Genomic DNA, 239,030 nt, shown 5'->3' with positions numbered 1-239,030 from the left:
AGTGTAAAAGGCAAATGGTTGGTATTTTCCAGGCTCCAACAGCCCCCTGCACACACACATTCCCACCTAACCGTTTCCAACTTCTCAGAACCTGGGCTCTGCCTTTAACAAGACCCTGAGTCCCCATTCTCTCATCCATTCTCCCAGCCCAATCTGGGCTCTCTCTGGATACCCTCTTGTTGGTGCTCTAGAGCCCCTGACCTTCCTGCTGCAGAATGTCAGTGAACACATGGTGTGAGTCCAGTTGACACTGAGCTACATGTTTTCAACAGTAAATATCATCTCTAGGAAAAAGGTTCCTATTAAGTAGCCCCCCAAATTCCAATTACCTAAGAGGGTTAAATGCTACCTAAAAGCTTTCTTGGTGAACAGGAATATTAACCTGATTAGAGAATAAAAATGCAATTCTCCAGCCTTCTCTTACATTTTCACTCCTCTGTGCCTTTATGTAGCATTCTAGCTGCATGGATGCCATTCCCTTTTCCCTGCTCCATGAACTGCTCCTCAAGCGTCAAAGCCTTTCTGACCTCCCTCTCCCTCTTGCTCTCACATTACCTTGTGTGTACTGTTCCACCAAAACTTTTCAGACTGCTAAATTTGACAGCTGTACACATGCCTCTCACCCACAGCTAAGTGTGAGCCTCCTGAGGGCAGGAATTATTTTTATTTACCCTTCAATTCAAATTCAGTATAGTGCCTGGTACAGAGAACATGCGACAAAATGCTTAATTTAAATGGAATTTTAATTTATAAAATTTTAAACTCTCCACAAGTACTGGCCGTGGGCAAATACAGAAAATCAGATTAAGAAAATAAATGGATAAGGGAAAATTAAAATTGCATGACTGTCTTTTAGTCTAAGAGGGATCTTATGAGGATGCTCAACAGTTAACAGTACATGTTTAGAGAGAATCAAACAAAAGGCTGCGTCTTAAAGCAGAAGAGACTGTGGTTGGGCATAAGGAGACTATTGATTGCTTGAAGACACAGACAGCTCAAGGAAAACTGGACACAGAGCTGAAAAGTGATGTTTTTGACAAAGAATTGTTCCGCACATCCAGCTGTGGAGGAATCCTTAAGGCTCACAGAGGAACAAACAAGAAGCAGTCTTCAGAGATCAGGGGCAGAATCCCCAATGCCAGGAGCAAGGTTGCTGTGGGGAAATTCTACTCTTCCTATCTTTCCTGAACTGGAATTTAAAAGCACCTAAATCCAGAAGGTAAAGGATGAGACAGCAAGAGAGGGGGAAGAATTCTGGAGTTTTATTAAAGTAGGAAGGAACTTCTCATCCATTTGGAAATGATTCTCTGAGGTCTCGCTGGAAAGTTTTTTAAAAAATTTACTCTGGCCAAAATGCCTTCCTTGCTGTCAAATCAGCACAAAGTTAAGGTTAAACATAGCTTAAGACCTGTTTTCTTTAGTTTTCTCACAACCACTTAAAACTTTCACAACGTACCACCAGTTTATATACAATCATATTTACAAAAAAACACACAACGTATTAATCCAAAATAGTTTTTTTTTAATCCTTTGAAGTTATACCATCAAACTTGATGGGAGTTATTTTAATAGGTATTCTTGTGCATACTTCTTAAGTGTACTTTTATCTTCAATGCATAACTTTTGAAATTAAGAGGAAAAACAGCAAGCAGGAAGGATACAATGCAATAAGTATTTGATTTTGTTCTAAATGAGCAGCTTAAAAAAAAAAGGTAAAATACATTAAACAAAGTGCATCAGTTCCAACAAGTTAGTGTTAAAAAGAGGCCTAAGGACAGTGCTGGAACCAGCCGAGTCCCTCCCTGGCAGGCCTCTGATTGTCTTCAGAGAATATTCAATGAAAAAAAAAAAAAAAAAAAGGAAGAAGAAAGGGAGGGGAAAACAAATGAGCACTTAAAATCTCAAGAGAAACATTCAAACTACCTTCTCCAGAGATTCTTGCAAAAGGAGCTAACGGACTGCCCAACTTTAACTTTGCCTAAGCTTTGTAACCTCCCTCAATCATCTGCTTTGTGACTTGATTTGCCCCAAAAGCCTACCCTCATCCTTCCAGCACTTTTGTCCACCTCCATTCTGCCAAGCTAGGTATGCAGTTAGATTGAATAAACCATGTAGAAACCCTCAGGCCTGAGTTTCCACACATCCTGAGAACAGGCACCCCCATCAGCAAATGGTGGCACCATTTCACTAGAAGGCACCATTTGCCTCCAGAAATAATGGGAGACCCTTGCCTCCCACAGATCAGGGTCCGTGCTTTTCTGCTGGTGTTGGAGACTTATCTGGCAAGGCTGTGGCTTGCTTCTCTCTTAAAACAGTCCTTTGTGATAGGCCATAGCACCAGGACAGACCCAATGGTGTATTAAGTCAAAAAAGACACAAGAAGAGGGAGTTTTAGGCCTACATCTCTATCTCCCCAACTCTCCACTCCTGGTTTTGCTGGTTCTTGTGAAAATCTCAGGCTTCTTAAACACCATACCCAAGAAAATGACTCTGCAGTGCATTTGCTGCCCACCACCTTTTACACCTCCCCATAAAGCTGCCCTCAGAAACAAGGCTACCTGTGTGGTCTGGGACAAGTACTGAAAAAACACCCCTGGAACCACCCTTGGAGTGGGCCTGGAACCAGATCCATTTGGACTGAGCATTGAATTTAAAACTTATGCCCAAATGCTAAGTCATAGGTAGCTTGTTTGAATAAATTCAAGTTTCCAAAGTATGCACATTCTCACATAAGGGGTGAGAGTCATCAAAACTCACTAGTAAAACATCTAAAGTGAACAAAGTCAAGGAAGAATTATAATCGCAGGAAAGTAACATTTCTTTTTGGTTTTGCAGGAGGCTCTCTGTCCCACGATTTCTGAGTCAGCACCATGACAAACATATGGTTGCTTACAGTGGACCCAGGAGCAAGGAAATCCAAGCTTGAAAAAGGGGCATCTGGTCCCCACCAAGATTTATACTTCATTTTTTGTAGTGATGCCTTCTTCTCATTTAGCTTCATAAGGCCAACAGATTTCCTACTGATAACACAGAACACTTTTGAACTGGTGTGTGCACACAGGGCACATCCTCAATACACAGGATCAGAGTTCAAATCCTGGGTGTGTTCCACTGTTGATCAATTAAGCCAGTAAATGGTGTCTCAAATAGAACAATCTTTGGTGATATAGGTGCCAAGTAAATATAATTGCCTGTGATAGTTTTCCCGAATGTTCCCATCTAGATCGATTGATGTTCTATGTGTCCCTCAGAAACACTTTTTGGCTTGAGAGAGGGAAATGATTCTGAGTCCCACCCTACCTAAGGCCTCCTAAAGCTTTTAAATTGTATTCAGGTACCACATTAGTGACTGAATTGGTACTAGAGAGCGAGTAAAATGTATCCAGGTCCTCTGGAAGCTAAGGTCCAATGTCTTCTCTCTCACAGTGAGAATATTTTACTTCCAGGAGAAAAGGCATATTAAGGCTAAGTTCTGAATTAGTTTTCTATGTTTGCTTCTACCATAAGTCAATAAATATTTACCAAGAAGCTCATCTTTTCCAGAGGTTAGTAAGTACCCTTCCCTGACCTCACATATCTATAACATAGATAAATGCTAGGAGCCACCTGCATTGCTGAACAAAGGCAGATAGGGTGCAAGCTTCCATAAATGCATTTCCTGCGTTAGCCACTTCAACTCTGCTTCAAATGAGAAGGATGAAGATGATTTACAAAGGAAAACAGCGTAGTCCCCAGAAGCCCTCAAAATCTAGTCAAAATGTCACAGAAAAATCTGCATGTGCAGCAAAAAGGTTTCCCTAGCACACTAATGTAGCAGTAATAGTCTAATATTGGTCAGCCAGCTTTTCAAGGTCCAAGAGAATGAAATAGTCCATTAACCTGTTTTCTAAACTTGTCAATTCAGGGTAAAAAATGGGTCATGAAAAATCTTCTGACCTCAGGCAGGCTGTGGGCCCAGCTGCAGGTGAAATCCAGACAAATGCAGTCCCTTCACAATGTAACTGTTACACATTTAAGAAGTTAGTCTCTCTAAAAAACAAAGTTCTTGCACCTGCATGCAACATACCAACATTTTACCCCAACATGGTAAGGCTTGAAATCTGTTTCAGCATCACAGTAACCAGAACATCATTGTTATCCAGCCCAGTCCCAGTAGCTTTGTGAGGTAAATTAAGTCCAAATTTTAAGTTAAAAAAGTGCCCTGTGCTAAATTCCCAATTATCCTCGCTTACATAATATACGGGAGTCGGGGCTGGTGATATAATTCTTTATGCAATTACCTAATAAACTATGCCTTAATAGGAGAATGCAAGAAATATTAAGGGAAACTCAACTTACTTGACCATTTAGAGTCAGCCTTTCTCTAGGAGAAGGCTGAGCCTGAATAATCATGATATAAACGAGCCTGTTGGGCTCTGACTCTACCCAGATCAGAGACTACTTAGGGCTGTATGTTTCGCCCTTTGGGGCCTTCATCGACCCTCACCTGTGAAGGGAGATGATTCTTAATTCTGTGGTTTCTGGAGAAGTCAAAAGAGAGACAAAATAAAGCATTCATTGTTCTTGTGTTTGGTAAATTCCCTCTTATAGGAAATATATTTCATTTTCCTAAATAAGATAATAACACAAGGCCCTAAACATTAATTCCAGAAATTCTGTCCCATTGTTCTTCCTCAAGGGGCCCTCTTTTCCTTAGTGTCTTGACTGAACTCTCAGGAAATTTCATTAAGCAAGATTACCATCGCTACCCACCAAAAGCTTGATGTTTAATGCTAATTATTCCCTAGCATTCCCTATATATCCTTCTCTTCCAGACACAGAATTAAATCTTTAAAAACTGGATCTCCTAAGTTTCAAACATATTAATTTTTACTTAAATGAAGCTTCTACCCAGATAGATCTGGTAGGAACCTAAGTGAAGAGTTAATGATTTAATGTATGATTTAGTTGCAGGGCTTGAGTTAAGTTGGTTTATGAATTACCCAATGAAGAGAGGCTCCAGATTATTTGCCAATGTCCACAAAAATAGGTTGGGCTGGTGGGGAATAGGAAAAAAAAATCACAATCAGTTAAAATTTGCTGTAATATTTCCTTATATTTATAGAGCTGTTTAGAATTCACCCAGTTTGCAGGAGTAAAACATTTTCAAATCTTGAGGAAGAATGATTGGGTTATAAATTTGCAGGTGATTAGGATAAAAAACCATTCAGCAGAGCAAACCATTTAAGGGAGACAACCTATGTATGTTTTTTCTCACTCCTCATGACTAGAATAGTGCAGCAAACGCTATTATTCTATAATAGCTAGCAATGGAATCATAAGTGAAAATTCACCTGGAGTTTCATGTTAACTTGAGCTGGGCTAAAAGACACACTTAAAAGAATACTGAGTTGTTTAAATGGGAATCCTCGGACTAAAGATTATATTCAATTTAAAGGGTTAGCTGAAAAAAGTCTAAGTGTGGCTAGGCAAAGAGGTTTCCAGAATCCTTAACCACGTCTCAGTATTTATCCTGCCACTGAGGACGCTGCTACAGAAACTCCATGCTCTGCGTTACCCTCCAAAACATGTTTTCTGTGCTGTGCTTCTACAGTGGAGACACCTGGAAAGTAGGACAAATGGGCTTCGCTGTGGGTCCACGGAACACCTACTGATTTTCACCCAAAGTAAAGACCATAGAAATGAAACAGAGGTAGACAAACAACTGTAGAGAAAGGTAAACACAAAATAAAAGTCACCGAAGTCCCTCTGAGAATGAATAGGAAGAGGGCAATTAAACAGAAATACTAACAGTCTTGGTGATGTTACTTAACACAGGCAGCCCAGGCTGGGTCAAGATGGAGAACAGTAACAGCAGAGTTCTCAGATCAGGTCAGTTAAGGAACTGGTGTAAGTGCCTCATATAATGTTTTTAAGAAAGCAAACAGTTTCCCCCCCCTCCAAATTCTGTCATAATTTTAGTGTTCACGTAGCTTAAAAATGGCATCATACAAAAAACCTCATACATGGCTGTAAGCTCAATTATCAACAGAGGTAGTAAACAAAGGAACTCCTAAGAATCGATTTTAAAATGATCAAAGTGTGACTATACATTCAAAACCCTAGAGCCACATAATCATCCCCAAAATGAACTGTTTTAATTTTAAAAAGCTTAAAAACACAATGACAATGAAGCACTGATATGCCTTAGGAACAGTCCCAAATCAGTGCTGACTTAAAGCTAGGTCCTCTCTTTCCAAGAAAAAGAAAGCAGAGAACAAAGTTCAATCTACAATGGGAGGGAACAGAATGAAAACAACCAAAAGGGTGCTTTCCAGCAGCCTAGGTTATTCTTTGTTTTCAGGCCACACCACTGGAAATGCTTTTCTTCTTATATAAGTCTTTTCCTCACAACCTTTATTTTTTTAAAACTGCCATCTGCTGAATAAGAGATGTCCACATTTCCACCAGCAGGTGATCCGCTTCTGTGCACAGTTTTTGCTTCCTCACTGTGAGTCCTCCATCCCCGAAAGTGCAAAGAGAGCAAGCTGATACCTGCAGGCCCCAGAGCCCCAGGACTATTCCAGCTCCACTTATAAAGCAGGGTGAAGGATTTGCTGCATTTGTGCTTCAAAGATCCAGCTCACTTTGGTTGTCCTTCTCAGTTGGCAAACTGCTCATAAAAAGCAAACTTGATCCTCTCTATGTGATGGCAAAGTTTGATGGCAGGGCCCAATTTTAAGTCCATGCATTCTTGAACAGTGGGAAGGGTAAGGAGCAACAGGGCCTGCCCATCAATTTCCTGTTAAAGCATAAAAGACAAATTATCTGTGATGTGCACATGAAAGGCAGCTTGATCATGACAGCCTCTCCTCACATTAGCTTTGTCAAAACTGGAATCCCTATGCTTTCCTTTCCTTACTTTTTCATCTTAGGTATCACATACTTCCTTTTAAGTGACTCCACAGTCTTCCATACTAATGAAGCTTCAGAATTAATAAAGTTTTACTGAGGACAATAAAGTTTTACCAAGGATAAGAATCCATTCCACAGAGTCTCTGCCCCATAGAAATTTAGTAAACTGACTAGCCCTGTAACTGGCAACTAATTGTGCCATCTTTTTAGAGGGTTCCTTCTAAATCTGAAACAAAGGATTAACTATCAACTTCAATGTTTTCCTACTCTGTAACATTCATAAAAACCCGATAAGCTCTTGAACCTCCCTAATTTTCTAAACAAAACTTATTTCAATGTTTAAGGCCACTGACTGTGTTTCAGCAAGCTTGCCTTAAAACTTATCGCCACTCTAGAGCCTAATGTGACAGATGCTATTTTTTTTAAACAAGCAAATCATTATTGTTGAAAAGATGTGGACAATTAAGCATGGTATGCTTGATATTGGAGGGATGGAATCAAATTCTTAGGAAAAATTGGAATGCAATGATAATCTCCTTCTACTATGAAGCAAGTCTGTTAAGTAACTTTTTATCATCTTTGATTCCTAAAAATGGAATTAAGACAATTCTTTTCTTTTGGATTAAAACATTTTTCCTAAAACTTGTAAATAAATTGTTGACTATTACATCCATAATTTATTACTAAAGAGACATTACTAAAAATTATAGGTATCTGTGATTACCTGGTCTAGGAATATTCTTGCTAATGGAGCACAGTCAGTGGATCTGATGAACCGCACAACGTCTGCCACACTCCACTTCAAGGGGTTACTGTCCAGGTGAAGCCTTTCAGCAACTTCGATCCTTATTTCCTTCATTCCCCACAACACAATCAAACCAGTGTTAAGCCTATTTTATTCTAAAAAAGTCTCTCTACCTAAAATCATAATCTTTCAAGACATGATTTAAAGTGGTCTTAGGACATGATTTCTCTCAGCAAAGATGGCAAAGACCCATGTGCATCAGGTACTCAGAAAATGTCTGTCTTTTATAATACGAAGTATCAATGGGAAAGAATTTATCTCAAAGTTTCAGCACAGATAATTTAGACAATTTAACTAAGAAAAATAGGGTGCTGAAGAGAAGGGGATGATAATTCCATTGAGAGAAGGCTTAACTAAATAAACTACCAGGAGGAATCTTTACTGCTTCTGTTCATGGAATGTTCTTAAAAAGCAATCTAGTTTTTGAACACTAAATTGTTCTTTAGTGTTATATATATGTTATAAAATGTTCATACGTATACAGTAAATATACTAAACCAAATGGCTTAACCAGAATCAAAAGGATAACTTTTTTCTACAAAACCATATATATTATGAAACATATTAAAAAGGCAGTTTTCCCAAAAATAAATGACAAGCTACAAATAAGCTAGCAATGGAGCTTTTTTTTTTTTTTTGTTAAAACAAGCAGCTACTCTGAGAGAGACTTTCCCCCTATAAGTAGATGATCTCAACTAATCCTTGAAACACATGTAAATCACTGCATTTGGGGTCACTTTACAAGAGACCCTGGAAATTCTACATAAGTCTGTATTGAAAGAAGTAGAATGCCAATATCACTAATAATCATATTCCAGACGGAAATTTTAGAAAGAAATAAAAAAGAAACTATTTTTTAAATGGTACCTTTGGTGAAGGAGGTTTATTTTCATCGTCAGAAAATGAAAAGGTGCGAAGCTCCCTTTTTCTCCTTTGTCTATCTGGAGGCAGCGATGTGGATATCTCACTTTGGGTGGGAGAAGAGGAGCATGACTTTTTTTCTGACATTTCTGATTCTTCCTGTAGCTCATCCTGCTGCTCGGATGTACTGCCTTCACTTAGGGAATCATCATCCCCTTCATCTGGGTCATCCTCATCTTCACCCCCACTTCCCTGAGGAAAAGGAGAGAAGTCTCATTGACATTCAGGACATCAATCCCAGGTTTCATATGATTTTAAAAAAATTAATAAAGAAAGAAAAGAAATTCAGGACAAACCAGTTCTTGGGCCACAAAACCATCTTCTATTGGCCAGAGATCTGAGTTAGAAAGACCTGCAGGTATTCTGTGTCCATACTATAAAGCAGTGGTCACTTGGCTTCAAGACATTACAGGCACATCACAGATCTCCTACCTGGGGAGAGCCCGCTGGGGTATTATCAACAGATGCAGAAGAGCGTTTCTTCTTATGAACAAAAACATTTTTCCGCCTCTTTCTCCTCTTACTGGCTTTTTTCAGGGCACAAGCTAAGTTACTATGCCCACCAGGTGGCCTCCCAATTCTTTTATTTTTCTTCTTTCCGTAATAGTGTGCTAAATGCGGATGACAAAGAAAAATGAAGTAGCTTCATTATTTTTGTGTACCTCAAAACCACAAGAGATTTTATTAGCATAGCAAAAAACAGGTACATTGTATTTGATTGGGGTTTAGATTCCATAGAGTGGAATAAACAGATCTGAAGTGCACGGTTTGACTAGTACTGAATGATCCCTCCATATCAAAGTATATAGAACATCTTCAACCCAGAAAGCTCCCATGGTCCCTTCCCAGTCAGTACCCCTTACTAGAAGCAGCCACTATTCTAAACACTATCACTATAGATTAGCTTTGCCTCTATGGAACCACACAGTAAGCACTTTTTTGTGTGTGACTTTTTTTTTTTTTTTTTTGAGATGGAGTCTTGCTCTGTCGCCAGGCTGGAGTGGAGTGGCACAATCTCGGCTCACTGCAACCTCTGCCTCCCAGGTTCAAGCAATTCATCTGCCTCAGCCTCCTGAGTAGCTGGGATTACAGGCACAGACCACCATGCCTGGCTAATTTTTGTACTTTTAGTAGAGACGGGGTTTCACCATGTTAGTCAGGATGGTTTCAATCTCTTGACCTCATGATCTGCCTGCCTCAGCCTCCCAAAGTGCTGGGATTATAGGCATGAGCCACCATGCCCAGCCATGTGTGACTTCTTTTACTAGGCATAATGTTTTTGAGTCATGTGTTTTATTATATGTTTCTTTTCTATTTGGATATCTGGTTGTACCAGTGCTATTTGTTAAAAAGAATTTTCTTTCTCCCTTAAATTTCTTCATCTCTCTTGTTGAAAATCATTTAACCATGTTAAGTTTGGCTCTATTTCTGGACCCTGTGGTCTGTCCCATTGTTCTATTTGACTATTCTTTTTTTTTTGAGACAGAGTCTGTCACCCAGGCTGGAGTGCAGTGGCGCAATCTTGGCTCACTGTAACCTCCACCACCTGGGTTCATGTGATTCTCCTGCCTCAGCCTCTTGAGTAGCTGGGACTACAGGCGTCCGCCACCACACGCCCAGCTAATTTTTGTATTTTCACTAGAGACAGGGTTTCACCATGTTGGTCAGGCTGGTCTTGAACTCCTGACCTCAGGTCATCTCCCCGCCTCGGCCTCCCAAAGTGCTGGGACTACAGGTGTGAGCCATCGCACCTGGCTTGACTATTCTTTAACGCCACACTCTTTTGATTATTGTAACTTTATGGTTAAAAAAAGAGAGAGAGTAAGTCTTCCAACTTTATTCTTTTTTCCAAATTGTTTCAGCTATTCTAGATCCTCTGCATTTTCATATAAATTTTAGAATATACATTCCAGAAATGAAACATACATATTCTAGCTGAGTTATGTATTAAAGTAATATCAAAATATAATAAAATTTTATGAAAAAAATTGAAATTTTCTAAAGGATATGAATCCATTTGACATCATTCAAATTACTAACTGGGAAAAATTATAACTGTCCTTCTAAATTCTAGGCTAATTTCAACTATATTATTATGAAAGATAAATTCAGACAAAAGGCACAATAAAATCCACATATCTTCCCCTCACATATCTTCCTTCAGAGTAGTGTACTTATATGAATAGTATTTTTCACTCAGCTCCTAATCATTGCAGTTTCCTAAACTAAGTGCTGAGTCTGATACAAGAGGCTAAGATAATTCCTACTCTTAAGGAGTTTACAATCCAATAAATATAAATAGAAACTAGAAGGTTAGACTTACAAGATTTTATAATTTAAATACTGATTAGAAAGCTCGTCATACTAAGTATGGACCTTGGATCAACAGCATCAGTGGCATCTGGGAACTTGTTGGAAATGCAGATAGATACTCAGGACCTAGATACCCACAGACCTGATACATCAGAAGCTCCATTTTAACAAGATCCTTCAGTGATCTGTATGCACTATAGTTTAAGAGGCACAGATCCCTAAAAGAAATCTTTCCATTTTAACAAGGTAAAAATCCTCCTCTGTATTGATTCTCCCAAGTGACATAGGGCTTGTAGGATTTAAGGAAAGGCAGGATCAGAATTTTGTCGTTGGGTGGCAATGCCTTGACAAGGCTCCAAATTGTAAATTTCATCCTATGTGACCCCTGCCCCAGTTTCTCAAAGGAGAAGATAAGCAAGGACAGCGAATAGGTGCTATGACAGTTCAAGGTGAGGTTGCAACTACCTCCTCTCCTATTTCCACCTCCCCAACTATTGTAGCTTCATTGCTTCTCTTCAGAGACACTAAGCAAGCTTCTGCCTCAAGCCTGTGCCCTTGATGCCCCCTCCCCAGAACACTCCCACCCAGCTCTCTGCAAAGCTGGCTCCCGTTTCCTTCGAGGTGTCACCTGTCAGAAAGACTTCCCTGACCCCTTGCATAAACAGCACCCCACCTCCCAGCCTTCCTCACTGTCCTATTTTGCTTGCCCACTTTGCTTCACTGTTCCCCACAGTATTTCTCTAAATACTGACCTCTCTCTAAATTTCTTCCCTTGTTCGTTATCTGTCTCCCACATTAAAAGTAAACTCACTGAGGATAGGAATTTGTTTTCTTTATTGTTGTATCCCAGTGCTAGAACAGCATAAGCACACAATGAGCACAAAATATATACTTGCAGATTGTATGAATGAATTACATATCCTATTAGATACAATAACTAATTTATATACATGCTATATATAAAAGTTGGCACACTAAAGCCCATGGGTCAAGTCTGGCCCATGACCTGTTTTGGTATAGCTCCCAAGCCAAAAATTACCCTTACATTTTTTAAAGGGTTCTTTTTTTTTTTCTGGAGACAGAGTCTCATTTTGTCACCCAGGCTGGAGTGCAGTGGCGCAATCTCAGCTCACTGCAACCTTCATCTCCCGCTTTCAAGTGATTCTCCTGCCTCAGCCTCCCAAGTAGCTGGGATTACAGGCATGTGCCACCACACCCAGCTAGTTTTTCTATTTTTAGTAGAGACGGGGTTTCACCATGTTGGCCAGACTGGTCTCGAAACTCCTGACCTCAAGTGATCCGCCTGCCTCGGCCTCCCAAAGTGCTAGGATTACAGGCATGAGCCACCACGCCCGGCCGAAAGAGTTCTTAAAAAATGAAAACACAACACATAGAAAAAGAATATGTGACAGAAAGCATATGACCCACAGCATGAAATATTTATCATCTGGCCCTTTACAGAAGAAGTTCGTGTGCCTCTGCTATATATGAATGTCTGTAAAGTAAAAAACTTTCCAAGATGTAAGGTATGGTCAGCTGCTATGGTTAACACATTGGAAAAACATGACTCACTGTATTTGGTCTTTGTAAGTACAGAACAGTTCTCAGAACACTTATCCAGAACCATCCGTGGACCGAAGAGGTTAGGACAGCATTCCAGTTTGATACAGGTTTGCCGGCAGAATTCAGTCACCCGATCTGCTGTTTTCACTATCTCAACAGTAGCCCGATAACTCTTTCCTTTATATCTGCCATTGGAAGACATCAGATGCCAAATATATTGGGCTAATGATTACCCAGAGAAAAATCAAACATATTAATACATCTAAAAACTATTTTTGCTTCTTGGAATATTCTATGTCCTTTATAGTTCAAGGGCCCTGAAAACAACAAGGAAGTTCTGCATATTGAACTTAAATCAAATTAAATCTGGTAAGCTATGACAACTAAAAGCTGAGTTATTTAAATTAGCAAAATTAAGCTCCTGCTTTCTGTTCCTAAGTTAAGGTTTTCAAATAGTAATTTCACTAACTGCTCTAAAAAGAAAAGTGACTTTTCACTAAGTCTTTCTTTACCCTTGGCAGTGATCCTCAGACTGTTATCCAAGGACCAGTATGACCTGCCAATTGCCATCCATCCATGACAAGATCAGAAAGCAAGAGTACATGTTTATAACCTTTCACAGTAATTTGAAAAAGTAATTTTATGTCTCTTACATCTAATAACAAAAACTGTTCTTGCATTTTTATGTCTTAAATTTCTTATTCCCTTTTTGTTTTTGAGACAGTCTCGCTCTGTCACCCAGACTGGATGAAGTGCAGTGGCATGATCTCGGCTCACTGCAACCTCCGCCTCCCAGGTCAAGAGATTCTCCTGCCTCAGCCTCCCAAGTAGCTGGGATTACAGGCGCACACCACCACACCTGGCTAATTTTTGTATTTTGAGTAGAGACGGGGTTTCACTATGTTGGCCAGGCTGGTCTTGAACTCCTGACCTCGGGTGATCCGCCCACCTCAGCCTCCCAGAGTGCTAGGATTACAGGCGTGAGCCACAGTGCCCGGTCTTAAATTTCATATTTCTTATAATTCATTCTATCATATTTTATAAATGTACTGATCCATGAAAGAACAAAAATCTAAAAAAGAAAAACAAGCCTGGTCCTTCACCACAAATAGCTGAAAAAGCCCTGCCTAAGGAAACATAAGGCTTCTGATATTATCCACAGAACTGATTCTGTGAATTTTTGTTTGTTTGTTTGAGACAGAATCTCCCTCTGTCACTCAGGCTAGAGTGTAGTGGCACGATCTCAGCTCACCGCAACCTCCACCTCCTGGGTTCAAGCAATCCTCCTGCCTCAGCCTCCCAAGTAGCTGGGATTACAGGTGTGTGCACCGTGCCTGGCTAATTTTTGTATTTTTAGTAGAGATGGGGTTTCATCATGTTGACCAGGTTGGTCTTGAACTCCTGACCTTGTGATCCGCTCACCTCGGCCTCCCAAAGTGATGGGATTACAGGCGTGAGCCACTGTGCCCTGCCGATTCTGTGACTTTTAAAAGACAAGTAAAAGTAAAGAGTAAAAACAAGTAGTCTACTCACTTGGCTTTTAGGACTTCCCCACATCCGTGCCACACAGAGTCTTTGTCCAGCTGGAGCTCCCGAAGGACACGGCTGGGTTTGTAGGCTGCATTGATAAGTAAAGTGAGGACCTGAGCTCGGTTTTAAAACAGAAACACAGATTGGGAAGGAGAAAAGCAGACCATTAGAATCTTGTCATTTCTTCCTTAAAATGTTAAGGTTATTTAGGAGGTCAATTCTAGTCATATGAATTAACAAATGTTAACAAAATAATAGTATCGGAGATATTACAGCCACCCGAAGATGCAAATAAGAGGGAAACCAGATCCTCTTCAACATTTTTTAAATGTTATGGTCAGGGAAAAAACAGGTACCATGATTTTCAAATTGCTCCAGAAAATGCTTCCAAATGCTTTCCCAGCCACGGTACACACAGAAAATTATATTTGTTTGGACCACTGTGTAGACAGCTGAGCCGCCTTGTGGCTGGAGGAGTCTGGTCCAGATGCTCTGGCTTCCCCAGATCTTGACTTGCCACCCTGAGGGCTGAAAGGTCTCTTATCTGTTGCTTGCAGCATTTCACACGGGCTGGGAAGAACAGAAAGCCCAGCAGATGTGTAGCTTTATCATGGCCGCTAGGTTAATGCCACATAGCCACTTCCTTTCAGTCACAGAGTAACCTCACAGTTCCCTTTTGTATAGTTCTCTTCTGGTCTCTGACAGAAGACTTTTCTACCCTGACAGAGGTGAACCTGCTGTGTGAAGAGTTGTTTACGTGAATGTTTCCTAGGGAGGAGAAATAATTACATACCCTCTTCACTGTTCAAAACAGGAGAAAAGTTAGTAACTTTTGATAAAACCTAGAACTGTCACATCTATGGCATGTGGCTCCCTGTAGAAATGACTATAGGAGAATGCTGTGAAATTTCCAAGTTATTTTGCTCTAGGCCAGAACCTTACCTCTCTAAGGACCAGAACACAGTTCCCAGGTCCCACACATTGAGGCAGCTCAGCAATTCTTCCTTTGTTAAGATATGGCCCTGAGAAGCAACGGTGGTTGAAGTATATCTTTGGACAGCAATATTTTCCATTAATCATAACTGGGAAATGAAGAAAAACAAATATTCAAAACAGTCATTCTCTACCCCATGTTTCCAAAGCTGAACTGCCAGGAAAGAAAAACCAAGCACATGTACCATTATATTAATATAAAGTTTAGGATTACTTATTTTGAAGCTTAACATGTTGTCTGAGAATGCTCTTAAGTAACTTACAGAGCTTATCACTCTGCTGAAATCAAAGAGTCCTGAATTAACATGCTAATTAGTTCCTAGGTTACTGCAAAATTGATAGAAGAACCTTATCTTCTATTAATAAAGAAAGTAGAGGGTGTATTTCAAGAACACATGAGGATTCTGGACGATCAATGATTTCTTTTCCAGGTCTTCAAAAACCAACTTTCAATAATCTATTCTGGAATATTTATAGAAACTGTTGAATATTATTTAGAATTACAGTTTGCCTCCTAAAAACCACCAAACTAATATGTTGGCAGCCTTTGATGTTGTGAGAGCTCTCCCATCTCTGAGATTTCTCAGAGGGCTAAAAGTATGCTGTGACCACATCTCTACGTTTTTTTTGTACTGTGGGGTATAACTGGGTCTAGAGACCCTTTTCTTCAACTATTTGTCTGTATCAATACTGTCCTTCAATTTAATGTTTTAAAAAAATCCCCTCATAGTGGTAGGCATGTCAGCTGTTGAATGTAAAAAATTCAAAGACACTAAAATACTGCTATAAAGCACAGAGAAGCTCTTCTAATAGATATGCCTGTTAATCCAATGTTAAGGAAAGATATGAGCACACTGCCCATTGTTGATAGGATCCTGCAGTTCATAATGTTTTCTCTTTAATTAAGAATAGTCATGGCCAGGTGTGGTGGCTCATGCCCGTAATCCCAGCAATTTGGGAGGCCAAAGGGGGAGCACGTCGCTTGAGTCCAGATCGAGACCAGCCTGGGTAACACAGTGAAGCCCCATCTCTACAAAAAACAAAAACAAAAACAAAAACAAAAAAATCAGCCACATGCGGTGGCATACGCCTGTAGTCCCAGCTACTCGGGAGGCTGATGTAGGAGGACAGCTTGAGCTCAGGAGGCGGAGGTTGCAGTGAGCTGATATCACTCCATTGCACTCCAACCTGGATGACACAGCGAGACTCTGTCTCAAAACAAAACAAAACAAAAAAAGATGGTCTATCATAGTGGCCAGTATGCTGGTGCTCACATTTCCAGTTGAACCCTGCAACCCAAATGCCTCTCTTCAGAATTAAGGCACTCATATCCCTGCTGCTGGGTATGTTGGCAGCTTACAGCTCCCAGTTTTAAGTCTATTCTGGAATCACCCTGAATTGGGTACTGCTCTCAGCAGGAGAGGGCCACCTTGCCCCTTGTGAGGTGGGGAGGGAGCAGTGGCTTACTTCCAATAACTGGTCAGTAAAGTGTGGCCACCACACCTGAATTAGGATCAACTCTGAGTGGTTAGATCAGCTTCAGGGCTCCCAGTGGAACTAGAAGAAACTTCTGCTGCAACTGCATCATGGTTCAACTTATCTCTTTGCCCAATCCTACTTTCTTTACTCCTTCTAAGGAGCTGTTCCCAAAAATATTCCTCAATGAAACTCCTGAATGCATATGTCAGAGTCTCAGACTCTGTTTCCCAGGGAACCTGACCTATGACAAAATCCAAACCAAAAGGCCTTGGCTGAGGTTGTACAGAAGATATTAATGTCTTAAATTCTGTGGTTTCAGTAGGCACTCGAATGGCCAGGAATGCATCAAAAGCAAGGAGTTACACAGTCCTAACCCTCTATGTACAAATGATGTAATGAAAAGGCAGGAGGTAGAAGAGATGGAAGTACGGGTTTCTAATTTGTGAAAGACTTCAGTTTCATTTCTGGTCTTTCTACTCATAAGCTGTGTGATTTCTCTGAGCTTCGATTTCTCTTCTAGACATTTACTAAATATCAACCGAATGCGCAATCTGTGCTAGAATACACACAGCCAGCATCCTAAACATTATACAACAAGCACGTGGAAGTTAAGAATAGTTCAAGACAGAACCCTGGACAAAAGGCTTGAACCTCCAGCAAGGATTTTTCTCTCATTTATCAGGCATTGCCTCTGGGACAATTTCTTTTTCCATTGCTTTATTTTTTTCACATAAATTGTGAAATTTATATACAAAGTATGCATATCATAAAAAAGGGTTTTAAAAAGAATAAACTTCTAACTCTGAACCATCTAGCTTAAGAAAGAACACTGCCTGGAAAACTTCAGGTTCTTTAGCTATAAAGTCAAGGATGGTAACATCGGCCTTCTGAACCCTTGGCACACAACCGGTGTGTAAAGAATAGCTACAATTATTAGAAGTGGATGGAACTATCAGCCTAGAGATGATTATTAAACTAAACACATCTTAGACAGTTATAACTCTAAAGTCACAAGAGACTCCTCTATGAAGTCACATACTATACATCAAATGTACTGTTTTAAGTTATTTTCAGATATAGTCCATTAAAAGAAACTAAGTCTTCTTTTCTGCAAGATGACATGTGCTTATACCTGACTCTGTGCAGTTCAGCTCCTGATTCCTCAGGCCCTCGTGGACAGTCCTCGAGGATGGTACTCTGGGTCAAGAAAACACAGTAAAATAGTGAGATAATTCTTAAGATCAGTAAAGTGTGAGGCTTAGTTTCCTTCAAATCTAAGAAGAAAGCAAATGTGGCATGTTGCAAAATCTGTAACAGAAGGTACTCCCTTGACGATACTTTTTTTTTTTTTTAAAGAACAAGGCTGGATGCGGTGGCTCACGCGTAATCTCAGCACTTTGGGAGGCCAAGGTGGGTGGGTCACGAGGTCAGGAGATTGAGACCATCCTGGCTAACACAGTGAAACCCCATCTCTACTAAAAATACAAAAAATTAGCCGGGCATGGTGGCGGGCACCTGTAGTCCCAGCTACTAAGGAGGCTGAGGCAGGAGAGTGGTGTGAACCCGGGAGGCGGAGCTTGCAGTAAGCCGAGATCCCAAGATCGTGCCACTGCACTCCAGCCTGGGTGACAGAGCAGGACTCCGTGTCAAAAAAACCAAAACAAAAAAAACAAAAAAACTACAACAATAAAAAAGAACAATTGTTTTTAAAACTATATATAGGGCATAATGAGCCAATGGACAGTCTGTATACAGCACTATGATACCACATGTTCAAACTTTCTCTTCATTCATTGGGCAAAAAAATTACAAAATTTCTTGTGAGATGCTTAAACCACAAATAAACTACTCATTTTTTAACAAAGAACAGAAACTTTATATAGGGTGTGTTTTCTTCGTCTATCAGTTTTCAAATTAAAGACAAATCATGTTATTTAAAAAAAACAGAGGCTTATTCTGAAAAAAAGCCTAATTTATCTTTTAGAATGCAACCTGACTAAACCTTTGGATCAGTTTTGGCAACTTAGTCAAGGAAAAATCCAAGGCCAGTCTTTTTTTCATTGTTACCTCACTTCTCTACTTGGGATAAATGTCTATGGCCTTTCTCTCCACTTCTGTTGTTAGTTTTATTACCCACATGGTTACAAAGGTTTAGGTAATTATAGAATTCGCTATATACAGAATTGTTTCCTCCTACTCAAATTCATATGTTGAAGCCCTAGTGCTTCAAATCTTACTGTATTTGAAGATGGGGCCTTGGGGAGGTAATTAAGATTAAATGAGGTCATAAGGGTAGGCTGTAATCCAATAGCATTGATAGCCTTATAAGAAGAGAGGGGTTGGGAGGTGCCGGGGAGAGAAAGATTTTTCCACCAAGCATGGACACAGCCAGAAGACAGCCATCTGCTAGCCAGGGAGAATGTCCTCACTAGGAACCAAATCCACCAGCACTTTGATCTTGGATTTCCCAGCCTCCAGAATGTAAGAAAATAAATTTCTGTGGTTTAAAGCAGGGATCCCCAACCCCAGGGCCACAGACCAGTACCCGTCTATGGCCTGTTAGGAATGGGGCTGCACAGCAGGCGAGGGAGCATTACGGCCTGAACTCGGCCTCCTGTCACATTGGCAGCAGCATTAGATTCTCACAGGAGTGTGAACCCCATTGTGAACTGTGCATTTGAGGAATCTAGGTTGCATGCCCCTTAGGATAATCTAATGCCTGATGATCTGAGGTGGAACAGTTTCATCCCAAAACCATTCCCCACCCCAGTCTGTAGAAAAACTGTCTTCCACGAAACCTTGGTCCCTGGTGCCAAAAGCGTTGGGGACTGCTGGTTTAAAGCAACCGAGCCTGTGGTATTTTGTATGGCAGCCCCAGCAGATTAATAGAGAATTCAACACCCAATGTTTTAAAACACACATATACACACAGAAACATTTGTACTTTTAAGGTTTGAAGGCACTACTAATTAACTGTTTCTCAAAAGCTGTGCGTGCAGGTATGTTACAAACGAAGAATTTCTTTTTTTTTTTTTTTTTTTTTTTTTTTTTTTTTTTTTTTTTTTTGAGATGGAGTCTTGTTCTGTCGCCCAGGCTGGAGTGCAGTGGCACGATCTCGGCTCACTGCAAGCTCCGCCTCCCGGGTTCACGCCATTCTCCTGCCTCAGCCTCTCCGAGTAGCTGGGACTACAGGCGCCCGCCACCACACCCGGCTAATTTTTTTTGTATTTTTAGTAGAGACGGGGTTTCACTGTGGTCTCGATCTCCTGACCTCGTGATCCGCCCGCCTCGGCCTCCCAAAGTGCTGGGATTACAAGCGTGAGCCACCATGCCCGGCCAAACGAAGAATTTCTTGATGGGCACAAAGCCACTCCTTTGAATGTGTCTTTTCTTTTAGAGTTGTCTTCTACCCCAAGCTTTATTTTTTTCCACTGTGACAAATCATATCCTAATTTACAATTTTTGCTCTTCCTTAATGAATACCCGCATGGGTACTCTTATTTTCTTTCTTTTATTCAACTACCTTAAGGCTCTAAAAGCCAAAGAAAACTCAATTTAGACACCATCTTGAGAATGCATTTTACCCTTTTGTATATAATGCCATTTTAGAAAATGCATATACTGCAAAGAGAAGTATACAAATGATCAAATGTTGAATTAAAAAATTATGCTTCCATCTGAGAAAATGAGGAAATATACCCTCTGAAATAGTTATTTTTCTAGATATTCTAAGTTGTAAACCGTTCATATTATTACATTACTTACTGTTTTTCTGGCTGAACCACTGCAATTTTCCTCTGTTTATGTACTGTAGGAAGAAAAAAATATATAAATGCCAAGAAAAATAAAAAGACAATGGAAAATTTATATGTGTATTAAGGTTACATTAGCATATTTAAAACCTGGTTCTGTGTGAGTGTGTGTGTATATATGTGTGTGTGTATATATATATATACACACACACACATATATAGTACTATAAATTAATACTTATGTCTGAATATCTAGACTGAGGCACATTTTCTTGGTAGGGGTCTTTATACAAAGAGCAAAAATAATATTTTCAAGGCTCCCTGGGTCAGTAAGTGTTGGGAAAGCTCAATGAATAACGTTGGACCCTTACATTAGATCAGTGGTCCCCAACCTTTTTGGCACCAGGGACTGGCTTCATGGAAGACAATTTTTCCATGGACCAGGGGGTGGGGGGTCATTTCAGGATGAAACTGTTCTACCTCAGATCGTCAGGCATTAGATCATGCAACCTAGATCCCTCACAAGACAGTTCACAATAAGATTCGCACTCCTATGAGAATCTAATGCCGCCCCAATCTGACAGGAGGTGGAGCTCAGGCACTAATACTCACTCACCCGCCACTCACCTCCTGCTGTGTGGCCCGATTCCTAACAGGCCATGGACCACTACTGGTCCATGGCCCAGGGGTTGGGGACCCCTGCCTCATATCATATATAAAACGTAACCCAAAGGGGATCAAAGATCTAAACATAAATGTAAGGGTTAAAACTATAAAACTCTTAGAGAAAAGCACAGGAGAAAACTATAAAACTTATTCTTAATAGTCAAAAAATGGAAACAATTCAAATGTCCATCAACTGTTAAACAGATAAACAAAATGTGTTAGATTTATAGCATGGAATATTATTCAGTTATATAAAGGAATAAAGAACGGACACACACTACAACATGGATGAACTCTGAGAGCAGTACACGAAGTGAAAGAAGCCAGTCACACAAGACCATGATCCCATTTATGTGAAATGTCTAGAATAGGCAAACCTATGGAGACAGAAAGTAGATTCGTGGATGCTGGGGTGGGGGTTGATTGCTAATTAGTATAGGGTTTCTTTCTGAAATGATGAAAATGTTCTCAGTCTGACTATGGTGATAGTTGGTATGTCAATTGTAACACCATAAAGCTGTTTAAAAAGGGGGAAAGTGGGTAGCCACTTTCGAGGTTAGGTTGCAGAAAGACTCTGGCTTCCATCTTCCTCAACCTCTCTTGCTCTCTTGCTTCCTCACTCTGATAGAAGCCAGTTGTCATGTTGTGAGCTGCCTTACGGAGAGGCCCACATGGCAACGAACTAAAGGACGGCTCCAGCCAACACCCAGCAAGGAGCTCAGGCCCTCAGTCCAACAGCCCACAAGAAGATGCATTCTTGCTGCTATGGTCTGAATGTTCGTACTCTCCAAAATTCCCATTGAAACTTATCCACCAATGTGCTGGTATGAGAAGATGGGGCCTTTAGAAGGTGATTAGGTCACAAGGGCAGAACCTTCATGATGCAGATTAGTACTCTTAAAAAAGAGACCCACAGAGCTAGTAGTCCCTTCTACCATGTGAGGACACAACGAGAAGGTGCCAACTATGGACCAGGAAATGCGCCCTCACCAGACACTGAATCTGCCAATGCCTAGATCTTGGGCTTCCCAGTCTCCAGAACTGTGAGAAATAAATTTCTGTTATTTATAAACTTCCCAGTGTATGGTATTTGGTTACGGCAGCTAGAATGCACTAAGACACTTGCCAATAATCATCTGCGTAAAGCTGGGAGCAGATCCTCCCCACGTTGAGCCTTGAGATGACTGGAGCCCTGGCTGACACTTTGAGCGCAGCCTGTGAGAGACTCAGATCCAGACGACCCACCTAAGTTGCACCCAAATTCCTGACCCACAGAAACTGTAAGATATTAAATATTTGCTACAATAAATAATTTCCTATGCAGGAACAGATAACCAGAATGTCATTTTTTTTTTCTCTGAAATGTCCAGATTAGTTTTAATTGGCAGCAGCCACACAGAAGATTATTTAGCAATCAATCCTCTAACCCAGAAATAGATACCTCGTGCTCGGCGAGGAGTGCTGAGGGGGTGGCCGTTGGTTTCACACCAGCCCAAAGGAAATATATCCATGGATTCCACACTTACAATACATTCAGGTATAGGCTTCTTAGAACCTGTTTAGATTAAAAACAAACAAACAAACAAACTTTTTTTAGACCATTAAATAACCTTCTTCATAAACTATTTTCCAGATAACGTTCTACTCTTATGATAATGCAGACACAAGTCTCTTGACACAGAAGTCATACATTTTCATGTATGATAAACATTATGAAAAAAAACTGTCCTCCATGTAAAACTGTATCAGGACCAAAATGGGTAGAGAATATACAGGGTGACACTTAAGCTAGGGAACAGCAAATAAGAAACTGGAACTACCACTGGTATCATTCAGATGGTTAATAAATATCAGTCATTTCAGACAAATGGAAACCAAATGGCAAAGGTGACAATTCTACTCAATGAGAACATCAGTTCTGATACTTCAGGAATAAGCCAGAAAAGAAGAACAGTGAATTCAAATCAAGAAGTGATTTGGCAAGCTGCTGAACAAGGATTGCATAAAAGTCTACATTCGATATTATCCTTGACATCCACATTAAATGCCAATTCTACAAATCAGAAACAGTAGGTACCTTCTCAAAGTCTGACTATTTGGCAGCAGGATAAAAAAGCAGCTCAGGGCATATATGGTAACCGTAGCACTGAATACTCACGCAGTGCCTTGCATCCACAAACCTGTCCAATTATTGAATATTACTTTTAGCACAGTTTACCATTTCTACTCTATATACTTTTTGGTTCTATTGGGCTGCAGCAACCAAAATATTATCTCTTCAATAAGCTAGGTGTTAATGTCCATGCTCATATAACTTGGTCACATCAAAATATATGCTATTTGACTTATGTTCTCCCCTTCCAGAAAATAGGGGACTCTGTAGTAATGAATTTTTATTCATATTCATTTCCTAAAATTTGGAATTTGAAAGCCAAGGACAGGAAAATAAATATTTCGCTTAGAGTCTTGCATTACAAAAGTCTCTGAACAAGATCCCTATTTAACTAATCCATTAAGTTTAACAGGCAACATTACAGGAGTAAACAGGAAGCTCAAAGGAGAGTGGCCACAGGAAGGCTTCTGGAGTGCTGGCACTCACCCTCCAGCTGGAGCCACAGGTAGGAGCCTCTCACTGCAGTGATGGTAGCAACACACACTTCTTCAGGGAGAATGGGGTTCACCGCCTCGAGCTTCATGTTCTCCTTAAATTCATGTTCAGAAATTAACTAGAAAATGAATCAATCAAATCCATTTACTGGATTAACACAGTATTAACTCGTGCTCAGCCAGAAAACCTTTTTCAAGTAGTACTTAATCCCTAGGTTTAAAGATAACATTTATTTTGCATTGTTTTGCTTTTTAATGAAGCAAAAGGAAAATGTCTGCCTTTCCTGGTGTTATAGGAAGTATACAGGAAGTACACTCTTTGATGTCACATATTCCTGCATTATTGCTACCTGTATGACCTTGCTCAAGCTGTATAACCTCTTTTTGCCTCAGTTTCTTCACCTGTCAGATGAGGTTAAGAACTCTCATCTGGCTGTGCTATTACAAGGTATCAATGAAATAAAGTCTCTAAGGTTCTGTGTCCCGAACCAAGTGACTATCAACACTGTTGACTCACTTCCCCTCACATAAAGCACCCTATCATACCACAAACTGCCTGGTTCATACTTGTATGTGTATCATAAGAGGCAGTCAGGATAAAGAATGTTTATCAACAGTGGGAAAGGGTCATTTAAAACAGAAAAATATCCAGCATCTGTGTCAAAATGGACAACTGAACATCTGCATTTGAGTGTTCTCTCTTCTGACATCTAACTTAAAAACTAAAGTTGTTTTTGGTTTGCTTCTCTTTTGAAGACAAAAACTTAACATCTATCTTAAGATGGATATAACAGGAAAGGAAACAACATTTTATAAGCTAAAATTTAGAACAGGGTCTAGAAACTAAGTTAAAGGCGACTCTAAGCTGGCAGTAAAGAAAGCTACGAACTGGAAGAACTGCCAGGTACTAGGCAACTGGAGGTAGAGGAGACATAGTTAAAACAAGGAGGATTTGTTGAAAACATTTAAGAAACATTTAGGTTATGCCATTGGCTCCTCGACTCTATGCATTAGGGAAACCATTCCTTCCTCTCCCCTGCAGAAGGTGAGATTTATCCTCTGGACAGGGTAAAAGAGAAGATGCCTAGGCAAGAGGACACAAGGAACTGCTGAGGCATGTATGCCGTGACCAAAACAGCGGTTAGCCTATGGACTGCTGAGAGGCCCAGCCCTCCGCCTCTACCCACCAGGCAGGGGACTAGAAGACACTTCTTATGGTGATATAATAAGCCCAGGAAGAAACACATAATGATATGGATTCAGGTTTCCCCAACAAATGACCAATCAGATTCTATCCTATAGGAAAGTTCAAGGTTGACAAGCTCCATCTACCTGCTCAGAGCTTTCAATCAGCTCTTCCTTTTAGTCACCCATTCTTAAATATAGCAACAACCAAGAATTACCAGACAGCTAAGAAGATGAAAGTTAGAGACCAAAACAGACAAGCAACTTGGAAAAAGCAGTGATTATGCAAGAAGAAAACTTCCCAAAAGGTGTGTGTGGGGGGTGGTGGATTAATTAACAGCCTCTGAGAGATAAGAAAAACTATTGCATCCTTAGAGCAAGAATAGTATGATATTAAAAATAAAGAAGTACCTGTAATCCCAGCACTTTGGGAGGCTGAGGCGGATGGATCGCCTGAGGTCAGGAATTCGACAGAAGCCTGGCCAACATAGCGAAACCCCGTCCCTACTAAAAATACAAAAAATTAGCTGGGTGTGGTGGCGGGCGCCTATAATCCCAGCTACTAGGGAGGCCGAGGCAGGAGAATCTCTCGAACCCAGGAGGTGGAGGTTGCAGTGAGCCGGGATCGTGCCATTGCACTCCAGCCTGAGCAACAAGAGCAAAGCTCCATCAAAAAAAAAAAAAAAAAAAAAAAAGAAAGAAAGAACTACTCAGAGTTCCAGAAAATAGAAAACATGATGTCAAAAATTAAAAACTCAAAAGGAAGGCTGAAAGACAAAGTTTAGGAAATCTTCCAGAAAACAAAGCAAAACAACTAAGAAACATAAAACAGGATAAAAAGATTAAAAAAGCAGAGGTTTGATCCAGAGGGCCACAACCAAATAAAAGAACTTCCAGAAAGAGAAAAGAGACAAAATGGAAGGAAGGAAATCAAAGAAGTGATTTAAAAAAAATTTCCCAACACAGAAAGGAATGAAGGTCCAGAGAGAAAGTGCCCACTGAGAACCCAGCACAGCGGATGAAAACAGGCTCGCATCAAGGTTCATCACTGTGAAAAGGGGTTCTCTACCTTCCAGAAACGGTCGGGGAAAAAGCGGGTCATCTACAAAAGAACAAAAATAAAAATAGCTTTATAGCTTTTAACTTCTTGACAGTAACACTAGAAGTTAGAAAACAACTGAGCAATGTTTTCTGAATTCTCAAGTAAAATAACTTCCACATTGAGCCAAACTATGAAGCAAGTCAGTAGAGTGAAGACATTTTCAAATATACAGTGTCAACAAAAATTTACTTCCCTTGCACCCTGTTACAGGAAGCTACTGAGAGATGGGGATCCATCAAAACAAGGAAGCAAACCAAGAAAGAGGAGGCCATGAAATCTCTACAAAACAAGGGACCCCAAATCATACAAAAGGGGAGTGGGCAATTCCCTGGGTGACAAGGGCATTTCCATAATTAAAACTACACGGCAAGGCTGGCACAGTGGCTCACACTTGTAATCCCAGCACTACGGGAGGCCGAGGCGGGTGGATCACCTGAGGTCAGGAGTTCGAGACCAGCCTGGCCAACGTGGTGAAACCCAGTCTCTACTAAAAATACAAAAATTAGCCAGGCATGGTGGCAGGCACCTATAATCCCAGCTACTCAGGAGGGCGAGGCAGGAGAATCGATTGAACCCAGGAGGCGGAGGTTGCAGTGAGCTGAGATCGCACCACTACACTCCAGCCTGGGTGACAAGAGCAAGATCCTGTCAAAACAAACAAACAAACAAACAACAACAACAACAAAAACCCACAAAAACTACATGGCAAACCTAAAGAGCAACCCATCCAGACAGAGAGTGGAGGTTGCTAAGAGGGATGTCTCTTTAACAAAAGTGTTAGGAATGACAGATTTCTTGATGTGACTGCTTTTGGTAATGAGAGACTACTGGGAGGTGTGGAAAGCAGCAGCAATAGATAAAATTAAGTAAATTAAAAACAAGGCAATTATTACTGAGGATAAAAATTCTTAAAAAGAAACAATCATAAAATACTGCAGTGCCAGGTGCAGTGGCTCATACCTGTAATCCCAGCACTTTGGAAGGCTGAGGTGGGCAGATCACTTGAGGTCAGGAGTTCGAGACCAGCCTGGCCAACATGGTGAAACCTCGTCTCTACTATAAAAATGAAAATTAAGCGGGTGTGCTGGTGGGCGCCTGTAATCCCAGCTACTTGGGAGGATGAGGCAGGAGAATCTCTTGAACCTGGGAGGCAGAGGCTATAGTGAGCTGAGATCATGCCACTGCACTCCAGCCTGGGTGACAGAGCAAGATTCTGTCTCAAAACAAAACAAAACAAAACAAAACTGCAGTGCTCAGCTGTAATATCTGAATGCATATCATAATGTAAAAACTCATTTTGTATTTAACCAAAAATTGTAATATAACTCTACAGGAAGAAGAACATGGTAAGACAGAGAGGAAAGGTAATAAAAAATAATTAAATGCTCATTTATCATAATTTAGAACCAAGAGACTCAGCACCATAAGACAGGATGAATTTAATTTGTTTTAATAAAGTCAAAGTTTTTAAATTAGAACCAAGTGACATGTCTAAAATAAATGACTCAAAAGATAAAAGCTTTTTATTTTGAAAAGGAAGAAATACAAATACTAGGATTACAGTGAGAAGAACAGGAAGTAGTTATTTCTGGGAAGGGAGACTGTGAAAAGGGGTAGGGCAGGGACTGCTATTTTACCTTCTAAGCCTTTTACTGCTACATGGCTCTTTAAACCACACGCATGTATTATTTGGATAGAAGAATTTAAATAAGCTTAACAATTTTTCTCCACTTAATATTTCAACAGTTTTTCCTATTATTGAATCATGAAAAAGAATCATAAAATTTCAAATTCACATGATTTCAGCTAAGAAAAAATAAAACCAATAAACTTATAAAACTAACTTAATTAGCAAACTAACTGATTCACTTCTGCAGTAAATATATTTTCCTTTAGATCATGTGATTACAATCACCACTGTGCTCATCTGGATTGAGTGAGATGACTATCTTCAGAGTAATAACAAGGAAAGCAAGGGAAGCACAGCAGTCCCCACAGCCCTGCATAGTGGCCATGAGGCCATGGGGGGTCCTCACCGGAGGGAAGCACCTCTGGGGAGCAGCTTCAGCACCACACTGTTTGAGGTAGTCAGCCCAGTCAAAGTCCTGGCTTGGGTAGCCTAGGTGGGGACAAATGAACAGTGAGTCACACTACCAAACTGCACATGCTTGCCTGGCTTCACCAGTCACCAAGGGTCCACTCACAACTTCCAGTGCTGCTAGTCTGACAACTTTGATCATTTTAGAGGGGCGAAAAGCATTCTATAAATCTAGAGCACTGTTAATTTTATAAAATAGAGCAACTGTGGTCAAACTGTAATAAGACAATGAGACTCTTTGGATAAATTTGTAAACTTTCAAATTTCAAACTAGGCATTTATTTTGAGCACTATTTTATATGATTAGTTGCTGGCAATTTACCAAAAGAATTTAAGACAGTTATGACTGAATTTGATTTGTATATATAAATCCATTCTTATTGTCAATTCTAAAGGGACTCAGGCTCTTAAGGAAAAGAGACAGCAAATAGTATTAGTTAATCTGCAAAGATGAAGACTTTTTTTCTTTGTTAAAGCTATCTCCTGAAATGTGTCTCAGATATCACTGATACAAATCCTCTTGTCATTTTCAGATTCATATATTACAGAATATCAATGCTTTTATAATCTAAATCATGTATTTATTTCAGAAAAAACAAGCTTAGCACCCCATTTAAGTCTACTAAGGTTCTTGATGGAAGCATGTCCAAACTGCTGCTGACTCAGCACCATCTACATGCAAAGAGCTGAGCGAGGCCCAACTGCCTATTGTGTCTGAGTTGCTCTCAGCCTCCAGAGAGCTTAATGTCTCACAGGCAAAAAAAATAGGCTACTCAAGTCTATGCCCTCTGACAGCCCAACAGTCCCTGCCTACCTAAGACCGGCACCATGTTCTTCCTTTGCCTCCACCTCAATGCCTGACAGTACATTTTCTGCCATTTTCAGTTATGTAATCTACTACCTTCCCTCTATTTACAAAGACACAGTTGATTTGTCTATAACAACACTGAAAGCTTCAGTATTTTTAACAATTGTTTCTTCCTTTTCACATAGAGGTGGCAAGCAGAATAAAGAACTTGGGATGTCTAGAGCGTGCCTGCAAAGCAAGAACTTCCTTCTATGGCTGTTCCACACCACACCCTCCAACCAGGCATTCATCTGCTGTGTTCACTGATGGAGGAGAAACTAGGAAGTTCTGTTAATATTTCCCCCTATTTGCCCCTTGAAGGGACTGGGTTGTACTCATTGAGCTTGTCACTCTCCCCAGGGATAAGCTCAATGCCTGGCTTATAGCAAACATTACACAAATGTTTGTTGAATGAATAAAAGCTGAATGGAAGACAAAGGTTCTGAGTTTATGATCCTTGTTAACAAGAAAGAGTACTTCCAGCCCAGTGTTCCAGCAGTCACCATTTAGAGAAGTGATGCTATGCTTTACTGAAAACCTACTGATAACATATACAGACTGCCAATCAAATAATCTGATTTGCTAATATTAAAAATTCAGATAAACATCTGACATGTTCTAGATTCTCTAAGTTCAAAAATATTAAAAATTTCAGTCAAGCTCAGCTAACCCATTAATTAAGGGCCTTGATTAAAGGATCAAAGGCTATATTTGGCAAAGTTGCAAATATCAGGAAAATGAGCTTTTATTTTCCTACCTGCTGCCTGAGTTCTACTCTTCACCATAAACTTCTCTCTAGAAAGTCCCCTCCATGACAAGGCTCAGACACCTAAAGATAATCAGTAATCTACCTTCTAACTCTGGCTCTATGGCCTCTTCTCACAAGTCAGCCCCCAATGCTCACTGTGCATCCAAGCCCACCCCTCTGCCACCCCTAACAGACATAAAAGGGACTAAGGAGCCAGCACAGAATCTAGGTTGGAACCTGGCTTTCCAGGGGGTTATGAGGGCATAGATATCAGAGGATAGAACACACTCTCTTTAACAGTTTTTTAGCTCAATTTATAACTTTCAAATATGTAAATATATGGAATCTAGACCTTTCCTTATACTTTTCTCAGACCCCAAAAAATGTTAGGAACAGGCTAGGGCAAGAGGAGAGGGACAAAAGATTTAAGCAATGCCATCTGATATGTTTCATTTCAAGGAGAAGCTCTCAAGTGACAACTCAGAAGACAGCGAATGTGCACCTGGAGGGGGGCTGATGTGTAGGCCATTCTTCAGACTCCACTGCACAGGGAAGATGCCAGGACTGTCTGCGTGGCACACAAAGGATCGCCGTGCGTGGTTCTCAGGACGCAAGTCATCCATTTCCACCAGAAAGTACTTCTCATCAAAAACCTATACATGCAATTAATAGATGAAATAGACAAATGCACACATATATATGTGCTTTTTCCTTGACACAGCCAAACATATTACAAAAGTTCATAGTCATGTGGGTATTAATAATACTAAACACTAAATGTTAGCTCTGTGTTATATAATACATATAATTACTGTTTTAATTAAATGCTTTTCATGTATCAATTCAGTTTTAATCTTCTTAACAATTGAATGAGGTAAGTACCATTATATATATATACGTATATGTGTATATACGTATATATGTGTGTGTGTGTGTGTGTGTGTGTGTGTGTGTGTGTGTGTGTGTATATAGAGAGAGAGAGAGAGAGAGAGAGTTTGTTTTTTGTTTTTTTTTGGAGACAGGGTCTTGCTCTGTTACCCAGGCTGGAGTGCAGTTGCATGAACGTGGCTCACCGAAGCACTGCAGTCTTGACTTCCTGGGCTCAGTTGATCCTCCCACTTCAGTCCCTTGAATAGCTGGGACAACAGGCATGCACCACCATGCCCAGCTAATTTTTTTAATTTTTGTAGAGACGTGGTCTTGCTATATTGACCAGGCTTGTCCCAAACTCCTGGGCTCAAGCGATCCTCCTGCCTCAGCCTCCCAAAGTGCTGGGATTACATGCATGAGCCACCACACCCAGCCCAAGTACCATTATCAACTCCATTTCGCAGATAAGGAGAATGAGTTCAAACAGAGGTTAAATAACTTGCCCTAGGTTACAAAACGAAGAAGAAGCAAAACCTGGATCCAAAGCCATGTAGTTTGGCTCCAAACAAAATTTAGTCTAAGTTTAGTGAGAAACTTAGTTTAAGCTTATGCTACTATGAATTAGTTTTTCAAATCTTAGCCCAGTTTCAAATGCCAAAGAACGAACTTTATTTATTTATTTATTTAGAGACGGAGTTTTGCTTTTGTTATCCAGGCTGGAGTGCAATGGCACAATCTTGGCTCACCGCAACCTCCGCCTCCCGGGTTCAAGCAATTCTCCCGCCTCAGCCTCCCGAGCAGCTGAGATTACAGGCATGTGCCACCACGTCCGGCTAATTTTGTATTTTTAGTAGAGACGGGGTTTCTCCATGTTGGTCAGGCTGGTCTTGAACTCCTGACCTCAGATGATCTGCCTGCCCTGGCGTCCCAAAGTGCTGGGATGACAGGCGTAAGCCACCGTGCCCGGCCAAAGAGATAACTTTATGAACCTCCTCTGGCTTCCCACTAGCCCTCCCTTCAGACTCTAGGTAGGGCGTTCTGGCCCCACTTGCAGGCTCAGAATCCCTCTTTGCTTTGAGAATAATCTTCTTCCAAGACAGAGAAAACTTAAATCTCAATAGGTTAGATGATTTAGCACCCAAGCAACTATTCCTCTAGTCACATTCAACTTTGGCTTCTATTTTCAGTAAATGTGCTTCTGCTCTAGTTGGAAACTGAAATTCTCTCACCAATGCCTCAGTTGTAGTGACTGAGCAGGGCCTTGATAACCTTACTTCTTAGTTTTGTCAGTATTCCAAAAGATTAAATCTGAATCTGGAATACACAGCTGGAGCCAGTCCACTGCCAGAACTTTTAACACTAACTGCCTGATCCCCATTCATCTCCTCATTCCAACGAGCTCTGCATCTGGTTAGACGGTGATGAGACTGCCTGCCTCCAACTTTACAGATACCCTGGCCTCCTAAAGGAATTAAATCTCCTTTACTTATATACAGCTAGGCCTACCCCAAAGAATGCATCCCCTACTAGTCTAGTGCCCAGGCCCAAGACTGCTTTGGCTAGGGCTACCAAGCTCTGAAGGAGGAATGGGCCGCAGCAAACTGGACAAATACAAAACGTGCACAGAAGTAATTCTAGCTGCATGGTTTAGAAGGAAAAATGGGTTGGATCAATAGAGCTTAAAGATCAAAACATTACCCATTTCCTAAACCCGTCACCTTGACAGGGATTCTTACCAAGAGAGTTATCCCCATTTTACCTTAACAACTGTAGCAGGAGAGATCCCAAAAGGAGACCAGGGGTCTACAGCTTCCAATTTCATGTTTACAGAGAATGTATGAACGCCAATAACTTGTTTGTCCTGAAATGCAGACACCAAAAGGGGATGAAAACATAGTATCTGTATCAATTTTACACTCACATGTAGCTGAATCCTACTGTGATTAATAGAAATGTCCAGCTCTGGTAAATCCTATAGTTTTCTTCTTTTTTTTTAAATGTGCAAAACTAGCCAATATAATTTTCTACTCTGGAAAAAACTATCCAGGAAAAAACAAAAACACAGAAAGTGCTTCTACTCTCTACATTCAAAGACAAGGAATATCTGGAGGAAAAAACAAATTTATTTTATCAGTTAGGGCTGTGTAGTTAAGGGTAGAAAAGAAAAGGTTCAAACTACTTTAGGAGAACTTGGGGAGAAAATCTAGACAACTGTTAGAAGAAAACAAGGATAATCATCAGTCCAGTCTTAACATACCCTCCTCCTTCAGAGACCACGGCATTCTTACCGACTGCAGGGGCTACTTTACACTTTCACCTCCCGCATTTCTTTACTCTACTGTAAGGGAAGCAATATCGATCTATCACGTTTTGTTTTTACCTTAAATAAGTAAGATGGTAATGGCTCTTCCTCTTCCTCTTTCACTTTGGCCAAAATCTCTTGCCACTCAGCTTCATTTTTTAGATGTCTGATGGCTTTAATAAAACATGACAACATGCTTTAGATGATGAGAAACTTATACTTTTTACTGTCCTGAAAGCATTCACATAAACAAAAACAAGTCACTTTCCACTGGAACTAGAAAAGGGTTCAAGCCCACTTATATCCCTCTACACTCAAAGAACTTGCACCTTAACTTCAGTACTTTGCTCTATGCAGAGCCTGGACAGCTTGGCTTTATGAAAATACCTACAGTAAGATCATAAGGATTGTTGTAATCCATAAAATTGTAATACGACATCCAAATTGGGGCACATAATAATAAATGCAAATTGATTTAAACAGTAACTCTAAAAATACCAATATTATTGGTATTTCTTTTAATCAACAATTTGCTGTGACCCAATTTTCTATATACCTAGCTAAATGCTCCCTAGATAACTTTTTCTTTATTTTATCTTGGTCAAGGGTCAGTATGGGTTGGCACAGTAATCTATGAGGTATATTAATATGTGTGGAAAATTATAAAAGCAATAAAAAGAAAAGAAAAATAGGCACTTGGCCAGGTACGGTGTCTCACACCTGTAATCCCAGCATTACGGGAGGCTGAGGTGGGCGGATCACTTGAGGTCAAGAGTTCCAGACCAGACTGGCCAACATGGTGAAACCCCATCTCTACTAAAACTACAAAAATTAGCCGGGTGTGGTGGCGTGTGCCTGTAATCCTAGCTACTGGGGAGGCTGAGGCACAAGAATCGCTTGAACCCGGGAGGCGGAGGTTGCAGTGCGCCGAGATCATGACACTGCACTTCAGCCTGGGTAACAGAGCAAGACTCTGTCTCAAAAAACAAAACAAAACAAAACAAAAACCAAAAGCAGAACAACAACAACAAAAAAGAAAAATAGGCACTTAATTTAACAACTCCATATAAACTGTTTTGTAATAGCTCTATTATGAGAACAAAGGTTTTCATAATATGCAGAATATATTTTTTTCAGCCTCATAGATATTAATAACATAGCATGTTAATGTCACAGAAGAAAAATATCCTATTACTCTTCACCTGAAGGGGGCTGAAGCTCATATCCCTGTTGAGCAGCCCAACCAACGTGATGAAGAAATGGATCCAAGTAATACAACCAATGTTCATAATTGTCAGAACTTTCAAGTCCTTCATAACGTAGCTTCAGCCTTCCTCCAATGTTTTCTACTACGGTAACAATCCAAGTGCTTAAAGAGTCCTGGAAAGCTTGACATTCTAGTCTGGATCCTGGAGCAATGAGATCTAAGGGATTCCTCCCATTACGGAGCTGTAGGATTAAAAAGTAAAACAATCCAGTACGAGAAATTAATATAATATTTTTGAAAAGTCAACTTCTAAATGATCTCAAACCAGCCTTCGTATTTTTTACCCATTCAAAAGCCACTGACACTAAATTGTCTATCATCATACAAGCCTCTTACAGTATTATTTCTAGGAGATATGAAAATGTTTATCTTAAAGAAAATCTATCTATAATGCAGTAAAATTACTCTAACACATCTCTATCTCTAGGACTATGTTATGTAGTTTCATTTAGTAAGAATTTTTAAAATATCATCATTCCTTATCTATTATAAAACAAATATGGGCCAGGCATGGTGGGTCACACCTGTAATCCTAGCACTTTGGGAAGCTGAGGTGGGCAGATCACTTGAGGTCAGGAGTTCGAGACCAGCCTGGCCAACATGGTGAAACCCCGTCTCTACTAAAAATACAAAAATTAGCCGGGCATGGTGGCAGGCACCTGTAGTCCCAGCTACTTGGGAGGATGAGGCAGGAGAATCACTTGAACCCAGGAGGTGGAGGTTATGATGAGCCAAGATCAATGCCACTGCACTCTAGCCTAGGCAACAGAGCAAGATTCTGCCTTTATAAAAAGTTAAAAAATTAAAAAAAGCAAATATCAAAATACCATCATCATCATTAAAGAAAAAAAATAAAAGTCAAAGTCACCTATAATCCCACCTCAAAGAAAGAACCACATGAAACACTTTGGCATACACTCTTTTTCTCCATACAAGTCAGTATCCACCTCTGCCAGTCTGTCTGTTCCTATTTTTTGAAAAATGGAAACACTGTATACTGTTTCTTAATTTGTTCTTCACTTAGTACATCATAGGTATCTTTCTACGATAGCACATATAACTCTTCCTCACGTTTTATAGTATTTTATGATATTTTACATTGTAAATGGGCAATAATTTATCCAGTTACCTACAGATAGTATTTCAGTTGTTTCTGATTTTTTATTGATGTCACAACAATGTTCAAATGAACAGAGTAAAAGCTTTTGATCACAGTGATGGAAAGGAAAAGTTTAACTCTCACTATCTAGAAGTATATTAAAAACTACAATAAAGAAAAGAAATTCATTATCAAGTTATCACTTAACCATTTCTAATACACAACTTACATTTTTTTCCTACTAAAAACTACTCTGTGACACTTACATATCCAGATATGCAAAGGGACATATGAACAAGTGGAGGAAAAGATTCAGAGCTAAAAGTCAGCATGGCAGAGTCATGGTCAATAAAGAGTGGAATCGTTTATCAATTCATCCATTCATTAAAATGTTACTGAGTTTTTAGTACGTATAAGGCCCTGGCTAAGCATAAATAAATGAGTCAGAGTATAAAAAATAAAAACCAGTTTAAAATAGAGTATTCACCAATCAAAATTTAAAAGGGAATGTGAATGGATCATAGAAGTAAATGTAACCATAAAACTCTTAGAAAATACAGGAGTAAATCTTCTTGACCTTGGGTTAAGCAAAACCTTCTTAGATATGATACCAAAAGCACAAGCAACAAAAGAAAAAAAGATAATCTGGATTACATCAAAATAAAAAATGTTTATGCTGCAAACAATAAAAAGACAAACCACAGAATGGGAAAAATATTTTCAATATTTTGAAATGTATGTATATTTTGAATGTATAATAATACATTCAACTCAATAATAAAAAGACAACCCAATTTAAAAATGGGCAAAGAAATGTCTCCAAAAAGGATACAGAAATGGCCCATAAGAACAAAAAAAATACTCAACATCAACAGCCATTACAGAAATGTAAATCAAAATGAGATGCCACTTCATACCTACTTAGTCAGCTATAATAAAAAAGATAACAAGTGTTGGCAAGGATGTAGAGGGATGGGAACCTTCATACACTGCATTTCACATATGCCACAAAGAATTTTACCAGTATGACAGAAAGTGACAAGATATAACTTAGAAATGTAATAACCAATAAATCTATTTCACAAAATCAAGAGATCTATATTACTAACAAGCTTAAAGGCCACACTAATTTAAAAGGACTGCTGAAAAGCAGGTGGAAGGCAGAAGTACAATAGGTCCAATATCTTCTGAGCAAAAAAAAAAAAAGGGTGGGTCGGGGGTCTCCAAGTCACCTGGTGTGGGAGTTACAAATGTCCACCCTGAAGCAGAATTGACCCCTGCTCAGTTTCAGAGTGAAAGCCCTCAGAAGGTCCTATTTTCCAACTGTATAAAAGAATCTGGGAAATTAGATTTTTTTATGTGTTAGCAACTAATTCAGAAAATATTTAGGCACTAAGCAAGCCACCAGTTTGCAACCTCTGAGGGTAAGTTTAAACTTCCCAATACCTATGCCTATGTCTCTAATAATAACGTTTATTTGCTTCAGAGTGGTAAATAAGCAACCGATTTTAAGATTCTTTGAAAGATCAGATGGGTTTTCCACGCTGATGTGGCATGTAGTAATACTCACGCCCTCTAGCAGCGGAACAGGAGGACTACATGCTCCTAGCAGGGTCTGCCGCAGAAACTCATCCCAGTCAGATACTTTATCTCTGATGCCTAGATGAGGGAATAAATGACTGATTACTCAAAATGCCAGCCAACAGAATGCAGACAAACCAAACCAGTGGAGATGGTTGAGAGGTATTTCTCATTTTAAGATCTAAGAGTCCAACATACTGCTTCTTTGAGAGCCTGAAAAGATAAAACAAAATAAAACCAAAAATGCTTCTCTAGATGGAGCTACTTTCTGGTTAGTTTATTAAGAGTTGCATACAAAACAAAGAGAATATAGTCCCAACTACCTGTTCCTATAATATCCAGAAGGTACCTTACTTTATTTGTTATGATGGAAACTTTCAAACATACAAAAAGAAAAATGATCTAACGAATCCTAAGTGCCCTGGCGTCAACAACTGTCACCTCATGGCCAATCTGTTTCATCTAAACCAGGATTTACAAGCTACAACTCGAGGGCTTAATCCAGCCTGCTGTCTGTTTTTGTTAATAAAGTTTTACTGGAACATGGCCATACCCATTTGTTTACATATTGTCTGTGGCTGCTTTCACACTACAAAGGTAGGGTTTAAGCAGCTTTGACAGAGATTGTATGACTAGTAAAGCCTAAAATATTTACTATCTTGCCCTTTACAGATAATTTGCCAATGCCTGGCTTATACCCTCACACTCCACCCATGCCCAACCAAGGATCAGTTAGAAGACAATTCCAGATAGCATATAATTTCAACCATATATATATTTTAGTACATATTTCTAAAAGAAAATATTTTCTTACAAAACCACAATAACATCATCACACCTTTAAAAAATTAACAATAATTCCTTAATATCAAACATCCAGTCTATGTTCAAACTTCCCCAATTGTCTCATAAACAGTTTTATCAATTTGTTTGATTACATCAGGACCCAAGTGAGATGCATGCACTGCAAATGTCTCCTTGATTTCTTTTCATCAGTAGGCTTCTACTCCTTCCTCCCCTCCCTTGCCCCTATACTCTCTCTTTTTTTACTCTACATTTGTTGAGACCTGGCCTTTGTCCTCTATGGAGTTTTTTAGAGTCTGATTTCATTGGTTGCGTCCCTGTGGTGACCAGTTGTTCTACTGTTCCCTGTATTTGCCATAAATCAGTATTTAGAGCTAGAAGCTTGATCAAATTCAGGTTAGACTTTGGGGGGTTGAGGGTGAAAGAATACCTCACAAGTGGAATAAGTTATACCCTTCCATCAAGAGCATGAAGAGGCACATATGGTCTGGCTGTCTCTCCTTTTGTGACATTAGCAGCTTTTAACGGTTACTACATAGATGCACTGATTCATTAGGGGCTCAATGGTGATATTCTAATTCTATTATTCCTTCTTCATTTACTAACCAAAGAACTTCTATAAAGAAAATTTCTCTTCATCGGCTATTTGATTACGCTGAGGTAGAGTTCACAGAAAGAAGGCTTTCTTTGAACATATACTTGATTGTCTTTACTCTTTCTCTACATTTACCACCCTTTAAAATAAACAGTTGATTGGCAGGCATCTTCCAAGAGCGGCTAATGAGGATTTTGTTTCAAAACTTCACGATGAACTCATACATTAAAACAAATACATTTCAAGCCATTACAGCTGTTGTGCTTACTGACACTCTATCTTCAACCAGAGGCAGTCTCTTCAGGTTGGCTCCTGAGACCTTTTGGCATGACACTAGTAAAGAGCCAGTGATAACTTTTTTGCTTTTTGGTATGACAAGATGTTCCAGGATCATCTAGGAAATTGCCTGACCTAGTGCGGGACTCAGCTACTTCTGCAAGAAGCCCCAGTTTATTTCCGTGGAAATGGTATTTAGAGACCTGGGCGTGCTCATTGCCACTGGGTTAGTGTTTCTCGGCCTTTTCAGTGTCTAGAGTTAATGCATTTCTTCTTCTCAGGATAAATTACATCACAATACTTCCAATACAAATTCAGAAAGATAGTGCTTTCGTTTAACTCACCCATCTAAGCTCTATTTCCTTTCTATCATGCTGAAAATCCTAGTTCTCAATTACACATTTCATTCTTTTTTTTTTTTTTTTTTTGAGACAGAGTCTCGCTCTGTCCCAGGTTCACGCCATTCTCCTGCCTCAGCCTCCCGAGTAGCTGGGACTACAGGCGCCTGCCACCATGCTCGGCTAATTGTTTGTATTTTTAGCAGAGAGGGGGTTTCACCATGTTAGCCAGGATGGTCTTGATCTGACCTTGTGATCTGCCTGCCTCATCCTCCCAAAGTGCTGGGATTACAGGTGTGAGCCACCACGCCCGGCCACACATTTCATTCTTTATTTGCTTTTGCCTACCATATACAAACAACTATTTCAAAGTAACAACATCAAGTCTACCACCAACAATAGGATTACTAAAAATAGGTTAAGATTTTTTCTTTGCATTTTTTTTTTTGTTATTGTTGTCCTTAGAGTATATATCCCTAACTGGGGACGTACTTTCATATTTTATTGTGTTTTTAAGTCACTGAAATAGTTCCTCTTTGTGTGGTTATCCCACAAGCTCCATATACAGTTAGGTTTCCTTGATTTTGCTTTTGATTTTTAGTAATTGCTTTCTAAACATTTAATTTTGCTTTCTAGTTGCATAAAATATTTACAAGGTTCAAAAGTCAAATCTACAAAATAAAATAAGGTACACTCATAAGATTTAGCTTCTATTGCTATCTCCTTCATTCTATTCCCTTCTTTCCCCACAGGTAACTTTTTTCTAAATGATTTATTCTTTTTTTTTCTTTTGAGACGGAGTCTTGCTCTGTCGCCCAGGCTGGAGTGCAGTGGCACAATCTTGGCTCACTGCAACCTCCGCCTCCCGGGTCCAAGTGGTTCTTCTACCTCAGCCTCCCAAGTAGCTGGGATTACAGGCTCACACCACCATGGTCGGCTAATTTTTGTATTTTTAGTAGAGATGGGGTTTCACCATGTTGGCCAGGATGGTCTTGATCTCCTAACCTCGTGATCCACCCGCCTCAGCCTTCCAAAGTGTTGGGATTATACGAGTGAGCCACCGTGCCTGGCCAGTGATTTATTTTTTTATTTTGAAAAAAATAAGTTCACATACACACATTCGTATCATCATATCCTTGAGCTCTCCTCCTCCTCAAGTCTGTACGCATTTTTCTTTTTTTCATACAATAACATATCCTGAGCCCACTCCTTGGTTGTATGTAGACCCTCCTCCTTTTTATTGCTGTCTATAGCTGCTTTTCTTACAAAGTATCCTTTGTCAGCTATCAAGACTGACAGCTGGTTTCTTTTCTACTGGCAGTTGTCTGTACATCTTTGTCCTTTTATTTTTACTCTTTTGTAGTCTCTCTGCTTAGGTATGTCTCCTATACAGAGGACAAGAGTGGATTTTGCTTTATGAGGCAATCTGAATTTATTTGTTTACTTCTAATAAAAGAGTACGTCCAGTAACACTTATTGATATTATTAATATGCATGGCCTAAATTTCATACTGTTAAATGTTATATACTTTGTGTGTATGTGGTTTTTTTTTTACTATGTGATCTATCCTGTTTACACACAGTTTCTCTTTCTAAGTCTCTTTCGGCATGTAGAAAGGTTCTTATTTTTGTTCTACTGATCACCTTTACATAACACTTTCAGTCCTCTCTATTTTTGGACTACTTTCTATTTTGTTGTTGTTGTTGTTGTTTCTATAAACAATACTGAAGTTAGCTATAAGCCCTTTGTTTTCTCTCCTTCAGCATCTCATTTCAGGTAATATCCTTTTACTCCCAGTTAACACTTAAATAGTTAAATTACATGGCAATAAAGCTGGTTTTTTTTTTAAGACAATGAGTGGGCTTATACAACTATTCACGTTTTCCCTATTCTTGTCCCATACTTTTTATAGTAATAATGTAACTACATTTTCAGAGCATACAGCTATTACATACCACAGTGTCTCCCTTACAACCATCATTTAGTTTAAGTTCTATAGCTATACATATATTTAATGTTTCACTACCATTTCTCATGCTAACGTTAACTCATTAATTTGCTCAGCTGAAGCTCATTCCCTAGTGGACTCCTTAGGAAGGGCTCATGGGAACAGTATTACTTAGTTCTTACCTGTTCATAACAGTTTGCATATAGCCTTTAGATCTGAAGTTCAGTTTGGCTAGATATAAAATCCCTGTCTCATATTTTCTCTTTCATTAAATTTCTTAAATATGTTACATTCCATTGTCTTTTGGCATAAACCATTGCTAATAACTCTTGACAAAAATCTTGTTTTGTTTCCTTTATAAGAAACTTGGTCTTTTTCCTAAATAGCCGTGATATTATTTTTTGCTTTCAAGTTCAATATTTTCATTAGAACAATGTTGATGTAGCTGCCCTCATTTGATTTTCCTACATACTTAGTAATCCCTTTCAGTATGTATTACAAGGCCTCTTTTATTTCTGTAACGTTTACCTGAATTATGGTCCAGCATGGTAGCCGGATTACACCTGTAATCCCAGCACTTTGGGAAGCTCAGGTGGGCAGATCACTTGAGGTCAGGAGTTTGAGACCAGCCTGGCCAACATGGTGAAACCCCCTCTCAACTAAAAATATAAAAATTAGCTGGGCATGGTGGCATGTACCTGTAGTCCCAGCTACTCGGGAGGCTGAGGCAGGAGAACTGCTTGAACCTGGGAGGCAGAGGTTGTAGTGGGCCGAGATCATGCCACTGTACTCCAGCCTGGGTGACAAAGAGTGACACTCTGTCTCAAAAAATAAATAAATAAATGTTTACCTAAATCATAGTTTATAGTATTTTGTTGTTTCGTTGCTTCAGTTTTCTTCTTCAAGGACTTCTACTGCAGGTATGTTAAATCATTTTTACCTAGCTGTATAAGGTGTTTCTCAAGTCCTTTTTATTTCTTTGTTTGGTTTTTATTTTAAAATTTCTTTCCTTTTTTTCATCTGTTTTTCTTCAGATAGTATCCATGGTGCTGACTCATTCCTGTGCTCATTTTAACTAAGTCTTCATTTCCAATATTCTTTTATTTCCAGTTCTTGCCTAAGTTTTACTTTTTCTCTTTTCAAATCTTCCCTTTTTTAATCCCTTCATTTCTGAATGTTTATAAATTTTATTTATAATTTTTTTCACTGTTTCTATTATTGTTACTACTTTTTTGTTAGCTTATTTTGAAATGTTTTTATCTGACACAATGTTCACTTCTTCTGTGGTTGTTTCTACTCTTTTTTCACTGTAATAATCTTGTATGAGATTCAACTGAAATCCTTTTCTGTTGTTCACATTTAAATGAGATGCATTTTCCTACATACTTTAGGATGAGACAGGAGGCCAGGCGGCTTCATGTCTCTAGAGCTCCCTCTTCTATTGTTCCTCACAAGGTAAAAAACCTTCACAAAGGAGAAGCCCACAAACATCCCAGGACCCGAATACTCAGATCTTCGTTTCCAAATACCATTCTTCACTAAAAGAAAAGACTTCTTGGGGAAATGGCTGATTTCAGGGCTGAAACAGGAAAATGCTTCTTGAGTCAAAAAATAAGAAACTGCTTAAAGAATAATAAGGACATATTTAAAGGATACAGTAGCCCGCTTGAAGGGGTAACCACTCACCAAATCTAGGACAGTTTCAGGATCAAAAGAAATAGTAAAGGATTATAACCCATTAAATAAAATCAGAATCATGAGTCTACACTGATAAACATACCTACATATACACATACATACATAAATAGAGGAAAGGGGGAAGCTCTTTCTATAGTATAGTAGAAAGCCAACTAAGAAATGTAGAAAAAAATTTTTAAAACACCATTTGGTAATTATTGAAAAAATAATTGTTTCAGATAAAATTTATAAATGGATACTAAGAATAGTGGGTTAAAGTGTGAAGAGTAATAGGATACTTTCATATTCTCCAAGTATCTTCCAACAAGACACTAACTAAAAAGCAAAAAATAATACCTTTACAATGAAAAAACTTGGCATATAGGAACCTAATCAAGTGATGGAAGTTAATTTTACCTATAATAAGACAAATCAATAGCATGTATCTTCTGATATCATGCACTGGAAGGGCACAGCTTTTGCATTTTTCCTACCAAAAGTGAACAACCTGAACGAAAGGAAGCATCAGATAAACCCAAATTGTGGGAAATCTGACAGAATGACTGGCCTGTTCTTCAAAAATGTCAAGTTCAAAAAAGAAAAAGAATGGTTAAGAAAACTAGAGAGACATGACAACTAAATGCAATGTGATTCTAGACAGGAATCTTGGACCAGGAAAGGAAATACAGTATAATGAACATTACTGGGACCAGGATAGAATGAACATTGGGAAAACTGGCCTGTAACTTTCAAAATATCAAAGTCATGAAAGACGAAGCCCTGAAGAACTGTTCCAGATTACAGGAAACTTATGAGACATGACAACTGAATGTAACACATGATCTGGGATTTTTCTTTAATTAAAAAAAGTTATTGGCCAGGCGCGGTGGCTCATGCCTGTAATCCCAGCACTTTGGGAGGCCGAAGCGGGCAGATCACCTGAGGTCAGGGGTTCAAGACCAGCCTGGCCAACACGGCAAAACCCCATCTCTACTAAAATGCAAAAAATTAGCTGGGTGTGGTGGCGGGTGCCTGTAATCTTAGCTACTTGGGAGGCTGAGGGAGGAGAATTGCTTGAACCCAGGAGGCGGAGGCTGCAGTGAGCTGAGATTGCGCCATTGCACTCCAGCCTGGGCAACAGAGTGAGACTCTGTTTCAAAAAAAAAAAAAAAAAAAGTTATTCGGCCAGGCGAGGTGGTTCATGCCTGTAATCCCAACACTTTGTAAGGAGAAACACTTAAGGCCAGGAGTTTGAGACTGGCCTGGGCAACACAGCAAAACTCTGTCTCTACAAAAAAAGTTTAAAAATTAGTTGGGTATGGTGACACACACCTGTAGACCCAGCTACTTGGCAGGGGTGAGGTGGGAGAATCACTTGAGCCCGGGAGTTCAAGGACACAGTGAGCTAGGATCACGCCACTGCACTCCAGCCTGGCTGACAGAGCAAGACTCTGTCTCAAAAAAATAAAATAGAACGAAATTATTTTAAATGTTATTGGAATAGCTGGTAAAAACTGAATAAGGCCCAGGCATGATGCATGATGGCTCATGCCTGTGGTACTAGCTATTAGGGAGGCTGAGGCAGGATAATCACTTGAACCCAGGAGTTGGAGACCAGCCTGCGTGATATAGCAAGACCCTGCCTCAAGAAAATAGAAATGAAAATAAAAACAAAAATACTAGAAAGTGATATAAATATAAAAATAAGACCATGTTTATTAAACAATGTTCCTTTTAAAAACCTGAGTACTATCTGTAAATAGTATTGTATCAAAGTTAATTTCCTCATTTTCATATTTTACTGTAACATGAATACCTTGTTTTTAGAAATACATACAGTATTTTTGAATAAAAGGGCATCATATCTAAAACCAACTCTCATGTGGTTCATTAAAAGAACATACGTAAAGCAGTGGAGACAAGATTAACATCATATATGTCAACATTAACAACATTTGGAGAAACTTGGCAAAAAGTCTCCAATAATTTTCCATATGATTCTCATAACTTTTTGGTAAATCTGAAATTACATCAAAGTAAGAAGTTAAAAGAAAAATACCAAAAGTCAGGTATTTTCTTTCTTTTGAGACAGAATCTCACTCTGTCACCCAGGCTGCAGTGCAGTGGCGCAATCTCGGCTCAATACAACCTCCGCCTCCTGGTTTCAAGTGATTCTCCTGCCTCAGCCTCCTGAGTAGCTGGAATTATAGTTGTGAACCACCACACTCAGCTAATTGTTTTGTATTTTTAGTAGAGACGGGGTTTCGCCACGTTGGCCAGGCTGGTCTCGAACTCCTGACCTCAGGTGATCCACCCGCCTCAGCCTCCCAAAGTGCTGCCATTACAGGCATGAGCCATCCCGCCCAGACAACTCAGGTATTTTCTTAAATCCGGAGTCCTCTTATCTTTCCCCACCTTTATCTCACCCTTCTCTTTTCTTTTGCCTTTATTGTCTCTCTTCTGCTTAATTTGGTTTTTACTCCTTCTGGAATGGTGCTTGATTTGGTTCATTTAAGAGTTCCTAGTTACCAGATTGCTTGAGGGTATGAGGAGAGAGGACAATAAAAACAAAAGAAAATCAACAAAACATCAGTCTGGCCCAACGGGCTTAAAAACAACCAGATCTACAAATCTAGAACTCAGAGAACCTCACAGTCTGAAAGGATGATAAGCAGCTAGTGTTCCCTATGAGCATCATAAAAACCTGAGGCTTTACGTAGCAAAGAAAATAATTTTAAAGGACAGGAAAATGTGTATTATTCCTTATAAATATTTTTACTCAAAATGCTAACCTAGAAAAGCTGGGTAAACCTACATGCTCGAGAGACTGAAAACCTCAAGACTGTGGACAATCCAAATTTTCTTATAGCAAAATCACGTCACGTCTTGATAGGAAGTATTTCATTACCTTCTGGGGCTTCAAGGGTCTTCTTATTCTGCTCACACCACCCAATGGGGTAGAGATCAGCCTTCCTGATGTCACACCAGAAATCTGCTCTCCGATCCTCCCCATAGCCATCATAACGGAGAAGGAGCAACTGCTCACAGGTGGTGATGATGGTGGCAACCCAGTAGGTTTCAGGATCTGTTCTCACAGCCACCTCCAGCTTCATCCCAGGAGCAAATCCATTTTGCAAACGTGTGTCCACCTTAACAGGGAAATGTTATTAAGCACCAGACAAGTATCTTAAATGAGTATTTCTTTGACCAATGTTCTTTTTTACGACTTACAATTCTGAAGCACTAAATACAGTAACATCTCAAGGAAAGCCTGAGAAATTCCAATTCTAACTTACAGAAGTAATCCAGATAAAACAAATGAATAGCAATGCTGCTCTGTTCCATCTGACAATGAAGGAACTCAATATTTTCACCAAAGCAGTCTATTATGATTACAGGAAATGCTTCCTATTAAGTATATAAATTACTAGTCACCATTTTAATAGCTTTCAACACATTGTTTACAAGAATGATTTCTGCATCAATCAACAGGAAATGTATGACGCTAGAAAAGTGAAAAGACAAAAATAAACCGTAATGATAATAAATTAGTACAATATGTACCATATACAGGGAGCCATACTTCCCAGTTTCCCTAAAAGTCTATGTTTCCACCAATTACTCGTAAATAATAATTAATAACATCCCCCCTTTCCCTCTCAAAAGTGTTCTAATTTAGATGAAACATTATATGGTCACAAAGGTCTGGGTTAGCAAATCTGGAACTATTAATACTTTATATGTATACTAACATTAAATAAATATACTATGAATAATAAGAGCCAGGTTTCTCACCATGGGAAAAAAGTGACGAATAAGCAAAGGGAAGCCTGTGGTGTTGGACTGGAATCAGATGTATCTGAACAGGGACATGATGATTGATTGGTAGGCACATAGAGACAGACAGACAGGCAGACAGACAGATGGATGGATGGATAAAGAAATGAACGAATAATAGAGATGGAGACAACCACACACGTATTTCCCAACTCTGTGAATTGAGAGAGACTACAAATAATGACATGTAGTCACAATAAGCAAATATAGTGTACAAATTTTGATTTCTTTCTTTTCTATTTTTTTGAGACAAAGTTTCGCTCTGTTCACCCAGGCTGGAGTGCAATGGCGCGATCTCGGCTCACTGCAACCTCTGCCTCCTGGGTACAAGCGATTTTCCTGCCTCAGCCTCCTGAGTAGCTAGGGTTACAGGCGCCCGCCACCACACCCAGCTAATTTTTTGTATTTTTAGTAGAGATGGGGTTTCACCATGTTGTCCAGGCTGGTCTTGAACTACTGACCTCAGGTGATCCACCCACCTCAGCCTCCCAAAGTGCTGGGATTACAGGCGTGAGCCACCACGCCCGGCCTCTTTTTTATTTTTTTAGACAGGGACTGGCTCTGCCACCCACGCTGAAGTGCAGTGGTGCAATCTCGGCTCATGCAACCTGAAGTCCTCTCACATCAGCCTCCTGAGTAGCTGAGACCACAGATGTGCGCCACCATGCCTGGCTAATTTTTGTATTTTCTGTAGAGACGGGGTTTTGCCATGTTGCCCAGGCTGGTCTCAAACTCCTGACCTCAAGCAATCTGCCCATCTTGGCCTCTTAAAGTGCTGAGATTACAGTCATGAACCACCGTGCCTGGCCCAAATTTTGATTTCTAAATACCACCTTCCAATAAAAAAAAAAAAAAAGGACTTTGGGGAAAAAAACTTATTCCAATTCTGGGATAGGAAAAATACAATTAGAGCCTGGAATATCTTGTGATGCCAGAAAGTAAGGAAATGATCAAAAAATTATGGGAGTATGTTGAAGGAACATACAAGACAACTAGAAGGATCTCACTGGCTACATCTGGGACAATTTGAGCAATAAAATAAATAGTGAGAGTAATGCATTATAACTAATAGATTTAAATAAGTATCTATGAGTCCACACTGATACAAATAAATAGGGGAGAGGGGACAGATCTTCGTTAGAGTAGAAAACCAGTTAATAAATATTGAAAAAAAAAGGTGGAAATAGAAAATCACTAGTAGACAAATACCAAAGAAATAAACATTGCAAGAGCCGGATGCAGTGGCTCACACCTGTAATCCCAGCACTTTGGGAGGCCGAGGCAGGCAGATCACGAGGTCAGGAGATCAAAACCATCCTGGCTAACATGGTGAAACCGTCTCTATTAAAAATACAAAAAAAAATTAGCCAAGCGTGGTGGTGGGCGCCTGTAGTCCCAGCTACTCAGAAGGCAGAGGCAGGAGAATGGCATGAACACAGGAGGCGGAGCTTGCAGTGAGCCGAGATCGCGCCATGGCAGGCAATCCAGCCTGGGCAACAGAGCGAGACTCCGTCTCAAAAAAAAAGAAAAACAAAAAAAGATAAACATTGCAGGCAAGAATTATTGATGGACTCTAAAATACTGTGATAAGAAACAGGATATCTGCAAAATCTCAAAGGTTCTCCCAGTAACATTCCTTTTAACTTCAAAGGGGAAAACAGCAACATTACAGTGAAAAAATCTGGCAGATGCCACGTAACTAACCAATCAAAGTTTGCTCAATATCATGTAGCCTTGATTTCATAGAAGATAACTACAATACCATTCCTACAACATTATTACCAAATCTGCACAAATTCAATCCAATCATGAGAAAAAAACAAATCCAAATTGAGGAATATTCCACAAATAATTGACATGCAATATAGGCTCATCAAAAGTGTCAAGTCCATAAAAGACAAAGAAAGAATGAGGAACTGTCATATACCAGAGGAGACTATGAAGACATGACAAATAAATGCAATATGGCAACCACAGACACTGGAAAATGGAAGTGGAATCCTGGAGACAGCCAGATAGGGAAAGTCCCACATTCTGTGTAAAAAGTCTTCCCCTGCTAGTCACTACCTGTTCTATCACTATCCTAAACACTATGGTTATATTGACTATGTTTCCACACTATGTTAATGAAATTATGCAATATGAATATTTTTTGAGTGGAGCTTCTCTCATCGAACATTACCTATGAGATTTACTCATGCTCTTGCATGTAACGGTAGTTTACTTCTTTTCACTACTGTGTAGTATTCCACTAAATGAATATGTCACAATTTATTCATTCCATTTCTACTAGTTACTAGGTATTTGGGCAGTTCACAGTTTTGGGAAGCTACGAATAATGATACCATAAACATTTTTGCTTGTCTCTTGGTACATACATACATGAATTTCTAAAATAGGTAACAACCAAACTGTTTTCCAAAGAAGTTGTAGCAATTTAGCTTCCCAATAGCATATGAGAAATCCTTTTGCTCTATTCCTTTTTTTTTTTTTTTTTTTTTTTTTTTTGAGACAGAGTCTTGCCCTGTCACCCAGGCTGGACTACAGTGGAGTGATCTTGGCTCACTGCAAACTCCACCTTTCAGGTTCAAGTGATTCTCATGTCTCAGCCTCCCAAGTAGCTGGGACCACAGGCACGTGCCACCACACCTGGTTGATTTTTGTATTTTTTGTAGCAACAAGGTTTCACCATATTGGCCAGGCTGGCTCAAACTCCTGGCCTCAAGTGATCCACCTGCCTTAGCCTCCTAGAGTGCTGGGATTACAGGCGTGAGTCACCATGCCTGGCTCCTTTTGCTCCCCATTCTGACCAACATTTTTCTATTTTCAGTCTTTTTCACTTTTTTTTGAGACGAAGTCTTACTCTGTCGCCCAGGCTGGAGTGCAGTGGCGCCATCTCTGCTCACTGCAAGCTCTGCCTCCTGGGTTCACACCATTCTCCTGCCTCAGCCTCTTGAGTAGCTGGGACTACAGGCACCCGCCACCAAGCCCGGCTAATTTTTTTGTATTTTTAGTAGAGACCGGGTTTCACCATGTTGGCCAGGATGGTCTCGATCTCCTGACCTCATGATCCACCAGCCTCGGCCTCCCAAAGTGCTGGGATTACAGGCATGAGCCACTGCGCCCAGCCCCCTTTTTCACTTTTAACCATTTTGGAAGGTGTGTCACGTATCTTATTGTAATTTTAATTTGTATGATCTGATTATTAATCAAGTTGACAACCTTTATATTTATTAGTCATTTAGATTTCTTCTTTTGGGAAATGCTTAAGTTCTTTACCTATTTTTAAATTCAGTCTGTATTGTGGACATCAGTTCTCTGACAGTTGTGTTGCAAATATTTTTCTCATTTCACTATGATGTCTTTTGATAAACAGAAGTTCTTAAATTTATTGTAGTCTAATTTATCAACATTTTTCCTTAAAAAAGGTAGTGCTTTTTCTATATATATCTTTTTTTGTTTGTTTGTTTTTTTCTCGAGACAGTGTCTCCTTCTGTCGCCCAGGCTGGAGTGCAGTGGTGCAGCTCACTACAACCTCTGCCTCCCGGACTCAAGTGATTCTCCTGCCTCAGTCTCCCGAGCAGCTGGGACTACAGGCATGCACCACCATGCCCGGCTAAGTTTTGTATTTTTAGTAGAGATGGGGTTTCACCATGTTGTCTAGGCTGGTCTCGAACTCCTGACCTCAAGCAATCCGCCTGCCTCGGCTTCCCAAAGTGCTGGGATTACAGGCGTGAGACACCGCACCCAGCTGCTTTTTCTGTATTTTTAAACAAATCTTTTCCTATCTTTAAAGGTCATAAGGATCATAAACTACATTATTATCTAGGAGCTATCATATTTAGAACATACACCTGGAATTAATGAAGTTAATATGAAGTTAAATATGGGTAAGGGTTTGTTTCAACATGTGTATACAATTAAACCAGCACTTTTCCCGACCACTATAAGTCATCACCTTTGTAATAAATCAAGTGTCCCTACAAAAGTGGATCTGTTTCTGATTTACTTTTCCTTAGAGTAGCACTATACTATCTTAATTAAACTTGATATCTAGTACAGCAAGTCTTCTCATTTTGTCTTATTCTTTAGGTGTGTCTAGCTATCCTTGATCCATGATATATCCATATAAAAATCAGAATCAGCTTGTCAATTTCGATCTAAAATTTTATATATATGTATTTTTTGGAATTTAATTTGTTTGCAGTAAATCTACAGACCTAGTTAGGGAAAACTGGTATCTTTACAATAGTGACTCTCTCATTACATGAACAAGGTGTATCCCTTCATGTATAAAGGTCTTTATTTTACATCAATAATGAATTGGAGTTGCCTTACAATTATTATTATTATTATTATTATTATTATTTTTGGAGACAGGGTCTCTCATTTTGCCGCCCAGGCTGAAGTACAGCGCCACAATCTTGGGTCACTGTAACCTCTGTCTCCTGGGCTCAAAGGATCCCCCCACCCCAGCCTCTGATGTAGCTAGGATTACAGGTGTGCTCCACCATGCCTGGCTAATTTTTAATTTTTTTTTTTTCTTTTTTTGTAGAAAAGGTCTCACTATATTGCCCAGGCTGGTCTCGCATTCCTTGGCTCAAGCAATTCTCCCACCTTGGCCTCCCAAAGTGCTGGGATTACAGGTGTGAGCCACTGCACCCAGCCTCCTTGCAATTTTTTTTACATTTAATCCTAGACATTTTATGTTTCTGATGTTACTGTATTTTCATTTAGTTCCAAATATTTCAAAGTTTCCCCTGAGGTTGCTTCCTTTATCCATGTGTTATTTACAAGTGTGTTGTTTAATCTCTAAGTAACTAGGGACTTTGCAGCTATCTTTCTGTTATTGATTTCTAGTTTAATTTCACTGTGGTCTGAGAGCACACTGTATGATTTATATTATTTTTAATTTGTTAAGGTGTGCTTTATGGGCCTGCTGTGGTCTATTTTTGTGAATGTTCCATGTGAGCTTGAGAAGAATGTGTCTTCTGCTGTTGTTGAAGTAGTCTATAGATGTCCATTATATCCAGTTGATTTATGCTACTGCAGAGCTCAACAATGTCCTTACTAATCTTCTGCCTGCTGGATCTGTCCATTTTCGATAGGAGGGTGTTGAATTTTCTGACTAATAATATTGAATCCATTTGTTTCTCCATGCAGTTCTACCAGGTTTTGACTCGCGTATTTTTACATTCTGTTGTTAGATGCATACATTTTAAGGACTGTTACGTCTTCTTGAAGAACTGACCCCTTTATTATTATGTAATGTCCTTCTTTTTTTTTTTTGATACCGAGTTTCGCTCTTGTTGCCCAAGCTGGAGTGCAGTGGCATGATCTCGGCTCACCGCAACCTCCGCCTCCTGGATTCAAGCGATTCTTCTGCCTGAGCCTTCCTGAGTAGCTGGGATTACAGGCATGCGCCACCACGCCTGGCCAATTTTGTATTTTTAGTAGAGACAGGGTTTCTCCATGTTGGTCAGGCTGGTCTCGAACTCCCGACCTCAAATGATCCACTCGGCCTCCCAAAGTGCTGGGATTACAGGCATAATGTCCTTCTTTATCCCTAATAACATTCCTTGCTTTGAAGTCAGCTCTGTCTGACATTAATATAGCTAGCTACTCTTTTTTTTTGTTAGTGTTAGCGTGGTATATCTTTCTCCATCCATTTACTTTTAACCTATATGTCTCTTTATATTTAAAGTGCTTTTATTATAGACAACATATAGTTGGGTCATATTTTTTGATCCACTCTGATAATCTCCATCTTTTTAACAGTGCATTTAGACCACTGACATTCAAAGTGATTACTGATATAGTTGGATTAATATCTACCATACATGTTAGTGTTTTCTATTTGTTGCCTTGTTCTTTGTTTCTATTTTGTCTTCCACTCTTTATCTGCCTTCTGTGGTTTTAAACAGGCATTTTATATTATTCCACTTTGCCTTCTTAGCATATCATATTTCTTTTAACTGTTTTTAGTAGTTGCCCTAGAGTTCACAATATACATTTAAACTAATCCAAATCCACTTTGTGATTTAAAAAAAACCCTTATAATAACAATTCTAATTCCGCTATTTCTTCCCCTGTATCATTGCTACCATTTATATACGTAAGCATGCCTTAGCATATATTTATACATAAGCATACATAATCAAATAAATTGTTGCTGTCATTACTTTTTTTGTTTTTTGAGATGGAGTCTCGCTCTGTCACCCAGGCTGGAATGCAATGGCACAGTCTCAGCTCACTACAACCTCTGCCTCCCAGGTTCAAGCAATTCTGTCTCAGACTCCCAAGCAGCTGCAATTACAGGCACCCACCATCATGCCTGTCTAATTTTTGTATTTTTGTAGAGACAAGGTTTCACCATGTCGGCCAGGCTGGTCTTGAACTCCTGACCTCAGGTGATCCGCCCGCCATGGCCTCCCAAAGTGCTGAGATTACAGGCATGAGCCACCGCACCTGACTGCTGTCATTATTTTGAATAAACTGTTATATGTTCCCTCAACAAAGAATAAGAAATATTAGGCCAGGCATGGTGGCTCACGGCATAATCCCAGCATTTTGGGAGGCCAAGGCAGGAGGTTCCCTTGAGGCAAGGAGTTTGAGACCAGCCTGGGCAACATAGCAAGACCCATCTCTACCAAAATATATATATATATTTTAAGTTAGTCAAGCATGGTAGTGGGTGTCTGTAGTCTCAGCTACTCTGGAGGCTGAGGCAGGAGGACTGCTTGAGCCTGAAGCTGCAGTGAGCTAGGATCACACCACTGCACTCCAGTCTGGGCAACAGAGCAAGACTCTTATCTAAAAAAAAAAAAAAAAAGAAGAAGAAGGAAGAAGAAGAAGAAAGAAGAAAGAAGAAGAAGGAAGAAGAAGGAAGAAGAAGGAAGAAGAAGGAAGAAGAAGGAAGAAGAAGGAAGAAGAAGAAGAAGAAGAAGAGGAGGAGGAGGAGGAGGAGGAGGAGGAGGAGGAGGAGGAGGAGGAGGAGGAAGAGAAGAGAAGAAAAGAAAAATCAAAGGTTTTCTTTTACATTTTAAAATTCCTTCTCCAAAAAAAAAAAGAAACACATTCCTTCTCTAACAGTCTTTTTTTTTTCCTTCCTCAGAAACCATGCAAGCAAGGATAGAGAGAACTGAAATAGTTAAGGCATTCAAAGCAAAAAGCCACTAATTTAGAGCTGTGTATCAAGCAAAATTATCCTTAAAAAGTACTAAAAGATTTTCTCAGGCAAACAAAAATTAAGGGATTCTGTCACCAGTAGACCTGCCTTGCAAGAAATATTAAAAGAAATTATTATTATTTTTTTGAGACGGCATTTCACTCTTGTTGCCCAGGCTGGAGTGCAGTGGCACGATCTTGGCTCACTGCAACCTCCGCCTCTCAGGTTCAAGTGATTCTCCTGCCTCAGCCTCCCAAGTAGCTGGGATTACAGGTGCTTGCCACCACGACTGGCTAATTTTTGTATTTTTAGTAGAGAAGGGGTTTCATCATGTTGGCCAGGCTGGTCTCGAACTTCTGACCTCAGGTGATCTACCCACCGTAGCTTCCTAAAGTGCTGGGATTACAGGTGTGAGCCACCATGCTCGGCCCAATTCTTTACAAAGAAGGAAAATTATATCAGTCAGAAACTCAGATCTACATAAAGAAAAGAAGCACATTAGAAAAGAAATAAAAGAAGGTAAAATAGAATCTTTTTCTTTTTTTTTTTTTTTTTTGAGACAGAATCTACTGTCACCCAGGATGGAGTGCAGTGGCACAATCATAGCTCACTGCAACCTCAGCCTCCAGAAGTCAAGCGATCCTCCCACTTGAGCCTCTCTAGTAGCTGTGACTACAAGTACATGCCACCATGCCCAGCTAATTTTTAAATTTTTTGTAGAGACAGGGTCTCACTACATTGATCGGCCTGGTCTCAAACTCCTGGACTCAAGCAACCTTCCCACCGTGGCCTCCCAAAGTGCTGGGATTACAGGCATGAGCCACTGTGCCCAGTCTAATTTTTCTTATTCTGAATTGAACTATCAGATAATGGCTTGTTCAAAATAATAATAGCGACAAAGTATTTGGTGATCATAGCTTATGAATATTACAGCTTGTAAATTAATGAATGACAGCAATGTTATAAGGGACATGAGGGAGGAATTGCTAATACTTTGGTATAAGCTACTTGCACTACCTGTGAAGTCGTATAGTGTTATTTGAAAGAGGACTTGGATTAGTTGTAAATGTATATTGCAAACTCAAGGGCAACCACTAAAAAGAAAATTGAAAACATGTTAAGAGCACTGTGTTAAGTTAAATAAGACAGACAAAAAAGGACAAATATTACACAACTCTTACGTGAGGTACACAGAAAGAAGAATAGAGGTTACCGGGGTGTCAGGGAAGGACAGAATAGAAAGTCAGTATTTAGTGTACACAGTTTCTATTTGAGATGATAAAAAAGAAGTTCTGCTGATGGATGTACAACATTGTAAATGTACTTAATGCCACTGAACTATGCACTTAAAAATTATTAAAATGAGGCCAGGTATGGTGGCTCACACTTGTAATCTCAGCACTTTGGGAGGTCAATGCAGGAGGACTGCTTGAGCCCCAAGGGTTTGAGACCAGCCTGGGCAGCACAGTGAGACCCTGTCTCTATAAAAAATACAAAAATTAGCCAGGCATGGTGGTGCATGCCTGTAGTCCTATCTGCTCAGGATGCTGGGGTGGGAGGATTGCTTGAGCCTAGGAGTTCAAGGTTACAGTAAGCTATGATTGCACCACTACATTCCAGCCTGGGCAGGGTCTTAGTTTTATAAGACCCTGTCTATGAAAATAAATAATTAATTTTTAAAAATTATTAAAATGGCAAATTTTACGTATATTTTACCACAATAATTTTTTTAATTTAGTGGTTGCCGAAAGGTTTTCAATATGCATCTTTAATTGCAGTCTACTTACAAATGATATTTTACCACTTCACATGTTATGTAAAGATCTTAGAATGGTATACTACTCCCAATCTTCTGTCCCATCATTTGTGTTATTATAGTTACATATGCTATAAACACACGGTATATTTCTACTAGTTTTGCTTCAAAGTTATCTTTTAGAGATATTGAAATTCAGAAAAAATGAACTTTTTATCTATCTACATTTATACCACTCCCATAATTCTTTGTGTAGATTCAAGTTTCTGTCTTATAGCAAATTCCTCTGTCTAAAGAAGTTTCCTTACTGTTTTTTGTAGTGCAGGTCTCCTGGTGATGAATTCCCTTACTTTGTTTTCCTTTAAAAAGTCTTTATTTCTCCTTCACTTTTGGATGAAATTTTTGCTAGATATAGAATTCCGGGTTAAGTTTTTTTCTTTCAACATCTTAAAAATCTTACCCAACTATCTTGGTTGCACAGTGTCTCTAAAGAATTTTCCTCTTTCTCCTTGGTTCTCAGTAGTCTGAATATGATGTGTCTGGGTGGGTTTTATTTGTTTAGTAATTATTCTGTTTGCATTACCTGAGCTTCTTGGATCTGTGGTATAGTATCTTTCTTTTCTTTGGAAAATTGTCCATCTCATCAAATATCTTTTCCTCGCTCTTCTTTTTCCTTCTGAGATTCCAATTATAAATATATTACACTTTTTGATATTATCTCACACTGTTGGTTGCTCTGGTCTCTTTTAAATTCCCACTCTTTTTTCTCTTTGTATTTCAATCTGGGCTATTTCTATTGATCTGTCTTCAAATTCATGGATCCTTTCCTCAGCTGTGTCAAATCTACTGCCAAAGGTATTCAACTTTGTTATCACATTTTTCATTTCTATTATTTCTATTTCATTTTTTCTAACAGTTTCCATCTCTGCTGCAATTCCTTTTCTGTTCATGCATGTTCTCCACCTATTCTGCTAGAGCTTTTAACATATTAGTCACAGTTATTTAAAATTCCAACATCTGGGTCATATGAGTCTGGTTCTGTTGATTGCTTTGTCTTTTGACAGTTTGCTATTTGTCTCTGGCTTCTTTACGTGCCCCATAATATTCGGTTGGAAGCCAGACATTATGTATAGAATAGTCAAGAATGAGGCAAATAGTATTTATGCCTGGAAATGGGCATGCTTCTTCTTTTCTTAGGCCTTTAGTTTCAGAGAGAAAGTTAAGTCAATCTAGTCAGAAGTGAAGCTGGATTTGTGTTTTATTGTTGCTATGGTGCATTCACAAGTACACCACAGGCTTCAAAGTCCTCTAGTAATATCTATGATTTAGGGTATAGGCTCATTTGCCAGAGGGTTTTTCTTTTTATCTCAATGTCTCCTGTTCCACCCTCAGATTTAGGTCTTCTGTTGGTGACTACACCTCAGAGACCATCTCTCTCCATGCTCTTGCCTCTCCCATACAACAGACCACCATTTTTCAACACTCACTTGGTGGTGGGGGACAGGTATGAGAGAGTACTCTGTGAGACTCAGCCACAGTCTTGGAGGCTCTGTGTCTCTGGGTCTAGGGGGTAGGAACTTCTCAGTGATCCTACCTGTCCCTCAACTGTAGGGAATCCATAATGCTCCAGTATGTATTCCTATCCCTCTCCCAAGGTACAGAGGGCTTATTTTCCCTTCTATTCTACTTCCCAGGGTATAATGGGTCTGTACCTTTGTCGCAGGATTAATAAGAGTTTGTAATCCTTCCCTAACAGTTTAAAGCTTTTGTCCTAGAGCATGTAGGTAACACTTAGTGCCTTTCCCACAACGCGTGCCTTTCCTTCCACCAGAATGCACACAAGCAAGGCTTTTTCACTCTTTGAGACCCTTTCTCCCTGCAAATTTGATTGACCTCTAATTCCTCCTTCCTGTGTTCCAAATTGGATCCTGTAAAACTCTTGCTATAGGCCTGCACATCTATCTCCTTTGATTTGGAGATCTGAGTTCTACCAGCTTTGCCTATGATCTACTAGCCACAAGCATCCCATCTCAGAATCTTCCCACACTTATGCTAGATTTTCACTGTATTTGGCAGCCCTTCACCACACATTATGATTCAGATTTACAAATATTTCCTACATTTGACAATAAAGAAGTTTTGCATTTGTTTTCTACTCTCCTGGTTGCTTTGTCATTCAAAGAGGAGGAGGTGAAATCTGTTTCTTTAACATGACATTTTTAGAACCAGAATCTTCGTAAGAAAACTTGTTCTCCATTTGAATATTAGTACAAATAAATAAGCTTGGGTAAATACTATCAGAATAAGAACAACACCAAAAACAAGAATTCAAAGGTATTACATAACCACTAAATAGGCTTTTCATGTTAAAAAAGAATATTGAAAACAATTACAAAAGATTAATGCTGCCGAGACCAGCTCGGTCGGGGAGAACCTAACCCAGCGGTGCTAGAGGAATTAAAGACATACACACAGAAATACAGAGGTGTGAAATGGGAAATCAGGGGTCTCACAGCCTTCAGAGCTGAGAGCCCCGAACAGAGATTTACCCACATATTTATTAACAGCAAACCAGTCATTAGCATTGTTTCTATAGATATTAAATTAACTAAAAGTATCCCTTAAGGGAAACGAAGGGATGGGCCGAATTAAATGAATACGTTGGGCTATTTAACTGCAGCAGGAGCATGCCCTTAAAGACACAGATTGTTCATGCTTTTGTTTGTGTCTAAAGAATGCCTTTAAGCGGTTTTCTGCCCTGGGTGGGCCAGGTGTTCCTTGTCCTCATTCCCGTAAACCCACAACCTTCCAGCTTGGGCCATTATAGACATGTTACAGTCCTGCAGAGATTTTATTTGGGGCCAGTTTATGGCCAGACTTTGGGGGGCTTGCTCCCAACAATGCAATATGAAATAAAATCCTTATCTGAAATATGTAATTCTCACCACTTTAAGAGAGATATAAATGAACAAAGAATAATCAAAAAGGGCAGCTAACATGACTGAGTTTTTACACATGGAAAACCAAAAATAGTGGGACTCGCTGTGCACGGTGGTTCACGCCTGTAATCCCAGCACTTTGGGAGGCCGAGGCGGGCGGATCACGAGGTCAGGAGATCGAGACCATCCTGGCTAACACGGTGAAACCCCATCTCTACTAAAAGTACAAAAAATTGGCAGGGCATGATGGCAGGTGCCTGTAGTCCCAGCTACTCGGGAGGCTGAGGCAGGAGAATGGCGGGACTCTTAAGCATATAAAGACAAAGCAGCTAAAATAATATGGTTTATATTCACAGACAACACTGACTGTGCATCAGAGTCTTCACAAATCCTAGAACAAAAGAAGTATGCCCTATTGAACATTGCTATGGGCTAAACTGTTCACCCCAAAATTTGTATGTTCGAACCCTAAGCTCCAGTATGACTGGATATAGGCCCTTTATGAAGGTTGTCTTAGTCCATCTGGGGTGCTACACCAAAATATCTTAGACTGGAAAATGTATAAACAACAGAAATTTACTGCTCACAATTCTGGAGGCTGGAAAGTCCAAGATCAAGGCCCCAGCGGATTCAGGATCTGGTGAGGGTTCACCTTCTGCTTCAAAGATGGTGCCTTCTTGCTGTCTTCACATGGTGGAAGTTGAGCAAACAAGCTCTCTCAAGCCTCCTTTATAATGACGGCGCTAATCCCATTCATGAGAAAAAATCTTTATGGCCTAATCACCTCCCCAAGGCCCCACCTCTTCATACCACCACAATGGGGATTAGGTTTCAACATATAAATTTTGGGAGGGTGCAAACATTTAGAGGTCATAAGGATGGAGCCCTGATCCAACAGAATTGGTTCTTCTTCCTTTAAGAAGAGACACCACAGAGCTCTTGCTGTTTCTACCATGTAAGGACACAGCAAGGTGGCAACTATCTGCAAGCCAGAAAGAGGGCCCTCACCAGAAAGCAGCTACACACCTAGGCTTTCAGTCTCCACAACTGTGAGAAGATAAATGTCAGTTGTTTAAGCCACCTAGTCTATGATATTTTGTTATGGCAGCCCACGCAGACTATGACAAATATGAAATAAGTAGTTTTAGAATTAATTATTCTGTGTGTTTTAAGAGGGAGTTAGAGTAAACAGGTTAAAAACTAGGTCTAGGATGGGCACAGTAGCTCACGCCTGTAATCCCAGCACTTTGGGAGGCCAACGCAGGAAGATTGCTTGAGCCCAGGAGTTTGAGACTGGCCAACATGGTGAAACACCATCTCAACTAAAAATTAGCTGGGTGTGGTGGTGTACACCTGTAATCCCAGTTACTTAAGAGGCTGAGGTGGGAGGGTCACCTGAGCCCAGGGGGTTGAGGCTGCAGTGAGCTGTGATGGGCGATGAAGTGAGACACTGACCCCTCACCCCCCTCACCAAAAAAAAATCTACGTCTAGATATAAATTACGAACAAAATTTGGGGTACTTTCTTACATTCTAAAGTCATTACACAGGGCAAATATGTTGTCATTGACAAGGCATTAAACTGGGTTGTTACGGCATAAAACTGGGTTGCGCAGGCCACTAATATGACATGTAATTATGTATGTCATACTTATGTTCTGCTCAATAAGAGTGACAGCAAATAATGCTATTGAAATTACTTTCAATGAATGCAACAAAGTAAATGCAACAAAGTACAATAATTTTTTTCAATTTATGACAAGGTTTTTTGACAAAAGTAAAGGAATATTCATAAATGGTCAAAAAGACAAGTCATGCATTGAGTGGCAGAAAATATACAAAACCAAAAAGGATTTTAGAATATGGCAAGTGTGACCAGGCACGGTGGCTCACGCCTGTAATCCCAGCACTTTGGGAGGCTGAGGCAGGAGGATCACACAGTCAGGAGATCGAGACCATCCTGGCAATGGTGAAACCCCATCTCTACTAAAAATACAAAAAATTAGCTGGGCGTGGTGGCGGGCACCTGTACTCCCAGCTACTCGGGAGGCTGAGGCAGGAGAATGGTATGAACCCGGGAGGCAGAGCTTGCAGTGAGCCAAGATCGTGCCACTGGACTCCAGTCTGGGTGACAAAGCGAGACTCCGTCTCAAAAAAAAAAAAAAAAAAAAAAAAAGGGAATATGGCAAGTGTTCCTACTAAGGGTGGCAGGAGGAAAGAAAAAGCTCTTAAATTCTTTCAAGTACCACAAATTAAAATAACTTTAAATTCTCTAATGATAATACAGAGATTCGAAATAAAGGGATATAACACCAGTAAGGCAAATATAGTTATTGCTTACATGTTTAAAAGACCCATAGGGAACTGCTGTGGACCCTGTTTCTTCTAGATAATCTTCCCAGCTTAATTCTACCTCTTCCATACCAGAGCCGGCATCTAGAATTAAAAATAAAACAAAAACAGGTGAATTCCAATTAAAGAAAACTCAAGGTATAAAAACATAAACCTAATAAACCTAACTTTACAGAATTTACTTCACAACTGATTTTGCACAAAAGAATTAAGTGGGATTTTGTTTTGTTTTGTTTTTGTTTTTTAAATGATAGGTGCCCTTAGTGCACTGATTGTCAACGAATCTTCACAGAACAGCAGTTTGACATGCTATCTCTTGCTGAAGAGGCACCCAAATCTAGAGTTCACCCAAACGGATCATATAAAACTGGTAGGAGTATAAACCATTACTATCACTTTGGACTGAAATTTAGTATTCTCATGTCAAACACTGAAGATACTTAATAAGCATTTCAAACTTAAATTTTCAACTTGATCCTTTCTTAGTACTCTCTGAGTGAAAGATACTCCTAGTAAATATTTTACCTTAATCAAAAAAAAGTGTCATTATCCTTGCCTCCCTCCCTTTTTCTCCATACCTTATATCCAATCCATAGAAGAATTCCGTAGGTACTATCTTTAAAATATATCCAAAAGCTAGAAAGATCTCCTAACGACACAACTAAATCCTACAGAACCAAGAGCAAACAAACCCCAAAGCTAGCAGGAGACAAGAAATAACCAAGATCAGAATGGAACTGAAGGAGATAGAGACACGAAAAACTCTTCAAAAAAATAAACAAATACAGGCACTGGTTTTTTGAAAAAATTAATAAAATACCCGTAATCCCAGCACTTTGGGAGGCTGAGGTGGGCAGATCACTTGAGGTCAAGAGTTCAAGACCAGCCTGGCCAACATGGTGAAACCCCGTCTCTACTGAAAATGCAAAAATTAGCCAGGCATGGTGGCACATGCCTGTAATCCCAGCTACTCAGAAGACTGAGTCAGGAGAACTGCTTGAACCCAGGAGGCAGAGGCTGCAGTGAGCCAAGATCGTGCCACTGCACTCCTGCCTGGGTGATGGAGCGAGACTCTATCTCAAAACTAAATAAATAAATAAATAATAAAATAGAACACTAACTAGACTAATAAAGAAGAAAAAAGAGAAAAATCACATGGACACATTAAAAAATGATAAAGGAGATATCACCACTGATCCCATAGAAATACAAACAACCATCAGAGAACACTACAAATAATTCTATGCAAATAAATTAGAAAATTTAAAAGAAATGGATAAATTCCTGGACACATACACCCTCCCAAGACTGAACCAGGAAGAAGCTGAATCCCTGAATAGACCAATAATGAGTTCTGAAATTGAGGCAGTAACGAACAGCCTACCAACCAAAAAAGGCTCAGGACAGATGGATTCACAGCAGATTTCTACCAGAGGTACAAAGAAGAGTTGGTATCATTTCTTCTAAAACTATTCCAAAAAACTGAAAATGAGGCACTCCTCCCTAACTCAGTTTATGAGGCCAGCATCATCCTGATACCAAAACCTGTCAGAGAAACAACAAAAAAAATAAAACTTCAGGCCAGTATTCCTGATGAACATCAATGCAAAAATCCTCAATAAAATACTGGCAAACAGAATGCAGAAGCACATCAGAAAGCTTATCTACCACAATTACGTAGGCTTCATCCCTGAAATGCAAAGCTGGTTCAACAGATGCAAATCAATAAACGTAGTTCATCACATAAACAGAACTAAAGATAAAAACCACATGATTATCTCAAAAGACACAGAAAAGCCTTTGAAAAAATTCAACATCCCTTCATGTTAAAAACTCTCAATAGGCTGGGCGTGGTAGCTCACGCCTATAATCCCAGCACTGTGGGAGGCCACGGCGGGCAGACCACGAGGTCAAGAGATGGAGACCATCCTGGACAACGTGGTGACACCCCGTCTCTACTAAAAATACAAAAATTAGCTGGGTGTGGCCGCACGCACCTGTAGTCCCAGCTACTCCAGAGGCTGAGGCAGGAGGATTGCTTGAACCCGGGAAGCAGAGGTGGCAGTGAGCTGAGATCGCGCCACTGCACTCCAGCCTGGTGATGGAGCGAGGCACTGTCTCAAAAATAAATAAATAAATAAAATAGGCTGGGTGCAGTGGCTCACGCCTGTAATCCCAGCACTTTGGAAGGCCGAGGCAGGTGGATGACAGGGTCAGGAGTTCGAGACCAGCCCGGTCAACATGGTTAAATCCCATCTCTACCAAAAATACAAAAAAATTAGCCAGGCGTGGTGGCGTGCGCTTATAGTCCCAGCTACTCAGGAGGCTGAGGGAGAAGAATCACTTGAACCGGGGAGGTGGAGGTTGCAGTGAGCTGAGGTTGCACCACTGCACTCCAGCCTGGGCGACAGAGCGAGATTCCATCTCAAAAAATAAATAAATAAAATAAAATAAAAACTCTCAATAAACTAGGTATTGATGGAACATATCTCAAAATAATAAGAGCCATTTATGACAAACCCACAGCCAATATCATACTGAATGGGCAAAAGCTGGAGGCATTCCCCTTGAAAACTGGCACAAGACAAGGATGCCCTCTCTCACCACTCCTATTAAACATAGTATTGGAAGTTCTGGCTGCGGCAATCAGGCAAGAGAGAGTGTATTCAAACAGGAAGAGAGGAAGTCAAACTGTCTCTGTTTGCAGGTGACATGATCCTATCTCTAGAAAACCCCATCGCTTCAGCCCAAAAGCTTCTTAAGCTGAGAAGCAACTTCCGCAAAATCTCACGATACAAAATCAACGTGCAAAACTCACAAGCATTCCTATACACCAACAACAGACAAGCAGAAAGCCAAATCATGAATGAACTTCCATTCACAATTGCTGCAGAGAATAAAATACCTAAGAATACAGTTAACAATGGAAGTGAAGGACCCCTTCAAGGAGAACTACAAACCACTGCTCAAGGAAATCAGAGAGGACACAAACAAATGGAAAAACAGTCCATGCTCATAGACAGGAAGAATCAAAATATCATGAAAATGGTCATACTACCCAAAGTAATCTATAGATTCAATACTATTCCCATTAAACTACCACTGACATTCTTCACAGAAATAGAAACAAACTTTTAAATTTCACAGGAAACCAAAAAAGAGCCTGTATAGCCAAGACAATCCTAAGCAAGAAGAACAAAGGTAGAGGCATAACCCTACCTAACTTCAAACTATACAAGTCTACACTAATCAAAACCGCATGATACTTGTACAAAAACAGACATCTAGACCAATGGAACAGAATAGAGAACTCAGAAATAAGACCGCACATCTACAACCATCTGATTTTCAACAAACCTGACAAAAACAAGCACTAAGGATTCCCTATTTAATAAATGGTGCTGGGAGAACTGACTAAGCCATAAGCAGAAAATTGAAACTGGATTCCTTCCTTACGCCTTATACAAAAATTAACTCAAGATGCATTAAAGACTTAAATGTAAAACCCAAAACTATACAAACCCTAGAAGAAAATCTAGGCACTAACATTCAGGGCATAGGCATGGGCGAAGATTTCATGACAAAAACGTCAAAAGCAATTGCAACAAAAGCAAAAATTGACAAACGGGATCTAATTAAACTAAAGAGCTTCTGCATAGCAAAAGAAACGATCATCAGAGCGAACAGACAACCTAAAGAATGGGAGAATATTTTTGTAATCTCTGCATCTGACAAAGGTCTAATATCCAGAATCTACAAGGAACTTAAACAAATTTAGAAGAAAAAACCCAATAACCCCACTAAAAAGCGGACAAAGGACATGAACAGACATCTTACAAAAGAAGACATTTATGCGGGCAACAAACATACAAAAAAAAGCTCAACATCACTGATGATTAGAGAAATGCAAATCAAAACCACAATGAGATACCATCTTACACCAGTCAGAATGATGATTATTAAAAAGCCAAGAAACAGGCTGGGCAGCGTGGCTCATGCCTGTAATCCCGGCACTTTGGGAGGCCACGGCAGGTGGATCACTTGAGGTCAGGAACTCAACACCAGCCTGGCTAACATGGTGAAACCCCATCTCTACTAAAAATACAAAAATTAGCCAGGCGTGGTGGCGTGTGCCTGTAATCCCATCTACTCAGAAGGCTGAGGCAGGAGAATCACTCGAACCTGGGAGGCAGAGGTGGCAGTGAGCAGAGATCACACCACTGCACTCCAGCCTGGGTGACAGAGTGAGACTCTGTCTCAAAAAAATTAAATTAAATTAAAAAGTCAAGAAACGACAGATGCTGTTGAGGCTGCAGAGAAATAAGAACACTTTTACACTGTTGGTGGGAATGTAAATTAGTTCAATCATTAGTGGAAGACAGTGTGCCAATTCCTCAAAGACCTGGAACCAGAAATACCATTTGACCCAGCAATCCCATTACTGGGTACCTACCCAAAGGAATATAAATCATTCTATTATAAAGATACATGTACATGTATGTTCATGGCAGTACTATTCTCAATAGCAAAGACAGGGAATCAACCCAAATGCCCATCAACAATAGACTGGATAAAGAAAACCTGGTACATATACACCATAGAATACTATGCAGCCATAAAAAGGAACGAGATCATGTCCTTTGCAGGAACATGGATGGAGCTGGAACCCATTATCTTCAGCAAACTAACGCAGCAACAGAAAAGCAAACCCCACATGTTCTCACTTATAAGTGGGAGCTGAACAATGTGAAAACATGGACACATCGGGGGGAAAAGCATACACTGGGGTCTGTCAAGGGGGACAAGGGGAGGAGAGCATCAGGAAAAATAGTTAATGTATATTGGGCTTAATACCTAGGTGATGAGTTGATAAGTGCAGCAAATCACCATGGCACATGTTTACCCATGTAACAAACCTGCACATCCTGCATATGTATCCTGGAAATAAAAACAAACAAAAAACATATCTCAAATCAAATCACTTCCCACCATATCTACTGGCTATCTCTAGTTCAAGGCCTAACCACAATATCTTCCACCTTTCAATCCACCTTTCAATTACACTTAAAATCTAAAATCTGTGGGACACTACAAAGGCCGTACATGACCTGATCCCTGGCTGCCTACCCTACCACTTTATCCTCAGCCAAACTCTCCATGCTCACCACACTCGGGTGACAATGAGGTTCTTGCCATTCTTTAATCATACTCTTTCTACAAACCCTCTACATTTGCTATCCCTCAACTCAAAGAATCATCTCCCAGTTTCCTTCATGCTCCATTTCATTCAAGTCTCTACTCAAATGTTCGTCTTCAGAAAGGCAACAGTATCCATCTTTAGGCTCTGCTTCCCTTTTCTTCATGGCATTCATTCCTATTGACAATATACCTGTTAGATCATAAACTCCATAAAGTCAGGAATTTGCCACCTAGATTCTTAAAATACTCTTGTTAAGTGAGCCAAGACTCAAGTACTCTATAATCCAATAATCTCACTTCACATAAACTCCCTAAGAGCAGGGATGGTTGTTTTGTTGTTGTTGTTGTTGTTGTTGTTGTTGTTCATTGATGTATTCCTCTGCCCAGAACAATGCTTGTTATACAGAAGACTCTCAATAAACTGCTGAATGAGTACACCCTAGGGGAAACCATACTCCACATGACCACAAGGAGGTAAATATAAGGATGTTCATCACAGCAGCATTTGTAATATCAACAAACTGGAAGCAGTAAGTAGAATAGGTAAGTTATGGCAATTCTTCAATGGAATACTACTATACGGCAGTTGAAATGAATGCTAGTGTTGACATAGATAAGTCTCAAAAACACACATGAAGCAGAAAAGGCAAGTGCAGAATGAAAAGCGCAGCTAGGTTTCAAAACAAAACTTTGCAGTGCAATGTTTATGAATATATGCATATTAATATAAGAGTGTAAAGAAAAGGATGAAAAGAATACGTATCAACTTCAACAAAGTTACCTTTGGGGATAAACAGGAGGAAACAGATTAGAAGGGAAGCACAAAAGAGGCTTAAACTGTATTATGTTTCACTTCTTTTAAAAAATGAAAATGCATGAAAAGATGTTCAACATTACTAATCATTAGGGAAATGCAAATCAAAACTACAATGAAATGCCATTTCACACATATTAGAATAACTATAAACAAAAAGGCAAAAAATAATAAGTGTTGGTGAGGATGTGGAGAATTAAGAATGGTTGTATATTTCTGGTGGGAATGTAAAATGGTACAGCCACTATAGAAAACTGTACAGTACTTCCTCAAAATATTTTTTAAATATCATATTATCTATCTATCTATCTATCTATCTATCTATCTATCTATCTATCTATCTATGCATGTCTGTGTATATATCCAAAAAGAATTAAAAAGAGGGACTCAAACATGTATTTGTACATAAACATTTATAGCAGCAATATTCACAATAACCAAAAGGTAGAAGCAACCCAAGTGTCCATCAACAGATGAATGGATAACAAAAAGAATGTAGTATATACATACAATGGAATATTATTTAGCCTTTTAAAAAAAGGAAATTCTGGCCGGGTGCGGTGGCTCATGCCTGTAATCCCAACACTTTGGGAAGCCAAGGCAGAGGATAGCTTAAGCCCAGGAGTTTGATACCAGCCTGAGCAACAGAGGGAAATCTCGTGTCTACAAAAATATTTTTAGAAGTAAGCTGAGCATGGTGGTGAGTGGCTGTAGTCCCAGCTACTTGAGAGGCTGAGGTGGGAGGATCACTTGTGAGGTTGGGGCTACAGTGAGCAGTGATCACATCACTGAACTCCAGCCTGGGCTGTTAGAGACCCCATCCTCCCAAAAATAAAGTTCTGACACATCCTACAACATTGATAAACACTGAAGACATTATGCTAAGAGAAATAAGCCCGTCACAAAAGACAAATGGATACCTATAGTAGTCAAATTCATAGAAACGGAAAATTAAATGGTGGGTGCTAGGGCCTAGGGAAACTGGGGAATGGGGAGTTACTGTTGAACAGGTATACCTTTCCATTTGGAAAGATAAGGAGATGGCTGGCAGTGATTATTGCCCAACAATGTGAATGTACTTAATGCCAATAAACTATACACTTAAAAATTGTTAAAACGGCCTGTAATCCCAGCTACTCAGGAGGCTGAAGCAAGAGAACTGCTTGATCCCAGGAGTTCAAGACTGTAGTGCCTGTGAACTACAAGACATGATTGTGCCTGTGAATAGCCACTGCACTCCAGCCTGGGCAATGTTGCAAGATCCCATCTCTTTAAAAAAGGTGAAAATGGTAAATTTTACATGATGGACATTCTACCACAATAAAAAATTAAAAACAAATATTGAACATTAACATTTATTAAATATTTATGCTAGGCACATGGCTGTTTGTTATAGTCTCTTCCATAGTTTTAATGTATTTGAAATGTTTTCATTAGAAATACAAGCCAATAATAAAGACGGCTTTGAGGGCATCTTGAAAGTACAGGCCAGCAGAAAGTCAATTTACATTACTAAAACATAACAAGGCTGGGCATTCGTGGCCCTTAGCAAGGACTCTAAGCCCTTAAATTGCATGTTAATTTAAAAATAAAAAATAAATAACAATTAAAATGATGAATCACTCAACTAAAATCTCTCACACAATGCTGAGAAGAAACAAGACTAATGCTGTGATGAGATGATGAGCAAGATATGAGAATTTACTAAAGAAAGAAATGCATAATCCTTAAATATATGAAAATGTGCAAATTTTAAGAGAAATGCAAATTAAAACAACAGAGATATCAGATTGAAAAGAATTCCAAAGTGTGACAAGCCTCTATGGTGAGGCTGTAGTTACACAGGTAAAGCATAATGACACAACCTCTGTGGAAGAAAACTTGGCAATATCCAACAAAATTACATAGGTATTTACCTTTTGATCCAGCAATACCACTTCTAGGAATCTATCCCAAAGATATGTTGGCAAAAATACAAAAAGACATATGTACAAAGCCATTCATTGCAGCACTATTTGTAATACCAAGACTGGAAATAACCCTGACGTCCATCAATAAGGAAATGGTTGAATAAATATGGTATATGTATTCAGTACAGGTTGCTGTAAAAAGCAATGAGAACAATTTCTATATACTGATGTGGAATAATCTCCAAAATATACTGTTAAGAGTAACCACACTACCAAACAGTATTTTTTTTTGTATCCCTACTTTTTGTATAAGATGGGAGAGAGGGCGGGGCGCGGTGGCTCACGCTTGTAATCCCAGCACTTTGGGAGGCCGAGGCGGGCGGATCACAAGGTCAGGAGATCGAGACTACTAAAAATACAAAAAAAAATAAGCCGGGCGTGGTGGCGGGCGCCTGTAGTCCCAGCTACTCGGAGGCTGAGGCAGGAGAATGGCGTGAACCCGGGAGGCGGAGCTTGCAGTGAGCCGAGATTGCGCCACTGCACTCCAGCCTGGGCGAGAGAGCGAGACTCCGTCTCAAAAAAAAAAAAAAAAGATGGGAGAGAGGCCAGGCACAGTGGCTCATGCCTATAATCCTAGCACTTTGGGAGGCCGAGGCGGGTGGATCACATGAGGCCAGGAGTTCGAGAGGAGACTGGCCAACATGGTGAAACCCCATCTCTACTAAAAATACAAAAATTAGCCGGGTGCATGGTGGCACGTGCCTGTAATTCCAGCTACTCAGGAGGCTAAGGCATGAGAATTGTTTGAACCCGGAGGCAGGGGTTGCAGTGAGCCGAGGTTGTGCCACTGCACTCCAGCCTGGGTGACACAGCAAGGCTCCCTGTCTCAAAAAAAAAAAATAAAATAAATAAATAAATAAATAAATAAAAGGAGAGAGAGATGTGAGTATGAGGATATATGTATATACACTCACATATATTAGTTTATATTTTTAAAAATGAACAACAGGAGAATAAATTAAAAAGTAATAAAACTGGCTATATATATGGAAAAAGAGAAAGAATTAGTGATATCAGGTTGAAGTTATTTTATTTTATTTTATTTTTTTGAGATGGAGTTTCACTCTGTCACCCAGGCTGGAATGCAGTGGTGCGATCTCAGCTCACTGCAACCTCCACCTCCTGGGTACAAGTGGTTCTCTTGCCTTAGCCTTCCTAGTAGCTGGGATTACAGGCGCATACCACCACGTCCGGCTAATTTTTTGTATTTTTAGTAGAGATGGGGTTTTACCATGTTGGCCAGGCTAGTCTCAAATCCCTAACCTCAGGTGGTCCAACCGCCTCGCCCTCCCAAAGTGCTGGGATTACAGGCATGACCCACCGCCCGGCCAATTTTCACTTTAGAAGTATGCAGACTCCTTATACAATTTAGAAACAATTAAATTGAAATAAAAAAAGTCTATAAATTTCAAATGAACTGAAACACATGAGCTAACTGTTGGTGGGAAAAACACAAGAAAACAGGATTCCTTTAAGTAACGTTATTTATTTTTATTTGTTTTTGAGACAGGGTCTTGCTATGTCACCCAGGCTGGAGTGCTGTGGTACAATAAAAGCTCTCTGAAGCCTCAGCCACCCTGGCTCAAGCAATCTTCCCACCTCAGACTCCCAAGTCGCTGGGACTACAGGTACATGCCACTGCACCTGGCTAATTTTTTTTTTCTTTTTGGTAGAAACAGAGTTTCCCTATGTTGCCCAGACTGGTCTTGAACCCCTGGGCTCAAGCAATCCTCCTGCCTTTGCCTCCCAAAGTGCTGGATTACAGGCGTGAGCCACCGGGTCTGGCCTACACCATATTAAAATACAATACTCTGACTATAAACACCAGTGGAATATATTTAAAAGCAAAAACTATAAAGAAATCTTAAACTGCACACTGTGGTTGATATCTGAAATGTTGGTATTATTATTTTAAAATAATTAGAGGACTTTTATAGGATAAAAACAAAGAAGTAATAATATTACCATCATTAGCAAACAAGACACTTCTAAAAGGGAAGAGATAAAAGCATAAAATCAAAGAAGAAAAATCCTTGTAACCCTGTTTTATTTTTTGTTTGTTTTGTTTTTTTGAAATGGAGTTTCCCTATATTGCCCCAGCTGGCCTTGAATTCCCAGGCTCAAGCCACCTCAGCCTCCCAAGTAGCAGGACTACAGGTGCATGCCACTGTGCCCAGCTAAAACCCTGTAATTTTAAATTTAAATTGTAAGTATCCATGTAAAACCATTATTTTCTTTACTTTTCAAAAGATGTGTATTTTCATGGCTGAGCATGGTGGCTCACACCTGTAAATCCCAGCAATTTGGGAGGCTGAGGCAGGAAGATCACTTGAAGCCAGGAGTTTGAAACCAGCCTGGGTAACATAGCAAGACCCCATCTCTACAAAAATTAAAAAAATTGCTGGGGATGATGGCACATGCCTGTGTTCCCAGCTACTTGGGAGGCTGAGGTGGGAAGATCACTTGAACAGAGGAGTTTGAGGCTGCAGTGAGCCATGATCATGCCACTGTACTCCATCCTGAGTGACAAAGCAAGATTTTGTCTCTAAAAAATAGAAAATAATTTTAAATGTGTATTTTCTAGCTATGTCTGTAAGTAAGGCCCAGAATAAATTACAACCTAGTATCAAATTAGCACTCCAGCACCCAGATTGTGGTCTCTAAATATCATACCTACTTTAAAGAAAAAAAAAGCTCCTCAGAGAAACAGCAGATTGCAAGTTTGGGGCAGAATATGTTCAGGAGGTACTTGGGAATCTTACTGGTCCAGAAGGTAAGGACTAACTGTATCAAAGATACATGACATCACATCAGAAGAACACAGGAACCAGTCTGAAAGAACTCTTGCTGCTCTAGAATCTGATCATCAAATGAATGATGACAGCAATGAATTCAAACTCATCAAATGTACACATATACATATATGTACTTAAATACATGAGTTAATAATATTCAAAACAAAGGAAAAATCAGCTTCTGAAATGGCAAAATGATTATCGCAGTGAACCCACTCTCCCATAAAAGAACCAAAAGACTGGCTAAACAATGAAAATCATCATTTCAAAGTCCTAAAATTAACCAAAGGCACAGAACAAGCTAAAAAGCATCAATTCAAGATAAGCCACTAAACCTCAGTTAGAAGAGCGAAATGTGACATTTTAAGTTGGGACTATTCCCTTCCCTCTTCCTTCTCCAGCTCAAAAAGAGAATTTTAGAACTGAAAATAACCCAATTAATAAAAAACAAACCCTCTATGGATAAGTTCAACAGCAGAATGAAGCAGACAAGAAAGAATGAGTAAAATTGAAGACAAAACAACAGAAAAAACCCAATCTAAACAACAGAGAGAAAACATTAAAAAAAAAATGAAGAGAGTCTGAGGGACCTGTGGGACAGTAAGAGAAGCTCTAATATTAGTTTTATCAAAGTTTCAGAAGAAGAAAAAATGAAGACTGAAAAAGTATTTGAAGAAATAATGGCTAAAAATTTTCTAAACCTGGCAAAAGATAAAACGTCTATAAACTCAAGAAGTTAAGTAAACCCCAAACAAGATAAACCCCAAAAAAAACATACACCAGACTCAAACTTCCAAAAATTAAAGGCAAAAAAAAAAAAAAATCTTTAACAACAGAGAAACCTCTCTTTTAAAGCAAAGCGTTGGAGGTGGGAGGTGGGAGAGTGTCCAATGACAGTAGATTTCTCATCAGAAACCATGGAGGCCAGAAAGAATTAGTACAATTATTTTCTGAGAGCTGAAAGAAATGAGCTTTCAACCCAGGATTCCATATCCAGCAAAAATATCCCTCAATAATGAATGGGGAAATCAACACATTCTCAAATGAAAGGAAATGAAGACAATCTGTCACTAGTAGACCTCCTTTAAAAAAAAGACTAAGGGCCGGGTGCGGTGGCTCACGCCTGTAATCCCAGCACTTTGGGAGGCTGAGGCGCACAGATCAGGAGGTCAGGAGATCAAGACCACCCTGGCTAACACGGTGAAACCCCGTCTCTACTAAAAACACAAAAAATTAGCCGGGCGTGGTAGCAGGTGCCTGTAGTCCCAGCTACTCGGGAGGCTGAGGCAGGAGAATGGCGTGAACTCGGGAGATGGAGCTTGCAGTGAGCTGAGCCGAGATCGCACCACTGCACTCCAGTCTGGGTGACAGAGCAAGACTCTGTCTCAAAAAAAAAAAAAAAAAAGGACTAAAGCCGGCGCGGTGGCTCACGCCTGTAATCCCAGCACTTTGGGAGGCCGAGACAGGTGGATCACGAGGTCAGGAGATCGAGACCATCCTGGCTAACACAGTGAAACCCCGTCTCTACTAAAAATACAAAAAATTAGCCGGGCGTGGTGGCGGGCGCCTGTAGTCCCAGATACTCGGAAGGCTGAGGCAGGAGAATGGTGTGAACCCACGAGGCGGAGCCTGCAGTGAGCCGAGATCATGCTACTGCACTCCAGCCTGGGTGACAGAGCGAGACTCCGTCTCAAAAAAAAAAAAAAAAGACTAAAGAAAATTCTCTCAATATAAATGAAGTGACAAAAGAAAGAATCTTGCAAAATCAGGAAAAGAATAAATGACAACAGAAAGAGTAAAAATATTGAAAAATATAATAAATTTTCCTTCACTCAAGTGTTCTAAATTATGTTTGACAGTTTAAACAAAAATGTTAACCATGTCTGATGTGGTTCTCAACATATGTAGAGAAAATATTTAAGGCAATTATAAATAAAAGAGGGTAAAGAGAAGTAAAAGTAGGTAAGGTTTCTATACTTCACTTAAAGTAATAAAATGAAGATTGTGATAAGTTATATACATATGTAATAGAATACCTAAGTGCTACAAGAGGACATACTCAAAAACACTACAAATCAAAATGGAATTCTAAAAAAAAGTTCAAGTAACCCACAGGAAAGCAGAGGGAAAAAAAGAACACAGAAGCCAGTCTGAAAGAAATCTCACTGCTCTAGAGAAACAAACAAACAAAAACAGAAAAAAATAAATAAGCAAAAAAGGCAGACTTGAATCCAAACATATCAATAATTACATTAAGTATAAATGGTATACATACATCCTGTAAGGCCAAAATTTTTAAAAATTAGTGTATGCTGTGTCAAGAACCTTATTTCAAATATAATGATACAGGCATGTTGAAAAGAAACGGATGAAAAAGATATACCATGCAAACGTTAATAAAAGAAAGCAGGAATAGGTAAATCCTAGAGACAGAAAGTAGATTATGGATGCCAGAGTCTGGGTGGAAAAGGAAACGATGGCTAATGGTTTGTTGTGATGGAATGTTCTGGAATTAGGTAGCAGTGATGGTTGGAAAACTTTGTGAATAGACTAAAAACCTCTGAATTATGTACTCTAAAAGGGTTGATTTTATGGTATGTGTATTGCATCTCAAAAAAAACATATTTCAATAAAGTTTTTTGAAAAACAAACCTCAACAAAAAAAAACAATCTTTATTAAGTAAAAATAAACCAATTAATAATGAGCCAAAGACATGAAAAGATATTTCACTGAAGAGGATACACAGATGCCAAGTAGGAACACGTAAAGATGTTCAATATCACTGGCGGCCATTAGGGAGGTACAAATTAACACCATGATGAGCTGTCACTACTCACCTATCAGAATGGCTTAAACAAAAGTAATGACAACACTAGATAATAGTGAGGATGTAGAGAAACTAGATCTCTCATATACTGCTGGTGAGAATGAAAAATGGCACAGTCACTCTGGAGCATAATTTTGCAGTTTTCTTTACTAAATATGATCCAGTGATTGTGCTGCTGGGTATGTACCCCAGAAAAACAAATAAAGTATTATATACATAATTGTTAATAGCAACTTACGTGTTTGTAACAGCCAAAAACTGGAAACAACCAAAATGTACTACAATAGATGAATGGTTAACCAAACTGTAGTACATTCATGACTACTCCTCCACAATAAAAAGGAACAAACTGTCAATATACGCAAAAGCTTGGATGGATCTCAAGGGCATTATTAAAGCCCATTTCAAAAAGCCATGTACCGTGTTATTCTATTTATGTAACATTCTTTAAATGACAAAATTATAGAGATGGAGAACACATTAACAGTTGCCTGGGATTAGGGAAAGTGGGGGGAAGGAGGATAGGTGTGGGAGCTCTTTGTGGTGATGGAATAGTTGTGTATTTTGACTGAGGGGATGGTTCCAGGAATCTACACATGTGATAAAATGACATAGAATTACACATTCTTTATACTAATCTCAATTTCCTCAGTTTTATATCATATTATAGTAACTAATGAGAGAAACTGGGTGAAAGGAACATGAAATCTGTCAGTAAGTACTATCTTTGCAAACTCCTGTGAATGCATAATTACTTCAAAATAACTAGAAAGTAATCATCAAAATTTTAATGCTATTTTAAAAAAGAAGTCTACTCAAAACAGTTCCTTTTTTTTTTTGAGAAGGAGTCTCGCTCTATTGCCCAGGCTGGAGTGCAGTGGTGCGATCTCGGCTCACTGCAAGCTCTGCCTCCCGGGTTCACACCATTCTCCTGCCTCAGCCTCCTGAGTAGCTGGGACTACAGGCGCCCGCCACCATGCCCAGCTAATTTTTTGTATTTTGTTTAGTAGAGACGGGGTTTCACCGTGTTAGCCAAGATGGTCTCAATCTCCTGACCTCATGATCTGCCCACCTCGGCCTCCCAAAGTGTTATGATTACAGGCGTGAACCACCATGCCCGGCCTTGTTCATAACAGTTTCTTTTCAGCAAACATTATTAGTAGCCCCTAGTGCCAGGTTCTCTGAGAGGTACAGAAGATGGCAATGAAAAACAACTTAAGACTTCAAAGAGCTTCCAGTTCAGTGGTAGAGAAACAGACAATATAACAAATGCAAGTAATATAATTGTGCATCCTAGAGAATAAATTCTGAGAATAAAACCAATACCTGCATCAAGCTGCTGCTCCCCGTTCATTTCCACAGCATATAGGCTATATCCTCCTGACACAAAGGAAAGGCCTATGGTTCTGCTAGGATCTGAAGATTACTTGCAGGTTCCAAGCATCTGTTCAATGGGTATCCAAGGGTCCAAATGAAAGTGCTGAAAAATGAAAAAGAACACATGAACAGCCTGAAGCCCAAGTGTGCTCACTCACTCACCAAACAGGGCACTCGACTGGTTGAGAGATGAGATAAGACAAAAACATACTGGCAGAACAGATAGGACTGGAGGAAAAATTGACATCTTTTCTAATTTTGAAGAGTCTGTATGTGTATGTGTGCGCTCATGTGCGTCTGTATGTGTAGAGAACGCACACTATCGACATCTTGATAATAAATCTAAAACTCACAACAAAGTAAGACGTATATGAATCATTACCCTTTAAATTTACATTACCATATTTAGCACCATGATTCCTATCCACAAAACTCCAGTTCCTAATGGTCTCCTAGGGAGACGGGGGAGTTAGCTTTCAATGCTGTCTTACACAACAAATATGATTCAGGATACAGTATTACTTTATCTAATTTTCCATTTCATCTATCTAGAATATTATGCAGAACCATAAATATCAACTGTATTAGCCTACAATTATAAAGAGAATTCCTCCAAAAGAAGCTTTGAACCTGCTTATTCTTTTTTCAAAAAACAGCTTTAGGGCTGGAAGCGGTGGCTCATGCCTGTAATCCCAACACTCTGGGAGGCTGAGGTGAGAGGATTGCTTTGAGCCCAGGAGTTTGGGACCAGCCTGGGCAACATGGCAAAACCTCATCGGTACTAAAAATACAAAAACTAGCTGGGTATGGTGGCGCATGCCTGTAGTTTCAGCTACTCGGGAGGCTGAAGTGGGAGGATGGCTTGAGTCTGGGGGACAGAGGTTGCAGTGAGCCAAGATCGCACCACTGCACTCCAGCCTGGGTGACAGAGCCAGAGACTGTATCACAAAAAAAAAAAAAAAAAAAACCTTTATTGAGATATAAATCACATACCAAAATTTCCCATTTTAAGTGTACAAATTAATAATTTTTAGTAAATGTACAAAGTGTAACCATCATAATTGAATTTGAGAATACTTCTATTATCCTGAAAAGAAGCCAAATGCTCACTTGCAGCTCCTTCCCATTCCATCCCTAAGCTCAAGCAACCACTCATCTGCTTTGTCTCTACAGATTTTGCCTTTCCCAAACATTTCACATAAATGGAACCATATGAAATGTGGTCTTTCATATTTGGTTGTCTTTCACTTATCATGTTTTTGAGGTTCATCCACGTTGCAGTATGGATGAATCTATTTATTCTTGCTTTATATACATGTAAAATAATCTAAGCTATTATCTTAATATGTGCCTAATAGATTAGAAAGAGAAAATGAAAGGGAGAAAAGAGCTGCTACAGGAAGGCACGGCATGAACTAACTGCAAAAGCGACAATACAGAAAACTATAGCATTGGGATGGGTACTTAACAGCACAGCTTATATTTGTAGGATCAAGCAATTCTATACCTCTCAAAAGTTTTGAGTGTGTATTAGAGCTCCCAGTAAATAATTCTCATAAGCAACTTTAATCATGAAGAAAAAGCTTAGCTTTTAATACATCCTTATATCACTTTGAAAAGGTACCAGCTACCTAAAGGACAATAGCTTAAAATGGGTAGGGATGGCCGGGTGTGTGGCTCATGCCTCTAATCCTAGCACTTTGGGAGGCCAAGGCGGGCAGATCACTTGAGCCTAGGAGTGAAAGACCAGCCTGGGCAACACAGCAAAACTCTGTCTCAAAAAATATATATGAAAATTAGCTGGGTGTGGTAGTGCATGCCTGTAGTCCCGGCTACTTGGGTGGCTGAGGCAGGAGAATCACTTGAGCCCAGGAGGCTGAGGGTGAGGCTGCAATGAGCCAAGATCACGCCACTGCACTCTAGCCTGGGCAATGGGAGTGAAATCCTGTCTCAAAAAAAGGTGGGGAGGTAAGGAAACCTAGGTTCTAGTGCCAGCTCTACTGATAACTAGCTATGCAATCTGATACACTACCATATTATGTCCATTTTTTATCTATAAAACAAATAAAGATCTTTTTCAGATTTTAAATTTTCATTTCATAATGAGCGTAGAAAAAGTTTTGATAACTATTAAAATTGTGAACATCCCACTTGAGATAAATGCCAGTTATCCCAGATCGTATCACAGAATATAAGCACCGAAACCCACACTTTCAAAGATGGGAACAATTGAATAGAAACTTGAGAGTGATGTTTACGGCTTCTAAATGTGCTCTCTTCCCTCAATTTACTTTTCTACACCAATCCCAAAACATCCAAACTGTATCACTCCACCTACTAATTTATTCTTTCCCTATATACTTATCAAACACCAGCTCCTTACCAACCACTACTGTAGGGGATGGGGTAAAGTAATCAAGAGAGATATGGTTCCTGCTTTCATGGAGCTTATTTTCAACTGGAGGGAGACAAATTAAGCCAACAATAAAAAAATTATTTAAATTGCTATGAAGTAAAAGTACTAGGCGATAAGAAAGAATATAAAGGCAGGTCTAACCTAAGGTCACTGACAGTGTCCCTGAGAAAATGATACAGCGGCTAGGCAAAAGGGGGAGAAAAGGAGGACTATTCCAGGCACCAAGAACAGCATAAACCAAGGCTCTACAGTGGGAAGGACCTGAAGGCTGCTGTGGCTAGAGCATGCAAACCAATAGAGTAAGTGGCAAATAAAAGATTGAACAGGAAGAGACGGGATAACAGCAATTAATATTTACTGAGGACTGCCTACGTGCTGGGGCACTGTTTTAAGCAGGCTGTTGACAGGTTCAAATTCCTATGGCTCTAATTTAGTGGATAATCTCCACATATAAAGTCTTGACGCTTCAGCATGGTTTTGACAGAACGAAGTCAGTGCTAAATAAATATCTGTTGGGTCACTAGGCTTTGAAGATGTCATCTACTGTTTATGTTCATGAACTCTTGGAACATGCTAGAGTATTTTGTGCAGAGAGCCACAAAGTACAAAAATAATAACGAAGCTTCAAAGCCACAAGGCATGAAGTGGAGGGATACAAGTCTTATGTAGCAGAAAGCTAAGGCTGTGACATTTTTTCAACCTTACATCAATCATTTAGATTTCAGCCAATAAGCAATCAGTTCATCATCTTAATAGGATCACAAGAAATAGACTGATGAAGTCTTCTGCTGTGGAACATCTGTTCATGCTCTCTCTTTATTGTTAGCCTGCTGTCTTTTCATGCAGTAAAGAAAAAACGGGGGCGCGGTGGCTCACGCTTGTAATCCCAGCACTTTGGGAGGCCGAGGCGGGCGGATCACGAGGTCAGGAGATCGAGACCACGGTGAAACCCCGTCTCTACTAAAAATACAAAAAATTAGCCGGGCGTGGTGGCGGGCGCCTGTAGTCCCAGCTACTCGAAGAGGCTGAGGCAGGAGAATGGCGTGAACCCGGGAGGCGGAGCTTGCAGTGAGCCGAGATTGCGCCACTGCACTCCAGCCTGGGAGACAGAGCGAGACTCCATCTCAAAAAAAAAACAAAAAACAAAACAAACAAAAAAAAACGGTAAAATATCCAGGAGCTTAGTATATGAAAATTTAATTCACTTTTCCTTTATTTCCTGTTCATATTAAATTGTTTTACTGTCATCATTTATTTTATCATTTATTTTGGTATTATCACCCTCTTGTAGTGAACAGAACACACTAAGAGTTACTCATTTAAGGCCTGGTGAGGTAGCTCACGCCTGTAATCCTAGCACTTTGAGAGGCCCAGGCAGGTGGATTGCTTGAGGTCAGGAGTTTGAGGCCAGCCTCGCCAACTTGGTAAAACCCCATCTCTACTAAAATAACACACACACACACGCACACACACACACACACACACACTAGCTGAGTGTGGTGGCGGGCCAACGTGGTAAAACCCCATCTCTACTAAACACACACACACACACACACACACACACACACAAGCTGAGTGTGGTGGCGGGCACCTGTAATCCCAGCTATTTGGGAGGCTGAGAAGAGAATCGCTTGAGTCCAGGAGGGTGAGGCTTCAGAGAGCCAAGATCGCACCACTGCAATCCAACATGGGCGAAAGAGCGAGACTCCGTCTCAGAAAAGGAAAAAAAGAAAGAGTTATTCATTTAAATAAGTGCTTATAAGGCTGGGACCAATGGCTCACCCCTGTAGTCCCAGTGCTTTGGAAGTCTGAGGCGGAAGGATCTCTTGAGCCCAGGAGTCTGAGGTTACTGTGAGCAATGATCACACCACTGCATTCTAGCCTGGGCAACAGAGAGAGACCCTGTCTCAAAAATAAATCAGTAAAAATAAATAAATAAATAAAAGTAAAAATAAATAATTCTCATATGAATTAACTGATCTGGATCTTACTCATCTTATTTAATACTTTAGTGAACTAAATAGGTACCTAGATATTTGGAGGGGGTTCTAAGAAAATATACTGAAGCTTGGAGAAATTTTAAATACTTCTAAGAAATATAAACAAAAATTGAAAAGGCAAAGCTAATTGGATAAAATAAGCTTTCAAGACAAATACTAAAAAAGAACAACAACTAAACCCAGGCAGTAAAATCAAACTGAATAGCTATTTCATTTTTAAGTGGTACATCAATATAAAATAAAACTACCATGGAATTTTAACAGATTTTTTTAAGACCTAAAAGTCATCTGAACAACAAATATGTTAGACAAAATTTTCCCCTCCCATCTTGGTGGGGTTTTTTTAGACACAGTCTCGCTCTGTTGCCCAGGCTGGAGTGCAGCGGCACAATCTCGGCTCACTGCAACCTCTGCCTCCCGGGTTGAAGTGATTTTCCTGCCTTAGCCTCCCAAGTAGCTGGGATTACAGATATGAGCTACCACGCCTGGCTAATTTTGTATTTTTTGTATTTTGGTAGAGACCATGTTGGCCAGGCTGTTCTCGAACCCCTGACCTCAAGTGATCCGCCTGCCTCAGCCCTCCCATCTTGTTTTAGATTACACATACAGTCCACACTCTTAAGCCTAGTAGTAGTAACCTGGCTTCATGTTAATGCCCTTTGTTTTCAAGGCCAAGATAAACATTGAGTAAGATGAGTGATGACATGGGGAAGTTGCAATAATGCAAGAAAAATTTCTGTGGGAAGTATCCTCAGCCAAATGATTTAACATGTCTGATATAAGTAACTTTTAAAGGGCTTAGAAAGGACAGGACCTCAGTGTGGTTCTAAAGATCACTGATAACGTTCGGTGGTTGGAAAAAAAAACACTTTAATTCAATAAATACCAGGCAGTTAGCAAGAAAATTCCTACTGAAATGTTTGAATTTGTACACTTATCCCTCAACAGATACAAGTCCAACAATAATTTCAAGTATGTTGTTAAATATACTAATTGCAACAATTCAGCAAATCAGATGCTCCATTTTCAGCAGATCTGCAAAGTTAACTCTGACCTTGACAGTGCAGTCAGCGGTAGAGTCACCTTATATTTTCTGTTCCCATTCCCCAACAGGTGTAGCTTTCTGTCGACCTTTCACTCTTACTATAGTCAACCGTCACTACATGTTTTATTTGACTATCTAAATTAAACGTTGTCTTTCCATTTGTCAAATGCCAACGTAACTCAGGGGCAGAAACCTTCTATTGTTTCATTAAGTTGTTTGTTGTGTCATTTTTATTCTTTTAACCCACTGCTACATGTCTGACTAGAGAGATTAAAAAATAAAGTCTGATAAAGTCAAGGTTTTAGTTCAATTTTGAGAGAAAAATCTTAGCCACTCATATCATCTAAATTAAATCTAAGGCCAGGCACGCTGGCTCACGCCTGTAATTCCAGCACTTTGAGGGGCCGAGGTGGCGAATCACTTGAGCTCAGGAGCTCGAGATAAGCCTGAGCAATATGGCAAGACGCTGTCTCTACAAAAAGTAAAAAAAAAAAAAAAAAAAATTAGCTGGGTGTGGTGGCACATGCTACTCAGGAAGCTGCAGTGGGAGAATTGCTCGAACCCAGGGCAGAGGTTGCAGTGAGCCAAGTTTGCACCACTGCACTCCAGCCTGGGTGACAGGGCAAGACCCTGTATAGGAAAAAAAAAAAAAATCTGAGCCAAACCTTTTCATGATTTTATAAACCCAACACAGGGCAAATCCATCTCAGTTGAATAAACTGGTACTAATAAATTTATAAAACCACTGAAAGTTCTAAACAAAACCCAAACTCAAGAATAACCTAAACTGGAAAAAAAGAAAACAAAGAAAGTCAAACTGTGGAGTCAATATTTTTAAAGATTTTGGACAACAATGAGAAATTGTTAAGTAAAATATAGCATAAGCATACAATGCACCATACATGACCATTGGAAATTGTGTTAGAGAAATGGTTTTCTCCTCCAAATCCCAATAGGGCATTTTTTTTTCTTCTGATTCTATGGTTGACCCAATAGGCCACTGTATGACTTGATAAGCTAATTTTAGAATGCATCTAAGCTGGGCATAGTGGCTCACGCCTGTAATCTCAGCACTGTGGGAAGCCAAGGCGGGAGGATAGCTTGCGCCCAGGAGTTGCAGACCAGCCTGGGCAATATAGTAAGACCTCATCTCTACGAAAAATTTAAAGAACCAAAATTAGCTAAATGTGTGACACATGCCTGTAATCCCAGCTACTCAGGAAGCTGAGATTTTTTTGTTTGTTTGTTTTGAGACAGTCTACTTCTGTTACCCAGGCTGGAATGCAGTGGCGCAATCTCGTTTTACTGCAACCTCCGCCTCCCAGGCTCAAGCAATTCTCGTGCCTTAGCCTCCTGAGTAACTGGGATTACAGGTGTGTGCTACCATGCCCGGCTACTTTTTGTATTTTTGGTAGAGACAGGGTTTCACCATGTTAGCCAGGCTGGTCTCGAACTCCTGACCTCAGGTGAGGTGATCTGCTCTCGCCTCAGACTCCCAAAGTGCTGGGATTACAGGCATGAGCCACGGCGCAACCAGCCAGGAAGTTGATAATTGCTTGAGTCTGAGACGCAGAGGCTGTAATGACCCAAGATCATACCGCCACACTCCAACCTGGGTGATAGAGCGAGACTGTGTCCCAAAAAAACAAAAAATAAAATTAAATGCATCTAAAAGAGAAAATATACAATCCAGCTACATTTTTGTAAAAGATGACATGAGGCAAGCTCCTTCTATCAAAATATTAGGCCAGACACAGTGGCTCATGCCTGTAATCCCAGCACTTTGGGAGGCCGAGACAGGAGGATCATGAGGCTGGGAGTTCGAGACCAACCTGGACAGCATAGTGAGACCCCATCTCTACAAAAAAAAAAATTTCTTAAATCAAAATAGTGTAATATTAGCATAAGAAAAGTCAAACATCAATAAAGTAAAATAAAGTTGAACAAAATAGATCAATTTTTATGAGAGTGCAGTTTGTGATTAAGAGGGCATTCCATGTAAATCGTGAAAGGATACAATTAGTGTTAAAGAACTGGCTATCCATTTTGGGAGGAAAAAAATTAGAACCTTACTTTATGCTGCCACATAAATAAATTACAGATGAATTAAAAGAGAAAAACATGAAAAAGAAGATTCCAAAGAAATTAAAACATATGTGAATATGGTTATAGCCTTGGAATAGCATAGATTTCCTTAAGCAAGGAAGCCATAAAATGGATACATTTGAGTAAATAAACATTTAAAACTTTCAACTGGCAAAAAGAACCATAAACAAATTTAAAAAACAAGCTACAGAAAAAAAACTATCTCCAGCATATATAGCAGACAAAATATTAATAGCCATAATAACAGCACCTATTAGATAAATAAGAAAGACCAAACCTAATAACATGGACATTTTTTAAAAGGTCAGATATGAACGATAATTGTAGGGAATGACTGGTAATCATATGAAAACATATTCAACCTCAACAGCTAAAATTTTATTTTTCACCCAGATTGGCAAAAACAAAAGATTAGTAACACTGAATATAGTTGAAGACATGGAGAAATGGAAGCCATCATTATCAGTTCAGGAGCACAATGGATATAGCCCTTTTAGACAGAAATTTTATTCTATCAAAATTTTAACTTGCATTCTCTACAACCCACCAGTTCCACTTCCAAGATATTGCAGAAAAATATCCTGAGACAACAAGCAAGTAAGTAGCACAACAATTTCAAAGAAAGAGTTTAAATTGTCCTCATTTCAGGGCATACACAGAGAAACATCTCCATGTGTACAAAGTAGCAAGAACCAAAATGTTTGCTTGAGCAATGCCTGTATTAAGAAAAAACGGGAGGCCAGGAGTGGTGGCTAACGCCTGTAATCCCAGCACTTTGGGAGGCCGAGGCAGGTGGATCACAAGGTCAGGAGTTCGAGATCAACCTGAACAACATGGTGAAACCCCGTCTCTACTAAAAATACAAAAAGATTAGCCAGGCCTAGTGGCGGGTGCCTGTAATCCCAGCTACTCGGGAGGCTGAGGCAGGAGAATCGCTTGAACCCAGGAGGCGGAGGTTGCAGTGAGCCGAGATTGCACCACTGCACTCCAGCCCAGGCGACAGTGTGAGACTTCGTCTCAAAAAGAAAGGAAAAAGAAAAAGAAAAGAAAAAACTGGAAGCCTCAGGGTCAATCAATACATAATGGCACATCCACAAGATGAAACTTAAAAAGAATAAGACAGCTTAGTAAGCATAAAGTTTATGCTGGGGTGATGAAATAAGCTTTGGATTTGGATAGTGGTTTTACCTAGACATATATATATATATAACCTATATCTATATAAAACTGAACAAAAACAAAACTACGTATTTCTATAGGTACACATATATATGTGCAGATACCTTTAACGTGGTCAGGAAGGATACATCGAAATCATTAATAGGAAAGTGAGATTCAGGGGCAGGGCAAAAGGGAGTGTTTGTTTTAACTGTATTGGGTAAACTTTTTAAGATAAAAATGTATTCATATGTTTACTTCAGTGATTTAAAATTTTAAGACAAAAAATGCATTTATTGACATGGAAAGCTATTTATTCATTCTTTCAATAAATATTTACTGGAAACTTACTATGTGTTGGCACAATAAAAAAAAATTAGAGATATATCAGTGAAGAAAACAGACCAAAATCTCTGCCCTCATGAAGCTTATATTTTAGCGTAAGGAAGAAAGTATAATACTTTTTCTAAATGTTGTAAGTGATAGAGCTGGGGAGGAATGACAGTGTGGGGTGGTTAAATCGGGTGGAAAGGAGGCTTCACTGACAAGGTAACATATGGACAAAGATTTGAGGGGGCTATAGAAGGAAAGAGCATGCCAGGCAGAGGGAAAAGCCAGCACAAAGGGCCTAAAGGGAGAACATGTGAGAGTGAGCTATGTTCTAGGAATAGCAGGGAGGCCAGGGTAGTTGGTGCCAAGCAAGCAAGCAAGAACAAGTAGAAGAAGAGGCAGGAGAGAGGTCAACCTCACACTGCCTGCCACCCCCAGGTGCCTCTGTGAGCACCCCCACCTACAGCCCTTAAGGAACTATACTTACCAGGTGACCCTACTCCTCTGGTGGTAACAAAACGTAAAGGCAATGTTGGTGGGAATGTAAAATGATGCAACCACCTGGGAAAACAGTCTGGCAGTTCCTCAGTGTTAAACATAGAGTTACCATATGGCCCAGTATTTCACTCCTCAATATATACCCAAGACATATGAAAACATATGTCCAAACATAAACTTGTTCGTGAATGTTCGTAGTATTATTTATAAGTCAAAAAATAGAAACAAATCAAATGTATCAACCAATTAATGGATAAGTAAAATGTAATATATCTAATATAATGGAATATTATTCAGCCATAAAAAGAAATGAAGTACGAATACATACTACAACAAGGATAACCTTGAAAATATTGTACATGAAAAGACAGACAGACACTAAAGGCCACATATTATATGCTTCCATTTATATAAAATGACCAGAATAGGCAAATTCACAGAGACAGAGGGTAGATTGTGGTCGCCAAGAGCTGGTAGAGAAAAGGTAATGGATAACGACTACTAATATGTACAGGGTTGCTTTTGGGGGTATTAAAACATTCTAATATTAGAATGTGGTGAGAGTTGTACTATTCTGTGAATAAAAAAACTATTTAACTGTAAACTTTAAATAAGTGAGTTTTATGGTCTGTGAAATGTATCTCAGTAAAACTATAAAAATGGTACTTATATTCAAGGACACAACTGCACTTTTAAATAACATTTCAAATACAGAAGCCAATGACAAAAAAAAAGACAAGATATCTGGGTTACCCTTAGGATATGCAACAGAAAGAGAAAGAAAATAATTTGGCTGTTACTGGTTTGTATCAGTTAAGGTAATGCTATGCTTTAACAGATAAATTTCAATTTTCAATTGCTTCATCCAACAGATATGTATTTCCCACTCAGCTGAAGTCCAAACAGGTGTTCCTAATCAGTAGGCAACTCTCCACCATGTGATTATTCATGAAGCCAAAAGCCTTCCACCACATAGCTCTACCATCTTCAACAAAGTCTTCACAAATCATTCACTGTAGGGGATCACACATGGGAGGTTTTCATGGGACAGACCTGAAAGTGGTACGTCCCTTCCACCCACATTCCACTAATTAAAATCCAGTCACAAGACCCCATCCAACTACAAAGGAAGCTGCAAACTATAGTATGGCACTTCCCACCATTAGTAACAGAGTGCTTAAATTAGTATTGCCATTCACCAGAACTTATATTAACAGTGAATAGCAGTTATTTTATTTAAAGGAGGCTCTATGAATCAACAGTAGTGATACTATGAACTGTCATGGAATTCTGTCAATAAATATTTACTGAGCACTTATCATCGCCTCACCACATTTGTTCTAGGTGAACAAATATTTTGAAACCTGCCCTCACGAATCTCATAATCTAAAGTGTGTAGATAGCAGCAATAAAATAAATACAGCTGAGCCTTGAACAACATGGGCATGAAATACATGGGTCCACTTACAGATTTTTAAAAATAACTATCTTGGAAAAATTTTTGGAGATTTATGACAATTTGAAAAAACTTGCAGACAAACCATGTAGCTTAAAAATATCAAAAAAATAAGAAAAAGGTGTGTTGTGAATGCATAGAATACACGTACCTATTAGTCTATTTTATCATTTACCACTTTAAAATATATACAAATCTATTATTAAAAGTTAAAAAATATCAAAACTTATACAAACAGACTGTACATGGTGTCATTCCCAGTACTGAGAAATGTAAACAAACCCAAAGATGTAGTTTTACATCATAACTACACAAAATTAAGTGTAGTACATATTGCACTACTGCAATCATTTTGCAGCTATCTCCTGTTGCTATTGCCTTGAGCTCAAGTGTTGCGACCATCTCCTTAAAATGCTGTATGACACTAATCATCTCCACGTGGGCAGTTCATCTCTCCAGTAAAATGCATAAATAATATCACAATAAAAAGTGATCTCCCATGGTTCTTACACATTTTTCATGACGCTTAGTGCAGTACTGAATTTAACAACACCCTAAGACCCATAGAAAGTACCGCTAGAGATGCTGGACGCGCGCTCAAGAAGCAGAGAGAAGTGGTGACATTATAAGAAAAAGCTGAATTACTTGATACGTACAATAGATTGAGGGCTACAGCTGCAGCTGCCTCCATTTCAAGATAAGTAAATCCAGCATAAGGACCATTGTTTAAAAAAAAAAAAAAGCAAAGGAAATCTGTGAAGCCATCACTGCAGCTACGCCAACAGGTGCAAAAACCTTGCATTTTGTGTGAATTATGTTTCTATCTCGTGTTGAAAATGCAGCTTTTATGTGAGTGCACGACTGCTGTAGAAAGGCATACCTATAAACTTTCATATGATTTGAGAAAAAGCAAAGTCATTATATGACAACTTAAAGCAAAAGAAAGGTGAAAGAGGCCGGGTATGGTGGCTCATGCCTGTAATCCCAGCACTTTGGGAGGCTGAGGCAGGTGGATCACCTGAGGTCCGGAGTTCGAGACCAGCTTGACCAACATGGAGAAACCCCATCTCAACTAAAAGTACAAAATTAGCCGGGCGTGGTGGCACATGCCTGTAATCCCAGCTACTCGTGAGGCTGAGGCAAGAGAATCACTTGAACCCGGGAGGCAGAGGTTGCAGTGAGCTGAAATCATGCCACTGCGCTCCAGCACGGGCAACAAGAGTGAAATTCCATCTCAGAAAAAAAAAAAAAAAAAAAAGGTGAAGGATCTAAAGCTGGAGGATTTAATGCCAGCAAAGGATGGTTTGATAATTTTAGAAAGTGGTTTGGCTTTAAAACTTTAATAGGAGAAGCAGCTTCTGCTGACCAACAGGCAGCAAATGAGTTCCCCAATGCCATTAAGAAAATCATTGAGGATAAAGGATTTCCACCTGAATAGGTTTCTGTGGGATTTTTTTGAGACAGGGTCTTGTTCTGTCACCCAGGCTGGAGTGCAGTGGCATGAGCTCAGATCACTGCAACCTCCACTTCCCAGGCTCAAGCAATCCTGTCACCTCAACCTCCCTAATAGCTAAGACTACAGGGATGTGCCACCACACTCAGCTAATTTTTTTTTTACTTTTCTGCAGAGACGAGGTCTCACTACATTAGGCAGACTAGTCTGGAACTCCTGGGCTCAAGCAATCCTCCCATCTTGGCCTCCCAAAATGATAGGATTTCAAGAATGAGCCACTGCACCCAACCTGAACAGGTTTTTAAGGCTGATGAAAAAGTGCTCTACTTTGGGGGAAAACGTGCTACAAAGGACATTTATTAGTAAGGAGAAGAAAGCACCCGGATTTAAGGAAGGAAAGGATAGTCTAACTTGACTATTTTGAGCAAGTGCAGTTGGGTTTATAATCAGGACAGCCCGCTAACTCCCATGCCTCGAAGGGAAAAGATAAAAGCCAGATGCTAGTCTTTTGGTTCTACAAAAAGGCCTGGACAACAAGAACCCTTTTCCTGAATTGGTTCCATCAATGATTTGTCCCTGAAGTCAGGAAGTACCTTGCCAGTAAGGGTCTGCTTTTTAAAGTTCTTTTGTAATTTGACAATGCCCCCAGCCACCCATGAGTTCAACTCACCCCATGAATTCAACACCAAAAGTGGTGATGGGAGTCTACTTGCCCCCCAAACACAATGTCTCTAATTCAGTCTCTAGATCAAGAGCTCATAAGGGCCTTTAAGGCTCATTACACACATTCCTTTATGGAAAGAACTGTCAACACTATGCAAGAGAATCCTGATAGAACATCATGAAAGTCTGAAAGGATTACACTATTGAAGATTCCATTGTTATAGAAAAAGTCCTGAAAGCCATCAAGCCTGAAACAACAGACTCCTGCTAGAGAAAATTGTCCAGATGTCCTACATAACTTCACAGGATTGACAACAGAGCCAATCACGAAAATCATGAAAGAGGTTGTAGATATGGCCAAAAAGGTTGGAGGTGAAGGGTTAAGATATAGATCATGGGCTGGGCACGGTGGCTCACGACTGTAATGCCAGCACTTTGGGAGGCCAAGGCGGCCAGATCACTTGAGGTCAGGTGTTCCAGACCAGCCTGGCCAACAAGGTGAAACCTCGTCTCTATTAAAAACACAAAAATTAGCCAGACGTGGTGGCATATGCCTGTAATCCCAGCTACTCAGGAGGCTAAGGCAGGAGAATCGCTTGAACCCAGGAGGCGGAGGTTGAAGTAAGCTGAGATCGCAGCACTGCACTACAGCCTGGGCGACAGAGCAAGACTCCCATCTCAAAAAAAAAAAAAAAAAAAAAAAAGAGATACAGATCATGGAGAAATTGAAGAGCTAAAACGCAACACATCAGAGGAATTAACAGAAGACAACTTGATGGAGATGAATTATTCCAAAACCAGTGCCAATAAGGAAGAAGATGTAGAAGAAGCAGTGCCAGAAAATAAATCAACACTGACAATCTGGCAGAAGGGTTTGGATTATTCAGGACTGCTTTTATGACAAGATCCCTCTATGATATGGCACTGAAACTAAAGCAAACAGTGGAAGAGGAGTTGATACCATATAGAAACAGTTTTAGAGAAAAGAAAAAGCAAAAATTCAGACAGAAATTATAACGTATTTCTGCAAAGTTACACCAAGTGCACCTGCCCCTCTTGTCTTCCTTTCTGCCTCCTCCCCTCTTCCATCTGTGGCACCCTAAGACAGCAACACCAACCTCTCTTCTTACTCCTCCTCAGCCTACTCAATGTGAAGATGACAAGGATGAAGACCTTTATGATGATCCACTTCCACTCGATGAAGAGTCAATATTAATATATTTTCTCTTCCTTATGATTTTCTTTGTAACATTTTTTCTCCAGCTTACTCTACTGTAAGAAAACAGTATGTAATATATAACATATAAAATACGTGTTGATTGACTGCTTATGTTATTGGTAAGGCTTCTGGTCAACAGTAGGCTATTGGTAAAGTTTTTGAGAAGTCAAAAGTTATATGCAGATCTTCAACTGCGTGTGGGGTCAACACCTCTGTGTTGTTCAAGTGTCAACTATAATATGTATGTTGAATGAAAACAAACGTTAGGAGAAAAAAACTGAACAAGGGAGGAGGACAGGGAGTCCTACTTTTAACAGAGTGATCAAAGTCTTAGTGTTGAGGTAACACGAAACAACACCAGAGGGAAATGAGGAAGTGAGCCATGTGGGTACCTGCGGAAGAATATTCAAGGCAGAAAAACAAAAAGTGCAAAGTCTCTGAAGTGGGAGCTTGTGCGGCGTATCTGAGGCCACAGTGGTTGGAACAAAATGATCACAGTAGAGATGCTAGGAGATGAACTCAGGAAGCTATCAGGGAGTCATATTTTATATGAACTTGCAGGCTGCTGTGACGATTTTGGCTCTGGGGAAGCCATTGAAGGATTCTGAGCAGAGGAGGAACATAATTTGATCTATCTTTTAAAAGGATCATTCTGCAGCTATGTGAGAACAAAGCAAGAGCAGAAGCAGGAAGACCAATTAAAAAGACCACAGAATAATCCCAGTGAAAGGTGTTGGTCGCTAGGTCCAGGACAGGAGAAGTGAAAATGTGGAGGATTTGGGGTATTAAGATGGATTTGGGGTATGAGAGAAAGAGCAGTATCTGGGCTGACTGAAGTTTCTGGCTTAAGCAACTGGAAGGACAGAACGGCCACTTGTGGAAAAAGGCAAGTCTGAAGTAGGAATGGTTTGAGGAAGAAAAATTATGACGAGCTTCAGTGCAAAATAGGGCAATATGATTACTTTCCTCACCACTAAAGGTTTGCTCTTGGAGTTTTCAGGAAAATGTTTTCAATCAACAAAAGTACAATTATTACACCCCTTATCTGTGTAGTGTCACCAATTTATAAGCTTTTTTTTCACCCACGATGCTTCATCTGAACATAATAAAAAACTCTTTTAGACAGCAAGAATGGGGCCAATTCTTTTTTTTTGCCCCTTGGGAACCTCCTTGTCGGCTTCAATCCCATCTTACATTTCACCTTCTCTAGGTTTACCAATCAGCCTTGAAGGCATTTCCCCATAGCAATTCAGTAATTTATGCTGCCTTATTTTTTAAAATTCCAATTTCAACACCCGCATACTTTCCAATACAGGCACTTCAACGACAAATTTTCTAGCTTTCTTTAATGTATGTCTTTCAATAATCTCAGGCATAAATAATCTTTAAAAATTCATACTATAATGGATACTATATTGAATATAGGTAATATATATTATAATATATAATGAATACTATACTAAATACTATGAATATATATATATATATATATTTTCATACTATAATGATTCATACTGTAATGAGTTTGGAAATCTCAGGCTGACCACCCTATAAATCCCTGGTCCACAGTTGGCTAAGTATGACCACTTTGCGGCCTTGCTTCCTTAGCAATTACTGATTAGTACCAGGATATTGAGCACCTCCTCTTTGCCAGATACCACGACAACTAAATTGCAGTTTTGAAATTATCCTTCACTGTACCAGAATATGACAAAAGCATTTAAAATCATTTCTTTATCCTTATATTATCTTATAGGCTGGAACGGTAGCTCTTCCAGAGTTCAAATATGATTACATTTTCATCAATTAAATGCTTTATTTATGGGAGCCAGTAACATGAGCACATGTTGACACAAGTATGTCTTTGCTCTGATTAAATCAGGAGCTATTTGATTCACCAACACAAGCACTGTCAAAATGTACCAATTCCAATAGTATTATAAAAAGATTAGGCCGGGCGCGGTGGCTCACGCTTGTAATCCCAGAACTTTGGGAGGCCGAGGCGGGCGGATCATGAGGTCAGGAGATTGAGACCACGGTGAAACCCCGTCTCTACTAAAAATACAAAAAATTAGCCGGGCGTGGTGGCGGGCGCCTGTAGTCCCAGCTACTCAGAGAGGCTGAGGCAGGAGAATGGCGTGAACCCGGGAGGCGGAGCTTGCAGTGAGCCGAGATTGCGCCACTGCACTCCAGCCTGGGCGACAGAGCGAGACTCCGTCTTAAAAAAAAAAAAAAAAAGATTATAGGAAAAGACCATGTTCAGTTATGAAAAGACTTGAAATTATTCTGTAATTTCATCGTTGCTGTTTCTCAGCTTTCTCGTGTCAAGTCACAGATCAGAAACTTCATTTCAATAGAACAAATGCTTGTTAACCATTTATCAAGAAAAAAGAAAAGATTATTTGAGTATCTACTATGTATGTGCCTGGTACTTTTTATGTATTGTATACTAAATAATTAGGCACACAGAACACTGTCCAACACATGGTAAGCTTAATATTTAAGTGTTTATTATTTTTTAATGATCTCTTATTTAATCCTAGCTATTCTGCTTAACTCATACAATGATAACTCCATTTTACAGATGAGGAAAAGTTAACATGTCAGTTCATATACAGTCATGCATCGCTTAATAATGAGGATATGTTCTGAGAAGTTTGTTGTTTGGCAATTTTGTCATTATTCAAACATTATAGGGTGTATTTACACAAACCTAGACGGTGTGGCCTACTATACACCTACAGGCTATACGGTATAGCCTATTGCCCCTACGCTACAAACCTGTAGGCAACTGTAACACAATGGTAAGTATTTGTGTATCTAAATATATTTAAACATAGGAAAGGTATAGTCAAAATATGTCATAAAAGATAAAAAATGAGGCCAGGCGCAGTGGCTCATGCCTATAATCCCAGCACTTTGGGAGGCCAAGGCGGGCAGATCACTTGAGGTGAGGAGTTTGAGACAGGCCTGGCCAACATGGTGAAACTCCGTCTCTACTAAAAATACAAAAATTAGCTTGGTGTGGTGGTGGGTGCCTATAGTCCCAGCTACTCAGGAGGCTGAGGCAGGAGAATTGCTTGAACCTGGGAGGTGGAGGTTGCAGTGAGCTGAGATCATGCCACTACACTTCAGCCTGGGCGACAGAGTGAGACTCCGTCTCAGGGAAAAAAAAAAAAAAAAAAGACAAAAAATGGAACATTTATATAGGGCACTTATCATGAATGGAGCTTGCAGGACTGGGAAGTTGTTCTGGGTGAGTCAGTGAGTGGTGAGTGAATGTGAGGGCCTGGGATATTACTGTATACTACTGTAGACTTTCTAAACACTGTACATGTAGGCTACACTAAATTTGTTTTAAGAATATTTTTCTTCCTTCAATAATAAATTAACCTTAGCTTCCTGTAACTTTATAAACTTTTTGATTTAAAAATTTTTTTTTACTTTCTTGTAATAACACATAGCTGAAAATATATACACTGTATAGCTGTATAAAAAATATTTTTTTCGGTCGGACGCCATGCCTCACGTCTGTAATCCAATACTTTGGGAGGCTGAGGTGGGCGGGTGACCTGAGGTCAGGAGTTTGAGACCAGCCTGGCCAACATAGCAAAACCCCATCTCTACTAAAAATACAAAAAAAAAAAAAAAAAAATTAGGCAGCCAGGCATAGCAGCAGGTGCCTGTAGTCCCAGCTACTCGGGAGGTTGAGGCAGGGGAATCGCTTTAACCTGGGAGGCGGAGGTTGCAGTGAACCAAGATTGCGCCACTGCACTTTAGCCTGGTGACAGAGCAAGACTCTGTCTCAAAAAAAAAAAAAATTAGCAGGGCGTGGCGGCGAGTGCCTGTAATCCCAGCTACTCAGGAGGCTGAGGCAGCAGAATCGCTTGAACCCGGGAGGTGGAGGTTGCAGTGAGCCGAGATCGTGCCACTGCTCTCCAGTCTGGGTGACAGAGTGAGACTCCATCTCAAAATATATATATATATATATATTTTTCTTTATATCCTTATTCTATAACCTTTTTTCTATTAACTTTGAATTTACTTTTTGAAACTTTTTGTTAAAAACTAACACAACAACAGCCTAGGCCTACACAGGACCAGGATCATCAATATCGTTGTCTTTCACCTCCACATCCTGTCCCATTGGAAGATCTTCGGGAGCAATAACATGCATGGAGCTGCCATCTCCTTGGTAACAATGCCTCCTTCTGGAATAACTCCTGAAGGACCTGTCTGAGGCTGGCTTATGGTTAATTTTTTTTAATGAGTAGAAGGCATATACTCTAAAATAATGATTAAAAAGTACAGTAAATAAACCACAGTTATTTATTACGATCAAGTATTATATACTGTACATAACTGTATGTGTTATGCTTTTATATAACTGCCAGTGCAGTAGGTTTATTTACACCAGTACCATAACAAACACGAGTATGTATCTCACTATGACTTTAGGATGGCTACTACATCATCATTAGGCCATAGGAATTTTTCAGCTCCATTATAATTGTATGGGACCACCGTCATATATACAGTCCACCATTGACTGAAACACCATCATGCCATGCATGACTGTAGATAGGAAGCAGCAGCGGCAGCATCTGAACCCTCATCTGATTCCAGAGCCTGAGCTCCTTAGTCTTTCTGGGCTCTGGGGGTTTTCTTGGAGCTCAGAGAATACAAGGATAATTGTGAGGTATGTCTTATACCATAGAGTGACGGCCCTAGATGATCTACACGCAAGTTGTTTTATTCATTCATTCATTTAACTTCTAAGTTCCATACTGTTCTACTTTTCTAAGTGAGTAACCAAGAGTCTGGATGGCACCTAGACAGATGCTGCCATCTATAAGCTTCTAAAATCTTATTCTAGTAGGGCCCTAAAACAGATTAATTCATATGAAAGGATAAAAGCTAAAACCAAAACTCTAAATTAATGAACACCTAACTAGTATATACACTTAGAAACTACTTTCTTCACAGCACTGTATAAAGTTAAGCCCAGTCTAGATTCAACTCTCTCCAATTCTGTAAATGGTCACTACTAGTAGCCTAATAAGTCATTCCCTCTACCTCTTCCTCTTTGCCGCTAAATCCCTCATTTGTTCGGGTAGCAAAGTTCCATATACTGGATTGTGCCCAGTTAATCTCATGCCTCTTTGTCAGGTAATTGTGTTCTAAGTCTTCCTTGTGGTCATGTGACCCAGTCCTGGCTAAAGAGAAGAGAAAGTTTGCTGAGGAGCTTGTAGGAAATACATGTTCATTGCTAAGAGAGGCAACATAGTTTCAAAAATGTCTTGAGTCTGCGTAATATCAACAATGTAATCTGACAGTGGTAATTCTCTCAGGTCAGCAAACACATCACATTAAAATGGTTTCAGCCTATATATTCTACTTCTCTCAGAACCCATGGCTATTATGTGTCAAGTCCTGTTCTAGGCACCAGCATAGAATAATGAACAAATCAGACTAAAATCTCTGCTCCTGAAACATAGTTGGTACTCAATAAATACTTGTTTAAATAATTAATTGTAAATCAAAATAATTAATAAACTAAAACTTTGATTGAATAAACCACTTATTAGTTCTAAAATAGTTAAGTTTAGCTTAAACTCATATTCAGATAATTTTATATATTGAACCTCTGAGACCAAATGATTTTTGCTATACAGCGAAAAATGTATCTTTTTGACACCAGAAAATACTGAATGTAAAAGGTATTGGCAGGCAAACATACTTACTACCAGAAAAGTAGGCCGGGCGCGGTGGCTCACGCCTGTAATCCCAGCACTTCGCGAGTCCGAGGCAGGCGGATCACAAGGTCAGGAGATTGAGACGGCTAACATAGTGAAACTCCGTCTCTACTAAAAAATACAAAAAATTAGCCGGGCGTGGTAGCAGGCGCCTGTAGTCTCAGCTACTCGGGAGGCTGAGGCAGGAGAATGGTGTGAACCCGGGAGGCGGAGCTTGCAGTGAGCCAAGATCGTGCCACTGCACTCCAGCCTGGGCGACAGAGTGAGACTCCATCTCAAAACATAAATAAATAAAATAAAAATAAAAATAAAAGAAAACTAAAGAATTTCTGATTTTCCAACAAAAAATATATGTATGCAAATTGAAAAGGAAAGTGCTCTTTTAGTATTAATTTTGCTATACCTCTAAGGGATATGTCTAAAGAATACACTAAACACAAAGAAGTACTCAATGAAGATTTAAATCAAACTTCAGAATGTGATTTCTGGCAAAAAAAAAAAAAAAGAAAGAAAGAAAACACAAACAACTTGTGAAAGGAAAAAGGGAAAGTGGAGCTGGGAAACAAAATAATGAACATTTTGAATTATTCATGGATTTTGATGTCCTTCCCCTTCCTAATCTCTTTCCAATTACCATGATCAAGAACAGGCCATATGACTAATTTTGACATTTGGTAGGGTAGCTTAAAGCTCTCTGGCACTTCATCAAATTTACATTAAGCAACAAGGAGTCTGGCAATGGGGCAGTTTAATCCTTAAAGAGATAGCCGAGAGACCAGTCAGGGACACTAACGTAGTTTAACTGCAAGAGCTCAGCTACAGACAGAACAAAGCGGAAACCTGAAATAAAGGCCTCCAAATGTTTTTGAGGTTCTTAGTTAGCTCTAGGTTTAGGAGCTGACCACAAACCAAAGAGACCTAATTCTAATCAGGCCTAGAAAGTTACTTAATTATCTTTACCCCACAAATAGCCACCTCTGTGCTCATCTCAGTATAGCCAACCCCACAAAAAGGAAGACAACTGGGAGAGGAGAAGAGGAGGAGGAAAGATTTGAAAGCTCCCTGATGACCACAATTAAAGATCAGAAAGACAGGTCAATTAAAGGAGATATCAAGTGCACATACATGTGCCAGGAAAAAAGACAGCTTCCGACAGGACCAAAGAAACCTCCATTTGACAGTCTTCACTTTTTCCCCTACTAAATCCCTTGTTGCCTCAGATGTGATATTATGTCTACAAATTCCCTGGCACATAAACTGTTGAGAAAGAACTGGAAGCAACATAAAAGCCAATTACATTACATTGAAAGCAGATTATTCTCGTGAGGAGGTTGAAAAATCAACTGAAGCTGAATACTGAGTATAACTAAACTTGTTCTACCCAAAGCTTAGCATAGTTAGTATCTCGAAAAAGATCCCTCACCAGAAGAGGTGCTTAAGATGAGAACACAAGTCTTTGACTTTACACTTCTGTCTTCATCAGCTGGGGAAAATATTTCTCCGAAAAGTGAACAACAAAACTCACATGCTGGGGAATGACCACTAGTTAGACTAGACTAACCATAAAAAATGAGACCCAGCTTAAGTTGCACAGTCTACCACTTACCAGCTCAGTTTCCTTATCTGTTACACAGGGAATATGGTGAAGGGCTGTTGTGAAGACTAAAATAATTTATGTAAAATACCACACCATACAAACAGCAACTATCTAATAAATTCTATTTATTAGAATATTAGAAGCATGTCTAAAACCCCTCATATTCCCATGCAACCATGTCTCCCAGCTAAGGGAGTTAGGGGTCATAAATTTTGAGGCTACTGAACCTAGGCTACAACTTTCCAACATACAAAATTTTTACGTGTTTACTTAGACCTCAAAACAGGAGAAAATCAAGGTACATGAATGGTAACACCATATCAAAAGTAACAGGGCAGTCCTGGCAAGGAAGCATGTGGTCTTGGCAGCCAGACTGCTGGGTGTGAGTCCCGACTACCCAGCCTGCTTGCTGTGTGGCTGTGGCCTAGTGAAGTAATCAGTTTATGTCTCAGTGTCCTCATCTGTAAAATGCAAATGTTAACAACAGTACCTATCTCATAAAGTTACCTTGATTATTCAATTAATGTACTTAAAAGTTTATTGCATAGGAAGCCCTCAACTATTACTGCTGTAACAAGCCTCTTACTAGAATGAATGTTTACTGTTTCAAAGATGATTCCCAACCCATAAGGAAGTGAGATGCCTTCTTTTTTTTTTCTCAACAAATACCCTTCTAACCTCTCCTAGCAAACTTATACAGTACACATTTTTAAATTAAAACACATTTCCTTATTAACTCTTTAATGGAATGGAATAACACTGAAGAGAGCAGCCAAAAGGCTAAAAAAATCAGTGTAATAAACAGCCATCATCAATAATGTCAGAATCATCAGGAAAGCATAAAAAACAAAGTCTTTCCCCAAGGGAGTAAGAGGCTCTGCCTCAACCCAGAAGAGAGCTAAGGGGAAGTTATAGTGGTTGACTTAGAGAGACCCTTGGGAGGTTCAATCACTCACCAAACTTTAACTCATGATTATAAGGCAGGATGCTCTGGGGATTTTGCTGCTTTGTATTGTTACATTAAACATACAAGCATTTTTAAAAGCTCTATGTTAGAATTTAAAGATGCCTAGACTATAGACACATATGCTGTGCAATTAATTCACTGGAATTTTTTTAAGTTTAAGGCCCTATAAGAACTAGATTATCAGTTATAAATACTGAGAACTTTTGGATAGGCTACCACCCCTCAAAAATCACGACAGGCAACCATACAGGTCAGTCCCTCAAGAACACCTCAAGAACCTGTCCCTCAAGAATGCCTCCCAACTCCAGGGTAATGCTGCTGCGAGGGTATCCTCGGGGAAACACAGTGGTGAATGTCTGCTGCAAAACACTGAGCCAATACCTAAGAGGCATGCTGAACATTTAACAACAATGATACAAGGAACAAGTATTAGTTATTTAGAAAAAGTATAAATTATTTAGAACACAAAACAACTCTTTAGGAGCTTTTAAAATAAGTGCTTCCAAAAAAGGAGTAAATCTCTGGTTACTACTAGAGATGTACTACATAACACATTAAATCTGTAAAATAATTTGGCACAAAAAGTTAAATAGACATGAGGAAAAAAACCAGCCTAGGTTATGATAATTAATTAGGAATCTAAACAGACTCATAAGTAAGATGTAAAACCAAAACCGTAATTGGCAGAATAGCAGTCTACTTATTTACCTGTTATTTCCAAAGCACAGCAGGACACTTGGCAGCCTTCTGTTTGGTTAGTATTAGACCCTAGTCATACCTTAATAGTTGTTTTTATAGATTTCAGTACCCCCACATCTTTCAATCTAACATATGTAAACATTCTCTGAAAACCAAAAGTATCTACGTTAAATATATAGAAATTTTTGGTTAAATCTCTATACCTGTTAAACAAAGATTCCTCTTCGTGATTTCTTTTCTCCACTTTTCTATTCTTTCCCTAAAAATAATTTGGTTTCTTTCCTACCACACTAAATTATTATTTTGTGAACTTAAATGCAATATTACAAAGGTGGCCAGTTTTCTAAGATTAGGACTTACCAATTCCACTTTACAGCGCTTAGTACAAAATTATTGGTATAATTTTCAATCCTTAATAATACTATGCTACTAATGGTCATGTTTTCATGTGTTATAAGAAACATGCCTTCTGGGAGGCTGAGGCAGGAGAATGGTGTGAACCCGGGAGGTAGAGCTTGCAGTGAGCTGAGATTGCGCCACTGCACTCCAGCCTGACTCCGTCTCAAAAAAAAAAAAAAACAAAAAAAAAAAAAAACAAAGAAAGAAAGAAACATGCCTTCCATAAAACTATTCCTACTAATGCTCATGTTTTATAAGAAAAAAATAAGGCCAGGTGTGGTGGCTCACACCTGTAATCCCAACACTTTGGGAGGCTGAAGTGGGCGGATCACGAGGTCAGGAGATAGAGAACAGCCTGGCTAACATGGTGAAATGCTGTCTCTACTAAAAATACAAAAATTAGCTGGGCATAGTGGCACGCGCCTGTAGTCCCAGCTACTTGGGAGGCTGGGAGAATCGCTTGAACCCAGGAGGCAGACGGTGCAGTAAGCTGAGATTGCGCCACTGCACTCCAGCCTAGTGACAGAGCTAGACACCATCTCAAAAAAAAAAAAAGAAAAAGAAAAAAACAGTGTTTACATAATGTATAACTTCTTTCAGTCTTGGACAAAACTATCATTGAAACAGACAGGTGCCTGAAGTCATCTAAACAGGCTGACAAGAATTTAAAACTTCGTTATTTGCAAATTAACAACACAAAAGGTAGGCTTGAGGCAGACAATTGGTTACTAATGTCTCCTTCAAAGAGAAAAGATTTCCAGCACCGTCTATTAAAACTGTTCGGATATATTCCAAAGGCTAGTTGTCTTTTAGGATTTTTCTTGGGAGGGGTTGTTATTTTAATTGTTGCATTTAAACTGTTCAAAAAATAAATAGGCTTAGTTGGGCAAAACACAACCACTCACTCCGGAAAAATATCATCATAAAGGTAAAAATAACTCAAAGCATACACCTGAAGTCATTAAGAGGTTTTTCCTCAGTTTTCTCTTATAGGATGTGAGATAAATGCAGTATTATTCTCTATTAAAGTATAAAAGACAACTCAACTCAGTTGTTTAACTCACATTAAATTCCTCCAAAATGGTATTTTGAAGCGTATCACAGGCTCAGCCACATCAAGTTTGGAATTTTGTGCCACAGAGTCAGATGACAGAACACTCGGTCCTTCCTGACTTGGAAACCAAAACCAAATGCTTGAAGAGACTTAATGTCAAATCTAACTATCCAAAGTCTTAAGTTTACTTCAATTTCATCTCAAAGCAATCGTTAAAGAAAAAAAATCAATAAGCCATTCAAACACCAGAATACTACTTTTCTCGGAATCTTTAACAAAACGTCAAAGAAATTCAGACTGTTGGACAGTTAAACTTCAAAGAGCCACCTTAATATTTGAAAACGTCAAGAAAAAGTTAAGCAAGAAAGAGAGGAAAGAGAGGAAAGAGAGGGAGAGAAGAAAGAAAGAAGGATGGATGGAAAGAAGGAAGGAAGGAAAAGTTTTCTCAACTTTAACAAATACTATTATCAAAACTAAGGAGCTTTGGCCTTGGGAATTCAGACATTACGCATAAAGCAAGGAAATAAACCTAATGAACAAACATTACTACTATGGGGTGATATCAACCTTGCAATTCTGGAGAGATATTAATGAAGTGGGGTGAAGTATAAAGAGAATAATTTTTTCACTTCAAATGATGAGTAATGAAGTTCAACATACAAACATTTTTTGTTTGCTCATTTTTTCCCAAATAACTTTACACCCACATTACTTTACACCCACATTACTGTCTCATTTGCAAACGTCTGCATAGTATCTTCAGCAACTATACCTAGCACTGCACTTTTACATACATTAAGCCAGCTGCCTGGATGATTTTTTAAAATTGCTCTTTGTTTCACTGAATAACTGAGGCTGGTGAGTCTAAAAGTTAGAAAAAACCTTAATAAGTAACACCCAGTCCAACGGTCCTCAACAGTTCTGTGGTACACACCATTCTCATGTGCCAACATTTCCACAAATAACAACAGCTCTCCATTACCCTACAGTGCTTTTCTAGAGAATTCTTTCCTATCTGCTGTGGTTTGAATGTTGTGTCCCACCCAAAATTCACATGCTGAAACTTTTTTTTTTTTTTTGAGATGGAGTTTTGCTCTTGTTGCATAGGCTGGAGTGCAGTGGCACAATCTCAGCTCACTGCAACCTCCACCTCTTGAGTTCAAGCAATTAATGTGCCTCAGCCTCCCGAGTAGCTGGGACTACAGGCAAGCGCCACCACGCCTGGCTAATTTTTGTATCTTTAGTAGAGATGGGGTTTCACCATGTTGGCCAGGCTGGTCTCGAACTCCTGACCTCAGGAGATCCGCCCACCTCGGCCTCCCAAAGTGCTGTGATTACAGGCGTGAGCCACCTCGCCCAGCCTGAACGTTGAAAGTTAATCCCTAACATGACAGTATTAAGACGTGGGGCCTTTCAGGAAGCGATTGGATCAATGCCATTATAAGAAGCTTCTGAGAGCTGCCTGCCCCTTCTTGCTCTCACATTCCCTTCCGCCTTCCACCACGTGAGGATGCACCATCAATGAGGAATGACACCTCCCCAGACACTAAATCTGCCAGGACCTTGATTGTGGACTTCTCAGACTCCAGAATAGTGAGAAAATAAGTTTCTATTATTCATAAGTTACTGAGTCTCAGGTGTTCTGTCATAGCAGCTCAAATGACTAAAACATCATCCATACCCGAGGAGGAGGTTGTCCATTTCTGTGTTCCAACACCATCAATGACACAGGGATAAAAAACTCCCACAATAGAAGGTATTCTAGGATAATCTATTCCACTTCTAAGCAGCTCCACCACAAAGCCTATCCTTAACCTGCTGCCAAGTCCCTATGGCTTCTGCCCACTGCTGTTGCCCACTCAGAATGAGTCTGTGCTCATTCACTCACACAGAGCCCTTCATATAGCTGAGAGAACTAACATTCATCAACTGTTCTTCCTAAACAGGTCCTGAGTTGCCTCACCTTCCTAGTCTCTCCTCTAAAATACATTCCAGTTTATCTGTAGTCCAAAACAGAATATAGAAGAATAAAGTATTGTTTGTAACACAAAGGATAAGTGTTTGAGGATGGATACCTCTATTTTACATTATGTGATTATTACACATTGTATGTCTGTATCAAAACATCTCACATACCCCATAAATATATACACCTCTATGTAGCCATAAAAATTAAAATAAAAATTTTTTTAAAATAATAAAATGTTAAAGTGATTTTGATTTCTGCTTTATATCTTGTATTTCTGTGACTAGGCAAAACAGGTCATGGGTAAATCTGCTCAGTTAATTAGACTTTGATATTGAGATCTTGGTAATCAGTCTTAATGGGAACAAAAACTACTCCTTCCTCAGTATGTTTCCTTAAACTAACCAATAATTTTATAAAAGCAGATCATCTTTCAGAAGGAAAAACTAAGGGAAATCATAGGTGGGTTAGCACACTCCACAAGTAAAGGAAACAATAAATATACATTCCCATGCAGAATTCAATTCTCTCCCTTCAAAACTACCACAGCATTTTGTGGGACCCTCTAGGAGAGCATTTCACCTGGAGTGATTCAGGCCTACCTGTTCCTCAGGGTCTGGGCCCCACCTTCATCTTTCTCTGTGATTTTACACTGTGCCTGACAGTGGTGAGCTTGCAACTTCTGTCTGAATGAAACTGATCAGGAGTAGTTCTGGCAGCTATTTAGATAGAATTGGAGTCTCAACACATTATTTATCATACTTATCCTTTAATTTAAAAGAGGGCCAAGAAAACTAATTTAAAGATTTCTCAATTTCTGAAAATATAACGCTGTATTTTTTTTTAAACAGCTCAAAAAATAGCACATAGAGTGGGTAAAAAGGGTAGGAAAATTTTTTTTCTATGCAAAACCCTTAACATTTATAAACTTCAACCAAAACCCCATAAAAAACATGTAGTTTTTTGCACTGTGTAGTCCATATGCTAAATGGACATGTTTAGTTACATGTTTCTTGAGTAATACTTTTTATCTGTAGCAAAGCTATTACATCTTATACATTATATTACACGTAAAAGTCCATTTTAAACCAAATTACTTCAAAATTTGACCTATATTACATCTGGCACAGACTAGCTGTTCTGCTATACTGTTTAAATGCCTGCTATATTGGCAGCAGTTACTTTATAAAACACATAATCTTTATGTGCTAGCAGTAAATTTCTATACTGCTATTTTTAAGGGATAATTCTAGGCTAATCAATTAGTATACCAACCTTCCCTATCCCCGACCCCATTCATTCACTTGGCCCTGACAATGCTAAGCATCTGCTACATGTAACTCCTAGCAGGAGGTACAACTATGTAGAAACACTACAAAGTTACTGTGACAGTATTTAAAACAGATGCACTGACAGCCAAAAAAAGGGGGAAAAAATCCCATACAAAAATTCTGAAAACAGTTAAGATACAAAAGAAAAACAATAACAGTAAAATAGCAAGAGCTCAATATAATTTATGTCAATTTTGTAACTTTTCTTATTTATACACAAGATCAAGGAAAGAACAGAAAAATCCTTTTATAACAATAAAACAGTATAAGAGACAGAAGCATCATAAGTCAAAGCTAAAAAAAAAGCAACCGATTATCATATACTTATTACAAAATAATACACTGGGAAAAGGTCAAAATTGTAATTGGCTCTTATAAAGCAGTAATTCAGGATATATACAGTCTATGACTATAAAGCACATCTTTATAATACGAGTAGAACACTTTCATACAGTTTCCAACAGAAGGGTTTATTCATAAGCCATTACTGCAGAGGAAAACAACAACAGACAAATCCTCAACCTGCTAATAAGTTCAAACTGTTTGCCAATTCAACTGGGAAATAATGCATTAGAAAAAATACCTACTTGTTAACAAAGTCATTTCATTTGTAACTAAAGAGATCACACACAACTGTGCCATCTGGTCACAAAACAGAAGATAAGGAGAAGTTTCTTTTTATAAAAGTATTCCAGCTAATAAATGATGAAGGAATGACAGAATCTCCATTAAATTACTGGATCTAGGTGTTGACCATCAATAACAGAGACACATCAATCACAAGAGACAACCTGAAACATTATGTGCCTCTTAATGGAAGAACACAACACCAACTATTGAACTATCTTTCAAAAAAAAAAAACCAAACTTGAATCTGGTTGAGCTTCTAAACACCATACAGAAGTTAGAGGAACATGTTTGGTTGTTTGTTTGGTTGTTTTTTAAGACAGGGTCTCACTCTGTGGCCCAGGCTGGAATGTAGTGGGGCCATCTTGGCTCACCGCAATCTCTGCCTCCTGGATTCAAGCAATTCTCCGGCCTCAGCCTCCCAAGTAGCTGGGATTACAGGTGTGCACGATCACACCCAGCTAATTTTTATATTTTTAGTAGAGATGGGGTTTCACTGTGTTGGCTGGGCTGGTCTCAAACTCCTGACCTCAGGTGATCTGCCCACCTTGGCTTCCCAAAGTGCTGGGATTACAGGCATGAGCCACCGTGCCCCACCCAGAGGAACATGTTAAACACCACAATGGTGAGCCAATCAGCAAAATCAAACTCTGGAAAACACCGTTAGACAAACTACCTGGTTTTATCAAACAAATTGGAAAGAAAAAAAGAGCAAGAAATTGAGAAGGACACTATAGGTTAAAAGAGATTTAAAATGAAATTTTAAAAACAATTTGAAAAAAATCTATTCATTGTATCATCAAGAAAAGAAAGAAAGGAAAGAAAAGAAAGAAAGAAAGAAAGAAAGAAAGAAAGAAAGAAAGAAAGAAAGAAAGAGAAAGAAAGAAAAAAAAGAAAAGGAAAAGAAAAGCCTGTACACTGAAACTGGAAAATACGGCTTAGTTAACTAAAAAAATACCTAAATAAATGGAGAGGCATACCATATTCACGGACTAAAAGATCCAAAGATGCCAAAGGTAATTCAATGGAAATGGAAAAAGGATAGTATTTTCAACAAATGGTACAGAAACAATTGGATATCCTCATGGACAAAAATGAACCTCAACCTTACCCCATACCATACATAAAAACTCAAAATGGACCATAAATCTAAATGTAAGAGCCAATATTTTTTAATATCCAGAAAAAGAAAACAGAAAATCTTTCTGAGCTTGGACTGGCAAAGAATTTTTATTTTTATTTTGAGGCAGGGTCTTGCTCTGTCGCCAAGTTTGGAATGCAATGGGCACGATCACTGCTCACTGCAGCCTTGACCTCCTGGGCTCAAACAATCCTCCCATTCTCAGCCTACTGAGTAGCTAGGACTACAGGCATATGCCACCATGCCTTGCTAACTTTATGTTTTGTAGAGAAGTGGTCGAAGTTGGTCTCACTATGCTGCCAGGTTGGTCTCAAACTCCTAAACTCAAGCGATCCTTCTGCCTCAGCCTCCCAAAGTGCTGGGATTACAAGTGTAAGCTACTGCACCCAGCCTGGCAAATAACTTTAAAACATGACACCGGAAAAAGCACAAACAATAAACTGGGACTGTATCAAAGTTTAAAACGTTTGCTCTTCAGGCCGGGTTCCACCCCCCAGCTCACGCCTATAATCCTAGCACTTTGGGAGGCTGAGGCGCGTGGATCACCTCAGGTCAGGAGTTCGAGACCAGCCTGGCCAATATGGCGAAACCCCGTCTCTACTAAAAATACAAAAATTAGCCAGGACAGTGGTATGTGCCTGTAGTCCCAGTTACTTAGGTGGCTGAGGCAGGAGAATCACTTGAACCTGGGAGGCGGAGGTTGCGGTGAGCTAAGATGGCCCCACTACACTCTAGCCAGGGTGACAGGGTGAGACTCCATCTCAAAAAAGAAAACAAAACTTTTGCTCTTCAAAGACATAATGATGAAAAAAGACAAGCCAGAGGCTTAAAAAGAAAATTTTTTGCAAAACATATACCTAATATGGATTTATATCAAAAAGCTCTTAAAAAAAAAGATCCTTTTTTTTTTTTTTTTTTTTTTTTTGAGACAGGGTCTCCTTCTGGTCACTGGGCTGCAGTGCAGTAGCACCATCTTGGCTCACTGCAGCCTCAACCTCCTGGGTTCAAGTGATCCTCCTGCCTCAGACCTGCCAAGTACCTGGGACTACAGGTGCACACCACCACACCCAGCTAATTTTTTTATTTTTTTAGTAGAGACAGAGTTTCACCTGTTACCCAGGCTGGTTCGAGTTCCTGAGCTCAAGCGATCTGCCCACCTCAGCCTCCCAAAGTGCTAGGATTACAGGCATGAGCCACCACACCTGGACAACAATCCAATTTTTCAATCAAAAGATTTGAATAGGTACTTCAGCAAAGAAAACATATGAATGGCAAATAAGCACATGAAAAGATAATTAGTCACTGGGAAAATACAAATTGAAACCACAATGAAGTATCATTACACACCAACTAAAATGGCTAAAAGACGGACAATAGGAAATTTAATAAGGATGGAGAAGTGAGTCCTCATACAATGCTGGTGCAAATGTAAAACTGGTACAGCCACTTTGAAAATGGTTTGGCAATTTCTTAAAAAGCTAAACACAGGCCAGGCACAGTGGCTCACGCCTGCAATCCCAGCACTTTGGGAGGCTGAGACAGGCGGATCATGAGGTCAGGAGATTGAGACCATCCTGGCTAAAACGGTGAAACCCTGTCTCTACTGAAAATACAAAAAATTAGCCGGGCGTAGTGGTGGGCGCCTGTAGTTCCAGCTACTCTGGAGGCTGAGGTAGGAGAATGGCGTCAACCTGGAAGGCGGAGACTGCAGCGAGCCGAGATCGCGCCACTGCACTCCAGCCTGGGCGACTGAGCAAGACTCAGTCTCAAAAAAAACAAAAACAAAAACAAAAAAAAAGCTAAACAAAGACTTATCATACAACCCAGCAATTCCACTCTTGAGGATCACCAAAAAGAAATGAAAACAGCCACACAAAGACTTTAACACAAGTGTTCACTGTTAAGAACTAGAAATAACCCAAATGTCCATCAACTAGTGAATGGATAAACAAAATGTTTTACCTATTTATACAACGGAATTATTCTCCCAGCACTTTGGGAGGCCGAAGCGGGCGGATCACGAGGTCAGGAGATCGAGACCATCCCGGCTAACACTGTGAAACCCTGTCTCTACTAAAAACACAAAAAGTTAGTCTGGTGTGGTGGTGGGCACCTGTAGTCCCAGCTACTCGGGAGGCTGAGGCAGGAGAATGGCGTGAACCCGGGAGGCAGAGCTTGTAGTGAGCCGAGATCATGCCACTGCACTCCAGCCTGGGCGACAGAGCGAGAGTCCATCTCAAAAAAAAAAAAAAGAAAAAAAAAAAGGAATTATTCTCAGCAATAAAAACAAACTACTGATACATGCAGTAACAAGGATAAATCTCAAAAACTTCATGCCATATGAAACATGCCAGACACAAAAGACTACATATTGGATGATTCTATTTATGTGAAATTTCTAGAAAAGGCAAAATTGTATAGAAAATACATCAGTGGTTTCCCAGAATCGGGATGCATTGTCTGTAAATGACCACATTTTGGGGGTGATGAAATGTTCTAAAACTAAATGGTGATGATGGTTGCATAACTCTATACAATTACTAAAATTCATCAAGCAGGTCACTTACAATATAAAACATGCTTCAATAAAACATTTTTTAAACAGAAGATATCAACACAACGTGTTGGTCATTTGGATCCTATAAACAATATTTTTTAAATTTATTTTTGTTATTGTAAAATACACATAAAACTTACCATTCTAATCACCTTAAATGTATAGTTCTGTGGCATTAAGGACATTCACAATGTTGTACAAGAAAATTTTTTAAATTACAGCATGTGTAACAATGGGAACTGAGCTCTGCATAAATTCTAGTGCTCATAAGAAAAAATGTAGATCAGGCCGGGCACGGTGGCTCATGCCTGTAATCCCAGCACTTTGGGAGGCCAAGGCGGGCGGATCACGAGGCTAACACGGAGAAACCCCGTCTCTACTAAACAATACAAAAAATTAGCCGGGCGTGGTGGCGGGCGCCCGTAGTCCCAGCTACTCCGGAGGCTGAGGCAGAAGAATGGCGTGAACCCAGGAGGTGAAGCTTGCAGTGAGCCGAGATCACGCCAACTGCACTCTAGCCTAGGCGACAGAGCGAGACTCCGTCTCAAAAAAGGAAAAGAAAGAAAAGAAAAAATGTAGATCAATAACATTATTTTGCTGACGCATTGGAGAAAGTAAAGGCTGGGTGCAGCTTCAAGCTGAGGGCCACCCACCATGCCCCCCCCATCGTGGTGGTTTCCCTAGGTGCTGAAGGGCCCAGCCATAGCTCTCGCTCTCGCAGGGTCCCTCCAGGGTCTCTGCTGTTTCCTACCTCGGGGTGGCTGCAGCCATGACTAAGAAAACGCCAGCGCCCACCCACCTGGGCCAAGGGACTGGTTCTGCTCATGCTACACTGGTTCTGCTCCTCGCCATCTCGGCGGTTCAGGAAGAACTCCAACGAGCTTGTGATCTCCTGGGCCCTGTGGGCGTATGAACAGGGGGCCAGCCCTGTCCCTCAACCCTGGGGAGCTGGTGCTGCCGGTCGACCTGACTGGCCCACAACGTCTTCAGCTACGACCGCAAGGGCCTGCAGGGTGACGGCTGTGCAGCGCTGCTCGCCTGGCTGTTGATGGCCTGGCACCCGCAGAGCTGTCCTGCCGGCCACCGACCACCATGGAGGGCGCATTCGGCTGGTGCGCGAGCTGGGTACTAAGCTGGCTCTACTGTGAGCCGCCCTCGGCCCCTCCATCTCCTCTTACCCCTCGTCCTCCATGCGTAAGCCGGGGACGCCCGAGGACATGCTCTTCGCCCAAGGCCTGCGCCGGCGTCTGCTGATCAAGGGCCCAGTACAAAGGCCGTCATGGAGATCCAGGCTTTCGCCAACGGCGGCCTGCTCTGGTGCCAGGGCCAGCCGGGCAGCACAAGGACCTCACGACTGGCTGCTGGGTCAAGGCGTTCCCGGGGTGAAGGTGGATAAGCAGACCACCAAGGGCTTCTGGAACCCTACGTGAAAGAGGCCAAGCACAGCCGTGGACACCGGCCTGCAGGCTGGAAAAGGAGCCGACGCTCCACCTCCTCTGACCAGGCCTGCGGGGAGGAGCCACCCACGCGCCACAGCAAGTCCTGGACCTGGCCCTGCATTCCAGGGTGGGGCAGGGAAGCTGGATTCTGGGAGAGCTGCTTCCAGACTGTGTTGGGGTAGTCAAGGAGCTCGGGACATCGCAGGGGAGGCAAAAAGCCTTGGCCAGTGCTCTTTTGGTGTATCCCTCCAGCTTCCAGAGGGGAAGCCACACCCTGATTCTATGTTCAAAGGCTCCAGAAGACAGGAGTTCGTGTCCTTGCCCCTAACCACTGCTGTGGGTGTCACTGGCCAAAGGTCATGAGGGGAGTGGGCCACATGAGTGGCCACTTGCCATGACTCCCTGAGGAGGGTGAGCCCCCACTCATCCTGTGCCATGTTATGTTTCCACCCAAGCAGCAGGGTGGGAGGCACAGTGAGTGCCCACCCCTCTGCCTGATGGGCCCCCCAAGCTCTACAGACCAAGCAAGGAGACCCCATGACCCATGGCATGAAAGCATCTTGAAGTTTTTACTTTTTTTTTAGAGACAGAGTCTCGCTCTGTCGCCCAGGCTGGAATGCAGTGGCACAATCTCTGCTCACTGCAACCTCCGCCTCCCGGGTTCAAGCAATTCTCCTGCCTCAGCCTCGTGAGTGGCTGGGACTGCAGGCATGTGCCACCACATTAGCCCTGCTAATTTTTTGTATTTTTAGTAGAGACGGGGTTTCACCGTGTTAGCCAGGATGGTCTCGATCTCCTGACGTCGTGATCCGCCCGCCCCAGCCTCCTAAAGTGCTGGGATTACAGGCGTGAGCCACCGCGCCCAGCCTACTCTTAAATTTTTTTAGGTTTTTATTTACTCACTGCTTTAAGCATACATGACACTTTGGTTTTATTCCTCCCTTTGTAATGTTTTTTCTCTTAAGCCACTTTTTTTTTTTTTTTTGCAATGGCTTCCTCTTTGAAAGCATTAAAAAAACAGTATTTGTTTATGTTTCAACAACAACAAAGAGACCTTAATGTTTGGCATGCTATAATATTTACCAATAAAACAAACTGATATTTGGAATTTTTTTAAGTTTTAAAAGTGTGGTTCACTGTATTGTGATCACACAATTACATTAGGAAAATGTCTTATTCTTAGAGATGTACACTAAAGTATTAAGAGTACTGAGTCATAATGTCTGCAACAGAGCCTCAAATGTTTCACAGGGGACTATATAAATACATATATATGCCTATATATACATATGTTACATATATACACATATATAAAAGACAGAGAGAAAGCAAACAGTGATTCTAGGTGAAAGACAAGTGAGAACTTAGCAAAAACGTAAATTAGTACAGGTTTGTTGGAAAGCAATGTGATGACATCTCAAAATTGGAAGAAATTTACAAAAACTAAAACATGCCTAATGCATGCTCTTTGACCCAACACTCCTTCCAGGAATTTATCTTTAAAAAACTCACACAAGACCACAAAGCAAGAAAGGGTATTAATTACAATATTTTTTAATGGTTTAATACTCAAATATCTACCAATAGGTGGTTGGGTAAATAAGTTATTGCAAATGCTTAAAATGAAAAAAATAATAAGAAAAAAAGAAAGGGGTGTGGGTACAGATGAAACCGCATTGGCTGTGAGTTTATTACAGAAGCAATCTTTGAATAGTGGATATTTGGATATTCATCTCACTGTTTAGTCTACTTTTATATATGTTTGACGTTCTCCCTAACAAGTCAAAACCAAAAAAGAACCACACAAAATTCCAAGGGCACAATTCTTTACAAGTGATCATCGACCCCCTTTCTTTCCCAAATTAATAATATCAACATGGGAGGGAAGGTTCTACACTACATAAAAAAGTACACATAAACATTAAAGTTCTTTCAGCCTGGGCAACATAGTGAGACCCTGTCTCTTAAAAAAAGATTTTCTTTTAGTTAGCTAGGTGTGGTGATTCACATCTGTAGTCCTAGCTACTAGAGAGACTGAGACAGAAGGACTGCTTGAGCCCAGGAGTTCAAGGCTGCAGTGAGCCATGATCGTGTGTCACTTTAGTTTGTGTGACACAGACTCCAACTCTTCAAACAAGAAAAAGTTCCATCACTCTTAATTGTTCTTACATCCTCAGATCATCCCTGAACAGAAGAGTTTTGCTTTCAAGCATCTTGAATCCAGTAGTAAGTAGATGGCAGCTCACATTTACTGTGCTCCCACCAGCAAGCAGGTCTTCATTTCTAATAGAGGAACCCCACTGCTCTAGCTAAGGAAAGAAACAAGTGCAGAAAAAGCCAGGCACGGTGGCCACGCATGTAAATTTTAGCACTTTAGAAGGCCAAAGCAGGAGGACCACTTGAGCCCAGGAGTTTGAGACCAGCCTGGACAACACACGGAAATGGGAGATCCCATCTCTACCAAAAAAAAAAATTGTAAAAAATTTGCCAGGCATGGTGGCTCATGACTGTGGTCCCAACTACCTGGGGAGGCTGAGGCTGGAGGATCACGTAAGCCCAGGAGGTCAAGGCTGCGGTGAGCACTGATCCTGCCACTGCATTCCAGCCTGGGCAACAGAGCAAGACCCAGTCTCAAACACACACACACACACACACACAAATGAAAGATTATTGCCTGTTTTAAACTTTGTTTTCTATGGAGTTGTTCAGATTTTCCTATTAAAAGTTCAAATATGTGTACTACATATTGTGCCATTTCTGAATTATAACAAAAGCAAGAGAGCTTAGAAATCACCCAGCCCAGTTGGGCGCAGTGGCTCACACCTGTAATCCCAGCACTTTGGGAGGCCAAGGCGGGCAGATCACAGGGTCAGGAGATTGAGCCCATCCTGGCTAACACGGTGAACCCCGTCTCTACTAAAAATACAAAAAATCAGCTGGGCGTGGTGGCGAGCACCTGTAGTCCCAGCTACTTGGGAGGCTGAGGCAGGAGAATGGCGTGAACCTAGGAGGCGAAGCTTGCAGTGAGCCGAGATCGCGCCACTGCACTCCAGCCTGGGCGACAGAGCGAGACTCCATCTCAAAAAAAAAAAAAAAAAAAAAGAAAGAAATCACCCAGCCCAGTATCTTGAATTAACAAATAAGCAAAACTATCCAGGCCCAAAGTTATTATTTCAAATTATAATAACTTCAGTATTCTGTAGTTAGGAGGTATTCTCTTTAGTCTAATTTGAATAAACTAAGTGCTCACTGAACACCTGCCGCAGCGAACTGTAATGAATAACGAGCAAAAATTGGAAGTCTGTCTTGAGGGTGCTAAACTCACAGTCCAAGGCCACTGACTACCATCCAAAACCCTACAGTCATTGGGCTCAAGAGCCCACAAACTCAACACCTGCTCAGCGCCAGCCTGCTTAAACTTGAAGCAGGAATTTTCACAACAGCCTCCTCTTTCTTTCAGCAAGTCATATGATATTCATTAACTTTCAAAGCAATGAGAAAATATAATGTAAGTTAAAATTAACCAAGACTGATAGTTATATGAAGATGTCTAGTTATTGGGTGTTTTTCCCCCCCTCTCTGGTCCTGGCTGAGGCAAGCAGATCACTTGAAGTCAGGAGTTTGAGGGTAAAACCCTGTCACTACTCAAAATATAAAAATTAGCCAGGTATGGTAGCACATGCTTGTAATCCCAGCTACCTGGGAGGCTGAGGCAGGAGGATCACTTGAACCCAGGAGGCAGAGGCTGCAGTGAGCTGAGATAGTGTCACTGCACTCCAGCCTGGGTGATAGAGTGGGACTCCATCTCAAAAAAAAAAGATGATGGTGTTTAAATTTTCATTCCAGAAACAGGGTTATTCTTTTTATACTCCAATTTCAAAAGAAAAACTCTCTTTATGTTCTGCATCAAGCTAATACCACAATTAAAACATATTCTTCACATGATAGAGAATTTAAAATAATGATGACACAACTAGATACTTGATAATATTAAGGAATTATTCATTTTACATGTGATAAAGGTATTATGGCTTAAAAAGTCATCATTTTAGAGATACTGAATTATTTATGAAGTGATATAATACTTGAGATTTGCTATAAAACAATGCAATGAGGGACGCAAAATTGTGAATGTGCATGAGAGCAAAGTATAGATAAAACAAGTGGGCCACGTGTTGACAATTGTGGGAACCAAGTAACATGATATTCTCTGTTTTTCCGTATGCTCAAATACCTCCATAATAAAAAGTAAGCCAAAAAATAAAATTATAGTAACAAATCAGCCTTCTCAGAGGGCATACCACAGAAGCAGTAGCATCATAATTAGTTGTTGTAAACACAGGTATTAAAGAGCACATAGTGACTGACAGCATTATATTCATGGATGCTACTACTTTGCTGAAGAAACTGCTGCATTTCAGTCAATACCACAGAAAGATCAAAAAAAAAAAAAAGAAACTGCTGCATTTCAGCAGCGTGAGAGGTGATTCCCATGACTAATATCCAAAATTACATGACATTACATCCAAAATACATTTTATATCTTAGAAATCTTTCTGAGAAATCAACAATACTTAACAAGTATGGAATGACTATAAGATTATCACCATTAGCTAGATATTTCCAATTCCTAACCATTCTTTTCCTCAACAACCTACTCCTTCAACAATGAGTGCTGAAGCTAGAATGGTAAGGGAGAAACAATGGTCACTGGAAACTCATCTTTTAAAGTTATAGATATGAGGTTTTAACTCAAAAAGAAGGAATTTCGTCAAGTATTAGATCATATTCAGTTACTGAAACAAATTCATATTTCCTCGTTTCATGTTCTCACGGCACAAAATACTTTACCTTCATGGTACTCAGGAGCATTTCCTTCCTTCCTTCTTCCCTTCCTTTCTCCCTCCCTCCCTCCCTCCCTCTTCCTCCTTCCCTCCTTCCCTTCTTTCTTTCTCTCTCTCTCTCTCTCCTCCTCTCTCTGTCTTTTAGATAGAGTCTCGCTCTGTAGCCAGGCTGGAGTGCAGTGGCGTGATCTCGGCTCACTGAAAGCTCCACCTCCTGGGTTCAAGCGATTCTCCTGCCTCAGCCTCCCAAGCAGCTGGAACTACAGGCACGTGCTACCACGCCCAGTTAATTTTTGAATTTTTAGTAGAGAAGGGGTTTCACCATGTTGGCCAGGATGGTCTTGATCTCTTGTGATCCCCCTGCCTTGGCCTCCCAGAGTGCTGGGATTACAGGTGTGAGCCACCGCGCCTGGCCATTCTTTCTTTTTTAAAGAAAGAATTGCATTTAATGACCTAGGTGGCTTTATTCTGATTTTCACTTTTAATTATGGTAGACAACCAAATGATAGAGCTCTGAAATTCTGAGACACAACTTCTTGTGTACAAAGAGAAATGCAGGGTTCTCCATCTTAAGCCCCTAAAGCCTTCAGGAGCCTTCATTCATGTGTGTAACGTGGGGCCTCCACCTTGATGCCAGCCAACACACACATGTGCTAAGCCGAAGCAGCCATCCCTGGAACCGGAAAGAATGAGAAGGGAACATGATTGTCTCAAGTTTGAGGCTTCCTTCTTGACAACAATATTCACAGTACAAAAGTGATTATCTTCTGCTGAGAGGAGACACAAATCAGATAAGCTGTAACTTTTCACAAAATGCACAATTAATATAAAGTTTAATAATTTTTTTTCTTCCAGTGTAAATTCAGTTTGTTTATTGCTTTGTAGTTTTGAAAAGTCAGGAGTTCTTTTTAAATTCTTGGGAGCTGGTCTGAATGTAGTCAGGTCACTTTTCTTATCAACAGCAAAAACTTATTCAAGATTACATAAAAATGGGAAATATAAACACATGTTACATACAGTCCGTACACTTTGAGAGCATGTTACGCCAGTTGGAAAAACCTAACAGCAACTTTACGATGGTAAATGATGACTACCAAATGCTCTGAATAGGCTGTACGAATGATGGGAGTAAAGTGAAGAGGGGGTTTAAGCCATGTGGTTTTTTTGTTTGTTTAAGAGACAGGATCTCACTCTGTCACCTAGGCCAAAGTGCAGTGGTACAATCATAGCTCACTACAGCCTTAAACTCCTGGGCCCAAATGATCCTCCTACCTTATCCTGCCATACAGTAGCTAGGACTACAGGTGCATGCCAGCACATCCTGCTAATTGTTTTTGTAGAAACAGGATTGGGTCTCACTGTGTTGCCCAGGCTGGTCTCAAACTCCTGGCCTCAAATGATCCTCCCACCTTGGCCTTCCAAAGTGTTGGGATTACAGGCAGGAGCCACAGCGCCCTGCTGGGATTTAATTTTGAAAAACAGAGAAGAGGAAGAGAATTCTAGGCAGGAGGATAAAAGCAAAAACTAGAGATGACAACACACAATATGTGTTTCAGGCACAGTGACTAGACCAATTTGGCTGGGGTATTTTTTCTCCTTTGTGTCATCTTTATTTTTCTACCTGGGATGTAAACGATGTGAACATGGGTCAGAAAAATCAGCTGCATAGAAACAACTCAGCCAATTGTAAGACAGAGAGAGGGTGGACATGCTTGAAGGGGCAGTAGCAATTCCAGACCAGCCTTCGGAAAGAGTTTGTGGTCCAAGCCGGCAACCAGAAGGGCACTCTGGGTGGGGCAGGCAGGACCATGCAGTGCAGGTTCTTGGGAGGAGGGATGAGGAGGAGCAGTCACAGCAGATGCTGTGGCTGAGCTCCAACAAGTTTATTGGACTCTGCCTTCAAACTGCTGCCTGAAAAAGTTGATTAGCCCATTGGCAGAAGCATAGTGAGAGGTCACTTCAAGGCAAGTAACAAAAGACTGGAAAGCTAGGTTGGAGTTAGCCTGGAGGCCTTATATATCAAGAGTTTGAACTTCAGACTGAAGGCTTCTGAATGGGATTAAAATGACAGGAAAGTAAGCAGCAGTGCACATATAGAGAGATCAGAGACTGATGATGTTCAGGATGGAGTGGGGAGGAAGAGCCTGGAGGTTAGTTCTGAGGGGATGTTTACTCTAGCAATCATGAAAAGAGTCCAGGCCCGGCGCGGTGGCTCACACCTGTAATCCCAGCACTTTGGGAGGCCAAGGTGGGCAGATCACCAGGTCAGGAGTTCAAGACCAGCCTGACCAACATGGTGAAATCCCGTCTCTACTAAAAATACAAAAATTAGCCAGGCGTGTTGGCACATGCCTGTAACCCTAGCTACTCAGGAGGCTGAAGCAGGAAAATCGCTTGAACCCGGGAGGCAGAGGTTGTAGTGAGCCGAGATCCTGCCACTGCACTCCAGCCTGGGCGACAGAGCAAAACTCCACCTCAAAAAAAAAAAAAAAAGTATACAGGAGGATGTGTGTAGATTATATCCAAATATTACATCATTTTATATAAGGGTCTTGAGCATCTATGAATTTTGCATATGGAGGGGTCCTGGAACCAATCCCCTGCAAACACCAAGGGAAGACTGTACTTCATTTATGTAACCTTCCACAGTTTACAAAGGACTTTTGCTTACATAATCTCATTTTACCTTCAGAACAATTTGTAAAGTAGAACATTTGCTATATTTCACAAGTGAGGAATTGCTGCTCCGGGCAGTTCCTTTTATGACCACCATTCCATGTTTCATTTTATGGCTCTGTCTCTTAACCAGTAGACTGTAAGCTCCATGTGGGTATGCAAGGACCACACTGAATTTTGTTTGGCTTTGTAGCCCTGGCTGCCTCATGAAGAGCCATGGTCCCTGATCCCAGTAGACACATGCTCACTAAGTATGTGACAGATGGGTGAGGAGCACATCCCCTCTCCCACTCTTGTTTCAATGATACTGAAATGCTTTATCAATCAAAAGTGTTTGGGGGCTTTTTGTGTTTGTTTTAAATTATTGTTCTGACAATTAAAAGGCTTTGACAATTTTAATACCCCTACTTAGCACTTCCTAAACAAGACCTCTTTTCCCCTGCTAGGTAGGAAAAAGGAAAAATACACAGAAAAGGAATATCAGGCTGCCTGCCACCTTCACAGTTGTATCAAAAAGTCACTCTAAGTGATATATTAGACTAACGACCAAAAAAAGTCAATATTTGCTAATTATTTTTTCAAATATCTTCTATTTCTTTGCAGAATGGAATGTATGCTGAAACAAATAACCACACATATGAGTACGTACAGTGCCAGAGTTGAGAAATTCTGGCCTAGAACACTTGTGCCAGAAAACAAGAAAATGATCCAAGAATAATGGAGACATGTCAAAAGGGCAAAGCAGCAGCTTGAAGGGCCTCCCACTGGCCAAATCTGAGACAATTTAAGCATCAATACAAACAATAAAAGATTATAGCTCTAAAAAACATGAGTTCATATTATATAATAAATCAATAAATTGAAAATATGATGAAGAATGAGACAGTTAACATAATTTGGAAGTACTTATCCATAAAATATCCACTATAAATGGAAGAATAATTCAGCAGTGGAAAAATGCAAAAAATTGAAATTGTATGTCACCTATTAGGAGGCAATGAGACATAGCATCATTTCTGCCATATTCCTGCCAAAGATATGCAACCTGAGTTTAATCATGAGAAAACATCAGACAAACCCAAATTGAAGGACAGGCTACAAAATAACTGGCTTATAATTTCCAACTCATCAAGACCATGAAAATCAAAAGAAGGCTGAGAAAGACTCGGCAACTAAAAGCAAAGCATGTGAATCTGAACTGAATCCTTTTGCTTGTCCCAAAAAAAAAAAAGGGCGGTGGGGAAAGGAGTTGGAAGGTCTTTATTGGGACTAGGACTATTGGTCAAAGTTGAATGGGGAATGGGGGGGTCTGAGGAGTATTTGATGGTAATATAATGTATCAATGTTAATTTCCTGCTTTTGTTATGTTGTACTTATGTAGAAGAATGTCCTTACCATTGGAAACATACACACACTAGGGTAATTCCAGAGTGATGAAGCATCAGGCGGACAACTTATTGCCAAAGGTTCTGGAGAAGAAAACACAAGTTTTCTCTACTGTACTTGTAACTTTTCTGTTTTGGGCTGTTTCAAAAGTTTTCAAAAACATTTTAAATGATTAGTATCTCTCCAAAACGAAAGTAATGGATACAATCTTAATACATACACACACATTCTTTCCAACAAGAATGTTCTCTTTGTAAAAGTACTAAATAAGTCTTCCATTTGGTCACTAGGGAAGTAGTATAAAATAGTGTTGCATAACAAAAAAGAAAAACCAGGCTTTACATATAGTAACATTGACTTCAAACTCCAGTTCATCACAAACAAATTTCATGACCCTAGGTAGATCTTTTTTTTTTTTTTGAGACAGAGTCTCGCTCTGTCGCCCAGGCTGGAGTGCAGTGGCGGGATCTAGGCTCACCGCAAGCTCCACCTCCCGGGTTTACTTACACCATTCTCCTGCCTCAGCCTCCTGAGTAGCTGGGACTACAGGCGCCTGCCACCACGACTGGCTAATTTTTTGTATTTTTAGTAGAGACGGGGTTTCACTGTGTTAGCCAGGATGGTCTCCATCTCCTGACCTCATGATCTGCCCACCTCGGCCTCCCAAAGTGCTGGGATTACAGGCGTGAGCCACCATGCCGGACCGGAAGATTTTGTTTACCCTTCCGGGTCTTGATATCCTACTCTGTAAAGTGAGAATACCAGCCAGGCATGGTGGCTCACGCCTGTAATCCCAACTACTCGGAAGGCTTGAGGTAGGAGGATCACTTAAGCCCAGGAGTTGGAGATCAATCTGGGCAACATAGCAAGACCCTGTGTCTATAAAAATGAAGAAAATGAAAAAAGAAAAAACAGGAAGTGAGAATACCACTTTTGGCTGGGCATAGTGGCTTATGCCTGTAATCCTGGCATTTTGGGAGGCCGAGGTGGGCAGATCACTTGAGGTCAGAGTTCAAGACCAGCCAGGCCAACATGGTAAAACCCCGTCTCTACTAAAAATACAAAAATTAGCCTGGTGCATGGTGACACATGCCTGTAATCCCAGCTACTCGGGAGGCTGAGGCAGGAGAATCGCTTGAACCCGGGAGGCAGAGATTGCAGTGAGCCGAGATCACGCCACTGCACTCCAGAGACTCCATCTCAAAAAAAAAAAAAAGAATCCCGCATTTTGAACAACAAAAGTTGTTAATCTGCTGAGAATACAGGAGAATACAAGGGTGGGAGGAAATCTGGTGCTAGGTAATATAATCCCTCACTCTTTCAGTAAGTTTGGTTTTTAAACAGATGAATCACTTATTCATTCAACAAATATTTACAGTTGACCCTTGAACAACACAAGCATCAGGATTACCAACTGCCCTCGCAGGAAAAAATCTGCATATAACTTTTGACTCCCCAAAACTTTGCTAATAGCCTACAGCTGACCAGAAGCCTTACTGATAACATAAACTGTGGATTAGCATGTTTTGCATATGTATTATACACTGTATTCTTACAATAAAATAAGCTAGAGAAAAGAAAATATTAGAAAAATTATAAGGAAGAGAAAATATATTTACTATTCACTAAGTGGAATGGATTATCATAAAGGTTTTCATCCTCATGGTCTTCACACTGAGTAGGCTGAGAAGGAAGAGGATGGGTTGTCTTGCTGTCTCAGGGGTGGCAGAGGCAGAAGAAAATCCACATAAAGTGGACCCATGTGATTTGACCTGTGCTGTTCAAGGTCAAATATATTTGGTTTCTATACTATGCTCTACTATGTAGCAGCTACAGAGATTTAAAACATGATCTCTTTGCCTCAAGCCAATAGGAAACAAGCTAAAAGCAAGCAATCATAATGAAAAGGAAGGATGTTTTAAGTAGTAAAGGAGAAAGAAAAAGGAAACTCAAATGGATTCTCTCATTCTCAACAAACAAGCAAGTGAAACTTCTTTGGGTAAAGAAAGAACAACCAGAAAGCTATTCTGACTCTTCAATGCTCCTACTGCAAGGAGTGCAAGGGGGTGTGGTGCAGGAAGCCTGAGCTACCTATCCCAGGGAAGGACAAAGAGAGACAAAGGCATCGAGAGAGCAACTGGGCAGTGACCGAACATGGCTGCCAGGCCAGGGGAAAGTAGCACGTGGGTCCTGACTGAACCCTCTGTGGGGCTGGTAAGCCCTTTCTAGTCCAGAGATGCTTTTGGGAGGAGGAGGTGAGTGGCAGAAAGAAAATTATACAAGAAATTTTCTTAATGTTCTTTACACAATATAGACGGGGAAAATGCACAAGGAGGTAATTGTGGAGCCATGTTTCAAAGTGAGATGACATTCACTTAATTTGTACAACCAAAATACACTGTGTTTTTCTGTAATGATATGTTATTTATAGCCTAGTACTTGTTTTACAGTAGCTGACTGAGAAAGTGACAAACATCTCTGTATATATAGAACTTAACTTATAACACATGCTTAAATAAGGTAATTTGCCCAAACCTTCTCCATTGAATTTTAATTCCACAATATATGTTATATCACATCAACAAAATGACACCAGATAAAAAAGACCACTAAGCTCAGAAACATCTATTTGGTATCTGTATCTTCAGAACTGTCTTCCAGTCAGTATTTACCAACACAGTTAAAAACCAGCATATTTACAATGCTTCTTTACCAGCCTGCTAGCAACTTGTCTCCATCTACTACTGAGCACCTCCTTTGTTCTTGGTACTTCCCAGGGGATGATGGGGGAGCCCAATAAGAAGCTCAGTCTTGCCCTAAAGGATTTTACAGTTACAGACAGAATCACTAGGGAAATTTCTGAAATGCAAGGCTTTTCAAAATTAGCTGCCAAAAAAGGGAGAGTTAACTGTGGGTCAAAATAGCTGCAAACAGCTTTACCAAAAGAAAGGCATAAATTTCATCTTCAAGGACAGACAGAATCTTGGAAAGGTAGAGGAAAGGGTGGAAGGCATTCCCAGCAGGCCAAGCAGCACGCAAAGGGTACCAAGGCGGGCATCAGGCTGGCACCAGGTCAGCAAGGGGCAGGGTGGAAAGTATGCTCGTGTGTAAGGTGGCAGGAGGGATCAATCTGCTGGCATAGATAACAAGGCTCCACAGAAGAGTACATATAATACATAGAAGTTCTATAGTACACAAATAGCACCAAACAGGAAAGACTTGAGGAGTGCTACAACTTATAGCTGCCAAGTGACATATACTCAGTTAAAGGGCAGTTAGGACCAGCGGCGGACCAGCAGGAAGGTGGTGGACTAGCCCAGAGATCAAAAGCTGTGGGCTTAAAGCAGAGAAGCGGCCATCAGAATGGTGTCAAAGGATTGAGCCTAAGAGACATTTCAAAGTAGGAAATGACAGAAAAATCAAAGATGACTCCAAATTCTAGCATGTGAAAAGGAAAATAAATACTGGTGCCACTGAAAATACTGGGATAGTAGTTAAGAAGAACTGAGGTTTGGGAGTGAGGGAAGTGTAAAAGACTGGTGTGTTCACCATGACTAGTGAACTCTGGGGTAATGAGAGTGGCCACCCAGGTGAAGAAGTCCTGGAATCAGCTACAAACCAGGCTGTTGTCAGATGACAAAGTATAAGAAAGGTTGGATTGTAGGTTTACAGGTCAACCGGCATGCTGAAGGTAACTACTAATCAGAAAATCTCAAGGAGAAATGAACAGAGAATGAAGGAGAGACCACAAAAAAGGAGAGAAAGGAACTAACACTTTTTAAGTATCTATGTGCCAGCCACTACATGAGCCACTTTGTATAAATTAAATACAGAAAAAATTGAGAGGTAGGAAACCTAGAAAGTTTCCTCTCACAAAGAGGAGTGCACCAATGACAAAGCCAAACATGAAAGGAAATTCAAGAGAATAAAGGCTGAGAAAAGAAAGGACACTGGCCTTGCCACTACAAAGGTCACTGGCACCCTCTGGGAGAGATTTCCAGTTGTGTGGTGGAAGCCGAGGCTACGATGTGGGTGGCTGAGAAGAGAAAGACAGACACAAACTGAAGGCAGTGAATAAGAAGTAGGCATTTAAGTCACTGGGCAGCAAATGGACAAGATTCAGTGGCTGCTAAAAAGGACAGAAGTGCCTTGCAGTGAGTGCTCTTAATCCTTTGCTTATTTTAGTAATAGGAAAACACTGACCAACAAACCCAAAAGTCAAAGGTTAGGGCCTACATATCATATGATTCAAGGTAATGCAATTACGGGAAAATGGAAGACACACTTTAGTTTTTGCAGGCTAAATTTCCATCACCAACAAATCTAGTTCAGCTATAAATATAACAAATTAACATATACTGATTGGAGCATATTTCACCTGCTTTATAGTTGAAAAGCTAACATCTCTCAAAACTCAATGCTAAAGAGACTAATAACAAAAATACAAAAAAAGCCATAAAAAATTATAAATATTTTATACTACCTTTCCCAAACCATAAACCATATTTTGAAAAATAAAGCATCTAAAAGACCAATCACAATCATCTGAAAATCTGCTTTAGGAATTGTGGAGCTACTGGATTTGATTATAATGTTGGCAAAAACACTTGCTGCTTCAATGGAAAATATTTTCATCAATATTTCCAATGATGGGCCCTAAGTTGAGATACTACAATTCATTCATGAAACTTGCTAAGTTATAATTTATGCACTAGTTTCTACTCAAAATGGTAAGGGTAATCATTCTTCAATCTTTCACCTAAAGAGTAAACTTTTTTAAGTGGACAACAGGGAACAAGTAAACTTAGAATTGGCAAAAGAATATTACATCTTGAGTATAACTCATAGTGGTATTGTATGGCTAAGTTGTCCAAAACAGACCAGAGGTGAGTTTTCTGCTAAATTCACTTTTCTATCCACTGCTAGCTGGAATCAACTTTTTTCACATTCTAGAAAATGATTATATTACTATATTTGCTCTTGCCAAAATGCTCTCGCCATTTTGTTACTATTAGATAATAATCCATTAATAGTAAATTTAATTACTTCAAGAGGGAACACAGTTTATTTATAAAGAATCTTTTTTTTTTTTTGAGACGGAGTCTGGCTCTGTCACCCAGGCTGGAGTGCAATGGCGCAATCTCAGCTCACTGCAACCTCCGCCTCCTGGGTTCAAGCGATTCTCCTGTCTCAGCCTCCTAAGTAGCTGGGATTATAGGCGCCCACCACCACACCCAGCTAATTTTTGTATTTTTAGTAGAGATGGGGTTTCACCATGTTGGTCAGGCTGGTCTCAATCTCCTGATCCCAGGTGATCTGCCCATCTCAGCCTCCCAAAGTGCTGGGATTATAGGCGTGAGCCACTGCTCCCGGCCAAGAATCATTTTATTTAAATAAACTGCCTTGCAGTCAGGGAGGAAGAGAGCTGACACTTAGTGCTTACTGCACTAGGCACCATGTCATATGATACCTCTTCCATCCCACCACCATTTGAAATATTCCCATTTTAAAGGTCAGGAAATAGAGACTCAAAGAAGTTATTTAACTTGTCCGGTATCACACAACTAGTAAATGACAGCCAAATCCATAACCTAAGTTATTTTGCCAACACACTGAGCTGCCTGCCACTCAAAAATAAAATCTTTACACGTAAGGCTTTTTCCAAAACGGATTTCCTCATCTTCTATCATTTCTTCTTAGGCATTTCACTGAATGTCCTAAAGCCTCAATTCAGGAAAGAATTGAGATCACTTCTTAGAAAGTTTTTAGGCCAGGCGCAGCAGCTCATGTCTGTAATGCCAGCACTTTGGGAGGCTGAGGCAGGAGAATCGCTTGAGCCCAGGAGGTCAAGTTCGCAGTGAGTCGTGATCACACCACTGCACTCCAGCCTGGGTGACAGAGTGAGAGACCCTGTATTAAAAAAAAAAAAAAAATAGTTTTTAGAACCACCACCCAATAAATCAACTGACAACAAGAAACCTATCTGAGAGCTTTTACTGATAACAGATCTTCATAAAAAGCTCTGGAGACCAACAGTATATCTAGTCTACCTTATAAACTGTACAACTATTTTTACAGTATTATTTATTTTTGCAACACAAAATCAGGTGTCACAGTCCCTGACAGGGGTGAGTCTTAGGCTCTCTTGGGACTAGACTCTAAAGGACAGGCCCTCAGTGTGTGATGGAGTGAGTGAATGAATACAGACACAGCCAGCATAAATGTTAATACAGCAGAGAGAAATTATGAATCTGGAGGACCCCCAAAATGAAAGTATAAAGCAACCTCCCTCAACAAATGTCATTTAAAAAGCCAGAATCATGTTTGAGTTATATAAAAAGTAACAGGACCAGGAGCAGTGGCTCACGCCTGTAATCCCAGCACTTTGGGAGGCTGGCACAGGCAGATCGCTTGAGCTCAGGAGTGGGAGGCCAGCCCGGTCAACACGGTGAAACCTCATCTCTACAAAACTTAGCTGGGCATGGTGGTGTACGCCTGTAGTCACAGCTACTGAGGAGGCTGAGTGGAAGGATCATTTGAACCCAAGAGGCAGAGGTTGCAGTGAGCCAAGATCATGCCACTGCACTCCAGCCTGGGTGACAGGTGAGAGAGACCCTGTCCCAAGAAAAAAAAAAAAAAAAAAACTCACTGTATTTTAATTTGCAATACCCCAATTAAAGCTACAAGAATGGTTATCATAAAAAAAAAAAAAGAGAGAATAACAAGTGCTGTCAAGGATGTGGAGAAACCAGAAAGTAAAATGGTATAGGCAATTTGAAAAAACAGTGTGGCAATTCTTCAGAAAGTTAAACATAAGAGTTACCATAGACCCAGCAATTCCACTCCTAGGTATACACCCAAGAGAAATGAAAACAAATGTTCACACAAAAACTTGTATAGCAATGTTCACAGCAGCATTACTGACAACAGCCAAAATGTACAAACAACCCAAATGTTCATCAACTGATGAGCAGATAAATAAGATGTGACACAGCCATACAGCAGACTATTATCTGGTAATAAAAACAAATGAAATACTGATACACACACAATATGGATGAACTTCAAAAACTTTATGCTAAATTAACACCAGGCCCAAAAGACCACATATTATATGATATCATTTACACAAAATGTCCACCACATGCAACTCTAGAGAGACAGAAAATAAACTAGTGGTTGCCTTAGGCTGAAAAAGCAGGGAAAGCGCATAACTGCTAATGGGTACAAGGTTTCTTTTCTGGAATAATGAAAATGTTCTAAAATTAGATTATCATGATGGTTACACCACCCTGTAAATATACTGAAAACCAATGAATTGTATACTTTAAGTAGGTGATTTTCCTCTTATTTTTTAAATAAAACTATTTTTAAAATAAGAAAAAGCTTACAATTGTTTGCTTCTCATTTTTCTTCTTCACACAGCAAGGCATGCAGTAGGGAAGACTTATTTCATCAAGAACAACATACTATGGTTTTTCTTTGATTTAGAATACTGTCTTTCTAGCACCCTACTTTTAGCAGTAAAAGAAAAGAAAGTTAAGAATTTCTAACATTTAGAAAATAATCATTAATAAATTTAAGGACGAAGTAAAAAAAAAAATAGAACTTTAAGCTTATACCTCTAACTCCAAAGCAGGAGGAATTTGTTTGGTCCAGCTCAGCACACCAGACACTACCACACCCTCTGAGCTCTAATAACACTTACCATCATAGCCTTGATCATGGATCATGGTGCGAACCTCCAGAGATTGCCTCAAGCCAAAGACATGTCAATCTAGCTGAGGTCAGGGTGAACATATACCCAACTTTCAAAGCATACAATCAATGTCCAACCTTCCCAATATGGTTGTATCAACACATATACCACAAGCGTGAATAACAGCTCCAGTGGCTCTACGTACTCAGTGACAGTGGGTTTTAAAATTCCTGCAAATCTAGTGAGTGTGTAATGATATATCCCTGTGTTTTAATTTGCATCCCCCAATTAAAGTGAGACAATGCCTTTTCTTATGTTTACTGACCACTGGATTCCCTCTTTTGAGAAGTGCCTTCTCAAGTCATTTTCCTACTGGGCTGTCTTCCTTATTTATTGATTTGAAGGAATTCCTCACATATTCTGACAGTTCTATGTGATTATTTATTCTCCCATTCTGTGGCTCATTTTTTTCACTCTATGTCGTCTGTTGATAATGGTTTTAATTTTAATGTAGTCATATTTATCAACCCTTTCCTTTACAGTTAGTGCTTTTTGCCTCTTGTTTTAAGAAATTCTTCCCCATTCTGAAGCCACAAAGATCTTCTCTTATATTTTTGCCTTTCACATTGGAAATTTCTATTTTGATTCATATTGGAAAGATCCAATTTCCTTTTTATTTTTCCCATCTGTAAAACTGATTATTGTTAACTAGATTTGTCTCCAGTGTCTAGACTTATATAACCACTAAGAAAAACAGGAACGAATGAGATCCTCCTTTTGCTGAGGATCTACTATGCTACTATGCTGAGTACTTTATATACAGTATACAAATATACAGTAATTCTGCAAAGTACATTATTACTAGTCCCATCTTAAAGAAAATGAAACCAAGACGAAGAAACACACCCAAGCTGTTAGAAGATAAAGATGGGATCCATGCCCGTCTAATCTAGTGCCCATAATATTTCTGCACACCATACTACTTTAGGTAAGAATGTGATCTCTGGATAAAAGAGGAAATATTTCCATTTTGAGGATGTTGCAGTCACTTTACTCTCCACGTCCACTAGTATAGTGACACTTATTTTTATTTAGCAGTTCTTTTACTAATTCACTCGACAGATATTTCTTGAGTTCCTATTACCTGCCAGGTACTATTCCAGGATCCAGGGATGAAATAGTGAGCAAAACAAAATCCCTACCCTCTTGGGGGTTTATAGTCTAATCAGATCAGAAGTGTAGTCTCCCATGTCTATTCTACATTAAGTCTTACACAGTTAATAAAGGAAACTTTCCTCCAACAGCAGAGTGACAGGACTGCAACATGAAGCACTCTCATGGAGCAAGAAGGAACTTAAAGAGCAACTTGGAGAAATACCAGTACTCATATGAAACAACGCCCATGAAATAAAGCATCCCATGCCTCTTCCCTTCTCCTGCAGCTTATACTTTCACTCTTCAAAAAAAGCAATAAAAAACCTTAACAAAATGAGCATGACTTCTTGTAAACATCTATATACACCTAGTGCTGTTTCTAAACTCTTTTCCTTCTCTATTTAAAAAAGATGCTTTTCAGTGTGTGGCAAGTAATAATAAACTGCTTTTTCATTTCTTTAATACCAACTGAAGTCTACGCATACTTAGAAAATTGAAGAATAGGCTGGGTGTGGTGGCTCACGCCTGTAATCCCAGCACTTTGAGAAGCCGAGGCAGGTGGATCACGAGGTCAGGAGATCGAGACCATCCTGGCTAACACGGTGAAACCCTGTCTCTACTAAAAATACAAAAATTACCTGGACATGGTGGTACAGGCTTGTAGTCCCAGCTACTTGGGAGGTTGAAGCAGGAGAATCGCTTGAACCAGGGGAGGTGGAGGTTGTAGTGAGCTGAGATCGCATCACTGCACTACAGCCTAGGTGACAGAGTGAGACTCCGTCTCAAAAAAAAAAAAAAAAAAAAAAAGAAAATTGAAGAATGCAAGAAGCAGGCAAGAAAAAAAGTTAGTTCTGCAGTACAATATGAAGGCCAAGAACTTCCTTTATTTTCCCACCACCTGACTGGATCTGTTTTCATCCTTCAGAGAAAGGAAAATCCTTTCCCTGAAGCTCAAGACACCACCCTGTTCCCATATTTACTCTGTAACCTAGAACCTTCAGTTAGACCTCATGTTCTACACGCATATCTACCATAACAGTCCCATAAGATTAGCACACAAACAGGCTCTCATGTTGCTATCTCAATAGTAAAAGAAAACCCCTTTGTGCCCTCCAAGCACTTCTCCATTTCTCTGCTTCCTCCTCACAGCAAGCTGTCTCATCTCAGAGGCTTGCCTTCATATGGCATATTTCCTCATTTCCTCCCCAGTCTGGCTACAGCCTCACCTAACTCACTGGTACTGCTCCTGTCCAGGTCATCAATGACCTTCCAATTGCTAAATCCAATGGTTTGCTCTCTTATCTTACCAGATCCCCTCCATTCTACACAGTAAACTGCCACTTCTCAGAGGATTTTCTTCTCTCAGGTACTGTGACACTACTCTCCTGGTTTTCCTTCTTCCTCTTTAGCCAATCCTGTCCCCTTTGCTGCCTCCTCCAGAATCACAAGCTCTAAAGCTTGGAATTCCTTGGGGTTTGGTGCTGTGTTCTCTTCTTTTTTTCCCATCCACACTGGAATTCTCTTCCTAGGTGATGTCATGCAAACTCATGGCTATAAATATTATCAACACTCATACCTGTAATCCCAGCACTTTGGGAGGCTGAGGTGGAAGGATTGCTTGAGCCCAGGAGCTTGGGACCAGCCTGGACAACATAGTGAGACTTCGTTTCTACAAAAAAAAATTTTTTTAATTAACTGGATGTGGTGGCCTGTATCTGTAGTCCCAGCTACTCGGGGGGCTGAGGTGGGAGGATCATGTGAGTCCAGGAGGTCAAGAGGGCTGCAGTGAGCTATGATTCTATCACTGCACTCCAGCCTGGGCAACAGAGAAAGACCTTGTCTCAAAAAACAAACAAAAAAAAGCACACGCACGTGCACGTGTGTGTGAAATCAATGACTAGGAGGACTCAGTCACTGGTGTGTGTGTGGTGGGGGGGAGGTGTGTGTGTATGTGTGAAATCAATGATTAGGACTCACTTACTGAGCTCCAGACTCACATATCCAACTACTCATTTGGAATTTCCATTTTAATGTTACATGGGCAACCAAAACTTTTTCCTTCTCAACCCAACTCTCCCCAGGTTTCCCCATCTCAATACTGCAGGACCAACCTAGTCAAAAACTTAGAAACCACTGTTGATGGCTTCCTCATCCTCACCCTGTCCATGAGCAAGTCCTATTGAGTCTAGTCACCATAAATTTTGAAATCGAACACTTCTCTCCATTTTTCACTGTCATCATCCTAGTCCATGCCACCTAGACTATTGCAGCGGCCTCCAAACTGTCTCCCTTTCCGCATTTGGAAGTCCATTCTCCATAAAGCATACAGGCATTTTTTAAAACACAAAGCAAATCATGACACAATCCTACTTAAAACCTTTCAGTAACTGCTTAAGTAGTAAAATCAAAACTCCTTACTGGGATATACGAGGCCCTGCAAGATCTGGTGTCCCCAGCTTCTTTCCATTCATACTCCCACTGTTGGTTCCTAGTTCACCACAGACTCCAATCTCACGGCCTCTGCAGGTGCTCTACCCCTCACCCAGCCTTCTTTATACATGACTGCTTCTTGCCTTCCACAGCTTAGTCTAAAACCAGTACATAAAGACTTTTTTTTTCTTGCCATGGCCAGTGAGTACCAAGAAAAAAAAGTAGGCCGGGCGTGATGTAATCCCAGCACTTTGGGAGGCCGAGGCAGGCGGATCACCTAAGGTCAGGAGTTCAAGACCAGTCTGGCCAACACGGTGAAACCCCGTCTCTACTAAAAACACAAAAATTGGCCAGGCGTGGTGGTGCATGCCTGTAATCCCAGCTACTCGGGAGGCTGAGACGGGAGAAAGGCTTGAACCTGGGAGGTGGAGGTTGCAGTGAGCCAAGATCGCACCACTGCACTCCCGCCGGGGTGACAGAATGAGACTCCATCTTAAAACAAACAAACAAAGAAAAACAAAAAAAAAAGAAAAAAGGAAAAAAGAGATTTTTCACTCTATTGAACACATTCCCATCTTATTTTCTAACATATCAGTCAGATTTCCTGCTAGCATTTATCACAATTACTAGATTTTACTTATTTCCTTACTGGTTTATTATCTCCCTACCTTCCTGCAATACAAGCTGTTGTCTTTTTTGGGTAGTATATTAAAGCCAATATATGTTTGTAGAATGAATGGCAGAAAAACAAGTCAAGGATGGAAGGAGGGAGAAGGGGAAACCAAGAACAGAGAACACATTTCCAATCTATACCCAGGCTTCCACCCAGAGTTTTGTAATACAGGTTTTTCCATACTAAGTGAAAGTAGAGGCCAGGCATGGTGGTTCACGCCTGTCATCTCAGCACTTTGGGAGGCTTAGGCGGGAGGATCACCTGAGGTCAGGAGGTTGAGACCAGCCTGGCCAACATGGAGAAACCCTGTCTCTACTAAAAATACAAAAAATTAGCCGGGCATGGTGGTGTGTCCCTGTAATCCTAGCTACATGAGAGGCCGAGGCAGGAGAATCGCTTGAACCCAGGAAGCAGAGGTTGCAGTGAGCTGAGATCGCGCCACTGCACTCCAGCCTGGGCAACAAGAGTGAGACTCTGTCTCAAAAAAAGAAAAAAGAAAAGAAAGTAGAGGTCCCCTATTGGCTAGCTGAGCCTAACAGTAATATATAATAAACTTAATCTATTCATAAAGGACATCTCTAACAACAATCTTTTTTACACTTAGTACATTTCTAATGAAAGATCAAATTCAGTTATCACTTCTCTACAACTAGTCTTGGGAGTAACTAGTGTGTACCTAAATTTGCTGAAGTAAATCTGGAGACAATTTTGCTTAAAACCTAACGTCAAGGGGAGGAAAAGGTAATATAAAACTCAAGTGCTTTATGCCTACCCTCATTAGAAAATGTCTCTAGGAAAGCAAAATGTTAAAGCCAGGTGATGTGTAAATTGGGGGTATACGATATTATCTCTACTTCTGTGTTATGTTTAAATTTTTCCATAATAAAGAGTTAAATAAATAAAAGTAAATGCCTCTATGAAGCCAAAAGACAGCAAGTATCTGTGGGTCACAGACATACTCCTGGCTCAAGTGCACTCTGTTGCCATTTGGAGATTTAATCTAAATCAGCTGATGGTTGCTAACAGCGTCTCCATAAGTCTTACGACCTAAGGCCTTCATCAGGGCCTTTTTGGGAGAATCGGAGGACACAAGGAAGCAGGACTCCCTTTTCACCTGCTCTGTGTCACAGCCTTCCAGCCCCAGCACCACCAGCCCAGCCCCTTTCTATGGGAGTTTCCAATAACCACAGCTCAAAAACAGCAACCGCAGGGAGAAATAAAATCATTTACAAGGGGAAAAGAGAAAAAGCACGCAGAAGGGGAACATATTAATACATTATTTTTGCTTAAATTCAAACCAACCATTTTCCCCTAGAATTCTGATGAGATAATATTTCTTCTAAAGCAGCACTTCAAATTCAGGAAGGGATTCATAGAAGACTAAACACAAAAACAGCAGAGGCCAGCAACCCCACCCAATAAAATTTCTTCTCTCAAAGATTCCTCACCACTCTCTAGGATTCGTCTATGGCATTAAATAAAAAGTGGTTAAGAGGTGAAAATTAAGGCCTCCCTTACCAGGTGAAACAAAGAACAGAAGAATCTAAGCTACTCTAGCAGGTGTTTGTTTTCTACTGTAGAAACAACCTAGCTGGACTGGGTGCGGTGGCTCACACCTGTAATCCCAGTGCTTTGGGAGGCCAAGGTGGGCAGACCACTTGAGCCCAGGAGTTGGAGACCAAACTGGGCAACATGGCGAAACCCCATCTCTAGTAAAAACACAAAAATTAGCTGAACATGGTGGCATGTGCCTGTAGTCCCAGCTACTTGGGAGGCTGAGGCAGGAGAATTGCTTGGGCCCAGGAGGTAGATGCTGCAGTCAGCCATGATCACACCACTGCACTCCAGCCTGGGTGACAGGGTGAGGTACTGTCTCAAAAAAAAAAAAAAAGGCAAACATAAGACCCTGTTTCTATAAAAAACAAACAAACAAATAAATAAATAAACCGGAATGAAGAAGCAAAATACACTATAGACATACAGTGGAATATTATTCAGTCTTTAAAATGAAGGCGATTCTGACACGTGTTACAATGTGGATGAACCTGGATACTATGCTAAGTGAAATAAGCCAGTCAGTCACAAAAAGACAAGTACATGACTCCACTTCTATGAGGTACCTAAAGTAGTCAATTTCATAGAACTGAAAAACAGAATGCTGGTTACCTGGGGCAGGGTGGAGCAGGAAATGGAAAGTTATTATTTAATGGGTATGGAGTTTAAGTTTTACAAGATGAAAAGAGTGATGGAGACGGACTGTGGTAATGGTTGCACAACACTATGAACATAGTCATACCACTGTACACTTAAAAGTAGTTAAGATGGTAAGCTTTATGAATGCATTTAATACCACTAAACTATACATTTAAAAATGGTTAAGATGCTAAATTTTATTTTGCCACAATAAAAAATTTAAAAAATGTCATCCCTAATAAATAGCTTATTAATAACTTCATATCATAAATCATGTCGTTACCAACCAAGTATGTTTAGATTTTGGTGTCCTTGTTCATAAAGTGAGAAGAGGAAAAAAAGAGGAGCAACCCGACCTTTAAATGACAGCAGGGCCCTGAGTAACAGATGACTCTAATCAGATCAGGAGAGGTCAATGTGATCCTTTACGTGACAGAGATCTAATCTGGGACACAGTTGGGCCTAAACACAGATTTACTGAACTCAAGGAAATGAGCACTTAATCACACTAAGAGATCAGGGCCACAGTGAAGATATGTTTCCTGTCTTGTTCCATTTCTAGAGGCTGAGTTCAGTTTTGTGGTTCAACACATGGATATGACTAGGCTAAACTGGGATTTAATTCTTAGCTTTCTTATATTTCAGTCATGGTCTAAGATCTCACTCTGTGTTATTATTTGGTGGCACAAACCAAACTACTCAGTTTAATTTGTTCTACATCTAAATTTATCTCCATACATGAATTAAATAAATACCATCTGTGCTGGATAGTGTATGCTGGTACTTAGTCCCACATCTACCCTTCCAGACTCTCCCAGCATCATCAGGCCTGAAATCTACATTTCCAAACCCCCCGTCAGCTGTGCTCCCATTAGGCTCTGGCAGCAGCACTGGCAGGAGTACAGGTTCCTGCTTGGCTGCAGCAAACTCCGGCAGCATCAGTGAGAAATAGGGGTCTGTGGGCTCTGGTTTGTGGGCACCTTCTCCCTTTTGTTCCTTCAGCCCTTCCTTTTTGTAAACAATTCCTAGAATTACATCCCTCTTGAATGAAACACCTGGAATGGTTTCCTGACTAGACATTCACTAATAGCCCTCCAAATTCAAAATTTACATAACTCATGGGCCAGGGTGGGGAGCTATGCTATGAAATATTGATTCATCCATTCATTCAACAAATTTTTAGTGAGCAACTACTATGGACCAGATGCTGTTCTAGGTACTGGAGATATAGTAGGAAACAACACAGACAAAAATCCTTGTCCTCAAGGAGCTTACATTCTAGTGAAGGAGAGGCAATACTCAGGACAAATAAATAAAACACATAGTGTGTAACACAAGTGCTAAGGAGAAAAAAAATTAATCAGGGGCAGGGATATGAAATGTTGGAGAAGGGTTGAAATTTTAGATATGTTGACTGTCTGCGTGTCGCAGTTGGGTGGTGTGCTTGCTTCCAAGTCTGGAGGTGGGTGGTTAGAGCCTGTTCTATGAAATTTTAGATACACAGGTCACTGAGATGATTGTGGGGTAAAAAACCCCAAAGAGGTAAGGGAGCTAGTTACTCACGTAACTGTAGGAAGAGCATTCCAGGCAAGTGCAAGAGTCCTAAGGAGGAAGTCTCCTCGGCATGTTCCTATGTGGAACAGAACAGGCAATGGGGAGGATATCTGAGAGATGGGGAGGGCCGGCCATGAGAGCCTTGTTGGCTATGATAAAGGCTTTAGCCACTGCAGTAAATTCTGAGCTGAGTAACATCATCTGACTTACTTGTTAACAGGGTCGTTGTGTGTCAACAACAGACCGCAAGCGGCAAAGGGAGAAGTAACAGGGAAGACAGCTAAGAGGCTCCAAGTCAAACTGAATGATCACTGGGACCAATGTGCTAGCACTACTTAGAGGATGCTAGGCAAATTCTGAATATATTTTGAACTCCCATCTGGGCCTTAAAAAGTCAGGGGCCGGTCCAACAATCTCGCTGGAAATCACACAACAGAAACTTCGAAGGGACTCCTACCAGGTGTAAGAATATAACGAATATGATAGAATTATTTAATTATCTTTGTCTAAACCCATTATATTGTTTATGTTTTGATATTTAACCAAATATAAGAATATAAAGGCTTTAACCATTATATATAAGAATATAAAGTATATAATAACTATAGTCAAAAATAAATAATTGCAAATTAACATTCTCCAATAGTTATTATAGGGGAAAACTAATTTATAACATGCCAGAGTTATAAAATTTTTAAGGCCGGGCGCGGTGGCTCACGCTTGTAATCCCAGCACTTTGGGAGGCCGAGGCGGGCGGATCACGAGGTCAGGAGATCGAGACCACAATAAAACCCCGTCTCTACTAAAAATACAAAAAATTAGCCGGGCATGGTGGCAGGCGCCTGTAGTCCCAGCTACTCGGAGGGGCTGAGGCAAGAGAATGGCATGAACCCGGGAGGCGGAGCTTGCAGTGAGCCGAGATTGCGCCACTGCACTCCAGCCTGGGCGACAGAGCAAGACTCCGTCTCAAAAAAATAAATAAATAAATAAAATTTTTAATATTTTTATATAAGTATTATAGAAACAGTACAGAAATATATAAGTACCTATAAATCCAGTTTTTATTAAACTGGTCAAGTTATAGAAAAAATATGACCTTCTTAACTGTATTTCCAAGAGGATATTTATCAAAATGTAAATTTTCTAGACAACCAATGAAGAAAGAAATTTAGAACTAGAAAAAATCTGGGAGTCCCATTCCCTTCGTTTTTGGACTAAGGTAATAAAGCCCAGATATAAATGAAGCCTGGTCATTCTTCAAGCATCAAAACATATTTCAGGCTGGGTGCAGTGGCTCACGCCTGTATCCTAACACTTTGGGAGGCTGAAGGGGAGGGATCTCTTTAATTCAGGAATTTGAGACCAGCCTGGGCAATGTTGGGAGACTTTGTCTCTACAGAAAATTTTTAAAATTTAAAAATTAGCCAGGCATGGTGGCACATGCTTATGGTCCCAGCTACTTGGGAAGCTGAGGTGAGAGGTCACTTGAGCCCAGGAGGTAGATGATTCAGTGAGCCATGATTGTGCCATTGCACTCCAGTCTGGGTGACAGAGTGAACTCCATCTTAAAAAAAAAAAAGAAAGAAATTCAATACTGTGATGGAAATATTTCTAGAATATATTTTTACTTCCCTATCTTCTTAAAACAGAGACTCCTAAACATACTTCATCTTTGCCTTGGTAACTCTAGCCTCTCTAAAGAGCAACTATACCCAGCCCGGGTGTGATGCTGGACTTTGCTAACTGCTGCCTCCACTATGCAGCCCTAACAATCTCTACTCATCTTGCTCCCAGCTGATGGTGTCTAATCTATATGGAAGGCTGGAAAACAGTTAACAACCATACATCAGCTTTGGTGCGGGAGTTTTATAACAAATATTGTCAGCACTTGAAAACTGATTTTGCTTGCTCTCAGTGTTGGGCTGTGTTTTGAAGAGCTAATATTACGTCCAAATGGATGGGTAAGTGATGTAAGCACATTGCTTTAGAAAAAGTTCTACCCCCAAATGCAACTGATCACTTTAAAGAAAGTGTAGTTTTACATTATTAAAAGCAAAATTAATTATCTGAAAAAATATTAACACCATAAACATCACTACATGAAAACGCAAACTGCCACAGTAATGCTTATGTCTCAAGTAACAGCTTACAAGTATCAACAGTAAAGTAATAAGCTGTAATAAAAAGGCACTTCATCTCTTCAAAACCTGCTATCCCACCAAAATTCTCCAGTAAGTTAACATGAACTAAATTTGTGGTCCGTTTCCTAGCATTCTACCAAAATCAGTTTAATTTTTAAAATAATAAAAATATTTTATTGTATTACAAAGGAAAGATTCTAAAAACACAAAACCGTTAAGTCAAGACAGCAAACGACTCGCACATAGCCACTCAGTAAGGATAGTAAGTCTTCCTTAGCAATTAAAGAGCAAATAGAGGAACTCAACAGAGAATACAAAGTAAAAAGGCTGAGGCCCTTTAAGGATATGCTTGAATTCCTGCCAGCTGCATGTTCATGGCCACAGGTTAACAGAGTTTACCCTCCCTCCCTGTGCCCCCACAGCTGGTCACTGCAGTTACAGGTGGGTCCTAGATATACAGTCCTAGATATAACAGCCCAGAGATCTGTGTGGTTGGTTCTTAGCCGCTTCTACTACTCTCAAAAAGGAAGAGTTGGCAAGAACCTCGCCAAAATTAAATAATAGCTTAAGAAGGAGGCAGCACTAAAGATAAAGATTTGAGAACGGATTTTTTTCTTCTTTTAGAGACAGCGTCTTGCTCTGTCCCTGGAGAGGCTGGAGTACAATGGTGCAATCACGGCTTACTGCAGCCTGGACCTCCTGGGTTCAGCCTCCCAAGTAGCTAAGACTACGCAATCGTGCCACCGCACCTGGCTAATTTTTCAATTTTTTGTAGAGATGGGGTCTCGCTAGGTTGCCCAAGCTGGTCTCAAACTCCTGGTCTCAAGTGATCCTCCCGCCTTGGCCTCCCAAAGTGCTAGGATTATAGGCGTGATCCACCATGCCCAACAGGGAAGGGAATTCAAAAGAAAATTTCAGGGTTACTTTCTTATTTTACACTAGATGTTTCCTCTATTAAGACCTGAAATTTTTAGCTTATTAAAATTCTTACACTAATAATACAATATATAAGTATTCACAAATCACTAACTCACTGCCCTTTACTCCTACAAAAAATACTTTCTCAAAACAAAACTCTACAAATGTTAGCCCATTCCCCCACCCCCATTAAAACACCTTCCATAGTAGACGCTTTACACTTTTTTGACAACACTTAAACACAAGTTCTGTATCATTTCCTATCCTGGTACTATAAGCTTCTCTAGGCCAGGGAACTTACTCAATTTTGCATTCCCTAAACCCCTGGCACCACTGCTTCATGTCACAGCTACTTAGAGTCTGCTAAATGAATTACTATGGTATCAGATCATGGCACCTCCAATTCACTAATGAGAAAATTCAACTTTTTAACACAGCAATAACATTTCTGCCTCCAGGAATACTGTCATTTTCACAGAAGAAGGAAATTCAGTGATTCAGTGCCTACCATCTGCCCCAGAGGTCAGCTATTTCTGACAAGTCCTAGTGTGCACATGAGCCAATCAGGCTGCAGCTGCCTTTTTTAACAGGCATGGATGGAAAAATGAGAAAGGTCACTAAAGCAGAGTCCATGTGTAAATTCGTTAGGCATCATCCACAGGAAATTTGCTTCCTCTTCAGTCCTCTTAAAATCCTGTGAAGTTAAAACATGCCTTTAAGCCATTGTTTCTTCCCCCTGTTCTTTACCCAATTTATGCTGGAGGTTGCAAATTTTTTTGTGTGAAAACTCAGACCTTGGTGATAACCTTGAGCACTATGATATAAATAACTCCCACAAGCTTAGCATTCCACTAATAGAACAGTAGGCATAAATGGGTTAAACTTTGGATAGTCCAACTTGCCAGGTTACCCCATTGTTTACAAAGCCTTTCACAGTACAAAAAACTTGATTAACCCTAATTGCCTGCTGACGTCTACGGTTACTTCTTTTTCTCAGACCACTTTTTCTGAGACAGGGTCTTGCTCTGTCATCCAGAGTGGAGTACAGTGGCTCAAACACGGCTCACTTGGAGCCAGATTCAAGTGACCTTCCTGCCTCAACCACCTGAGTAGCTGAGATTACAGGTGCACACCACCACACTCAACTAATTTTTGTATTTTTTGTAGAGACAGGGTTTTGTCATGTTGCCCAGGCTGGTCTCTAACTCCTGGGCTCAAGCAATCCACCTGCCTTGGCCTCCCAAAATGCTGGGATTACAGGCATGAGCCACCATGCCTGGCTTTCAGACCACTTCTTGAAGTCACCTTAGTTCCATTAAACTTGTGTTTTGACATCCAGTGTGATACTGTTTCTTTGCCACAAATTCAACTCTACAAGTCACATCTCTTTGTCTGCCTTCATGGGTCAAAACTACTTACTAGCTGGGCATGGTGGCACATGCTTGTACCACTAGTCCCAGCTACTCGGGAGGCTGAGATGGGAAGACAGCTTGAGCCCAGGAGTTGGAGGCTGTAATGTGCTATCATGATCGTATCTGTGTATGGCCACTGCATTCCAGTCTGGGTGACATAGCAAGACCCCAACTTAAAAAAAAATTACCTGCTAGAACACAGAATAAATGGCAGAAAGAAGGCCATAGCAGAACAAACACACCACTCAGAAACGCCCAGTCTAGCACTCGTGGCTGGAAACCCTTGCAGGGAAGTGCACAAGTACTCTCAAAGGGGACCTGCCTGCCTGTCACTGGCTCAGTGTGCACACTCTCTGAGCAAGTCACAAGAGTCATGGGCTAGGCCGGGCACGGTGGCTCATGCCTATAATCCCAGCACTTTAGGAGGCCGAGACAGGCAGATCACAAGGTCAGGAGCTTGAGAAGATCTTGGCTAACATGGTGAAACCCTGTCTCTTCTAAAAATACAAAAAATTAGCCAGGCGTGGCGGCGGGCACCTGTAGTCCCAGCTACTCGGGAGGCTGAGGCAGAAGAATGGCGCGAACCTGGGAGGCAGAGCTTGCAGTGAGCCAAGATGCACCACTGCACTCCAGCCTGGGCGACAGAGACAGACTCCGTCTCAAAAACAAAAGAGTCATGGGCTAGAAATGTACTACCATGGGGGAGAAAAAGAATAGACTACCACAAATTGTCACACTTTTTAGGAAAATATTTTACAGAAAATGGCAGTATGCAGAGAGTTATTGAAGGGGTATAAATATATTCTCTGAGGGGTATTCTGAAGTTCTTTTAATGAAGGATAATAACTAAGAGCTTGGACTACAAAGGCATATACAACACTGTAAGAGTCAACTACAGAATGCCTCAAGATTCCAAACTCGGTTTCTTTAAAAATTCTGCACCAGAACAGGAGCATCATGTTTAAAATTCCTTACCAAGTAGCCCAGGTAAAAACCAACTTTTAAAAACTTAGCTATATTTCTGCCAATGTACAAAAGAATACCACCCAAATCCAGAAATTGATATAATTTGTTAATCCTTGCTGCTGCAATTTTCTCAAAACGAAAATACAAAAGCAAACTATCTGAATTCACAATAAGCAGCACACATTCAGGCCTTAGGCTTCAAAAGCATGGTCAACACCTCAGTAGTCTAAAGACATCTTCAGATGCTTTAGTCTCCCAAGACTCAGCCGGGGATTCTGCCTATGCCATCCCTTCTGCAACATGTGGTGGGTGGAGGGTGGGGAGAATGGGGGTGGTAGAAGGCCTCTCCACGACTCCCTACCCCCAACTCCTCTTACTCCACTGCACCCAGTTCCTTTGCCTTCTGCATCTTGGGGCCAGGGAGGCTGGAGAACAGTCTACCCCCACAAATACACTACCTTAGAAAAAAAAACACTTTAAGTATTAGAAATACTAACTTAGAAAAAAAAAACACTTTAAGTATTAGAAAACTTTTCTTAATCCAAGCAAATTCAATTATCATTAGTCTATGGTACTGTTTGCAGCAGCAAAAAAAAAAAACCCAAAATATACATAAATATGGAAACAACTAAATAAATTATGGTGCATCCATGCAATAAACTACTAGGCAACCATTAAAAGAATGCAGCAGATCTATGTGTACTTGGATATATCTAAGGTATTTTCAGTGAAAAGAGCAAAGTGCAAAACAATGTCTAAAATATACCACCATTTGAGTTTTTTTAATGTGGATGCGGAAATATATGATCTACACACATAGAATGTTTCTGTAAAAATACAAAAGAAACTGGGAATAATAGTGGCCTACAGAAGGGACTGAGGAACTAGGGGTTTCAGTAAAAAGGAATACACTCTTTTTTGATATTCAAAAAAAAATTTTACCATGTACGTGTATCCCTGTTTAAAATGTTTTAAAGGTGTACTTAAGTCTGTGATTATGATTTTAAAAAATAAAGCAACAGAAGAAAAAGTAATGCCCATTAAAAGCAACCTCATTTTTCTTAACTATTTCTAAAGTCTTTGTGGCACAATTTGAATTCAGTAAAACAGGGGAGAGTGGAGTGATTCGGAGTTTGGAGAGGTCCCTTTCACCCTCCTCCTTTAAAATTACAGTAACTTTCAACTGGCCATAATGCTTAAAAAAAAAAAAAATCTACTTGCTTCTTCAACAAAAATATTTGGCTCCATTGTAACCAACATTTAAAAGATACAAATACATTAGCAAGTCTGTGACTAAAGTTCAATTACATTTTATATGCTAATATTAAATGCTAATCATATTTTTTATGAGTCAACAGTTTTACATAAGATTATTTTGTTTCTAAATTAACAAAGAACTTTAGAATTACTGAAGCATCCAAATTACCTAAACTCACTCCAGTTAAGCATCAGTTCAGTAAAAAACTAAAAGGTTTTCCCCCATAGCTTCAAAACTCCCAATCTTCTCCATTTCCAAGCACGATGGGGGGCAGGGGCAAGGGAGATGGCAGGCAAAGCCTAAGCCTGCCCAACTCTCTCCAGACTCTGTAGATGGCTCCTCCTGGTTTCAGGGATCCCAGTTCCTCATATAGATACAGCCATCATCAGCAATCCCACATGAAGTGCACTGATTCCATTAACAACAGTGGGAGGCAAGTGGCTCCACTGGCTTGGATTCTGAAGCTCAACCTGTGGCCCATGCACCTGCGAATAACAACAGGCTCTCTCATCAGTCACACAGGGCAAAGGAAGTGGAGCTGCCCCACCCCACACCCACACAGAACCAGGCTGATGGTTGCCTCTTTGTAACTACTGCCACAAAAAGTAAAGCAAATGCCCTGCAATTGGATTTTTACTAACGGAAATGCATTTGTTGAGAATCCAAAGATGCTCAGTTATCTTGGAAAAAAAGTTATAACATGATCTTCAAAAATGAAGATGAAGAAAGGAATTTTGCCAACTTAAAACATTCATCAAAATAGATATTTAAAGCAGCAAAATATGACAAAATACTAGTTTCTCATTTTTTAAAAACCTGAACATTCAGAACTAAAACTATAACACTATAAAAAAAAAGTGTCCAGGGATAGGAAAAAAATATTTCTTAATCATGTATAAATTGGTTATTTATTCATACCTCCATTCACATACACATATTTGCCAGGTGCTCAGTACCAGGATGCCATGGTGATTAAAAGACAGACACAGTCGCTACCTTCAGAGCTTACAATAGTAAATGAACACAAGGAATAATGCATTGGTGTATAGTTTATCTCTCCCACAAGGGACAATTAGGAAAAACATCCTGGAAGTAGGTTCACAGGTTTTAATATTCTCTATAAAGTGGCTTTAAAGCATTTTATGATAAATTAAAATTAAAATATTAAAATGAGCTAAAAATAAAATGTTTCATATAGTGAAAAGTGTCACTAAGAAAATCAATGGTGAGAAAAAAGTGCCTCTGGAATGGAGGTAAGGATGTCTAGGGAAGGCTTACTGAGCTGAACCCTCCATGATTAAAAGGAACTAAATGTAACAAACTTGATGTCCGGCCAGCTGGATACAATGGCTCATGCCTGTAATCCCAGCACTTTCAGAGCCCAAGGCAGGTGGAATGTTTGAGGTCAGGGGTTCAAGACCAGCCTGGACAACATGGCAAAACCCCATCTCTACTAAAAATATAAAAAGTAGCTGAGCATGGTGGTGCATACCTATGGTCCCAGCTACTTGGGAGGCTGATGTGGGAGGATCTCCTGAGCCCAGGAGGCAGAGGCTGCAGTGAGCCGGGATCACAACACTGCACTCCAGCCTGGGTGACAGAGCGAGACCCTGTCTCAAAAAAAATAAATAAATAAAAATTGATATCCTTGGGATGGAGAGAAGACCCATATGGGAAAGCAAGTGGAAAAGTGGCAAAGGTGGGCAGCGAACAAGAAACAAAGAGTATTGTAGGCCACACAAGGAGTTTGGATTTTATTCTAATTACAATGGAAAGCCACTGGCAGCCTCTAAGCCTGGAAATGACAAGATGAGATCTCATTAAACATAATCATTTCTTGTTTAGAACATAATACATTTTCAAATAGGAATAACATTATAAGTGGATATGTTGCAGTATTGCTTCCATGCCTTCATTCAGCTATAATTTATTTAGTGTCTACTCTGTGCTAGGTTGTGTGCAAGGTACTAACTAGGAATAAAACAGCATCTCTGACCTTGAGCTCACAGTTTAGTAGAGATGAGAAACACTGAACAAATAATCACAATTGTAATATTTATAAGAGTGGAATATGTGGAATGCTGTGAGTGCCCAGAGCAAAGGCTGGCTAATGCAACCTGCGGGAGTCCAGGAGGGAAGGCTTCACAGAAGCCCTGGGCCTTAAAGGACAAACAGGGATTTCTTTTTTTTTTTTTTTTTGAGACGGAGTCTCGCTCTGTCGCCCAGGCTGGAGTGCAGCGGCGTGATCTCGGCTCACTGCAAGCTCCGCCTCCCGGGTTCACGCCATTCTCCTGCCTCAGCCTCCGGAGTAGCTGGGACTACAAGTGCCTGCCACCACGCCCGGCTAATTTTTTTGTATTCTTTGTAGAGACGGTGTTTCACCGTGTTAGTCAGGATGGTCTCGATCTCCTGACCTCATGATCCACCCATCTCGGCCTCCCAAAGTGCTGGGATTACAGGCGTGAGCCATCGCGCCTAGCCCAAACAGGGATTTCTTTAGCAGAGCATTCCCCCCACACCTAAGCCTCTGACAGAATACAAGAAAATTTGGGGCCTACCAAAGACTCTGCCTTTTGAAGTATTTACGGGCCAGGTGCAAGAGCTCATGCCTGTAATCCCAGTGCTTTGGGAAGCTGAGGCAGGAGGATCATTTGAGGCCAGGAGTTTGAGACCAGCCTGAGCAACAGAGCAAGACCCCGCCTCTACAAAATTTTTTAATAAAATTTGTTTGTTTTTTTTTTTTTTTTTTTGAGATGGAGTCTTGCTCTGTCGCCCAGGCTGGAGTACAGTGGCATGATCTTGGCTCACTGCAGCCTCCACCTCCCAGGTTCCAGCAATTCTCCTGTCTCAGCCTCCCAAGTAGCTGGGATTACAGGCACGCCCCACCACACCCAGCTAATTTTTGTATTTTTAGTAGAGACAGGGTTTCACCATGTTGGCCAGTCTGGTCTCAAATGCCTGACCTCAAGTGATCCACCCACCTCAGCCTCCCAAAGTGCTGGGATTACCGGTGTGAGCCACTGCACCTGGCCCAAAATTTTTTTAATATCAACTTTTTTTGCAGCCATTTTTACCCCCCTCAACTACAAGCTTTTATCAAAATTTTGAAACAGAGATTTTGAAAAAATTCCAAATACTCTCCACTTAGATTCAAAAATTTTAAATTTCCTGATTTTCTTTACCTTTCTACATACATAAAGATTTATACACACACACACATTTTATGAGCCATCTGAAAATGCTGAGGATATCATACATACCTTACCCTCTAAACTCTTCAGCTTGCATCTCCCAAGAATAAGCACATTCTCCTTTATGTATAACTACAATCACATTATCACACCAAAAAAGACAAAAAAAAAAAAAAAACCATTGCCCTGGCACAGTGGCTCACGCCTGTAAACCCAGCACTTTGAGAGGCCAAGGCAGGGGTCACCTGAGGTCGGGAGTTCGAGACCAGCCTGATAAACATGGAGAAACCCTGTCTCTACTAAAAATAAAAAAATTAGCGGGGTGTGGTGGCGCGTGCCTGTAATCCCAGCTACTTGGGAGGCTGAGGCAGGAGAACTGCTTGAACCCGGGAGGCAGAGGTTGCAGTAAGCCGAGATGGCACCATTGCACTCCAGCCTGGGCAACAAGAGCAAAACTCTGACTCAAAAAAAAAAAAAAATCAATAATTCCTTAATATCGTCTATTATCAGGTACTTCTTTTTTTTAAATACAAAGGACTTTGCTGAAAATTTTATTGAAGGAATGTGTTTTAATAAACTGGTTAGATTTATTACTTGCATTGCATTTTGACATTTTTAAAATGTAATAATACTTTATAAAATTTAAGTTAAGGAATCTTTCCTTGGCAAGATTCATTACCAGCGTGGGCATGGTGGCTCATGCCTATAATCCCAACACCGTGGGAGGCCCAGGCGGGCAGATCACTTGAGGTGAGGAGTTCGAGACCAGCCTGGCCAACATGGTGAAATCGCGTCTCTACTAAAACTACAAAAATTAGCCGGGTGTGGTGGTGCGTGCCTGTCTATAATTCCAGTTGCTCAGGAGGCTGAGGCAGGAGAATCACTTGAACAGGAGGCGGAGGTTGCAGTGAGCCAAGATCGCACCACTATACTCCAGACTGGGTGACACAGTCTGTTTCAAAAATAAATTAATTAATTAATTAAAAATAAATTTAAAAAATAAATAAAAATTAAAAACATATTAAAAGAATAATTGTGGGCCAGGCATAGTGGCTCATGCCTATAAACCCAGCATTTTGGGAGGCTGAGGCAGGCAGATCACTTGAGATCACGAGTTCGAGACCAGCTTGGCCAACACGGAGAAACCCCCATCGCTACTAAAAATATAAAAAATTAGCCAGGCGTGGTGGCGCGTGCCTGTAATCCCAGCTACTTGGGAGGCTGAGGCAGGAAAATCGCTTGAACCCAGGGGGCAGAGGCTGCAATGAACCAAGATCGAGCCACTGCACTCCAGTCTGGGTGACAGAGCAAGACTCCGTCTCAAAATAATAATAATAATAATAATAATTTTGGTAATCAAATATACCAAAAAGTGTGACAGCAGTCCATGCGAGACTGACATTTTGGGAGCACTGCCTTAGCAGAAGAACAACCTAAGCAGATGGAACATGGCAAGAAAGGATTTACAGGAGAGTGGGTTGGTGAGGCTGCAGAGGCCATGAGAGAAGGGAATAAGCTGGACAAATGGACTGGGCCCTAGTGCTTCAAGGATTCCACATGCCTTCCTGAGGAGTCTGGACTTTACCCGGCCAATTGTGGGATTTTATGTGACTAAAATCAAGTTTGTTTAGAGAGCTCTACTTGGCTTCAGTGTAGCTGGACGGATGGGAGAGGTGGGGAAAGTAGGGGGACTATTTGGAAGCAACAGAACAAGGTTTGTATTTTTCACTGGAAATATGTAACATTTTAGTTTTATGGGTTGAATAAGCCTACTACATTGATAAATGAACAAAACAAAAACAGTAAAACTAAACAAAGTTCATCTTGAAAATGTTCATGTTGGTAGAACACCAACTTTCAAAAGAGTCAGCAGAGACTTAAGTAAATCTTTTTTAAATGGAGTCTCACTCTGTTGCCCAGGCTGGAGTGCAGCAGTGCCATCTCACCTCACTGAAACCCCCGCCTCCCAGGTTCAAGTGATTCTCCTGCCTCAGCCTCCCCAGTAGCTGGTATTACAGGCACATGCCACCACGCCCAGCTAATTTTTTATTAAAACTGATGGGGTTTCACTATGTTGGCCAGGCTGGTCTCAAACTCCTGGCCTCAAGTGATCCGTCCACCTCAGCCTCCCAAAATACTGGGATTACAGGCGTGAGCAACCGCGCCCGGCCAGAAACGTTAAGTAAATTTTGAAAGGAGCCCTTCAGAACTTTTGACAGTCTCAGCATTTGATGAAGCTCTTTTTAATATCTAGTTTCACTTTCCAAGGTGTCTTTGCTTTTCCTTGGCAAGGTTCATCACTGGCACTAGTTTTACATTTATCAGTCACAATCAAAATTTAAATTTCCAAAGGAAAGAAGTGGGGTACAGAATAGGTAAAATGGTTTAAAACATAGAACATGCCCTCAAAGCAGTGCTGACAGCAACTCCGAGGAGCTCCATATATGCACAATCCACGGGGAAGGCTGCCCCAAGAGCCAGCCGCCAGTCCTGCCTGGGAGGAGAGGGAAGCAGAGAATGTCCAGCTATCCTGCCGTGGGACAGGATGCTGGCCCTTTACCCCTACTCCACTAAGAGGACTCTCATTTTATTTTACTTATTGAGCTTCCTAGAAAGATTTCATTTGAACAAAGGGTTCCACAACTTTAAAAACACTTGAAAACCAAGGAGTCAGAACTGTACGTTCTAACTCCAAGGTTGGCAATTGAAGAATAAGACCTCAAGTTCCACAGGAAAGCTGCCAGTGGACAAAACAAACACCATCGCTGAGGAGCAACGTAAAGAAAGAGACCTGGGCAAACAGGCCTACTAGAGGACTGGCATCTTTGGGGTAGAAGGAGAAATTATATTTTGGACCTGTGGATTCTGAGGTGCCAGTGTGGCATCCAACTTGGAAGCCCAACGGGCAGGGATGTAGGGGTCTTAGAGGAACACAGGAGCTAGACAAACTCTAAATGTGGACAACTTCATTGAGAGAAATGTAAATAGAAAAAAGGCAAGGTCTTAAAAGGTTACAGAAGGCAAAGACAGAAAGGTCTGCCTCAAGACAGGGCTTTCTGGAGAACCTGAATTCTCCTCCAAGGTAGTCTATATCCAGGAGCAGAGAGAGGCACTGGCTGGAAGGCTGCAGGTGGCTTATGGGGCCACAGAAGGGAAAGAGGGAAAGAACAAAGTAGTTTGGCTAGGGAGCAGCTCAAAGATTAGACAACGGGTCCAGGCCTGATGGGGCTGGGACTCTGGGAGAAAATGAAGGTCACAATGAGATAAAAGACAAGGCGCAGGGAGGACAGGGAAGCCTCTGAAGGAGGCTGTAGAGAATGCAACATTTCACCAGCACACTATTCCGGAAAGCACTCCTGTCACACAAAGTCAGTGGAAAGCCAAAAACAGGAGTAAAAGTCAATGGCTAGGAGAGGAGCTAGGGTGAGGGCAGTTGTGTCTTACCGCCCTGACTGGCTGCGGGATCATGCAGCCCACCTCAAGCACTTGCTGCAGAAAAGGAAGACTCTCCCTAGAAGGGGAGGCCAGAAGAGACCACCCAGCCCTCTGCTTCCCTTGTCATAGCCATTCCTGAGAATGGAGCCTGACAACAAAGAAAGTCATTTGAAGCTCTTCTCTGTTGATTGAGGAGCCCAACTGAATACTTACAGGAAAACTGGATACAGATAATGCCTAGGAGAAGATCTAAGCCTGTTTCCCAATTTGCATACGGTCTTATTCATATTAACGATAAAGAAAACTATGTATTTTTAAGTGCAACTATAACTTGATTGAGGACTGGACAACATTAAAAGAGAAATAAAATTAAACTAATATTAATTACATTAAGAGATCAAAGGATTCAGATGTTTTAATACCATCATAAACACCTATAACAACAATAATACACCCGAAGTTTCTCAAATTTCTATCTTTAGCTAGACCACCCAACCCTGTTCATTTTGCTCAATGATAAAAATGAAAACCAGGCTGGGCATAGTGGCTCATGCCTGTAATCCCAGCACTTTGGGAAGCTGAAGAATCGCTTGAGGCCAGGAGTTTTGAGACCAGCTTGGACAACACTGAGAGACCCCATCTCTACAGAAAATGTTTTAAAGGCCCGGCGCAGTGGCTGATGCCTGTAATCTCGGCACTTTAGGAGGCCAAGGCAGATGGATCGCCTGAGGTCAGGGGTTCAAGACCAGCCTGGCCAACATGAAGAAACCCTGTCTCTACTAAAAATGCAAAAAATTAGCCAGGCATGGTGGCAGGCAACTGTAATCCCAGCTACTCGGGAGGCTGAGGCAGGAGAATCACTTGAACCCGGGAGGTGGAGGTGGCCAAGATCGCACCGCTGCACTCCAGCCTGGGCAACAAGAGCAAAACTTTGTATAAAAAAAAAAAAGTTTTAAAAAATCAGCCAGGTGCTGTGGCATGCACCTGTAGTCCTAGTTACACAGGAGGCTGAGGCAGGAGAATTGCTTGAGCCCAGGCACGCCAGCTTAGACAACTGTCTCCTACCGTGTATCTCCTCCCCTAACCATTGACTTTTACTACCGTGGCTCTATGCCCTATTAGACAACATCATGCCAAAGAAACTGATACTTTCAGAAAAGCCTTACTAACTCTAGGAAACAACTAACCATTCTTAAGAATTGAATAGTTACATAAGGCACAATAAAAATCAGGCTTCATGACATTCACTGTCAATTCTTCAATGGTTTCCAGAAAGTCATGTTTTTGCCATGAAGAGAGGAGAGTAATTAAGAGAAGGCCTCCCCGCCGGTAACAAACAGTATTAGGAAACTCATCCCACATTTACTACATTAATACAGCCATTAAAATAATAATGGAGGAAAATAATAAAAGGAAAATATAACTCTTTAACCATTCTGAAAGTACATACCTGCTCAACTCTCTACTACCCTTAACTGTCAAACCTGCTTTCTCTCCAACCAGGATTGGACATCTATATTTCACAAATACAGAATTAAAGTGATATAGTAAATCTAAAACACAAAGCATTAATTAGGTGGTATCATTATTAGGTAAGTCATTAAGCCTCTTTAAACACCTACTAGTTTTCTATCAATACAGAAACAAGAGTGAAATATGGCAAAACCTCAACTAACCAGAACAGCTGGGGACTGAGTCACTGAATATGCCTTTCAGATAAGTGAAGGCTTATTTACAATTCTGAACACACTTTTTGGTTAACTGTTCTGGACGACATGCTTTGACATAGGCCAACATCACGAATGTCAGTGATCACACAGTAAGATGGCATCCTGAGACTCACAAGGCCTTACTCCTTATCAATGTGACCCCAGACTCCAGCAACCTTTGCTTTTATATTTTCCTTGTCTTCCACCCTGCTGTCACAATCTGCTCTGTTTCTTTTGTTCGAATAAGCAAGTGTGCCCAAACTGTATCTAAGGACAAGGTACCTGGTTCTCTCGGCTCTGCTGGGCACATACGGAGTTCTTCCAAGGGAGGTAAACAAATCCTAGCAAACAGTATTCTGTGACCTGACCTCCACTTTACCTGCTGTGGAGGTCTTTCAAATAATTTACTTCCTCAAAAAAAATTCTGACACATGCAACAATATGGATGATCCTTAAAGACATTATGTTAAGTGAACTAAGGCAATCACAAAAGGATAAATACTGTATGATTCCACTTAGATGAAGTACCTAGAATAGTCAAAATCATAAAGACAGAAAGTAGGACAGTGGCTGTCTAGGGTGGGAGGAGGGGAGTTGGGGAATCACTGTTTCATGGGTACAGAGTTCCAGTCTGGGAAGATTAAAAAAGTTCTAGAGATGGACGGTGGTAATGGTTACACAACAATGTGAATGTACTTAATGCCACTGTACATGTAAAAGTGGTTAAAATGGTAAAGTTCATGCCATATGTATATAACTTACCACAACCATAAGTTTGTTGTTTCTTTTTTGTTTGTTTGTTTTGTTTTTTTTTTTTTTTTTGAGACAGAGTCTCGCTCTGTCGCCCGGGCTGGAGTGCAGTGGCGCAATCTCGGCTCACTGCAAGCTCCGCCTCCCGGGTTCACGCCATTCTCCTGCCTCAGCCTCTCCGAGTAGCTGGGACTACAGGCGCCCGCCACCGCGCCCGGCTAATTTTTTTTTTTTGTATTTTTTAGTAGAGACGGGGTTTCACCGTGGTCTCGATCTCCTGACCTCGTGATCCGCCCGCCTCGGCCTCCCAAAGTGCTGGGATTACAAGCGTGAGCCACCGCGCCCGGCTTTTTTTTTGGAGACAGAGTCTCTCTGTTGCCCAAGCTGGAGTGCAGCAGTGGTGTCATCTCAGCTCACTGCAACCCCCACCTCCTGGGTTCAAGCAATTCTCCTGCCTCAGCTTCCCAAGCAGCTGGGACTACAGGCACCCACCACCACGCCTGGCTACTTTTGGTATACATTTTTTTTTAATTTGATTTCATTTTAAGTTCCAGGATACATGTGCAGGATGTGCAAGTTTGTTACATATAAACATTTTTAATAATAAAAATTTACATCCTCATTATATATCACTATGTTCTAGACAGACAATATGCTAAGTGCATCGGTGTGATCACCATCTAACCACTCCAAGAGGGTTATTTTATGACGCAAGTCAAAATGAGCCCAAAAGGTATCTTAAAGTTACAATTCAAAATTACCATATACTATTTTTAACACAGAAAGAGCATATTTTAGAGGAACTGATCCTTAAGAAAGAACACTAGAAAAAACTGAGAGACAGGAAAGCACTCTAGTCTGGGGAGCAAATTAATGTGAACAGAAATGAAGAACCAGTGACAACCCATGGGCAGCCTTACTACTGAGCAAATATTCCACAGTAGCCACCTCAAATGCTTTTGTAAAAACTCTACAGGGTATAAAAAATAATAATTTGGAATTCAAATCTGAGTACTTGTTGGTTAACACTTTAAATTGAGTATCAGCAAGAAAAACTCCTGAGGCATTTTAGTAATTGCTAAATTTCTCATCCCAGCTCATGTTGTCATTCCAAATGTGTGACTGTCCCACACTTTCAAATGCCAACAAACCACCTTCCATCTCTCATCCAAGATCCTCTCCAAATACCATCTCAGACAGAAGAACCCAACTTTCCCAGATAAACAGATACTGACACTTAACAACCCTATCTGCCCCACATCAGTTTAATAATTAACCTTTCTCTAGACTAAGCAAAAACATCAAAAAAGAACCAATGCACCAGACCAGTATGCCAGTTAAAAAAAAAAAAAAACAACAAAAGACCCAATGCACACAGCACTGTGCATCATGTTCAAAATATCACCTTATAGCCTCTCTCTGCATAGTGACATGCTTGGCTCACTGAAGTTACTCAACTGTTCAAACCACAGAGTTCAACAGGGACTTAACTCATCATTTAATACACAATATACAGACTACTTTGTTTTTGTTTTTATTTATTTTTTTGAGACAGGGTCTCGCTATGTCACCAGGCTGAAGGGGTGTGATCACAACCCACTGCAACGTCTGTCTCCCTGGCTCAAGAGATCTACCTGCCTCAGCCTCCCGAGCAGCTGAGACTACAGGCATGTACCAAGACACCTGAATTTTGTTGTTGTTGTTGTTGTTGTTTTTGTAGAGACAGGGCTTCCCTATGTTGTCCAGGCTGGTATCAAACTCCTGGACTCCAGAGATCTGCCTGCCTTGGTCTCCCAAAATGCTGGGATTACAGGTGTAAGTCACTGCGCCCAGCCTATTTTTTGTTTTTAAATAAATTCCTTGAGTTATTGCCTAAAGACAAAAGAGAGCTAAATAAGGTTATAAACATCCTCTTGAAAAAAAGAAAGAATAATTACACACACGTTTTCAGGTGTCTCTGAGTTAGAGAAAAAGGTTTACAATCAAATCATTAAAACTTATGCAGTGAAGTCATATTATTTTTCTATTAATAATGTGTCGTTGTTCTTATCCTTCCTCCCCCTTTTGAAAAGTTTAAACATGAATCTGCAACAACCTGACCACATTCTTTCTATTTTAAATCACTTTCCGCCAGGCGCGGTGGCTCACACCTGTAATCTCAGCACTTTGGGAGGCCAAGGAGGGTGGATCACCTGAGATCAGGAGTTCAAGGCTAGCCTGACCAACATGGTGAAACCCCATCTTTACTAAAAATACCAAAATTAGCCAGGCATGGTGGCGCATGCCCATAATCCCAGCTACTTTGGAGGCTGAGGCAGGAGAATTGCTTGAACCCGGGAGGCAGAGGTTGCACTGAGCCGAGATCGTGCCATTGCACTCCAGCCTGGGCAACAAGAGTAAAAGTCTGTCTCAAAAAAAAAAAAAAAAAAATTATTTTCCAATGAGGTTAGTATCCCCTGAAGAATGGGAGACTCCTATCAAAATCCCACTCCCCAAACTCTAATAGTTCAAAATCTCCCAGGTAACCAAAATCCCCACACACTTTTATCCCATTTAATAACTATGTATATACGGAAACATTATTTTCAAATACAAAATACCCCAGTTAGGTAACAAATGCTATATACTAAAAGAAAAATACTCTGCCGTAAGGAAGTTGTATCATTTATTCATTACAAGTTCTTTTATTTTATGTAATTATTCCAAAATACTGGTTATCAAATAATCCCAGAAAGCAAAATTTTGGAAAATTATGAGAAAAAATGTAACATTAAAAATATTAAAGATGTAAAATGTCTGTCTAAATAATGGCCTTCTGGTTTTTGGACTGTATCTATTTACTTAATGTGAACATAACATGAAGTCAAAATAAAAAGCCAATGAAGTTTGTATAGTTCATCTTTTCTACACACTTTAGAGTTAAATGATACCTGCTGCTACACCACCATTCCACAGCTAAACCCAGTCTAGGTATCACTGTGAAAGCAAAAGTATACTACAGAAGCAGTAGGATTATGGATAGGCAAATCATATTGGGTTGGTTGGTTTGTTTTTTGAGACAGTCTCACTCTGTTACCCAGGCTGGAGTGCAGCAGTGCAATCATAGCTCACTGCAACCTCAAACTCCTGGGCTCAAGGGACCCTCCTACCTCAGCCTCCTGAAGAGCTGGGACTATAGGTGCCCGCCACTGCGCCTGGCTAATTTTTTTATTTTTTGTAGACAGAGGGTCTCCCTTTACTTTCATCCAGGCTGGCCTCGAACTCCTGGTCTCAAGGGATCCTCTTGCCTAGCCTCCCAAAGTGCTGGGATTATAGGCGTGAGCCACTGTGCCTAGCCAGCAATCATTTTTAAAAGGAAAAATCTCAGTTTACAACAAAACAGCAAAAAAAGGAAATTCCCTTTCATTGTGTATTTTGTTTCTCATTGTGTATCTCTTTAGTTGCTTCTCTTAAAAATGTAATAGATTTTAAATTAAACAATCTGATCACATAAAAGCTAAGAAATTTAAAAAGAGCCACAAAAAGAAACAATGGATCAGTAATAGCAAAGTCATCAATTACTCTCTTGGCTAATGAGGCTGTGAATCTTGGGTGGAGTGACCAAATCCAGCTTAGTTGGCTGGTCAGTCAGTTGGCTGGCTAACTTAACACAGAAAGACAGAATTATTCAGCGAAATCATTTCACAAAAGAAAGCCTTTTAACTTTGTGGACTATTCCCCATGGATCCCTACACCACAGGCCTTAGAACATTCCCAACTTTTATCACACAGATATCTTTACAGTAAAAGACACAAGACTTTGTTATGAACTAACAAAATAAGAATTCACTTACAACATCTAACCCATCTCCTTTACAGTAGAAACAAGAAAAGGCACAAGAAGACATTGGTGAAGGAAATGCAAATTGTTGCGGCATTTGCTTCAGTGGAGAATATTTAAAAGTCCACCTTCCTAGAGAGAGGGTTAATAAAAAAAAAAGGTATCTTAGTCATGCTGATTTTTTTAATCACATCTGACATAATTTTAGTTAACCTTTTGTTTTTGCTTTCATTGTTGGACTTTAAATGATTTGATAAACCAGCTGACTACCCTGTACATATGTTAACTGCTGTCATTGAAAAGGTTGTTAAAGCTTTATACACACATTCTTAATTCACTTAACTTTAAAAAACCAATTTTCATTCAATTTTCTCAGCAAATTCTAGGCATTAAGAAACTGATTCATCTACTGACACCTTAAACTCTAACTTGTTGGAAAAATTCATGATTCATTCTTCAAATCTGTTGTCTACAAATATATAGTACCTATATTCTAAAAATGGGAAGTAACAGATTAATACCATTGTCTGTGAACATAAAGACTCCCAAGAACTACCAATCGTAACCTGCAAAGTATTGCCCCCACAGAAAAGTGACCTTCCAAGAAGTCTCTCAGGACAGAATTTTAAGTTATTCTGGATTATAAAAACCCTAAGAATCATTATAAAAGCAAAGGGTCATGGCTAACACGGCCATAACTCCAAGTTTACATACAAGCTATCCTCAATTTGTTAGCATTGCCCCTTTAACCCTCAAAAGGGTCCTGTTTTGAGGCAAAACTCATCTGTGGTGACAGAAGTCAGAATTGTGGTTGCCTTGGGGAGGGGGAATGTGTTTACTGAATGGAAAGGATACGAGGCCTGAAAATGTTCCATATCTTGATCTGAGTGTGGTTATCAGGGCATATACATATATAAAAAGTCATTGAATTGTACCCTTAAGATCTTTCGGTAGGTTATATACACCTCAATAAAAATACATATAATTTTTAAGCACATTGAAATACATTGTTAAAAATCTATTCAAATAATCATAGAAAACCATTCTGGATCTAGCTACCAAGATGTTTTTTCCAAATGAATTTTAATAAAGACACACATTGCGAGCACTTTTATGTAGAACCTCTCAAAATAAACTGTGATTTCTAAGAATCTTTCAGTTAAGAAAGCCACCGAATTTTCGAACTGAAAGCACCCCCAAAAATGATCTGTTTATCTTAATGTTGCAAATAAGGAAAATCAAAGCTACAATGGGTAAGAAAAGTGCCCAAGATAAGGCAGTTAGTCAATGACAACGGTAATAGCAGAACTGTTTCCTGATCTCTGGCCGTTTCTACCAGGCCGTTACTTTTCTGACATCGCAAACAAATCTTAACTCCGAATCTACCTGTGGCCTAGTTCAACAAATGCCTCAAAACGCTAGTCAACAGGCCTCAAAGTGTACACATCTTCCTTCATCTTCTCAAGCCAGTTGACAAATTAACAATTACATGTTCAGGCACTTTACCCAGATGCAATAAAATTAAGTATGACATCTTAGAAAATGTGGTTCACGAGAAGACATACGCGAGGATTGACAAAATCCATCTTACTTCCTTTCGAATCTCTTTGATGGTTACTTGGTTTTCAAACACAGATCACTGCTAACAGGACTCAAAAACACCACTTGGGACCATCAACCGGTGCTGCTTCGGGCGACCCGCTGGGAACACCCCCACCTGACCCTAGCGTCCACCACTCCTTGAGCATAAGCTCTGGGGGTGACCTGTGCCTGCCGGCTTAGTTTTAGACCCTACGGGAACAGCTGACATCTTGTGAAAAACTTAGCATAACGTACATCCTTTCCGCGGGAATTTATTTCTGTTCGCACAAGGCGTTTCTGCTCCGCACAGAGCAGGCCTTGCTTCCCAGGACGCCGCTCGCCCCTCCACAGCCTCCTTTTCAGCGTCCAAAATCGGACTTTAGGAACAGAAATCGAAACGGTCGCGGACCTCCCGAGCGGCAGGTCGGGGCGCTGCCGGGTCGGCGCGGGGTCCAGCGGCGGTGCCCGGCGGGCCGCGGCGCGGGAGAGGCCCGCTCACTTCACAACGGCGGCCCGGAGCCACCGGTTGCGGCGGCCACTAGACGCTCCGCCACCGCGCAGCGACCGCCCGGGCCCTCCGAAGTTCCGACCAGCCGCGCGCCCGGCCCCAGCTGCGGGTTCGCGCCCCGCCCGGAGCGAGCCCGGGGGGCGGGTCCGCGGGGGCTCGGCGGGCGGAGCGCGGAGCGCGCGCGGGGAGGGGCGCGCGGCGGGCCCGGCGCGCCGGGGAACTTGGGCGCCCGCCACTGCCGCCGCCCGGCCACTTTCCTTTCACGCCTCCCGCGGGCTGACGCGCGCAGCGCTGCCTGCCAGGGGCTGACGGCCACCGCAGCTCTCCGCCGCGGCGAGGCGCCCAGGCGCGCCCCTGCAGTCGGCCGGCCGGCGCGCGGGACCGCGGGGCCGCGCGCGGGCGCCGCGCTCCCCCCCGCCCCGCCCCCGCCCCCAACGTGCCGCCGCCGCCGCCCGTTGGCGCCTCAGCCCGCGCGCCCGCCGGCGCCCGGCGGTTTCCCGTTGGCAAAGTTGCGCGGCCGCTTCGAAGAGGACGTCGTACGGTCCCCCGCCCCGGCGCCGCCGCCGCCCCTCCAGGCCGCCGCGCGGGAAGGCCCAGCCGGCGGCCCCGCTTTTTTACCTGCCGGGAGTTTTCGCGCGCGCGCTCGCTCGATCGCTCGCTTTTCCCCCTCTCGCGCTCGTTTTCTTTCTTTCTTTCCTTCTTTTCGCTCCCTTGCGCGGGCGCTTTTTCCTCCCGCGCTGCCCGCGCTCGCCCGCTCGCGCCCTCCTTCCTGCTGGGTTCGGCGGAGCGGGGCGGCCGGCAGCTCTCCCCGCCCCCCTCCACCCGCGCTCCGGCGGAGGCGGCGGCGGCGCTCCGCGCTCCGACTCATTCCAATATGGCACGGACGCAGGGCGCATGCGCCCGCGCCCCCCCACCCCCAGCTCCGCGGTCCTCCCGGCAGCCTGCGCCCCTCGCGCCGCGCCCGTGGAGCTCCCGGGCCCCGCTGCCCCGCTCCCGCCCCAGCGCCATCCCTCCCGGCTGGGGCCGCGCGGGAGGCAAGGACTCCGCGGGCTGGTGTGCCGGGGGTCCGGCGCCGCGGGCCACCCACGCCCCCAGCCAGCAACTCGGCGCGGACGGCCCCAAGGCCGTGGCGCAGGACACGCGGCGGCGCCTCGGGCCCCCGACGGCGCTGTGGCCCCGAGCGGAATGGGCCGGAAGAGGAGACGGGTCCCCGGGAGCCCAGTGCCCGCCCTGGCCCGGCCCCGACCCAGCCTGCGCCTCACCTCAGGTTGTGGACAGAGCAGCGGGGATCCCAGAGGGGTTCGCGGGTCGGACCTGGAGTACCGGCCCGGCGAAGCGCGCCGCTGTCGCCCGCACGTGACTGGCTCGGACAAGATGGCATGAGCGGAGAAGCGGCCGGATCCCAGATGCGCGCGTGCCGCCGCCGCGGGGACTGCGCCCGTTTGCCTGCCCCTCGTCGGGGAGCGGGCGCGCCCTCTGAGACCTGAAAGGGCACCCAAGTGCCCCCTGTCTGCGAAGTCCGGCACGGGCCCTTCGGCGCCCCCGATGTCTCTAGGCTTCCGCAGGAGGCGCCCTGTAAATCTTGAGTCTTCCTGCAGCGAGGGGGCACAGGACAGCTGCGAATTGGGACGAACGAGCCCAGAGCCCCGGGAAGGATCAGAACCTCGAAGGCGGCTTCAAGTCGGCCCCGCAGCCCGAGGTGACCGTGGGCGGTTACGTTGCCCGAGCTCGCCCCCTCCTCCTGAGCGCAGGTGCGCGTTGGACATACACCCGCCCACCTGCTCCGGAAAGTTCCCTCCAGAAGGGAGTTCCCGCGCCACCGAGACACGGGAGCTCCCGATCAGACTCCCGGGCCCTGAAAGGAGTTCTCGGACAGGGCCCAAAGGCGCCCTCACCGCAAGAAGAAAGTCTGGGGTTCCCACCGTGTGCCAGGTGCGAGCTCAAGCCACCTCCCTCAACCGCTCTGAGAAATATCCCTCTTCACAAACTTGCTCAAAGTCACGCTGCTGGCTGGATTTGAATCCAGATTTTTTTTTTAGCACCACTGAAAAAACAATATGACAACGAGAGAGAGAAAGGAAAATCTAAAAAGAATACAATAATCCATATTGTTACAATGAAATGCAACTTTTCACGACATGAAACATATATATACTGTATATAGTTGCAACCACACTTTTTTTTGTTACTACTTTCACTACCATTTTTATTTTGTTCACATGATTGATTTTTAAGGTGTGCAGGTATCCTTAACTAGTCACTCAGCCCCCTAATGTTTTTGGTTATTTATGGTTGTTTGCTAACGTATCCTTGAATTCTGCACTTGGGACAAATACCTAGGAGTGGGAAGGCTCCCAGGTAGAAGGCTGTGAATGGCCAAGTGGTCTTGGCTTACAGCGTCATATTTTTCCCAAGAGCTGCCCCAATTGTTCTACCGCCTCCAAGGAACAAGTATAACGAGTTTAACACACTTATAAATATTGAGTGCCATTTCGCCCCTACTTTAATAGTCTATTGCTAGTTCAAGGTTACTTAGCATTTCTTAGGTGACACAACATTCAAAAATGAATGTTATTCCATGCATTTACTATATGCATTCCCTCTTCTGTGAATAAACTATTCATATCCGTCTTCTGGGGACTTGAACCTCTTCTAACTTTGAACAAGCATTTTTTTATATTATAGATACTACTCCTTTGTCGTCATTGATGCAAATATTTTCTAGCCTGTTGTTCTTTCTTGTTTTATTCTAATGTTCAATGTGTCATTCTAATGGTTTTTTAAATTGCTTCACTGCTGACAAAGTGAGCTTTCTGCTGCCCATCTGATACTTTTTTCTGCTAGTTTTGTAAAATTTCATTTCATATTTCGTTCTCTGATGACTATCCCGATTTTATTTTGGCTTATTTATTTGGAGTAAAGTATGGACATAACTCACTACCACTGTCATCGGTTGTTATTAGTTCTGCAGTTACCATTTATTAAATAATTTGACCAGACATGGTGACTTACACCTGTAGTCCTAGCATTTTGGGAGGTTGAGGCCGGAGGATCACTTTAGGCCAGGAGTTTTAGGCTGCAGTGAGCCGTGATTGTGCCAGTGCACTCCAACCTGGGTGACAGAGCAAGACTGCATCTCAAAAACAAAAACAAAACAAAAAAAAAGGTCGGGCGCCATGGCTCACGCCTGTAATCCCAGCACTTTGGGAGGCCAAGATGGGTAGATCACGAGGTCAGGAGATCGAGACCATCCTGGCTAACACAGTGAAACCCCGTCTCTACTAAAAATACAAAAAAATTAGCCAGTCGTGGTGGCGGGCGCCTGTAATCCCAGCTACTCAGGAGGCTGAGGCAGGAGAATGGCGTGAACCTGGGAGGCGGAGCTTGCAGTGAGCTGAGATCGCACCACTGCACTCCAGCCTGGGTGACAAAGCGAGACTCCGTCTCAAAAAAAAAAAAAAAAAAAAAAAAAAAATTTCCTTTGGTAAAATCTACTTTTACGCTAGACTTTTGATTTTGATTAATGTATTTCTGAATTCTCCATTTCCTTCCGTAGACCTAAGTTTGAGCAAATACTGTGTGAATCTAAATATTGGTTCTTTGGAATAGGTTCTAACATATGAAAAGGTTTGATTCCCTCTCATGCCCTTATGAGGTCTTCTTTATTCAGAATATCAGTTGATATCCACACTGGTTTATGTGTCTCTACACATCCTAGGATAATCATATAAGGGTTCAGAGGACTGGCTTTGAGGACGGACCATCCAGGTTCAACAACCAGCCCTGTGACCTTGGCAACTTATCTATCCCCTCTGGGCCTTCGGGTCTTGGTCTGTAAAATTAGGATAAGAGTAACAGCTGCCTCTGGCCTGGCGCAGTGGCTCACGCCTGTAATCCCAACACTTTGGGAAGCTGAGGTGGGCGGATCACAAGGTCAGGAGATTGAGACCATCCTGGCTAACACAGTGAAACTGTCTCTACTAAAAATACAAAAAAATTAGCCAGGCATAGTGGCAAGCACCTGTAGTCCCAGCTACTTGGGAGGCTGAGGCAGGAGAATGGCATGAACCGGGGAGACAGAACTTCCAGTGAGCCAAGATCGTGCCACTGCACTCCAGCCTGGGTGACAGAGCAAGACTCCATCTCAAAAAAAAAAAAAAAAAAAAAAGATTAACAGCTGCCTCACAAGCTCAACGCCTAGGACATAGTAAATGTTTTGTAAATGTTAGCTATTGTTAATGATTTTGTTGAGACAGAGTATCACTCTGTCATCTAGGCTGGAGTGCAGTGGTGCAATCTTGGCTCACTGCAACCTCTGCCTCCTGGGTGCAAGCGATTCTCCAGCCTCAGCCTCCTCAGTAGCTGGGATTACAGGCGCATGCTACCACACCTGGCTAATTTTTGTATTTTTAGTAGAGACGGGGTTTCACCATGTTGGTCAGTCTGGTCTCAAACTCCTGACCTCATGATCCACCTGCCTCAGCCTCACAAAGTGCTGGGATTACAGGTGTGAGCCACCGCACCCAGCCTTTTTTAAATTTTTTTTGAGAGAGGGTCTCACTCTGTCACTCAGGCTGCAGTGCAATGGTGCTATCATGGCTCACCGCAGCCTCTACCTCCCAGGCTCAAGCAATCCTCCCACCTCAGCCCCCTGAGTAGCTGGGACTACAGGTGTGCACTACCATGCCTGGCTAATTTTTGTATCTTTTGTAGAGACAGGATATTGCCATGTTGCCCAGGCTGGTCTTGAACTCTTGGGCTCAAGTGATCCACCCGCCTTGGCCTTCCAAAGTGCTGGCCACCACATCCAGTCCTACCTTTCAATTTATTCAAATATTGTAAAACTCTCTTGCCTTTCTCCAGTGCTCACCTTCATGACCCCTAAGGAAGAAGTACAGAGAACTCAAGGAACAGTTTAAAACCGTCTGCACATCTGACTTGTATCGGACACTGTGTAGATGTGGGTGTGAGTATGCACATGTGAAGTTGGACAGAATCTCCTTTAACTCTTGCAACATCCTTCAGGACAGGCCGTAACATCCCCTATGGACAAAGAGCAAACTGAGAGCTTCCAGGTCATCCTTAAAGAGAAGCAAAGCTTAGCCACGAACCAGGCATGCCAGCTTCTCAACCACTCTACTGGGAAATTCAAGTTGGGGATTGTTGACAGAAGATGCAGCCCCAGAGGAGCATGGAACGAGGGGTAACTTATGGAAAACTGACTTCTAGTCATGACTCACCCCAGCTAAAAAGCCTTTCAAGGTTCCCTATTGCACTTTGCAGAAGTCCAAAAGTCTCACTTTGGCCTATAAGGCACCAGGGCCAGGTGCAGTGGCTCACGCCTGTAAGCCCAGAAGTTTGGGAGCCCAAGGTGGGCGGATCATGAGGTCAGGAGTTCGAGACCAGCTTGGCTAACATGGCAAAACCCCATCTCTACTAAAGATACAAAAAATTAGCCGGGTGTGGTAGCACACGCCTGTAATCCCAGCTACTCGGGAGGCTGAGGCAGGAGAATCACTTGAACCTGGGAGGCAGAGGTTGCAGTGAGCCAAGATGGCGCCATTGCACTCCAGGCTGGGCGACAAGGTGAGACCCCATCTCAAAAAAAAAAAAAAAAAAAAAAGACTGGGCCTGGCCTGGTGCAGTGGTTGACACCTGTAATCCCAACACTTTGGGAGGCTGAGGTGGGCAGATCACGAGATCAGGAGTTCGAGACCAGACTGGCCAACATGGCGAAACCCCGTCTCTACTAAAAATACAAAAATTAGCTGGGCATGGTGGTGCGCGCCTGTAATCCCAGCTACATGGGAGGCTGAGGCAGGAGAATTGCTTGAAGCCAGGGGGTGGAGGTTGCAGTATGCCAAGATTGTGCCGTTGCACACCAGCCTGGGTGACAATAGTGAAACCCTGTCTCAAAAAAAAAAAAAAAAAAGACTGGCCTGGCCCACCTTCACCTGTCCCATTCAGCTGTCCTATTCACCTGCCTTGCTTGCTGTATTTTAGCTGCACCTGTCTCCTTTCCATTTCTTGGGTATGTCACTGTCCTTCCCACTGGCACACTCCCCATCCCACTTCCTGCACCCACCTTTACATAGGTGACACCTATTGTTCCAGTATCTGCTTAACAAGATGGTCTCCTCAGAGAGGCTTTCCCTGCCCACCCCATCTGAACAGGTTCTCTGTCTCCCCAGTGGTGATATTTCTAATTTATACCTGCATTTGTTTGTCATTTATTTGGGTTCTGCCCCCTTGTAATCCCACAAATAGACATCAGTTCCCTTGAGCAGAAAGACATGCCTGTCACCGTAACCACGAGGTCAGCCCTTTCCCCAAGAGGCAGTGGGAAGACAAGAGGGCGGCTAGTGGGTCATTTGGCAGCATCCAAGACCAGAGGCTGGCACACCCAGAAGGCATCCTGGCCATTCCCGACTTAGTCTCCACTTCCTGCTGGCTTCATGGGGTAGGGTTTGTAACCCTCTGTTATCATTGACCAAGGGGTCAGTGTTCAACTATTCTGTATGAACCCCCTATGCCCTGAAGCCTTGCCTGCCCATGAAGCAGGCCTGCTTTCTGTGGGTGGGCATCAACCTGGGGACTTGTACTGGATGAGAACCTGAGGGCCAGGCCTGGACCCTTGGGACTGGCAGAACCCTTGGCCAGGGCATCATGCTGTTTTAACCCATGAAGAACTGAATGAAATTCCACAAGCCAGCCAGGCCTGCTGTCAGTGATCAGCGGCCCTCCATTGCCACTGACCAGCCAGCTTCCTTCAGTCAGTCCAAATGAGGCCAGTCACTTAATGACTCCCTGTGGCTAATTACCCAAGCAATCAGGTGATCCCCACTATAGAGTCACTGCTCACCCCATGCCATTCTTCACTGAGGTCCAGCTGACTATGCTGGCCCTGCTGCCTCGGGAGCACAGACCATGACTCCACATTCTCTGTAACACCTGCCCTGCTTCCCTCCATGTCTTGGCTCCTGCAAACCCTGCTCCACCAGGTGTCCTTCTCACCTGCGCTGTGTTGTCAGGGAAAAAACAATGGGTGTGGAGGCAGACAGCTGGGGTCAAGTTGAGTTAGTCACTGCTTCTCTATGAGACCTTCTATGGGACCCTTCACCTCTCTGGGCTCAGTTTCCTCACCTTTGTAAAATGGAGAGGAAACCACCTACTTTGCTGGGTCATAGGATCCAAGAACAAAATGTGTATAAACATTCTTTGCAAACTGTAAAGCACAACAGAATGATGAGAAATAATTGTCCTGACCTCAAAGCCATCTCCTCCAGGAGGCCTCCCAAGATTGCTCCCCTTCTTTCTCTGTCTTCCTAAAGCACTTAGCTTGCTTTTCCTCAGTTGCTTACCACGGAAGAGGCACTGGCCCTCTTGACCCCTTTTTCTATCCTTGAGTGCCACAAGCCCAGGATTATGCCCCCATTCATCCCCAAAGACCGCTTCTCTTGGAGAAAATATATTAAAGGGCACAGTGTTCCAATTTTATGTTATTGAGCCATGCATTTTTCTTATTTTGCACCTTTAACTTCTTATCTGCTAATAAGAGGTCACAGGCACCAAATGAGCGACCAAGGACGCTCAGCAATACATGAAAAAACAGGGAGCAGTTCTTTGAGTTGGAGTGTCTTTTTTTTTTTTTTTTTTTTTTTTTGAGACGGAGTCTTGCCCTGTCTCCCTCTGTGGATCACTTGAGCTCATGAGTTTGAAACCAGCCTGGGCAACATGGTGAAACCCCATCTCTACAAAGAATACAAAAATTAGCCAGGTGTGGTGGTGCACACCTGTAGTCCCAGCTACTTGGGAGGCTGAGGTGGGAGGATGGCTTGAGCCTGGGAGGTGGAGGTTGCAGTGAGCTGAGATGATGCCACTGCACTCCAGCCTGGGCAATAGAGCCAGACCTTGTCTAAGAAAAAGAAAAAAAATTGTATGAGGAATGTATACGGTGACTGGGACAGAGGACACAAACTGGTAGGCCCTGTGTCAAATGTGGCCCGGATGGCGCTTTGCTTGACCAGCACAGTGAGGTGCTTTTTGTTGTTGTTGTTGTTGTTTTATTTTGTTGCTTTTTTTGTGAAATAGGCTCTTGCTCTGTCACCAAGGCTGGAGTGCAGTGGCACAATCATGGCTCCCTGCAGCCTTGATCTCCCAGGCTCTAGTGATCCCTCCACCTCAGACTCCCAAGTAGCTGAGACTACAGGTGCGTGCCACCATGCCTGGCTAATTTTCGTACTTTTTTAGAGATGGGGGTCTCACTATGTTGCCTAGGCTGGTCTCAAACTCCTAAGCTCAAGTGATCTTCCCCCCACTGGCCTTCCAAAGTGCTAGGATTACAGGCATGAGTGTGGCCGAGATTTTTTTTACAATTTTTTTTTTTAGGTATAATTTGCATACAATAAAATATACCCATTTTGGGCTGTGCGTGGTGGTTCACGCCTGTAATCCCAGCACTTTGGGAGGCTGAGGTGGGCAGATCACATGAGGTCGGGAGTTTGAGACCAGCCTGGCCAACATTGTGAAACCTCGTCTCTACTAAAAATACAACAATTAGCCAGTTGTGGTGGTGCACGCCTGTAATCCCAGCTACTCGGGAGGCTGAGCCATGAGAATTCCTTGAACCCAGGAGACGGAGGTTGCAGTGAGCCAAGATCACCCCAGTGCCCTCCAGCCTGGGCGATAGAATGAGGCTCTGTCTCAAAAAAAAAAAAAAAAAAAAATATATAAATATATATATATATATATACACATACCTATTTTATAAGCGTAGAGTTCTCTGAGTGCTCACAGAGGTGCAGCCCATGTAACCACCACCACGAAGACACAGAGACTTCTTTTTTTTTTTAAGGGAGTCTCTCTGTGTCACCCAGCTTGGAGTGCAGTGTTGTGATCTCAGCTCACTGCAGCCTCCGCCTCCCAGGTTCAAGCAATTCTTCTGCCTCAGCCTCCCAGGTAGCTGGGATCACAGGCACATGCCACAATGCCCGGCTAATTTTTGTATTTTTAGTAGATGGGGTTTCACCATGTTGGCCAGGCTGGTCTCGAACTCCTGGTCTCAGGTGATTTGCCAGCCTCGGCCTCCCAAAGTGCTAGGATTACAGGCGTGAGCCACTGCTCCTGGCCAACACAGAGCCTTCTAATGACTCCCCTCACCCATAGGCAAACATTGATCTGATTTCTAGTTTCAAGATTAGTTTTGCCTGTTTTTATAAACTTCATCATAGGCCAGGCATGGTGGCTCATGCCTGTAAACCCAGCACTTTAGGAGGCCAAGGTGGGAAGATTGATTGAGGCCAGGAGTTCGAGACCAGCCTGGGCAACATAGCAAGACCCCATCTCTACAGAAAATTTAAAAATTAGCCAGATGTGGTGGCCGAAGCCTGTAGTCCTAGCTACTCAGGAGGCTAAGGTGGGAGTATCACTTGAGCCTGGAGGTCAAGACTGCAGTGAGCTGTGATTATGCCACAGCACTCTAGCCTGGGTGACAGAGTGAGACTTTGCCTCAAAAAAAAAAATGAAAAAATGAAAAAAAAAAAAAAGAATAAAGAAAGAGATGAGAAAAAAATTTCATCATAGAGCAATACTCTCTTATGTCTGTTTTTTATTATTATTTTTTGTACAGCTCCTCCAAGTAGCAATCCCGTCTGGTTGCTTTTTTCTTTGTTGTTGTTGTTGTTGTTGTTGTTGTTGTTTTCGAGACGGTGTCTCAGTCTGTCGTCCAGGCTGGAATGCAGTGGTGCCATCTCAGCTCATTGCAACCACTGCCTCCCAGTTCAAGCAGTTCTCCTGCCTCAGCCTCCCGAGTAGCTGTGATTACATGTGTGAGCCACAGCGCTCAGCTAATTTGTGTGTGTGTGTGTATGTGTGTTTTCAATAGAGACAGGGTTTCTCATGTTGGCCAGGCTGGTTTTGAACTACTGGCCTCAAGTGATCCGCCCATCTCAGCCTCTCAAAGTGCTTGCATTACAGGCGTGAGCCCCAGTTCCTGTCTGGCTTTTTGTTTTGAGACAGGGTCTCACTTCATAGGTGCAATAAATGTGCACTGCAGCCTCTAACTCTTGGCTTCAAGTGATCCTCCTGCCTTAGCCTCCTGAGTAGCTGGGACTACAGGCATGTGTCATTACATCTTTTCTTATTTTTTGTACAAATGGGGTCTCACCATGTTGCCCAAGCTGGCCTTGAACTCTAGTCTCAAGTGATTCTACCACCTCAGCCTCCCAAAGTGCTGAGTTTACAAGTGTGACCTGCTGTGTCAGGCGTCCTGTTTGTTTCTGAGATTCATCCATGTTTCTACATGTATCAGATTATTCGTTTTCTTTTTTCTTTTTCTTTCTTTTTTTTTTTTTTTTTTGAGATGGAGTCTCGCCCTGTCACCCAGGCTGGAGTGCAGTGGCACAATCTCGGCTCACTGCAACCTCCACCTCTCGGGTTCAAGCGATTCTCCTGCCTCAGCCTCCGGAGTAACTAGGATTATAGGCGTGTGCCTGTAATTACCACCCCTGGTTAATTTTTGTATTTTTAGTAGAGATGGGATTTCACCATGTTGGCCAGGTTGGTCTTGAACTCCTGACCTCAAGTGATCTGCCCACTTCGGCGTCCCGAAGTGCTGAGATTACAGGTGTGAGCCACTGCACCCGGCCTCTTTTTTTCTTTAATGTTAAACTACTCCTTTATTGCAAGATAAATCATATTATTTCAATCATATAGAATGCCCAGGGGATGGAGATTCAAGAGTTCCCTTTTGTACTGGCCTTCAAAATATTGTACCCACATGAATGTATGCCTTCCAAAATACTTAAATCATATTATTTAATATATTTATACTAGTCTAATAAAACATTACATATATTGTAAAACACAAAATATAGAAATGTTAAAAAGAAGTAAAGAGGAGATAAATACTATTTTTAAATTATTTTGTTTGCCAAAGAAGTATAATCATTTTGCCCCTCATAAAATATTATATTAAATCATGTTGTTAAATGATATTAAAGACAATTATATTAAAATATTAATAGTATTTTAATGAAATGAATATGATTGAAAATGTTTCTGTTTTTCTATACTACTGAAGTATAGTTGAAGTACAAAAAGACACATATCTATAAAGTGATAGCCCCTCAGCCCTACCTGACCCCCAGGACTTGGAATTGACCTCTCTAGGGTGAAACCTGGGTGACAGCTTATTTTCAACATGGCATCCAGCACAGGCAAGAGCATTCTCCACGACCCTCTTGGCCCTTTTGGAGAGGCCAGGGCAGGAGGTTTGTGAAGAAGGCTGTTCATCTGGCCCTTGGAAGGGACTTGGCAAGGCAGGCCCAACCAGGGCAAGAGAGGATAAAGGGAGATACCACCAGGGACCCTCCTACACTCTCTCTCCATAGCCACCTGCTGGGCTTAGACAAGCACTGCCCGAATCCCTCTGCTGCCCAGAGTCCCTCATACCCCCCACCTTTTCACCATGAGTGGAGACCACAGTTCCTGCCTGTCCGATGCCCTCTGTCACAGTCCCTGCCTCTCCCTACTCTGCCATTCTTTCTTTCATATTAAGGTATAGCCTACATATTCAGGTTGATGCAAAAGCAATTGCAGTTGTTGCTATTACTTTTTTTTTTTTTTTTTTTTTTTGAGACGGAGTCTCGCTCTGTCGCCCAGGCTGGAGTGCAGTGGCGCAATCTCGGCTCACTGCAAGCTCCGCCTCCCGGGTTCACGCCATTCTCCTGCCTCAGCCTCTCCGAGTAGCTGGGACTACAGGCGCCCGCCACCACGCCCGGCTAATTTTTTGTATTTTTAGTAGAGACGGGGTTTCACTGTGGTCTCGATCTCCTGACCTCGTGATCCGCCCGCCTCGGCCTCCCAAAGTGCTATTACTTTTAATGGCAAAAACTGTGATTAGTTTTGCACCAGTGTAATACAATAACTGTCAGGATATTGCTGCGAAGCTACAAGATGTTCACAAGGACATTTCATGTGTTTGTTTGATGCCTGTTACAGCTACAGAGTAGTTTATTTTTTTATTTTTTATTTATTTTTTTGAGATGGAGTCTTGCTGTGTCACCCAGGCTGGAGTGCAATGCCACCATCTCGGCTCACTGCAATCTCTGCCTCCCAGGTTCAAGCGATTCTCCTGCCTCAGCCTCCCAGTAGCTGGGACTGCAGACATGCACCACCACACCCAGCTAATTTTTGTATTTTTAGTAGAGATGGGGTTTCATCACATTGGCCAGGCTGGTCTTGAACTCCTGACCTCAGGTGATCACCCACCTCGGCCTCCCAAAGTGTTGGGATTACAGACGTGAGCCACCACACCCAGCCTGGAGCGGTTAAATCTCCCTGGTTGGTAAGAGTCTCATAGTTTCCTGCCTGGGCTTACCAGCCAAATTGATGGTGCCACCTCTAGGCCCCCACTTGGTTCCCGCATGTTAGCACTAGATGGATTTGAGAAGAAAGAAATTTCTGCATAGTACAGACAAAATCGGGAAAATGCCCATAGATCTTGCTTTACCCGGTAGCTTTGTACAAAGTGAAGTGTGGCCAATTGAATCCTAATTTTCTCGTTACTTATTTTATAATACCTGGAATATATGATCTTCATTCCTGATGGAGCTTGTTTGTAAGGCCACCGGTTTTCATTTTCCACCATCTTTATCTAGTCATTCTGTCAGGTCTGGAGTTAAAAACCTGAGGTAGTCGGCCGGGTGCGGTGGCTCACGCCTGTAATCCCAGCACTTTGGGAGGCTGAGGCAGGTGGATCACAAGGTCAGGAGATTGAGACCATCCTGGCTAATACGGTGAAACCCTGTCTCTACTAAAAATACCAAAAAAAATTAGCCAGGTGTGGTGGCGGGCACCTGTAGTCCCAGCTACTCGGGAGGCTGAGGCAGGAGAATGGCGTGAACCCAGGAGGCGGAGCTTGCAGTTAGCCGAGATCGCACCACTGCACTCCAGCCTGGGCGACAGAGCAAGACTCCATCTCAAAAAAAAAAAAAAAAAAATGAGGTAGTCACTTTACCTCCTGATATAAATTATGTTCTTAAAATGCAGCTAGTACATGTGATCTATTGAAAGCAGAGCGCTGCACTCAAAGATGTCTGGAGGTTCTTTCAGCTGTAAGATTTGGGCTTGAGCTGTGAACAAACTTGTGAATATTTCAGAGGAGTTTTTGTTTTTTTTTTAAGTTACCACCATCTTTTATGTAAACTTTCTTGCACATACAAGTCTCAGGAAAAGTAATGTCATACAAGCACACTGGGAATTGTCACATACTCCAAAATGGGCGGCAAAAGGAACAAACATTACTAATTTTAAATACTAAGTACATACATAATACCTCAAAAATATAATTTGGTAAATAATTTTCTAACTCGTGTGGGTAATTTTTTCTCTTCCATTTGGAAGTGAACACTTGACTACTAGTTTAGTACAGAAGTAATCAATAGCACAAAAGCTGAATTCTTTCCAAATGGGCATTCTAAGCTCTAAAAAAAAAAAGTCTCCAGGAGCCATTGATTTCTGCCCCAGCTCAACCTATGGAGTTTACTTACCTATATAAAATGTTCATAATTCTCATCTCATGTAAAAACCTCTTTGTACAACACAAAGGACTTACACAAAGTGATCGGAAAAATGTCACTAAATGTGAAATACTAAACTATAATCATGTTTTTTTGTTTTTGTTTTGTTTTGTTTTTTGTTTTTTTTTTGAAATGGAGTCTCGCTCTGTTGCCCAGGCTGGAGTGCATTGGCGTAATCTCAGCTCACTGCAAGCTTCACCTCCCAGGTTCACGCCATTCTCCTGCCTCAGCCTCCCGAGTAGCTGGGACTACAGGCAGCCACCACCACACCCGGCTAATTTTTTGTATTTTTAGTAGAGACAGGGTTTCACCGTGCTAGCCAGGATGGTCTCGATCTCCTGACCTCGTGATCTGCACACCTCGGCTTCCCAAAGTGCTGGGATTACAGGCGTGAGCCACCTCGCCTGGCTGGTTTTTGTTTTTTTTTTGTTTTTTTTTTTTTAGACGGAGCCTTGCTTTGTCACCCAGGCTGGAGTGCAGTGGCGTGATCTCGGCTCACTGCAACCTCTGCCTCCTGGGTTCAAGCGATTCTCCTGCCTCAGCCTCCTGAGCAGCTGGGATTACAGGCATGTGCAACCACACCCAGCTAATTTTTGTATTTTTAGTAGAGACGGAATTTCACGATGTTGGCCAGGATGATATCCATCTCTTGACCTCATGATCTGCCCACCTTGGCCTCCCAAAGTGCTGGGATTACAGGCGTGAGCCACCATGCCTGGCCCCGATGTTCATATTTTCATCTGTGGCCAAAATCTTGATGGTTTTAACAATTTATATTCTAATCATTTCCTAAACTTAAGCTTCTCATGTTTAGATTACAAACTTGCTTTCTCTATTTTCTTGAAATTACCTACTTCCTCAGCCTGAAAGACTTATTTCAATCACTTCACATAACCTCCAAATTTGAACTTAAAAATCAAGGAAGATTTTAAGTTAGGAAACATGCCTAGAAGCACGCCTAAGGTAAAAGGTAATCCCAGGGCACAGCTAAGCCAAATGACAAGTTAGATTTCTGGAAAGCTGCCACTTACTATTAATCTCAACCTGACAATTGTCTTCCAAATGATATTGATAAATCATTTAATTACTATGGTCCAGTTCAAATATGTATCATTTTACTGCCTTGTTACCAGTTATGGCATACAAAGCACAGTAAATAATGAAGTTTCTGGGCTTTTCTTAGTTAACCTGAAGATCTGGCTTGCTTGTCAGTGTTCAGACTTGCTAAAACTTATTTACGTATTTATCTCAGTATAATCCAAATGTCTGGGTTAGAATCTATTTTCTAAGTGTTTACTTTCTTTAGAAAGTAGAATTGCATGCACCTGAGACCTCTGGAATTTGCTATAGCATTGGACTAGATGTCCACTAATATACCTGAACAATCTTACCTTTAAAGTCAACATCCGTTAGGTTCTAGCAACTAGGAAGTTTCTCATTCCTTTAAACCTTTCAATATTTATTGTTTCCTTCCACATACTAGTACTTTCCTAAAGACATATTAGGTTGGCGCAAAAGTAATTTCACCAATCTAGTATTTTCAAAATCCAGGACACATTTAGGCTTTGTATGCAACTCCCCATAACATTTTTCTATTTCAGTGCAACCATCTCTGGCAATTAGAAAAATAACAAAATTAGAATGAATGAATACTTAATATCCTCCATCCAAATCCCTACCAAAAACAAGCCCCAAATATATTGACAACCCTGGAAATGATGTGTTCTACTTTCATTTAAAAAATAAAACAGGGCCGGGTGCAGTGGCTCATGCCTGTAATCCTGGAACTTTGGGAGGCCGAGGCGGGCGGATCACGAGGTCAGGAGATCGAGACCATCCTGGCCAACATGGTGAAACCCTGTCTCTACTAAAAATACAAAAAATTAGCCGGGCGTGGTGGCGGGTGCCTCTAGTCCCAGCTACTCAGCAGGCTGAGGCAGGAGAATGGCGTGAACCCAGGAGGTGGAGCTTGCAGTGAGCCGAGATCGCACCACTGCACTCCAGCCTGGGTGACAGAGCGAGACTCCGTCTCAAAAAAAATAAAAATAAATAAAAATAAAATAAAACAGAGTAAAGGAACTAACTAGATGTATAATACCTGATGCCACATTTTTTTGAGACGGAGTTTTGCTCTTGTTGCCCAGTCTGGAGTGCAGTGGTACAATCTCAGCTCACCGCAACCTCCACCTCCCAGATTCAAGCGATTCTCTTGCCTCAGCCTCCCAAGTAACTGGGAGTACACGCCATCACACTCCTCTAATTTTTTGTATTTTTAGTAGAGACGAGGTTTCACCACGTTGTCCAGGCTGGTCTTGAACTCCCAATCTCAGGTGATCCACCTGCCTTGGCCTCCCAAAGTGCTGGGATTACAGGCGTGAGCCACTGCGCCTGGCCCCCTGGTGCCACCTTTTAAAAATCTTGCATAACTCCACAGTTCTCAAAATAGCTAATAAAGAAATATCATGTCTCCAATAATTTCAATACAAGCTGTAAGTGCCTTAAAAATTTCAGCTCTGGCATTACTTCTATTTAAAAGTGTCAAGATAAAAGTTCACTGAAACATCTGCTGCCACTATTACTTTAGGAATCTGTATCCATTTAGGGATTTTTTTCTTCTAGAGTATTATAGCCAGTTTGTCAATAAAAAGTAGCATTCAGTATGCTTAACTTTCACTATCAAAAAAGTGATCTGCTAAGAAGTGACAATTGGATTCAATCCAAGAAGTCCTTGTTTTCTATTTTTTATAAGAACTCAACTTTCCCAATTAAGTTGTTAGTCATTAAGATAGGTACCCTTTCCAAATGTGATTCAACAGCCTGGTTTTTAGCAAATAAAAACTCCATATAAAATTCAATTTAAAAATTAAATATAAGCACACAGGAGGCCAGGTGTGGTGGCTCACGCCTGTAAGCCTAGCACTTTGGGAGGCCAAGGCGGGTGGATCACCTGAGGTCGGGAGTTTGAGACCAGCCTGGCCAACACGGTGAAACCTCGTCTCTACCAAAAATACAAAAATTAGCTGGGCATGATGGTGCACGCCTGTAATCCCAGCTACTCTGGAGGCTGAGGAAGAAGAATCGCTTGAACCTGGGAGGTGGAGGTTGCAGTGAGCCGAGATGGTGCCACTGCACTCCAACCTGGGCAAGGGGAGCGAGACTCCATCTCAAAAAAAAAAAAAACAATGCACATGGGGGTGTGCACACAGTTCAGAAACCAGGAAACGCATGACGATAAACAGGATCCTATTTGATTGTCTTTATGACTTTTAAGAAGTGAGCATGATGCCGGATGCGGTGGCTCACGCCTGTAATCCCAGCACTTTGGGAGGCCGAGGTGGGTGGATCACCTGAGGTCAGGAGTTCAAGATCAGTCTGGCCAACATGGTGAAACTCCGTCTTTACTAACAATACAAAAATTAGCCGGGGTGGTGGCGTGTACTCCTAGCTACTCTGGAGGCTGAGGCAAGAGAATCGCTTGAACCTGGGAGGCGCAGGTTGCAGTGAGCTGAGATCGCACCACTGCACTCCAGCCTGGGTGACAGAGCGAGACTCCATCTCAATAAAAAAAAAAAAAAAAAAAAAAAAAGAAGTGAGCATGAAAATAAATCTTTATTTTCAGTTATTACCCACCAGTAAGAGAAAGTTAGGTTCACAGTTTTAGCTCTTGACACAAAGTGAACTAGGAGGCAAATTTATATCCATCAGATACAACTAATGGACCAACTTTTAAAGTTCTGGCTATCTTGAAAACTTGCAACATACCAGGTATTGCTGTGTTGTCTCTCAAGATAGCAATGGGTGACACTGAGTAGAAGTTGTGAAGTGTTTTTAATAGCAGGTGTTTTCTATAGTATGCTGCTGGAAATCAGAGGTTTATAAACATGGTACATGTTCAGAAATGAGTTAGATACTTGAAAAGTCTAAACACACTGATTTAGGAGTGTGTATGTTGCAGTCTCAAGAGGGGTCAATAGTCCATATGGACTAAATTAATCTCTGGGTAGCAGATATATTAGACATTAGCATCAGTGCAGAACATGCTCAGCATAAGATCCAAAACACCAGCACAAGTTTATCCATCATTAAAAACAATTACCTCCTTCCTAAAATGTCAGAATAGTAGGTAACTGAGATTAATAAATCTAATCCAAATAAGTAACTCTTGTAATCTGCAATTTCTCTTTTAGAAGTATGTGTGAGAACAATCAGCTAAATAGAAATGTTTAAGATTGAAGATGTCCAATATTTTAAAAACTGGACATTACCATATACAGGTAGAACATTTCTAAAAATGAAGGGATGAATGATTCTTAAAACTTTTTTAAAAATTCCTTCCCTGTTTAACAATAAATGTGGCAGAATAAAAGAGAATCCTAGAAAACTTTTCTTATTCATCATTCTCTCCATGGATGTTTTAATACGTGGTGATGCTCCCATTAAAGGAATCCATTATTAACCTAATTTTCTAATGGAGGAAGAGGGAAAAGATAATTATCACTTTCTGTGGAACAAATACTCAACTTAGGACCAAATAATAACAATCTAGGAAATTTAGAAACAGTAAAGATTTTAGGTTTATATTTAATGGATGGTGCTGCTGTTCTAACCTTATAAAGTAAAGCTGTTTGCTTCCCAAATTCCAAAAATTAAAGTACTCCCCAACCTCATCCTACCAACCAGTGCCCTTTGGATTTTTTTGTTTGTTTTAGAACAAGGAAAGGTTAAATGGTTGCTGATTATGGATATACCATTTTGATTTTAGAAACTTTCACACACAGAAATCATACCAAATGGCCAGACACTTACTTTACAGAACACTTTAAATATTACACATTGGCCAAATCAACTTATTCCACCCACCTTGGTGGAGGCGGGGCGGGAAAACCCATACCTATAAAGCTACTTCACTTGACAGGATGTGTCTACCAACAATAAGTAGCTTAAACAACTTTCACCAATAAGATGTCTAGTTTAGATTTTAAAGTCACGCATTTAAAAAGTAAATATAGTTGAAAATGTGAATCAGTTATAATTTGAACCTGATGAACCATGCAAGTAGCAAGGGTTAATAAACCAATGTGCTTTGAATTTGTTCAAGTACTGATATTTCTGTATATCAAGATTTAGCATATATATATAAATATATATATATATAAAACAGCTATCATGGGAAGTGAAAAAAGATTTTTCCCCAAAAATGAAAATATTAAAACTAAGTTAAAATACATATAGTTAGTATCCCACACAGCATAAAATTTGACAAATCAAAGTTTAACATGTCCCAGTTGACCATGTGTGAAAACGCAAAGCAGATATTAAAACCAGTATGTCCAATATTTAAAACCAGTTTGTAATTGTGGAACTTCTAAATCCTTAATTAAAAAACACAAATGAAGTGAAAGCTTTAAACTGGTACACACTGTTCACACCTATATTTCAGGTTTGGAAATGCATATTTGCAAGTAGCAATACAAAAGTATTCATGAAGAATGCATAATCTCTGAAAATTATGAAAACATCCCTGCTACCATTACCTTTTTTTTCTTTCTTTCTTTCTTTCTTTTTTTTTTTTTTTTTTTTTTTTTTGAGATGGAGTCTCCTCTGTCACCCAGGCTGGAATAGAGTGGCACAATCGTGGCTCACTGCAACCTCCGCCTCCCAGGTTCAGTTGATTCTCTTGCCTCAGCCTCCCAAGTAGCTGGGACCACAGGCAAGTGCCTCCACACCTGGCTAATTTTTTGTATTTTTAGTGCAGATGGGGTTTCACCATGTTAGCCAGGATGGTCTTGATCTCCTGACCTCTTGATCTGCCCACCTCGGCCTCCTAAGCACCCAGCCACCAACACATTTCTAAATACAAAACTATCGTATTTGTTACTTCTGTGTAGCAAGAGATGCTCATTTCTAAAACAGATAAAACTCAGTCTTTAGGTGTGAATGGTATGAATGACTTTTTTTTTAAATTTCTTAGTTGTTTGGAATCCTTAAGCATGCAAAAGCTTTGAACAGAAGAGTTCACAAAGGAACCAGTGTTGTCTTACGGCACCAGTTACGCCAGAGCTGGGAATGCCTCTGGGTCACCCACATCAGGAGCAGAAGCATTTGTTGGTCCTGCTGCCACGGTTTGGGCGCCCACCATGCCCTCCCCTGCCACCACATCCTGGGCGGCCAAGGTCTCCAAAATTGATCTCCAGCTGAGATGTTATATCATTTGCTGGCTTCTGGAAATGATGGTCCATAACCAATTCTTCAGCATGAGCCTCTTCACTTTTTGATTTATGAAGAACAAATCCCTTCTTCCACTGCCCATCGGCACCTTCATTTGGTTTTCAGATATTAAATTTTACTTTTGCCCAATCTTTATTTTGAATAGCCTTCCACTCATCCAAAGTCATCTGTTTCGGACCCTCCTCTTTTACCTCTTCCACTTCATTCTCGTTATTTTCAGTGACTGCCACTGGATCATGTTCCTCACCTTCAGGTGTTTCCTCAGTCACATTTGATGGATCCAAGTCAGTTAATTCATCTTTGACAGTTCCCCAGCGGTAAGATCCGCTACCTCCACGTTTGTCCTCATGCTTCAGGCCACTGTAATGTGAAAAAGAAGATCACTTCCACGATGCCTATCAAATTCACGTTTGCCACAAGAATCAGATCCATCTCCTCAGCCCATTCCACATCCACGACCTCAAATAGGTTGGTCAATAATCGATCTATCTAGTGAAAATTCACCTCCTTCACCCTTTTCTTCAATGGGTTTTTCAAATCTTCGTTCATGAGGTGGTTGCCTTTCTGGTCTTCTATCAGTTATTTTCCGTTCACCCTGAAGTTGTTGATCAGGTCTTCGTCCAACTCCTCGTCTTATTCTTCCTTCCTTCTCTCCCTCTTTTTTTTTTTGGCGGAGTCTTGCTCTGTCACCCAGGCTAGAGTGCAGTGGTGAGATATCGGCTCATTGTAAGCTCCGCCTCCCGGGTTCACGCCATTCTCCTGTCTCAGCGTCCTGAGTAGCTGGGACTACAGATGCCCGCCACCACGCCCGGCTAATTTTTTGTATTTTTAGTAGACACAGGGTTTCACCGTGTTAGCCAGGATGGTCTCGATCTCCTGACCTTGTGAACCGCCCACCTTGGCCTCCCAAAGTGCTGAGATTACAGGCGTGAGCCACAGCTCCCGGCCTCTCTCTTTTTCCTTTCTTTCCTTTCTTTCCTTCCCTTCCTTCCTTCCTTCCTTTCTCTTTTTCTTTTCTTTTTTTTCTTTCTCTCTTTCCTTTTCTCTCTCCCTCTCCCCCTCTCTCTTTCTTTCTTTCTTTCTTTCTTTCTTTCTTTCTTTCTTTCTTTCTTTCATTCCTTCCTTTCTCTTTCTTTTCTTTCTTTCTTCTTTTTCTTTCTTTCGACAGAGTCTTGCTCTGTAGCCCAGGCTGGAGTGCAATGGCGTGATCTTGGCTCACTGGAAGCTCTGCCTCCCAGGTTCAAGCGATTCTCCTCCCTCGGCCTCCCAAGTAGATGGGACTACAGACGCATGCCACCATGCCCAGCTAATTTTTTGTAATTTTAGTAGAGATGAGGTTTCGCCCTGTTGGCCAGGCTGGTTTCAAACTCCTGACTTCAAGTGATCTGACCCACCTCGGCCTCCCAAAGTGCTAGGATTACAAGCATGAGCCACTGCGCCCGGCCTCTTCCTTCCTTTCATTGATGCCTGCTGTGTGCCTGCACTGGCTGGGCTGGCTGCTACCACTAGGCAGGACTGTGACACACACCCCCCTAGCAGTGCTCCCAGATGAGTGAAGCCCTCTCTAAGGTTGATTTGATGAGAAAGGAGCATAGAAAAGGACTGTCTCTAAGAGAGGAGGCCTGATTTTCTCTCCTGAGCTGGGAGCAGAAAAGTTGAGTTGTTTCCCAGCTCTGCTTATAACCATGGGGCCAAACTCTCTTCTCTCCCTGGGCCTTGCTCTGGGCAGTGGGGTAATGGAGAGAAGCTCTACAGACCTTCTCAGTGCCTTTGTGCTGGGTCATGTGATAGATCTAATATGATGGCCAGGGAGGGGCTGCTGGGGATGGGCAGCCTTGGCAGGTGGAGGCAGGGCAGTCTGCAGGCACTAAATATTTTGTCTGCCATTGCTGGCAAGACTCCAGCACATAGAGGATTAAATAGGGCATACAAATAACAGCCTTACTGTGGTGACTGACTCATAACTGGTGCTTACCAAATGGAGCTAGCTCCCTGAGGGTGTAACTGGCACCTGCACACATCAGCCAGATCCCTCCCTTGCAGCAAGATTTTGGGTTCCTGGAGGATGCCTGCCATCCGCTACAGCCAGGCCCACCTCCAGATGGGATGACAGGTGGGCTCTTTAAGGAAACTGAAGGTCTGGGGCAGAGAAACCTCAAAAGAAGAGGAGCAACTGGAATGCTCATCCATTGCCGTTGGCAGTTTCTTATGACATCAGACGCTCTTACCTTCTGAGGCAGCTACTCCATTCTGAAGATTTACTCAAGAGAAATAAAAACATATTCTCACACAAACGTGCACAGGACTATTCATAGCAGCTTTGTTCATAGTAGCCAAAAACTGGAAACAACCCAAATATCCATCAATAGGAGAATAAATAAACCAGTGTGGCCTATCCATCCATACAATGGAGACGACTACTCAATGATAAAAAAGAAAGAACAACTGTTACACAGGGCAGCATGGAGGAATCTGGAAAACATTATATTGGCTGGGCGCAGTGGCTCACGCCTGTAATCCCAGCACTTTGGGAGGCCGAGGCGGGCGGAGCGCTTGAGCGTAGGAGTTAGAGACCAGCCTGGGTAACATAGTGAAACCCTGTCTCTAAAAACAAACAAAAAAAAAATAGAAAAAATTAGCCGGGCATGGTGGAGCATGTCTGTAGTCCCAGCTACAACTTGGGAGGCTGAGGTGGGAGAATCACTTGAGCCTGGGAGTTGGAGGCTGCAGTGAGCCGTGATGGCGCCACTGCACTACGGAAGGAGAACAGAGCAAGACCCTGTCTCAAAAAATATACAAAAATAAAAAACATTATATTGAGGAAACGAGGCCACACACAGAAGAAAACACATGTATGATGACATTTGGGTGAAATTCTAGGACAGCAAAACTGATCTCTGATGATGGAGGTCAGAACACTGGTTACTTCTGGGCTAGGGGACACTGGCGGGGAAGGGGCACAAGGGAATTTCCTAGGGTGAGGAAGTTTGCTCGGGGTCGTGGTTACACGGGTGTCCATCTATGTAAAAGTCATTGAGCTGTATTATACATTCATGATTGGTGTAGTGTACCGAATCTAAGTTACTCCTCAGTAAGAAAATAAGCCTCCAGGGTACGCTCGATACGAGGAGTCTCTTGGGAGGGAGCAGCTGCAAGGAGGAGCAGGCAGTGGCCCTGGGCCTGCATATTAGTGCTTCCTTTTTTCAACTCACCCTGCAGGCCCCTGGCTGAGAATTGAGCCTCCTGGACAGTGACAATGGGAATACCTAGCCGACTGGCTGGGGAATCAGGTCATAGACATGTAAATGGCAGTTTATAGTAGGGTGATTTTGGAGGCTTTTATCACCAGTACGTCAGTGCCTTTTATGGCAACTCATAAATATACCTCCTATTAGTTTCAGCAGATTACAGCCAAGGCCAAGTCATGCCTTCAAGTGGGCCGGACCACATGTCACCTCCAAAGGGCTTTTCTGAGGCCCCAGGACTGTCTGGCAGGAGTGGGACCAGAGGGTCAGCTGTAGCCAGCTTGGCTGGAGGAAGTCAGCCCAACACTTTCCTTTGGGGATCCTGATGCGGGAGGGGACAGGGCTTGACCTTAGTAGACCCTCACAACTGCACCCAATATGAGCCAACCCTGCGGTGTCTTCTCCCTAAGCTCAGCCCATCCACTTCTCCCTTTCTCCAAGCACCAGCCCTGTCTCAGACTGTCCCCCATCCATGCTAAACTTCTGAGCACTGGCTCTGCAGGAGAGACCCCCCCCCACCAAGGGAACCACATACACTCACTGGGCACAGAGACCACAGTCATCGTTTATCGGGCACCTACTTGACACGGTGCCTCCTGCCCAGCAGTTGTCCATCTCACATGTATGTGGCACTCATCAGATGACCTGTCCATGGGTGGGTTCCTTTCATCCTCACCACAACCCTGCATGGTAGGCAGTATTCTGCCCACTTTACAGGTGACAGAACAGAGGCTTTCGGAAAAGTCACCTGGCCATGGTCTCTCCACCTAGCCAGGGTTAGACATTTTCCAACATAACATCCAAGAGCTGCAGCCAGGCAGAAAGCCTGGTCCCGGCCCTGTCCCCTGCACTCCCTCTAGAGTCAACCTCTCCATGTGGGGCAAAGGGAAGCAAGAAAATACAACGAAGGATTTAAATCCAGAATATACAGATGGTCCCTGACTTACATGGCTCAACTTGGGATTTTTTTTTTACTTTACAATGGTGCAAAAGTCTTATACATTTAGTAAAAATCATACTTCAAGTATCCATATGACCATTCTGGTTTTCACTTTGAGCACAATATTTGATCATTACATGAGATATTCAACACTTTATTATAAAACAGGCTTTGTGTTAGGTGACTTTGTTTTTTTGTTGTTTGTTTTTGTTTTTGAGATGGAGTTTCACTTTTGTTGCCCAGGCTGGAGTGCAATGGCACAATCTCAGCTCATTGCAACCTACGCCTCCCAGGTTCATGCGATTCTCCTGCCTCAGCTTCCTGAGTAGCTGGGACTACAGGCATGTGCCACCACGCCTGGCTAATTTTTGTATTTTTAGTAGAAACGGGGTTTCACCATGTTGGCGAGGCTGGTCTCGAACTTCTGACCTCAAGTGCTCCGCCCTCAGCCTCCCAAAGTGCTGGGATTATAGGTGTGAGCCACTGTGCCCAGACTGTATTAGGTGACTTTGACCAACTGTAGGCTAATGTCAGTGTTGGGGGCATGTTTAAGGCAGGCTGGGCTAAGCTATGATGTTCAGTAGGTTAGGCATATTAAATACATTTTCATTTTACCGTATTTTTAACTTGTAAAGGGTTTATTGGGATGAAACTCCATAGCGGGTTGAAGAGCATCTGTATAAAGATCTATAAGTGAATAAGGAAAAGATAAAAACCATAGTGGAAAAATGGGGAAAGGATATAAGCAGATTCTTCATGGAAAAAGGAAATAAATAAAATTCAGAGAGGTGAGGGGGAAAAAGAAAAAAAGGAAATAAAAATGATCACTCAGTAAGAAAAGATAAGCAAACTCATAAGTAATGAGATTAATTCCCATTGAAGAGAGAGGTTTTAGCAAAGTGTTAGTACAACAAGTGCCTATGCTGGGGGTGGGCACAGGCTTTTTGGAGGGTGACTTAGCCCCTGCCCCCCAGCTCAGCAATTCCACTTCCCAGCGCCTCCCCGTAGAGAGCCTGGCAGAGACCTGCACTGTGGCGGCCACTGCAGTGAGCTGTAACAGCACTGCTGAAAACAGCCTGGATGTTCAGCAATAGGGGATGAGGTAAACCCTGTGGGTTTCCCATATATGCACAGCCTAGTGGCAATTACAAGGACTGAGGAGGGAAATGTTTGGCTTTGGGATGCTGTGTGTCTATGGAGACAGACTACTCCCCACTGTCCCCTGCAGCAGAGCAGGCTCTCCGGGAAGCACCCTAGCTGTGGATTGGGGAAGATGGGGCTGGCTAGATGTTTCCTGCCCTGCTTGGAGGTTGGCTTCCCCCATCTCCCACCTGCCCCCATCCCAACCCAAACCTAACTGCAGTGGTTGGGGATAAAGGAGAAAAATAAGTCTGGGTGTGATAGCTCATGCCTGAAAATCTAAAACTCTGGGAAGCAGAAGCAGGAGGATAGCTTGAGCCCAGAAGTTCAAGACCAGTGTGGGCAACATAGTGAGACCTCATCTCTTGAAAAAAATCAAAACAGGCTGGGCACGGTGGCTGACACCTGTAATCCCAGCACTTTGGGAGGCCAAGGTGGGAGGATTGCCTGAGCCCAGAAGTATGCTGGGATTATAAATGTGAGCCACCATGACCAGCCCTGTATTACGGTTTTGTTGTTTTTTTTTGAGATGGAGTCTCACTCTGTCGCCCAGGCTGGAGTGCAGTGGCACGATCTTGGCTTATCGCAACCTCCGCCTCCCGAGTTCAAGCAATTCTCCTGCCTCAGCCTCCTGAGTAGCTGGGATTACAGGCGCCTGCCACCAAGCCCAGCTAATTTTTGTATTTTTAGTAGAGACAAGGTTCCACCATGTTGACCAGGCTGGTCTCGAACTCCTGACCTCAGGTGATCCACCTGCCTCAGCCTCCCAAAGTGCTGGGTGTATTATGTTTTTAAAGTAAAAATGTATTCATGTATTTCTTATATAATAAGCCACTAAATAATTTTAAAAGTTTCTTTTTTTTGGCCAGGTATGGTGGCTCACAGCTGTAATCCTAGCACTTTGGAAGGCTGAGGTGGGCAGATCACCTGAGGTTAGGAATTCAAGACCAGCCTGGCTCAGCCTTCCAAGGAGCTGGGATTACAGGCACATGCCACCACGCCTGGCTAATTTGTATTTTTAGTAGAGACAGGGTTTCACCATGTTGGCCAGGCTGGTCTAGAACTCCTGATTCAGATAATCCACCCACTTTGGCCTCCCAAAGTGCTAGGATTACAGGCATGAGCCCATGCCCAGCCAAAATGTTTAAATTAGTAAAAAAAAAGAAAATTCTGGAATTTTTTGTAGAGGTGGGGTCTCACTAAGTTGCCCAGGCTGGTCTCAAACCCCTAGGCTCAAGCAATCCACCCAAAGTGCTGGGATTACAGGCAGGAGTCACTACACCCAGCCTAAAAAATTTTTTTGAAAGCTTAAAACAAGGAAGGAAAAGGGAAAACAGAAGCTAAGGAGACCAGTGAAGAAGCTGTTGGCAAAGGGTGGTAAGACCTGAGCCTGGGTCTCCTCATCTGTGAAATGGGTACACCGATCCCTATGGTCACTGAAGCTGTTGAGAGGACCCCTGCGCTAATGAGAGTGAACTCTGCGGTCTGTGAGGTTGGTGCCCCAGATACTTAGCTGGAGGACAGGACTCTGCCCAAGTCCCTTTTATGGGCCTACCTATGAGGCCGCCCTACCCGCTATGCCTGATCCTCACAGGTTTCAGCACACTGGCCCCAGGTCACAGGGGCCGACCTGGGACATAGAGAAAGATCCGGCCATAGGGCTACCTCCCAGAGCAGACACCAGCCCTTGACGGGCCCAGCAGCCACGTTGGGTCTCCATGCAATTTAGTCTTATGAGCCACAGCTCAGCTTAGACTCAGGCTCCAGGAATAGGTCCCCAACACACTCTCATTCCCCAGTGGTTCCCAGCAGTATTGGGACAACCAAAATCAGCCTCAAACTGCTCAGGCCTTCCCCAGGGATATGACACTTAGCAGCTCCTGGGGCTGCCCAGGCTGAGAACTACCTATCCCCAGCCCCAGGCAGAGAGCCCCAAGCCTGGTTGAAAGAACAAGGTGAAGCCAAAGATTCAAAAGCAGGTCCTTGCCTCCTGTGACTGCAGGCACAGCCCAGGGAGGAGCAGCAGGGCTGCCAATGGTACCCTGAATTGGCACCCACTTCCTGGGTTTAGCACCACTGTGGCCTCAAAAGGCCCTAAAGGAGGGTTGTCATGGCATGGACCATGGGTTCCTCACATAGTTCCTCTGGCCCAGGGGAACACGTGTCCTAGAGGCAGCTGCTCCTGGCATCACTGTTGGTAGGTCCAGATGAAGGACAGGCCTCTGCCTGGGAGTGTCAGGATGCAGAGAGGCCGCCTCATTCCTACTGCGGCAACCAGGGTCCCCACACACTCACACTCATGTCAGCGAGGTCACAGGAGGTTGTCTCTACATGAGGCTGTGATAAGGCTGCATGGGAGCCTGCATGCAGGCTCAGCATCATCCTGCCCGGGCGGGAACCCTGGTCCACCCTTGCTGTGGCACTTCAGTCAAATGACAGCCTCTCTGACCTTCAGTTTCCTCAACTGCAAAAGTAGCACCCGACGATGTGCACTGACCCCCCAGGGCTGCCGTGTGTGCTTGGCTAATGGTTTACTCTCAGAAGTATCTGTCCCTACCCACCTCATAGGTGCCGTCAGGTGAGTTCTTCTCTGCCTCTGTTTCCTCATCGCACCTGGAAGAAGCTGGAGGACCTGCTCTCCTAATTGCTCCTCTACCACTGGTGTTCTAAGAAGGGGACACTGACTTGTCACTCTGCCAATGTAGGAGCCAGGCACTGTCCCTGTTGGCTCAGGGCTGGGCTCCCAGGAAGTAAAAGCCTAAAGGCTCAGGGAGGTCATTTAAGGTCTAGGGTCCAGTGGACTTTTGGACGCATCGCAGCCTCCGCTGAGCCTTTCTAGCGGGCTTGTGGTGACTGCGCCCTGGGGCGGCTGCTCCATTGTCTCCTGTCAGTCCTGCTCATCTGCTCAACAACCCTTTGGAGGAAACACACAGGAGGGTCCTGCCCTCTAGTGGCCGCCGGCGGCCAGGCCTCTCCTCACAGGGCTCTGCCCGCGACCTCAGAGGAGCCCACTGCCCTCTCTGCCTGCTCTAGTGCCTGCCGCATAGCAACAAGCAAGCATTTCCTGGGGGTGAAGCCGAGGCTGGCCCCATGAGCTGGCACCCAGCAATCTTCATCTCCGAGCACCTTTGAGTCCTGAGGGGCCCTGCTTCCAGATGTGAGCCCCCAGTCCATGGGGCTGGGTGGTCCTGGGCTGTGCCACAAGGTTTCAGTCCACTGCGAAGGAGGCCTGACGGTGTCCAGGTCAAGGGCACCTGTGGGCAATGATTGACATTAACACTGCAGAGAGACAGCCTGGTGGGTCACCGTCCTCTGCCCAGGCTGGGGTCTGGGGCCTTCCCCCATGTGCCCACATGCCATGCTTCCCCCATTACAGCCTCTGCCGTCAGACTGCCCACCAGCATCTGTGGGTAGGGAGAGAACCTGGGCTGGGGCTTGACACAAAAGGCGCTTTGCCTCTGGACACCCCCACCTCTGCCCCAAGTGGAGGGGGCAGGGAACACGGGGAGGAGGGAAACTAATGGGAAGTCCCGCCTCTCTAGAAGCGCCTCTGCACCCTTTGTCCCCCAAGGGAAGCACGGTTGTGTGGCCAGTCAGATAAAGCAGGCCTTTCCTTGCCTTTATGGAGCCACGGGCTGAGGCTGGGACCAAGGGTCAGTGAGGGTTTCAGGAGGCCCCCTCTGCGCCTCTTCCCCAGGTCCTGAGCCCATCATCCCTTCGTTCTTAGAGTGAAACTGTGAAGAGCGGCAGCTCTGTGCCAGGCGAGGAGGATTTGGCAGTGAAAAGGGTGAGTTTGCCCTGCCCTGGGGACAACTGGCACCTGGGGTAAGAGGTGGCCGGTGAGAGCCTGAGCCCTCTGGAGACCAGAGGCCCCGTTGTGCACAGAATCAGTACACCCAATGCTCGGGGAGCTCCCAACAACGCCCCCCAGCCCTGTGGGAGACCACAAAGCTCTAGGGAAGAGCCTGTCCCAGGAAGCACAGGGCCTCGAAGTTCTGACAAGGACATCGGAGTTCCAGGCCCACCCCACACATGCACACACTTCCTGCTTCCAATTAGCACTAATTGGATGACTGGGAAAACCCACAGACCATGAAGCAGAAGCAGTTAGGTCCGTAGGGCCCCAGTGAGGCAGGCCCTGTGAGGGCCCAGGTGAGCTGGGCTCTGGGGGATGGGCCCTGGGGTCTCTGTCTCTCTGAGAGGGGATCAGGCGATAGGGCCACATCTGCCAGGGTCCCTAGTGGCCCCTCTGGAAGATGGGAGTTGTCCCAGGGCCAGGGCAGAAGTGGGGTGTGGGGGAGCCTGAAAAATACCCCCCTCTCAGCCTGGCATTTAAGGCTCCCCTAAACCTGGCCCTACCATCATCCCCCCTCCCAACCTGGTCTCTTTCATTTCTTCTGCTCCTAGTTCTCACTGCCTAAGTCACCCACTGATTAATTCTTTATTTCACTCCATTTATTCATGTATTACGTGTCCAGGAGCCCTCCTGTGGCCAGATCCTGGGACCACAGAGATGGATGTGCCAGGCTTGGCTGGTCAGGTGGGCCTTGGAGCCAGGACCTTTTCCAGGGTCCCCAGAGCACTAGATGGTCAGAATCAAAACAGGGCTAAGGCAGGTCCAGGGGCAGGGGAGGGTCCCGATGCTCACCTCCTTCCTACTTGAGCAGCCCTCTCTCCTGCCACCTATCCAGCCAGGCCTGGCCCAGGTTGGCAGAGACCACATTGCAGGGCAACCCCTCTGCTGGCTCCACTTCATTCTTGGTGGGAAGGAGGAGGCCAGGCTGAGCACTGCGTGCTTATGAATAAAAGTATCAGCTTTGCTTGGCACTCTCTGGGTGAGGCTATGGGTCCCTTGATCCTTCAGACCGCACTCAGGGTATGTGCCAGGCTGTGTCCACATCTATGGCCAAGCTCAAGACAGAAGCTCTGCCAGGAACAGCTAGGACAAGGGGGCAAGAAGAGAAGCAGGCATCAAATCTGAGCTGCTCTGGGGTGGGTCTAGCCTGTGGGGAGAAGCAGGGACTGGCCCTTAGCAAGAGGCTGGCTCTGGCACTTGCATGCTTGAGTAGTCTGGGCCCCAGCCCCACAGTGAGGGCCCCGAGTCAACCCTTTATATAACACTGCACGGCTCAGGCCCTCAGCCCTGAGCAGGGGTACTGAGAACCAGGCCCCTCGCCCCACAGGTGTGTGTCCGGCCTGACCCCTGGGCCCCATTCTCCAGAACATCACCACCACAGAGACAGAGGCTCAGCTCCACTCCCTTCCCTTCCCCTGCCTAGAGACCAACCTGGTCCTGGGCAATTTGGTGTTGCCATGACAACCACGTACTTTCTTCTTCCCTGTTTAGCCGATTGAATCTGAGTTGCAGATGAAATCCTGGTGAGTTGTGTGTTTAGAAAGCATGCGGCCATTTGGAGTGCTCCATGCATCTTTCATTTCCCAGGCACCTCTGACACCCATCCCTTGTCTCTTGATGGCTGAGGGAGAGGATATGCACCCTGTACTCTCACCCTATGGGTGGGGTAGTCCTGGCCCAATGGCACAGCCTACTTGAGGTACAGCCTCTGGCATGCAGGAACACATGGACGACATTCTCATGGGCAGCCTCTGTGGTGAGTGGGCCCTGTGAGCTGGATGGCAGTCACGAGGAGCCTCCGACAATGCATATCCTCTCCATTGTGAGGCATGTGGTGTCTGGGCAAGAGCTCTTGACTCAGGAGGCTGTCTCTGTCCCCTTCAGGAATTGTGCTGCCCTTAAGGACTTGGGCCACTAAGACTGGGAGTTGCTGGCCAGGGGCCCCCAGCATCATCTTAACCTTCATGCATTCCCTTGGGCTGACTTTAGCCTCCTCTGACCAGCAATGAAGAGTCACCTGCAGTGCAAAGCTCACTGGGAGCAGGCTCAGAGCTCAGCCCCGAGATGGGGGAGACGAGACATGGGGAATAAAAGTGGCCCCATCTGTGATGAGCAGGGTGCTGGTGGCCCTGGGAGGCGACTTCAGCTTGGCAGTTGGGTAGGGCTGGTTTAGCAAGTTTAAGGGGAAGTTAACATGGGGCGGTCAGAGAAAAGTGGGGCTGGCTCTTTCTCCGATCTGCCTGGGTGGGGGATGGAAATCAGCATGGGGCATCTTACCAGGAATGGTCACTGAGGATGGACAGGGAGACCTGCCTCTGTCCTCTACACTCAGGACCAGAGGCCCCTGCCCCACACTGCAGATGTTAAACCCACCAAGTGGTCCCATTTGTGTGGCTGCCGCCCCACTGGGCTGCAGCATCCTCGGCAGGAGGTTGGCCCTTGAGCATAACTGTACCTCCTTATCTAGGCCTGCATTTCCACCCGGATCCTACTACCTCTCTGAGCCTCAATGTCTTCACTCTGGGGAAGGGAGGCAGGGGCAAACAGATAGGTCGGTAAGAGTGGAATAAGTAGTGAGGGGTTCCTGGAGCAATGTCTCCAGGGAAAGCACACCTGCTGGGTGTATTTGGTCAGATTTTTATGATTTTGTAGGGAAGAACATAAAGTACAAATATAAAAAAGCAAACAAAAAAGAGAGATAATTATAGCTTGAGGAAAAACAAAGAATTATAGCAGAAAGGAAATAGAATACTACTTGGTTTAGCAAAAAACAATGTTTGCATAGCGTTAAACATGTAAACACTGAATATCAACTTATGCCAAATCATAGCATTGGAAGGATGGGGAGGAAATGTATGGAGAGGTGGCTATCAGCTCATTTTCCATAGTAGGAAGTCAATGTTCTAAGGGTGAAAGAGGCAGGTTGCAGTGGCTCATGCTTGTAATCCCAACAATTTGGGCCAAGGCAGGAGGATCGCTTGAGGCCAGGAGTTCAAGACCAGCCTGGGCAACATAGTGTGACTCCATCTCTACAAATCATTTTAAAATTAGGCGGGCATGGTAGCGCACACCTGTAGTCCCAGAGACTCAGGAGGCTGAAGTGGGAGGATTGCTTGACCCCAGGAGTTTGAGGCTGCAGTGAGCTGTGATTGTGCCACTGCTCTCCAGCTCAGCCTGGGCAACAGAGGGAGACCTCATCTCAAAAAAAAAAAAAAAAAAAAGAGTGAAAGAGTCAAAAGAACTGAAAGCAATGGGTCAAGAAGAGGGGAATTAGTATTCCCAGCCTTGCAGTATTGTTCAACCTTTAAAACTATGTACCATAAACGTATTGTTTTGATCAAAAGAAATTAAATATAAAAGCAGGTAGGATTAATATAAAACCTCTTAAACACTGAGGCTTGAGAGGTTTAGTAAACTGCCCAAGGTCATGCTGTAAAGAACACAGTGGAGCTGGAACCTACACTAGGGTCTGTCTGTGCCAGAGCCCACAGCAGGCATGAGCGTGGAGTGGGCTTGTCAAAACCTTAGAATCCACCCTTGGACCAGGCAGCTCAAAGACCTTCCCCAAGCACCCATGCGGGCTACAAAGATGAGCCTCCAGCATAAGGGGCTGCACCCCATGTCTGTGGGTAGGGAAATAAGGCCCTTGAGAAAACACCTTCCAAAGCCACTAGCCCACAGAGGCCCTGTCACCCACGGAAGGAGCCAGAGCAGTCGGCAGAGCCCCTTCCTCGGCTGTTCCACTTCTATTTACTGGGTGGCTTTTGTTCCCTAGCTTCCCATCCAGCTAGGCTGGTTAATCAGATTCTCTGAGGGAAGGGCTGGGGCATCAGTGACTTTACTGACACCCAGAGGAATTGCTTCTTGGGAAGCAATTACTTGTGACAGGTACACACTTTCAGCGGCTGAGCTTGTCTGTGGCTGAGGATGCTGTGGAGCTTGGGGGGCCAGGTCCTTGTTGCTGGCTTGTGCTCAGTAGGGACACCAAGGTCCACTGCTCCTCCATGGTTTTCTTGGCCTCTGCAGGAGGAAAGACTGTCAGCTGAATGACCAAGTGACAGGTTGCCACGATGTCACAATTAATACAGACCATTGACTGGGCGGCTGGCATCGTGCAAAGCCCTTTTCAGATGTGGAACCCAGGCGATCTGAACGGTTTGGCCCACTGACCTACAGGTCCTGAGTCTCAGGCTTCAGGCTGGCTGGTCATCAACTCAATATGACCTGGGCAGGCTCCCTTCCATCCTACGCTCCCTAGGAACTTCACTGAGAGGCAGTGAAGTTCACTCTCAGGGTTCATCAGCAGGCAAAATGGAGAAGGAGACCAGGCTCTTGGAGGACACTGTGTCAGGATATTCACTTAACAGTTTACAACATAGAAAGTGCTGGGAATAACCTGCAATGGCATATTATAGTAAAAAAGGACGCTGTGCAGGACAGTGTGAGCAAGGCACAGGTGCATATCACGGGCAAAGTCAGGACTGGCCTCGGGCAGGACATGGGCCCAGTGTTTCTGTGACTATCTGCAGGGCACTGGTTGCTCTCAGGATAATTTGTAATTTAATAGCAAGAAATACGTAAAATACATAATATCAGGAGATAAAATCACTTATCGGGAAAAATAACACACGGTATAGAATATTTTAAACTTGGCCAGGCACAGTGGCTCACGCCTGTAATCCCAGTACTTTAGGAGGTCGAGGTGGGAGGATCAAGAGTGTGAGACTAGCCTGGGCCACATAGTGAGACCCCATCTCTACTAATAATTTTTTAAAAATTAGGCGGGTATGGTGGCTCATGCCTGTGGTCCCAGCTACTCCAGAGGCTGAGGCTAGAGGATCACTTGAGCCCTGGAGATTGAGGCTGCAGTAAGCTATGATTGCATCACCGCACTCCAGCCCAGGCAGCAGCTCCAGATCCTGTTTCAAAAAAAGGAATATTTTAATCTCCACCGTGACCTCTGTGCTGGACTAGCTCCCCTGCAGGACCCAGGCTCCAGCCTTGGTATGCACAGGCCCACTGGCTCCCCAACTCTCCATTTCACCCCAAAGAACTGCTGAACCCCAACTTTTCCTTGGCCCCACAATGGCCCTGGAGCAAGAGTGAGCAGGGATTAGAACCTTCTGCAGATGGAGAAAAGGCAAAGCCACCTGCTAGGATCTCACAAGGAGTAAAAGGCAGGGCTGGGATCGGAATACAGTTCCAGGCTCTCCAGCTCTGTTGATTGTCTGGATCGACAGCAGGTCCTCTGGCCCAGTGGGCAGTGGGGATGTGGTAAAACATCCTTTCCAAGCTGCAAAGGCAACCAGGGCCCCTGCAGAATTGAAGGGAATGTCCCACAGAGGCTGATAGAAATGAGGGAGGCCTTTAGCAGTGGGCTGTTGGATCAGAACCAGTTACGCTCAGGTCATGGCTCTTTGACAAGGAGAATGAGGAAGAGGAAGGCCTGATGGATCCCCACTACTCAGATATGACCCACACTCCAAATGTCCATGGCCTCACACCTTCCCCAAGGATCAGCACTGGGCCCAGACACATCTGGTGTCTCCCTGATGTCCACAAGTCTGTAGGCAGAACACACTTCCCTTCTCAGGAAAACTCTACCTTATCAATAGTGTTCAGGACAGCACCCTAGGCTGGGCACGGTGGCTCACACGTGTAATCCCAGCAATTTGGGAGGCCGAGACGAGTGGATTACCCAAGGTCAGGAGTTCAAGACCAGTCTGGCCAACAGGGCAAAACCCTGTCTCTAGTAAAAATAGAAAAATTAGCTGGGCGTGGTGGTGGGCGCCTGTAATCCCAGCTACTTGAGAGGCTGAGGCAGGAGAATCGCAGAGGTTGCAGTGAGCCTAGATCGCACTACTGCACACCAGCCTGGGCAACAGACCAAGACTCCGTCAAAAGAAAAAGACAGCACCCTCTGGGCATCCTACATTCAAAGCTGCTTCTGGCAGGAGAAACCAGTCCATCTTAACCTGGCATCCTACATCCCAGTAAAGTGAAAAAAACAACAAAGCAAATCAGTGTTTGCAACAAAACAAAACTCAGCAAGGTTCTGGATCAGCCTGTGATGAGTGGGTTCAAGGTGAGGACATTGGCAATTGGTGGGTGAGGCCATGTGGGGGTGCAGGGGTGTCCTCGTGGGCCACCGTGGCCCGGGCCTTGGAAAGCCGAGACCAGGAGAGCTCATGCCTGTGGCCACCCAACACATGGCAGGGCCCATTCATGCCTTTCCACTTTCTTCAGAAACTGCCCACAGCAGCTGTCCCTCCCTGGACAAAGCCACCTTCTCTCCTGACGCCAGGGCCCCATTTTCTTTCTGTCTTAATCTAAGGCTGATGGGAACTCTAAACAACTAGCTGAGGCAATTTCTGAAATTGATGGAAATCATTTAACAAGCTTCTGGAGCATCCCTTCTTGTCCTGGGGAGGTGTGCGGAATGTGCATCTGAGAGCGTTTGCTGGCAGCCATGGCGTTTCTTCCCCAGGCCTGGTTGCTGGGGTTTCCAAGGCTAAGGACACCTCAAATCCACATCCAGATGCCTGGCTCTGCACAGTCTCCCTGCCTGACACCCTTACCCCCCAAAGCTCCTGCAGGGCCAGCTGGGTCTAAAAGGAGTTTTCATTTCTTCTTCACCTGCAGCTTCGTCTTTCAGGAGAGGGTAAAGCAATGTTTCCATTGAAATTTTAAAAGATGCTCCACCACCACATGCACTTCTGTGGACTGGGGTTAGGTGGGAGGAGGAAGCAGTAGTGGGGAGACAAACATTCCCAGGGACCACGGTCCCTCTGTAACCTTGTGTTGGGCAGATTTAAAATTCCACTCGTTGAAGTCCACTAGGCTAGAGCTAGGCATCCCTGTCTAGTGCTTTACCTACATCCTCTCACTCCTTGCTACACCCTATGAGGCAAGTGCTATTGTGCCCATTTTTAGATGAGTAAACTGAGGCACAGGGGGATCAAGCACTTTGCTCAAAGATTTACAGCTTGAAGGGGGTAGGGTAGCAGGGTAGATGGGCTGGGTCCAGTGACTAGGCCTGGGGAAGCAAAGCCACAGCTGCCTCAAAACCCCTCTCTGGACACGTTTCCCTCCCTGCCAAACTCCCAGCCCCACCACACACACCTGCCTTTCTAATTCTCAAGGGAGAAAGAATATAGGGCTGTTGTAAGAAAGGACGACGAGCCTGATGGGGACAGGCCAGCCTGGGGGGTCATAAGAACAGGGCCACCAGGCCTGACACAGGCGAGTGCCTCCCTGGCTGGGGCATGGGGAGAGGTGTGAGGATGAGGCTGGGCAGTGCTGGTTCCAGGGCTCCTGAGGACATCATAAGAACCAGCCCAAATGAAGCCAAGGGAAAGAAACGGTGACCTGGGTTCATCAACGCCATGCATTCTGGGCCAGGTGCCTTCTGCAGGTAATGGGGCTAAAGGAAAAGCCATTAAATCATGAGTATTTATAATGCCCTCGACCTCCCTCCTTTGCTGGCTCAGCCACAGCAGGCCTTTGAGCTGGATCAATAGGGGTGAGGGTGGAGGGGAGCAGGGCCTGGCACAGCCATAGAGGTGAGGTGCAGGGTGTAGGGAGAGAACTACCTCGGCACGGGGACCAGAAGAGGAAAGAAGGGCGGATGTGGGTCAAGTGGACACCTAGGAAGCCTTGCTGTGGCTTGGGGTTTCCAATGCTTTTGGAGCTGAATTTGCCTCCCATTTCTGCTCTCCTTTCATCTTTCCTGGACCACATAAGGTGGGTGACAGATGAGGAAACTGAGGCACAGAGAGGCAAGATCTCCTGCCCATGGTTCCAAAGTGAGGAATTAGACCCAAGAGGCCAAAAGTGAGGTGCCTTCCCACTCCTTGGTGGTGCTGCCCAGGGTCAAGGCCCCAACAGACAGGGACCCTGGGATATACAAAACCTTTTCTTTGTAATGTACCATAATTTTTTTTGGCCAGATTTATTTCTCCCAAATATTTTTTATCATGCCAACGTTTGTGCGAAACAATTACCCTAAATTCCTTAAGATGGGATGAAGACAGAGGCAGGGGAGGAACTGTAGAGAAAAATAAGCCATGGAAGGTCAGGGATGGATTGAAAACAATCAAATCCTGTGGGTTCCAAACTTGCTGTTTTTTTGGTTTTGTTTTGTTTTTGAAACACAGTCTCACTCTGTCACCCAGGCTGGAGTGCAGCGGTGTGATCACGGCTTACTGCAGCCTCGACTTCCTGGGCTCCAGTGATCTTCCCGCCTCAGCCTCCTGAGTAGCTGGGACCACAGGTGTGAGCCACCGCACCTAGCTAATTTTTTATTATTTATAGAAACAGAATCTCCCTATGTGGCCCAGGCTAGTCTCAAACTCCTGGGCTCTAATAGAGGGAGGAACTTGGCCGGCCATGGTGGCTCACGCCTGTAATTCCAGCACTTTGGGAGACCAAAGTGGGTGGGTTGCTTGAGGCCAGGAGTTCAAAACCAGCCTGACCAACATGCAAAACCCCATCTCTACTAAACATACAAAAATTAGTTGGGTGTGGTGGTGCACACCTGTACTACTCAGGAGGCCAAGGCAGGAGAATTGCTTGAACCTGGGAGGTAGAGGTTGCAGTGAGCTGAGATCGTGCCACTGCACTCCAGCCTGGGTGATAGAGCAAGACTGTCTCAAAAACAGTAAAATGAAATACTACTACTACTACTACTACTACTACTAATAATAATAATAATAGAGGGGGAAAATTAGCCCAGAGCTAAAGGGGGCTCTGTAATCAGACAGTCCAGGGGTTGACCCCAGCTGTGCCATATTCTTCCTAGCTGTGTGGCTCAGGGAAAATAGAGTCACTTCTCTGTGCCTCAGTTTCCTCACCTGTAGCCCATAGATAATAGATGGAGTCTGTTGTGAAGATCTCACAGGTAACACCTGTAAAATGTGTCTCCACACAAACCTGGCACATGCTCAGGGCTCTGTAACTGCTGGAGTGAGGGAGACTTGTTCAAGGCCACCCACGAATTTGAGAAGGGCAGTTGGGTGGGGGTGGGGAAGTATAACAGAAGGCATGGATGCAACATGCTGTGCCATTTAGAAGACGAAATACACATGAAGCAAAACCCTGTTTGTGTACTTCAAAAGACAGACACAGGGCTGAGCATGGTGGCTCATGCCTGTAATCCCAGCACTTTGGGAGGCTAAGGTGGGAGGATCACTTGAAGTCAGGAGTTCAAGACCAGCCTTGCCAAAATGGTGAAACCCCATCTCTAATAAAAATAATTTTTAAAAAATTAGCTGGGTGTGGTGGTGGGCACCTGTAATCCCAACTATTTGGGAGGCTGAGGCAGGAGAGTCACTTGAGCCTGGGAGGCAGAGGTTGCAGTGTCCTGAGATTGCGCCACTGCACCCCAGCCTGGATGACAGAGTGAGACTCCGTCTCAAAAAAAAAAAAAAAAGACACAGGCTGGGAGCAGTGGCTCACACCTGTAATCCTAGCAATTTGGGAGGCCAAGCTGGGAGGATCACTTGAGCTTAGGAGTGTAAGACCAGTCTGGGCAACATAGTGAGACTCTGTCCGTACTAAAAATTAAAAAAAAAAAAAAAATTAGGCAGGTACTCAGGAGGCTGAGGAGGGAGGATCACTTGAACCCAGGAGATTAAGGCTGCAGGGAGCTATGATCATGCCACTGCACTCCAACCTGGGCAACAGAGCAAGACCCTATCTAAAAAAAAAAAAAGTAAATAAATAAAAGACATGGTCGCAGGTGGATTTCTCCAGTGATGGTGCAGATGGAAGAAGTGCTGAAGACAGGGCACCCCTGGGGTCCTTCCACCCAGAGCCTGGCGCTTGGCCCTGTGCTTGTAGATTTGTGGCAGGCAGAGCTGAGAGCAGGCAAAGACAAGTCACCACTGTGCTTGGGCATCCTGCCTACCAGCCCCACCGGGCAGCCAGAGCTCCACATGGTTTCCATCATGGTTACAAAAGAAAAAAATTAAAGTCACTCTGTCCCTTCTGTGGCCCCCCACAGCCCGACATCTGCACACCTGCAAGAACATTCTCTTGTCATTAAAGAGACGCCACTTGGGGATCTCAGAAGCCATGCGGGGAAGACAGAAACCTTCAGCTCTAGTTCAGGAACATTAAACGCACTATGCTATCCCAGTTTGTTCATAAAATTCTTGTGTTAATGTCCTAGGGGAAACAAAAAGGATAGCTATTTTAGCAGCATTCTCTAGTTTGGTTGGGATTCTGTGTGGAGGAGAAGAGCTCTGTTTTTCTTCTGGCTGCAATGTCCTGATTCTCTGGGTCTTTGTGGTTCTCCCTGCATGGCCCTGCCGGGCTCTGGCGAGGGAAGGTAAGAGTGTGCTCCAAGGCTGGCGAGGCTGGGGTTTTCGTCTGCACCTGGTGAAAGGACTGGCTCCTAAATCACCAGCTCCCCTCTGAATATTCTCAGAATTCTCCTGGGAACAGTGGTAGAAAACAAAAGCCTTCTGAAAGAGGTCCTCTGGCACCCCTTATGCCATTCCCCTGGTGTCACCTTTCGTGATTTTCAACTGAAAGGGCAAAGAAGTGAGGAGCAGATGAGCCGGGAACAAAACCACGCTGCCCGCAGAGAGTCATGCTTTCATTTCAGGCTCCCCCTGCTCTCCCACCCCACATGGCCACGTGGAAGCCGCACACTATTAGTTCCACATAATTGGAAAGTGTGTCAGGATCTCCCAGACACAAACCAGAAACATGCTGCTCAGTTGTCACTTCCAATGTGACTAATGCAGCCGTGTCTTAATTAGTCACTGCTCACTGACTGCGATGACAGCTCCTGAGCCTGTTCCAAGGCCCCAACCTGTGATGGGGCACTGCAGAGGAGATTAAAGGTGAGAGGCCGCTGGGAAGGAAGGATCAGGAGTTGCCAGTTTTTCAGGTCTCTTTCCCACTGAGCACTGTGAACCCAGGTGGCTTCTGCCAAACCCCTTGGTCAACATTGTGACAGTAGAGTCAATAGGGTCATAACATTGGGACATATTTATTGGAGGGAGAGAAGAAACGTGGCAGGGAAATGGTCTAGAAGATTTCTTCACAAGTCAGCTGTTATGTCACGGGTCCCCATGCAGCTCCCCTGGGAAGGGGCAATGAGGGATGAACCGTGCCACTCTGGCTGGCCTACACCTAGCAAATGCTGCTCAGGCCAGGGTAGCCCATCTACTGGCTAATGTATGACCTGTGATCTATAGTGGCCGTCTTATAAAGAAAATCTGAGCCAGTTCCATTTCTCCTGCAGGGGCTTTGCACTCAGAAGCAAAGAGGAGGGAGGGGGCTGGAGGCTGGAAGTAAAAGGTAAGAGACTGCCCCCTCAGTGGAAGCGCCTAGGCCTCTACCCTGAGAGCAGTAGCCATGTCTGGGTCCTCCTCCTCTCACTGCCCACCAGCCTGAGGGCTGGCCTGCTGTCTGGGTCCCAGGAAAAATGAGAATCACCCCAGGGTGAAGCCAGGAGAAGCAGAGAGGGCTGGGAGCTGCCCCAGAGCCTGGCCCCTGCCAGCCTCACAGCGAGGCAGCCTCCAGGCACCACCTCCCTGCTCCTGGAATCCCCTTCCCTCCTTCCTAAGCGCCCAAGGCCCAGTGTCCATTCGGCCTCACAGGTGGAGCACTCAGGGCCCTTTAACTCTTCAGGCCCCTCAGAAATGAGATGAAGACAAAATTTACTGGCTCCAAAATAGAACGTTTCAAAATTGCTTTTTCAATGCTTTTTCAATTGCTACAGAACATACCACCATATCAGTTAGGCAGCCACCACTCTTGTGTCCTTATCCTTATATACGATTGTGTTCAACGTGGGACATGATATATTGCAGTAGGTTCCACAAGCTGGGGGTGGAGTCTCCAAACATGTGTGTGGAGCCTGCAGAGGTAGGGACAGAGTTCCAGGCACGCTTACTTTGCCGAGGATCTATGACTTGCAAGGAAAGACCTAATTCTCTACATCTCACCTGCAGCACTTTCCTTTTAAGCAGCACTTCCCAAGAAGAATGGAGAAGTCAACTGGTGAAGAATCGACTGCACTGGAACAGGGGCTAACAGCAACTGCTGCTAATTCATCTGAAGGATAATTAAGAAGTATTTATAAGTCCTCCTTCATTAGGCCCCTAAAGGAGGCTGAACTACATTAAGAGCCCATCTTCCCAGTTGTGCTGTGATACACCCAGACAGTTCTGATTAAAAATGAGTAACACTAAATATTGGGACTGATTATGCCAAGGTAATTGGGGACTGACTGATAATGCAAATCAATGGTCTTCCCTCTCCTCAAATTCTTCAAGTAAAACACCTTTTCTGCTACCTTGAAAGTTAGTTAGCAAATGAAATACTTACAACATTAAGGACCAATTCACTCAGGTAAGTAAATAATAGTGAAGCAAATAATTTTTCATCTGCATCTGATTGTCTCAGAAGTCTCATTTCCAAATTAAATACACAAGTCTCAGTTACTATCTGGACACTCATGGAATATTCAGTAAATAAATTTTAGAGTAGTGATCTTGTTCAGTTGCTTTTTTTTTTTCTTTTTTACTTATTTTTTTGGAGACAGAGTCTCGCTCTGTCACCCAGGTTGGAGTGCAGTGGCACGATCTTGGCTCACTGCAACCTCTGCCTCCTGGGTTCCAGTGACCCTCCTGCCTCAGCCTCCTGAGTAGCTGGAATTACAAGCACCTGCCACCATGCCCAGCTAATTTTTGCATTTTTAGTAGTAACGGGGTTTCACCATGTTGGCCAGACTGGTCTCAAACTCCTGACCTCAGGTGATCTACCTGCCTCGGCCTCCCAAAGTGCTGGGATTATAGGCATGAGCCACTGCACCCAGCCTTCAGTTGCTTTTTCTAGTTTGCTGTGTTTCATTGTCTTTGAGAAATTTCTAGGGGACCTCTGATACTTGAGCCTTAGCTCACCTTCTTTCCAAATCTGGTCCTTTCTGACAGGCTCCACAGGCCTCCCGGCTTCCAGTGTGCCTTCCAGAACCCTTCCTTAGGGCCACTGAGAACCTTGTGCAAGCAGTTTCATGAGTCCGTGGGTCAGCTCCCAAAGGTGCTCAGGATCGAGCTGCTGGTGGAAGCTGTCCTCACTAGCAAGCCCCCTGCACACCCGTCTCACTTGCCATCGGTGCCTGGCCCCCATAAACTGCAGGAGTGTGTAAATATGTGAAGGAGGCCAGGCGCGGTGGCTCACGCCTGTAATCCCAGCACTTTGGGAGGCGGAGGCAGGCAGATCACTTGAGGTCAGGAGTTCCAGACCAGCCTGGCCAACATGGTGAAACCCCGTCTCTACTAAAAATACAAAAATTAGCCAGGTGTGGTGGTGCATGCCTGCAGTCCCAGCTACTGGGAGGCTGAGGCACGAGAATTGCTTGCACCTGGGAGGCAGAAGTTGCCGTGAGCTGAGATCGCGCCACTGCACTCCAGCCCGGGCAACAGAGCGAGACTCTCTCAAAAAATAAATAAATAAAATATGTGAAGGGTGTCCCCTGTTCGGATTCTTTCTCTTCTTTAGTCCCCACCCCGTTTTCAGCCATGGCTCTTCTAAGACTAGGCCAGGGATCATGCTGCCCCTGATTTCCCACTGGGAACTGAACTCCATCCATCCCAGAGGCCACACAGCAACACTCACAGCTCCCACCTTCCGGGCCTGCCCAGCCTCTCACCTGAGCCCCTTCTCCTCATCAAAAGCTGCTCAGGAAATAATTCCTTTTTTTGGGGGGGGCGGGGACAGGGTCTTGCTCTGTCATCCAGGTTGGAGCGCGAACATGCTCACTGCAGCCTCGAAATCCTGGGCTCAAGCAATCCTTTGCACCTCAGCCTCCTGTGTAGGGACTACAGGTGTGTGCCACCACGCCCAGCTAGTTTTTAAATTTTTTTGTAGAGATGGGGTCTCCCTGTGTTGCCCAGGTTGGTCTCAAAATCCTGGGCTCAAGCAATCCTCCTGCTTCAGCCTCCCAAAGTGTTGAGATTATAGGCGCAAGCCACGGTGCCTGGCCCGGCAAAGAATTCTTTTTTCTTTTTTCTTCCCACCAGAGAACAAAAGGAAATAAATCTTGATGGGGTTATTTTACATCTTAGTGTGAATGAGTCACTGAGTTCTCTGTGGAATCTGAATTTCCAGTATCCTCTCTAATTCTGGAATAACAGCCTTTGAACTAGGTGAAAGGAAAATTCTATCACCTGATGGAGGAGGATATGAGAGTGAAGGGGCTGTCCTAGACCCCCTGAAATCACACACTTGCCCTGCTCTGTGCTGAAACTAGTCCTGACTTCTCAAGGAATGGCTGTTTAACAGAAAAACAAAACAAGGACCAGGCCAGACGGAGAAGACAGGAGAGAAGTCCCGCAAACAACGGGAAATACAGCTTAAGACGGGATGGGGAGAGGAGCAAAGGAGACAGCAGGCCTTTCAGTCCCAGACACAGGAGGTTCTGTGGCACAGGCCAGGACACCATGTCTCTTCCAAAGTCAAGAAGTCCAGTCCCAGCTACAACGTCAATGGAGAAACGTTCCAGCTGAGGAACACCAAAGGTTCACATCCTCAAGTTACTTACCTACCCTCCTTATGAAATTAAAGAATTTTTGTCCCTTTTGGAGGGAGGAGGGGTGTGAAAGAAGAAAGGTCTTTACAAAAGTGTGAAGAAAATATTTTATTTCTTATTAAACCAGGGGACTGATGCGAAACTAGCAACAGGTATGCATGATTAAAGAAAAAAATGGCTGGTCTGGAATCCCAGCACTTTGGGAGGCTGAGGCAGGAGGATCACTTGAGCCCAGGAGTTCAAGGCAACAGTGAGATCCAGTCTCTACAAAAAAAATTAGAAATTAGCTCGGTAAGGTAGCACACACCTGTGATCCCAGCTACTCAGGAGGCTGAGGTGGGAGGATTGCTTGAGCCCAGGAGTTTGAGGCTGCAATGAGCTATGATGACACCACTGCACTCCAGCCTGGGTGAGAGGACAGAGTGAGACCTTGTCTCTGAAAAGAAAAGAATAGGCCAGGCGTGGTGGCTCATGCTTGTAATCCCAGCACTTTGGGAGGCCGAGGCAGGCGGATCACGAGGTCAGGAGTGCAAGAACAGCCTGGCCAATACGGTGAAACCCCGTCTCTACTAAAAATACAAAAACTAGCCGGGTGTGGTGGCGGGCGCCTGTAGTCCCAGCTACTCAGGAGGCTGAGGCAAGAGAATCGCTTGAACCCAGGAGGCAGAGCTCGCAGTGAGCCGAGATCGTGGCTACTGCACTCCAGCCTGGGCGACAGAGTGAGACTCTGTCTCAAAAAAGAAAAAAAAATAAAATAAATAAAGACAGGAGGAAGGAGAGGCCCTGCCTGAATCAGATTGGGAAGTGGCTGGGAACAGGGCAGAGTAGCGGTTCCAGAGCCAGGAGTTGCCATCAGGTAAGCATTAAACAGCGCAGCAGCAGCTCCTCACTGAGAGACCCCAAGCCAAGTCTGAAGTGACCAACAGTTACCTGTGGCCAGATGAGCACAGGAAGTCAGCGATACTGTTCTTCTCACCAACGAAGCCTCCTTTCTTTCATAAAGGTTGTGCCTCAGAGACTTGTTTCCATGGAGAAGTAGCCTCACTATATTTTAAGTGGTATTGAAAGCCAAAGGTATGATTTCTGCTCCCCAAATCCGCTTGGGTAAAGTGAGGCAGGCTGGCCCCCATGTATGCAAGCTCCCTGAGGCACAGGTGTGGCTCTAGGGGGTCCAGCAGGGGAAATGCCAGAGGCCTGGTCAGGTCCAGCTGAGCTTTAGGGAGGCGCCAGAGGCAGAGAACCACAGAGGACCTGCTGCCAAAGTGCTGACAGCCCAGGCGGCAGGTGCTAGTCCTGGGAAAACACGCAGCCACATGCACGACTCTCCCTAGACACAGGGAAGCAGGACACCGGAAGAAGCCCTGGGCTGCCTTCTCAGCTGGCTGTCTTTCAAGAGGAGCTGGCCCTGACAGCAGCACTAGGCGAACAGCAGGGGAGGGATGAGAGAGTGAGCACTGCCTTCAGACATAGAGCTTCTCTCAAGCTGAGCGAGCACAAGCCTGGGGAGTCCTGCTCCCAGGGGCCCCGGAGTCACAAGGCTGCTCGTGGAACAGCAGCTCTGTTCCCGGAGCAGAGAACAGGCACCGTGAGCATGAGCATGATGGTCCTGGGCCTGTCGTGAAGGAAGACAATGGGGCGTGCCAACCTTGGTGGCATCAAAGCCACGTGGGCTTGCCAGAAAAGCCAATCTCAGAGCCCTCCTCCTGGGAGACACAGACCCTGAAGGCCTGGAGTGGGTCCTGGGAAGCCACGTTCTGACTTGCAATCCAGGTGATTCCGAGGCAGGTATGTTTGAGTCTGGGGTCAGGTGGGCACAGGATAGGTGCAGGGTTCTGGGAGGGTGATCAGCAGCTGCAGAGAAGTAGCTCTTGAGGACTCAAGGTCCCTTTCTGTGGATGCCAGGGACAGAGAAAGGACATGGGAGGGAAGGAGGACTGCCTTCTGTGTGTGCTCCACTTGACCCTATGGGACCATCCATTTTTCTGAGCTGGCCTGACCTTGCCCTATGAAGGCATGACTGAGGCCATGCTTTGGAGGTCCTCTAATTGCTCAGGACACCTTGCATTTAGCTGCTTTTCTCCCACTTAGTGCAAAGCATTCTCCCTCTGAGTAGATAAAAACCTGCAGGGTGACTGGGCCCCAGTCTTGGTGTACTGACAGGTCTTGATCCTTAGCTTCTGGGTACTGGCTCTGGGCAAGCAGATTTAAATACATGCATTTTAATGCATGATAGGAGTTGCCCTTACTGGCCCTCTCTCTAGGTGTAGACACAGAAGGTTTGGGGCACTGAGTGACAGGACTATTAACATCCAAGTTATAGTTTGTGCATGTAGTTCTGAGGGGGGTTAAGATCTAAAAGGAATTAATACATTAACGAAAAAAGAAAAACACTTCACTTCACACTCCAGAACACTGCTCATGATCTCACCTGCAGGGCGCAGGCTGCAAGGTGCAGAACGCCTGGGCTCACACCGTAGCCTGGAGCACCAGGCCCCCATGCCTGCCACTCTTGTCCTGGGCCTGGAATTTGGTTGTATTGATCTGTGCTGGAATTAATGGGTCAGCGGGAGGGACCTGACTCAGTAATACTTGCCATATAGAGTTCGCCCTGTCTTATTCTGAAGATAAAAAAATACATCTGTTAAACCTTATCTGTCGACAGTGCAATTCCCATGTGAGAAGTTACAGAAAGGTGCAAAGCAGCATTCCCCTAGGGACAAAGTTGCTCAACTGGATCACAGTTTTCTTCAAAGTCTGCCTCTTGCAGATGGCCAGGCCAGGAGTCTCCAGCCAGCTTTCACCCACCCTTCAATCAACAAATCCTGAGAGCCCACTCTGGGTCAAGTACGTGCTGACCCGGGGTGGCGGGGAACAGTGTGATCATGACAGGCAAGATTCTCCTGAACGCACTCTGGGAAATGTGATCTGAAAACCTTCCTGGTTTCATTTCCTGGATTTCTCACTGAGTAGCATTTTTCCTTCTCTAAAAACTCAGACCACAGTGTTGACACAGAGAAAGCCACAACTTCAGGGCCACACTCTGTTTTCATGTGGTGCATGAAAAAGAGAGGTTTCTCTCTCTCTTTTACAGAAGAAGTTCAATATTCCTGTGAAGGGTAAAATCACTGCATCTCTTTTTCTGGGCCAGATAATTATTAACAATTAACAATTAAGATATAGTTTGTTGGAGCATGTAGCTCCAAAGGCCAATCATACTCAAAAGGAATGAGTACATTAGTAACAGAGAAAATGCTGATTACTATAAAATGATGAAAAAACTATTATTTTTAAAGGGCTTTTTGGTCTTCATTAAAAATGAAACTCCTCCCCCACATTTCAGACTTTGAATGGTCACAGGTGTCTCATGCAGTGGCTCTCTCTGGTGCCTCACCTCTGGGGTTGCTGTCACTCCGCTGCAGAGCCCTCAGTGGGGCTCTTACACAGAATATGTGTTCCACCCACAGAACTGCCCATAGCTGGTCCAGGTGCCTCAGGTGTCCAGGCTTCCCTGAAGTCACGTCATTTTGTCAGTGCGTCTGGGCACACCTAACTGAGTCCTGAGGAAATGGATCAGCTTGGTCTCTGTGAGGAATGCTGTCCCAAGAGTTGCTCCCAGACAGAAGGCCCCCACAGCAGTGTGTGCCAGTCTGGCTGGCCAGCCCTGCTCACAGCAGAGGAGTACCTGGGGAAAGAAACCATTGTCAGTGCCCGTTCCTCAGTCTATACCTCCTTCCTCTGGGACCAGCCAGGGAAGACAACTGTGGTTCCAGCTTCTAAGTCAGATAAAAGGCATAACAGCCATACTGCAGGTCCATTCTCTCCCCACTGGCAACATTCTCTTGTCACATCTATCAGAAGATGCTGCCCTAGAGGCCTAGGGACGGGACAGGAGGAGGCAAACACTTGTCCAGTTGGTTCAGGCAGGGCGGGAAGGGGAGGCCTAGCGGGAGGCACAGCGGGGCAGCTGCAGAAGCATGTGGCATGATGGCTCAGGAAGTCTCACCTCTGAAACAGCAGTAACCCCACCGCTGAGGGCAAATGTCCCGAGCAGGACCGGCGATAGGTGCAGGCCAGCAAGGGGCCTGTGGAGGCTCCTTCGGTAGTAGCGGTGGATGAAGCAAAGGCTCTGTGTGATCCGAATGCCCATGTTAAAGCAGTTGGCCAAGATGAAGCCCACGCTGCCACACCAACGGGTCAAGAGATAGGATAACACCAGGAATGAGGAGGACAGGGCCAGCATCACAAAATTGTACCTGGGGAGGAGACAGGAAAAGGAGGGCAGTGGGGACCTCGCCCGGGACAAGGCTGCTCCCAAAACAGCAGCCATGAACATCAACTCATAGAAAGAACCTGAGTTCCCAGAATCCAGGTTTTCATAACATCGAATGCTACACGGAGAGCATGGGAATGTCCCTGTCCCCTTACCCTGAACAGAAAGGTAAGAAACAACTCAAGAGATGTATGTTTTTTGAAGACAATAATTAGTTAGTTAAGTGACACTTTGTGATCAAAACATAAAAACCCTGTTCAGCCCAAGTCCTCAATGTGAGATACAAGAATGTGACCTGGGTAATAATTAGACATTGGATGCTAACTCTGTGACAGGCCCTGTGAGGAGTGCTGGGGACACACTGGTGAATGAACACACATGGGCCTTGCCCTGCAGAGTTTGGATTTATTTCATAGACAAGGGAAGCAGCACAGAGAAGTTGAGTAATTTGCCTCACGAGTGAGGTAACACTCAGCTGGACTTCTGACCCCTAAGCTTCAGTACCTCACACCACTGTCCTTGGGAAATGCAGCACCCAGTAACCTTGGGCAGTAGACCCCATTCAAAGCAAATGACTGGCCTCCAAAATGAAATGGGAACTGAAACCAAAGCCTGGATCACCTTTGCTATTTTCCAGACTCTCACATATCCTCACTCCCACTCTCTGTATCTCTAGAGCTCTTTGGATCCTGGCGCTTCTTGCACTTCTCTGATTTCAAAGTGGCACATCACTTAGTTATCTTCAGTTCTCCAAAAAGAAAACAGATTCTCAGCAAACACAAAATAGCTGCGATAGTCCTCCAAAAGGCTTGTACAGCCAAGAACAAAATCCCCTAGCCTCTGGTTTCCGCCTAGCACCAGGCAGGCACTCTAAGTATATAGCTGTTGAAGGAACCAAACTTTTGACATCCTCAAGCCGTGTCTGCTGGGTTAGAAAACCTCAGAGGCCACCACCCAGGTTGTGCACATGAGGGGTGGTAAGAAAGCAGAATCCCAGTGCTTTGAGAGGCTGAGGTGGTGGGAGGATTGCTTGAGGCCAGGAGTTCGAGATCAGCCTGGACAACATAGCTAGTAGACCCCTGTCTCTACAAAAACCAGTAAAAATTACCCAGGGATGGTGGCACACACCTGCAGTCCTAGCTACTCGGGAGGTTGAAGTGGGAGGATCGCTTGAGCCTAAGAGTTTCAGATCAGCCTGGGCAACATCATGAGACCCTGTCTCTACAAAAAATTAAAAAATTAGCCGTGATACACACCTGTTGTCCCAGCTACTTGGGAGGCTGAGAGAGGAGGAAGGCTGGAGCACAGGAGTTCAAGGCTATGGTGAGCTATGATCATGCCACTGCACTCCAGCCTCGGCAACCGAGCAACACCCTGTCTCAAAATATAACGATGACTTAAAAATGCATATGGCTGGCCCTCACCACCAGAGTTCCTGATTCTGCAGGTGTGGGAGGAGGTCCTAGAACTTGGCCAGTACCCTAGAACTATGCTTGTAATCCCAGCACATTGGGAGGTTGAGGCAGGAGAATTGATTGAGGCCAAGAGTTTGAGACCAGCTTGGACAACATAGTGAGACCATGTCTCTACCAAAAAGAAAAAAGAAGGCAAGTCACTGTATCCCTCAAATGCCCAGGTATGGGTCCTTGGCTGATTCAGGCCAAGGTGCTGTGTGCTGTGGAGATAAGCTTTATCAAAGTGGGTGGTAAAAATACTACACACACACACACACACACACACACACACACACACACAATACTATACTCCAATAGGAGAGATGTGCTTTCCTCTGGAGTTCCAGAGAGGGAGTTTATTTGCTTTTCAGTCCAGAGAGAGTCTCTTTTAATGCAGTACAAGAGCCTGTACCTCACAGGGGAAGTTTTCTCACTACTAATCAGTGATCAGAAAGATCAACTTCAGAATAAGCCACTCAAATGGGACCCATCATAGATCAGTACTTTGACTTCTTTTCCACAAAGCAGCAGAGATATGTAACCTGTTTTTCAGAAACTATCTCAGAAAGGTCTACTATACCAATCCTTGGAGTTTAAGTCATAGATTCACAAACTTTTAGCCATCCTTCCCCAACTCCGAGTAAAATAACAATAATGAATAAAACCAATAGTTAATTCATGCTAATTCAAGCAGAGACGCATTCAACAGCACAGCCTCTTTGATATGGCCATCTGAGAGGAGCTGATGATGGGGGTCCGTTGTCTGCCACTAGAAGAGGGCTCTGCAGCTGCTGAACTTTCCAGAATTCACAAATCTATAGCCTTAAAGGCATAATCCACTTCAGGAAAAAATGAGAATTTAAAAAATGCAATAAAATATCACTTTTTTGGCCAGGCATGATGGCTCATGCCTGTAATCCCAGCACTTTGGGAGGCTGAGGCGGGTAGATCGCGAGGTCAAGAGATCGAGACCGTCCTGGCCAACATGTTTCTTCCTCCACAAAGGGGAGGCAAAGAGTAGTTGCTGCCTCCCAGCCCTACAGTGGGGAGCACTTGCTGAACCATGCTAGTGCCACAGAGTTCCCAGGGGAGCACCACACTGGTGGACTAAGTGTTGCCTCTAAAACAGCCATCTGTAAATGCGTGTTCAGAATGAAAAGCAAAAAGCTTGACAAGTTACTTCATTTTGGCTGAAGGCCATGACTAAAGGTGTACTTGTCAGGTTACCCACCTGTCGACCTCCTCTTTGCTCATGGCAGCAAATGTGAAACACTCTGTCACTCCATTGATGGCAAGCAGGAGAACATAGAGGCAGTAGGAACGCAGCAAAACAGGACCTACAAGGAAACAACTCACTGAGACTCCAGAGCCCAATCAGAAGGCCCACATGTACCCTCAGTGCTGCTGAGTACCCAGAGAACCAGAACCAGACTATGAGGTCTGCTGGTATCAGCAATGGGCAGACTGCATGCTAGAGCCCAGGGTCTTAATTATCTAGAAGGATTCCCAGCATTCTACGGCATTGACTAAATAATCAGCAAAAAACAAAAGGACAGGTTGGGAACGGTGGCTCATGCCTGTAATCCTAGCACTTTGGGAGGCCCAAGGCTGGCAGACTGCTAGAGCCCAGAGGTTCAAGAACAGCCTGGGCAACATGATGAAACCCCATGTCTACCAAAAATACAAAAGTTAGCTGTGTGTGGTGGGCACACCTGTAGTCCCAGCTACTCGGGAGGTTGAGGTAGGAGGATCACCTGAGTCTGGGGAGGTCAGAGCTGCAGTGAGCCATGATAGTGCCACTGAACTCCAGCCTGGGTAACAGAACAAGACCTTATCACATACACAAAAAAGAACAATTATGACTAAATGTACAGATCTCTTGCTGGACAACTAAAAGCTTATCTGGCTAGCAAGCAAGTCTGTTCCCTTTTTTCATCAGCATGAATAGGCCTGCTGGTTTGAACTCAAAGTCACTAGTGACCCTGCATGTTAAGGGAATCTCAGTTTGGCAGGTCCTGAAGAAAAGATCTTTAACAAAAGCCCAGGGCCCAGGACTAGCAGAAAATTACACAAATCCAAAGTGAGAACCAGTGCCCATATGGTATTTTCTTCTAAAACAAAGTAATGCAGTTCTATAGCTAACAAGCTTTGGGAAAATCTTCTAACCAGAGAACAGGAGGCTTACAAATGGGATTGATTCCCCCCTTTTAAGAGGGCCATAATCAAGCACCTAATAAAATAAACATACACCTAACCTACGACCCGGCAATTGCACCCCTAGGTATATATCCAACAGAAATGAACACACATGTTCACAAAAACACTTACACAAAAACATCTGTAGCAGTTTGATTCATAATAGCCAAAACTGACCATCAACAGAAGAAAGAATAAACAAAACGTGGGCCATCCACACAAAGGAATACTTAGCAAGAACAGATAACAAAAATCACTGATCCATGCGAAACCATGGAAGAATCTCAAAAACTGTATATTGAAGGAAATATGCCAAATGCAAGAGTGCACATGCCGCATTTCATTGATATGAAATTATTTTTAAAAGAAATACTGATCCATGGTGATAGAAATCAGATTTCTTCTGATTTCTCTTTGTCTCTGAGGTGGAGTGGGGTGGTTGACTAGAAAGGGTCCCAAAAGAACTTTCTGGGGAAATGGAGATATTCTATGTCTGAATCTGTTTGGTTAGTTACGTGGGATTTTTTGTACATATTTGTCAAAACTTAGCAAACTGTACTCTTAAGAGAACAGCATTTTACTTTATGTAAATTATACCTCAACAAAGGAAAAAAAAAATGTAACCACTAAAAGAAAAGCAGCGGGGACTGAAGTTCCAGAGTCTCAGAATCTGGAACTCATTCAGGGTTTATGAAAGCTGTTTAACAGAAAAGATCTCCATGCTGTGGGACCCCTAAACAGTTTTATGGCAGTCACAAAATTGTAAAAGGAATACTAACAGGGCAGCCCTGACGCCCAACAAAAAACCGTTTTCCACGGCCCTGTCTCAGATTCCATGTTTATCACCTCAAATTGCATTTTGCTTGTCAAGCTGCTCCAGGAAGTAGCCTGGCCCCCACCCTAGCTGACGGTGACTCCAGGAAGGGAGGTGGGGACCAGGCTTTGCACCCGGGAGGCTCAAGGCTATGCTCAAGTGTGCCTCCTGCTTCTCCTCATCCTCCTCTCCCTGGCAGAAGCAGAGAGGAGTGGGGGGCCTCCTTACCTGGTAACTGAACGCTAATGGCACAGGAGAGCCCATCAGTAGGTGAACAGTGGGCTGTTGTGAGGCATGGAGAACAACACAAACTCTGGCACCAAGCAGTGACTCACATAAAGGGTTTTGTGTCCATTTGGGGAATTCAAGAATGGAACCAACCTTTGATTGTAGACTGAATTAAGGGGTGTTTTAGGTTGAACTGTCCCCCTAAAATAGACATGTTGATGTCCTGACCAGTGGTACCTGAGAATCTGTCCTTATTTGGAAACAGGGTGTTCATGAAGAAAACTGAGTTAAAATGAGGTCATTAGGGCAGGCCCTGATCCAATATGACAGGTGTCCTTATAAAAAGGGGAAACTTGGCCAAGGTGCAGTGGCTCATGCTTGCAATCCCAGCACTTTGGGAGGCCGAAGGGGGGCAGATCACCTGAGGTCAGGAGTTTGAGACCAGCCTGGCCAACATAGTGAAACCCCGTCTCTACTAAATATACAAAAACTTAGTCAGGTGTGGTAGGGTGTGCCTGTAATCCCGGCTACTCGGGAGGCTGAGGCGGGAGTCTCTTGAACCCGGGAGGTGGAGGTTGCAGTGAGCCGAGATCGCACCACTGCACTCCAGCCTGGGTGACAGAGTGAGACTTCATCTCATGAAAAAAAAAAAAAAAAATGGGGGAAATTTGCACACTGAGGCAGACATGCGCAGGGAGATGACGACGTGAAGAGCGCAGGGGGATGACGATGTGAAGACAGAGAGAACACAGCCGTGTGACCACAGGGCTGCAGCTGCAAGTCAAGGAATGCCAGGATGCCAGCAACCACTAGAAACTAGAAGAGGTAGGAAGGGGCCTCTCCTCAAGCCTTCAGAGAGAACACGGCCCTGGCCATAGCTTCATTGTGCACTTCTGGCCTCCACAACTGACGGACAGTATGTTCTGCTGTTTAAAGCCATGCGGTCTGTGGTACTTTGTCATGGCAGCCCTAGTTCATTAAGACAAGGGGATAGAGAAGGAAAAAAGTAAAAGGCAGAGGGGCAAGAGAGAAGCACCTAAGAGAGAAATGTGAGAAATCTTGGGGAAATTCTGTGAATGTTTGGGTTTTGCTTAAGGATAGAAAAGCTAGGTGTTGTTCTGTGAGTTACCAAGAAAAAAGAAAAGAAAAAGCAAAGCAAAGCTAGGTGTGAGAAAGATTTCTAAGAAAAGCCCCCAGAACACTTACAAAGACCCTAATTAAATACAGTGCTAATCCCAAACAATGGAAAAGAAGCCACACTCCTACACAAAAGCCTGTCTGTGCTGTGTCCGAGTCCCACACCTGGAAATGGCCAGTACAGCTCACAAGTAAGTAGTTCACTTCCAGGGCGAAGACAAAGACAAGTACACAACTGGGGACAGCAGTGTTGCGAGTTCCACTTTCAAAACTAAGATGATGGGCTGAGTCATGACAATGATGGGACAGCCCCCTCCTTGAGGCAACGCCCTGTGATTGTGTGGCATTAAAGGCTGCTCCTTGGTGATTGCTTTCTAAAGGGGAAGAGCTGCTACAGAATAGTTGAGTTCCCAATCTCTGCCCATAAACTTACTAATACCTTCCTAATGAGGCCTCCCTGCAGCTGCCTGATGGAAATATACTTCTCATAGCACAAGCCCCAGGGAGCTGCAAACCACTTCATTGGTTTCACAGCAGGTGTTTCTCCAAACCTAATGACCTTTGCTCTAGTACAGAAACCTGGCCCTTCTTCCCCTAACACCAAAAGTTTGGGCCCTATTGTAGTGGAGACTAAAACATGCTAGTGAACTTGTAAAATGGCATTTGACAAAGCCCTTTATATTGAGATGGGACAGCAGAAAGAAGTCCTCAGGGTTCTTGTCCAGTGACCTGAGAAATTAAAAACATCTTTGCTAAACCCAAGATGAAGCACTGCAAATGGACTGCCAGCTTACAGCCCAGCACATTTTGAAATTGGTGAAGTCCCCAAGGCCTAACAAGTGCTGTGAGATCCTCAGCGGCCTGGTGTTTCAAAATTAGACGACACATTCAATACTTTCCTTCTTCAAAAACTGAGAGTCACTGGATTAAATATACCATTTTATTTGCAGAGATCAATTTTATTCTCTGCAAATGGCTTTGGGTTATCCTTCAGAGGCTTTTATGCACCAGGCTGGGAGATTTATGTGGCATTTACTATCTTCAGATGTGTTTAGTACCAAGTGGAGACTCATTACTGCCTGCCCTCTGCCTTCCTCCCTCACCCCAGAGGGAGCACAGGGAAGCGCTTGGCAAAACACATTCTAGGCCCGAGAGGAAAGCCAACAGCAAGGAGAAGTCCTAATAAATTCTCCAAGTGAGGCTGGGGAAGCTGATCGTCCTGGGGCCAACGCCCCTGCCTATACCTTGAGTGTGTGTCTGGAGTTGAATAAGAGGAACAGTCCCACAGCCCCCGCCACCAGACAGTTTTCCCTACACTGACACAGATAACAACTGTGTGTGCACAAGTTCTTGAATTTTGTGACTCTTCTATTTCTGTTGGGAAATCAGAAAAAATCCAGAAAAACTCTTGTGCGTACCATATCCTGAGCTAAGCATGGCCCCTCCGTAGATATCCAGAGCCAGTTGAGAATAGGCAAAGCCAAAAACAGTGATGGTCAGGCCGGCTAGCAGGGCCAGCTTGAGCAGGGACTCCAAGACTGCAGCGGCCACAGCAACGTCCTCCTGGGGCCAGGGAAGAGGGAAGGAAGTTGGATGAATCATGAGCTGAAGAAAACCTTCATCCTTCATGTCTGGCCTTCTCTCTTCACTGTTTTACAGTTCACTCTTCCAACAGCGTGATGGATATCACTATTTTTTTATAGTGTGTTTGTTTTCACGTCAATTAGCAAACGAAGGAAAAAGTGTGTGTCTCCTTAGGTAGTAAGGGGGAGGGTTAGTTTTCAATTCACTTGGGATAAATTGTTTCAAATATTGCTTAGGAAACACTCACTTTCCCCTCTTATTTATTATTCTTTTTTTTTTTTTAATAGAAATAGAGAAGGGATTCTCACTATGTTGACCAGGCGAATCTCAAACTCCTGGCCTCAAGCAATCCTCCTGCCTTGGCCTCCCAAAGCGTGAGGCTTACAGGCATGAGCCACTGTACCAGGCCACTAATATTTATTCTTAAATGTGCAGCAAGTTTTCATATACACTAGCCAGCTCTGTGCTTCTCCTGCTAAACATTCCAAAATTATGATGATACTGTGAATGTACTCTTAGGAAAATATTCCTACATCAGACTGAGTACCAGATTAGCTCATTTTGAGATATTGTGCATAAACTGTATTTTACTAAATTTCTTCTAAGACATGCAAGAGGCTGAACTAGCTTGCTATTCTTAGAAAAGTCAGACATTTTCAGTGGTTTGGGAAAAAGTGAAGCTCTTACAACAAATACTCCTAGATTAAAATCTCTTCTTCTGTATTTACCAACCCGAGTGTATAGAATCTTACAGTCAGAGTGTAGCTCTGGGCACGTCCCAGTTGTAAGAAGCTTAAACAATTTGTGTGGTGAGTGAAAGCCAACAACCACATCCTCTCCTCCCTATGTCCTCGATTAGCCTGGCTCCAACTTCTGCGTCCTTTGGCTCTTGAGACTCTGAGGATAAAGGAGGCATTCTTATGCCTAAGACTAGCCCATGGCTGGGCATCTGCAGGGCAGTGGGGACAGCTTTAGAGTCCTGAGAGGGCTAGATCAAGAGTAAGGTCACATGGCTGGGTATGGGGGCTCACACCTGTAATCTTAGCACTTTGGGACGCTGAGGTGGGCAGATTGCCTGAGGTCAGGAGTTCAAGACCAGCCTGGCCAACATGGCAAAACCCCATCTCTACTAAAAATACAAAAATTAGCTGGGTGTGGTGGCGCATGCCTGTAGTCCCAGCTACTCAGGAGGCTGAGGCAGGAAAATCATTTGAACCTGGGAGGTGGAGGTTGCAGTGAGCCGAGGTCATGCCCCTGCACTCCAGGCTGGATGTCAGAGCAAGACTCTATCTCAAAAAAAAAAAAAAAAAAAAAAAAAAAGAGTAAGGTCACAAAGAATAACAAAGGGGTGAGAAGGAAGGGACAGCCAAGAGCAAAAGGAGAATGCCACCAAAGAAGAGGTGAGCCCTCAGTCCCACTATCACACAGAATGTAATAGAAGAATGACATCTATAAGAAAATTCCTGATCAAACAGAAGAGAAACAGACTGCTTCACATTCCTGTCTGTCTTGCAATTAAAGGGAGAATTCACTTGAGAGATGACATAAGAACCAACATTACCTGCTTCTGAAGTGTGGCATCCTTTTCCCTCTCCAGTACCTTAGCAAAAAATATATAAAAACTTTCCTCTATGGGCTGGAAAATTAATCTGGCCACAAGGGAGCCAAGATTATTCACTATATCATACACACCTACAAGACAAAAGAGAAGAAACAACAATCATGTTGGTTTTTCTACTTTAATTTTTGTAGCACTATTAAAATTATTTAATATTTTCATTAAAGTTTGTTTAGCTTGAGGTAATTATAGATTCACACAGAGTTATAAGAAGTAGTAGTGGCCAGGCACGGTGGCTCATACCTGTAATCCCAGCACTTTGGGAGGCCAGGGTGGGTGGACTGCTTGAGCCCGGGAGTTTGAGATGAGCCTGGGAAACATGGAAAAACCCTGTCTCTACAAAAATGGAAAAAATTAGCCAGGCGTGGTGGTGTACATTTGTAGTCCCAGTTATTTGGGAAGCTGAGGTGGGAGGATCACCCAAGCCCAGGAGGTTGAGGCTGCAGTGAGCTGTGATGGTACCACTGCACTCCAGCCTGGGAAAGAAAATGAGACCCTGTCTCAAAAAAAAAAAAAAAAAGACAAAAAAATAGGAAGTAATAGAGGGATCCCATATATATACCCTTTACCCAGTGGTAACATTTTGTAAAACTATATAGTACAATATCACAACCAGGATACCAACATTGATACAGTCAAGATACAGAATGCTTCCATCAACAGTGCTTTCTTATACAGGTCATTAATGCAAAGTTGATGTTTTTCTATTTGATTTCCATTACTTTGGGATTACATTAAAAGATAAAAATGAAAATACTGAAAGACTATCTAGCCACACAAACATGGGGCAGATTCTTGTGGCTGTGACAGTGAGTTCCCTTTTCTCCTCTCTTGGCACCTCCCACCCCCCAAAATGAACACCAGAGCTCTCAGGAGGCGAACTAGAGGGCCGGGGTCTCACCAGAACACCTGCCACCAAAGTCATATTGGAGGGCACAGTCAGTACAAAGACCTACAATTTACAATATTCAGGATTTTCTTTAATCTTCAGGTTCATCTTTCATTAAATATATCAGAGAAAAATATTAGGGAGTATCTATTAATAGTATTCACCTTTAATTAAAACACTACACAATTTCATCTTACCCTGATCACCAAAATTCAATACATTCAAAAATGTCATCACATATCGCTCGCCTATAAACAAAAAAGCAAAATAATTAGCAAGGTCAAATACACATTACTTTATTGTTTCCTTTCTTTTACCAGCTATCAACTTTTCCAGCTAACAAATAAAGGAGAAATATTAGATAATCAGTTAAAAGACATGTCCTTGTCCTAATGTTGATTTCAAATAATCTCAAAGTAACAATTTGGAAAGTGCTGAGGACTTTATTGACAGCAAATCTCCAAGCCAGTTAAATTAAAAATTAAAAAAATTAATAAAAGAATTCTAAAAATAAGTGTTTTTTTTGTTGTTTTTGAGATGGAGTCTCGCTCTGTTTCCCAGGCTGGAGTACAGTGGCACGATTTTGGCTCACTGCAAGCTCTGCCTCCTGGGTTCATGCCATTCTCCTGCCTCAGCCTCCTGAGCAGCTGGGACTATAGGCGCCCGCCACCACACCCGGCTAATTTTTTTTGTATCTTTAGTAGAGACGGGGTTTCACTGTGTTAGCCAGGATGGTTTCGATCTCCTGACCTCATGATCCACCCGCCTCAGCCTCCCAAAGTGCTGGGATTACAGGTGTGAGCCACCGCGCCCGGCCCTAAAAATAAGTTTTTTAAAAAGTATGTGGAGATTATTAAACATTAACAATGAAAATGATGGTCCCAAGTTTTAAGGGGAGGTCAGATCATCTGAGCGTAAATTATCTGTGAAGAGTCCATGATTATATGCACAAGCTTATCCAAAGGTTCCTCGGGGTGGAGACAGCTCCCTGGGGCTGGCAGACCTGAGTTCATGATTCAAATCTAAGACAGTCTAATGCCTTCAAGGTGAAGACACCAGCCAGAGCCCCCATCCCCCTGGCTTTCATGAAGTTTCTCATCTATAAGGAAAAAGAGTTGACCACTATGGAAAAGGAGCACTAAACAGTGCCCATGCCCTGAAGGGCAAATTCTCACCTTCTAGTAACTTGCTCAAAAAGGAAAGCATCAAGAGGCTGGAAGCAGTGAGAATCTTCTCTCAAGACTTTCTCCCACCCTGACTCTCCAAGCCCCTGCCACTGTGTTTGTGGTAGGGACCACTGCAGGTCCTCACAGGCCTGTGTCTCTGTGCTGCTTGGATCCACCCTCACTGCTTACAGTTCCAGCTTCTGCAAATACAGTTTTGTTTTGTTGTTGTTGTTGTTATTTTGAGACAGAGTCTTGTTCTGTCGCCCAGGCTGGAGTGCAGTGGCGCGATCTCAGCTCACTGCAACCTCCGCCTCCCAGACATAAGAGATTCTCCTGCCTCAGCCTCCTGAGTAGCTGGGATTACAGGTGCCCACCACCACGCCCAGCACTTTTTTTTTTTTGTATTTTTAGTAGATGGGTTTCACCATGTTGGCCAGGCCAGTTTCGAACTCCGGACCTCAAGTGATTCACCTGCCTTGGCCTCCCAAAGTGCTGGGATTACAGATGTGAGCCACTGTGCCTGGCCTTAAACACAGCTCTTAAATCAGTCTCTGCTTTCGTATCTTTTTTTTTTTTTCGAAACCTAGTCTTGATCTGTCACCCAGACTGGAGTGTAGTGGCGCGATCTTGTTCACTGCAACTTCTGCTTCCTGGGTTCAAGCGATTCTTCTGCCTCAGCCTCCTGAGTAGCTGGGATTACAGGCGCCTGCCACCACGCCCAGCTAATTTTTTTTTTTATTTTTTAGTGGAGACGGGGTTTTGCCATGTTGGCCAGACTGGTCTTGCACTCCTGACCTCCTGCCTCGGCCTCCCAAAGTGCTGGGATTACAGGCATGAGCCAACGCACCCGGCTTGCTTTCATATCTTTAAATGTTTTTTTTGTTTGTTTTGGTTTTTTTTGAGACAGAGTTTCGCTCTTGTCACCCAAGCTGGAGTGCAATGGTGCTATCTGAGCTCACTGCAACCTCTGCCTCCCGAGTAGCTGGGATTACAGGCGCCTGCCACCATGCCCAGCTAATTTTTGTATTTTTAGTAGAGATGGGGTTCCACTATGCTAGCCAGGCTGGTCTTGAACTCCTGACCCCAGGTGATCCGCCCACCTTGGCTTCCCACAGTGCTGGGATTACAGGTGTGAGCCACCGTGCCTGGCCAAAATGACTCTTTAATGTTTGAAAAAGTCCAGGCTCCTTAATTCTGTATTTGTGGGTTTTTATACAGTGACCCCAAGCTATCATTTTGGATTGCCTTCATCAACCTCACCCTCATCACCCTGTCATTTTCTGCTGCACCCTACCTCCCAGGTTTTAGCCCTCCAGCTCCTTTGAGTCATGCTGGGCCCACTTGGCTCTTGTCATTCTCACCACCTAGAGTGTCTTTTTTGCAGGGCCCTCCCTGTCTTTTGGCAGAACAGGCCTCTCCTTCCTACATTCTGTAAACTCCCTGAGGGCAGGAGCCCCTCTCAGTCATCTCTATGACCCTGGTTTCCTAGCAAAGCTCTAGGAAATGAGTTTCCAAGTACTACACCCCTCACAGCCCAGTAACAGTTAACCACACAAATGTCTGTGTCTTTGGTGAAAGAATGAAATGCTTGAGGCCATGGCCTGTTACTCATTCATCTCAGTATTCTCAGCACCTGGCATAGTGTTCAGGAAATGTGGGGGCAGAAGCACATACATTTTTGCTACTACAGAAAGTGATTTCAGGCTGAGCTCAGTGGCTCATGCCTGTACCAGCACTTTGGGAGGCCGAGGCAGGAGGATCGCTTGAGTCCAGGAGTTCAAGACCAGTCTGGGCAACATCACAAGACCCTGTCTCTACAAAAAAATTAAAATATTAGCTAGGCATAATGGTAGGTGCCTTGCCTGTAGTCCCAGCTACTTGGCAGGCTGAGGTGGGAGGATCACTTGAGCCCTAGAGGTCAAGGCTACAGTGAGCTGTGTTTGCACCACTGCACTCCAGCCTGGGTGACAGAGTGAGACTCTATCTACAAACAAACAAACAAACAACAACAAAAACAAACAAAAAAAAACCAAAAAAACCACACCAGAGATTTCAACTTTTTTAGAGCTGTAGTTTTAAAAATATATCGAATCTGAGGATCTCAGTCAGGCAACTTCCTTATTTCACAGCCATGGAGCTGGAGGCCCCAAGAAGTTCCTAATGGCACTCTGCCAGTCAGGGAGTCAGGCTAGGGGGATCCAACCATGGAGCAGGCTCCTGGCACCACATTCAGGTTGAGCTCCGGAGGCTTTAGTTTGCAGTAAACTTAAACCACATGTCTAGAGACATGTGTTGTCTGCAATCCAGAAAACCAATTTAGGGCCATCACTTGGACTGGATCCATTCCTTCAAACTCATTAAAACTGCTCTTAAAACCTTGGAAGGAAAAAAGTGCGTATGAGCAACCGTCCTTTCCAAAACTCCCTCCACCGATTTTCCTGTTCTTACAAGAACGTGAACTATCAACATACACCATTTCACAACAGTTCCCTTGTTGCTTTTCTTACCCCATTCACAAATACGTGCTGAATAGCCCGCCTGTGCCAGGCCACAGGGAGGCAGTGGTGAACGGCACAGTCTCTGCTCTCCAGGAGCTAAGTGCTCAGGCCCTTCACTCAGCTCTTCTGAGGCTTCTGACTCTCCCTTCCCTAAGAAGGCCTCGGAACGGTTTCATTTTTGTAATAGCAAAGTTATCAGGTTAGGCTAGAAACGTGTGCACTCTCAAAGATCAGAGAGCCCTCAGACACTGCCTGGTCCTATCCCTTGTTCACAGATGGGGAAAGCGAGGCATAGGGGAAGTTGCTTTCCTTTGGAGACATAATGAACAAAAATACAGATGGGGGGGAATCAAATAACAAGATAATAACAGTTGTATTATAATACTAGTATTTTTTTTTCTATTTTCTTATTTTTTTCTAATGGGACTATATTTTATAATTAAAAGATATAATTAAAAGAATTTTTGAAAAGATTAAAAATACATTCAGTAATAGGTATATGGATATGAAATATACATGGAGAAACAACTACCTTCAGCAACTTATAGCTGCCTTAAATCTCACTTTTTTAATTAAAGCTGGGTACAAATAAACCAACACATATACATACAAAAACTAAATATGCTTCCAGCCCCTTGCTGGCCCTCCACATTGAGAGGTCTGTCATAGGTAAAATGAAAAGACCAAAGTCTGACCAAACTCTCATACAAGTGCATTTTGTTGTTTAAGAAAATAAATCCAGGATTAGGGAATTGACATAATTTTTAAGAAGAAGAAGAAAATAAAATGATATAAATAAATGATATAAATGATAAAAAGGCTGGGCGCGGTGGCTCACGCCTATAATCCCAGCACTCTGAGGCAGGCAGATCACGAGGTCAGGAGATCGAGACCATCCTGGCTAACATGGTGAAACTCCATCTCTACTAAAAATACAAAAACATTAGCCGGGTGTTGTGGCGGGCACCTGTAGTCCCAGCTACTCGGGAGGCTGAGGCAGGAGAATCGCATGAACCTGGGAGGTGGAGCTTGCAGTGAGCTGAGATAGTGCCACTGCACTCCAGCTTAGGCAACCGAGCAAGACTCCATCTCAAAAAAAAAATGATAAAAATACTTTTATGTAACTGATATAATACTTTTATAATAAATTCATAAAAATCATATAACATGGGGTTTTGGAGTTAGACCTGGATCCCAGTTAAGCTGTTCCTTCTTACTATAAAACCCTGAAGAAGTTCTGCAACCTCACTGACCCTCAGTTTCCTTGTCCATGATGAAGGGGAACAATATGTTTCTTACAAGGCTGTGGAGAGATTTAAATTAGACCACCTAGGTAAAGCATAAAACTAAACAGACGTTGGTTTCTCTCTCCGTATTAAGCCCCCTCCTCCCATTTCTGAAATTCTTCTGCCCCAGAGGCTCTAGACAGGTGGTCTGGACCCAGGTAATTGGCAGTCCTATGAAATCCCCTTCTACTATGGTCTCCCGACCATTCAGAGTGACCGTCTATTTACCTTCTGTCAAAATCTGTTTCAAGAAAGACTGTTTGAAAAAACTCCAAGTCAGTTTAGCCTCTTTCCAGTTTATAAATGCCTAGAAGAGAAAACAAAACAAAACAAAACAAAAACATCACAGGCATTGCAAGTCTAAGAATGCAATGCTACGTGAGAGGCAAATGCAATCTGGTCCCTAAATCCCAACTTGGATAGTCTCCACTGAATCCTCATTCAATGCTAGGCACACAGAAGGCATCTCACAAACACTGGAGAAGAATTTACATCACTAAACACAAAGTCAAAGTCTATAAGGGCCTGCCCAAGACTCATATACTGAGACCCCTAAAGAATTGCTGCTGTCCCTTGGGGGACCACACAGTACACTGACCACAGCTAACACGTACAGCTCACAGTTTATTCTTTCCTTAAAAACTGTCTAAAGCATGCCAGGCTGCAGAACAAATTCTGCTCCATATACTGCACATTGTAATGCTATGTTCAGCCATCCAGGGCCCTTTTACACAAAGTATAGGAGCTGCCCTTCTGTATTACAAAAGAAATTTAGCCTTCAAAGGTCAGGCAAACCACTCAGAATGGGTATGACAGAGGAACAGAGAAAATAAAATTTCTGATATGACTCTTCTAAAACTCCAGGCCAGGTGAGGTGGCTCACGCCTATGATCACAACACTTTGGGAGGCTGAGGTGGGTGGATCACTTGAGGCCAGGAGCTTGAGACCAGCCTGGCCAACATGGCAAAAACCCCATCTCTACTAAAAATACAAAAATTAGCTGGGCATGGTAGTATGTGGCTGTAATCTCAACTACTTGGGAGGCTGTGGCACAAGAATCACTTGAACCTGGAAGGCGGAGGTTGCAGTGAGCCGAGATGGCACCACTGCACTCCAGCCTGGGTGACAGAGCGAAAATCTGGCTCAAAAATAAATAAATAAATAAATAAAACTCCCAGCAGCACCAAATGACCCATTTCCTAAGGACAAGGAAACACTTAGGTAGGGTAGAGGTCAACCTATTAAGAGACAGGTGGCCTCAAAGCCAGGGAGCTGAGCACAAAATGGAAGAGCAAGGCAGCCAGGGAGCTCAGTATCCTCCGACTCCTGTTTTTCTACCTCCCACAGTTCTCTCTGGAGCCCCCTCCTCTATCTTGTAGGCACCCTGGGATCCCAGAATATTTAGACTAGGTGTTTGGTTTTTTGTTGTTTGTTTTGTTTTAGAAACAGGGTCTCACTCTATCACCCAGTTGGAATGCAGTGGCATGATCACAGCTCACTATAACCTGAAACTCCTGGGCTCAAGCCATCTTCCCCCCTCAGCCTCCAGAATAGCTGGGACTACAGGTGTGTGCCACCATGCCTAGCTCATTTTTTAAATTTTTGTAGAGATGAGGGTCTTGCTGCATTGCCCAGGCTGGTCTCAAACTCCTGGCCTCAAGCAATCCTCCCACCTCGGCTCCCAAAGTACTGGGATTCCAGGCGTGAGCCACCATGCCTGGTTGATATTAGGTTCTTAATCCTAGGGTACTTGCATTTTGAAAAGTTGTGATTACCCAAAGTGATGACTTCTGAATGGTAGGATTTCAGAGGGCTCTTGGGGAGGGGAGGGCTGAATTACAAAGGCTAAGCCCACTCTACCTCTCCAAAAGGTCAGCCACAGCTCTGGAAGTGGGCCCAAGGGCAGGCCTGGAACCTGTCTCAGTCATGTGGGCCCCGGTTTTGGGCAGAAAGCCCATCCGTAAAGAGCAATGCTATCCAGTAGAAATGTAATGTTAAATTTTCTAGCAGCCACAGTGCACAGGAAAAAGAAACAAGTGAAATTAATTTTAATATATTTTATTTAACCAAAATATTATCATTTCAACAAGTAATCCCTGTAAAAAATACTTTTTTCATATTAAGACTTTGAAATCCAATATGTATTTTGCATTTATGACTCATCTGAATTCAGACTAGCCATATTCCAGAATGCTCTATAGCCACATGTGGCTGGTGGCTAACATTTAGGACAGGGCAAGCCTAGAGCACCTCTGAAAGCAAGGATCACTTCTAGCCCCCATTATCTTTACTCCTTGGTTTCTGAGACTTTTTTCCAGACACAGGGAGCACAAGTGTGAATCCTCCCAAACAGTGCTGCCCTCAGGGAATCAGAGAACCTAGAGCAGATGCCAGGTTATCTCTTTAGCCCAGGAGTAAATCTTCCCTGATGAGAAGGAAATTGGGCCACAAGATGTTTAAAACAGGCCATCTCCTTTCCCTGGAACAGAGCACCAGACAACTTCCCACCACTAGGGGGCACTGGGGACCACGTCATCTTCAGACTTGGATTCTGACCACAGCCCGCTTAAGCACCTTCTCTCTCTCACACTGCTCCTCACCCCTTGCCATGCTGTGGTGGTCCTCCCGGGGGTCAGCAAAGTAGGACCTGTCCCCTTTTAAAAGGAAACGAAGGCTGCTGCTTGCCATGAGGCTCTGGTGACGCCTGCTTGCCTGCAGGTTGTGAATGGATTTGGGAAGATGATTGAGCTCTTTAAAGACAAAGTTCTTTGGGAGAATGAAATCATGACGGTGTACCTAATCTGAGAGCTCATACTTGATTTTCCTAATGCCTTTGGTTTAAATGGGCTTGTGGTTCAGAAGGAATGGCGACACCACTTACTAAAGTGCTCATTAAGGACTTTAGTAAGGCAGGAAATCCAATCTGAGATGTGGCTTCTCCAGGCAGGGGCTGAGTGGTGGGAGAGAGGAAGCATGTGGTGGACTTTTACCATTCTATTCAGAATGGAGGTGTCATTTGGGGCAGTCAAAAGAGGCCTATTTCGCAATAGCTGGGTTGGTACTGATGAGCTGATCTAAATAGCCGGGAATTTCCCCGGAATACCCTGACCAACAAGCCATTCCACTGCCTCACTGTACTAATGGAGAAACAGTGGCTGGGGTGGTAAAAGGTGATGGACGGTAACTCCAGGGAAGGTCCGGAATCAGAACTCAGAGGCTCATCACACTTTCACCTGAGTCACTCGTCCACTTCCCAAACTGTTCTGACTCAGGATGATCTGATCAGCCACATCCTTACCACAATGACAAGAGTCACTGGGGAGTGTGGGGCTACCATCCTGTCCACTGCCCTCCATCACCTCCTCCACCCTACAGAGCACTCCTTCCTCTCCCTCTTGCTCCACCTATCCCAGTCACTCTGGGGCTATCGACGTTGCCCCAGCTTTATCCGTCCTCCCACTTTCATCCATCCTTCCCCTGTCCTTACTCCTCACCTGGACAATTGCCACAGGCTCCCAATGAGCTTTTTTTGCTTCTTACTCTTTCTCTAGCCTATCCTTCTCATTGCAGGTTCAGGCTTTGGAGTCAAGCTTGGAGACTGGGGCTCGACCTGCAGTTCCTTGAGTTATTAGTGTAAATGTCGCCGTGAACAAGATACTTAACTTTGCTAAGCCTTGGCTTTCTCATCTGCAAAATGGGATAAGAAGTCCTGTCTCATGGAGCCGGTATGAGGGTTGAATGAAAAAAAATAAGACACTGTAACTCTGTAAGAGACGGCAAGCTCCTCAATACAGACAGTTTGATCATGGTGCTGTTCAAAAATTAAACCCAAGCTCCATAGCACTGAGGCCACTGCCACCTGACCCTAGCCTGGCAGCCAGGTTTACTTCCCTTCATAACTTCCTGCCACCTTTTCCTTTCTCTCCCTTCCCCCATTGTTCAGCCAACCTAAGTACCCCAGTCATCTCTACATTCCCAGTTCCAACACGATGATGGGCAGATAACAAGCACTGAGCAAATTTTCTTTCCTTCTGTGGTCACGAATGCCCATCTCTACCACACATATACATTTAACCTCTGCCCACCCATGTGTCAAAGTCTGGCACAAAAGAAGCTTCCTCCATGAAGCCTTCCTTGATGTTCCTAGATGGAATTCAGCAGTCCTTCCCCTGTGCTTCTATTTTGATAACGCTAGACACACACTGTCCTATAGCATAGTTGAGTACAGATCCTATCTCTCCATCACCATGCAAGTTCTGAGGGTAGGGGCCTCACTCACGGCACCTGGTACAGTGCCTAACATATAATAATGTTTAATACATGCTTGCTGAGTCAAATTCCTCAGCTTTACTTAAATATTAGCATACCTCTCATATTAAATCCCTCAGAAATGTCAATGAATATAAACGGAAGCCATTATGTGAAGTTTCATTAATTTATTATAAGGTTAAATAAGTATCTTTAAAGAAGATGGAATCCTACAAGAACGGGAAGGGAAATCTCACAATTAGGTCAAATTGATAGTAAATATAATTATTTGACCAGCTTCCATTAAGGAAGTCCCCATTGCAGAAAGCTGCTCTGGGGAGTCAAGTCAGGCATGCTGCCCATGGTAAACTCATACACTGTATTCATGCATTCAGAATCATCTCATTTCTTTTCTTTTCTTTTCTTTTTTTTTTTGTTTTGAGACGAGGTTTCGCTCTGTTGCCCAGGCTAAAGTGCAGTAGCATGAACACAGCTTACTGCAGCCTCAGCCTCCAGGGCTCAAGTGCTCCTCCTGCCTCAGCCTCTTGAGCAGCTGGGATCACAGGCATGTGCCACCATGCCCAGCTAATTTTTATATGTTTTGTAGAGACGGGTTCTTACTACGTTTCCCAGGCTGGTCTCAAACTCCTGGGCTCAAGCAATCCTCCCACTTCAGTCTCCCAAAGTGCTGGGATTACAGGCTTGAGCCACCACACCCGGCCTCTTTTTTTCTTTTTCTTTTTACTTTTTTTTTTTTTTTTTTGAGACAGAGTCTTGCTCTGTCACCCACGCTGGAATGCAGTGGCACGATCTTGGCTCACTGCAACCTCCACCTCCTGGGTTCAAGCAGTTCTCCTGCCTCAGCCTCCCAAGTAGCCGGGATTACAGGCGCACGCCACCATGCCCAGCTAACTGTTTTGTATTTTTCATAGAGACAGGGTTTCATCATGTGGGCCAGGCTGGTTTCGAACTCCTGACCTCAAGTGATCTGTCCACTCAGCCTCCCAAAGTGCTGAGATTACAGGTGTGAGCCACCATGCCCTGCGTTCATTTTAAAATAATAAACCTGAATTATGAATTGTTCCACCTGGAACTTCCTAATCTCTATGTAAACAATAACTACTATGGGCAATAAGCCAATTTCTTTTGGAAGGCTACATAACATAGGGGTAGACCACAGCCTAAAGCTAGTCCCCAGCAAAAGGTGGAGAGAAGTGGGTCCAAAATCAGCTATGTGATTTTGGGTTAGTCACTTAACTCCTCTGAACCTCAGTTTTCTTGTCTGTAAAATGGAGCTAACAGTATTTATCTCATACGTTACTATGAGAATTAAACACAAAATCCATGTAAAGTGCTTGGTGTAGTGCATGGCACAAAACATGCAGTCAATGGCAGTTATTGTAAATGGCTCTTTATCAAGGTTCAAATACTTTCATGGAACTCCTGAAGTCTTCAGAGGGGCCTCACAGGTCATGCAGGCCAACAATCTCACTTTAAAAATGAAGACCCTGAAGTCTGGGGAGTGTCCCGCAGGCTTCAGATCTATATCAGGTGCCTCTCAAGCCCACAGGAACCTCCCTGAGACCCAGGAATCACCTCTCCTACATGTCTGTATCCCTGATGGCACCAAGCATGGTGCCATGTTCTTACTGTATGTCAGCGGGAACAGTATCACTATGTGTGACAGGTACACACAGCCTTCTCATGATCAGGGCTTGGGTCCTTGCAGTCTGGGCATGGGTACTTTCAGAGCATATTGCCAGATTAAACAGCTGAGCTCCCACACCAATACCATCAGAGCTGCCTAGCTAGGGTGCCCCTGCGGAGCCAGCTCTGCTCTCAGGGCTGCTCGGTGTGATGGTGGTGATATCAGCCGTCACTTAAGGATACCCACTTGTGCCAGGCCACAATGTTAAGACCTTTCATGCCCCAACTCATCAGGCCCTCAAAACAGCCTTAGGAAGGAGGTACTATTATTATTCCCATTTGACAGATAAAGAAACTAAGCTTAGAGTTCTGAGCCCATCACAGGTTTTACTTATTTAGTTATTTATTTGAGACAGGGTCTCACTCTGTTGCCCAGGCTGGAGTGCAGTGGCACAATCATGGCTCACTGCAGCCTTGACCTGTGCTCAAGCGACCCTCCCACCTCAGCCTCCTGAGTAGCTGGGACTACAGGTGCACACCATTATACCTGGCTAATAAAAAAAATTTTTTTTTGTAGAAACAGTTTTGCCATGTTGCTCAGGCTAGCCACCATGAAGTTTAATAAACACTTGGCAGACTCTTTCCTTTACCTCCTCTCTTTGCTTATACTAATGGTTCAAATGTTCCTTCCCAAAATACTGCTGGGGCACAGGGACAAGCCCAGTATGAAAATCTGCCAGGCTTGGTACAGGTGGGCACCAGGGGACACTAAGGGGAAGAAGAACTCTTCTGCACTCTCGGACCTGCTCTGGGGGCAGGTGGCAGAAGCTCTAGGCAAGAGAAGCGATCCTGAGTCCTAACCATCTAAGCCTCATCTAAGATGAGGCACAGTGGTATCCAAAACGTCCTGTTGGTTTAGGTTATAGGTGAAATCTAGCTGAGCAGAATGGAGAACTCTGAGCTCACAAAAGAGAACATATCTGGCTTTGACACATAGGATCTAGTTTTTCTTGAAAAGTTGTGTAACAGGATTCTGTAAATTCTGAGACTTAAGTCTCACATATTTTACTACTTTTTCAGGTATCACAAGAGGAATAAGGACAAATCCAGCATGTACCTTACCACAACCGAGTGTACTACATCTGGCAAGCAAACGAGCATGGAGAGAGGGGAAAGTGCCCAGAATGGAGGAGCTCACGAAGTGTCTTAGCAGAGACAACGTGGCAACATCATCACATGTGCAGCTCCAGTGGCATGGGCAGCAGCCCTGACCCCAGAAGAGCCAGAAAATGAAAGTCCAATGGCCTGAGTGTGAAGGAATTGAGTAGAAAAGATTATGCTCCACTCCACATGTCAGCTGTAGAATCCACAGTGCTCTAGATGGGAAAGTGTATCACCTGAAAGACTAGCCTGACAATCAGAAGGAGACCATGTGAGGCCGGGCGTGGTGGCTCATAATCCCAGCACTTTGGGAGGCCGAGGTGGGAGGATTGCTTAAACTCAGGAGTTCAACACTAGCCTGGACAACATAGTGAGACCCTGTCTCTACAAAACAAAATGTTTTAATTAGCTGGGCATGGTGGCACGTACCTGTAGTCCCACCTACTTGGGAGACTAAGGCAGGAGGATCACTTGAGCCCAGGAGGTCAAGGCTGTAGTGAGCTATGATCACGCCACTCTGGGCAACAGAATGAGACTGTCTCAAGGAGGAAAAAAAAAAAAGACCATTTTTGGTTCATCCCTACTTTCTCAGAACTCTCAACTATGTGTGCTAGAAGTCAACTGAGGAAGAAAACCAAAACCACAGCAGAATAGAGAGAGTGGAGCACAAGGGTGGAGCCTGTGCTCTGCTGGCATGTGAGCCCCTCCAGGCTGCTGTCCTCACTCTGACCCTCACCCAGGACAGGTTAGTTTCTCAACCCTAAAATAGAAACAGACAGTGTCAGCCTTTCAGAGTTGTTGTAAGCATTAAATAAGGCAGGTAAAGCATTCAGCATAGGGTCTAGCACAGTGGTTGTCAACTGGGGGCAATTTTATCCCCCAGCGGACATTTGGCAATGTCTGGAGACATTTTGGGGTGCTCCGCTGAGGGGTGGTTGCTACTGGCATCTAGTGATTTGAGGTCAGAGATGCTGTTAAACATCCTACAATGCACAGGACAGCCCCTACAACAAAGAATCGAGCAGCCCAAAATGTCTATAGTGCAAAGATTTAGAAACCCTGGCCTGGCACAGAGCAAGCACTCCATAAATATGAGCTATAAAATTCTATTTATGATTATAACAATAAACCAGTTGCAGTTTCTTTCTCTCAAGGATAAGCAGCACCTATGATTAAAATGATAAGAGATAAAATGTATTACTTACTCTATTTCTTGTAATATTAGGTAACAGATCTCTTATTCTGGAGACAGGAAGAGTTTGAAGCTTGGTTGATTCTGGGGAATCCAGTAACTTTGTGAAATAAATAACATAGCAGAGCACCAGAACTGTGGTATAGAAAAGCTGAGAAAAAAAAAAAACTGTTTTATTAAAGGCATAATTAAGATATGCCTATAAATTTGATCTCAAAGGCCAGTCAAGTAATACAACTCTCTTGATTAACTGCACTTTCTATTCAGCAATGCCTTACCCTCTGGGAAATGGCACTATTCACTTAGACCCAACTCCACTGCAGCATCTACCTGCAAAGTGTTCCCAACACTTCACTTAACTGGGAGAACATAATCGTCTTGGCAGGCAGAATGTAATTTCCCTAACAGATATACACTAGCTCAATTACCACAGCAATGTCCGATACATTCTCAAAAAGTGTGTATTTGGCCAAAGGAATGGCTCTTCCACCTAGCCAGCACACTGCAAAGATACATGTAACCTAACTGTGCTAATATCCAAGGACTTGCCATCATCAAGGACTGTGGGTTTTCCATAAACCCCGGAAACCTGTGCCATTAATGATTACAAAGCACAATTGAGCTGCTGACTCTCTCCTCTTCGCCAGGGCAAGAGCTACTACAGATTGGGGAAGAAAGGGTAGAGTGATAAAAGGGCCCACCCCTCCCTCCACCCATCCAGGACAAAAGAATGGCTTCTGGCCAGGAGCAGCCAGATGGGTTTTGTCTGCAAATTGAGGAGGAAAGTCCAAACAAGCCCCTGTTCACAAGCTCCCTTCGACCCTCTTTCCCTCCTGAGAACGGCAGTGCACACTGGTTCAAGAAAGACTGGGACCTCCAGACTTGCTTTCAACCTGGCAATATCAAGGCTGCTCCTGTAGTAAAGGCACAGGGCAAGGAAAAAGAAGAGTCTCAGTTTAGTAGGTGTGGGCCCCTCTGCTCTCCACTCCCAACCATGCCTGAGATGGAGCCCATCATCCATCAGCCTTCTTTCCTCATGCTCCAAGCCCTTAAAGCTCCAGCAGCACTGCTGTGAGCCACCCACCTGATGCCAATGTCCTCTGTGAGAAGTACCCTTCACATAAATCATGACTAAGAATCTTAATTTATCTTCCTAAACATTAATGAAAACTACAACTGCTTTGCACTGTAAAATGTTCTGGTAACTATCTGATCTTAAATTTCATTTTTAAAAATAGCATCTGTACTCTAGTTATATTTTTATTAGAACTAGAAATATGAACTAGAACTAGGAAATAATGAGATGGAAATGAAGCCTAAGTTGCTAAAACTGAACATATACCTACTCTGACTTGATTCATGCCCTCTGAATTATGTGAGATTTCAATCTAAGTTTAAAACAGGCTTAGCAGAGTTTCCACCTATTCTGCAAAAAACTGATGGAAATCCAGGGAAAATAATACACATGCAATTTGATTCCCACCCCACCCCCCACTGGTTTTTTTCTCCTTTACGAGACTATCAGACGACCAAAGATCAGTTTGAAACAGGCTTGCCCACTGAATGTCTAAAAGGGGTTTTTGATGTTTGACAATGAAGTCCAGTGTGTGGCCCTCACCAGGTCCCTAGAAACACCTACGGTCTCAGTGTATGGAACACAATGGACCTGGCAGCCAGAGAAGCAGTGCCAAGGCCATCCTTCTGGTGCTTCCACCTCCTGCACAGGCATGGGTACTGCGAATGCAGACCACACGGCGGTGGGAACAAGAAGAAAAACCAGTTGGAGAAACAAAGATCATATAAAAAGTTAAAAGCCACGAGTCTTACCTGGGCCAAAGAGAAAATGTATAATCCCCAGTGAGGCAACCACAGCACGAGAAAAGCTGTCAGAATGCTCTTAAGAATTACCGACAGGCTCTCAGCAATCACCTGCAAACATGTGGTTAAGGTGCAGTTTACAAATATCATCAAAAAGTCAAGATGTAACGGAATGATAGACAGAAAATCTAGGGCAGTGGTGACCCTGGCTGTGGCGGCAGGGCACACAGCTGGACATAAGTATCAGTAATGTTTTACTTCTTGGGTAGGGTAGGTTCATGGATCTTTCAGTATATTATGCTTTAAGATTTACATTATATATATATATTCTTTTGTAATCTATTATAAAAGATGAAGAGAGAAAAGTTAATATTAGTATACAACTAAATATAACCACTAGAAAAATCTGAAAAACCTTTACAGTCCTTCTAAATTCTGACTTGAACTAATAAATTATTAGCAAATCTGTTTTTTATTTATGGTAAAACAGAGGTGAATTTTAGCCTAGCCTATCTGACAAATTTCAAGTGGAAGAACTTAACTGACCATGTTATCTTTTTCTAAATACATTTTTAGGTGCAAATCTGGAAAAATCATTCATTCTCTCCTGTAAAAGCATTTTAAAAAAACAATGCTTTTTCTTATTCTTCCCATTTCCCATTCACAGCAGAAGGCGCACTGACCTTGAGCTTCACAAACATATGTGCTTGTGCCAAGACCCAAAAGGGCTCTCCTAGAAGCTCCACCACTGCCGAGAGACCAAACAGCACCACTCCAGTTGCATAGTGAGGGACAACATTAGGATCAGGCACTTCAAGCAGCTGCAACCAGATCCAGCCCAGGAATAAGGACCAAAACACACCCAGGGGGACTCTGGAAGAGGAGAAAAAAATAATTCACTAAATTTTAAAATAAATATAAATATATATTAAAATAGTAACACTGAACAGAAAAAAATAGTTATAATACAAACAGCTACCATTTATTTATTAAGATACTAACTACATGCCAGGCACTACGATTCACGCCCCTTATCTCACTGACACCTCACAATGATCCTCTGTCATTATCTCCATTAAAAAAATGAGGAAACTGAGGCTGACAGGCACTGGGCAATTTGGCCAAGCTCATGAACAGCTAATCAAGAGCAGAAGCAAGACCCAATCCTGCTATAACTCCAAAGCCTAAACTTCTATCCACTGGGTTACACATACTGACCCCATAAGCAAAATTCCCAGAAGGAAGATGCCTGTTGTCAGAATGACTGACAGACTGTATACAGCTGTTCCTTGCATCCCAAATAACCAACAGAGCAGTGCTCAGTATCCTTTCACATGTTGCACATGTGTACCATGGGGTACTTAAATATGACTGGGTGGTTAACAGTTGTTCCGCTAATAAAATGAACACCTACCAGCCCTCATGACAGTCACTTCTGTGAGGCAATAAGGAATTATGCAAGGGCAGCACTGGGAAATAACCTCAAACTCCAGCCCTCCCTGCAGGGACCTAGCTGGAGAAAAGCCATTGCAATTTGAAGTTAATGTATTTGATCTTCAAGAATATCCTAAAAGACTCAGAACTGAAGTCACATAACAAAATTGAAGAAAAATGTAATGAAACCCATAAGAGGCTTTCAGGAAATACTAAATCTAAGTGGCTGTTAAAAGCTCAAAAGATGTTATAGAGCAAAAAGATTAGGAATAAAAAAGATGGCACAGGCCAAGTGGAGCTCACAGTGGTGATCAGAAACAGCAAGAAACCACCTCCAAAGAGGATGAAACCAGGGCTAGAAACCTGGCCCAGAAACCCCAACCCAGAACCTCTTCCTGGCTCCTGGACATCCAGAGAGAAAATGAGCCAAGGAGTTCCTTTTACACAAACACTCTCCCCTTCTTGTTGTATGCCTGCTCCCAGAAACCCATGTCGAAACTGAATCTGGAGGCAATTTAGCTTTAGGCACATGTTACTGTTTCATTTCCAATGCTCACTACACCTGCCTTCCTGAAACGTGTCTCCTGCCAAAGCACAACTCACGTTAGCCACAGCAGGTTGAGCGTCTGGCTCCAATCTCGCTGGGTGCCCCCACTGAGACATGCTCTGCGGAAGGCCTCTCTGGCCAGGAAGAGGGTGGTTGAGTAAAGCAGCGTTAATCTGGAAATGAAAGGGAGAAATAAATAAGGTCTCGAGTTTTTTCATAGACAGAACTTCTGGGATTTTTCCAGCAACAGGGAGGAGATAAAGTCTTGGTCATAAACCACTGGTGGTGATGTGGAGGGCAGTGGGCTCTTACAGGACCCCCTACCAGTCTGATCCATGAGAACTAATAAGTTGGGAACCAAACAAAAGACACCTGAGGGTGTGTGCCTACAGTTAAGTGAAGGATAGAAGCTGCTGCAGTGGCCTCAAAAGGCTTCAGCCTTCATGGCTACAGGCAGAGGTGTGGCCAGGACCACAAGGAGGAGTAGAAGATAAGATTATAACCCCACCCTTCTTGGTCACACTGACCCGAGTGACCAATAGCCCCTGTGAGAAAAGCTGAGCCTCTACCGAGTGGAGGCTCTGGCCAAAAGAATCTTAAGACAGGCAATAAGGCTGGCAACCATTACAGAGGCTGCTGCAACCCAGATCAGCAAGGCTTGCCTGGGTACCTCCAGGTGGGCAGCACCTGGGTGAGCCTTCCTGCACCTTAGCGAGGAGTAGCTGAGACTTCCCCTCCTCAATAGGCAGCCATCTGGGTGAAGCCAGAGTGGGGACAGCCCAGGGTTAAGGTCTCTGGGGTTGTCCAAGGATTATCCTGCTACCCAGTGCCTCTGTGGGACACTGCAAATAAGGAGATGGAACCAAACCTTAAGCAGGGGGGCAGGGCAGGCCAGACAAGGGCTGTCAAAGCAGGGACCTGCCAATCTCAGGAAGGCTGCCTGGGGAGAAAAATCTGAGCCCCTATGAGGATTTGCCCCTCTTCCTTCCTGCTTTTAAAACAATATTACTTAGGGCCAAGTGCCTATATTTCTCAGGCTCATGCCTATAATCCCAGCACTTTGGGAGACTAAGATGGGAGGATTGCTTGAGCCCAGGAGTTCCAGACCAGCCTGGGCAACACAGTAAGACCTCATCTCTACAAAAAATACAAAAATTATTCAGGTGTGGTGGTGCACACCTGTAGTCCCAGCTGCTCAGGAGGTTGATATGGGAGCATCGCTTAAGCCCAAGAGGTCAAGGCTGCAGTGATCCATGATGGCGCCACTACACTCCAGCCTGGGTGACAGGGCAAAAGCCTGTCTCGAAAGAAGAAGAAGGTGAAGAAGAGGAAAAGAAAACAGTATTTCTCAAAGAATGGTCCCTGTTTCAAAATCACCTAAGGAGCTTATAAAAATTCAGATTCCTGGGCCCTTGTTCAGCACTACATAATGCAAAACTCCACAGATGATTCCTTTGCTCAAAGCTTGAGTCCTGCCACTAAGCTCTGAGACCAGAGCCAAGAGTATATGTTTGGTAAGTATTAGACATGAAATGCTGTCTGGAACATATTGTCTTATCTATCAGGACATGAAGACACACCTGAGAAGCTGAGCTATTCTGAGCACTCAAATCATTTCATATACTTTATGTCATTTGTGAAGACAAAATATGCGTGGGTGTCCTTGAACAGAAAGGAGGCGAGGAGAAGAAACAAGCTGAGTCTAAAAGACAAAGAAGTCACCTTTCCAAGAGCCTCCAAGAAACTAATGACAAAGACTCAAGCTCGAATCCCAGTTGCCATATCCCAATTATAAAATCACTGAGGAGGGAAGGAAGGTGGCTGCTCCAGCCCTGCAATTATGAAGCGCATCCTCACAAACTGCCGAATTTCTGTTTCCTTTGCTGTCAGCAGGACAAGAACATAGGATTATACCTGAGAGAGAGTTTTTAATGAATTACTCCCACTCTTCTCCTTCCTGACTTCCAAGAGCAGGAAAACCAGAACAGCTGGCAAAGAAATGTGCATTTGGAGGCTGCTAATGGAAAACAATCCATGGGTCCATTAAAAGCAACATCGCCTGTGCGTCCCTCCACTCCTGCACGCTTCTCCTCAGCCCACTGCTAAGACATTCTGCTTCTGGTAAAGGTCCACACTTCTAGAATCCAAGGATGACACACAGGTACAGGGTTTGAAGAAAGCCTGGCTAGAAAGGTGAACTCTGACGGTGCCAGAGTGCGTCTCCTCCTACCTTACATTTACTACGCCAACGATTTCCTTTGACAGGAAGCGAAGAATAAATGCATTCAAGACAAAGGTGATCAACCGAAACAACACCTATAGAAAAAGAGGAAAAATACGTAAGAATAAATGACGTTAGGAGTGTTTACTTAGCTGAAATTAGAACAATGTGGCTGTTCTTCCTAACGTGATGTAATGACATACAGCAGCTTGGTCACGGAGACTCTCCTCTAAGACGCCCAACCTGTCTGCATTTCTCCTGAAATTTCATCCCTTGGGATCTCTCAGCACTCCTGTGCAGTAGTCAAAGAACCCAGGAAGGCACTTGGAAGGCTCCCTAATTTATTAATAACAAGAAAGAGGCCCCAACAGACTGAGTTTCTTCAGGTTCAAAGTCAAGCCCTTGAGGAAGCAGAAAGATAATTCTAGTTAGTGGTTCACCTTGCCGAGCCCTAGCCACACTCCCCCACCCCAGCCTGTTTAGAAATAGCATACATTTAGCAAGTGGGAGCCTTAAGGGTATAGCAGACTCACCAGAAATCACGGGGACTAATTTCTCTTTTATTCTCTGCCTCATAATATCTAGGAATTTCAATAATGCCATTTATATCATTCTGAACTTCAGTTTTCTCAATTAGAACACAGAAAATGTATTTCTTTACTGTATACTTGTCTCTTTCCAGGGAGAAGTTGAAATACCTTTTAAATGATGCTGCAAAAATAAGATAACGTAATGTAACGGGGGAAGGGAAAGAGAGTCCAGTTATTGCCGCTTGAAAGGGACATATCCTGAGACTTTCCAATCTGTCAATTCAAGAAAACCATCTAAGCAAAAAACTTCTCCCATGAGACACAGAGAACAAGAAGACTGTAATTAAACAGGGTTGCTAAATGGGGATGCTGGGAAGAGTGCAAACCTCATTCACTAAATGACTCCCTTCTGCATCCCAGCAGCAAATGAAAATCACTTCTGTGTTAAGCACCCTCAGAGTTATCTGTGAAGAGGTGCAATTTGGAAGATTTGATCTAAGCATATCAATGGACTACTGTGGTCTGAAAATCTCTGGGGACAGCTATGACCAAAAAGGGACATTGTGTAACACTGTACCTAAAGTGTCACAGAGCAGCAAGGTCTCCAAAGCCAAGGAATCACCATCTTAACCGTTACGGAGTCAAAGGTGGTCTTTTGAGTCTGATGACAGCTCTGTAGCTGCTCCTTAGAAACATGCAGATATGGCTGGGCATGGTGGCTCATGCCTGTAATCCCAGCACTTTGGGAGGCTGAGGCGGGTGGATCAGCTGAGGTCAGGAGTTCGAGACCAGCCTGACTAACATGGTGAAATGCCATCTCTACTAAAAATACAATTCACCATTTAGCTCTTCTATCTCTTAACTTCTAATTGTTATAAGCCTCAATTTCCTCGGTCAAATGAGGTTACCTATCACATAGGGTTGATTAAAAGGATCAAAAGAGATTGTAGGGCTGGGTACAGTGGCTCATGCCTGTAATCCCAACACTTAGCTGGGCGCAGTGGCTCACGCCTGTAATCCCACCACTTTGGGAGGCCGAGGCAGGTGGATCATGAGGTCAGGAGATCGAGACCATCCTGGCTCACACGGTGAAACCCCGTCTCTACTAAAAATACAAAAAATTAGCCGGGCATGGTGGCGGGCACCTGTAGTCCCAGCTACTCGGAAGGCTGAGGCAGGAGAATGGCATGAAGCCTGGGCGACAGAGCTAGACTCCATCTTAAAAAAAAAACAAAACTCAACACTTTGGGAGGCTGAAAGGTAGGAGGATCACTTGAAGCCAGGAATTTGAGACCAGCCTGGGCAACACAGTGAGACCTCATCTCTACAAGAAATATTTTTAAAAGAAATGAGACTGTAGAAGTGAAAGCATTTTTTAAGTGCATACAAATGAAAGGCATTAATACTTTCGGCATAGGTGGCTTAGAATTAAGATAGAACAAGCTCTCAAATTCTTGCAGAATAAAATGTAACCACACAGCTACCTGAAGTGTCTACAGTGTAATTCGAGAAAGCATACAAGAATGAAAACACTCAAGAAACCATATAAAAATATGGTTATTAAAAAAAAAAAATCCGAGCGCAGTAGCTCACACCTGTAATCCCAGCACTTCAGGAGGCTGAGGCAGGTGGATCACTTGAGGTCAGAAGTTCGAGACCAGCCTGTCCAACATGGTGAAACCCTATCTCTACTAAAAATACAAAAATTAGCCAGGTGTGGTGGCAGGTACCTATAATCCCAGCTACTTGGGAGGCTGAGGCCTGAGAATCACTTGAGCCTGAGAGGCGGATGTCGCAGTGAGCCGAGATAGTGCCACCACACTCCAGCCTGGGCAACAGAGCGAGACTCCATCTCGAAAACAAAAAACAAAACACCATGTGTACACACTTAAGTCAACCTCAAAGTTATCACTGTCTAAGAAACTTAATGTTCCAGGCCATATCCATATCTCCTAATTGGTTTGAATAAAGGTTGCAGCTAATGAAACTGAGGTTGCTTATGCCACCCAGTATTTGCTACACACTGTAGCCCTTATTAGCAACACAGCCTTCATTTACTTCTGCAAAGGACTTTACAGCTTTTGTTTTAAGACAGGGTCTCACTCTGTTGCTCAGGCTGGAGTGCAGTGGCATAATCACAGCTCACTGCGGCCTCAACCTCCCAGGCTTGAGATCATCCCACCTCAGCCTCCTGAGTAGCTGGGACTACAGGTGCATGCCACCACACCCATCTAATTTTTGTATTTTTTGTAAAGACAAGGTTTCACCATGTTGCCCAGGCTGGTCTTTAACTCCTGAGCTCAAGCAATCTTCCTGCCTTGGCCTCCCAAAGTGCTGGGATGACAGGCATGAGCCACCGTGTCCAGCCAACTTTACAGCTTAAAAAAAAAGGCTCTCTCACATCTGTTAAATTATTTGACACTAAAAACAACCAGGTAAATATACAGGAAGCAAGACTGGGGGTTAAGTGATTTCCTCAATGTCACACGGCAAGCAAATGACACAGCTTGACCTTACAGGTAGGCCACGTGACTCATAGTCCAGTGTGTTTTCCGCTATAATTTGTTTTCGTTTTATGGAGCCTATCTGAGTAGTAAGATATTATCAAAGGCTGAAAAAAACCAACATTGTGGATAAAACAATAAACTCAGTTATTTATGTAGTGAAACAGAAAAAAAAAAAAACCCTAGGTAAACTTAGAATGGCTAACATTTACTAAGCACATATCACATGCAAGGCACTCGTCAACACGCTTTCCATAGGTTATCTCATTTCATTCCTACATTGACTATTTTAAAAATACTTATTACCCTAATAAAAATAGCTACATTTATTAAGTACTTGTATTGTGCCAGGCACTTAAGAGGCATGATTTCATCTAATCTTCCTAATGACCCTGTGAGGTTGCACTATGCTTCTCATTTAAGATGAAGAAACTGATACTCACAGAAGTCATGGGATTTATCCCGAAGGCAGGTATCTAGCAAGTGACAAGGCCCAAACTCAAGCCCCATTCTGCTTGGTTCTTTCTTCTGCCCTCCATGTGCCTCTCTAAGATAAGGGGTAGGGTAGATTCAGGACTTGTGTGAAGTAGGGTTGATTGGCTCAAGAGTGATACAGAGAGATACTGAGCCACTTGACTTAAGAGGTTCAGCTCCTGGGGTTGAAAGAATCTTCAGATACCATTTGGACTAACTGGCATGTATCATATCTGACAGATGACAAAAATTAGGGCCAAGAAGGGAAGTGACTTGTCCAAGATCACATAAACAGAAGATGCAGCCAACATGTATTAAATGCATACTAAGAGCCGGGTACTGTGTTAAGTACGTTTATTTGAATGATCCCAATCAATCCTTGCTTATGAGCTAGGTATTATTACCCCCATTTTACTAGTGAGGAACTCAGGCTCTGCAGGTGAAGTCACTTGTCCTGGGTCATGGAGCAATCCAAGCCTGTCTAACTCCAGATTTCTGTTCTTAGCTATGCCATATGGTCTCTCGGAACTCAGTGGGACTCAAAGTTTGAGGAAGGTGTTTGATGAAGGAAATGAACCCCTTGCCTGAAAAATATCAGATTCTCGAGCACGAAATACCAGTCCCTTACCCCTGCCACCTGATCTAATTCACTCCTACTGCCATATGGGAAACAGAATGCTCAGAAGGAAAGCGGCTTGTCTGCAGTCACCCAGCCTAGACTTTAAAGGCAGGCTCCCATCTCCGGGCCAGGGTCCCCCCTCATCAATGCCACCGTCTCCGGCCGACCCCCCACCCCCTCCATTGCGGGGTCCACCTCGGGACTGGGTCGGCCCTGGGGCAGGATCTCAAGGGCCCGAGGGCTGCCATCCAGCGAATCCCGGCTGCAGTACAAGCTGGAACCTGACGGGCAGAGAGTACCTGCAGGAGGAGACCGGAGGAGGCCAGCCGGGCCGCCTGGCCCAGCACCTCCTGGCTGCCCATAGCCTCCGCGCCGGGCTCAGACACCAGGAAATGCCGCCGCCACTCCGCTTAGTCGCGATAAGATGGCGTCACGGAGCGTCTCGCTCTCTAATTGATGGCCTTGAGACGGGGGGCGGGACACGAGAAGTTCTGGCCCTTTAAGTGGGCCTGGCTCGGGCCGTCTGTTATGGCGCCTGGCTCTTCCTGTTTCGGTAGGTCCTGCGCTGTCTGTCGCTTGTGCGCTGTCTGTCCCTCTCTTCCTCGTATAAACGAAATAGTGTGGCGAGTACTAAGAGATACCGTTAAAGAATCCAAAGTTCCTTCTCTGAGGCTTTCAGCCACCAACCAAGAAGCACTAACTTTCCCGGCCTCATCTGCCAAAAGGGGAACAAACTTCTCACTGGCCTGTTGAGAAGATTCTTACCATTGACTTTTGCTTACAGAATCACAGCCACAGCCCCTCTGAATTAGGCTGGACAGGAATTGTCCTCATTTAACAGAGAAAGAACTGAGGACCAGAAAATATAGCACTGTCACGTGTATGGTTTTGTGAAACCCTTCCGAAAGCTCTGATAATTGGCCCCTGTGGTTAGAGATGAGTAAAGCCTTGGAGATGGGAAGTGACTTGTTCGAATCTACACAACTTGTTTCCTGACTAAGTGGATACCAGGCTCCTGATCCTAAACTTATCACTCTTGCCTGTATGCTAGAAATTATGAGGGCAGAGTGGAAGAAGGACTGGAAGTGCTTTGTAAAATGTAAAACGCCCAACATACACAATCAGCTGTTGCTCTGTCAGTGTTCTTATTATCTACCACGCAGGCTCTAGGAAGCCCAGTCTTTCCCCAATCTCTTTTAGGCCTCACATGATTTGGCCCCAACCTATCTTCTACTACCTTTCACACGATCATTGCCCTTCCCAACACTATCTAGGCCATAGCCATTCCGAGTCCTTACCTGTCCTCAAACAGGCGGTGACTCACTGGCCTTTGCTCCTCCACCCTCTTTGTCCAAAGTGTCTTCCCTGACAGCACCCCTTGCCCTCCTAGACCACACTGTCCTGACTTTCCTGGCCAGCCACAGCTGGTACCTGGTGTGGACTAAATGTTTGTGTCGCCTCAAAATTCATATGTTGAAGCCTAATCCCCAGTGTGATAGTATTAGGAGGTAAGGCCTTTGGGAAGTAATTAGGTCTTGAAAGTGGAGCCCTCGTAATGGGATTCGTGTCCTTATAAAAAGAGATGTCAGAAAAATGATCTCTGTGTCTACCAGTTGAGGATACAGCAAGAATGTAGCTGTCTGCAACCAGGAAGAAGGCTTTGTAAAATGTAAGGCGGCCAACATACACTTAACAGGAACCAGACTGGCTAGCACCTTGATCTTGGGCTTCCAGCCTCCAGAACTGTGAGAGAAATTTCTGTTTTTGACTTACACAGTCTATGGTATTTTGTTACAGCAGCCCAAGCAAATTAAGACAGTACCCCTAAAATACTCTGTACCCCTTTATAGTTCCTAGTGCAACCTGCATTATAGCAGAAATACTAGAATATATGTCTCTATATAATCAGCCCATGAGCTCCAAGAGGGCAGAAGTGCAGCCTGCCTGGTTTTGCCTCCTGAAGTAGTGGTACAGAACATTCTTAGGGCTCCCATAAATGTCTCCAATGTCCCCTGACACATGACTGCTGCTACTGCTGCTAGAAGCAGACTGTGGAACTCAAAGCCTATCACTCCCATCTTGCCAGGTGAAATGAGCTCTGTCTTAGTGTGGAGGCCCAGAATGTGAGCTTTTATTTTTCTTTTTTTTTTTCTTTTTTTTCTTTTTTTTTTTTTTGAGACAGGGTCTCACTCTGTCTCCCAGGCTAGGGTGCAGTGGTATAGTCTTGGTTCACTGCAGCTTCCACCTCCTGCGCTCAGGTAATCCTCCCACCTCAGCCTTCCGATTAGCTGGGACTACAGGTGTGCAGCACCAGACCTGGCTAATTTTTTCTGTGATTTTTGTAGAGATGGGTTTTTCCCACGTTGCTCAGGCTGGTCTCCAACTCCTGGACTCAAGTGATCTGCCCACCTCAGCCTCTCAAAGTGCCGGGATTACAGGCATGAGCCACCGCACCGCACCCGGCCCAAGAATGTGAGCTTTTGTCTGTC

At 42.8% G+C, this 239,030-nt stretch overlaps 2 protein-coding genes and 1 pseudogene across 12 annotated transcripts; all 3 read right to left on the bottom strand.

Annotated features, from left to right (window-relative positions):
* Positions 1-6,115: 6,115 nt before the first annotated feature.
* Positions 6,116-157,377, bottom strand: SFMBT1 (Scm like with four mbt domains 1). Of its 10 annotated transcripts, XM_063645959.1 has the most exons (23): positions 155,219-155,578; positions 153,396-153,514; positions 128,509-128,601; positions 75,245-75,398; positions 60,302-60,396; positions 45,170-45,410; positions 36,612-36,700; positions 33,878-34,124; positions 32,754-32,848; positions 32,133-32,234; positions 30,006-30,156; positions 27,847-27,929; positions 23,516-23,642; positions 22,358-22,471; positions 20,264-20,306; positions 17,631-17,695; positions 14,969-15,108; positions 14,030-14,139; positions 12,506-12,681; positions 9,053-9,231; positions 8,567-8,812; positions 7,619-7,747; positions 6,116-6,781 (listed from the first exon to the last, which is right to left on the bottom strand). In XM_063645959.1, exons 4-23 carry the CDS (start codon positions 75,270-75,272, stop codon positions 6,641-6,643), a joined length of 2,601 nt encoding a protein of 866 aa, XP_063502029.1. In that variant the 5' UTR covers positions 75,273-75,398; positions 128,509-128,601; positions 153,396-153,514; positions 155,219-155,578; the 3' UTR covers positions 6,116-6,640. The 10 variants fall into 10 exon arrangements, with proteins under 10 accessions (XP_063502029.1, XP_063502007.1, XP_063502014.1 ...); XM_063645937.1 differs by lacking the exons at positions 153,396-153,514; positions 155,219-155,578 and adding an exon at positions 156,734-156,948; XM_063645944.1 differs by lacking the exons at positions 153,396-153,514; positions 155,219-155,578 and adding an exon at positions 156,090-156,264.
* Positions 157,378-174,886: 17,509 nt separating this feature from the next.
* Positions 174,887-182,905, bottom strand: LOC129488869 (SERPINE1 mRNA-binding protein 1-like; annotated as a pseudogene).
* A 19,210-nt stretch (positions 182,906-202,115) lies between these two features.
* RFT1 (RFT1 homolog) lies at positions 202,116-237,130 on the bottom strand. 2 transcript variants are annotated; one of them, XM_055274437.2, is made up of 13 exons: positions 236,841-237,130; positions 232,424-232,509; positions 230,250-230,366; positions 228,896-229,085; positions 228,222-228,323; positions 226,408-226,545; positions 218,374-218,452; positions 213,393-213,443; positions 212,250-212,380; positions 210,523-210,667; positions 205,961-206,066; positions 203,009-203,258; positions 202,116-202,687 (listed from the first exon to the last, which is right to left on the bottom strand). In XM_055274437.2, the coding sequence occupies exons 1-13, from the start codon at positions 236,901-236,903 to the stop codon at positions 202,520-202,522; spliced, it is 1,626 nt and encodes a 541-aa protein (XP_055130412.2). In that variant the 5' UTR covers positions 236,904-237,130; the 3' UTR covers positions 202,116-202,519. The 2 variants fall into 2 exon arrangements, with proteins under 2 accessions (XP_055130412.2, XP_063492266.1); XM_063636196.1 differs by lacking the exon at positions 232,424-232,509 and having other exon boundaries at positions 236,841-236,932.
* Between the last annotated feature and the right edge of the window lie 1,900 nt (positions 237,131-239,030).

The sequence above is a fragment of the Symphalangus syndactylus genome, chromosome 1 (genome assembly GCF_028878055.3).
Source record: "Symphalangus syndactylus isolate Jambi chromosome 1, NHGRI_mSymSyn1-v2.1_pri, whole genome shotgun sequence".
In the NCBI taxonomy this organism is placed as follows: domain Eukaryota; kingdom Metazoa; phylum Chordata; class Mammalia; order Primates; family Hylobatidae; genus Symphalangus; species Symphalangus syndactylus.
Note: the sequence above shows the minus strand (reverse complement) of the source record. Positions and strands in the feature narration are given on the sequence as shown.

Excerpts from the sequence above, each read along its gene's own strand:
- RFT1 (XM_055274437.2), bottom strand. The coding sequence starts at position 236,903 with ATGGGCAGCCAGGAGGTGCTGGGCCAGGCGGCCCGGCTGGCCTCCTCC. Across the intron at positions 226,546-228,221 it reads ACATTTTCTCTTTGGCCCAG|CTTTTCTATACCACAGTTCT; the intron begins GTAAGACTCGTG and ends TTTTTTTCTCAG. Across the intron at positions 212,381-213,392 it reads ATTGAATTTTGGTGATCAGG|GTGTGTATGATATAGTGAAT; the intron begins GTAAGATGAAAT and ends TTTGTCTTGTAG.
- SFMBT1 (XM_055274226.2), bottom strand. The coding sequence starts at position 75,272 with ATGAACGGGGAGCAGCAGCTTGATGCAG. Across the intron at positions 45,411-60,301 it reads CCTATGGGTCTTTTAAACAT|GTGGACACACGTTTGCAAAA; the intron begins GTAAGCAATAAC and ends TTCCCTGTTAAG. Across the intron at positions 7,748-8,566 it reads ATAAACCTCCTTCACCAAAG|GAAATAAGGATCGAAGTTGC; the intron begins GTACCATTTAAA and ends TGGGGAATGAAG.